Genomic DNA, 288,358 nt, shown 5'->3' with positions numbered 1-288,358 from the left:
CTTGCATTAAAAGCATTTGCACAAAATCTTGCCAATGTAGACGTAGCCATCGATTAACTAGTTAACATTTTAAATGGTATTTTACATCCCTACATTCAACATAAGTATCAAAAGTGGTAAATATGGACCATCAATTTATTTTTAAGAGTATTAGAAATAGGGTTTTAGTGCATAATTGTGTAACCTGAAAACGTTGTGGGACTGGATTAAGAGTAGTATGTGTTGATATACCTAGGACACAGCTTTAAATATCAAATTCACCATCATGCTCATGGGGAGGCCTATGTTGATAAAGATGGTGAGGCAGGGTCTGGCCAGAGGGCTGCTGCAGAGTGGGGAAGACAGCCTGAAAAGACTAACAGACTTGTTTATAGAAGCAGAGGGCTGCAGGACAATTAGCAGCAGCTAGGAGGGAGCTGGGTCAGGCAGATAGGGGCCAGCTGACTCCACTGCTGGCTCACTGAAGACCTTTAAAAGCCTCAGCAGTTGGAAGCTGTGGGGGAGTGTGAGTGTGAGTCATAGTCATACCAGCATTAGAGGAGAAACAGCTGGGGAGGGAGTCCCAGAAGGAGTGGCTGGGCTCCGTATCACAGAGACCAGCTGCGAACCCCAACCCCTGGGGTTGGGAGTGAGAGGCTGGCCCCAGTGGTGGCCTGGATAAGAGGGGCCTTTACCGCAATGGGTTTCAGAATAAGACATATACAAGCAGTATCATGCAGATATGATGGAAACTCAGAATTTCTATTTTCTCAGAAACTCTATTTTTCAGGAAATTTGGATATTTCAGAATTTCAGTTCAGATATTCTGAACTGAAAATATATTTGAAAAAATATTTTCAAATTTTCCATGCAGTGAAAACTATAACTATTATTGACAGATCACAAAATAAATGTTAAAAATATAAAATATAATAAATTATGAAATACTTTGAAACAAAATGTTTGATTTCTTTCTGAAAGGGTAATTTTTCTAAAACAACTTTTTTTCCATTTAGGAAGTTTATTTCAAGAAATTTGATCAGAATTGACAGGATTTCACACACACAAAAATGAATTGGTTACCTCAAAATAGAATTTCCTGACACAACTGTTTTAACAGAAATTTTCCAAGCTGCTTCAGTTTAGGGTACAAGTGGTCATTGAACACAGAAGCTGATCGAATAGGATCAGACCAAAAAGGTCCACTTTGTCCAGTATTCTGTGACAATAACCAGAAACAGATGTTGAGGAGTGAGTAACTTGTCTACATGGGAAGTTTCTTCTTAAAGGATGAGTCTAGATAGTCCTTCAAAATTACAATAAATGTCCTAACAACATATTATATTTTCTTATAGTCTGTATAAATGCCCAAATCTTCTGTAAATCTTGCTTAGTTATCTGCCTCAATTGTCTCTTGCTTCAAAGAGTTACATGGGTTAATTCAGCCTAATTTTAAATAGTATTTCCTTTTAGCAGTTTTACATTCACTGCCTTTCAATTTCATTGAATGTCATCTTTTTCTCAGATTAGAGGAATTGTGATGTGCAGTTTTCCATGTTAAAATCTTTGCATTACTACTGAGTAAAATAAAAAGCTAGGCTAACTTTGTGGGCTACAGTACATAAAACTGTACCTTTTTTGTCCCATTCATTGTTTTATATACCTCTATCACATTCTCTACCAAAAAACTATCTTTTCAAACTCTCTTCCTGTGGAAATTTTCCCATGTGTAGAATCTTTTGTAAGTTGAGATCCCGTGAAAGTTCTGGCAATAATACTAACAACGGTATTACCCAGCACTTACTGGGGATTCAACTAGAACAGTGTTTCTCAAAGTGGTCCATGGTCCCACTCTGAGAAAGCTGCTAGTGGGCTGCTATGGTTTGTTTATTTATCACATCTGCAGCCACAAAGCCTTGTAACTCCCATTGGCTGCAGTTAACCGTTTGCAGCCAAGGGGAGCTGTGGGAAGCAACAGCCTGGATCGCGCTGCTTCCTGCAGCTCCCATTGGCTCTGCAAACGGCAAACTGCAGCCAATGGGAGCTGCAAGGGTCCGTGGCTATGGCGCCAGTGAATAAACATATGGGAGCATCCTGGTAGCAGCTTTCTCAGAATGCGTCCACAGACCACTTTGAACTAGAGACATGAAATTAAATTGTTTCCTAAATTTCTATTGTAGTAGCAGCTACTAGCCCAAACCATGGATTACTATGCTAGGTGTTCTACAAAAGATAAAACAAAATGATGGTTCCCTACCACAAAAAGCTTGCAGTCTTAGTGTAATCTTACTTTATTCATTTCCCATCCTACCCTGTTGTATAGTTGTGTTGTGTGCTGGTAAGAAACTATGCAGTTCTACCCAGAATGCACATAGGCTTTGAAATTGCCTGAGGGGTCCTTTAGGACAGAAAACACCCTAGATGTATTTAGTTTTCCTTCCTGGATTCAACAAGGTTTGCTTCCTTGAATACTAACCACATACAATTTCACGAGCTATCTTCAGATGTAAATATTATTTTTTTGGTTTTGCTACAAAGCACAGTGTTGTGTAGACCAGTGCCTTATCCTTTCCTCAGGTCAGGAAGCATTTTCCTGACCTGGATCAAAGCTGCTGCCTTCAAACGAAGAACAGGGACTTTCATCTTTATTTGTGTTGCTAGATTATAAAGTACATCATGAAAAGTTAATTGTCATAGACTCATATGATTGGGAGGGAGCCCAAGAGGTCATCTAGTCCAGTCCTCTGCACTCAAGGCAAGAGAAAGTGTTATCGAGACCATTCCTGACAGGTCTAACTTGCTCTTAAAAATCTCCAATGACAGAGATTCCACAACCTTCGTAGGCAATTTATTCCAATGTTTAACCACCCTGACAATTAGGAATTGTTTCCTAATATCCAACCAAAACCATCTTTGTTGCGATTTAAATTCATTGCTTCCTATTCTAGCCTCAGATTAAGAACATTTTTCTTCCTGCTCCTTGAAACAATCTTTTATCTACTTTAAAACTATTTATATGTCCCCTCTCACTTTTCTCTTTTCCAGACTAAAAAAAAAAAAGGTTTGTTTAATCTTCCCTCATACGTCATGTTTTCTAGATCTTTATTAATTTTTGTTGCTTTTCTCTGTGCCCCTTGTGGTCTTGGACAGCACTATTTTGAAATAATGTTGTAGTAAGTTATATTTCTTGCCAACACTGCGATAGAAATAGGCATCTCAAATAAGTTTTGTTCCTTACTCCGTTAAAACAGGCTTACTTTTATTTTACTTTTAAAAAGGTACAAGTAGCAGTACGTGTAAGGGGAAAGTTGTTTTCCTTTTATACAATTTCAAGGAATTTAAGAACGCATCTTAAATATTTAAAAACTGATGATTCCTCATTATGAAGAGACTCTGCAACTCTCCAGTCTTCAGAGCATGCATTTGATGTGACAAGTATTGCAAACATCTTAGTCTTATGCTGGATCTGCATTGTATGTATCGTAGTTGTCTACATACAACTGTATAGTTGATATTGGACAGCATCTCTGCTACTCCAAGGAAAGAGGGAGCATCCTCACTAAGATTTTAAAATTTCACACAGGTCTACTGCATTCAATTTAAGAAATTTCTGCAAACTTCATCCCATTGGCCACACAATCCCCCCAAAAGCCAACAGTTTTCCATGGTTGTTTATGTATGTGTTTTCAATGAAAACCCCCAAAAGAAAAGATTTTAGGTTTCCAAGTTGGAAGAATTTAGAGTTTTGTTTTGTGATGTTTTTCTGCCACTTTAAACACCATCACCATCACCACCACCCTTAAAAAAAAAAAATTTCCTATAAAATATTCTTAAGGCTACAGAGGAACCAAAAGTTCCTTGTCATTTCTATGTTTAACTATTCAGGGGTCACTCAGATCCTGTGGAAACAGAGGAGAATAATATTTAAACAATATAATGTGATCGTGGTCAAAAGCTGTATCTTTTATGCTGCCAAAACCCAGTTTGGACATTGCATGCCAAAGTACAAAATGATGGACCCAAAAATGATTCATGCAGGAAACCTACAATGGCATGGCAATTTTTCCTTCAGTATAAATACTGCTGTAATCTAAGGGTGTGTCTAGACTACTGAGTTTTGTCGACAAAAGTGGACTTTTGTCGACAAAACTATACCAGCGTCTACACTACCACTGAGTTCTGTCAACATAACGTCGACAGAACTCAGCAGTTTTGTCGACGCTGGTATACCTCATTTTACGAGGCATAACACCTTCTGTCGACAGAGTTCTGTCGACAGAAGGTGTTATTGCCTGTAGGGTTGCGTCTAGACTACAGGGTTCTGTCGACAAAGCAGCTTGCTTTGTCGACAGAACTCAATGTGTCTGGACGCTCTTTGTCGACAGAAGTTTTGTCGACAGATACTGTCGACAAAACTTCTGTCGACAAAACGCGGTAGTCTAGACGTACCCTTAGTGCAATGACTATTTCCGATTGTTATGTCTTTTTCTTTTTGTACAACATAAATACAGGGGGAAAAAATGCCCATCTGGGTGCAGTTGGGTCCCAAATAACTGTGTTTGTTAAATACATTCACCAATACCCACATCCCTAATGAAGCCTAGACTCTGGACTCTGACTTGTTTCTCCTGGCTTATAAAATTTAGGACACAAAGAGCACTAGTAGAGGGCTTTCAAACTATTTAAAGGGATAATATCCTGTTCCTATACATTACCTAATGTCAAGTTTTCTACATCAGTAGTGAGGAACATCAGATGCATAGGACATGGGTAATTGTTGGACTAAAATGAGTGAAGTCCTTCAGAAGGTAGAATACTAGTAAGGTCTGCCTGACTCCTGTTTGGAAATAGAGAGATGTTAAATTCAACAGTTGTGCATTACCTGTGTACAGGGGCGGATATAGGGCAGGGCGAGTGAGGCAGCCACCCTGGGCCCCGTGCTTCAAGAAGCCCCACACATGCGCCGTGGCGCCACAGCGCATGCACTGTTTCGAAGGGGGGGCCCCACAAAATTGTGCTGCCCTGGGCCCCGCAAAATCGTCATCTGCCCCTGCCTGTGTAGATTGTTTACATTTGTAAAAAATCTGAGAAAGTGAAGCAAGCAACTATTCTGGTGTCTTACAATGCAAATGTATGCCACTGATCAGTATATTTCTTACAGTATGAAATAAAGTACACAGAAAGCTAATGTTATTGCCACCAAACATTGCACAGAATACCTGAGGCCATGTCTCCAGTTAGCAGAGGATTGATGCTCTGGTCATCTATCTTCTGGAGTTCAATTTAGAGGGTCTAGTAATGACTTGCTAAATCAAATGCTGAGAGCACCCCAATTGGTGCCAGTACTTCTTGCTTTCATGAGGAGTAAGGGAAATTGATAGGAGTGTTACCCCCATGGACCTCCCACTGTGGAGACTGCACCAAGCTTTGCTTAAGGTACATTTACTCTAGCTATGTAATTTATGTAGCTGTAGTTGCATACCTTAAACCAACCATCCAGATGTAGTGTAGACCTAACCTGAGGCACTATGAGCAAGATAAATGGTATAATAATTGAAGTACAAGGCTCTGTCCACTCCTCGCTATTGCAAGTGATTTAATGCATGAAGTGTGTGGGGTTTGGCCTAAAACTTTTCAGTTTTTCCATTAAACTTAATGAGCACATTTTCCGCTTATCAAAAAAATTTCAATTACAAAAAATGAAGATAAAAAGTGTGATAAAAGGGGTCTCAGTTTTCAGAAGTGTCAGTCAATCTCTATATGAGTACGATAGGAGTTTGTGCATGTAAATAGAGGATACGCTACGGTAGCTAGCAATTTATATCAATAGAATGGAGCACTTCCCACAATACGGGAAATTCAATAAAAGCAAGTGATTTTCTCTTCAAGATAGTTGGGAGGAGAAGAAAAAAATTAACAAGAAAAGAGAAATAGGAAATTGATCAATCAGGAGAAGCTGGATTTGAGTAGGCTCTATTAATGAAGAATTCTACTTCCTAAACTTTAGCTCCATTGAATGATTTGATCTGTATTGATCTTTACATGAATAAAGCAGCTGGCAGTTTAGTAGATGGACTTATTCCCCAAAGAATAAGAGTAACAGTGCGTCTTACAGACAGTGCTCAAGAGTTCTTGGTGCAGGCTGTAACAACAATACAGTTGAGAAAAATGCTGCATATAAACCAGAAGGTACAAGCATTCTTATTTATTTCCCCTTAAAGATGTTTCAGTATCAGTTCCAGACGTTTCACCTTTACACGAGATAATTCTAGACCAGTGGTCTCCAACTTTTTTGTGCCCAAGATAACTTTTTAAATGTCAGCAACCCAGGATCTACCTGTAGCCAGACATGAACCCCATCTTGTTTCCCCCCCCCCCCACCCCAGAGAGCAAGAGAAAGGCAGTCAGCCTTTGATGCCCTGGGAACGCAGGTGTGCTGCCTGTCCCTGACTCTACCATAAACAGAAACCAGACAGTAAATGGGCTAGCTGACGACCCGGGGCCTCCCGTCGCCCTGATGGCTAGTATCAGTAATTGACTCGCCTGCACTGTCCCAGGAGAGGAATCTTCGCCCATCACATACCAGAGGTGCCCGTTGTCTGCATTTTCCCAGGTGTAAATTATGCTTTGCACCCTTCGTGGGAAACTTGGTGTTCAAAGCCATTTTTCCTAATTGGCCACTTGAGACCAGGAAGAAGCCTACGTGACCCAAGGGGTATAAAGAGGGGTTTAGTAGCCCACCCCACTTGAGCTCCAATCATCTACACCTGCTGGCAGGTACTGATTGTCTCCCAAGGCCTGTGGGACGCCCAACCTCGTCCTACTTCTTCCCGAGGGATTGAGAGAAAGACGCTGGCCACGCCAAGTCTGGAATGCAGGGGTGAGAATATATATACCTGCTAGGTGTCTATTTTGCATGCATTTAATAAGAGCTCAGAGAACCAAAAGGGTTTCATGGTACCTGTAAGTGACTTATTAGTGTAATTTCTGTCCTGTCCTTTGTAGTGGCTGTGTTATCTGTAACACAGTAGAAGCATTAAATAGTAACTGTTTAAGCTTTAACCTGACTCCTTCAGTTGCTGTAACAGAACCAAGCACAATTTAAAAGAACTTCAGCCAGTCATAAGGGACAGGTATAGGCAGAGCTTGGGCGTTTGGATTTGTGTCACTCCCAGGTGACAGATCCGTTGGGGCATCTCTCAGCCTCCCCAGGCTGCCCGCTGCAAAGGGATTATGCATTCTAGCAGCTAAAATCTGAGGTGTTATAAGCTCTCCCTGTAAACTTATTGGGGCGCCCGTCAACCTCCTCCAGGTTGCCCGCTGCAAGGGACCCCGGTCTCAGCAGTTGAAGTCTCGGGTGAATAACACACACACACACACACACACCACTCACTACCCTGACCGTCGGCTGACACTACCCCTTCGCATCCCAAATTCCGACTCCTTCTCCAAGGCCCTGCCCACTCCATTCACCCCTCACTCCATCACTTGCTCTTCCCCACTGTCACTCACTTTCACTGGATAGAGACGGGGGTGTGGGTGCTGGGTCAGGAGTGAGAGTTCTGGGAGCAAAGGGGCAAGAGGTGAAAACTCTGGGAGGGAATTTGGGTGCAGGAGAGGACACCAGACTAGGGCAGAGTGTTGGGGTGTAGGAGGATGTGCAGGATGCTGGCTCTGGGAGGGGGCTCCAGGCTGGGGCAGGGATCTTAAATTTAGTTTAATCAAGTAATTGACTAGTCAATGGATTTTCCATCGACTAGTTGATTAGTGGAGAGCTGCATCTGAGCTAGCTTCAAACCTGGGTGCTAATCCCGCTGCAGCTCTGCCTTTTAAATGTATTAAAAGCCTATCAACTTTTAATATTTGTAAAAGGTAAAGCGCAGCAGGAGGGACCCTGTGTGAGCCTGCACAGCTGCTCTGCATTGTGCAGGGGTGGACACATCATCCAAAGAGCTCAAACATGGAAAACAGGGAAATGTTTTGTCAGAGGAGGGAAGAATGTGAGGAGAGGCGTTAGTGAGGGGAAAAAAAATCAAAGTTCCAGGGAACCTTGGGAAGCACAGTCAGTTGCTTGTAAGCATCATAAGGGATTAATGTTGTTAGCTTATGAATGTCCTTTTGCAAGTCACTTGACATTAGGGAAAACATGTGAGGGGCTACTTGACATTAGGGAAAACTGTTTATTGGCCAAATATTCAGAATGAGATGAGGAATCTTGCAGGTCTCGTGATTTCTGTCCAAAGCAGGGAAAGCTTATAGGGCACCACAAAGTCCCCTGCACCTCTTTACAATAATCAAGGAAGCATTCTTTGAGGTGGCAATAGATATAGTTAGATCCATGTCCCAGTGAGCCCAGAAGGGAAAGAAATATATTTGGGTAGTAGTGATCTTCACCACTGAATACTCAGATGCAGCTGCTCTGTCTAATATAGAGACTGATGTACCAGCTGCAGCTCTCTCCTCTGTATTCAGCTAAGCAGCTTTGTCAAAGGACTTCTTACCAGGTTGTGCATCAAATTTCAGAGTGGCATACCAGGGCACATCCCCTAACTTTCACCTCTGATGTACGTTGTTCCTTTCAGATGCACCTATTAATAGCCTGCAAAGCGAAGATTAGTATTGCCCTGAGACTATTGGGCGGCTGTTCAGCTAGCTAGCAGGCTGGTTGTGTGAAGGAACTGATACCGGAAAGCATGATTTAGTCTCTCTCGCTGGACTCAGGAGAAGCAAAAAGGTGACTCCGTCCTGAGCATCTGAGAACCCTCACACCCTCCTAGTGTCTCACTGGTGATCCGCTATTCTGTGTCAGCAACCCTTGTCAGGCCTGCTATATTCACTACACATAACACATTGTCATGATATAATACTCAAAAGTCGGTATGTGATAAATCATTGGGCAACTAATAACTCTTTGATTATTAACATTCTTACTTGATGTGTGCATTGTGTACAAAGAGTTATGGATATATGCTAGGCCTGTGTTCTTAAAATGGGTTTGGCAAGCATTACATAAGCCCATCTGCACTAGACAAAGGAATGTCTATTTGCTTGTTGCTAGGCAGAGGCAATGAAGGCATATTTATACAAAAAGTAAACAAAACCATTAACCTGTTCAGTCTGTGTGTATGGGGGGTGGGGGAGGAGCTAGCCTCTTGTGCCAGATCTGAATCTCAAATGACAAGCGATTGACTTGTTTGTACACGATATTTTAATATTATAAAAGCGTGTCAGGCAGGGTCTTTCAGGAAAGTTAATGACACTCTTGTGATGAATATCATTGTGAAAATGTATGTATTATCACTACATGAAGGGTTATGAATACTCACAACGGTTGAAGTCTCTGATAAGGAAAACAAATATCTTATATTTCTATGGAAACTCCTGATAGAGAATACAGGCCAAGACTAAGTAGAAACAAATTGGTAAGAAATCTATCTTGAGCCCAAGTTGTAGCTTGTTGAGTCTTAGCATCTAGAAAGTATATTTTATTTTTGTTTGTTGGTAATCATTTTGTCTTTATCCCTTGTACTCTTCAGTTTAATAAAACATGGATAGTTTTTGTTCTACTTTTAATTGAAACCGATCCAGTGCTGTAGTTAAATTGAAGTGATTGAAAATTTCAGTTAAATCAATAAGCTCTGCTTCTCTCTCTTTAATAAGGTCCTTCCCTCCTTTACTCTAAATATTTCAGGCCAAAGGATTTAGGGAAATACAGGACTGGGAATGTGCGGGGGTCACCCTGCAAGTAGTAGCCAAGGTTGGTGGAATCCTGGGTGGTAACTGAGCTGCAATGTTTCCTCTAATTTTCTCCATCCATGTACAGAAATAATTGTATGATGTACACAGATATCGAGGTAGTGCGCAGATGTGTTTTCCTGAAATGTTTGGATGTATACCCACCTACAGCTGTGAGTTAGAGGGAGCTTCCAATCTGTCTGTACCATTTAAGGTTAACAAAAAGAGTAATGGAGATTTGCCACCATCCTGAAAGACCCCAGAACAACTTTGCTAATGTGTGGATCATACTATTTTGATTTATGTGGATCATCTCCACCTTCGTGGCAGAATTTCCACCTCTAAGGCATGGAGAAAGAAATATCAGCTACCTTCATGTCCGTATTTCCCCTTTGCCCAAGGCCTAATGGATTGGGGGAGGGGGGGAATCAGTGCATAGGGTGAAGGGAGGCTGGGGCCCAGGAGGATGGGAATGAGCAGAATTCCACATGAACAGCAGACAAGCCTAAGGAAAGTTAATACGGTCTGTATTATCATTCTGTGCTGGAGCAGGAAGCAGCTAAGGTGTCTAGCGGGGTGTGGAGACACAGCTGAAGGAGGTCTATGGCCAAGACAGAGGCTCTGCACCCTCAGACGTTCTCCATGATCAACACAGCTCTCTGAAGTGTGGTGTTCGTCAGTTTCCTCCAGAAAGTAAGAAAGCAGCAGGCCATATTCCTGTGGTGGAAAAACTCAGAGGACACTGTAAGAGAGCTCAAAGAGCAGCAATAGGCAACTATGAATAGTGAGTGGGCTGCATGAGTGGCCCTCCTTCATCTCAGTGGGCCACAGCAACAGCCCATGGCCCATTGGGGTTCCACCTGTAGCTTATGGACCCCTTGTCTGCCTCCTTCCTCCACGCGCCTCTTGGGCACCAGAGCCCCACACTTCCTACTGCTTTTCCTCCCCCCAGCACTTTTGTGGCACTCTGAAAGTGCTAGGTGGGAGGGGCTGGAGTAGAAAGTGCAGGGCTCTGGTGTCCCCGTGCTTGAAAGATGCATAGGGAAGGGGGCCGAGTGTCCATGGGCTGCAGGTGAAGCCCCAGTGGGCTGCCTGTGGCCTTCAAGCCACAGGTTGCCCACCACTGCCTAAAAGAAAAACAAGTGGATTGGAGGAGCACAATATACTTCAGGTGGGGTTGCCTCCCTGTGGGAAATAGGATTGAATCCCTTTAAAGAAGTAGTGACCCCTCCAATACTCACTGGGTTCTCAGAGAAGCGGGGTGTGTGTGTGTGTGTGTGTGTGTGTGTGTGTGTGTGTGTGTGTGTGTGTGTGTGTGTGTGTGTGTGTGTGTGTGTGTGTGTGTGTGTGTGTGTGTGTTTACTGAACATTGCTATTTGGGCCATTATAGTGACTGTGTGGTTTCTCCATGGTAATACTGTTGCAGAGGCACTGGAACAATTTCTACAGTGGGAGTGCTAAGAGCCCTTGAACCACACTGTAAACCTTGCATATGATGGAAATCTCTTCAAGCCAGAGGGTTAATCAGCACCTATGGGTTGCTGTGCATAAGGCAAAAGGCAACAATATGAGCCTTCCCCAATATTCAACACTTCTAACAGATCTGAAAGAAAGCCATTTCAGCATAGGCACCCACAATTAGTCAAACGCAGCATGGAAATGACCCTCCCCAGCCTGCAATCCGGGAAAATATATTTTGCTATTAAAAAGTCAGAAGGTAAAACTTTATCCCTCTCAACACTTGGGGAGTCATTCCCAGAAGATGGGAAGTGGGTCACTCCTTGAAATTGAAAATTGCAACTCAGGGGGAAATAATGTTCACTTCAAAAAGAGACATGTGGATCAAATCTGCTCCTTCCAACAACAGCCAGAACAAAGAATGTATCCGAAATCTACCTCAAGTTATGGCAAAGTATAAATGCCCTGATTTGTCTCTGTTCCAGTTTTTACAAATTAAACATTACATTGCACAAGGGGAAAATTAGGACACATTGAACAGAGAACTGTCAACCATAGCAAAGTTTATTAATAGTAGCTATAGTACAAAAGAAGCAGTTGCCAGCTTTTACAAAGCATTAAATTTAGTTGATGCAGATAAAGGGAAATTATTCATGGGACAAATGTGGAAAAGATGTAGGAGGTGAATAATAATGGAAGAATGAGGGGGAAAAAAGGAAGGAGAGCACAAAGCTTTTTGAGTATGCTGTGTCATCACCAGAGAGAATTATTTTAATTTGCCCTATCAGCAAATTATCATTAACCCCTGCTTGGTTTGAAATAATACAAGACAAAAGTGGAATGCCATTCAAATCTGGTTGATGGGCACTTTCAGATAAATTGAATGGCTCCGATTAAAAACTATTTGTTGGACATCTTAGAACCACTTCTGAGCTGATTTACACCTTATGCCAAGCCAGTGGTCAAAATTCCACTCTGCAACATCCCATTACCTAACCAGAGAATTCCACAGACACACAGCAGGATTTTTTTATTGCTGGAGCTTGCATGGGATGTGGTCAGTGCATGGTACCCTTTATTACTAGTGATAGAAATGTAGCCATGTTAGTCTGGTGTAGCTAAAACAAAATACAGGACTATGTTCTTCCCACCACTACTGATCATATAATAGGACTGTCTCTTGAAAGACACATGCAAAGTGTGTGTGTGGGGGGGGGAAGGCAATTAAGGCAGCAAATGTATTTACTCAAGGTCCAACCCTTCTGTTTCCTCTGTCTTCCTCTTATCTCTCAATCAAGTGTTGTATTTTAAATTTGTACTCAGAGACTCCAATTAGACCCCTTTGACCTAGGCACCATATAAACATGTAGCTAGAGACAGACCCTGCTCTGAAGAGTTTATAATCTAAATTGACAAGAGAGACAAATTGTGAATGATAGAACATCTTTATTTTACAGAATAGAGCACAAAAAAATTAAACTGAGGGGGGATATGATAGAGGTATATAAAATCATGAGTGGTATGGAGAGGGCCGATAAAGAAAAGTTATTTATTAGTTCCCTAAATAGAAGAACTAGAGGACACCAAATGAAATTAATGGGGAGCAGGTTTAAAACTAATAAAAGAAAGTTCTTCTTCACACAGCGTGTAGTCAACCTGTGGAACTCCTTGCCAGAGGAGGCTGTGAAGGCTAGGACTATAATAGAGTTTAAAGAGAAGCTAGATAATTTCATGGAGGTTAGGTCCATAAAAGGCTATTAGCCAGGGGATAAAATGGTGTCCTTGGCCTCTGTCTGTCAGAGGCTGGAGAGGGATGGCAGGAGACAAATCGCTTGATGATTGTCTTCGGTCCACACTCTCTGGGGCACCTGGTGCTGGCCACTGTCGGTAGACAGGATACTGGGCTAGATGGACCTTTGGTCTGACCCAGTACAGCCGTTCTTATGTTCTAAATTATTTGCCCAAGATCAAAGAGGATGCCTCTGACAGAACCAGAAATAAACCCAGATTTCCCATCATCCCATTATCTTAACAACAAGACCATTCTTCTGTAACCTTTGTGTAGCCTAGAATTTAGTTTACAACTCTGTACTAGTTCTTCTACACAACTCCTACAGAAAAGCACATGAAAATCAAGAATTAGAGATTTTCTGCAAGGATTAAACAAGGGTCAACTTCTCCACAGTTCAGTCCCAAAAGAATGATAGGAATGAAGTTACTCCTTTAGTACAACCCTATAAAATCTAATATTAAGGAAACATAATGTTAACAGTTTAATTTCTACTATATAATATCACTACTTTATAATCTATATTCATTATCTTCACATCTCTCTCTATGTATATCTGCTAAAATAATGAATGTAGATTATGTAGATTATAAAATAGTGATGTTATATAGTAGAAATTTTTATATATCTATATATAAAACCTTAAGTTAATTCCCACAAATTCACAGCTAACTCGTAGTTTGAAAACTTTATACTGAATTCCCCTGAGTGTCCGTTAGTGACGTCATTCACCAACGTAACACAGTCTGCTGAAGCAAAAGCGCTGCAATAGTACCTTCTTCCTTCTTGTTCACAGACATGTCCAGCTGGAACTCAGGCAGATTCTTGCACCTCCTCTGCTGGACTAAGTAACCACTTAGTTATCTAGTTAGCTAACTAAGTAACCTACCAATCAGTACTAAGAACCGACATGAAAACCACTGGGTTCCACTTCTCCAATACACTATCCAGTGCAATTGGGCTAGAGCAATAAGGGCCATGTTCTTTTGCCCCAGAACTAGAGGAAACCAGGAAGCACATGGTGAGTGAGTCATATCCTCTCTCCCAGCCAATTGTTAGGGCAGCACAACTGTGCTCTACCACATATACAAAATTTGTGGCATATTCTGTGCTCACTTTTAGCTCACCAGCATACTGAGTTGCTATGTAAGGCAAGTGGCATTGAATGACCCAGTTTTGGGGAAAGAGAAACGTACAGCTATCCAAAATAGAATGAATATGGAGAATGCAAATATTCACTAAAATGGAATTTTGAACATTCCCTTCTCCAAAAATGCATTAAACAGTTTGACTCATCAAAGGTCATGGAACATGATCAGGGAAGGGTCACAAACATAGTTGAATGGAAATTTCCATAAACTAGAACAAATTTCCATAAACTAGAACAAATTTCCACTGTTCATTCATTTCCAAAACTCTTAAGTGAGGTACTTAATAGCCACACTTATCCAGCTCTTCACTTAACCTTCAAATTATTGGAGACTTTGCCCTTCGATTCATCAGGGCTCTTTTCCCTATCCCCCAGAAGCATAGTTACCCCTTTTTCTACTAAACTTTTTCCAGAGAGGTTCATTTTCCCAGCAGTATTTTCTAGGATTGGGGCCATGCGATGGTGCCTCAAAAAGGTTTAAGAGGTACCAGGGTTCAGTGGATAGAACCCTTGAATAGAAATCAGGAGATTCCCAGCTTGGCTTTTGACTTGCTTTACAACTTTGGGCAAGTTATTTTACTCCTCTGTGCTCTAGTTCCCCTTCCATCCTTTACCTGTCTTCTGTATTTAGAGTGTAAGGACAAAAGGGAGGACCAGACCATCCAGTCCAACCTCCCACATATCACAGGCCACCAGAACCATGCAGCACCTGCACACTAAACCCAACAACTAAAATTAGACCAACATATTCAGTTTATAAACTCTATGGGGGTGGGGGCTGTTCACTCTTTCTGTAAATTTGCATAGAGGCTAAAATAATGGGGACCCAGGTCTATTGACTATGAATTTATGCTCACACCACTGTGTGGTAATGAAGTACAATTATACCCAGCTCTTAGAGGAGAAAACTGATATAAAAGTTAAGTGATTTGCCCAAGGTCACACAGGCAGCCAGTAGTAAAGCCAGACACTAGGTCACAGGCCAGTGCATTAACCACAAACTCATCCTTCCTTTTCTCAATCATGGTTCGCACTTTTCAAATATCAGGCCTCATAACCCCAAATCCCTCCAGACTCTTAGTCCCTCGTGTTGCTCTTTTCTGAACTTTTCAACATCTTTGGGGTGACTATTGATGCAAAATGAACTCAATGTTCCAGGTGTGGCTGAACAACAACTATATTCAGAATGGTTGTCCCTTTGCTCTGTGATACCATTATGTACAGCCCCAAATGGCACTGACCTTGTGTCTACTACACCAGACTAAAAGGGAATGAAGTTTCTGAGTACTACAGGTATTTCCTCTCCCACTAAATACCTTTTCATTTTGCTCTGCTTTTCTCCAGATGTAGGAGCATCCAAAGTGAACGATTTTATTTCATGCATCTGTCGAAGTGGGTCTTTGCCCACGAAAGCTTATGCTCCAACACTTCAGTTAGTCTATAAAGGTGCCACAGGACTCCTCGCCGATTTTATTTTGTGAGCCCTTGCTGGTCCTTGGCAATACCTTTGCCTTTACAGAATGCACAACTGCTCTTAATTTACTAGTGTTTGTCAATCTCATTTAATGTGCACGCCCCTTTCTCTTCTAGGTCACTAATCAAGACATGACCTGATATCAGAAGGTACAAAAAATCTTGGTTCTACATCTCCTTCTGCTCCATTATGCTACCTTTTGTCCTAACTTTTTTATGTCCTTCATTCAGTTTTCAATTGCATCATTGCTTATATTCAAGCTAATCTGAATTAATTTGGAGTGTAAAATTTCATGACACTATCTCATGCTCAGTGCTTAACTAAATGATTTCCTATTATCCAAATATACTACAGCCATTACTATGCTTTCAATGATGAATTTAGTAATTCTTTGTATCAAATTGATCTGATAAAGATTTAGCCTTTATAATCTAATTAAGTTTATTGCTCATGCTTCTGTTATCTTGGCAGGGTATATGTAAATAGAGTTACTCTAGATATACTATCAGAGTAGAATTTCATTTTAAAATTTGTCTTCAGTAAATAACTGTAATATTTTCCATGCTGCATTTTCACAGTATATATAGTCAGATCACAGCCCCGTCAACATCTATACGTTCTGAATTTCCTGCCTTGTCCAGAGTCAGATGTGGGGTAAATCTCTTAATCTCTGGCACAATCACAGCCTGACTCCAGAAACAGGCAGTCCCATTCGGTTACTTGTCTTCCACCACCGTATTGGTTCTACAATAATTATTAAATGTGGTTGCTGTATGAGATTTGAGTCGACAGAAACCAGTCACTGTAGGTGAAATGTGGATAATCCTTTTTAATGAGATCTGGAACATAGGCCAATCTAAACATATGGGATGTGTCTACATTGGCACCCTTTTCCATAAAAGGGATGCTAATGAGACACTTTGGAATTGCAAATGCCGCGGGGGATTTAAATATCCCCCGCGGCATTTGCATGAACATGGCTGCCGCTTTTTTCCGGCTCGGGGTTTTGCCGGAGAAAAGCGCCAGTCTAGACGGGATCTTGCGGAAAATAAGCCCTTTTCCGGAAGATCCCTTATTCCTTGAAAGTAGGAATAAGGGATCTTCCAGAAAAGGGCTTATTTTCCTCAAGATCCCGTCTAGACTGGCGCTTTTCTCCGGCAAAACCCCGAGCTGGAAAAAAGCAGCAGCCATGTTCATGCAAATGCCGCGGGGGATATTTAAATCCCCCGCAGAATTTGCAATTCCGAAGTGTCTCATTAGCATCTCTTTTACAGAAAAGGGTGCCAGTATAGACACGGCCCTATAGTCTTTAGCCAAATCAACCTGTATAGACATTAGAGAAAAGGTGATTTGTGAGTAATGCATCAGAATTACAGTCTGAAGACCTTTTCACTCAACTGTGCCTCAGACTACCACTGTGACCTCCAGCAAGTAATTTAGGGTCAGATCCAGGAAAGCACAAAAATATGCTTAACTTCAAGCACAGAAGTAGTTTCACTGAAGCCAAGGGAGCTGCTTTGCAGGGATATATTTTCTCTCTCAGTTCCCCATCTGTAAGATAGGAATAACACTTCCTTTCCTGCCTTGTCTATTTTAGACTTCAGCCTGCAGTGAGTTGTATGTAGCTGAACTGCTGCACCTCATAGAGCCCTATTTGCATCCTGAGGGCCTGTTATGTCCTCAGAGCAGGGATTGCTTCTATGTTTACACACAGTGCCTAGCACACTGAGTGTCCCAACCAAGTTCAGACCCCACCAAGGCTGAAATGGAGCAATAGAGGACTCTAGAATCAATCCAGATGGTGTGCCCCATGACCCTGCTCCTGTGCCTTGCTTAGGAGTGCCAGTAGTTGGTTAAGATGAATGGGACATTTCTCTCCTCTTCAAGCTATTGCTTCAGACTCTGAATATGTCCACACTGCAGTCATCAGCTGAAAGTGCAGCTTTCAGAGACATAACTAGATTAAAGCTTGCTTGCTTAGATCAGGTACCTGAAGGGTGAAGCTATGGCAGCATAAGCCAGACTAGCCTGCTTAGGAATTTAGGTAATTATTTTGGGTAACTATACTGTGCTGGTATTTCACAGCTCCAGTCCTCAAGCTATCTAGATAAAGTGGGATTGGAGCAAATCCGGTTGATTTTAGGACTTGGCTATAAACAATACATTGGGAAATGTGTCTAGGATGGAAGCTAGAGGCATGAAGGTAAGTGTAGTGGTTGGTAGGTTTCTGATATCAGGTGATGGAAATGTGTCCTTTATGTAATTGTAAATGTAGTATCAAGGAAGTGGATCTCTCGTGTAGACTGGTCCAGGCTAAGGTTGATGGTGGGGTGGAAGTTGTTGAAATGTCTTTGAAATTCTTCAAGAGTCTCCTTCCCATGGGTCCATATCATATGATGATGATGTCATCAATGTTGTGTAAGTAGAATAAGGGTGCTAGAGGGCAAGAGCTGAGGAAATGTTGTTTGAGGTCAGCCAAAAAGATGTTGGCATATTGTGGGGCCATGCGGCTGCCTATGGCTGTGCTGCTGACTTGAAAATACAAATTGTCTCTGAATTGGAAGTAGTTGTGGGTGAGCACAAAGTCACAGAGCTCTGTAACCAGGTATGCAGTGTGTAAAAGCAGGCTCTTTTCTGGCCAGGCCTTGTGCGCATAGACTTCCTAGCCCAAGATTACCTTCCCCAAAAATCCTGCACTATGTGACTTAAGATCAGTAAGAAGCAGGAGTAAAAAACCAGGCAGGTAAGGGTCATTCAAAGTTTGCGCCAGCCAAGAGCCATCTCACCCCATCCCCTTCCCCCTCAGTCCTATCACTAGGCAGACAGAATCTATTAAGCCTATCACAGCTAAGCGCGGGAAAGCTCTTGCTCTCTCTATAAAACAGCTTCAACTGCATGCAGGAGGGTTCCCGAAAATTTGGAAGGCAGAACATGAGCCAGGTTCTGAGGGCTGATCACCTGAGGGCCCCCTCCCGCTCACCGAATCAACTGAATCTTCCTCAGAGCGTAACTGTATACCAAATATGCTGTTGTCTCTTTTGTCCCTTGTATGTCTGATAAGTGTGAGTATTGCTGTGTAAAGTTAGTTAGAAGTTTGTTAAATGATAGTGTTAGGAGTAAGTTAGTTAGAAGTTTGTTAAATAGTACTGTTAGGAGTTTAGATAGATTTTAGAACTTATGAGTGAAATTAATGTAAATAAAACAGTTAAAAATCCCTGGGTTGTTATTGATAATTACTGAGACTTGGAAAAACCTCAGGGTATCTTCCTCTATTGCACTGCAGTTTGTTTACTGTTCCTGTTACTAGTTATTTGGCGCCCACGCCTGTAAAAAACTGTTAAATAGAAGTTACAGTTAAAAGCATTTTAATAAAAGTTAAAAGATATTCAGTACAAGGTTGCCTGTTTCTGCACCTCCCCGGGGCTGGCCACATTCCCAAACCTTCCATTTTACCTCGACACAGTGGTGTCATCAGGGATGATATTCCTGACAAACTGTAATACATCTTGGTGTGGAATGTTGGTGTAAAAAGCTTCTACATCCATGGTGGCCAGGATGACACTTTCAGGTAGATTACTGATTTTCTGTAGTTTCCTCAGGTTTCAGGCCAGTTTCACAAGCCAACTCCACATGGAGCCCTCAGAGCTCAACTTCATTTATAAGTTTGAGTCCTTCAACAGAGGTATGAACAAAGATACTGGGTGGATGGCTCGCTACATTCCACATCCTAATGACATAAAAAAGCCAAACAATGTGTACTTAAGAACACTTAGTACCTTCTCTATCAGCTTCATGTAGCATGGACTTTCTGACTATTTCTCCCTCCTCCCCTTTTTTCCCTTCTCTCCCCATCCCCTATTTATTTAGAAACTGGACCTTTAATAACCCCATTCATCTGAAGTGGGTTGTGCCCACGAAAGCTCATGATACCATCTACATGTTTTGTTTGTCTCTAAGGTGCTTCTAGATTATTCATTACTATCACACTACTTGCATGTTATACCTAGTCCTGGCAGAATTCTCAATTGTTTAGAATTTGAGAGGTAATATTGGTGTATTTTGATCCATTTACATTTCCACAGTTGCAAGAAATTATTAAGGGGATCAGATAGAGGTCAAGAGTCAAAGTTCAAGCTTTAAAATCATTAAAACATAAACTGTCAACATCACATGTCAAAATATAGAAAGTGAATATCCTTGAATCAATCTCTAAGTACTCAAGCTCTTACTTTGCCTATCAGTTAAATAAATAATAATGAAAATGTACAATTTGATTTTTTCAGAAGTTTGTGTGTGTGTGTATGGTGTAATTTACATTTACTGATAAAAGTATAATTCTTCAACATCTTGTTATGCTTCTAACCTTTGTACTAAATATTTAAATGCTAAGTTCTTCAGAGCAGAACCTGTCCTTGTTCTATATTTGTCAGTGCCTAGAAAATCAGGACCCTATTTTCAAATGGCCCGTATGGAGTTCCCTAAATAAACATAGTTATTAATAAGTAAGATTGGGGACTTTCATCCAGCTGTAATATAGGAAGCATGGGAGAAAGTAGGGAGGGCCCGTACCATATGGTTGTCTTCAGTAAATTCTGGAGAAACAGTTAGGAAAAGGTGAATTCAATTATAGCTGCAGCTTTGGACAATATACAAGGGCCTGAGTACTTTATTACAAGACCAAGAGTTGTAAACACAGTCTTTTTTAGAGAAGAGAAGGACAGAGAAAATGAGCAAGAAAGTGAATATTGAATGCCCTGGCAACAACTTATCTCCATTTCTTTGTATTCCTCTTTAGCCAGGCAGAGTGTGTCAGTGTTTGTTAAGATGCAAGCCAGCTTCAGCCTCTGCAAATAAAATAAAAATTAAATCAATTTAATAAATTAAATCTCATGCAGTGCAACACTTTTGTTGTATATTAATCCCAGCAGAAAAGCTCTTTTTTTCCTGAGATGTTTACATAAATAGTTTGGGAAATAATTGAAAATGTGACCTGTACACACACAAAACCATACGGAGCACTCCTAGCTATATCTGAGACTGCCAGCTCCAATTTCAGAAAATTAAGACAAGAATATCACCTGTGAATGAAAGGCTTCTAAGCAATGCTACATTTATGAATTGCTTTTTCATCCATGTGCATCTAAGTAGATAGCTGTAATAAAAACCCATATGAAATTCTGACTCTTTCTAAAAAATTAATAATAGTGCCACTGAGTTTAAATTTATGAGATGACACTTCCTGGCAGGTCATGGTGTTGAATATATTTGCCTTCTGACTGCCAACATAGTATTTGAATAATGTAGTTCTCTGAAAACAATCAATTAACACAGTCTGCTCTGTAATGAGAATCATAGAATCATAGAGCTGGCAGAGACCTCAAAACGTCATAAAGTCGAGCCCTCTGCTCTAGGCAGGACCAAAAGCAACTGAATCAACTGGACCAGGGCTTCGTCAAGCCGATACTTAAACACCTCTAGGGATGGAGACTCCACTACTTCCCTAGGTAACCCATTCCAGTGCTTCACCACCCTCCTAGTGAAATAGTTTTTCCTAATATCCAACCTGGACCTCTCCTACCGCTACTTGAGACCATTGCTCCTTGTTCTGCCATCTGTCACTGCTGAGAACAGCCTCTCTCCATCCTCTTTGGAACCTCCCTTTAGGAAGTTGAAGGCTGCTATCAAATCCCCCCTCACTCTTCGCTTCTGCAGACTAAACAGACCCAACTCCCTCAGCCTCTCTTCATAGGTCATATGCTCCAGCCCACTAATCATTTTGGTTGCCCTCCGCTGGACCCTCTCCAATGCGTCCACATCCTTTTTGTAGTGGGGGGCCCAGAACTGGACACAATACTCCAGATGTGGCCTCACCAGAGCCAAATAAAGGGGAATAATGACATCTCTGGATCTGCTGGCAATGCTCCTCTTAATGCAAACTAATAAGCCATTAGCCTTCTTGGCTACAAAGGCACACTGTTGACTCATATCCAGCTTCTCGTCCACTGCAATCCCCAGGTCCTTTTCTGCAGAACTACTACTTAGCTGGTTGGTCCGCAGCCTGTAACAATGCTTGGGATTCTTCCGTCCCAAGTGCAGGACTCTGCACTTGTCCTTGTTGAACCTCATCAGATTTCTTGTGGCCCAACAAGATAACTGCAAACCTTCCAAAAGCTACAATACCTTAGAATTATAGTCAAAGGGAACATTTCAAAGATACTCCAAAACTCTGTGTTGCAGTCATCATTGGTCTGATAGAAATGTTTTCTAAATTCTATATTAATCAATCGAAGAAACACTATCACCTCTCTGTTCTGACTGTGTGAAACTGACTGGAGTGAAATAATTAATTTTACTTCCCATCTACAACTTGGAAAAATCAAAATTGTGCGAATTTGACTTCAGATTTTGAAGTCAGAAGATAAAAGGTCTTGCTGAAGGTCATCATCAGCATATATAGTCAAATTCTTCTTAAAAATGAGGCGTAAGTATTTCTAGGTAACACCTATGCTTAGACCTGGGCCTCCTGCCAATATTTGTGGCTTTACAGATACCTTTTCATATTTTCATGTGTTCCTGTCTCTTTCATTTGTATAGGTATTTCACATGGTAACAACAGGAAAAACTGCTACTACATCAGGGACTTGGGTCGGTGAAGAGAGCAGTGAAACTATTTACAAAGTGCAGTCAAGTGCACAACGTAAAATAACTGAACCACACTCTAATTTTTAATGAGGATATACACTTGTAAAATATCAGAAAGTTCTGGAGGAAACCAGCAGCAGCCAGAAAATAACATGGGACATATAACGTCTACCTTATAGTGAGAGACTAACGATGTTCAATTTATTCAGCTAAGCCAAGAGAAGGCTAAAAGATAACTTGACAGTGGTTGCTGTGGGAGGGAGGGAACACAGGGAGGGAACTTCTGAAATTTGAGGACTTGTCCGTTTAATAGCAAAGGCAGAGCAAGATCCAGAGGCCAAAGTGAAGTGAAATATTTTTAAACAGTGAAGGTAATTCACAAGCAGGGTAATTTATCAAGAGACGTGATGGATTCTCTATCACATCTTTCAATCCAGATTCAATGTCTTTATAAGCATATGCTCTAGTTCATTCAGATGATGTAGGTTTGCGGGAGCAATTACTGGGTGAAATTCTACAGTCTCTTGTTATCAAAGCCATTTGATTTGAACATCACATTGGTACTTCCAGCACTTAAAATGTATCAGTGCAGTGTTGGTACATGTCACATTACCATTTTATAATACATGGGGAAGCAGTGATCCCGTATCATGTACATCAGCCACAAAAAGTATCCCAAGGCAGCAGATGAATAAAGGAAAGGGGGAGAAGGCAGAACTTCTCAAGCACTCGCTATCTTGATAACATCACATTTTTCTGAGGGTGCTGCTCTCAAAGGCTACGTCTAGACTGCATTTTTTGGGAGGGATACCGGAAGTATCCCAAAAAAGCAACACTGCATCCAAAGAACACATCTGCTTTTTTAATTTTTTTTTGAAAGAACAGACGAGCTTTTTAGCCATCCCTGTACACCTCCTTCTACGAGGAATAAAGGATGGCTCGAAAGAGAACTTTCTTTTGCAATTTGGTACCACGTAGATGCACCAAATTTCGAAGGAGCCTCTCTTGAAAGTAAATCAAAAAGAGATACGCCATTTGTGGTACACAAATTGTGTATCTCTTTTTGATTTAACAGTGCAGTCTAGATGTAGCCAGATTATTAAACAGCCTGCCATTTTGGTACCAAGCTGAGCTCCCACCTCACTACTTCTGGACACCCAAATACTCATCTCTGTGAAGAACACTCACAGGAAGCCCCTGAGATTATATCTCTAGGCAGGAAGGGGTAGGGAAAAGTTTGGGTTGTACCCAAGGTCTGGGATAATACTGTTGTCCTCATTCTACTAAAATTCCTCTTTTAGAATCAATCGTAGAATCCTAGGGCTGGAAGAGACCTCAGAAGATCGAGTCCAAACCCCTGCCCAAAGCAGGACCAACCCCAACTAAATCAATTCAGCATTAAAAGAAAGAGACTCTATGACATAGGTAGGGAAACCAGGGAGTGAGGGGGTGCTGCAGCACTCCCAGTTTTTATATGGGCCCCTGGCTGCTGGTCCCATACCTGGGGCTCCATTCCCTAGCTTTACACCCAAGGCTCAGGTCCTAGCCACTAACCCCACTCCCCTGCTGACCCTGTGCCCAGGGCCCCGTGTCCAATGTTCTGCACCTGGGACTCTGTTCCCCAGCCCTGTGCCTGGGGTTCCTCTCACTGGCCCCGTGCTCAGGTCCCAGCTGCTGCCCCCACACTCTGTTCCCTGGCTGCTGACTCTGCACCTGGGTCCTGGCTCCTGCCCCAGGCCCTGCTCCCCACCACTGGCCTTGGACTCTGTGCCCAAGGCCCCCCTCCTTGTCCCCAAGGCTCTGCTCCTACCCCCCAAGTGGGGTCCCAACTGCCAGCACCAGGCCTGGGGCTCCACTCCTGGCCCTGAGCCTGCCTCCAGCTGTGTCCCCAGCCTCAGCCCCCTTACCTCTGTGTCTCCAGGTCCCTCCCTCTTGGAGAGAGAACTTTGCTGCCAGCCCCAGCTCTGGGGGGTGTAGATGGCTGCAGATAGGGATAAGGAGAAACATGAGGCAAAAAAAAAAAGACTGCTTTCAGTGCCCTGTAACACTGCAGGAGTCACTGCCACAGCACCTCCTGCTGGTCACTTGGGAATTAGCTCTTCAGGGCTGGAGCACCCCCTTCTGGCCAATGCCATGCCTGCTGTTCCCCACGAATAGTTCCACCACCTTACTTAAGGACCCGCATAACTTCCCTACCGTGGCATCCTCCCCTCTGAGTACTGCCCTGCTGCAGTGTCCCCACACACGGGGGTCCTCCACCTCAGGGAACCCCCAAGCCTCATACCCACCTTGCCTCAGTCACCTTATTGCCAATCTCCATCTAGCCCTGCCTCAGAGGCAAACTGCAGTCTGACATGGCCACTCAGCATAGACAAGAGGTGTGGACCTGCTGCCTTCCGATGTCCTGGTTGCCCCTCTGCAGCCTTAGTAGGCGCAGGCCTTGCTTCAGGCCCTGCAGCCTGCGAATGTGCCTGGCTAGAGCTTCCCCAGCACTGCCTGCCTTTCCCAAGCCCTGCTCTAAGTTAGAAAGCTTCTAGGTTCCCTGGCAGCCAGGTTCCTCATGCTCCACAGCTGGAGCAAGAGTGAGTCTGTCTCTGCTCTTCCAGGAGCCCTTATTTATACAGTCCCAGCTGGGCTCTAATTGGCTCTCTGTGCCTCAGCTGCTGGTTCCACCTCCATCTCCACACTCGAACGGGAAGTAGTAGATTCTCCAGATTTTGGTGTCTTCACATCACAACCAGATGCCTTTCTGGAAAATATACATTAGTTAAATGCAATTTGGGGGGAGGGCTCAACGCAGAAGTAGCTGGATGAAATTTAATGGCCTGTGATATAAAGGAGATCAGGCTTGGTGATCCAAAGGTCCCTTCTGACTTAAAGCTCTGAATCTATGAACCCTTTCTGTTTTTAAGCCTTTAAAGCCATTCCCTTATTGTTTCATTCTCTAGCTAAGCTGAGAAGGAATGCAAAGTTTTCCCCTAGCTTTACACTAAGCAGGACATGTTTTATTTATATAATCCATTTCTGCTTCAGCAGTTGGCATAAAGCTACTAATAAATAAGCTTTATGGGTAACATTTCCATATCTTCCTGCTGATGTCCTTTGAGCTCCACAAGGTATTACCTGAAAGCAGCTAAGCAGAAGAACATTTGCTAGATGTTTACATAGCATTTCCCCCAAATATATTCCAAAGAGGTTTATCTCCCTATTGTCTGGAAGCTTTTATGAAGTACCATGCTGACATTCTGAGCCATAATATTTCTTACAGGTGGTATCGATTTTGTACCTATACAAATTGTAAATTTAATCTAAACTAGTTTAATAGAAAAAGTTTAAAATTCACAGTAGATTAGTGAGCTGTAGGTAATGCAAGTTAATACAAGTTAACACAGCAATTCTGCTTGCACTAGCCAATTAGCCCCTCATAAGACGAAATTCTCAGGTCTCTCCCCCACGTCGGTCTTCTCCCCTGAGCCTCCGGTCTCTCGCTCCATCTCTCTCTCGCCTCCCCCCCTCCTCTCTCTCAACTCTCCTCCACCTCCTGCCTCTCTCTCTCTCTTCTCCTCCCCCTCCTGCCTCTCACTCGGGGAATTGCGGAGCCCAAACGTCCCGGATGAGGGATTTTTCTGGACCAGGTGAGGTTATTTCAGGCTCCCCACCGCCGCCCCGCCCCACACACATCACTGGCCCTCTCCTCGCTTCTTGGCTCCCACTGCAGCCCAGCTGAGCCTCACACCGTCTCCCACAGCCCAGCTGAGCTGCATGCTGGCTTTCTGCTCCCACCCCTTTGCAACCCAGCTGAGCCATACATAGACTTCCTGCCACCCATAGCCGAACTTCACATTCCCCTCGCAGCCCAACTGAGCTGAACATTGGTTACTGGGTCCCCCAACCCCCTGCAGCGCTCCAAGACTGGTCCTGGAACATCTGTGGTAATGCCAACTGAGGATGTTGCTGGACCAGAGAATCCCGGATTTTGGAGGTGCAACCTGTACATCTTTCTCAGTCCCCCAAGGAAATTGGGAGTTTCATTGCTTATGAAATTAAAACTAAACAGGACAAAGTACTGGCAAACATATTCTTAGGCAACAATTCATTTCTGGCAGAAGTTCATCCCTTCCCAGTAAAATCTTAAAAGTTCTGTTCCTAGACTGGAGGAGCTTCTCCCTTTCCATTTTTTTCTCCTGTCCTTTCACAAATATGGGACTCACTGCACCTACCTACCAAACATTCCCAGCAAATCTCAAGATCTATGAAACACTCACTGTAGCAGGAAACTTACACTGCTTTCCCAGCAGTATCAGAATTAGTTTTTCCTCTTGGATAAATTACTTGGCCTTAGAATTTGCAGCCCAACTGCACAGAACTAGTTTTAAAATCCTATTGTTATGCAGTCAAATATAATCAGGAAAGTGAGAGAAGCAAAAAACCTGAGACATCTATCTAGCTCATGGTGTTTGGGGTCACAAGAGTTTTAGGAACATTCTAAATGCTTTGGGAAGCCACAAAATGATCTTACCTACAAAAAAAACCCTCCATCCCAGTTCCATACTCAGATCCCATCTGTAGCTTCAGAGAAAAGACTGTGCAGGGAATGAAAGACTGTTCTATGGCTAGAGAGAAACACAATGTAATATTCTGCAAGAGTGAAATTAATCTTGCGCAGAGGGCCAGATCAAGTCCAATGTTCCAGTTAAGTACTGTTTAGTAAACCCTAAAAATAGGATTTCATTGCTGCACAGACTTTGTGTTGGCTCTTTGCACAAGGGTGAATTTGATCTATATGGAGAAAAAAGTAGGGTAGTGTGATATTCTGAAGAATACATGGGACGCAGCATGGCCTGGTCAAAAGAGCACTAGACTAGAATCAAAAGATCTTGTTTCTAAGTTCTGATCCTGGCTATCACTAACCTGCAAAGCAATCTAGGGCAAGTCACTATACTTTGTTATATCTCCCGCTACATGTCTCTTTTGTGCATTTACACTATAAAATTCTTTGGGGGAGCAGGAAGTCTCGCTGGCTACGTCTACACTACGAGTTTTCTCGGCATAAATATGCTAATGAAGGACTCATTTGCATGAGTCAATCTCATTTGCATATTTTCTGCGGATCCGTTTTTGTATATGGGGTTTTTGCGCAAAAACAAGCAGCGTGGACATTTTCTTTTGCGCAAAACCACCTTTTCCCGCAAGATCCTTATACCGATCTTGCGGGAAAAGGGGTTTTTGCACAAAAAGAAAACGTCCACACTACTTGTTTTTGAGCAAAAACACCGAGCATAAAAAGAGATTGGCAGAAAATATGCAAATGGAAATGAGTCCCTCATTAGCATATTTTTTGCCAAGAAAACTCGTAGTGTAGACGTAGCCTCTATGTATTTGGACAGTGTTTAACAGAACAAGTCTTGATTGAAAGGACCTAGATGCAACAGAAATAGTTACATGACTTGGTTATAATGTTTTTGTGGACTAAATATAAAGCCTTACATTTTTTTTAACACTGATTACATTTTGAAAATGCTAAAATTGTGTACATCTTATGTTCTCAATGGCAACAGAAAAGCAAAAAGAGATTGGAAATGCTTAACAAACTATTCCATTCATTGACTTCCATTGACAAATTTGTGCAAAATCATCTTCTGAGAACATTGTGAATGGATTTAAACAAATTATCATCTGTGCATAATTGCAAAATAAATTAATAGGAAACTCAACTCTAGATAATAAGTATACCTTCCTCAAAATTAATAGTATAAGCCAGCAGCAATTTAAACATTTACTACAGAAAATGAGGAGGAAAAAATAGAACATATTAGGTAAAGCTCTTGGTTTGTTCCTAGGTAGAGTAGGTTCAGGATAAGAATCAATTTTTTTAAACTAATGATTAGTGGATTTTACCCACTATTTCCCCTTTTACATTATTATTATTCAGCTCTAGAGGCTTTCATGCTCTTTCTTCCTAGAGGGTGAAGCCCCCACTATGGTCAAGAAAAGTACATGAAAAACTCTTGGAAGATTTTCCAATGATGTACACGCAGTCAGTATTTCAATGTCTATGGTGTCTTGCAATAAGCCACCTGAGAGAGCTTTTCTGATTTGAAATCTTTTGAAGCACAAATGGGCCTAAATAAAAAATCTACCTACCAGTTTAGCAGGAGGCCATAGTTAGCTATGAGGAAGCAAGTTACCTCAAAAAAATACAAGAACAAATAAGACTGATAATTTGAAATTGCCAGCAGTTGGAGAAATGAAGCCTAATTTAGAATACATATCTCTGAGCAAACTTCCTAATTTAACCTTATCCCCCATAGTCGCTATTCACTGGGGGGGGAAAAGCTTATGATAGCTTTAGCTGGGATTAATAAGACAAATAGAACCAGAAGGAAAGAATGCCCAAGGCCAGCAATCACCAGGAGGCAGTTCCTAAAGATAATCTGTCAGGATGACTTTTTTTCTCTTGATGCATGAATTTGCATCTGTCATGTGACTTCCACATCAAAGAGAAGAGAGCTAAAAAGACACTGAGGACATTGAAGGGCATTTCTCTTGCTAGAGACAGACACATTTCTTGGAGGTGGAGCCCATTGTAATGTTAAACTTTTTTTTTTTTTAAAGAGCAGCATACACTGAAGCATTTCTAGTCATTGCAAAAAGCATATTTAAAGAAGGGACTTTGTACACAGACAGTTCTTGGAATTTTGCTGCGTGAAGCAAACCAGCAAATATCCACCCTTTCCAGCCCAGAGCCCTGCAGAGTACAGACGACTGACTACCTGTTCTGCCTGTGTAACACAGCCTGCTCTGGTACTGATGTTTTAATGTCTAAACAGCTTTACAAATCAGAAACTGGGTGTTCAGTAAATCAATATTGTATTTATTGAACTATGTATGGCACTTATATGGCCCCATCACCACATGCCCACGGTTCTGCTCACTACTTCTAGTGGACTACCTAGTCATGGGATTCGACAGATGGGCTGGTGTAGTCTGCCAAGGCCTAGGTCAGAGACTCCCTATTGTGAAAGGTGCTATTTTAAGGTTAGGGTGAACAGGGAAAGACTAGTGGCTTGTTGGTTTCTTCAGTCTTATGATTTCTGGTTTGCCATGCTCTTGGGGACAAACAGGAAGACAAGATTTGGCATTCCATTTTAGACCATAGTCCATCAAATCCAAAATCTTATCTCTAGTGCTTAGACCAGGTGTAAAGAATTCCTTTCACTTTCTCAGTGACATCCAGGAACATCAGGTTGACTTTTTTTATTTCTGACCAATAAACCAGGACATCTATATTAAGTGCTATCCCTGTTCGTTCCTTACCACTGCAGCTAATACAAAGACCGAGTAGAAAAGTGTAAGTGACTTATTCCTCTAGCAGTTGAAGAAAAGAGCAGGACAAAGTGGGACACACTGAAGAAACAAGGCATTCCTATAGCTCGGTAGATACCCGTCTCTTGGGAAACATGAGCTGAGGATTCAGGAATTAAAGCCTCACACTCTTTATGAGTCATACCCCTCCATCTTGCCTTAGAAACAGACACCATGTGCATTCTGTGGAATGGAGTAGGATAACATTGTTGTATTTTAATTAAGTTATTTAAAGATTACTTCTCGCCAAGAGATGCACACCATGAATATACCAGTGCCAGGACAGAGATCTATAGACCTACTAAAACTTTTGACAAGCTTCTTTTAATATGAAAGCACAAGCATTTGTTAGATAAACACATGAAAGAGACAAATACTAGTTGACACTGTATGTGATAGTACTAGACAGGGAGTATGATATAAACAAAATGTAACATCACAGAAATGTATTAATGTCTGCAAAAGCAGCTGAGATGGCTAAAACTCTGAGAAAACAAAATTTATGTGCTCAGTGGAGAAGCAAACAAATCAATATTAAAACAAAAGTATGGTTTTATAAACACAGTTATGTGGATGGTGCAAAACCCAAAATGACAAACAAACAGAATGAACTTGTTGCTGTTCAGATTCATACCAGCTACAATCATGTGCCAGTCCTTCTGCTCAGAGAATAGCATGTCCAATTGGACAGTCCTCATCAGGTATTCTGGAGAGACAAGTCATAGCATGGTCTTTTTCAAGAGCTAAACAAACGATTCATTTATTAGGCCATGTCTTCACTCAGCTGAAGATTGAAACTGCTGAGATTTATCTTCCAGAGTTTGATTTAGAGAGTTGAGTTAAGCCTCCATCAACAGCTGGTACTCCTGCTCCTGTGAGGAGTAATGGAAGTATTGGCCTCCTCCTGTGAAGATGTCAAGGAAACTTGAATCAAGGTACATCAACTCCAGCTACATAATTAACATAACTGGAGTTGCATATCTTGATTCAACCTTCCCCTTTAGTGTGGACTTGGCCTTATATGTAAAAAGTAAAGACAACAGGGTGTGGTTGTCCTATCACCCAAATCATTGAAAACATAATCCAAGCAGCATTACACATTCATACTCTTTGGTCAATTTTCAACCTCTTTCAGGGCTCATTGGACATATATTTAGTTCTTGGTGAGATCACGGAGTTGCTAAAAAGTACGATTAGTAATTTCAAGCTATGAGAAAACTTCTTCGGTCCAGGAAGCAAAAGCTTAGACCTTAAATACATGTTCAGCCCTGAGCAATGGCTCCAGTTGCCTCCAGAGTCTCATGAATGAGAGCCAGTAGTTATGCTTACTCAATGGAGAATCTACCACAGAGCTCAGATCATCTATCCAGACCAGAAAAATGCATGTTGAAGCTAACTGGAATAAGAATCCCCCTCAGCGAGATGCCCCACATTCCGTGAACCCACTCACGATCTCATCTGACATGACTGTCAGCTTTCTCCAGGACATTCTCTCGATAAACATTCTGGCTACGTCTACACTCTGAGTTTTCTCGGAAAAAAAATATGCTAATGAGGGACTCATTTGTATGAGTTGCAATCTCATTTGCATGTTTTCTGCCGATCCATTTATGTGCTGGGGTTTTTGCGCAAATACAAGCTGTGTAGACATTTTCTTTTTGCGCAAAAACCCCTTTTCCCGTAAGATCGGTAAACCTCCTTTTTTGAGGCATAAGGATCTTGCGGGAAAATTTGTAGTGTAGATGTAGCCTCTGCAACAAAGCAGATTTTGGAGACATTTGCAAAAAGGGAAAGGGCACATGCAAAGCAATGGTAAATTGGAGGACATTTTTATTGCATGGATAAGAGGTAAGGCGTGATATCACACAGGACAGGGGATGAGGCCCCCTCAGACAAAAATCACACTGAAAATTCTGAAATACACAATTCATAAATCAGCTCATAAAGACATTGGTTAAGGATGATTGAGACAAATAGTGAGGAGAGACTGAGGGATTTAGGTTTGTTTAGTCTGCAGAAGAGAAGAGTGAAGGGGGATTTGATAGCAGCCTTCAACTTCCTGAAGGGAGGTTCCAAGGAGGATGGAGAAAGGCTGTTCTCAGTAGTAATGGATGGCAGAACAAGGAGCAATGGTCTCAAGTTACAGTGGGGGAGGTCTAAGTTGGATATTAGGAAAAACTATTTCACTAGGAGGGTGGTGAAGCACTGGAATGGGTTACCTAGGAAGGTGGTGAAATCTCCATCCCTAGAGGTTTTTAAGTCTCGGCTTGACAAAGCCCTGGCTAGGTTGATTTAGTTGGGATTGGTCCTGCCTTGGGCAGGAGGCTGGACTTGATGACCTCCTGAGGTCTCTTCCAGCTCTATGATTCTATGAAACCTCATACCACATATTCTTCCTGGAGTACTGTAGGTCTAAGATGCCAACAGGAAGCAGCTGGATTGTAACATGCAGATCCCAATGGCAGTCAAGTGTGAATCAGTTTTCACACATCTGTAGATAGGATAGTCCAAATATTGACCTGGTAAACTGCAATAATGGACAGATGGCATCATAGAGAGCCGTACCCAAAATTGGGCCTAAGGATGCCCATAAAATCCACAACAACCAGACTTAGAACATCTAAATAACTAGCAGGTGGAAAACACTTTGGTCCTTTAGATGAAAACTGAGAATCCTGACAAATTCTCTGTTAGCATCACCATCAGTTCATTCCTTAGAGACCTTCAGACTTTGACCATCATCAGAAAACAGCTGTGCACAAAGCAAAGCTAGATGAAACAAACAAGCAGGCATCTGTGTGTCTAAATGAATAGAGGTTCAAATTGTACATTGATGATATAGGGTGTTTTGAATGTGTAGAAAGGAGCACAAATAAGAACCTAATATGATACAAAAAGCAAGATAGGTCAGCATAAAATCCAGTTCTAGAGATACAGCAATTTTTTATAATAACCAGGTAAGAGTTGCTGGGCCAGAGAGAAAATGGAAATAAATTATTTGATCTAATTAAATATATGGGGTTGGAGTGGGAGGAGTCAGACCCAGGCTGTCATCAAAGCTGACATCCTGCAATTACAATAGCAGAAAAGAACGCTGAATAGCAGGGAATGTAAACTAAAAATTAGCAAAGTAAAAAAAAATCAATAATTGATAGTTAGGTTGAACCATTAAGATCTGAAAGGATAAAAATATCTGTAGAGTCATCACAATTTGGAATGAGCGCACAAATGTTATGCAATAGTAATCTGTGTACCACAGGCATTGACAAAGGCATAAGAAACTTCAGAGAATAAAGTGCCACGAATAGAGAGAGGAAGGAAAGTAGTTGAAATGGACTAAACTAACTCACACATATTTTCAGATCACCACGGTTACAGAGGTTACAAATAAATAGTAGCTGTGATGTGTTGTAGGTTTGCAGGAAAGCAATGTGGAAAAAGCGGCATCAGGTGCTCTTTAAAGTATGTCTCTCGACAGCAAACATATGAAAAAATGTCACCTTCTGACTCAGATCCACGCCACATACATAATGGAGTTGTATCTGCCGCTGTACTGTCCTTTACCTTCGTTAGTAACACCAAGCCAGTGCCGCTCAGACAGAGCAAGCTGGATTCTACTCCTCATGAATCAGAGTACTATTGTTCCAATCATTTACGCTAGCACAAAACCATTCGTGGACATGGTATTACCAGTGAACCATTTTGCAATGAATGGGTCTGCACAAACAATACTGCAGCGACACTTCTCAATGTGTTAGCTCAATCAAAGTTAGCATAGGTACATCTCCTGTCAGTCAACCCACAGCTTGAAGAGAAGACATGTCCTGGGGCCATGTGTCAGACTAACAGAGGGTACTGTGGGGAATCCTACCCAATCAGTCAAATAGTTTCAGCACCCGCATCCACAGTGGGAACACAGCCAGAAGGCCAGGCTTTATAATCCCTTGAGACTGAGTGGGTCTAACTGCCCAACCCGTGGAGAGCAACCACCATCAGATCACACACCTTGGCACTGGAAAAAAGATACCATTGAACAATATGGTAAAGGCTCCAAGCCTCACAGAGAAGGTAGAGGGGTTCTCTGAACCAGTCAGAGAGTGACTGACTCTGAGGGAATTTCTATACAGCCCACACAAGTGAATTTCCCAGCCTGCGTTGGGCTTGTGCTGGCCCACTGAAAATAGAATCATAGAATCCTAGGGTTGTAAGAGACCTCAGGAGGCCATCAAGTTCAGCCCCCTGCCCTAGGCAGGACCAACCCCAACTAAATCATCCCAGCCAGGGCTTTGTCAAGCTGGGACTTAAAAACCTCTAGGGATGGAGATTCCACCACCTCCCTAGGTAACCCATTCCAGTGCTTTACCACCCTCCTAATAAAGTAGATTTTTTCTAATATCCAACCTAGACCTCCCCCACTGTAACTTGAGACCATTGCTCCTCATTCTGCCATCCATCACTAATGAGATCAGCCTCTCTCCATCCTCTTTGGAACCTTCCTTCAGGTAGTTAAAGGCTATCAAATCCTCCCCTCAATCTTCTCTTTAGTAGACTAAATAAGCCCAAATCCCTCAGCCTCCTCTTGTAAGTCATGTGTTCCAGCCCCCTAATCATTTTTGTTGCCTTCTGCTAGACTCTCTGGCTATATCTACATTGCAGGCTTTTGTTGGCAAAGAGTATGCTAATGAAGTAATCATTAGCATTTTTCACGCTGTCATTTGCATATTCTTTGCTGATGCTTTTTTGCACAAAAACAAACAGTATAGATGGGTCTGTTTTGCCCCCAAAAACCCTTTTGTCCAAGATCCTTATGCCTCCTTTTTTGAGATGGCCCCCACACAGCAGGTGAAGGGATATGGAAGATCTGAGGAACCTGCTGGGCTGCTGTCCAGGAGCTGTCCAGGTAAGCACCTCCCAGACAGAGTCTATCTCTGGCATCCCAGACCTTCACTGCCCCCCAACCCTCTGCCCCCTCCTGCACTCCTACCCCAGGTCACAACCCCTTCCTTTTCGAGACTTCCTTCCAGACACCACACTTCCTTCTGCACCCCAACCTCCCTTCTGCACCAACTTTCCATCATAGACCCTGAACCTCTTCCATTAATATAATGGAAAAGTGAAGTCCTGGACCACTTAGCAAATTTTTGGAATTGCCTTCTCCCTCATCAACAGTTATTGGCCACTCCTGATCTAGACTGTTTCCCAGAAGTTATTACCTTGCTTTTTTCTCCATCAGGCTATTTTATCTACTTCTTCCATCCTCTCTGATGATGTCTTTTTTGATGAAAACCCAGTTACTAGTTGTAACCTTTTCCAAATAGTTTAAACAGCTTAATAGTTTAAACATCTCTCTTGGCCTGTTCCTTCATCCTCCTGTTTACTTACAGCCTGTCCCACCTGCATAAGACTCAGTCTGCCTGTACCAGTTTTTTCAGGTATATGTTCAGGTTCCTAACCTGCTACATTTCGCCTAAAAATAAACTACAGAATAATGGCTAGAAGTGTAAATATGCTGTGTTATTTGATTACATATTTATTGTGAGATTGGCTCCCCTTTGTGGCTACTTTTGTTTCAATAGCATTCACTAGTTGTTGAATGTAGTATAATAGGCAAAAAATGTCCCTATGCAACATGATACTGAAGTTTCCAAACAAGTGGAATGAGGGAATATTTGCTCTACCTTCAATTGCAGTTCTGCTTTGAAAAAGGATTCTAAAATTAGCATTGTGGGGTTCCATTTTTGATTGCTTTCAAAGAACCAGTATCACATTTGCTCAGAGTGCAAGTACAGTTATGGATATTTTCCTAGCTGCAAACATGGGATCAAATTGGTTTCCCACTGCTCTGCACAGCATCAACAGCAATAAATATTCCAGAAGCCAAATTCTGTCTCAGTTGTACCTGTTCAGTGGAGCAAACAAGTGTAAATGAGGGCAGGAGCTGGTGCTGTACTTGGAACCTGGTTTACAATTCAAATTCAGAATGAATTCCAGCCCACTCTCAGTTGTTTTGGTTCTTCACAGCTAGTAAGAGTAAAAACTTATTTTTGTTACTAAAGCCAGAAGATCAGGACTGAAGTGTGGAGAAGACAGCGTGTTATTGTACTATTGCCAGTGCAGACCAGGACACAGACTATAACTTCAAGCATCTACTACGCTAGTTGGTGCATAATATTAGGAATGGAGCCAGGACTCAAGACACACTCTAGCCATCGGTTTGGGTAGGCAGGACTTAGCTGAGTCTGTTCTCCTCCCCACTTTGAAGCATGTGGTATAGATAGCTGGTCAAATGGGAGAAGGGGATGCCTTTAAGCAGGGAAGAAGTGTGATAAGAAGGCATCGTTTTACATGGCGGCTGTTAAAGAGAAGAGCTGCACCCCAGCTACAATATTTTTTGAGAAATGAAATGAAATTTTGAAAAACTACTGATATTCTAACTAAAGCAAAAGAGATACAAAGACCATTTTCAAGTCCTCCCAATTAGGAGCAAGGTCCCATTAGTGTAGTTGCTGTGTAGAAGCACAGACTCTGCCCTGGTAATTTATGATGCCAATGGATGTAAGACACAATAGGTGAATGTTACATACAGCAGAAGGGGCCAACAATATGCCAATGACACAGAGCTCTATCTATGTTTCACCATATATGACCATGGCATTATCATGAAGAGGTCCTGGAGCCTGGATGAACTCAGCTCCTGGATGGAGAACAGGTGGCTGACATTTAACTGACAGAGACATGAAGCATTTTAAAGAATTTGCAGCCATGGTGCAGACTCTGTTGATTGAAGGCACATGCTCACAACTGGTCAGTTCAGTCCATAGTTCAGCAGTGCTCACCAGGATGAAGGCCAGAATGGACATATCACAGGCCACCAACACATAAAACAAAGTAACAAAAATGAGGCCAAAATATTACAGTCTACAGGAGACTATAGTTATGTGCCACGGCAGAGAACAGCCAAGACCACTATGCAGCAGTCCATAAGGACCTGTCAATATAGCCTGATCTATAGATTATGTCTTAATTATACTGATTACCTACTAATTCCCAATTATCACTTTGAAGAATGACAAGTTCTTGTCTCAGGATTGCTATGCAGTTGGGATCACCAATGTGCACAGCTGAAATATTCACACTATGAGAACTCTTCTATAGTTACATATAGTTTATTAATCTATTTAGCAAAGTCACAAACACTAATTCAGTAAGGCAGATAGATAGCAGAATGCACATCTGTACATCTACATACTCACACCACCCCTTTCAGAGTGACCTGAAATGTTAGCCATCACCATCATCTGCCTCATTACCAGCAGCCATCATTTGGGCACCTCGGCGGTTACAGGCAAATGCAGCCCCCATTAGCTGGGAATGGTGATCCACAGCCAATGGGAACCGTGATCCCCCATACCTGTGGAGGTGCAGGTAAATACGGCAGTGTGGGTGTGCCAGGGGCTAACCCTAGCAGACCATATCTGACCTGTTGGCCAGTATTTGCCCAACCTTGTTCTACCTCCTTCCATTGAGCAAGTTCTTCTTAGTTTCTAAAATCTGAAGGTAACCACCAATCTGTGCCAAGGGGCCTGCTTAACCACATTTATGATGCTTCAGCTAATGTTTTCAGGATACTGTGATATTGTGATACTGTGTATTTCTTGCATTGCAGCTGAATATCATGAAGGCAAATCAGTGAATATCATAAAGGCAAGCTTCCAAACATCAACAATAGCTAAGAAATGATTAAGAAAGATACATGCACGAAAATCCTGGCAAGTGACCCATATCCACATGCTGCAGGGCAAGGCAAACCCCCAAAGTCATTGCTAATCCAACTTCAGGGAAATTTACCCCCCCCCCCCACACACACACCAAAGGTGATCATGACCCTGAGCATGTGAGGAAGAACCAGTCAGCTAAGCACATGAGAGTAAGAATTCTCATTGCCACCTCAGGGCCCTGACCTTCCTCGTCCCATGTCCCATCTGCAGCCATGGTCATCTTTGATACTTCACAAGAAGAAAGTTAAAAAAAAAACCTCCCAGAATTCATTGGGAGAAAACTGCCTTGCTGAAATCCTGAAGCATGAATTTTTAGACACAAGTCATAAACCAGAAATGAGTACTGGTGGGGCTGCTGAACTCCCCCTACCATGCTAGCCCACAATCTGCCATATAGTCAAAGGTATCCATTTGACCAGATCTCTCTTTCAAGAATAATTAAAGTTGTTTGCCTTTTCCACTCCTATTGGAAGGGTGTTTCAGAACCATACCCCTCTGATGGTTAGAAACTTTCTCCTAAGTTCCAGTGCTCTTATATCCCTACAACTTTCATATAGCAGCATCCGCAAGAAACACTTTCTATCATTCCTGCTAGGCGAGGAGACTGTCCCATCCTAGTGGATGATAATCTGGCCTCAGACCAACTGAGAGGTGCTGAAAGAATAAATACAGGCTACCATGCACACATAAAACCTGTTCTCCACTCCTTAAACTGGCTTCCCATCGAGTTTCAAATCAAGTTAAGACTTTGTCCTTATCTTCAAGGCACTTCATTTTTGGAGCCCATGATATCTAAAGACTACCAAAAGCTCTGCAATTAAAACCACTGTCAACAGTTTCACTCCTCTGGCACACCAGAACTTTCTACAATAAGGGACAGCCAGCATATGTATGCCCAGTGTACAATAAGGGACAGCCAGCATATGTATGCCCAGTGTATGGGACAATGAACTTTTTTTTTTCCTCAGAGACTGATCCGAGACTGTGGGAAGAACCCCTTGAGGAACTAATGATCGTCACAAGCCAAACCTCCTTTTGCTTCAGCCTCAAGGTGTATTTCTTTTTCCTGGACTTCTCTAATCTGCTATATTTTTCTGTGCCAGGAAACTGGGAAGTGCCTGGAATGGGATGGCTTCTCATAAAACCATATAGAAAAGAGAGAATTACCAGGCATATGAAAGAGCTGGCTAGAGGTGCCCCCCTCCACTAAGACTGCCCCAGCCCTGAGCATCCTACCCTCTAGTTGCCCTTTTGGAAGGCCAAGCAGGGGGCTGAAGCACTCCCCGATTCATACAGGAACATTGCTGGCAGTTCCCCTTCAGCAAGGAGGTAGCAGAAAATGCACAGTTTGCTGCATTCCTCACTCTGGCTGAGGAGCTCGGGGCAGGTGAACCTGGACCTGCCCCAGCAGCAGGACATACACTCCTTCTCCAGCTGTGCCTGCTGGAGCTGCAGCTGCCATGGAGAGGTGCTTCTCACCAGGCTCCCAGCTGCTACAGGACAGCCAGCATATTGAACCCCTCATCCTCAGCCCCACCCCAGAGCAATGATTTAAATTAAACATGGACATCTTCATTTTATTTTCCAAAAAACACAAATCAATTGTGGTAAGGACCGGAGTAATGCTAGGTAAATCTTCTAGTATTCAAAACACCAAGGCCTACCAAAACAAGACACTCCATTGCACTCACATCTCTTCCCACATAGTGGGTGAAAGAATACCCCAGGACAGATGCTAGGCATATTGCTTAATGCAATACTGGAAGGTGCTCAGATACTGTGGTGGAGAATGTGATCTAAGAAGCTATATAGAATGGAACAGGAGAGCAATTCTAATACAGTGGATGAGGGTAGTGCTCATGAAATCACATTGTTACAAAATGCTATTTATGGGCACAGCTTGGTAGTTCAGGATGTTTCAATCTGTATACAAATAAATAAAATCATCTGTTTCTGACTGCCTATTGTTTTACCCAGCATTAACCGGCTGGGTTTCGTGTAAGCATCCCACCCTTTAATCTCATTTCTAGCTGGTAGTTTTCCATTAACATCTTATCTCCCCTTTCCTAGCAGGCTCATGTAGCACCAATTTTATTTTCAGTTGTCATTAAGTATGATGTGCAGTATTTACAAAATAAACAATAGGTAAGGATTGGCATTCTTCTCAGGGAAGGCAGAACGGAAGATTTTAAAGAAATGTTAGAGTGAATAGAAACTTTTAAACTGAGTATTTCAAAATGGAACTAGGTCTTGAAAAAGTGAAAGGAATAAAAAATGGAATATGAAGCTGTAGAAGATTTTACTCATCATTTACACTTTCTTAGTGACCTGGTGCGGTGTCATAGGTTTGCCAAGGTCAGGGGTTGGCAACCTTTGGCTTTTGGGTAATCTGCTGAAAGTTTGCTGATGCTGAGCATCTGCAGGCATGGCTCCCCCAGCTCCCAGTGGATACTGTCTCCCATTCCTGGCATGCAGCCTGCGCTACTTCCCACAGCTCCCACTGGCTGGGAACAGGAAACTGCAGTCACTGGGAGCTGCAGGGGGCCATGCCTGAAGACACTTAAGGTCAGCAAACTGTCTTGCAGCGCTCCAGCAGTTTTCCTGCTAGCCCACGAACGAAAGGTTGCTGGCCCCTGGTCTAGGTTAGTGTCCCTTGCCAGCAGTTGTTCTGGTCATGTGATGGTCTGCCTCTTCTTGCACTGCGCCATGCAGCCAGGTCATGCTTTAATAACAGAAAGTCCAACAGAAAAAAATAATCCACTTGTAACAAAAGGTCTTCAGCCTGGACTGTGGGTGCCATGGTCCTCATGCCCTTTTCTCATGGAATCTCAGCCATTCTTTTCCTCTTCTCGGGGCCTCACCTCACCCTGGTCTATTTTATAATTTCACGGAAGGGATGACTGGACGTGCTTTTGCGCAAGAAGTTTTTGCGGAAGATCTCTTCCACAAAAGGTTTCTTGCACAAAAACCCTGCAATATAGAGGAAGCCAAAGATTCTTAATAAAAAAAAAAATAATAATAAATAAATAATAATAAAAAAAACACGTAGAGTAAAATATCCAAAAATTTCTAGGTGATGTAGGTACTTCAAAGCCATTTTCAAAAAGTGACTTAGGCACTTAGGGCCAGATTTTTTAAGGTATTTGCATTTCAATGAGACAAATGTATAAGTTGTTTAGAAGCCCATGTCTGATTTTCCAAAGTTACTTCAGGGTTGCAATGCTGATACGAGCAATGTCTAACTACATTTACAAATTTAGGTCTAAGTAACTTTTCAAAATGGCACCTTGAAAAGCACCTACATTTCACCCCTTGTGATTTTGGGTGCTCAACTTGTCACATGATAAAGGGGCCTGATTTTCAGAGGGCGGATGCTGTGAAGTTTATAAAAAAATCAGGCCACTAAAAATTACTAGCTAAACAGCATAGGATTTTAGGTCTAGGATATCAAATATTATGTTAATTTCCATGTCAATTGGCCTCCACAACCACAATTTTCCAAAAATCAGGACATAAATGTAGGCTTCTAATGCCATATATAAATATCTTCATTTTCAGAAGTGCTAGCACTTACCTACTCACAGTTCAGTGAGAGCTGCTGGGTACTCTATACTTTTGCAAATGAATTGTTGTGTTTATAGATGGATTTCAGAGCCCAGCTTTTGGCACCCAGTTACAGAAAATCTTAGCTCAAGAAGGACAAGTTTCAGTGAGGCAGATGTGTTAGTCTGTTTCAGCAAAAATAACAAGGAGTCCTATGGCACCTTAAAGTTTAAAATATAATTGGGTATAAGCTTTCATGGGCTGGTGCCCTCGGCTCCAACCAATGAAACCTTATGCCCAAATAAATATATTAGGGTATGTCTACACTACCACCCTAGTTTGAACTAGGGTGGTTAATGTAGGCAACCGAAGTTGCAAATGAAGCCCGGGATTTGAATTTCCCGGGCTTCATTTGCATCTTGCCGGGTGCCGCCATTTTTAAATCCCCGCTAGTTTGGACTCCGTGCCTGCGGCTACACGCGGCACGAAATAGGTAGTTTGGATTAGGCTTCCTATTCCGAACTACCGTTACTCCTTGTTCCATGAGTAATGGTAGTTCGGAATAGGAAGCCTAATCCGAACTACCTACTCCGTGCCGCGTGTAGCCGCAGGCACGGAGTCCAAACTAGCGGGGATTTAAAAATGGCGGCGCCCGGCAAGATGGAAATGAAGCCCGGGAAATTCAAATCCCGGGCTCCATTTGCAACTTCGGTTGCCTACATTAACCACCCTAGTTCGAACTAGGGTGGTAGTGTAGACATACCCTCAGTGTTTAAAGTGCCACAGGACTCCTCATTGTCTTAGCTCAAGAGTGGGATTTTCTAGACTTGCCTAAGTGACTTAGGAGCACACACTGAAATGAAAGTGAATACATCTTGTGCTCCTAAGTCATTTAAGAGCATGTGAAAATTCCATACCAAGCATCTTGCCAGTCTATGTTTCGTCTTCATATGCATGTGTATGATTTTTTCATTATTGAACATTTACCTGAGAAGCTAAGTGGTGCAAGGTCAGAACAGCATGTAAGCAAGATGTTTTATAATCTTTATTTAGATAGAGAAAGTTAAGTTACAGAATATTAGACTAAGTCACCCTCTTTCTTACCCAATATCTGAGGATAGAACAGCTACAGACATGAAAATGATCCAGTTACTTGTAGTGCAGCCAATGATTACATTAAAACAGTTAACAATACATTCCTCTTAAATATTAGTGCACATACAGTACATAAACATAATTTTCTGTTCCTTATTAGCAAGAAAATAATTCCAATGGCATACATTTTCAATTCAAAATTAATTTTGGTGATAAAGTCCTTCTGTGCCCATCTTAAAAACATATTAAAGTAAACTAATGTCCACTAAACCTGGAGTTTGTCTACTTTCATATTAACTGGTTACTCTCATTGCAGTACTTTAAAACAGAAAGTACCAGCTTATTATTACGAAAAGAAGTTTGTTAGATTTCCTATCATTCAAAATCTTTGGCAATGTTTCCATGGAACATTCTCTCTTATGTAGACTTGATGATTTCACAACAATTTTATTTATGACACTTCAGCCCTCTCCAATCCCAAATACCCTGAGATCACAGACTTTCCTTTAAATGACTGAGCAGGCCAAATAAACTTAATATGTGAGTGCTAAAACAATAAAGATCCTATATTGTGGGTGAAAAATAATAATAGTACAGTACAGTGGAAAGCCTTTAAATATATTATTAGATATTTTAAAGTCACATTAATTAAAATTAAACACCTCCCACTGAATAGAAATACTGACCTATATACTAAAAGAAACTACTTCCTTTCAGGAAGTCAGCAGCAAGGAGTCTGAAAAACTAAAAAATGACACCATGGGATGCGTCATGGGCACACTTTGTGGTGAGATCTGTATGGATTCACACTTGAGCCAAGATTTTCAAAGCTGGGGGCCTAGAGCCAGGTTTTTAAGTCCTTATTTAGGCACCTAAGTAAGTGGCTTGGTTTTCAAAAAGTCTGACCTGCATTCACATTAGGGAGTACTCCTGGGAACTTTACAAAATCAGGTCGCATATTTAGGAACTTAAATAAGGATGTGGGAGCCTCTCTTTAGGCATCCAGCTTTGTTAAGTCTTGGTGTTGATTAATAGTGTTAGGTGCATATCAACCTGTACTGGCCAAAGATTATCACCATGCTCTGCACTAGCCAAATCCTTCAGCATGTTGGCAGAAGCACAAACTCACAGGCCTTTGCTATGATGCGGCAGACTGAGAATAGATGATAGGAAGGATTCGGTAATTATGCATCTTCTAAACACACAAATAAAACGAGCTACAAAAACAACATTGAGAAAGAATCTGGGGCTATGTCTAGACTGCAGGCTTCTTTCAAAAGAGGCTCTTTCGAAAGATCGCGTCTAGACTGCAGGCGGATCTTTCGAAAGAGCAATCCGCTTTTTCGAAAGAGAGCACCCAGCGAGTCTGGATGCTCTCTTTTGAGGAAGCCCTATTTACATTGAAGAACGCCTTCTTTCGAAAGAGGAACTTTCGAAAGAAGGCATTCTTCCTCGTGAAACGAGGTTTACCGCCATCGAAAGAAAAGCCGCGTTCTTTCGAAATAATTTCAAAAGAACGCGGCTTGAGTCTGGATGCAGGGGAAGTTTTTTCGGGAAAAGACTACTTTTCCCGAAAAAACCCCTGAGTCTGGACACGGCCTAAGTTATGTTCATCAGTCCTATTATAAATATATGTAGAAAATATTCAGGAGCAATAAAAATAAAGTTCAACACAAAAATAAAAATAAAAATGCATTTGATGTTATTGTCTAGTGTACTTTTTTTGTAAACAGGTTTTGTCACCAAACATACTTTGAAAAACTTGGCTGCAGTATCTCCTTTAGAAATAGCTTAAAGACTTAAACCCTTGAGTCTGAAAAGCTAAAGTTAGTTTTTGCCCATCCGGTCACTGCCCTCAAATGCTCCATAGTGACACTTTACTATTACAGGTGCTGGGTATATTAATAACATAGTGCTGCGTCTGTATTCCTTTAAAGTGCCTGCCAAGTATTTAATTTTGTCCATGCTGAAATGAAAATGAGAGCACTGCTTAGAACAACTGTTTGAAAATCTACATGTAGTTCACACCATATGCTACTATGCTGAATCCCTATTGGAAACACTTGTAAAATGGAGATGAAAGCACTATAATGCGGATGCCATAAGAAGAGTGACTGGGGAAATATTCTGAAGGCGAGAAAAATATTAGCTATTGCTCTGTCTTAATGTGTATGGGTATTAGGGGAGGGATTTTTTTGGCACATTCTATTTCCTCAAGAAATGTTTATAATTAAATATATTATTTAGAAAAGTATTTTTAATAAAAAGAAAGTTTTATAAATTCTAAAAAAAAAAATCAGGATTTTTTTTCAAATACAGGCAGTCCCCGAGTTACGCGGATCCGACTTATGTCGGATCTGCAGTTACGAACTGGGCCCTCCCTCTCCCTGGTCTCCAGCAGACCAGGGAGAGGAAGCAAAGCCGCGGAACCCGCGGGCAGCGGACAGCCCAGACACGTCTGGGCTGTCCGCTGCCCGCGTGCTCCGCGGCTTTGCTCTGCTTTGCTCCCCATCCCCCTGGTCTGCAGACCAGGGGGACAGGGAGCAAAGCGGCGGAACACGTGGTCAGCGGACAGCGGACAGCCCAGATGCATCTGGGTTGTCCGCTGCCCGCGTGTTCCGCCGCTTTGCTCCCCGTCCCCCTGGTCTGCAGACCAGGGGAACGGGGAGCAAAGCAGAGCAAAGCCGCGGAGCCCGAGGACAGCAGGACAGCCACGGCGCGTCTGGGCTGTCCCGCTGCCCCCGTGCTCCGCGGCTTTGCTCCGGACGCCTGTGGTACAGCAGCTGGGGCGCTGCCGGTTGGTCCCGTAGTGCCGCTCTGGGCGCTACTGGACCAACCCAGCAGCACCTCAGCTGCTCTGCCCCAGGCGTCCCCAAGTCAGCCGCTGCTGAAACTGACCAGTGGCTGACTACAGGAAGCCCCTGCCCTGGGCTTCCTGGAATCAGCCGCTGATCAGTTTCAGCAGCAGCTGACTTGGGGATGCCTGGGGTTCTTAAGTTGAATCTGTATGTAAGTCAGAACTGTATGTAAGTCAGAACTGTATGTAAGCCAGATTCAGCCGCTGTTGAAACTGATTAGTTTCAGCAGCGGCTGAATCTGGACGCCAGTTCCAACTTACATACAGATTCAACTTAAGAACAAACCTACAGTCCCTATCTTGGACGTAACCCAGGGACTGCCTGTAAAATAACATTTAGTTTTGACATTCAGGGTAAAATTCAGCAAAGGTTGAGGGGGAGGGAGGAAAAGCACAACACGAGCACATAAAATAGAGCTTTCTGTTATGGAGGATTAAGTGTTGCATTGGCTTGACGCAAAAGGATGACCAGATTTCCTAGATACTCTTTTTCTTTCCAAAAATGGAGAAGTGGGGAGTAAAATACAATGATGTGCATGTTAAATATTGCTGAAGACAGAATATAATGCAAAAATAATTATTCTATTGAATATGTAACTATATTACAAATATAATTAACCCCTCTAATCTTTTGGGAATAGATAGAAAAATACAACATTTCATCTGTGTTGCAGTTGCAGTTAAGGAGAGATTAACAGAAGATTTTTTTTTTAAAAGACCCAGGGCCTATGCAGTTGCTAAAAATATACCAAAATAAACTACTTACATGACCATCATTTGTGATCTTGGTGCTGTCACTTTATCTACTTCTGCATCAGTAAAGAGTAATTTTTTTCTGATACATTTTTTTCTGATGACATTCTGTGACAATACATATGAAATCTAATGGGCATAAACCAGCAGGTTTTAAAAATGACTTGCTCTATGACTTAAAATGTCACAACTAAGGCCCTGATCCTGCAAGCTGCTCTGCATAGTCAGCCCCATGAGTCTGCAGAAAGCCCCAGTGAGATGACTGAGGGTGTGTCTACACTGCCACCCTAGTTCGAACTAGGGTGGCTAATGTAGGCATTCGAAGTTGCAAATGAAGCCCGGGATTTAAGTATCCCGGGCTTCATTTGCATCTTGCCGGGCGCCGCCATTTTTAAATCTCCCTTAGTGCGGACTCCGTGCCCGCGGCTACACGTGGCACGGAATAAGTAGTTCGAATTAGGCTCTCTAATTCTAACTACCGGTACACCTCATTCCACGAGGAGTAAAGGTAGTTCGAATTAGAGAGCCTATTTCGAACTACCTACTCCGTGCTGCGTGTAGCCGCGGGCATGGAGTCCGCACTAAGGGGGATTTAAAAATGGCGGAGCCTGGCAAAATGCAAATGAGGCCCGGGATATTTAAATCCCGGGCTTCATTTGCAACTTCGAATGCCTACATTAGCCACCCTAGTTCGAACTAGGGTGGCAGTGTAGACATGTCCTCAGTTCTTCCCAAGAGTATGGGTTTGCCCATACAGAGCAGTTTGCAGAACTGGAATGAAGGAGCTTCAGGTAAAGTGCTTGTTATCAGTCTAGATTTCATTAAAAAGTGACCTCATGCCTAATGGCACATAAACTACTGACACTGGTGTTCTGCAGAACACGTGCTAAGCATTATGACCTCAACCCTGAAGATTTTATGTCTTTAGATCTCGCACAGATGCCAGTGTGAAAAGACTGCAAGAACAGTCATAATAATTTCTCAAAACCATATTGATTTAAGACATACTAGTGCCCAGTAATTAGAGCAAAGCACCTATAGGTGTTAGTCTTTAAAGTGCTACCAGACTATTTGTTGTTTTTTAAGTACTTCCAGGTAGTAAGTCTACAGGTCCCTGGAAACATTACTAACAATCCAAGCTATATAGAAAGTAGCTATTATCCACTGGGGAGAAATTCACCTCTTCATTGAGAACCAGCAGGTCTATCCACTACTTAAGTTCCACTTAGCCCCTTTAATGAGATGGAAGCAGTATATAGGCATCATGGTGCTGGTGTGAAGCATGGTGGGTTTCACTCCTCTTAGTAGGCATTTTATTTTTCTGATGAATGACATTTGGTTGCACGTGCAATTCATATATAAATACTTTCCACATCGACACTTAAACCAGTCCTTTCCTTCTCTAGATACAGCTGAGATTGCTTGAGAGACTTCACACAGAGATCTGGTCTGTGGTTGTTACAGAATGGGCAAAAGGAGAAAAATATAGAAAAGGAAAGAGGTGTATTATTTTTCAGAAATTAACTTTTCAGTTCATTTGAATATGGCCCAGACTTCCAACTTCAGGCTCTATCATGATCTTTTGTTCCTAATCAGAAACCACAACCAGGAACAAAATGATTTTTGGTTCTCTCTTCATTAATTAAAACCAGTCACCAAGTCTGTAGTGTTCAAATCTTCAAAGGTGCTCTCCGTTGCATTAACTAAGATGGTAGAAGCAGGATAAATGATCTCTTCAACTGTCACATATGTCCCCGTTAAAAAGCCAATGACTCCAATGACAGCTATAAAGATGTCTTTAACTATTATACACACACTTAAGTTTTCCTTGTAAAATGTGAGGATTTCTACCAAAGGTGGTAGGATCAATGCCAAAGTGCTGCTGCTTACGGCTCCGACAAAGGAAATCACCAGATCTAGGCGAGGGATCAAGACTGCTACAGCACCTGAAAGAGACAACAAGCACTTTTATCTTAAATTCAGCATCTTCATTACAATCTAAGAAATACTGAGCAAGTTCTCACTCATTTCTAATTCTAATCTAGGTAGAACCCCAGACTTTACTAACAAATAAGGAAAGTCGTGAGCATTGAGAGAGACAAATTCTCTTATTTCTGACTTGATAAGTTTTAGTGCTAATGTAAAGTACCCAACTTGATTTTCAGATCTCAAAGTGAATTTGCAGAGCTGGCAGAGCAAACCAAAATCTGTTTTTTGTACATGTGGACTAAGCAAGAGACCTGAAATTGCATGATGACATTTTTATACTCATATTCCTCATAAGAATGATAGGGTGAGACAAGACAGGCTTTGCATTGGGGAGGGAAGGTTATATTGAACAAAACACCTCTTCCACATCCGACAAATTACATCCAATTTGAGGTCTTGGTAGATGATATCCATATTAAGAAATAATTTAAAATTCACCCAAATGTATGTACAACTTCCTGACCATTTGGGAAGTCCAATGAGCACTGCAGTCCTAGCTTATTTGGACATCTGACTCTTCAAAAAAAATCAACTACTAAGACTGTCCAGTTTGTAAAATGCCTCTGACAGGTGACTAATTTACCAGACAAATAGTCCAGTACAGACAAACACAGTTAGAAACAGGAACTATTGAACCTTCCAGATGGTTAGTCTTAGAGCCAATTCTACAGAAGTCTACAAACTGAAATCTTTGTTACAAAAGAACCAGGCCTCTGATGTTTTTAATGCTTTTGACTGGAAACTCTAACTGAGATGTCCTAGTCATGATTTAGAGTCATACAAGTGTGTCACTGTGACGGGGCAAGGCAGCCCCGCACTGAGCCTGCAAGGCCCAGCCAGAGTTACCTGGCTGCAGAGGCCTCTCCCCCGCAGCCCTACCGAGCATGCCCGGGCTGTAGCTCCACCATAAAATCCTGGGGAAGGACTCAGTCTGGGGTGGCAGCTGGAGGAGAAGGACCAGTGAAGGGAGCTTCTGCACCGCGGTCACTAGAGACTCCAGAAGAGGCTGGTGGGGACACAGAGGTGAGCTAGTGCACCCCAGAGACCGCCCGCCGAGGAGACACCGGCCCGGAGGCCGCAGCAAGCTGGACAAGTACATGGGAAGGAACCGCAGTGAACCAGGTAGGAAGTGGCCCAGGACAGGGGCGGGAACCGCCTCTCCTGCCCCGAGAACCTCAGCGCGTTTTGGCTGGATTGCCCCACCGAGGGAGTTACCTGCTATCCGGTCACTCACAGGGCCCTGGTGGAGTAGAGTGGGCCTGGGTTCCCCTACCTGGGGTGTGTCCCCGCTACAACCCTAAACTGTGTTTCAGACTCAGGCTGGAGGGCCTTGGACTTAAGAGGTCCTGAGGGAGAGTCAGGCAGGAGGAGCCCGCCACAGTCACATAATGATTTCACGTCTGCATTATAAAACACTTGAGCAGAGGCTCCAATCTAATCCCCAGTGAGTGGTGGGGAACAGATGACTTCTCCCTTCACAAATGCATTCCTTTCTGGCTGGCAGAGATTAGCACAGACATTCATGCCAGCTGCTTCCTTGGAATTGCTAAATGGAATAAAGTGAAAGAGGAAACACAGAATGAAAATCTCCAGTCTGACAGAAATCATGCACAAAACATTTTTTTGTTCTTCATTTTTATATTGCTCCACATATTCCCCCAACTACCATCATCCTCAACCAATAGTTCAAAGATTGGAATGAAGATATCTTTATGTAGCAAGTGAAGGAAAACCTAATTACCGTAAGTGTATACCAATATGATCTTTCCTCAGCCTGACAAGTAACATTTTGATTTCAAATGGAACCTTACAAGTTTTGCAGACTTAATATCCTGGGTGTAGGTCAGTTTGGGCATATGGCTTGAATTCTGAGCACAGCTGAAATTAAAAAGGCAACTTTCTAAATGAAATGTAATTCATGTATCATAATTAACTTGTGGCACTTACCACTGAATGATATTAGCATCACAGCAAAGACCTCAAGAAGTTTCAGAAAAGGATTATGCCCTTTTATTATTAAAGGCAGCATCTCTAGATTCCCTATGCAACAAAGGTTGGATTTGTGAGCCTTCAGAGTATTAGAGGGCTCTGCTACTGTCCCACCCCATTAACAAGTTAGCTGCAGGGTAAATGACACTGATTTCTTATGGCAGCTGTAGTTTGCGAATCCCACAAGGATGAAAAGGGGACACAATGACATTCTGTCCAGAGGGAACTTGGGGCAAAGATAGTGGTCCAAGAGAGAACCTTAGGAACACCAAAATGCAGGTAAGGCTGTTAAATAAAGTAAGGCTGTTAATTATCAGCTTCTTGGCATGAAATAATTTCCCCTGTTTAGGAGTGGATGGCTTTCGTGGCATGGGGCTAGAGGAGCCAGCAACCTTCTGGTTGTGCAGAAAAGCCACAAGTTTTGTGCTGAGGATAACTATAATATCTATTTTAAATTATGAGTCTGTGAGAATAGTAGAGCATGTAAGTGCAGGTGGCTTCCATACTGAAAACTATCCTAATGAGGTAAGTAGTTATGCAGCATAACCTGTTGTTCTCAATGCCTGAGAAGACTTAAGTTTAGTTTAAATTAACTTAATTTAAATTAACTCTCTATTTCTTGTGCAGCTGAAATTCCCACTTAATTCAATAAAGACGCAAACAATGTAGAACTGGCTCCTCGCGCCTGGATTGGTAACCATTCGTGATCTTTCTATGGTATTACATAACATTAAAGTTATCAAAAACTGACATTGAAATGTTTGTGCTGAATGGTAAAACTCACTGTTAATGAATCTGTTGAAGACTGAAGAAATGGAGAGAGCTGCAGATTTATTATCTTGCTCGTTACATAGATGTAGTGGGTGCACTCATTAAATATGGATTCTTTAATTTCTATAATAGATCTCTTACAGTTTAACATAAGTGGTGACAATTAAAGAGAATTATTCATTAGTTATATTAAATTGCAATGTTTGAAAATGTTTTCCTTGGTTAAAAATACAGAAAGATTTAGTTTTTTAAAACAGAAATACATAACATAAAAATATATATTGTAATGGCTCCTCTAGACTGGAGATAGGCAGAAAATGGGGGTAGGGATAGGTGTACTTTGAATTAGATAATGCTAAATCAAAACTTAATCCAGGACTGTTTGGATAATAGTTCTATTTTATATCAACCTCAAAATTCTTGTGCATGAAAGCCAACAACTCCACTGACAACTATGAAATGCCTAAGAATTATCCAGACTTCAAATTTTCGTTGTAATCCAAAGGTGGCAGGATCAATGCCAAACTGTGACTGCCTAGGACTTTGTAGGATATTGAAAATAAAACAATGAGGACTCAAGAAAAGTTCAGAACCTTGTTAAGATATTGCATCAGATATGCAAAGTATTCTCTTTGGGAAAGTCTAGGAATTTTACATAAGAATGGCCATAGTGGGTCAACCAAAACTCCATCTAACAGTGTTCCCTCTAATATTTTCTATCCTTGGGTGGGTTGAATGTTCTTATGTTGAGGTAGTGTGTCATTGATGTACACCATCAATAAAAACAAAACACACAGTGTGTGATTTTCTCTCTCTCTCTCTCTCTCTCTCTCTCTCTCACACACACACACACACACACACACACACACACACACACACACACACACACACACACCATATATACATATATTTTAAGCAGTCCATATATGTGGAATAAAATATATTAAAATAAGACACCTGTGACTAGCTGCTGTGAGGTACACTTAGGGTATGTCTACACTACCCCGCCAGTTCGAACTAGCGGGGGTAATATACTCATCCGCAATTGCAAATGAAGCCTGGAATTTGAATTTCCCGGGCTTCATTTGCATGAAGCCGGCCGGCGCCATTGTTAAATGCCAGCTAGTTCGAACCCCGTGCCGCGCGGCTACACGCGGCACGGAGTAGCTAGTTCGGATTAGGCTTCGATTAGTTCCTAATCTGAACTAGCTACTCCGTGCCGCGTGTAGCCGCACGGCACGGGGTTCGAACTAGTCGGCATTTAAAAATGGCGCCGGCCGGCTTCATGCAAATGAAGCCCGGGAAATTCAAATCCCGGGCTTCATTTGCAAGTGCGGTATGCCTACATTACCCTCCTAGTTCGAATTAGGAGGGTAGTGTAGACATACCCCAAGTGATCTATTCTCTGTTGTCCATTCCTAGCCTCTGGAAAACAGAGGCTGGGGACACTATTCCTGTCTTTCCCGGATAATAGCAACTGATGGAGCTATCCTTCATTAACTCATCATGTTAGTTCTTTTTTGCACCTTGTTTCATTCTTGGTCTTCACAATATTCTATCAACATGTGCTATATTGAAAGTAGGAAATCCTGTAATAGTCACATGAAAAGGTCTTTTGCATTTGAGATGCTATGAAATCAGCTTCTGGCTCCTAAGGAATTAAGCTGAACAGAAGAACAGTAGGACCTCAAAATTATGAACTTTTCAGGAATGGAGACTGTTCATAACTCTGAACAAAACATTATGGTTATCCTTTCAAAAGTTTACAACTTAATGTTGATTTAATAAAGCTTTGAAACTTTACTATGCAGAAGGTGAATGCTTCTTCTAACCATCTTAATTTAAATGAAACAAGCACAGAAACTATTTTCTTACCGTGTCAAATCTTTTCTTTATAAACTTTCCTCCTTTTTTCAGACGTTTACATTTAACACAGATCTGTGCTGTACTTCATTTAGTTTTTATCTCTGCTACTTCCTGATGGAGTACTTTTGGTTCCAAATTAGGTGAGTGGTTGATCAGTCAAATTGTAACTCTGAGGTTCTACAGGTTGAATCTCTAAAATCCAGGACTCTCAGGTCCGGCAACATCAGACCACAGATATTGCTGGACCAGAGAGTCCAGACTGGACAAGTTCAGAATGCAGCCCTGGCTGGGCTGGTGGTGGGGGGTGGGCAGCACAGCCCTGGATAGGGCTGACAGCCAGGAGTACAGACCACAGCCAGGGCTGGAGGCAGTGGGGCTAGTAGCCAGGAGTGCAGCTGCAGCCTTGACCAAAGTTGGAGTCAACGGGGCCAGCACCTAAGTGCGCAGCTTAGTTCAGTGGGGGGGAGCTAGAGGCAGTGGGACAGGTGGTATGCAGCAGAGCCCCAGCCAGGAGCAGAACCCTATATCCGGGTAGGTAGCCTTGACCTTCCCTTCTCCGGTAAATTCTGTGGTTCAAGACCACTCAGGTCCTGAGGGTGCTGGGAAAGTTCGACCTGTACTGTTTCTCATAGAAATGACTAGGATTGGACCCTATCACTTCCATGGTGAATTCTGCATTCTAACTTCTTTCAGGAGTTATAATAGGATTCTGCACTGCTGTTCCAACACTGCAGTAACACTCTTGTGGGGTTTTGGAATATTAATGTAGAATAGTTCTTTTTTTTTTATAAAGGAGAGCTCTCTCTAGTGGAAAATTTTCCTTTGCTTAACTTCATTCTGTTCCATTCCTAGTTATATTTGGGTTATCTTAACCAATTTCTCTCCCTCCTACAGGCCAGCCAATTTAAAAGGCAGTGTTAATTATGGAGGGATTTCCTGTCCCCATGTAGTGAATTTCACTGAGTTCAGTAGGAAAAAATATTTCTCTCTTTTCATCCAATACAAGCAGGCTTATCTGGACAATTAAATACAAGGCTGTGAACAGATTCATCAAATATGTGTAGTATTAAAAACCTCTTCCAGATACACGGTGATAGACAATTTACTGCCTCTGGAAGGCTCCCTGTATGGACAAGAGTACAGACTGAGCGGCTCCATATTCTTTTTTGCACAAGTCAGGCACTTTCCTTGGTGATCTCTAGGAGAAAGAGGCATGATCACTGAAGGGTTCTCTCTCTCCTAGCGGAGGGCCATGCCTATCCCTAGTATCCTAAGGATTAAAAAGGAATCCAGCTGCACATCCCAGAGCAGAAAGAAGGATGGACAGGGATTCAATTATGGGAGTAATAAGCAAACAATAAATGTCAACGGCACACTGCATACATGGAGGACTACATTGGAAGCTTGTGTGACCACTTATGTTACAGACATGTATCTGAAAGCATCTATTCTGTAAAGTTTTGGATTGAGAAGAAATGTAAACAGTGTGATCAATAAATAGCATATAGTTATGTTAATGAGATCAACTAATGAGAGTACAGCACTTCAGCAATGTAAAGCACCTGGAAAAACAATGATGTGCTTGTTTTTAAAAAATGGAGAGGAAAGAGTCCCATGGTTAGGGCCCAGAAGTGGGAGTTTGGATATGTGAGTGTTATCCCTCCCTCCCTCCCGTATGGATTTTCCTTGGGACCTTCGATAAGTCACAGAGGGTATGTCTACACTACCCCCCCTAGTTCGAACTGGGGGGGGGGTAATGTAGTCATACGGAGTTGCAAATGAAGCCCGGGATTTGAATTTCCCGGGCTTCATTTGCATAAACCCGGCCGGCACCATTTTTAAATGCCGGCTAGGTCGAACCCTGTGCCATACGGCTACACGCGGCACGGGGTCCGACCTAGCCGGCATTTAAAAATGGCACCGGCCGGCTTTATGCAAATGAAGCCTGGGAAATTCAAATCCCGGGCTTCATTTGCAACTCCGTATGACTACATTACCCACCCCTAGTTCGAACTAGGGGGATAGTGTAGACATACCCTTAGTGTCTCTGAACTGCAGTTCCCCATCTGCAATGTAAGTAGTATTTCCTTTCTCCTGTTCTTTGTTTGTCTTTTCTAGTTACAGCATAAGATCTTCAGATAAGTGACTGTCCCCTTCTCTGTGCTAAGCACTTACAAATACTATGAGCCCTGATCTTAGTTGGGGCTTCCAAATCTACTGTAATACAAACAATGAAACAATCAATAAGAACAATTTGAGTTGTACCTCTTCAAAATGATTTGACATTCAATATCTTAGTATGAGACAACAAAGCAGAAACTGTAAGGAGCGTTTCATGTATAGAGATTTGTAGATCCCAGTGTCAGAAGGAACCATTGTGATAATCTAATAATTCCTTGAGTATATCTTGTGGAAACTCATCTGATCTTGATTTTAAAATTGTCCATCATGGAATGTCCACAACAATCCTCGGTAAGTTGTTCCAGTGGTTTATTATTTTGTTTAAAATGTAGGTCTTATTTCTAGTGTCCGTCTGCCTGGTTTCTGCTTCTGGACAATGGATAGTGTTACCTCTCTCTCTACATTTGTTCACCAGGAAGGTACTTACAGACTAATTCATCACCTCTTCACCTTCTCTTTGTTAAGATAAACAAATTGAGCTCTCTGAGTCATGAAACATGCCTGCTGGGATTTTATGTCCATGATTTGAATGTGATCAGCACAATGCTGATAACATTTAGCAAAACTACTAAAAATATTTTGCTGATTTGTTGCAGAAGACTATGAAACTTGCCAAAAGTCATCATCTACTATTGAAAATGTCCTGTCAAATCAGTATGTGTCCCAGCAAGCAGAAGATACCTAAGGTTATATTTGTACTGCTTGCATGTGGTCAATGCAACACAGAGTTATTACCTCTCTGTTTCATTTTTTCTGATATTAAATTGAAAGTCAGCACTAATTTATTAAAGACAGGTCTTTCCCAGTGTATTTTCAAAAAATGCAGTATTCCTGCTGGCACAAAACCAAATAATATTTTTAAAGCTGGAGTAATACCTGGGATAAGGCAGAAACTAAACTCCTCCAATTGCTAAGGGCTGCAAATGAAGAACTGTCTGTCTTTGGCAACAGCTACATTTTCATTTCAATATGAAACGAAAAGACATTTTCTTCTAGTGACTTCAGGCTGTGACCTGTGTAATCAGATTCTTGGCAAAAGCCACCTTGTCAGTAAACTTTACTTGACATGAATAAGCTACAAACACATTCCAGTGTAAATAATATATTCAACATTTATGCAGTAAGACATGGCACAGTGCTTGAGAATCTGACTATAAGTAAGGAATCGTTTACCAGGGGTTTAAGACCTGGGGGAGGTATGCTGTCTGCCGGGGGCCTGTATCCAAGATGTTAAGGAGGCATTGTTGAGGATTATCCAGCCCTCTGACTACTACCCTATGCTATTCATCCATGTGGACACAAATGATACTGCGAGGTGTGACACGGAGCGGATCAAGAGTGACTACGGGGCTCTGGAAGTACGGGTGAAGGAGTCTGGAGCGAAGATGGCATTCTCTTCAATCGTTCCTGTTGAAGGTAGGGGCCCAGGCAGAGACAGGTGCATCCTGGAGGTGAATGCCTGGCTGCAAAGATGGTGTCGCAAGGAGGGCTTTGGCTTCCTCGACCACGGGATGCTATTCCAGGAAGGACTGCTAGGCAGAGATGGCGTTCACCTTTCGAGGAGGGGGAAGACCCTATTTGGACACAGACTGGCTAACCTAGTGAGGAGGGCTTTAAACTAAGTTCGACAGGAACAGGTGAGCAAAGCCCACAGGTAAGTGGAGAACATTGAGACCTAGGAGATGGCTCGGCAATGGGAGGGAGCGTGGGCTATAATGGCAGAGAAAAAGGAAGATCAGGGTTAAATTGGGAGGCAAGGTCAAATCAGTATGGGTATGTCTACACTACCCCGCTAGTTCGAACTAGCGGGGTAATGTATGCATACCGCACTTGCTAATGAAGCCCGGGATTTGAATTTCCCGGGCTTCATTAGCATAAGCGGGGAGCCGCCATTTTTAAATCCCCGCTGCTTCGAACCCCGTGTAGCGCGGCTACACGGGGCTCGAACTAGGTAGTTCGGACTAGGGTCCTATTCCGAACTACCGGTACTCCTCGTGAAACGAGGTGTACCGGTAGTTCGGAATAGGCACCCTAGTCCGAACTACCTAGTTCGAGCCCCGTGTAGCCGCGCTACACGGGGTTCGAAGCAGCGGGGATTTAAAAATGGCGGCTCCCCGCTTATGCTAATGAAGCCCGGGAAATTCAAATCCCGGGCTTCATTAGCAAGTGCGGTATGCATACATTACCCTCCTAGTTCGAACTAGGAGGGTAGTGTAGACATACCCTATCTTAGATGCCTATAAACAAATGCGAGAAGTATGGGTAATAAGCAGGAAGAACTGGAAGTGCTAATAAATAAGTACAATTATGACATTATTGGCATCACAGAAACTTGGTGGGATAATACACATGATTGGAATGTTTGTATAGAAGGGTACAGCTTGCTCAGGAAGGATAGACAGGGAAAAAAAGGAGGAGGTGTGGCCTTATATATTAAAAATGAACACACTTGGAATGAGGTGGAGATGTACATAGGAGACGGAAGTGTTGAGAGTCTCTGGGTTAGGCTAAAAGGGATTAAAAACAAGGGTGATGTCATGCTAGAAGTAACTACAGGCCACCTACCCAGGTGGAAGAAGTGGATGAGGCTTTTTTTTAAAACAACTAATAATATAATCCAAAGCCCAAGATTTTGTGGTGATGGGAAACTTCAACTATCCAGATATATGTTGGGAAAATAACACAGTGGGGGCACAGACTATCCAATAAGTTCTTAGACTGAATTGGAGACAACTTTTTATTTCAGAAGGTTGAAAAAGCTACCGGGGGAAGCTGTTCTAGATTTGAAACTAACAAATAGGGAGGAACTGGTTGAGAATTTGAAAGTGGAAGGCAGCTTGAGTGAAAGTGATCATGAAAACATAGAGTTTACAAGTCTAAGAAACGGTAGAAGGGAGAACAGCAAAATAGAGACAATGGATTTCCAGAAGGCGTATTTTGGTAAGCTCAGAAAGCTGATAGGTAAGGTCCCATGGGAATCAAGACTGAGGGGAAAAACAGCTGAGGATAGTTGGCAGTTTTTCAAAGGAACATTATTAAGGGCCCAAAAGCAAGCTATTCTGCTGTGTCGGAAAGATAGAAAATATGGCAAAAGACCGCCTTGGCTTAGCCATGAGATCTTGCATGATCTAAAAATAAAAAAGGAGTCATATAAAAAATGGAACGTAGGACAAATTACAAAGGATGAATATAGGCAAATAACACAGGAATGCAGGGGCAAGATTAGAAAGGCAAAGGCACACCATGAGCTCAAACTAGCTAAGGGAATAAAGGGAAACAAGAAGACTTTTTAAAAATACATTAGAAGCAAGAGGAAGACCAAGGGCAGGGTAGGCCCACTGGTTAGTGAGGAGGGAGAAACTGTAACAGGAAACTTGGAAATGGCAGAGATGCTTAATGACTTCTTTTTTTCAGTCTTCACCGAGAAATCTGAAGGAATGCCTAACATAGTGAATGCTAGTGGGAAGGGGGTAGGTTTAGAAGATAAAATAAAAAAAGAACAAGTTAAAAATCACCTAGAAAAGTTAGATGCCTGCAAGTCATCAGGGCCTGATGCAATGCATCCTATACTCAAGGAGCTGATAGAGGAGGTATCTGAGCCTCTAGCTATCATCTTTGGAAAATCATGGGAGACAGGACAGATTCCAGAGGACTGGAAAAGGGCAAATATAGTGCCTATGTCTAAAAAGGGAAATAAGAATAGCCCAGGAAACTATAGACCAATTAGTTTAACTTCTGTGCCAGGGAAGATAATGGAGCAAGTAATTAAGGAAATCATCTGTAAACACTTGGAAGGTGGCAAAGTGATAGGGAACAGCCAGCATGGATTTGTAAAGAACAAATCATGTCAAACCAATCTGATAGCTTTCTTTGATAGGATAATGAGTCTTGTGGATAAAGGAGAAGCGGTGGATGTGGTATACCTAGACTTTAGCAAGGCGTTTGATACAGTCTCGCATGATATTCTTATCAATAAACTAGGCAAATACAACTTAGATGGGGCTATTATAAGGTGGGTACATAACTGGGTGGATAACCGTATTCAGAAAGTAGTTTTTAATGGTTCACAATCCTACTGGAAAGGTATAACAAGTGGGGTTCCGCAGGGGGTCTGTTTTGGGACCAGCTCTGTTCAATATCTTCATCAACGATTTAGATATTGACATAGAAAGTACGCTTATTAAGTTTGCAGATGATACCAAGCTGGGAGGGGTTGTGACTAATCTGGAGGATAGGGTCATAATTCAAAATGATCTGGACAAATTGGAGAAATGGTCTGAGGTAAACAGGATGAAGTTTAATAAAGAGAAATGCAAAGTGTTCCACTTAGGAAGGAACAATCAGTTTCACACATACAGAATGGGAAGCGACTGTCTAGGAAGGATATGACAGAAAGGGATCTAGGGGTTATAGTGGACCACAAGCTGAACATGAGCCAGCAGTGTGATGCTGTTGCAAAAAAAGCAAACATGATTCTGGGATGCATTAACAGGTGTGTTGTGAGCAAGACATGAGAAGTCATTCTTCCGCTCTACTCTGCTCTGGTTAGGCCTCAGTTGGAATATTGTGTCTAGTTTTGGGCATTGCATTTCAAGAAGGATGTGGAGAAATTGGAGAGGGCCCAGAGAAGAGCAACAAGAATGATTAAAGGTCTAGAGAATATGAGCTATGAAGGAAGGCTGGAAAGAACTGGATTTGTTTAGTTTAGAAAAGAGAAGATTGAGGGGGGACATGATAGCAGTTTTCAGGCATCTAAAAGGGTGTCATAAGGAGGAGGGAGAAAACTTATTCATCTTGGCCTCTGAGGATAGAACAAGAAGCAATGGGCTTAAACTGCAGCAAGGGAGGTTTAGGTTGGACATTAGGAAAAAGTTCCTAACTGTCAGGGTGGTGAAACACTGGAATAAATTGCTCAGGGAGGTTGTGGAATCTCCATCTGTGGAGATATTTAAGAGTAGGTTAGATAAATGTCTATCAGGGATGGTCTAGACAGTATTTGGTCCTGCCATGGGGGCAGGGGACTGGACTCGATGACCTCTCAAGGTCCCTTTCAGTCCTAGTATTCTATGATTCTATGAAGACATGGGAACCAGAGTAGTGGTAACATTTTAATGGCATCTCACCATTCCCCAGCTCTTGGGATTCCCCATTCTCCAACTACTCAATGCCACCATTCCCTGCTTCACAATCATTCAGTTTCAACATTGCCCCCACCTCACCTCACCACCCTCTTTACAAGGTTCCTTCCAGATTCTCAAGCATAACCTGACATGGAAATACAGCTGAATATTACATTTTTCTTTGTACTCCTTGTAATCACTGATCATAATCAGGATTCAACCAGTTATTGTGAGATCTTTTCTACCCTGACAAGTTAACACTTTTATACTGCTGGATAAAATTGTGGTGTTATGGCAAAATATCACTGTAAATCTCACAATCCCTTCATGACAATTCCAATGGTCACTGGGCTAATCCATCCAGGTTGTAACTAGGAGACACCAGTTGTAGCCATGGTTCGGCAAGATGTCTCTATATATACACAAGTGTCCACAGTAAAAGTTTGGAGGTTGGTGGGCATGGCTCAGCATGCTGCCTCTGTCCCTCCTCCCAAACAGCTGAGTCCATGGCTTCCGACCAACCAGCCCATTGGCTGCATCTGGGAACTGTGGCCAATGGGAGCTGCGGAGAATGGGGGCAGCACCTGCAGATGGAGGTAACGTGCCTGATGCAGAGCCATGGCCACATGTCTCCCAACAATAGAAGATGCAAAAGGTGAGCTCACCCTCAAGAATTTGTTCCACAACACCTTTGCTCACAACAAACCCACAGCTAGAGCCAGACCCCCACCCACAGCCCTGGTTAAGAGTCAGACCAGATCCCACCCACCTGGGGATAACCTCTGCCTGGGAATGGGGCGTGCCCTCATCACAGTGACACATCCTGTGACATGATGGGAGTTCTCCTATATAAGAGGCAGAAACTGGGGAGAAGAACACGTTGGTCCCAGACATGGGGTAAGCAATACACCCTGGTCAGCAAGGAGGTGCTCATCCTCTCTCTGCTTATACACACACACACACATTCATTCTCCCCTGCCTACAGACCTGCGTACACACACGGGAAAGAAGAGGTAGCCCCCAAGTCTCAAAGAGGTTTTGATCCTTCCACGCACATACAACCTGAAAAGGGCCAATCATGCAAAACTCCCAAAAATGTCAACTTGTTAATACAGACTTCAATTTGCCAAATTAAATACGTTATACTATGACAGTACAGTAATGCAAACAATTTAGTATAATACAATAGTATTGAACTAGGGATGTTAGAGTATAATCGAGTAAATGATTAACCAATAAACCTAGGCATTTTGGTTAATCCTATCGACTACTTGCACTTCCCCCCATTGCTGTCTCTGTTTTAGAAGCAGCAAGGAGGGGGGGAAGCATGAGCTGGTGCCCATAAGGCACTTGAAGCAGGCTCCCCATGAGCACCCAATCTGCCTGCCTCCACATGCTGCTGCCTCTGATAGAGAGGCAGCAGCACGGAGGGTCAGGGGGGCTGGTGGGAGCCAATATGCACAGGGAGCCAGATTTAAAGCCAGCTCCCCATGTGTATCGGCTCCTGCAGACCCACCTACTTCCCCTTGTTCCCTCTACGAGGCAGAGATGGGGGCAGGCGGGAGCTGGTGCTTTGGGGAGCCGACATAAATGTTGGCTCCCTGCAGCACCATCTCCGTGGTGTTGTCTCCCCACCTCCCCTCTCGTTGCTGCCTCTGATAGATAGCACTACTTTATGGGTTGAATGATGACTGAATGACATAACCTCTGCTTATAGCCATCACCACATCCAGTAATTTTGTTAAGTGTCTGTCACACAATATGGTGGTACTAACCCCTGGCTGTAGCTCCATAGCCAAACTATAAGCTAAGTCAAAACTATGTAGCACTTTAAAGACTAACAAGATGGTTTATTAGGTGAGTAGCTTTCGTGGGCCAGACCCACTTCCTCAGATCAATATGTGGAAGAAAATCGGCACAACCATATAAACCAAAGTGATACAATCAAAAAAATGAACATGTGAAATTGACAAATCAAATTTTAGAACAGAGTGGAGGTGAGGGGGGAAGGTTAATTTCTGTGAGGTAATGACATAGGGGTGATAATAGGGGAAGTTTATGTGAGGTAATGACATTAGGAGTGATAATTGGGGAATGCTAAATACTCAGGAATGTTGTTGCTGCAGCAGCTTTTGCTCCAAAAATGGTGCCACATGATAATTCAGCTGACCTCAGTGTTACTGATAAGGAGTAAAGGCTTTCTTCAGTGGTGAAAGAGCTTGGCCAGGTTTATTGCCAACGAAGTAGAGGCCAAGCACCCCATAGGAGCCACAAGTACACTGACACATGTACGTCTGACAATAGACCAGCTCAGTCAGAAAAGGGAGTCTCTAAGCTGGACAAAAATGCCCCTCCTATGACTTCCCCGTTTATAGACTGATACAAACTCATTGCATATTATACTCCTGATGTGGTTAGTTACCATCCTTATCCTTGTACCTGATAGTTCAAATGAAACATCAATTTTCCATTATACTGTCATCTCATACGTATCTTATGAAGGGTCAGTGTGTTCCTGTACCATTTTTTTAGGATGTGTTTATGTAGTTAGTTGAGAACTTAGTGCTCTTATACTATCTTTTCACATCAGGAATGTGCTTGCTTGGTTATCCAATATCTGGTGTGTTATTTTGGCAAGACCAGGCCTGCTCTTGTTCACGGCCTTTGGCTCATACTGTTAGTTATTCCTAGGGATTCAGCAAAGCCTACAATTTACTCTGAGTATAGAATGAATTTTCTGAGGATTGACAAGTAAACCAATACTATACTTTAGGTGTTAAAATTAATTTTAAATGGTCCATTAAGAAATTTAGCACTTGGTTTCAGATCTTTTATTTATCCCTAGAGACTGTAATAACAAAATTCAGATTCTTTAAACTTCTCTCTATATTCCCTATAAATGGAGGTTACTTACCTGGAAATTCTTCAAGTTATGTGGTCCCTGTATGTATTCCATATGTGGGTACACATGCACTCCACTCATCTGAGACCAGAAAATCTTCCACGTTGTGTCTGGTGGTCTGTACCTGTGCTCTGGGGCTCCTCATGCTCAGTGCTGATTGAGTCAGGGGAAATTCAGACTCACCATCTCTTCAGTTCCTTCTTTATCACAAATTCAGTTATGATCCAAAGCAGTAGGTGAGTAATGGAAGACAAATAGGGACCACGTATCTCTAAGAATTTACAATTACAGGTAAGTAGCCTCTTGTTTGAGTGCTCCTCCTTGTGTATTTCACATGTCAGAGACTGGTTAGTTAATGGGGGAGGAGAAGGGTGAAGATGCAGGCAATACGAACATCTATACTAATCTGTTATACTGGTGTTCTAAAGGCTGTATCTGCAGAAGAGGAAATAAAGCATAAATGCTGTGTGAAGGTGAAGATGGAACTCCATGTTGCCACCTTACAAATGTACAGCATACGTGCTTTTTAAAGAGTTGCTACTTAAATAACTTGTGCTCTAGTGCAGCAGTTCCCAACTGCTGGTCCATGGACCTGTGCTGGTCCGCGAACCGCTGGCTGCTGGGCCATGGTGGCTGTCGCAGCTGAAGCTGGCTGTTCGCACAGGTTTAGGGGTGGGGCTGAGAAGCATGTGGCTGAGCTGCAAAGTGGGTCTGGTTGTAGTATCTCCTTCCCCCTTTCCTCCAGCACACCTGCAAGGGAGCCTGGGGTGCTGGGAAGCCCCCACCTCTCCCATGCATGGTCCAAACAAACAAGTAGCCCCCACCTAGATGTCACGCATGTGCTTTCCCAATGCTCATGCTGTGTGATCTCAGCCTTGTCCCCACCTCCCTCCAGGCTTCCTCGCTCGGGGCCTGCACGGTGGCGTCACTCCTGAGAGGGGAGGGGAGTGATGATCACTGCTGGTCCCCCACCCCGTTTCCCTTCTTCAGCTTCAGGAAGATAAAAAGCAAAAAAGCAAAGGTCGGGTGGGGAGGAGGAGGATTGCTCCAAGCCAGAGCCTACCAGATCCAGGGGCAGTGGTAGCTCCAGCACCCACCAGGCTGAGCCCTACAGGTGGAGGGGGAGGCAATGGGGAGGAGGAGGAGAGAGAAAGTGGCTCAGAAGACGTGTGGTGAAGGGGCCCTGCAGAGCGGAGGGGTGTGTCCAGCATGGGGGTTGTGTGTGTATAACAAATTGCTAGAGGTGTATCGGCAAGAGTTTATTTGCATATTTATTATTTGCATAATATGCAAATAAAATGTTGCCAGTCCACCAAAAGTTTGTGAATGGGTTTGCTGGTCTGCGTTTTAAAAAAGATTGAGAACCATGAATGGGTCCTCACGAAATCTGGGGGAAAGGAAAAGGCACTAAATGATAGCAAAGAAGGACACAGGCAAAAACACTAAGGCTATGTCTACACTACAGGCTTTTCTTGCTGTTCTTGCGCAAAAACTTGCAGAGTGTCTACGCTGCATGCACGTTCTTGCACAAGTAAATTTACAGTACAGCGTTGGAAAAGAGGGCTTCTTGAGGAAGAGTTATTCCTCTCCCCATGAGGAATAAGCCTTTTTGCACAAGCGCTCTTGCGCAAGAAGGCAGTGTGGTCAGGCAACATGGATTTATTGTGCAAGAAACCCCTATAGCTAAAATGGCCATCAGAGCTTTCTTGCGCAAGAGAGCGTCCACACTGCCATGGACGCTCTTGTGCAAAAGCACATCTCTTGCGCAAACACACATGGCAGTGTGGACGCGCTCTTGAGCAAGAACTTTTGCACAAGAATTCTTGTGCAAAACAGTTCTTGCGCAAGAAGCCTGCAGTGTAGACGTAGCCTGAGTGTTTCTGAGCACATACTGCTTGTCCTCATGCTCACTCTGTTATAGCAAGAAATAGTCTGCTCATCTGACGTTGAGAAAGTGAAGCCCTCCTCTGTCTACTGGATTTATGAGTCTTTGGGAAGAAAACCACTAAGTGAATTCACTGATTTATGTGGAACTCACCGTTCCCTTAGGAATTTCAGGTGGAGTGATGGGATACACTACTTTTACTTAGCTCCAAAAGATTGATATGCTTCAAGGCCTTTTGAGAGGGTCCACGTACCTTCTATAATGTGTTCGCCCATATTGGTTCCCCTGCCCATGACGGATGGGTCCAGAATTATTGTTGTGTTAGGTGTGGAAAAGGATTCCAGCACATATTGATTCCAGGTTCATCTACCAAGTGAGGAAAAGCCCTGACGCAGCATGTCCCTTTGATATTCATGCTGTTTCTGTCTGGTGAGTAAGCAGACCAAAGCCAGACCTTTAGGCATTGGAAGGCAAATGGTGTTATGTAAGGCTACGTCTATACTGCAGGCTTCTTGCGCAAGAGCACTCCATACTACAAAAGTGCATCACAAAAGCTCTGATTGCTATTCACAGAATAGCCACCAGAGCACCTGTGCTTTTTTTGATTGGCTCTTTTTGCTCAAAAAGCCCCTGTTGCCCATTCACATATACCTAGTTGGACAAAAAGGAGTTCTTCCTCATAGAAAGAAGAATACCTACACCGCAAAATCCCCTCTGTTCTTTTGATTTACTGTAAAATTACTTGTGCAAAACTACGCTTGAGGTGTGCATGCTCCACAGGTTTTTGCGCACAAACAGTTGCATGTAGAAGTCATGTGATTTAGTACGGAAAGACAAATCTCAACAGTAGCTCTCAGTCTGAGTGACTTGTCTTATCAGACTGCTCATGGCATGGAATCTGTCCAGAGAGGTGTATGCATTTGTAAGACTAGGTTCATGTCTATAAAAATATGTTGTCTTCACAGGAGTCAGAATTCACTTTTCCAAGTTTACACAGATTTTGCAAAGATGCCAGGAGGCAGAACAGAGATGAGACTGCCAGCTGAAATTCCTAGCTAGAGCTCTCTTTTAGGAGCCAGTTGCCAAGTATGGGAAGATGGTGTAGGTGTTTTAGCTCCTCTCTGCAGTCACCACTGAGAAATTTGTGAAGACCCAGAGTGCTGTTGCCAGGCCAAACAGGAATGTTCAAAACAGTTTGTGTTTCAGTCCTACCAGAAACCTCAGTAATCTTCTGTAGGACAGGCTAATGTTCACATGAAAGCAAGAATCTTTAAGGTCAAGAGTCAAGCGTCTTCTTCCATGGAGGGAATTACCGATGTCAACATGAATAGAAGGAATTTTAAATTTGCAAAAAAATATTTCGCTGACACAAGTTGAGAAAGGGACTCTGTCCTTTCTTTTTCTTGGGAGCAGAACTCATTCCTTTGATGTTGAGGTGGCACTCACATTATAGCACTTTGTTCAAGGCTATAGTTGGAAGATCTTCTTGTGAGAGTGGTCACTCAGGAAGGACAAGGAAGTGGGTTTGCTGGGAGATGGAGAAAAACTGGTTGGTTAAACACTGGAATAAATTGCCTGGGAAGGTTGTGGAATCTTCATCACTGGAGATATTTAAGAGCAGGTTGGATAGACATCTATCAGGGATGATCTAGACAGTGCTTGGTCATGGAGGACTGGACTTGATCATCTCTTGAGGTCCCTTCCAGTTCTAGTATTCTATGATTCTATGGACAGTATAGCCAAAGTGGATACCCGGTACCCATTTGTCCATTTTTATAGCCCTCCAGCTGCAGGCAAAGGTGACCACCAAAAGTTCAGGAAACAGGTAGGGATGACATCAGTGGTTTGCAACTCTCACACTTCCTAGGGGTGAAGTTGAGTTGTAGACAGTGAAGTGGATGGGGCTGCACAAGTTGATCTTTGTAACTTATGACGTTTGTGAGGTGGTTTGTAAGGCTGTTAGTGGCAGAAAGGCTGGGGAAGAGGCATTGGTTTGTACACCCATTTATGGTGTTTCCTCTTTGGGGTCTCACAACTGTTTGTCTTTTTGTTAAATAATTTAGTTTTGTCAAAGGGCGAAACCTCAATGGTGTTCTCTACCTCTCTGGGGAACCCCAAAAAACAAAGCTACAATTCATCCCATCTTAATGTTTTGGTTGCTATAATGCTAGACATGATATTGGCAATGCAGACTGAAGCTTTGGGTGAAGTTTTTGCCTGGAGTCTATATACATTAAAAAGATCTTGGGCACTGTCCTCCTGAGGAAGATTGTCTTTAAACTCCAATAACTTGGTATTGTCTGTAGAATCATACAGTAAACTTCCAATAATCCGGCACCTTTAGGACCCAGGGGGTGCTGGATTATCAGATATGCCGGACTATCGGAAGAGGGGGCTATGAGGGGTCTGGGGCATGGGGTGGGGGTCAGTTTCAGCAGCAGCTGAATCTGGGATGCCTGCAGCAGAGCAGCTGGGGTGCTGCTGGGTTGGTCCGGTAGCGCCGCCCCTCAGTGTTGCAAGACCAACCCAGCAGCACCCCAGCTGCTCTTGGGGCTGCCTGGGACAGAGCACCCCAGCTGCTCTGCCCTAGGCATCCCCAAGAGCAGCTGGGGTGCTGCCAGGTTGGTCCCGCAGCCCCGAGGGGCAGCACTACGGGACCAACCCGGCAGCACCCCAGCTGCTCTGCCCTCGGCTTCCGTGATTCAGCTGCTGGTCAGTTTCAGCAGCGGCTGAATCGGGGAAGCCAGGCACAGAGCAATTCCAATTGTCCGGCTGCCTGGAGCACTTCCGGCTTCCCGATGGTGCCGGACCATCAGGAGGGCTGGAGCATTGGATGCCGGACCAATGGAGTTTTACTGTACTTTGCCAACAGTAATTGGAAATCAGTGATTCTAAATGAGAGGCTGGTATGTGAACATTTTTCTCCTCAGAACATCAAAATATTTAGCACCTTTGTCTGCGAGGGTGTCCTTGGGGTGTTCCTTGGATCTTGTGCTTGTACAAGAAGTTGGGCATGGTGATAGAGGATGGGTAAAGACAAATTCTGCCACTTTCACTCAGCGACATAGTATTGTTTCAGGTCTTTTGGTGGGGGAGGCGTGCCTAATGCAGCTATGTTCTATATTATACTAGTAAGTTCCATGAGAGTCTCCTTTACTGGGAAAACTATCCAATTGGGTCCAATTGTCTCTAGGACATGAAAGAAATTGTGTTATTCAGGAACTTCTTCAAATCACATCCTCTGCAAGATTTCTTGGTATTGTCTGGGGCAGGGCCGGCTCAAGCCATTCCTGTGCTCCGGGCAGTGGGCGCGTGACGAATGCACAGCTCCGCCCCCTGGCGCACTGCGCACCTTAGAGCTGCCATCAGGCACCATGGGGCCGGGTGCCACACAGTGCCTGATGGCAGCTCTGAGGGGCGCTGCGCGGCTGGGTGCACGGCGCCCCTTACAGCTGCCATCAGGCGCCCTCCATAGGTTGATGCCCCGGGCGGTTTCCCAGCTAGCTTCCCCCCCTTAATCTGTCCCTGGTCTGGCGGTCATGAGGCAGAGGGAGTGAAGATAGGGTAATAGCCTCATTAGGAAAGTAAGAGGATATGTCTGTCAGTATCATCTGATCCAATGCATCCAAGGGTTTAGTGATCAGTGAGTCTGGCTTAACATCCTTCTTCTTCATATACTGTGACACAACTGGTTACCATTGTCTAGAGAAGTGTTTCTCAACCAGTGGTACAAGTATCCTTAAGATACTCAAGAGAAGTCTAGGGGGTACATTAACACAACTGAAATTTGGAGAAAACTCAATTTTTGTTTTAAGTTTTATAGCACTTTACTATTTTGGTACTTTTAACTCCCAAAAATTTCATTGCTCATCTGGCTACTTGTATGTTATCAATCGGCAAACCTTGGTCAAATCCGTGAACACCTTCAATCTCTCGGCTGTATTATGTAGAGTGATATGTGCCTCCGCCTTACAATTATTTGCCAGAAGACCATTTTACCGTTGCATTTAGGGAAACACAATTAGGTCTGTTTGTTTACTATATGGTGACATTTGATGAGTGTTTGAATTTTACGATGTTTAACAGTGGGGAACATAGGAAGATGTAAAAGATAGGGGAATCTGGAAGACAGGAGGAAAAAAAATGTTGTCACACTGGAAGTCTAGACTCCAACTACTTGTGCTGTGAATGGTATTTCCCTACAGTGGCGTTTGGGTTAAACCAATGCTGCACACTTCTAAATGCCAGTTTCAATATTATTTTGCTTGGCTATGAAATATGCATAATATGTAAGCCAAATTAGAAAATAACAGTTTAGCCAATTAGATTTATGTCACATTTAATTAGTTACAATTAACTTACTGGACAATCATGGAATAGTTTATAAGCCCACATCACCACTCTGATTGGAATAGGATATATTTTTTCATTTACACTGTTATCCATTCTGTTTTGAGTGTATTGCAGTTTTAAATGTTGATAGTCACCATCCATTTAAAGGGACTCCTATATGATGGCTGACATTTTGTTTCAGTTCAGGTGCAGAATGTTACACAATAAGTAGCTATGTTCTCTTCTTCAGAAAAACTGTATTAAGTCGTTTTCTTTGTTGTATGCCTTACTCTGAAATAAAAGCCACCTATGCTGAAAATTGCATAGTTTAACCTCTTTGTATGAGAATATTGTGTATTATAAAACTAGTTGTATTTCCAGTGTGGGAGTTTTAAATAGATCAAGTATTACATTTTTTTGTATAGTTTAAACTGTTCTTTTTCTAACTTGGCTTTTTTAAATGAGAAATGTTTTGACTCAGTCTTTTTTCATTTTTGCTTGAGAAAAGTGGTGAGAATTAAAGCTATAATCACACTGATGGGAAAAGCAGCTAATACAAAATTCTTTAAATGAAAACACAAGCTCAACAGGATTTTAATTCAATGCCTTTAGAAGAAGAAGCAAGGAGTTTTGTCTTTATAAGCATCTATGGTGAAGATTTTCAAAAGCCCCACTGATTTTCAGTGGGATTTGAGCTCCCAAATCCATTAAGCACTTCCCCTCCTCCTATAGGACTTCCAAAATAGCATTTCAGTGATGGAAGGACTTCCATATTAATGCACCACAAGACATATACTGAGGATGACTAAATGTAAAAAGGAAAATGAGAACAACTATGATTCTTAGGCTCTGTCTACACATCGATTTTAGATAAATAGTACAACAAATTGGCTTGAAATACTGTAAATTATAAGAGTTTATGTTGTTTAAGTTACACTGGTAGATAAAACCCCACCAAAGATAAGGGCTTGGGTCACATCAAGATCCCCACATATATAACACTTAATGATGAAACGTAACTTACTGTGGTTTGGTTCAGCAAAAACATGTTAAACATATGACAACAAAAGATGATTTTCCCAAATGCAGTTTTATATTTTACAATGAATTCCACAAGGGCACCAATTAAAATTACTTAAATATGGATTGTTGTAAGTGATCGGGTCTACAGAGAAAATACAAGAGAATAAGTTCTGTGTGTTGAATGGTCATGGTTATACCTCAAATTCCCCAAGTCGAGTCTTTTATTAATGGTCATGCACTTTCTTCTAACTTGGCTTTAGTTACTTTTGTGACTTTTAGAATAAGAATATACTAGGCATAGAAGGGACTTACATAACAAGCCACATTTACAAACATTTAAAGGGACACACTCAAATCAGATAAAGAATTTGTTCTAAAACTAGACAAAAATCAAGAAAATCACAACTGACATGCAGAGAACTTTGTGGGATGCCTCTGGGTACTCAGATATTTACTAACCTAAGTACATGAGACGTCTTCACAAAGATGCCTGACATAGGCTTGAGCATCCGAAGTACAACTAACTGGGATCATGGTTCCTGTGACTGATGTGGTTGACAGAAAAGCAGATTCATGAAGTTTATGAATTTTTCTTACACTACAAAAAGGAAAGTAACCGATAGGAACATTTCTTCAGCTGGTCAGCAGAAACATGTTTCAATGGTTTCCATCCACATTTCTTCCTGCCAAATTCCTGCCACTTCATGAACTTTAAAAAATTATGTTTCTATCCTGCTTTTCAGATACCAAGAAAGACCGCATTACCGCAAATGCATCCATGCAAGTGAGACAACCTTGTCCAAGGAGATTCTCATTGAATTCAAGGGGGTTCCATTCAGGCACATGGGTGTGGCTGTGTGACTGCAACGGCAGGATTAGGGTCAAAGATCACAAATCATTGAAAATGATGATTTAAAAGATAATGTATTTAGAAAGTCCCTGGAGCCTTACATCTATTATATGTCTCTTAAAACAAAACAAAAATAGGCACTCCATAAACATATCTAACAGATCACCAAAGAGACAATTTAGATTGAATTTAGCATTTCAATAAAAGCATTTTTAAAAGGAATAAGTCCTTTACAGTCTTTACAACTCAAAATGTTGCTGTATTCTACCATCATCTGGGCACACCTCACGAAATCAATCCCCTGCCACTGCAGGAGCCTTGGTTAAAGCAACTGGGACTTCTCAGTTTAGAAAAAAGGAGATTGAGGGGGGATATGATAGAGGTCTATAAAATCATGAGTGGTGTGGAGAGGGCCGATAAAAAAAAAGTTAGGGTATGTCTACACTACAAAGTTAGTTCGGACTAACGTCCGTTAGTTCGAACTAACTTTCATAGGTGCTACACTAGCGCTCCGTTAGTTTGAATTTAATTCGAACTAATGGAGCACTTAGTTCGAACTAAGTAATCCTCATTCCACGAGGATTAAGCCTAGTTCGAACTTACTAGTTCGAATTAAGGGCTGTGTAGACCCTTAATTCGAACTAGTGGGAGGCTAGCCCTCCCCAGGTTTCCCTGGTGGTCACTCTGGCCAACACCAGGGAAACTCTATGCCCCCCTCCCGGCCCCGGACCCCTTAAAGGGCCACGGGCTGGCTACGGTGCCCGTGCCAGGTGCAAGCCTGCCAGCACCCAGCCAGCAGACCCTGCACCTGGCACGGCACAGAGCCACCCACCCGATGTCCCCCAGCCCACCCCTCTTCCCGGGACCAGGCTGGCGGCTCCCGGGAGCTTGCCCCGGACCGCAAGAGGCGGGCACCCGCCTGGTCTAGTGCGGACATCGTGGACCTCGTCCATGATCTCCGCACTAGGCACAGGAAGGTGGCCGGCTAGGGCAGGAGAGCTGCCAGCCTGGCCACCAAGGAGCAGGTGTGCATGAAAATCAAGGTGGTCCACTGAAACCCCCAACCCTGAGCCCTGAGCTTACAATGGCCGTCCTGGGTCAAACCAAAGGTCCATCTAGCCCAGTAGCCTGTCTGCCGACAGCGGCCAACACTAGGTACCCTGGAGGGGATGGACCGAAGACAGTGACCAAGCCATTTGTCTCATGCCATCCCTCTCCAGCCTTCCACAAACCTTGGGCAGGGACACCACTCCTATCCCCTGGCTAATAGCACTCCATGGACCCAACCTCCATGACTTGATCTCACGTCCCTTTAAACTCTGTTCTAGTTCTAGCCTTCACAGCCTCCTGCAGCAAGGAGTTCCACAGGTTGACTCTTTGCTTTGTGAAGAACAACTTTCTGTTACTAGTTTGAAGCCTGCTACCCATTCCTTTCCTTTGGTGTCCTCTAGTCCTTCTTTATGGGAACTAATGAAGAACTTTTCTGTATGCACGCTCTCCACCCAACTCCTGCTTTTAGAGACCTCTATCCTGTCCCCTCTCCGTCTCCTCTTTTCTAAGCTGAAAAGTCCCAGTCTCTTTAGCCTCTCTACATAGGGGACCTGTTCACAACCCCTGATCATTTTAGTTGCCCTCCCCTCTCCCACCCTCTCTCTTCCCCTCTCCCACCTCCTTTTCCCAGTCTCCCCCAGTTTTGTTCAATAAAGACAGATTCCATTTTGGAAGACACGTTATCTTTATTTTGTATATCAAGAAGAGGGGCTAGGGAAGGGTAAGTGGAAGGAGGTGAGGGAGGAATGGGGTACAAGCCCCCGATGGGGAGGACTGGGCTGGCTCTGCGGGCTTCTGGGGGTGGAAGCTCTCCTGCAGCCCCCCAATTACCCCCTCTCCCCAGATGGTAGCCTGCGGCAAGTGCAGCCGGGCTGATGGCCGAGTGGTGTGATGTGCCCAGTGTGAGTACTCCGGGCAATCCAAGCCAGGACTGCTTTGCAAGCAGGGCACCCTGAGAACTGTCTGTCCAGGGTGGGGGTCGGGACCCTTTAAGCACAGCCCTCAGCTAGCCTGAGACAGCATCTCCACACTCTAAGTCCTCCTCTGATGCCCTGCCGGCACTGCTTCCGGCCATCCTTAAGCCTGGTTCAGGGTCCACTTAATGTGGACGCACTAGTTCGAATTAGCAAAATGCTAATTCGAACTAGTTTTTAGTTCTAGATGCGTTAGTTCGAATTAACATTGTAGTGTAGACGTACCCTTATTTATTAGTTCCCTAAATAGAAGAACTAGAGGACACCAAATGAAATTAATGGGTAGAAGGTTTAAAACTAATAAAAGAAAGTTCTTCTTCACACAGCGTGTAGTCAACCTGTGCAACTCCTTGCCAGAGGAGGCTGTGAAGGCTAGGACTATAATAGAGTTTAAAGAAAAGCTAGATAATTTCATGGAGGTTAGCTCCATAAAAGGCTATTAGCCAGGGAATAAAATGGTGTCCTTGGCCTGTTTGTCAGAGGCTGGAGAGGGATGGCAGGAGACAAATTGCTTGATCATTGTCTTCGGTCCCCCCTCTCTGGGGCACCTGGTGCTGGCCACTGTTGGCAGACAGGATACTGGGCTAGATGGACCTTTGGTCTGACCTAGTACTGCCGTTCTTATGTACCTTGGGCTCTCCTATTTTCTGCCAGTGGCACACAATAGTTTGGTCACCCGTGGGCTGTGATACTTTAATCTAATTCTGGTGATTGGGCTCAGTGCAATGATAAGTAGGTGGTGTTAAGTGTCTCCTGGACATCACAAGACCAGACTGGATGATCTGGGGATGGTTTCTGGCCTTAAACCCTATGGGTATGTCTAGACTACAGGCTGTTTTCAACAGAGGCTTTGTTGACAAATACTGTTGACAAAGCCTCTGTCAAAAAAGAGCATCTAGACTGCATTATGCAGATTGAAAAATCGATCCGCTTTGTCGAAAAAGAGCGTCCAGACTGCCGGATGCTCTGTCGACAAAAGAAGGCACCCAGAAGTGTTTCTGGCAGGTCACAGGGGCAGCCTTAAATTCCTGGTGCTGCATGCTCTTTGCAGAGACGCGTGCTTAAAGGGATCCTCCAGGACAGCCGTTGCTCTGCTCCTGCTTCTGGCTTGCCTACCTCCTAGAGTGAAAGCAAAAGTGCTTCACTTCTTGCTTTGGTTGCCCTGCTTCCTCAGTCACCACAGCAGTTTATTTTCAGGTTTGTTTTTGTGCTTTTCACTGTGTTTTTGGCCATGGAGCCTGAGCTGCCCCAGCCAGGCGATGGCCCCACATTGTGATGCTGGAAGTTCTGCTACATCTTCATGAGAGCATCATGACGTTTGTGGAAGAGCTGGATTCAGAGCTCAGCTTTGAGCCCCTCACTCAAGCTGCAGCCCTACTGCCCTTGCCCCTGAACTTCTTCCTGGAGAGGTGAATTTGGAGGCTGGACACCAGTTCTGACTGGTGGGATCGGCTTGTTATGCAGCACTGGGACGACGACCAGTGGCTCCGAAACATCCGGATGCCGAAGTCCACCTTCCAGGAGCTCTGTGCCTGCCTGGCCCTTGCCTTGAAATGCCATGACACTCACTTGCAGCTCGCCATGCCCCTGGAGAAGTGCATTGCTATTGCTCTATAGAAGCTGGCCACCCCCGACAGCTACCGCTCTGTGGGACATCAGTTTGGTGTGGGCACGTCTACTGTCAGGGCTGTCTTGATGGAGGTAAGTCACTCTCGGGGGATAGTCCATGGGGGTGGGGGCGGGCGGATAAGGGGGACGGTCAGGACCGGGCACAGGGAATGGGGTGGGAGTAGTAGAAGCCTGCCTGGCCTCACCCTGCGGTGGTGTGGGAGGTACGGGGGGGGGGTTGCTTGAGGGAGGGCTCTTGGGATCTGGGAGGAGAGGGGTGGGGGAGCATCTCTCATCAGCTCACACAACTCCTCTAATGTCCTGTTATGTGTGTTTGTATTTGTCCCTTTCTGCAGGTGGTGACGGCCATCAACTCAGAGTTGCTTCACAGGACTTTCCGCCTGGAAGACCTAGATACCATCTTGGCCGGATTTGCGGGGATGGGTTTTCCGAATTGAGGTGGAGCACTCAACGGGACTCTCATCCCAATCTGCGCACTGCCCTATTGAGCAGCACAGTATATTCATAGAAAGGGCTACTTTTCGATGGTGCTGCAGGCCCTAGTTGACCACTGGGGACAATTCACAGACATTTGTGTCGGGTGGTCAGGCCGGGCACACGATGCCCGCATATTCTGGAACTCATACCTGTGCTGCAGGCTACAGGCTGGGGCATTATTTCTGGAGAGAAACTATACAGTCGGGGATGTGCAGATGCCTACGTGCATTGTGGCCGACGCAGCATTCCCCCTTATGCTCTGGCTCATGAAGTCATTCACAGGACACTTGGATGCGAGCAGGGAACTCTAACTCCCACCTGAATCAGGCTCGCTTCCAGGTGGAGTGTGCCTTTGGCTGTCTGAAGGGCAGATTTAGATGCCTGCTCACTAGGCTGGACATGGGGGAACACACCATCCCTGATGTGGTTGCTGCATGCTGTGTGCTGCACAACCTAGTGGAAACAAAAGGGGAGGCCTTCCTCCCTGCGTGGCGGACATGGGCTGATGTGGAGGGAAGGTACTTTGAGCAGCCCCAGACAGCTGCCATCTGGCAAGCCCATCAGCTGGGATTGCGGATTTGAGAAGCCTTCCAATTGTGGGATTTCCCTATGCCCCCAGTGCCTTCCTCCCCAAAACTCCTCCTGGCCCCACATTCACACACTGTACGCAGAGACAGGTATTGTTGAAAAAATGTTTACAGTTTATTTCACTGTTGGTTTTTTGAAAAACTAAAATACTCTTGTTCGGAAAAATTAAGCGTTTGTAAACAAAGTAAAGTGCTTCCCTTACTGACTCTCACAGGTGGGAAGGGGGAATGTCAACTTTGAATGGGGAAGGAGGTTCACGGTGCTGCCTTGATGAAGAGTCCCTGGCACTTTGGCTGCGGAGGCCTTCTCACAGACTGCCGTGCATGCAGGCTGAGACAGTAGTGGGCTGGGCAGGAGGTGGGACTGTACCTGGGTCTGGGATGGCAGGGACTGAGTGGGGGAGGAGGAGCAGGACCAGGTACAGGACTGGGGAAGGCCATGGACTCCCCGGGTATGTCTACACTACCCTCCTAGTTCGAACTAGGAGGGTAATGTATGCATACCGCACTTGCTAATGAAGCCCGGGATTTGAATTTCCCGGGCTTCATTAGCATAAGCGGGGAGCCGCCATTTTTAAATCCCCGCTGCTTCGAACCCCGTGTAGCGCGGCAAATCTCAGTGCGCCACTCTGCGTCTGCCTCCATCCTCCGGTTCATTGCATCCTGCATCCCTTGCAGGACCAAGATGTGCTGGCGCACCAGGTCCAAATACGTGTGCCAGTGCCGATGTGTTCCCTGTGCCCATCTGTGTGGTGGGGCAGGTGTGGCGTGCCCCTCCTGGTCAGCTGGTCCAGCTGTGGTGGACAAGAGGGCAAAGTTGTCAGTCCCTGAGACGGCATGCTCTCCTCTCAGCAGTCAGTGCCTGTCCTAGGGCCAGAAGATGTTCATGTGCATCTCAGTAAGGCATGGTGTGGCCTGGCCAGCAGCCATGGCCTCCCTGGAGCCCAGAAGGTGTGTAGACCACCATCCTGCCCCCCCTCACACTCACCCCATTTCCAAGCAGCACAGACAAGTGTCAGGCCACAGTTGGGGTTCCCACAGGTTGCTAAGAGGCTTGAAGCTGTGTGGCAATCCCAGCGTCCCCAACCCATGCCTGCACCTGGCATCACTGCCTGCAGGAGCAGGTAGCGCCTCGCAGCCATGCGGGTGCAGGTGTAGGATGGCCCTCTCTGAGGTCGGTCATGTGTGTGGCCCCCATACTGGCTGTGATCAGCATGACACGTCACAGCACTGCACCATCCACTTTGCTCCTGCCTGCCCTGCCCTGTGTGTGTTCGACCCTCAGCACTTACCTGATGTTCCCTCCCCGATGTCCAAAGTTGTCTGGGAGATATCCTGAGTGTGGGCATCTGGCTCCTGGTGGTGTCATCTTCCTCCTCCTCCTCCTGGAGCTGCTGGTGTCTCACCCTGGAGCTGCGGCTGCTGCTGCACAGGGGTCTCCAATCCAGACTCCACAACCCTCTTGGGAGGCAGGTGTTCCCCTGCTCCCAAGATCCAGTACAGGTCCTCGTAATAGGCACAATAGTGTGCCATTTCCCCAGAGCGGGAGCTGTGCTCATGGTCCCTAACGTACCCCTGCCACAGCTCCTTGATCTTGGCTCTGACCTGGTCTAAGGTGCGGGGATGGTGGCCTTTCCTTGCAAGGGCATCACCCATTCTGGCATAAATGTCAGCGTTCCTCTGCCTGGACTGTGGGGCCTGAAGAGCCTCCTCCTTGGACCAGAGCTCCAAGAGGGCTTTTATCTCAGGCCCTGACCAGGAGGGTGCCTGGTGTTTGGTGCCCCTGGCTTCTTGTGTAGATGTGTCCCTGGAAGGGCCAGGGGAGTTTGGAGGGCTTGTCCCTGGGACATGGGTCCAAGTGGCCCTACTAGGAAGAGCTGTGTAGTCGGGGCCCTGGCTGGAGTTGGCTTGCTGCCAGAATGCTAATCCTGGGTGCCTGCATTTTTTAAAGATGGCTACAGGCAGGAACAATACAGTTGAAAGCTATGGCAGGAATGTCCACCAGAGCTTTTTCCTGGAGGCCTTTATTTTCGACATAAATTCTTCCCCATGTCCACACTTACCTTCTATCGACAGAACTCTGTTGACAAAGGTGTTATTCCTCATAAAATGAGGTTTACTGCTGTCGACAAAACTGCCGCGTTCTGTCGACTTACTGTCGACAGACTGCGGCGGTAGTGTAGACACAGGTATAGTTTTGTTGACAAAAGTTCACTTTTGTCAACAAAACCCTGTAGTCAATAGCTTCATCAATTATTTAGATGATGGCATAGAGAGTATGATTACTAAGTTTGCAGATGATACCAAGATGGGAGGGGTTGAAAGTGCTTTGGAGGATAGGATCAAAATTTAAAATGGTCTAGACAAACATGAAAAATGGTCTGAGGTAAACAGGATGAAGTTTACTAAGGACAAATGCAAAGTACTCCACTTAGGAAGGAACATTCAGTGTTACACATACAGAATGAGAAGTGATTGTCTAGGAAGGCGTACTGCTGAAAGGAATTTAGGGGTCCTAGTTGAAGAAAAGTGAAACATGAGTCAACATTGTGAAACTATTGCAAAAAAGCAAACATGATTCTGGGATGCATTAATAGGATTGTTGTAAGCAAGACACGAGAAGTCATTCTCCCACTCTATTCTGTGCTGATTAGGCCTTAATTGGTGTTTTGTGTCCAGTTGTGGGCACTGCATTTCAAGAAAGATGTGGAGAAATTGGAGAAGGTCCAGAGAAGAGTAACAAAAATGATTAAAGATCTAGAAAACATGAGCTATGAGGGAACGAACTGGGCTTTGTTTAGTTAGAAAAGAGAAGACAGAGGGGACATGAGAGCAATTTTTAAATATCTAAAAAGGTGTCACAAGGAGGAGGGAGACAAATTGTTCTCCTTGGCTTCTGATGATACGACAAGAAGCAATGGGCTTAAATTGCAGCAAGGGAGGTTTAGATTGTACATTAGGAAATACTTCTTGTTATGGTAGTTAAACACTGGAATAAATTGCCTAGGGAGGGTGTGGGATCTCCATCACTGGAGATATTTAAGAGCAGTTTGGATAAACATCTATTAGGGATGATCTAGTTCAGTGGTCCCCAACCTTTTGGGGCTGCCGGGCGCCCAGGGGCGGGGCTGCTCACGCGCCGGGCACCTGGGGGTGGGGCCACACACGTGCCCGGGGGCGGGGCCACCCATACACCGTGCGCCCGGTGCCGGCACCACCCATGCGCCACACTCCTGGGGCCGCCACCGCTCCTGTGCTGCACACCTATGGGTGCAGCCACCCATATGCCGCACGCCCAGAGACAGGGACGCCACCGCCCATGCGCTGTGTGCCCAGGACTGGTGCCATCCCTGTGCCGCGCGCCCAGGAACCGGCAGCACCCATGCGCCACGTGCCCGGGGCCGGAACAGCCCATGTGCCGTGTACCCAAGGGCAGGGCCACCACCACCCATGCATTGCGTGCCCGGAGCCGGTGCCACTCCTGAGCCACACGCCCAGGAGTGGAGACGCCGATATGCCGCACGCTCAAGGCCGGCACAGCCCATGTGCCACCTGCCTGGGGGCGGGGCCGCCCATGTGCTGCCCCTATGCCGGGTGCCCGAGCCGGTGCTGCCCTTATACCATGCACCCAGGGGCAGGGCCGGCACAATCCTTGCACTGCGTGCCCAGGGGCGGGGCCAGCCCCGATCACTCAGTGGGCGCACAGAAATGGCCTGGCGGGTGCCATGGTGCCCGCGGGCATCGCGTTGGGGAGCACTGCTTGGTCTTGCCAGAAGGGCAGGAGACTTGACTTGATGATCTCTTGAGGTCCCTTCTAGTTCTAGTCTTTTATGACTAATATTCTATGATTCTATATCCCATTTTTAATTACCAGTTGATGGTGCTCATCACATTTATTACCTATCTACGTATAGAACTATACACACTCAATGTTTTCTATGAAACACTGATAACTATTTTTAGCTGGGCCAATCATGACTTTTTAAACATTTAAAATGTTGGTAACACTTTTTATGAAGTTGCAACATGCCATTCATTCTTGTTGCTATGAAAGCCTCACAGCATATTGTCAATTCCTTGATTGCAGACAACTCCTGTTTATTTGAAACCTAAACCTCTACATCTCCAAATCTCTTTCTTCTCCCCCAGGTTGAGGTACATGCTACAGAGTACATGTATCCCGTGCTCTAAGACCAGAAAGGGATTTGGACAACATGTAGTTTCAGATAAGAGACCAAAGATCACCAGTCAGGACTTCTCAGAGGAGGATAAGCCCCCTGCTGGAGAGGAGGCCACCCCACTTCTAATGGCGCCTGCCCTCTCTATTCTCAAAACTCCCAGTTATCTGAATAAAATCCATGCCCTTCACCGGGCCATTGGGATAATGGGGAGTATACTGTAATGGATATTTCTGAACCCCAGTCTCTACTCAATGTTTTACTACCACACAATATAGCAATGCAAGATAGAGATGGGAAAGGTTTAACTGAATAAATACACCCATAGGAAGATACTTACTTTTTTCTAAGATGTATTAAATTTCTAAGATGTAATAAATTTCTGCTTCTTACTCACTCCTCAAAGTGAGCAAAAATAAAACTGTAAATGTAAAATTCAAATGTAATCTACTACTCAACTTTAATATTAACTACTAAACATTAGTCCATAAATACTGCATGTGTTTGGAGAACGACTGCTAAAGACATCTCCAACAGAAGCTATAATCATGATTTTTTTCTCCCTCAAGCTTCTTGTATTATTATTTCATAATCAAATTCTACATCCTGCTACTAAAGATAATTAAATGTAGCAAATTATAAAGATAAAAATCAAAAATATTTTTCTGAGCAGGTCTTTCACCCGCAGTAGAGCCCATCAAGTTGCCAAAATGACATTAATTGCTCTTGATAATTTATTTTCTCTAATTACCAATTTAGGACTAAAACTTATTTAATAAGAGATTAAGGAGAATAATAAACAAAGATATTAAATAAATTATAGCGCTAAAGAGGTTCTCTGGAGTAACTAAGCTTTCTGAATTCTCATTAAGAGTCTTTAACCCGTGTTTGTCTTTTTGTGCTGCTGTTCCCAATAGAAAGGAAACAAAATTTGGTAAAATGTAGCCTATCGAACAGTTAGTATGTTCAAAACTGACACAAAATAATGCAATGACAGGAAAAAATGATATTCATCTTTAGACAATACATTTTTCGACTTCATTTGTGGGACAAAGTCTCCTCTGGGTTTATATTCTATTCCTGAAGAGCAGGAAGGCCTTCAAGCAGGGTTTGCAGAACAGTAATGCAGGACCACTAGTCTGGGCCAGGTATTTTATACAAGATCGGGGAAGGATGCAGTGAATACAGCCCAAAAGGGATGACAACAGCACTCCCTTTCTTTTGGCACCAATTGCTAATACCAGCTTTGTACATAGCTAGGAATTGATCTTCAGCTGAAAGCAACAGTGACTAGATCAATGTATCTTCATTTTACAGATATTGCTGTGAGGTAAGGTATAATTCATACAACTTTCCTTCATTCATCCTGTATCTTTCACTTTTCTGGGAGGTGGAAATTGTATTTCCTATTTTAAAAACATCTAATGTATTTTCCCAAATGCATATCCTATAGTAACAATGATTATGTGACTTCCACATACTCTTATTAAAGCAATATGGAATTGTTGAGGTTCATAGCTTTGTCAAAAGACAGCATAAAGTGCTTCAGTAACTTTTTTTTCAAAATTAAATAACCAAAACATGTCATTCTTCTTGGGGAAGGTGCACTCTCCTATTGCCTCCTTTCACCACAGAAAGTGGCTCAGACATTCCTGGCAGAAAGACTTCCCAGCATGGTATTTTTTAATTCCCTTCCCTCCATCAACACCTGGACAGTCCTGTGCCACAGAACTATTTACAATGACTCCTGCAGTTTTAGCCTCCTGCAGTTTCTGCACCTGGGAGGAGCAGAGGTCTCCTCTCTCAGGTGTCAGAGACCTGGCTCTGCAAGTCCTGTTCCTCTCTCTGCTTCTATCAATTTTGAACTAAATGGCTAATTGGTCCATTAGTTCACCCAGGTTCACCACCATGACTAGCTAATTACCTTTAATCATCTTCATCAACTTTCCCAGGGAGGAACTAATTGGTGCCAGAATGATTAGCATGCAAGCTCACCTATTAAGTCCCTGCAATCTGTTACACACAGTGTCCTACAGGAGAGTTTTGCCAATTGGTGCCTTTTGGAAATAGAAAAAACTCAGCTCCTTGCTAAACCAAGAAGCACAGGGGGAGGGGGGGGGAGTCAACTAGTCAACTGACTATCTTATTGGATAGTCAACTAATTGACTAGTCCTTAACATCCTTAATTCAGCTGATTGTTCACCTGGGTTGATAGCAGCAGAGAGAAGGCTGAGTGTGCTCATCAATGTTACAGCTTTTTTTTGTTAGTTCATTCCTATGCTTAGCTCAGTGTTCACAGGCCAATAGGAAAAGCTTGGAAATCCACTGGCCATGGCTGCCTCTCTTTACCACTTGGGGGAGAGGAGGCCCTAAAGGGAAAGAAGAAAAAATATATGGATAATCCCCAACCCTTCCATGTCCCTAAGGTATCCAAATATGATGTGATTATCATCAACATTCAAATAAACAGCTATTTCTCCATCATTAGCTAGCAGCTTTCGTGTATATTCCCAAACTCTGTGCCATAACACAACACACAAACACAGTGTAAAATAATGTGTCTCAATTTGGAGCTCACAAAAATGATACATTTGTATGAAGAGACTTAAGAATAGGTATGCCTAATTCAGAAACTGTTCGTTTAAGTTTCTTTCATAGCTGCTCCAATGCACCTTAGTCCTAGATTGCAATAGCCTTGCTAATTCATGTCTACACTGGAATCACAGAGTGCAACTGCAGTTTACAAAGATGTACTTGAACTAGCTATGGGCTGTACCTCCAAAAACCGGCACTCTCTGGTCCGGCAACATCCGTCGTTTAGCAGGACCATAAGCCTAAGAGCAGAAGGGCCAGCTAGCCAGGGCAATAGGGTCAGCAGACCAGCTGGGGCCAGTGCAAGACTAGGACCAGAGCCCTTTGGCAGCCTCTAGCAACCTGTGGCAGCATGGGGCAAGGACGAAGTTCTCCCACAGCATGGGTCGGTGCGGGGTTGGAGTCCCATGGCAATCCCCGGGGACTTGGGGACATGGTCAGAGCCCCACAGTAGCACGGGTTTGAAGTTCCCTGGCAGCTTTCCAGAGCATAGGGCTTGGCAACTCTGGCAGCCCCCGGAAGCATGGGGCTGGAGTCGAGCCCCATGGCAGTATGGGGCCAGAGCCCCGTATCAACTACTGAAGTGCAGGGCCGGAGCCCCACAGCAACTGTAGGCCAGATCCCTATAGAAGCCCCCTGAAGTGTAGAGCTGGTGCCAGTATCGGAGCCACTGAGCGCAGGCCCAGAGCCCTGTGGAGGCCCCCTGGAGCACAAGGCTGGGGCTGGAGCCCTGTGGCTGCCCCCGGATGAACCGGATTGGGACTGGAGACCTGCGGCTGTCCCCGGATGCACGGGGCTGGAGCTCCATGACAGGAGCTGGAGCCTCTGCTGCCCAGGAAGCCAGCAACAGTTGGGTAAGCAGGCTAGCCAGGTTGTGGGTGGGCAAGGCAGGCTGCCTGCTGGACAAGCCTGCCAGCAGCAGGCAATGGGCTTGGGAGCCAGTGGCAGGAGACCTCCCCTGGTCTGGGAAATTCTCTCCTTTGGGACCGTTCATGTCCTGATGGTATCAGACCAGGGAGGTCCAACCTGTATAAGCTACTAGCTCAGCAGCAGCGAATGGACTGTATGAGCTTACCCGAAACCCTGGGTAAACGCTCGGAAGGCTTATTCATGCTGCTGTAGCTTCATTGCTACCAATATCCAATGTAGCTATCACATTCCATGCTTGCAATGTAGATAGACCTAGGCCTCTCCTGAGCAGCAGGGGTGGATATAGGGCAGGGCGAGCGGGGCGGACGCCCCGGGCCCCGCGCTTCAAAAAGCCCTGCGCATGCGCCGTGGCGCCACCACGCATGCGCATGGTGTCACTGTGCATGCACCGTGGCAAAGGGGGGGCCCCGCAGAATTATGCTGCCCGGGGCCCCGCAAAATGGTCATCTGCCCCTGCTGAGCAGGTACTTCTAAGTGTAATGCAATGTTATAACACGTTGTTTTCAGTGATCCACTCCAAGGACAGAATCTACATTTGCACCAGTGGCTCTTCTAAGCTCTCTCAGTAAATTATTCACTTAGCAACTCACCTATTTGCAATATTACTGCACATCTCTTTGGTTACACAGCATCACTGCTGGTTCTAATGTTTATATGATAGTGTTTTGTTTGTTTTGTAATTCTAATTTAGTTTGCTAAAGAGATAGTTGAAATGAAGACTCATAGAATTTTATGAAAGAACGGAATTGTAATAGCTGCTAGGATTGTCCTGGACTCTCCAGGAATTAAGGATTATGTCACGTGATGAAACCTCCAGGAATGGATCCAGCTAAATTGGCAACTCTACATTGTAATCAGCTTTGTTTGTAAAATTCCAACATTAGTTAAGCTAAAGCTTTTACTTTCTAAATCTAGGCTATTTATTGCCCAGCAGATTACTGCTAAATAGCTACTCAAGATACATACCACTAATCTGATTTTAAGATAAAAATATCTGAGCTTCCCCAGTATGGTTTGATCCTCATCATGGCAGTCAGGTCCCTTGAAACTTAATAATTGCCTCATAAGGTTTTCTATCCGAAAAAGTTGTGTCCCTAATTTAGCAGGTTCTTTCAATCTGACACTAAGGAATGAATCAGGCAGGATTCCTACATGCAATGCACCAAACCAACATTCACAACAAGAGATCAAAATTTGGAACTAAGGGAGCTAGGGAAAGAAGAGATATACCGATGTAATCTCTCAGAAGGTGTGGCTCCCGGCAATAAAGTGCTCTTTAACGCTGGAGCTTTTCAACGCTAAAGATTATATTGTTCAGGAGTGTGTTTTTCACACCCGTGAACAATTAAAGTTGAAGAGATGAAAGTGGCAGTGCATACCTAGCCTAAAACTAAGCCATGGCAGACATACAAACATGGGATCTTGAGCTTTAGCATTAATTAGATAAACAAACACTAGAATAGTATCAATCATTTTAAAAGGAAGATAAAGGGCCTTATTTAAGACAAATAAGATTGTAAAATGCAGGAGTTGAGGGTGAAACTATCTGCAGTCCAACTTTGCTGCAATTTGGTATTATTGATTTGAAAAACTTACCTACCTCAATAATGAATTTCTCTAATACTTTTAAAATCGTTATTTAAGTTAAACACCATTGTTGACACAAGAACAAATGGATATACACTAGCCATCAATAAGTTTAAGCTAAAGGTGGAAGAAGGCTTTTTAGCCATCAGAGGAGTGAAGTTCTGGATTTGCTTTCCAAGGGGAGTAATAGAAGCAAAAAACCTCAGTGGCTTCAAGACTTAGTCTGTGGAGTTTATGGCAAGTATGGTATGACAGGACTGACTCCGATGGAAAGTAATTGATCTGTGATTGCTAGTAACAAATATCTCCAATAGCCAGAGACAGGACATTAAATAGAGAAGACTGAGTTACTACATAAGAACAAAAGAATGGCCTTACTGGGTCAGACCAAAGGTCCATCTTGCACAGTATCCTATCTTCTGACAGTGGCCAATGCCAAGTATCCCAGAGGGAATGAACAAAACAGGGAATCAAGTGATCCAACCTCTGTTGCCCACTTTCAGCTTCTGACAAACAGAGCCTAGGGGTAGCATTCCTACTCATCCTGGCTAATAACCATTGATGGATGTAACCTCCATGAATTCACTGACACAGCTGGTCTCAGGGTGCAGGCCCTTCTCCTGGGGTTGTGCAATAATGTTTGTTGTCAGAAGGGTGGTCACAGTGCAATCATGTCTAAGAACACCTGCTTTAAACAGATGGATTTCAGGGCATGCATTTTACATTTTCCCATTGTATAAGTCACACGTAGGCGAACCCCCTTATCCCAAAGTATCACCAACATGAAAGCTGTATTTGGTCACATTACTTTTTGTCTCATTAAGAAGTTATGTTGAAGAAAAAAAAATCCCTGATTAATTTCTCCCTTTCTGAGCCATCCAGAAAGGGGTCAGAGTTTCGAAGAATTAACACTGCTGATAGGTTATTTTAAGAAAGACTAATGAAGGCTATATAAATTAAATAATAGAGATTAGAAAAATACACTATTCTTTTAGAGGCTTGGGCCAAAAGAAGTCAGGGTGGGGTAAAAAAAATGGTTCAGTTAATGTGGAAAACGTTGAAAACTATCAAATTGTTTTGGATAGAGACTTAATTCATTATAGGTTTGCACAGTGCCTAGTACAATGGGGCCCTAGCCACTGTGGTGAAATCATAATATAAATAATCAGCAATAATACTTCAATATTCATATGATGTGAGCATGCAGAGAACTCAAACAGGATCAATGTACCTTTGTGCTGGGTGTGGTACTTAGGGTCATTTTCAAATCTTGCATCTATTCCTCTTCTGCTTTCAGACAATGCTCACTGTTGTCCCATAAAACCACAGCCATCTCATCTCACTCCTGTTTTATCACACTGTTTTTAAATGCTTTGTTCAGTCTGCTCATATTAGGCTGTGAAAATGCTGAAAGTCTGAGCCCAGATAATTTTTTTTTACTTCACTGTACAATAGGTACTATATGTTTATTGACATAATAGTAGACAGCCTGATGATTTATTGCCACACAACAAAGATAAACTTAAAATTATGCATATAAAGAGAACAATCATATTGCTGTGTGATGAGCACTTTTCCAGGCTAATGCTTGGTAACAGCTCCTGTCTCAGAACAGATTGGTTGGAACCTGCTGTGTTGTTAGAAGATTTAGAAAAGGCAAGCTGTCCTGCCAGTGAAACTGTTCTGTGAACAAGAAGTTTCCAAGCAGGTGTGCTACTGTGTATCTGTAATACACAAATCTATATATAGATTAACAGCTTTGTGACAGTGTCCTCCATATAACAAATGGCAATACATTTAAACCTGCTGTCATGATTATGAGGGTTAGCCAGCAGCCTGGGGATTAAGGAGTTAACTACACCTAGCCAGGTGGAGTGACCAGTAGGAATGTAGGTGGGGCTTTCAAACTGGGACAAAGGAATTTGGGTTTTTTCCTTTCTTCTTTTGTCTCTGGGTGTGTTCTCTGCAGCTACAGACAGGGACAAGCATGTCTCTCTCTCTCCAAGACACCATTCTTCATTTTCTGTAAGTAGGGTAAAGTTTAGGTAGTTTCGTTAGGCTTTATTGTTTTAAGGATTGGGTATGGGATCTGATATCTGGCACTGCTTAAGAGATGTTTGGCCTTTCTTTTTAACTAAGTTTTAGCCCATGATGTAATTCCTCCATGAGTATATTTTGTTACCTTTCCATCTGATCCTTATGTTTGCAACAGGAATATTGTTGTAATAATAAAAGTTTTCTCTTTTCTTTTTATTAACCTGGCATTGGTTACTTGTGTGTCCTGATTTTTATAATAGGGGTGAGATTTCCCAAATGATCTTTTCCCTAATCTCGTTATTAATATTTGGGTGGTGGCAGCGGAAGTTTTATTCCCAAAATCTAGGTTTTTTAAAGATTTTAGGGGAAGTTTTATACCAAAGCCTGGTAGATAAGGCTTTGGGGTACACTTGTTGGCCCCCACTTCTGCATTTATCATGCCAGAGTGGGGAAGGAGCCATGACACCTGCATCCAATCTAGCTGATTCTAGAGCAGAGTGATCATCAAAACAAGAGAAAAAGCCTTGAATGGATTTACTCATGAACAAAATAATTGGTATGAGAATTCACACAGCACATGTGCAAGAGTTTGAAGATAGCACCATTTTACAGAGCCACACTCTTTTCTGCAGTGAGTTGCAGTGGGCAAGGAGGCAAGTTATTTGCAAGAATAGGAAAGAGGAAGAAAAAAACTCAGTCATAAAATCAGAGTTGCAAAAGACCTCTTTTGTTATTTATTCTATCCCACTGTTAGGGCAAGGATTGTTCTTCATAATAAAAGTAAGGGTATGTCTACACTTGCTCCCTATCCCGAGATAGGGATGCAAATGTAGCTGACCGAAATTGCTAATGAAGCGGGGATTTAAATATCCCGTGCTTCATTAGCATAATCTCGCCCACACGCTATTCCGATGGCCAGCTGATTCAAACCAGGAAGTGTGCTCTGCGCTGCGTTAGTTCAAATCAAACCCCTTGGTTCGAACTAACATTACTGCAGGTGAAATTATGCTAATGAAGCGTGGGATATTTAAATCCCCGCTTCATTAGCAATTTCGGTCGGCTACATTTGCATCCCTATCTCGAGATAAGGAGCAAATGTAGACATACCCTAAGAAAGTTATTCTCTCCCACCATAATCTGTAAGAAAGTTTCCTCACAAAGTAGCTACAGTATATAACTACTGCTTTTTCTGGAAGAGAAACACCTAGTAATCAGAGCAAGAGACTCCAAATTCCTGCATTTTATATTCTCTTGTCAGTGACTTGCCATCTCATTAAGAAATAATCTTGATGCAGTGCAGAAGAATGAATAGATCTGCTCAATCTCTAATTTCCATTGTTCTGTTTAAGAAATATGCAGGAAAGCCATGCCTTCCTAATCTGTAGAAAACAGTCTTCAGTGTCTGTTTCAATTCCTTGCCACTCAAATCAATCCTTTAAAGTATGAATAAATATGATTATAGAAAACTTATTTAACTACTAAAATATTAAAGAGCACTTTAAATAAGACTTAAAATGTTCTTCTTATGCATTTCATGAATTGAAAGCATATTATTGCAACTAACAGGTCTAAATTCAATGTGGACAGATCCTATGCAGAATTTTGCTTCAGTCAAGGAGGTTCTGTACAAGCAGGCAGGGCCACTGGCATGAATACAAAGGTAGGATCAAGGCCATAATTTTTTTAGACAGTTCTTCTCATTGCACATGAGGCAGTTTCTACAGTTAAGTAGCATGTAGGTAAGGCACTATACACAGAATTATCAATGCTTTGCAATCCCAATATACAGCACAACCTCTTATCCCTGTATGCAATTCAGTACCTGAAAGTTAAATAATACTTGGATTTTTCCCATTCCACACCATTTGCACCAATAACAATCCTTGGCATAAACCAGGACAATACACAGGGATAAGATTTCATATTCCATGCCCGAAATACTTTCAGATGTATAGTAATATTAAACAGCAAATTTTATATTAATAGCTGTAATCCTCTTAATAGAAAAAATGTATTTCCCTCTCCTTTACATCAAATCAAATCCAGGGTACAAAAATCTTTGTAAAGACAATGGAGTTACAGAAGAACTGGCAAAGAAATATTTTGACCAATCATGTAATAGCCTGCCACTGAATGTAATGTAACTAATGACAGATTTCATTCAAACAGATGGGAAATCTCCCTTCCCCCATCAATCTTTATAAGCTGAATGATATGAAGACATATGCATGTCAAATATTTCACTTCATCATAAAATATAAAAGGATATTTTTGTCTTTAAACTTTGAGTGTAGGTAGATAATATACACCCTGCTCAATAAACTATTTTTAGTGCATATATGTACTGCTGAGTAACATTACTTACAGGTAGAGATAGGTAAGAAGGATGGCCTTGGAAAAGCAATATCTTGAGGTGTTTTACTTGAAGATACATATTCAATCATCATTATGGGTATTTCTAATTTAACATTTTTAATCATGGGTTCTTCGCTTTTACCATAATTCCTATTATTTTTGTTTGAATATACTTGCCATCTCAATGGCTATAAAAGAATGTTAGGCATTTTTTCTCATTTTATTTGCAAAAGAGAAATATAAGTTCTATCTCCAGGTCCACTGTAATCAAACTCTGACTTCAGCAGGTGCAGAATTTCACATCAGGTCTCTGAATATCCATTGATTCATATGTTTGACTTAAACCTTCCAATTATTTTTTCTTAAAATGTAGAATAGCTTGTGCTACAGTACAAAAGGCTGCTAACTAAGAATCTATTTCAATTGTTTTTGTCTAAGAGTAATGTTCAAATTTTGCAAAATTAACATCTTCAAATTGCTGATTCATTAAAATTTTACCAATGAAACCATCAACGTTTCTCCTAATCTTTCAAAAAGGAATTCCATTTCAAAATCAATATTGTGCATAAGGGCAGAATAAGTTTCAAAAACTGCACAGATCCAAAGAAAATATCTATAACTGAAGAATTCATATTGTGGCTTCCAGGAAAATGCAGTCTAGGAATCACTAGATTTACCCATGTTTTCCTTCACAAAGCTCAGCTAATTGAAAGTTACAGTGTAGAAGAGATAATTTTATTCCCTTTTAGGATTGAACTTGAATGTACTGTGTTTAGGGGCCAAACCACACTCCACAAATCCTCAGGTCAAAAAACAAATACATTTGTTGTTAACCATCCCCTACTAGCAAATGAGATGAGTTAGCCACACAGTCTTATAACAAATTTCAGTACTTTAATCAGTTGCACACAATATAAATCTGCATTTTTTAATTATCTTTGAAAAGCTAAAAGCCACAGGAAAATAAATGTTATTAGTTTCTTCTCCCAAAACTGCACAATCTGTAAATAAAATATTCCAATACAAATTGACATTTCCCCAGACAACCTCCTATCTGTGACCTCTTGCCACAGAGTTGCACAACAGCTACCGAAAGAGTCATAGTCCCAAACAATCCCAGTGAAGAAGAGGAAAGCCAACAATTGAAGCAAGGAAACTGATGGCAATATTATTCTTCATTGTAACATGTAACTGTGCTCTTTTTGCTCATGCTTTGCCTTCACTAGGAAGAAAGGTGCATTCTTAACGCAACTATGGGAAAACCTGATCTTTATCTCAACCTGCTAATTTGTGTGAAAATTACAAATTTTCATGTCTTTATGAGGATTTTACCTTGAATTAACTGCCTGGAGTGCAGAATACACCTTTATTTTCTAGGGAAGACAGAGCTTCAAAGATCAGCAGCTGAGTGTTAACCTCAGGAGCTTCAACTAGGAGCAAGTGGGATTAAACCTACTTTTAATGTAGGTTTAATTTTAACGTTGCACACACATTATCATATTTTCATCATCCTTAGGGACAACATGGGGGTGGAATGTTAAAATTAGCACAGTATATGTCAGAAAAATATTTTTAATAGCAAGACTATATTACATTTTAAAAATTAAGCTGTACCTCATTTCTGCCACTTATTCCTTAGTTTTTCATAATGCTAATTACATGAATAAACCAGAATAAACATGTCTAAACCCCTTGAGAAAGCTCTTGTTGATCTGGCTAACCCAAGTAGAATGTAATCTCTGGTCATTCAGAAACATCAGAGAAGAAAGCAAGTTCTTTAAGGAAATAAAAGTTGCACAAAGTCACAAAAAATTCAGAAAGACTACAGAATAAAAAATGGCTAAAGCTTACCAGTCCATTAGAAACATTTGAAACTTAGACCTTCTAAACATGGTAACAGAAGACAGACTTTTGAATGGAATCACAGCAAGAAAATGATTGGCAAAGATAGTCATCAGGTCAATAATTTTGGCAGTGCTTTTTATGAGAATGAAATGATTGATCTAGGAACTTTTATGGCCCTTCTTACTGTAGCATTTGGGGAGCTAAAGAAGTTCCCGGTAGTGGAGGAGGGATGTACTTTTTGGTCTTTTTAGGGTTTCTACAACTCACAATCCACAACCGGGTCATTAGAATGTTTCAAAGGATAGAGTGGCAGCTTCTCTGGCTCCAGGTAGACAAGACTAGGCTCCCTACTTAGCTCCCTGCTCTGTGTTTGTGACTTGGTACACAGTCACAGTTCTGCTCAAGTTTGGCCCAGCCACCCCTCTATTATGATGACAGTGGGCCAGCCAACCCAAATATAAATGTGTGATTCTGTGACTGAATATGCCACCACTCACACAAGTTTGTTCCAGTCAGCCCCCCAGTCAGAGAGGTGGGGACAAACCTGACAGACACTGCAAATTGAAGGTCACATTGCTCAGGGCAAGGAGCAGAGCCCAGTCAGCCCTGCAGAGCCAAAGCCACCACTGCAGCATGAGTGTGGGGCAGGATCACTCCACAGCAGGGGTCTCCAACCTTTTAGAGGATGAGATCACTTTTTGAATTGAAGTGCAATCCAGGATCTACCTCAAACCCAAATACTTTAGCCCTACCTCCTCTGTGCCTCTTCTCCAAGGCCTTGCCCCTGCTCACTCCATCCTCCCCCCCCCCATCCTTCCTCCCTTTCATCAGGCAGGGGCAGAGGCGCAGGCTCTGGTCTTTGGCTAATGAATTTGGAGTGTCAGAAGGGCTCTGAGCTGAGCCTGGGACAGGAGTTGGGGGTGCAGGAGGAAGTTCAGGGTCAAGCTCTGTAAGGGAGTTTGGGTCTAGGAGGGTTTGGGAGGAGACTTCGGGTGCAGGAGAGGATACATGACTGGGAGAGGGATTCAGAATGCAGCCTCCAGCTGGACACTGTTTACCACAGGTGGCTCCTGTGTAGTGATGTGGGGCTAAGTCAGGCTCACCCCTGCCCTGACCCTGTGCCACCCCCAAAAGCAGCCAGCAAACTCTCTCCATCCCAAACCCTGTGGTGCCTCCCACCCCCTTCTGTGGAGACAGACTACCGGGTGGGAGAGGGGAACAGCTCCACAGCAAAGGGCAGGAGCTGCGCAGCAGTGGGGGGAGAGGCAGCTGAAGTCCTGCGCTTGATAGCCTCTTGGCCAAACCAGTCAAGATCACCTGTCAGAGGCTCCAAGATCTACCAGTAAATCCCAATATACAGTTTGGTGACCACTACTCTACAGAATCTGCCCAAGACCCTTCCCTCCTGTGACAGGACTTGACTGTCCCACTTCCTTCCCCCAGAGGCAGGAACTGAACCCCACCCCATCTAAAACAAGACTAACTCCCCTCCCGAAACCCAAGACATCACTCTTCCCGGGGACAAGACCTGAAATCACCCCCCCACACCCTGCCCAAACTTATTTACTAGGTCAGAGCAGGCCATCAACGTTTACAAAAAGGTTGACAAGCACTGAAGTGTTATTAACCAAGAACCCCCACACTACTCTGAAAAAGTTGTGAGAATGCTGTGATGGTTGCTGGCAGTTTACAAAGAGCATTATCCCCTTAAATCTGATGTACCTAGCTATTTTTTCTACAACCATGCTTAAAGTGGTATGAAAAAAAGTGTAAGGGGAATCTGTTATAATTGGAGAGCAGCAGCAGCATTGGTAAAACAGTGCTTTCCTAAGATAATTGATTTAATTTAATTTTGTTGTGTGGGTCTGTTACCCCTCATGACTAGATTTCTTGTAAGCTGAACACTTGGGTGGCACTCAAGAGAGATTCAAATGCTACCCAACTGATTAGCAGTGTCCACAGTAAGGATGTTAAATATCAACTAATTGACTAATCGAATAGTCAATGCATTTTGCATTGACTATTCAACTAGTCAATAGGGTGCCCTAGAGCTGTTGCTACACTTGAAAGATAAAAGTGCCACGTGGAGCCTGGGTCAGCTGGGGACTCCCCCGCTAACCTTGGGCTCCATGAGGCACTGCTGCTTTCAAACGCTGTGAGGAGCCTGATGCCAGGCTCCCCGCGGCATCTCAAAGCGGCAGTGCTGCACAGAGCCTGGGGTCAACTGGGGAGTCCCCAGCTGATCCCAGGCTCCATACAGCGCTGCCACTTTGAAATGCCACATGCAACCTGGGAACACCCCAGATGGCTCCAGGCTGCACACGGTGTTTCAAAGCAGCAGCTCTGCGTGGAGCTCTCAGTCTGGCCCCAGGCTCCAAGGGGCACTGCCGCTTTGAAGTACCCCTTCTTGCTCTCTCCCCACTTGCTGCCTCTTTCTCATTGAGGCAGCGGGGGGGGGGGGGGGAGGAAGAGCGACTAGTCAACTAGCCTGTCGACTATCCTATAAGCATTTGCTTATCAGATAGTTGACTAGTCCTTCACATTCCTAGTCCAAAGTAGCATGTGTTTCTACTGGTCGTGCACATCCATACATGCCTTGGTATATGTAACAAAATGTATTCTGCACACAGATGGAACAAATTAGAGGGAATATTGCTCATGATCACCTGCATCTGCACTTTATGCATAATCTACAAGGCATATCAGATATAGGATAGAGAGCCAGATTCTTGTGGAACACAGTAAATGTTCCGTGGTCTACTTTTGGGTTCTTGAAGATATGGTATTTGTTACCTCCTGTCCACAACTGTTGTGTAGTGTTCCTGGAATGCATTTCTTTGATGCATGGGGTGATTCCTATATATATAATTTGTAAACCTTTGAAGGATACAAGGCAATACTATCTATACAATGTAAGATATTACTGCATTATACTATCTCTTAATTAGTAGGCATTATAATGATTGTTGTCATTCTTCAAAGAATCATCCACAAAAAATAGAAATGATGCCTCCTGGAACCATTCCAGTAATGATGTAAAAACCTGATAGATGAAGTAAGTATGCCTCTGGATCTAGTTTAGCTATGTGGTGAATATAGGAGGACACCGAGGTTTATACTATGGCACATGTTGAATTATTATCTAACTTTCCATATGGACAAAAAGCAAGCCTTGAAATTTTTTCCAACAACTACATTTGAGTTAGTTAAAAAAAAAAGGGGGATTTAGAGTTTAAACATCAGAGGACCCCAAAGAGGCAAGTTTTCTGATAAAAATCTTTAATTAAAGTTTAATTTAAATCTTGTATTATATATTTACTTTGCTGAATAATTAATCAACGAACAGACAGTTAAAGGTAATAGGATTTTCTCTTTTGCTGATATAAGCCACTCTTTTACCCAGAAGTTCAATGTCAACATAAAAGGACATGCTAAAGAAGGCAATATTACATCAATATTTAGGTTCAATTTGGCTGTTTAAATATTAGAGCATATTAGTTAAAACTTTCAGAAACTACCATCCCTTGAGCCCTCGCAGAATTTGCAATTCACAACATAACATTCCCAGGAGAAAAGAATCAAGAATCTCCATCCCTCTGATATGCATAAGCCATTTGTTAGAAATCATTCAACTTTCAGACCAATGGTTTAAGTCATTTACTTAAATAGTCCAGTCTTCAAACTTACCAGAATATTAAAGAAAAATTCATTATATTTGCTATCGTATACTTGTCACAGTCCTTACCAAGCTCACTAGGAAGCTGTATTTGGGTACCACACTCTGGAGACATACAGTCCTCTCTAGCATACTTCTGGGCATAGACTGAGTTTGATACCCCTTCATGGAAATGGTATAGCACAGTACAACTAATCTAGGCCTACAGTATCAGGACTGACCCATCCAATAAACACAAGCCTAAGCATACTTTTTCCTAGCTCCAACCATGTGGTTACTCTGGGTTAGTTTAATCTCTTCTGGAATCCGTGATAAATGATAATTGAAACAGAGATTTTGTAAAAGGAATTCTAACCCAAGTACATACATTATTTATAGACAGCATAACATAATTACAGATGGTTCAGAAAATAACACATCTCTGAATGCCATCCCCCCTCTCCCCTTTCCAGCTCATCCTGTTTTTGAGAATCTTTGCAAGTCTGTTTGTGTTCAGGTAGCCAGGGCCCCTCCCCTGCCTCCTCATCCAGCTTCTGCAGCTTGAGCGGGTATGGCCATGAAATTATCATAGAGTGCAACTAGAGCTCCTTCTGCCCTTTTATTAAAAGTTCTTGTACCCTCTGGCAACTTCCCAGATAAACCTTGTCAGGTGATCAAAGTCTCCCCCACTCTCGATCGATCTCTTGCTTTTTTACCAGCTTACTTGGAAGAACCAGCTTTTTTAGTTTGCAGATATTTGTCCTAAACTGAAGACAAAGTTTAATCACCCAAAGTTTAGTGCTAGCCCTCTGCAATAATTTCTCCTAACACCTCCTATGTTCCAGGTCCAAGATAAAACTGTGTTGACTGGCATTAATTATGTAAATAATAAAAAAAAATGCAGAAAGGGCAGAGGTGCTTTATGATTTGTTTCAGTTCTCACTAAGAATGTTGTTGGTTACTGGACATCTAGCATAGCAAATGCCCATGAAAACGAGGTAGAATCATAGGCTAAAATAGGAAAACAAGAAGATAAAAATTACTTAGATAAATCAGATGTCATCAGGTACCCAGGGCCTCATAAAATGTATCCTAGACTACTCGAGTTGATTGAGGAAGTATCTGAACCATTAGCCATTATCTTTGATAAAACATGGCAGATGGGAGAGATTCCTAGGAAAGAAAAAAGAGCAAAGATGCTGCTAATCTATAAAAGTAGAAATAAGGTCAACTGGGGAATTATAGATCAGTCAGCCTAACTACTGTACTTAGAAAGATAATCGAGTAAATAACTAAACAATTCATTTTCAAACATCTGGAAGATAAGTTGATAAGTGACAGTCAGCCAAGATTTCTCAAGAACAAATCATGTAAAACCCACCTGAGAGCTTTCTTTGACAAGGTAGCAAACCTTGTGGATAAAGAGGAAATGGTAGATGTGGTATACATTCACTTCAGTAAAGCTTTTCATACAGTCTTGCATGATCTTCTCATAAACAAACTAGGGAAATGCACCATAGTTTGAGTTAATGTAAGATGCATGTGTCATGTTATTGGATTTTGAGGAGAGCAACTGGGTCACTGCTGCACCCATAGGGGGGTGTTCGCCCCAAAAGTGATACAAAGGGGGCCATGTGAGGTGTCAAACAAAAGCTTACTTTCTACTGATTCTATATATGCTCTTCATATATCTGTATAATGTTTGTTTGTGGAGATATGAATATGTACTCTGCATGGAGACTGGAAGTTTGAGCAATGGGCTTGAGCAATGGGCTCGGCCTGTGGACATGCTAATTAGCAAGACTCCAGGGACAATAGGTCTCTTAAGTACCCAGGATCCACCTATGAAGGAATCCAGGTGCCTGGTCAGAGACCATGTGACTGTCTCCGGCTTGGGAGAAGCCAGGAAGGAGGTATAAATAGGCCATGTGGCCAACTCCATCATGGTCTCCAGATCTGTTCCTGACCCCAGATGCAGCCTCGCAGGGATTCACAAGCCGGGAAGAACTGTGGACCCATCCTGGCATAGGATGTGCACCAAAGACTTTTAAGCCAACAGCTATAACATCTCTGCTGCAATCCTGCATCGAAAACTGGGAGATTCGATGCATGTAATGTATGATACTTTAATAACCTTACTCTCATGCTTTTCTTTCTTGTGGTAATAAACCTTTAGATTGTAGATTCTAAAGGATTGGCTCAGCGTGATTTGTGGGTAAGATACAGAGTATATATTGACCTGGGATCTGTGACTGGTTTCTTGGAAGTGGACAGAACTTGTTCAAGGAAGGTGAGATCGGGTTCTAAGACCCCTCACCTGTGTATGAGGCTCGGGGCCATCTGGAGCATGGATTTGCTGGGGTGTTGAAGGGGTTTTGCTCATGAGGCTTCAGGCAGGCAGCTGAAGTGCTCCGTGGGATTGTTTTGTGGCCTGTTTGGGAAGGTCTCCAGTCCAGGGGCTGTATGGAGCCCCGAATTTGAGCAATTCACCCTGAGCAGATGCCCTCAGCTGTGCCCAGACCCTGCCCAGTCCGTGTCAGCATACAAAACTGGCTGGAAAACCATTCCCAATGAGCAGTTATTAATGCACAGTCATGATTGTCGGGCATAGAATAGAGGGGTCCTGCAGGAATCAGTTGGTCTGGTTCTGTTCAATATCTTATTCAAAGATTTTTAGATAATGGCACAGAGAGTATACTTATAAAGTTTGCAGATGATACCAAGCTAGCAGGGGTTGCAAATGCTTTGGAGGATAGAATTATAATTCAAAATGATCTAGACTAGTGTTTCTGAAAGTGTTCCATGAAATCACTATCAGAAACATATTAACTGGCCGCCCCTGTTTATTTATTTACCCCACCACGACCATGGAGAGTGCAGAGTGGCGTGGGCTGGGCCACCGCTTCCTGCGGCTCCCATTGGCTCCAAAGGATGAAACGGAGCCAACGGGAGCCGCGAGGCTCCGTGGCCACAGCACCAGTAAATAAACAAACTAAGGTGGCCTGTTATTGTGTTTCTTAAAGTGATTTTGCAGAATACTTTCAGAAACACTGATCTAGACAAATTGGAGAAATAGTCTGAGGTAAACAGAATGAAATTTAATAAGGATAAAGCAAAGTACTCCATTTAGAAAGGCATAATCAGTTGCACACATACGTGAGAAATGACTACCTAGAAAGGAGCACCGCAGAAAGGCATCTTCCAGTCCTGCTATTCTATGATTCTAATTTACCATTCTTTAGTTCTTTGAAGTTAACTGGCCCAGAGTTACTCAGGGTATAGGCTCTGACTTTCAAAAGTGTTGAAGGGTGTTAGACCCCCAGCTCTGCCTCAGACCTCGCCTCCATTCCACTTATTCCCCCGAGGCTCCACTCCCCAGTTCTTCCCACCCAGTTCTTCCCCCTCTTCCCACCCAGTTCTGCCCCCTCTCCCACATGCACTGGAGCCTTGGTCCTCCCTCCTTGCATATGCTCCTTCCCCCCCCCCGCCCCCAAGCCTTCCAAACACTGCAAATAAGCTAATCATGGCAAGCAGGACATGCAAGGAAGGAGGGAAAAGGTACTGATGTATGGGGCCTGCCAGCGGGTGGGAAACACTGGGGGGGGGGGAGAAATCTCATAGAGGCACTCCCAGTAGGTGTTCAGAACCCACTATTTTTTCCCCAGGGAGTCAACACCTATAACATTTACCCTTTGGAGCAGTTGTAGACATCAGTGAGAACGGAGAGAGGGATAGGAAGAATAGTCAGAAAACAAAATAGGACCAAATCATGCTCTCAATCACACCAGTATAAATCTGTACTTCAATCGTTTGTGTAGGGGCAGGTGTAGCATTTGGCCCTAGAGTAGATTACTTGATAAACAGGTGTAACATCAATAGTTCTATGAAAAGCTGCTTTTATACTAAGTATACTCTGATTATGAAGCAATGTAAACATGTACAGCAAACAGATTATTACAATTGAATAAGATCAGACTGTCATACATCCAAGATTCAAACGGCTTATTTTTAAAAGTTTGGTGAGTTGGACTAACAAAGATCATTTTAAAAATATCTCCAGTCTCCAGTCTTTTTACTTTAAATAGCAATCTTTAAAATATTTAAAATGTATTCTCCCCAGGATATATCTATACAATTAATAGTACTACAAAGCTTTTATGAAGGTATTGAAACTCAATATATGGAATGTAGGCACTGTAGGCCTACGCCTAGACTGCAAGCGTCTTTCGAAAGAGGCTTTTTCAAAATATACTTTCGAAAAAGCCTCTTTCGAAAAGAGCGTCTAGACTGCAAGCAGTACTTTTGAAAAAGCAAGCCACTTTTTCGAAAGAAAGCACCCAGGCAGTCTGGATGCTCTCTTTCGAAAAAGCTCTGTTTGCATTCAAGAGCACTTTCGAAAAAAGGCATTCTTCCTCATGAAATGAGGTTTTTCGCCGTCGAAAGAAAAGCCGCGTTCTTTCGATTTAATTTTGAAAGAACGCGGCTGTAGTCTAGACGCAGGTGAAGTTTTTTCGAAAAAACCCTCGAGTCTGGACACAGCCTAGGTGTGCAAGTCTGAAAAACTCCCTGCAGTCAAAATCATCCCTAGTTCCTTCCAGAATCGGAAACAACTGTGAAAATAATAAAGGGTCCCTGATCCACATATGCTTAACTTTTCATAGTAGGTATGAAATCTTGACCTTGTTAAACTTAATGGTAAAACTCCCATTAATTTCAAAAGGGTCAGGACTTCATTCCACACCAAAGGACATTAAGAATTTTGTGGATGCCTAGGTGACGTTATGCTATCCACAACTCTGACACCAAAAGGTTATGATTATACTGAAAGTTCAGTAAGCTAATCAACCGAAACAGCGTTGTTATTGCCTAATTCAGGGTTAAACACAGCACAAGCATGAAATTTCAAAATCAAACATTTCTGAACTATGAAAATAAGCGCGTGCAAAAAAATCAGAATACTTTAAAAAAAGATTTTTTCAGTGTCACAAAACTCAAAGATGAGTTCCCCAGATTTGCTTGGGATTTAACAACAACAAACCCTCCTAAGACTATGATAATAGCCAAGATTAAATATAATACAGTTCATCCTGAAAGGAATTTTTTCCATAGAAAGTGATAAGGGGAATGAAAAATTGAAATTAAAATGGAACAGCCATGCTAATATGGGCTTGCTACGATGACACTACAATATATGTTAGAAAAACTCTTGAACTAATTACCCTGTTAATAGCCAATAGGGTAATTTTTTCATGGGTTAAAATTAAAAAGGATGAAACAGAACAATTTAAGTTGATAGCTGAACTTATACCAAGAGGTTTTTAAACATATATTTTATCTAAAATACAGTATAGTAAATCTTAATTACTTAAAGATCTTTCTGTATAAATAGCTGAAATCATAACAAGTTCCATTTGTACTAAGGCTAACACCTCATAAGTCTTACCTACATGTAGAGTATGTATGTACTGAGCAATAAATGTTAAACTGAAAATAGACTATTCTATACATTCTGAAATGTAATATAAAAATATTCAAGAATTTAGGGAAAAAAGACACTGAAGGCACCCTTTACTAAGAAAATTTAAATTACAAGTAGAAAATGTGAATAACAATTTACTTTGTCTGCATTCCATTTTGGTTGTATTTACTTTGTGAGAATTCTATTTGGTTTTTCTATATGCGCAAGGGCCTTCCTTCACACAACCTCTTTGCTTTTTTCTAATTGACCATGCAGCAAAACCATAAAATGGGTATGTATGGCACTTCATGGTTCTACATCCTATGATTTCTGTTGTCATTTTTTCAGCATTATGATTTCATTTACTGAAAAGGAAATGATGAAATATACATTAGGAGTAGGCAGATTTTTCTGAGATACAGAAGAGCCTCTCTAATCAGCACTTCTGTAAATTGCCAGCCCACAACTCTGTAATGAAAAGAGATTTTAAGATTTGCAATTTAATAATGTCTACCCACTCTTTTAGTCATAATGCCTAAGAGAGCTGCTGATGCCTTCATACTCCCAGCAACAGTCAGCTCTGCTACAGTGGACACCAGTAAAAATATTTGCAGTGGTCATCTTATTCCTTCCAGTAAGAAAGGGAAATGGGCAAAGTTGGGCACTAAATTCTCCCCTGAAGAAAGAGGCAGTAGCAGTCCCTATTGTGATTCCCCAACATTGGGTTTGGAATGGCAGTAGCCACTCTCCTAAGTCACTGTGAAAGGTTTTTCAAGGCTCCCTGCCTAGATCATTCTTGATATTCCCTCCTGGGGCAATAGCACTCCTACAGACTATGGTGAAATTATCTGTTCTGCTAATTTTGATTGTCAGTGTTGGTTTGGCTGAATTTAATCACATTTCTACTTTTACTTTCAGGTGTAATTTTGGTTGTGTGAAAGCTCATGAGAGGGGTCCCTGAAAAAGGACGGGGGAGGGAGTTGGAAAGGGGAGTGGAAAGGGAATGCATAACCCCTTTCCACTATCTCAAGCACCCAGCGGTCCAAAGTGACAGACCACTAGGCTGGGGTAAAGTGGGATAAATGGTCCCAGAAGAGAAATGGGGAGACTGGAAGGTTGCCCTCGTAGGTCCCATCAAAACCCCTCATGTGGACTGGAGGGTTTGTTGGGGGACCCCTGGTTGTGATCTGGGGTCAGGCAAGGGCGGCGCCTATTGTTCCTGCCGTTACCGCTTTTGCTCCTATGGCAGAAGTTGGTACGTGGACCCTGGAGAGGTGCTCTAGGAACATTCCTAACAGGTAAGGAGCGCCTCTGGGTAGCCGGAGTGTGCATGCCCAATGATTTTAGGGTAGCACGGGTATATTTCAGGCCATGGAGCCTCTGATCAGTTTGCTCAGAAAAGAGCAAGGGGCCTTCAAAAGGGAGGTCTTGTATGGTGTTCTGGAGCTCTGGGGGAACCCCAGAACCCTGGAGCCAGGAATTGTGGCGTAAGACCACCCCGGAGGCCATTACTCAGGCAGCAGCGTCCGCCACATCTAGAGACGCCTGGAGAAGCACTCTGGAAATTGCTCTCCCCTCTTTGTGGAGAGCTTTGAATTCTGCATGGGAATCTTAGGGAAGTAGGTCCATGAATATGTCCATCAAGGCCCAGGTATTAACGCATACCGTGACAAGAGGACCTGTTGGTTTGTGATGTAGTATTGGACACCACTGGACGCATAGACTTTCCAGCCTAGCAAGTCAGTTTTCTTGGCCTCCCTGTTCTTAGGGACAACGGCAGGCTGACCTTGCCTCTCTCTTTGGTTCACGGCTTGCACCACGAGACAGCCCGGTGGAGGGTGGGAAAAAAGATGTTCATTACCCTACTGGGGGACAAAGTATCTCATTTTGGCCCACTTATTTATAGGGGGGATGGATGCAGGAGTCTGCCACAAGGCTTTGGAGATCTTGGCCACCGTTTTGTTAATGGAGCCCGTCACCTACAGTGGAGCACCATGGGGATTACCGAAGAAGAAGGTTGGCTCACTGGAGCCGCACTCCCTGAAGGACCCGGTGACTGCTGGCTGGGGGGCAATGACTGGCCAGAGGTTGATCTGACCTGTGGGGTCGCCGAAGGAGAGGCCCAAGGACCCGATGCGACCGAAGCCGATCTGGAAGGGGGTTTTCCCTGGGCTTGGTGATACGCCCAAGGAGTCCAGAATGGCCACTGGGCCAGAGGTTGAAGAGGCCACAATTGCTGGAGTACCGGTACCGGTTGTGTCCATTGCGTGGCGAAGAGGTCTACATCTGGTTGGCCCCAGCGGAAGAACAGTGGAGTCAGGGCGTGCCTGTCGAGCTCCCACTCGTGTTGTTCTTGGAATGAGCGACTTAGAGCATCCGCTGTGACGATGAGGATACCCAGGAGGTAAACGGCCAATGGAGTGACTTGGTGTATGAGACACCAATTCCAAAACTTGACCGCCTCCGAACAGAGAGACGGGGATCGGGCCCCCCCTTGTCGGTTTATATAGTACATGCACGTAGTGTTGTCTGTCATGATGGTAATAGACTTGTGCATTATATACTGTTTGAAGTATTGGCATTCGTATCTGACTGCACGTAATTCGAGGAGATTGATATGGAAGGTTTGCTCCGTGAAAGACCATTTCCCTTGGCCTGTGATGTCTCCTAAATGGGCCCCCCAACCCATAAGCGAGGCGTCTGTTACAACTGTGAGTGTGGGAAGGGGACGCTGAAAAGGAACGCCCTGCAGCATGTTGTGTGGGATTGTCCACCAAAGCAAGGAACTGAGGATACCTGGTGGGATAGCAACAAGCTTGGAAAGTTGGTCTCTGGAGGGCTTGTAAACCGTAGCGAGCCATGACTGCAGTGCTCTCATGTGGAGCCTGGCCAAGAAGACAACATTGGTCGTGGAGGCCATGTGCCTGAGGATCTTGAGACAGTGTCTTACCGTCACGGTTGGAGTTGAGTGCACTGATGAGATCAGTTCCCGAATGGTGGCAAACCTGTGGTCGGGAAGGGTAGTTCTCACCATAGTTGTGTTGATGAGAGCGCCTATAAACTCTAGCCTCTGAGTTGGGAGTAAGGTGGATTTTGTATAGTTTATGTGAAACCCGAGGCTGAGTAGAAGGGCTACTGTGTTGTCCATCATGGTTTTGGTTTCGTGGAAAGACGCTCCTTTTGTAAGGCAGTCATCCAGGTACGGGAATATTATGGTCCCTTGTCGGCACAGTGACGCCATTACCACTGCCAAGGTCTTTGAAAAAACTCTGGGGGCAGTTGATAGGCCGAACGGAAGTACCCGGTATTGGTAGTGTTGGTCGCCTACTGTAAACCGTAGGCAGGATGTGGGCATCATGTGAAAGTAGGCATCCTGGAGGTCGAGAGTCGATAGCCAATCTCCTTGATCGAGAGCGGGGATGATCGTTGCTAGAGTTACCATCTTGAAGCGGTCGTATTCCACGTTCTTGTTGAGGAGTCTGAGGTCTAAGTTGGGTCGCCATCCTCCCGTCTTCTTCTGGGTTAAGAAGTAGGTTGAGTAAAAGCCCCGGCCGTAGAATTGAGGAGGTACTTGTTCTACTGCGCCGAGTTGGAGAAGACGTGACACCTCCTGTTGGAGAACTGCTTCGTGAGATGGGTCCCTGAAGAGGGACAGGGTAGGAGGGTGGGTAGGAGGGATGGAGATAAATGAGATCGAATAACCGTACTGGATTAGTTCCATAACCCACTTGTCTGAAGTGATGAGAGACCATTGGTGGAAAAAGGTCTGGAGGGGTTGATGGAACTTAACCGTGTCTGTTGGTGATAAAGGTGGATTGGCTATGCGGCTCTTGACCTGACCTTCAAACCTGCTGTTTGGTTGTTGGTGGGCGGGTTGTGATGTGTTGCTGTTGTTGCTTTTGGGGTCTACACCTCTGCGGTCTTTGTCTCGGGTGGAAGTCGGTTCTGGGTTGCTGTCTGAAGGTCTCTCTCTGGCGTTGGAATGGCTGGTATCTCGTTCTCTTGAACGGGGGAGTATACATTCCCAGCGTTCTGAGAGTTGTGTGAGAGTCCTTCATTGAATGGAGTACTTCATCCATCTTTGCAGCAAAAAGGTTGGGTCGATCAAAAGGTAGATCTTTTGCTGCAGATCTCTGGGTACACCCGATGCCTGTAGCCAGGATGCTCTGCGGAGGACCACCACAGAGACTGTCACGCGAGCTGCCGTGTCCGCTACGTCCATGGAGGACTGTAGGGCTGTACGAGCGATGTTATGACCCTCTTGCATGATGTTAAGCAAGGTTGGTCTTTTATGGTCTGGTAAGTGTTGAAGCAGATCCCGTAACTTCGAGTAGTTGGTGTAATCGTAGTCTGCTAGCATGGCTGTGTAATTCGCAATTCTCAAGAGTAACGTGGCTGAAGAATAGACTTTACGCCCCATAATGTCCACCTTTTTGTGGTCCTTATCCTGTGGGGTGGACCTGAGATTGGGTTGTTTGCCCTTGTGTTGAACCGAATCCACCACCAGGGAATTCGGGGGTGGGTGCGTAAAGAGAAAGTCCATATTTTTTGGGGCAATGAAATATTTGCGATCTACCCTTTTGTTTGTTGGGGTGATGGATGCTGGAGTTTGCCAGATGTTATCAGCCGGATCCATAATAGCCTCATCCATGGGGAGATCTAATCTGGAGATAGTTGTGGGTTGTAGTGTGCGGAGAAGGAAATATTGTTTCTCCTGCACTTCCTGGAGATCTCGTTGTTGAGCTACGGCCACCATTTTAAAAAGGTCTTGACATTTTCTAATGTCATCCCCAGATGGTGGAGCTTCAGGTGTGACCGCTTCATCCGGTGATGGAGATGAGAAGTTAAGCGGCGATCTGGTTTCTCCCTCAGAGAGTGAATCATGTGCTTCCAAAGGGGTCGGGGAGTTTGGCTCTGTTACAGAAAGCACCGTGGTGGCGGCAGGAGTATCGGGAGGTGAAGTCTAGAAATGGTGGAAGGTGCTCGATGGTGGCCCTTTTTTGAACGTTGTTCCCAGGGTTGCCATGGGTTGGTGTAAGGTAATGGTGGGTAGGTGTATTGTTGGGCATACCATGGGTGTGGAGGGGGAGGGTATGCATACTGAACCACTGCAGGCTGCCAAGAGGGGGGTCTGTGTTCTGGGCTAGAATGCTGGGAGGAGAATCTGCTCCTTGAATCGGTGCCGATCTCGCTAGGGGATTGAGAGACGATCGAAGAGTGACAGGACCTCCTTGAATGGACAGAAGAAGCAGGAGAAGGCGGGGCCAAGGATGTGCAGCTCCGGATCAAAGAACAGTGCCGTTCGTGACTTGCGGTCGGTGCCACACGGTGCGGAGTAGGCGGTGCCGGGGTCGCCCCCGACAATGGTGAGGGTGACGGTGCCAAGGGCATGTCGGTGCGGTGCTTCTTCGGCACCGGGCCCGGTGCCGACTTGGCACAGTGTTTCGGCCGATCTTCAGTATTGTTCTTTGTTTCTTAAGTTAGCTTAAGTATCTGCAGTTAAGTTAAAGACTCTTGTTGTTTTGATGTTTTTGTTACTGTTCCCTGCCACGGCGTGCCATGGGCTGTTCTGCATTCTACAAGACACAAAAATTCTTCTTCTTCGAGTGATTGCTCATGTGCATTCCAATTAGGTGTGCGCGCACAGCGTGCACGTGTCATTGGGAGTTTTTTCCTTACCAGTGCCCTTAGGGCCTGGAGTGGCGCTGGTATATTGGCCCATATATACGCCTGCTGGCCCCCTCACCCACTCAGTTCCTTATAACTGCCGTGATGGTCGTTGGAACAACCCTCAGCTTGTCAATAAATACAAAGCATATAAATTAAATCTAAGCTTTAATCAGTGTCATGAGTTAGATCCATTGGTTTACCAGCATCTACTTTAAGGTTACTTCCTACTAATGTTAAAAAGCTATAAAGTGAATCTCTAAATTAAAATTAAAATGTCATGATGAGGAACAGTATAAGTTAATGCACTAACCAATTACATCAAAAGTGTAGCTCAGGTGTTCATTTAAGCCCCAATTCAACAGATCACTTAAAGCATATGCTTCAATGTGGGATTTATGCATGTGCTTAAGTGTTTTGGAGAACTGGAACAAATTTAACATGCATTTAAGTGCTTTGCTGAATTTTCCTTTCTGGGCTTGAGAGAAAGCCCAGTGGGCTTTGAGTCAGACCTTTAAATCACAAGTGAAGATAAAGATACAGGCAGTCCCCGACTTACGCGGATCCGACTTATGTCGGATCCGCAGTTACGAACGGGGCTGCCCCAGAGTACATGGACTGCGGGACCTCGCGGTCCTGCCGCCCGTGTACTCTGGGGCTTTCTCTGCGTCTCCCTGGTCTGCAGACCAGGAAGACGCAGAGCAAAGCCGCGGAGGGGCTCGGGCAGCCCAGGGGCTGCCTCGCTGCCCGAGCCCCCCTGCAGCTTTGCAAAGCCGCAGGGGGGGGGGGAGCTCAGGCAGCGAGGCAGCCCAGCCACGCCTGGACTGCTCCGCTGCCGGCTTCTCCGCAGCTTTGCAAAGCTGCGGGGGGGCTCGAGCAGCGAGGCAGCCCAGGCGCGCCTGGACTGCTCCGCTGCCGGCTTCCCCGAGGCTTTCCTCCCCGTCTCCCTGGTCTGCTGGTCTCCAGCAGACCAGGGAGACAGGGAGCAAAGCCACGGAGGACCCAGGCGGCGGGACCGCGGTGCGTCTCGTTCCGCCGCCCGTGTCTTCCTGGTCTGCTGGGGTGGGGGGGGGGTGCAGCTAGTACCCCCCCCCAACAGACTAGGCTTTTCTCCGGATGCCTGTGGCAGAGGAGCTGGGGTGCTGCCGGTTGGTCCCGCAGCGCCGCTCTGGGCGCTACTGGTCCAACCCAGCAGCACCCCAGCTGCTCTGGTCCTGATTCAGCCGCTGCTGGTCAGTTTCAGCAGCGGCTGAATCAGGACACCTGGGGCAGAGCAGATGGGGTGCTGCTGGGTTGGTCCAGTAGTGCCGAGGAGCGGCGCTACTGGAGCAACCCAGCAGCACCCCAGCTGCTCTGCCCCAGGCGTCCTGATTCAGCCGCTGCTGAAACTGACCAGCGCTGACTACAGGAAGCCCGAGGCACAGTTGCTCTGCCCCGGGCTTCCTGGAATCAGCTGCTGATCAGTTTCAGCAGCAGCTAACTTGGGGACGCTTGGGGTTCTTAAGTTGATTCTGTATGTAAGTCAGAACTGGCGGTCAGTTTCAGCAGCGGCTGAATCTGGACGCCAATTCCGACTTACATACAGATTCAACTTAAGAACAAACCTAGTCCCTATCTTGTACGTAACCCGGGGACTGCCTGTAATAACATCAATCTAGTTCTCAAAGGACACCTCCTCATGTCATAAAAACAGCTGAGAAACTGCTCAGCAGAGGCTCCAGACTAGTAGAGGGCTGCTGTAGATCAAGATTGATGTCATGTGTGTGGAAGGTGTCATGAACGGTCCATACTAAAGTATAGCCAAGGGTAATTCCTTGCTTTCATTTCTAAAATTCCTATAAGAACTGGACTAAAAAACTATGGAATCAGAGTCCAAGGTTCTGCTGCCAGCCTACCAGGAGCTTCAGATGCGCATCTGATCAGGACTTCGCTCCCCACTACCATCACTTGTGTACAGAATACCTGGCCAGTATTCTGTCACAAGCAACTTCCAGGCTGGTAACTATAACAAATACACAGAACCTAAATAAATGAATAAATAAATGTCTATATGTATATGGGTTAAGTAGTTAAACAATGTTGTTTGCTTCTATCTTTTCTTTATTTTTTTATTATTATCTTTACAATAAATATGGCTTTTTGCCTTATCCCCCTCATAAGATCCTGCTTGCTTTTATTTGGTATAACAGCTTTCATTTCTAATCATAAAATGTATCAGACTAAGGAACAATTTCCTGAGAGAGGTAACTAAACTGTTGTTTGGGACACATGACACTAGATAAGTCAAAGCACTCAAGAGTATACTGAAGGGAAAAATCCTACATTGAGGGGGAGGAGAGAATGCCACAATAGGGTTGGTTTATCTGCAAAGTCCATGGCCTAGACCTTACAAATTATTACACGTGGTTGGACCACTGTGCCTGCACCAACACACAATGATGCTCTAGATATTTATTTACAAGGGTCTACTCAGAATGAGTACAGACAGTCCCCGGGTTACGTACAAGATAGGGACTGTAGGTTTGTTCTTAAGTTGAATCTGTATGTAAATCGGAACTGGTGTCCAGATTCAGCCGCTGCTGAAACTGACCGCCAGTTCTGACTTACATACAGATTCAACTTAAGAACCCCAAGCTCCCCAAGTCAGCTGCTGCTGAAACTGATCAGCGGCTGATTCCAGGAAGCCTGGGGCAGAGCAACTCTGCCTCGGGCTTCCTGTAGTCAGCGCTGGTCAGTTTCAGCAGCGGCTGACTTGGGGACGCCTGGGGCAGAGCAGCTGGGGTGCTGCTGGGTTGCTCCAGTAGCACCGCTCCTCGCTCCTTGGCGCTACTGGACCAACCCAGCAGCACCCCAGCTGCTCTGCCCCAGGCGTCCTGATTCAGCCACTGCTGAAACTGACCAGCAGCGGCTGAATCAGGTCCTGGGGCAGAGCAGCTGGGGTGCTGCCGGGTTGGTCCAGTAGTGCCCAGAGCGGCGCTGCAGGACCAATCGGCAGCGCCCCAGCTGCTCTGCTCCAGGGTCCAAAACAAAAGCCTGGTCTGCTGGGGGGGGGGGCACACTAGCTGCGCCGCCCCCCCCCCCACCACCAGCAGGCCAGGGACACGGGGAGCAGAGCCGCAGCGGCAGCGGGGTGCCGCGCCTCTGAGGCTTTGCTCTGGCAAAGCCTCAGAAGCCCGGGAACCCGCCGCTGCTGCGGCTTCAGTCCCGGTGCCCCTGGTCTGCTGGAGACGGTCTCCAGCAGACCAGGGGCACCGGGAGCAGCTTACGAACGGGGCTCTCACACCCCGGAGCTTGCAGGCAGCAATCCGCCACCTCGACCTCCGGGGCGAGAAAGCCCCGTTCGTAAATGCGGATCCGACTTAAGTCGGATCCGCGTAAGTCGGGGACTGCCTGTATCACTCTGTGTTTGGATTAAGGCAGGGGTAGGCTGGGAGGACTTATAAGGCAAAGATAGTCAAAATCATGTATAAAAGGAAAATTAAACATTTACCCAAATACCTTAACACTCCAAGGACATAATTAATCTTAAAATTATGTATTACTTAATTTAACAAATGCCAATTTCATGCTGGTTGCTCTGCAACTTTAAATCACTTCACCTTTTTATGACAACAGCTCTTCAAAGTCCTAATTTTCCTGCAGGCTAGCAAAGCCATTATAATTAAGTCACACAGGACTCAGTTTTCATTCACTTAAGTATTTCAAAGCATGTAAAAATTAATTTCAGTGCCCCTCATGCTGGGTGGAGGAGAGAAGGAGCAAGGGGAATGCAAGAAAAATCAAAAAGACCAGCAAAGCATGACCTAAGGCATTTTGGAGAAAACATAAAATTGTCTCTATCTAGCAATCTCCCCCCTCCCACTCAAACAAATAAATAAATAAATAAAAAGGACATTTGAAAGCCATTTGTAGAACACAGAAAAATCTGTTTATCAAGCCACTAATCATGAAAAGCACTAAGGCATCATTAATTTTGCAGATTTTATGCTCATTCCAAGCACTAGAAGACAAAATGCCTGGGGTGACTAATTACAGTTATACAATTAAAAAGAGGGAAAAAAATCTCTTTTATCTAAAAGAAAAATACACAAGGATGGAGGCTATGAAATTATACTTTGATGGCTTTGAGTATTTTCTTCATTGCTAATTGACTTCAAGAGTCAAAAGTTAAAAGCTCTTAAATAGTTTCAAGCTATGCTTTTGCTACCTACAGCTTTTGCAGGTTTCAAAGAGCTGCTTTTTTCCCTATCATTTCAAACATGTTTTAAAAGAAACATTTTTGCTCTCAGCACAGCAATTTTAATGTACATATGCAGCAAAAATGTTCATTATGAATAAATTAGGAAATGCTTTTGAAAATACATCTTTTTAAAATTAAAAATCTGCATTTCAGATCCTCCTGCTGGTGACAGCCATCTTGTTGAAAGTTCTTATCATTTGCAATAGCTGTAGTACTGTCGTCAATGGCCAGTTGCAAGACATTGAAAATCAATTTACATACCGCTTTATTACTGAGGAATTTTTACTCAGTAAACATTAAACATACTATTTCATTATTCAAGCTTTAAACAACCTCTGATAGTAAGCTAGAAATAAGGAAGGACAGAAATTGATTTCATAGCCTTTTATGCTGGGCCTCCACACTGTCTTAATGAGATCCAACCCAGCTACTTCCTGGGCATGTACAGGTATCCCGCTTACCTCTACAAGATGCAGTAAGCACCAGGCATTTAGAGATAGAGTAAAAACATAGGTTCCTGAACCTTTAATGAACAGCATGTAGGTGAATGGAACGCTGTATCTGCATGGAGCATATGTCTCTGGCTTCATCATAATGAGCACTCTCTTATTTCCTCTACCTAGTACAAAACCACCAGACCAGAAGGAGGCTAACTGCATAGTTTATAGTTTGTAGACTTGAATCTATTGATGCTCCATAGAAAGAATTGTGCTTTTTCACACCTTAGATTTATTTAATTCAAAGATATCCTGGTATGGTTACAATTAAGATATCTCCTTGTTCCCCCAGAATCTTAGGTCTTGGAGTATCCCTTTCATGGCCAAAATCACAAAAACCTGCATTTTCTACTGCAAACTGTTCAATTATAAGGTGACACTTGCTAGACTGTTACCAATCAGCTAGCTCTGTGGCTTCCTCAATTACCCTACTTGTAAGATAGCAAATCTTCAGACAGAAGAATCGAAAGGCTCCTATGATTTATTTTTGCATGTCTGTTCAGTTACCTGCTTTTCATGTTTCACTATCTGAATAAAAAGTACAAACTTCCAAATCAGAAAACAAAGCTGACATCCATAGCATTTAGTCAAGATTAATAGCTACAGTCCTCTTGGTATTTGGTTCTGTATTCAGTATACACTCTTGATTGGAAAACAAAACAGCATTTAGGGAGGAGGGTGTTTTTTGACAGCTTATTTTCAGGGGGTTTTTGCTCATAGAATTAATTCTCCTCCAAAGTCATGTATGTATATGCTTTTCCCCAGGAGCACATTTCACATCCCTTTTTTAGAGTGTACAATCTTCTAACAACCTGGGATTTAATTGTATCTAAGTGACTTTCAAAAGGATATTAAGTGTCATCATCATAATAGCTCTTTTTACCAAGTATTGAGCTGACTGTTGATTAGTCAGAAGAATTTGAACAAGTTCTGACTTTCACACCAGAATTTGAGTACTATTGTTTTCCTCAGTGTTAAGCCTCTCCTTAACTAAAGAGTATCTTTTTCGAAGTAGGTTCCTCATTAAAAATATGTGGTCTGATTATGAGAAGTGTGAATAGCTCCCTCTATACTGAAAGTCAATAAGAAGTGGGAGTGCTTTGTACCTTCTAAGCACTTGTCATAGAATCATAGAACCATAGAGATGTAAGAGACCTCAGAAGGTCATCAAGTCCAGCCCCCTGCTCTAGGCAGGACCAATCCCAACTATACAGCAGGGTAGTCAACTTCGGAAGTCCCGGGGGCCACAATGATACTCATAGCACATGTAGAGAGCTGCAACTTAAGTGTGATTGCATTTACATGCAAATATATATGCAAATAGCTTCTTTCATGCTGATGGGCATTAATACATAAATTAAGGGAAGACTACACAACACACAGGTCCCATTTAAGTCAGTTCTGCTGATATTAATAAAATGCAATATTTACCCGATTTCCACCCATATAACACTGTTAATGAGCAACAACAGTCCAAATTTAATTACTAAGATGCATATCAACAGAAGACCATTACATTGACTCACCATTGTGGAACGTGTTCCCAGCAGAGGCCATGTTCAAAGGATCCCACCCACAGGCCACGTGTTGAACCCCACGTAAACCCGAACTGCACTGTAGGCCGCAAACAAATGGTCCGTAGGCCGCATGCGTGTTGAGTAGCCCTGCTATATAGGCCTGTGCTGGCTCTATGAGTGGTAGAAGGCTGCAGACTAAGATTATGAGTTAATTGACTGTTCTAGCCTGTAGGTGGTAGATACAATAGTGCACGACAAAACTCAGCTGCAATCTGACTGGACGCTGGTTACAATATGGGATGATTCTGTAATGCCCAGGGATATAGAGAGGGACTACAAAATGCTGTTGTGTCTGCACTGAGCTGACAGTGCTAATATTGGGCTTTACCATGCTTTCTTTTACCATGTCCATCAAGGAATTAACTACTGTACAGGTTACATAGGTTGATATGGCAGTGTTCCACCGGAGAAAGCAAAGGAGTGCTAGGTGAGCTACCACAGTGTGACATTTCTGTGCCACATTCCAGAAAGTGGGGATGTGGATTTGAGTGACAAAGGGTATTGAGGACAACGAGGGCTCATTAACGAGAGAGGAATCTCTGCCAATCAAATCCTTCAGACTCAGCTTTTCTGTCAGACTCACTCAGCATATATCTTTAAAATGTGTTTTTCCTCATGGACAGACATTTATTTCATTCATTATCTATGTCAAGTATTTTATAAAATACACTCTGTCCGCAGTATGTAACTCCAGACAATGTCTTTGTTTTATATTATTTTACTGTTGCCTCAGTCCTCCCTCCTCTTTTCCTTTCCTCAAGAACTTCGCTGGTATCCCTTCAAGCACTGGTAGTTCCAGCCTCCCTGCTATCCTGGCAATACAAGAGCAAATGGAGAGTGAAACCCAGAATCTATTTTTAAACTGAACTCTTTCAGATTTTCCCTTTCTTATTTAGATGGTATGCGCTGACTACTACTCTCTGTACAGTGCTTTGCACAATGGTGCTCTAGCGCTGGGCAGTCACTAGGCAGTACCATAATACTAAAATAAAATCTAAAAAAAATTACCTTTGTAAAATAATTTAGTCTCCATCCCATGAGCCATGAGGAGGGGAGGATGGACATAAAGAGCCATGTGGATGAATAGATAGAAAGTGGATGAAGGGCAGGAACTGGGAAAGTGGGGGTGGATAAAAGCAGCAGGGAATGTGGTGGTCTAGAAGAAGTTCACTTGGAAATGTGCCACAGTGCAGTGGATAGGAGCAGAGGGGAACAGAGACAGTCTGGCAAAGCGTGTATCTTGTTTCCCATCTAGTGTCTAATCCTCATGCAGGATAACTGCTTCCTTATATTACCAGTTAATCCATTAAATCCAATGGCAGAGATCTCTGCTATGAAACCAAATGTGTGCAAACTCTGGTAATCAAGCAAGGTGTGTGTGTGTGTGGGGGGGGGGGACTTAATATAGCACAGAGGTGGGCAATAATTTTTTATGGGAGGGGGCCACGCCAAGATTTTGGCAAGTGGTCAAGAGTTGCACTTCTATGGGAGAGGTGCAGGGTCTGAGACGGAGGTTGAATGCAGAAAGGAGCTTGAGGTATGGGACTAAGGTGCAAGAAGGGAGTGTGGGGTCTGAGAGGGAGTTTTGGTGAAGGAGGGGGTTGTGATCTGGGGCAGAGGTTTGGGGTGCAGGGTCCAGGATAAGGTATGGGTGCAAGAGAAGATTCTGGCCTGGTAGAGGGGTATAGGAGGGGGTGCAGGGTCTGTAAAGAAGGTTGTGACCTGGGAGAAGGGGGAAAAAGGGGTACAGAGGGTTTGGGTGGTGGCCTGGGTCAGGTAGTTGGGGGTGGGGAAGACAGCATGCAGTACCAAAGGCAGACTCTGGCTGGGAGGTGCTTATTTAGGTGGCTCCCAGCCAGTAGCCCTGCAAGAACCTGAACTGCAGTCCCAAAATGGTCAGTTGTCTGCTCCACATGGCTCTGCTCCAGGCATGGTGGAGGGAGGGAGGAAGAGGGAGGGAGACTTCACAGAATGCCCTTGCCCCCAGCAAACTTTCTCAGCTCCTATTGGCATTTTTGTCTGAATTCTTTTATGTAGTAGTTACCAATGTTATTCTTCAAGGGTATGTCTACACTACCCAGCTAGTTCGAACTAGCGGGGTAATGTAGGCATACCGCACTTGCAAATGAAGCCCGGGATTTGAATTTCCCGGGCTTCATTTGCATAAACCGGGCGCCGCCATTTTTAAATCCCGGCTAGTTCGAACCCCGTGCCGCGCGGCTACACGTGGCACGGAGTAGCTAGTTCGGATTAGGCTTCCTAATCCGAACTAGCTGTACTCCTCATTCCACGAGGAATACAGCTAGTTCGGATTAGGAAGCCTAATCCGAACTAGCTACTCCGTGCTGCGTGTAGCCGCGCGGCACGGGCTTCGAACTAGCTGGGATTTAAAAATGGCGGCGCCCGGTTTATGCAAATGAAGCCTGGGAAATTCAAATCCTGGGCTCATTTGCAAGTGCGGTATGCCTACATTACCCTCCTAGTTCGAATTAGGAGGGTAGTGTAGACATACCCCAAGAGCTTAATATCATCACATCCTGCACATACTATGAATAGATCTGCAGTACATAGTTGTACAAAATTGTCAGAAATGTGCAGTACTGTTTTGGAGTATTTTCTTTACCTCTGTGCATAATCAAATTTGAGTATAATTTATCTGCTTTTGTTAGTACTGTGTTTTCCCAATTGTTGTGTGGATTATATAAATACTATAGTATTAATGATGCATAACATTATGACTAATACAGGATAATCACAATTAAATTAGCTAATTTACATAAGATTGGAATCTCATATGGTGAACTGGAATGGGTTACCTAGGAAAGAGGTGGAATCTCCATCCCCAGTGGTTTTTAATCCCAGCTAGACAAAGCCCTGGCTGGGATGATTTAGTTGGGCTTGCGCTTGCTTTTAGCAGGGGGTTGGATTCAATGACCTTCTGAGGTCTCTTTCAACCCTATGATTCTATGAACTCAAAGTGAGGTATTCACACAGCATATATGCTGTTTGTGTAACGTTGTATAACTATATACAACTTTAAACATAGCCATAAAAATACTACTTTTATTAGAAGAGTAGCATGTGCTCTGTATGTATGGCCCCCATTCTATTCCATTATATAACTACCATCTTAGAATATTTTGGCAAGAAGACAGTAAACTAAGAAAATCCTCATCTCCACAGTTCTTCTGATCACATCTCTTACCCCAGACTCCAAAACTGACCGCTCATTCCACTGCTTTAACAAACAGTGAAAATGCTATAAAAGTTCTATTGATAAATGCAGAATTCTTAGCACAGTTCTGGACTTCACACGCTGCAGGATACATTAATGGCATTATTGAAGTGCCTTGACGTGAATGAAGAGTTGACATAAAAAGTTAAGTGGTTGTTTTCATAATCTGGAATAGCATTCCTGTTTCATATGATGGCACAAGCTTTTCTTCTAAATGGTTATTCTATTTGCCAAATAACGATTAGTAAGTAAAATAAAACAAGGTTGTGGCTTCCAACTTTCCTTCTAATAGTGCAGTAAATTTGATAGATTTTTCTTTTAAAATATTTTTTCTTTGTTTCTGTCCAGCTAAGCTTTTCAGAAGTGTGCATATGTGAATGAAATAAAAAGAAAAGGTTTAATTTCCTACCCTAGTAACATAGAATGAAGAGAAGGAGCAGGGAGGAAGCATCTGGGGATTTGACTACACTGCAATAAAACACTCATGGCTGGCCTGTGCCAGCTGACTTGTGGGGTGTCCCAGAGCCTGGGCTCCAGCCTGTATCTGAATGTCTGCACTGCAATTTTATAGCCCCACAGCTCTGAACACAAGTCTCATGAAGTTTAATTGCAGAGTCAACCTAGCCTGAAGGGGAGGTGCAGGGGCTGCAATATGAAATAACCAGGCGGGCTACCAAGAGTCCCTGGCTCCATAGTATTGAAGTTCAATAGAGGTTTAAGCAGCTTTCTATTAACATTTTGCTCAAAGCATGAACAAAAAACACTACAACCTTCCTCAGACCAGTTTTTGTCTCAGTAGATGGAACTTTTTAAATAATGGCATAACACTCACTTCAATTTACAGAACAAACGAAGTGTGAAACTGCATCAACACAGCAAAGAAAAGAGCACACTTGATTGGGCATTTGGCTATAATAATAATGTATCTGGTGTTTTAATGGATGCCCTGAAACACTGACTAAAAACATGAAAGAGGAATGACATGCTAAAAGAAAAACAATCACTTCTGCTTTAAAAGCAGATAGAATTCCCTCTGGCAAACTTAATTGAGAACCATGTAATATAACAAATATTCAAAAGCATCAGTAAATTAAGAAGTGCTTATTTCTCCTATAATCTTAAAAGACTTTGTGCTACGTAAGGAAAATAGAGCTTCAAAGTCTTTGAAAGCAATGTAAACTGGGTAAGTATTAGAAATTAAAAGTGAAAACTTGTTCAAAGCAAATCAAATAATACAGTTTCATACCTGAATTATGAGTTTAAATCATCAAATGTAAATTAACTAATAGAAATAAACAAATAAAGCTGAGATATGGATATTATCTCAAAGGTTTTGATCTCTCAAAGACTCTAATTTAAAGTTACTTCTGAGTTATAACCTCATTGTCCTCAAAACCCAGAATATGAAATTTCCTACTCACAATGGTTATTGGATTGAAAAGAAAAACAGTTCAGGCTGATTTACATAAAACTGAGAACTTCAGGATTAAATACATTAGATTCTTTAAACAGCTTTGGGTGGAAGTGTCCGTGGAAAAGTTGGTTAATTTTTATTTTTGAAGATGAAAGCACCAACCTCATACTTGCTTCTGCACAAGACTTCAGGCTATATTAGACGGGGTGGGCAAGAGGCTGCCAGTCATTTGGATCTGGCCTGCCAAGCCACTGAATCTGGCCTGGGACTGGTTGGCTGGGAAGGGAGGACAGAGTCTTCACACAATGCCCCTGCTGAGAAATTTTGCTGGGGGGTAGGGACAACGTGGAAAGCCTCCTATGCCCAGAGCAGAGCCACATGGAGGAGCCAGCATCCTTGGACTGCAGCAGACAGTTGGCTTCAGGCTTTTGCAGGGCTGCTGGCTGGGAACCACCTATGTAAGTGCTTCCCAGACAGAGCCTACCTTTGGCACCCCCCTACCCAACTATCTGTCCCAGGCCACCACCCAAACCCTCTGTACCTCTTATCCCCCTTCTCCCAGGTCACAACTTCCTTCTGGACCCTGCACCCTCTCCGACACCCCTCCCCCAGCCCAGAATCTGCTCCTGAATCCATATTCCCTCCTGGACTGTGCAACCCAAGCCCCTGCTCCAGATCAGAGCACCCTCCTTCGTGCAAACTCTCTCTCAGACCCCAAATCTCCTCCTGCTCCCCAGTTCCCTACCCCAAGCTTCCTTCTGTACCCAACCTCCATCCCAGACCCCACATCCACTCCATAGAAGTGCAGCCCTTGATCACTTGCCAAAATCTTGGAGTTGTCCCCCATTAAAAATTATTGCCCACTCCGGTCTTAGACAATCCTGGCCAGCACAGTTTCCATTCTAAACAGTAGTCAGAGGACCACATTTTCTTGTGTGTTTGCACATTTAGCACACTGGGTCCCCATATTAATTGGGGCTCTTAAGTGCTACTTCAAAATCCATATCAAACCACAAAAGACTATCACCATTTGAGACAGTGTTGCAGACTTGTTGCAGTAATTTCTATATCAGCATAAAATTACATGGTGCTTTTCAAAACAAACAAATAAAAGATAAACCGTGTGCCCAGAAGAACGTATAATTTATATTAAGATAATTTTTCCTACTTTAAGGGACAAACCTAGGGATGGAGTTGAAAGGGAAAAGGAGTATGAAAACAAAGTGATGTGGTAAAAACCTATTGTGTGTATGCATGCTTGTGGAAGTACAGTTTGAGGAGAGACTTGTGAAAGAAGGTAAAGGAATGGTGGAAAAATAAGAAAAGTATTCTAGACACAGAAGACTTCAGGGTGGGGGAAGGAGTGTAGAAGGCGACAAAGGATGTATCAGACATCCAGTCGGATGAATGATCTGTAATGAAAGAGAAGGGAAATGGGGAAGAAAGAGAAACAAATGAAAAATAGCGGCAATGCTAAAGAAAGCAAATTGTTCACCGATGCTGTATGCAACTATATGGTAAAGAATAAAGTATCATTATTATTAAACATTGATATTGCATTTTCACCTAGTAGGCCTAGGGTCCACTTTGCTAGGTGCTATACTAACATAATGAATGATATATAAATGGTTAATTATTTAATAAAGTGCCTGTACCCTTGGAGTGAAATCTTCCACTGAAGTTAATTGCCATTGACTTCAATAAAGTCAGGATTTCACACAATAACTTTTATGATTATTTCCCACTAACATCAGTAGAAAATATAGTAGAGATTGTAGGGACCTTGGGGTGTCCTGATCCAGGTCACATATCATAATTAAATGTGGAATTCAACCCTCTATTCATAATGAGAGACACTCTTGCCATATCTGTTACCCTTCTACACAAGTCCATGCCTTGAAGAGTTCCTAAGCTAGATATCATGTAGCATGGAAGAAAACATATACTAAATCCATTCTGAAAAGCAATAATTGTGCATCAGCATAAAACATTTTCAGTCACCAATAATTCAGGACTTGTACATTTTTGTTAGAATCCCACAAAGAAAAAAAGGAACACTCTATTTCACATTATGGCTAAACAGCCTGTAAAATTGTACGTTTAAACATTAAGACTCTTAGAGATCGCACTAAAAAGCATCCAAAGCAATTTCGTTTCAGCACTCTAAAAACAAAGCAAAAAAATAAAAACAAAAACAAAAAACACAGCTATCCTGCTTCTGCATAAGTGTTACAATCCAAAAGAGTATAATAAAAAAATCTGACATAAAATAAATTTTGTGGTGTTACAGGGGACCTGTATATTCAGAAATCATTCCACCTGCATTATTTAAGTACATTGGATAAACCTGAATTGCTCATCAAACAATAATCAACCTGTAAGAATTATTTAGCTATGTCTGAACTATAGAAATGTGATGTTTGATGCAGCAATTGCAGAGCAGTAGCAACAGGCTTGTTGGCCTGCTTATAAGGTAACCATTTAACCGGCCTGGACAGCTGGACCCTGCTCATGGCTGCAGCAGCCCCAGCCATCTGGACCCTGCATGCAGTTGCAGCAGACTGGAGCAGTCCCCCACTGGCTGGCCAGACCCAGGCATGATACAGCGGAAAAAGTCCCTCCACCTGCGTCCGTCCTAGCCGGATGGATCATGTCTGCAGTTGTAGCAGTGCCCCTCCCTTTGGCTGTCGTGGGCCCAGCAGGCTGGAGCAGTCCCCTGGCCATGGTGGTGAACTAATTATACAAAACATTTAACTGGTTAACTATTTTAGGGTGCTTTTACACCCCTAGAAATTATATGAATAAACATAGTATTTTCTATCAAAAGTGCTTGCACAGCAACTCTGTAGGAAAAAAAACCTTATTTCTGGCAGATCTAGGTACAGGTTGCACCTCCCTAAACCAGGACTCTCTCATCTGGTAACATCCGCGGTCCAGCAGAAATGTGGATGTTGCAGAATGAGAGAGTCCCAGGGCAGGAGGGCCCCATGAAAGGCGAGGCTGGTGGTAGCAGGGCCAGGCACTCAGCAGACTGGTGGTGGTAGTGGGACTGTGGTACCGGGGCAGGAGCAGCCTGTGCACGCTGGCCCGACAGCAGGGTTGTGCCGTGGCAGCCTGAGTGTGCTGGCCCAGCAGTGGGCACAGAGCCAAGGCAGCCTGGCTGGTAGAAAGGTCAGGCTGCGGCAGCCCAGTAGGGGAAGCCCATCTGGGGTCACGTGCTGACCAGCATTGGGATTGGTGCTGTGGCAGCGCATCCAGGGCTGTGTGCTGCTGTGCCAGCATAGGCGCTGGAGTAGCAGTTATGACAGCAGGGCCGGGGCAGACACGTTGCCTGGCTGGCAGGTGGCCTGAAGGAGCAGGCAGCAGGGAGGGGAGGCAGGCTGAAGAGTAGGAGGCAGGGGACCTTCCCTGGTCTAGCAAATTCCCTCATTTGGGACCGCTCAGGTCCTAAGGGTGCCAGACCAGTGAGGTCCAACCTGTTTTATGCCAGCATATAGTGTAAGGCAACAAGTTTTTACTCAGGCAAGCTTAGGTATGAAGGTTGAAAGAAGAGAAAGAATTACTACAAATTTAGTATTTGAAATATCTGAGATGCCTGATGACTGGTATTATATTCCTGTCATTGATTTTCCTGTAAGTTTTATTCAGCCCATAGCTATATTACACATCCCAAACAATACACTTAGTTTTGAGAGTTACTTCAGAGATGAGAGTGTATCCAGGATCTGCAGTTTCCCTATGGTCAGTATTAAAGTTCTGCTAAAAAAGAAATGGCACAGTTTATGCCCTGAAGGAAGATTCAATCCAAGCACAATTGCTAGTACATGCAACACTCTCTCATGCACATCAAGGGAGGTTCACTGCCGTGCATTAATAAAAGAATTATATGTGCAATTAGTTTGCTCAAATAACTTGGACTAAAAAATTCTAAAATAGTCTTTTAAGTGAGTTTTTATTGAACATTTACACAAACAAGAAAATAAAATAAGATACAAAAGTCAACAGATCTGTGTGATCACATATAAACAACTGATTCCACTTGAGATACTCTGAGAAAGTAATCAAGTGCAACATCTTATATGCTGTTAAAAGGCTCTACACATTTCAAGATTAGTGTCAGTTGCCAGGCACTGTAAAATGACAAACTTTAACTGACTTCTCCAATTTTTCTTCAAGAATGTGCTGAAGGCATGAATGAAACCTAGCTAGGGAAATCGATCTGTGGGATAGAGACTGGCACAACTGATTACAAAAGCTTTAATCAGGGAAGATGGTCAGGAGATGATAATATAATCACTGTGCTTTATTCTAATTCTGAACAGGGGGAAAATTAATTAAAAGAGAATAGAGCAATAGAGGAAGGAATAACAGAGGGTAGGAGAATGAACAAAAGGAAAGGCAATGCCAATTACCACTGACTGTAATAGATAGAAGATATTAGCAATAAAATGACTGTACCCAATCAAGAGGGGAATTTGGATGAAGGCAAGCAGAAACTACTAAGATCTCTGTACACTAATGCAAGGAGTCTGGATAACAAAACAGAAAGTAGAATTACTGGTGCAGAAGGCAAACCAAATAGTATAGGGATAACAGAAACATGATGGAATAGGAGTCATAACTGGAATGCTGGTATAGAATGGTATGTATTTTCAGGAAAGGGCAGAAATAAAAGCAAAGGTGGTGTAGATTTATATATTAATGATAAGGAAGACTGTAAAGAAATTAGAATAGATGGAATAAATAAAATCTAAACCATTTGAACCAAAATCACTTTGGAGAAGAAAGGTAAAAGAGGCCCTACTGGCACAGTGCTTTGGGATCTGTCAGAGACCTCCAGGATCCAGTCTGGAAAAGGGATAGGGATATCTACTAGTTTCAGTGAAATAAACACTATTGGACAATGTGTGCTTATGGGAGATTTTCATTTCTGAGATATAGCTTGGAGAACAATGCTAGGGCCCAGATATTTCTGGATATGATAGCTAACAGGTTTGTTCACCGCTAGTCAGCAAACAAACAAAAGGTGATGCCATTTTAGATTTAGCATTGGTAAGTAGCAAGAAACTTATAGCAGAACTGGTTCTAGAGACAATCTTGGTTCAAGTGATGTTTAAATTAATTCTGTTTGAACTAAATGGAAAAATATACAAAAATATATTTGCAACTAGGTCCCTTGATGTCAAAAGGGCACACTTTAAAACATTAAGGGCATCAGTTAAGGAAGTGGATGGATGGAAGAATGCAAGGATCAGAATGTGGAGGAGGCTTGGAATAACTGTAAGTCAAAGTTGCAGGTCTGGAACCTGCATCCCAAGCAACAGGGGAAAGGTTGCAGATCAAACTGGGTGAACAAACATTTCAAACAGTTATTAGAAGAAAGCATAAAGCCTGCAAAGAACAGAAAAAGGAATAGACGAGCAAGGAAACCTCTCTTGGAGGTTAGAAAGTGTAATGAAAAAGAGGGAATTGCCAGAAACAAAGCCAAGCTAGACCTTGTTAAGAAAATTAAAACCAATAGCAAACAGTTCTTTTTTCATAAAAATAAAATAAAAACCAAGGAAGGAAGAAATGTGACTGCTAAGCACTGAGGATAAAGTGGAGATGAAAGATAATCTAGGTATAGCCCAACACTGAAATAAATACTTTGCCTCAGCTTTTAATAAAACTAATGAGGAGCCTGGAGACCATGTCAGCATAGTAGAAATTACCACAGCATAGTGCAAGGTGGAAGCCAAACTCAAACAGCTTTATGGGACCAAATCATAAGAGCTGGAAAATCTCCATCCAATAATATTAAAAGGAAGTGCAATTTGCAAACCTATCAGGAAGGATTTTAAAAGAATCTAAACTCAAGAGTCATACCCTAGAGAAATGTAAATATAGTATTTATGTTTAAGGAATGAAAATGAAAGTGATCTAAAAAATTACAGGCCATTAGTTTGTCCACAATTGTATGCAAGGTCTTAGAACAAATTTTGAAAGAAAGTGTAACTAACCACATGGAAAGTAATAGACAGGTGGCCATATTAGTCTGATCTTGGTGAAACAAAAGGAAAAAAAAGTATGTAGCACTTTAAAGACTAACAAGATAGTTTATTGGTGATGAGCTTTCGTGGGGCAGACCCACTTCTTCAGATCATATTCTGAGAGTGAATTGGCATGACCATATATAACAAAGGAATACGATAAAGAAAGTAAACAGATTATAAACTAACATATCTGCTACTAGAACAGAGGTGGGGGGAGGGGCAAGGAAGAGACAAGGAAGAAGGAAATAGCTTAATCAATAAGTGGCTAATCTGGAGTTACTACAAATATCAAAAAGTGGGGAGGCTATCTTTGTAATGTGTAAGGTAATTAGCAGCTTTATTAAGGCCCATTCCCAACTAGTCAAATTTAAGCATGAATACAAGTTCTGAAGTCTCCCTCTGTAATCTGGTGTTAAAATTCTCTTTGAAGTAAGACACATGTTTTCAGGTCCTTAAGGGAATGGCCAGTTAGATTAAAATGTTGACTAACAGGTTTGTCTGTGTGGAGATGTCTGATTTGTGGGCATTAATTCTTTGAGGAAGTGACTGAGCAGTTTGTCCAATATACATCTCAGAGGGACATTGCTGGCACATGGAGGTAAATGGTCATTGGGATAAATAGAACAAGGTTTTAAAAAAGGTAGATTGTGCTATGCCTACCTTCACAAAGGAAATGCAGTATATTTAATCTCTCTGAATTTCAGTAAATCATTTGAAATAGTTCCACATAGGAAATTAAAAGTTAAATAGAAGAGGATGGGAATTAACATGAGAATAGAAAGGTGGATAAGGAGCTTATTAATCGGGATCTATAGTGGTTCATACTGTAAATTGATCTGTCTGTCTGGAAAGAAGTTGCTAGTGGATTTCTTCAATGAATGGTCTTGTGACCCATCGTATTTAACATTTTCATTAATGTCTGGCACAAAAACTAGGCTTTGCAAATAAAATTTGTGGGGGACACAAAATTAGGATGTATTGTGTGACATGGCCAGTCCAAAGGGATACAGGGGAGTGTTCCTATTGCAAACCTGGAGGTGGGACTGTCATGATTATGAGGGTTAGCCAGCAGCCTGGGGATTAAGGGGTTAACTACACCTAGCCAGGTGGAGTGACCAATAGGAATGTAGGTGGGACTTTTCAAACTGGGACAAAGGAATTTGGGTTTTCTAGGGTTACCTTGCCTGATCGCAAGAGCATGTACTGAGTTCCTTCCCTGCCCTAGTCTAGCCTAGCTATCCAGTTGTCCCGAAAGCTAACAAAAAAACAAACTGTTTGGGTAGGTCCGTCTCTGGCTTAAAGGTCTGCCCCTCCCTGAGGCAGCCCAGAAACAAAAGAAAAAACAAAAGGAAAAACTGCAAAGCTTGCAACTCAAAAGAAAACTTGTGCCCTTTTAAAAATCCTGGGTTCTCAAAATCATCCCACCGCTACCACCATGTCATGGCTCCTTCCCCACTCTGGCACGATAAATGCAGAAGTGGGGGCCAGCAAGTGTACCCCAAAGCCTTATCTACCAGGCTTTGGTATAAAACTTCCCCCAAAATCTTAAAAACCTAGATCTTGGGAACAAAACTTCCGCTGCCACTACCCAAATGTTGATAATGAAATCAGGGGAAAGATCATTTGGGAAATCTCACCCCTAAGATAAAAATCAAGGCACACAATTAGCCATGGCCAGGTTAATAAAAGAAAAGAAAGAACTTTTATTATTACAACAATATTCCTGTTGCAAACATAATGACTAGATAGGGAGGTAACGAAATATACTCATGGAGAAACTCCATGGGCCTAGAACTTAGTTATAAAGAAAAGCCAAAACATCTTTTAAGCAGTGCCAGATCTCAAATCCCATACCCAATCCTTAAAACAATAAAACCTAACGAAACTACCTAAACTTTACCCTACTTACAGAAAATGAAGAATGGTGTCTTGGAGAGAGAAAGACATGCTTGTCCCTCTCTCTAGCTGTAGAGAACTCACTCAGAGACAAAAGGGAGAAAGGAAAAAAAAAACCCAAATTCCTTTGTCCCAGTTTGAAAAGTTCCACCTACATTCCTATTGGTCACTCCACCTGGCTAGGTGTAGTTAACCCCTTAATCCCCAGGCTGCTGGCTAACCCTCATAATCATGACAGGGACCCTTTACCAACCCTTTACCAACCTGAGCCCTGGAGTCCAACTAATTACAGGGGACAAAGAAAAAGAAAAATAGGGGCAGGTGTGCAGGTCAAAGGGCCAAAACAAGAGAACTGGATCAGGACACTGAGCAGAGAGCCCTGGATAGCACCAACTGCTCCCCAAATGCATTGAGGAAACCAGCAGACACCATTCAGAGGAATTCTGCCTGGATACACGAATAGATAGAGAAACAGAAAAAGGCCCCATCGTCATAGGCCCTTCCCATAGCCAACCTCAGCTCCCTGGATTTATACATGACTATCTTGGCCATAGCCAGGAGGAGGTTGATGAGGCTATCCTGTGACTTTGTGGGAATACAGATGGGGTGTGCATAAATTAATAGGTGAGGGAAGAAGTGCAGTCAGAATCTCATCAAGAGATTCTGGAGGAGCCGAAAAAGGGGATGTAACCTGGCACATTCAAGGTACACATATGCCAGGATCTCCCTTAGACCCCCAAAGAATAAGCAAGCATCAGGGATTGGGGTGAACCATGCCAAATACAGACCTGTGCTCATAGCACCAAGCTGATGTCCCCAGTGGGTCGCAGAACCAAGGCAGAATACAAACTGATCCTACCCACTATTTATGGCAAGAGATCCTGCTACTTGGTATTTGAGTGGGACACAAGGATGGGGAATGAAGCATGTGAAGCTCAAGCATGTACAGATGATGTATCAGCCTGGTTTGAAAGGGGACTGGCTGCATTGCATGCAGCTGGCTCATGTAGCCTGCCAAGCTATATCTTTTTCCTATTCTATCCCATTTTTCTATATTTTAATAGAAATGCCAGTAAAGCAAGGCCTGCAGGGCTTTAGTTAGCCTGTATGAGTCAGCTTTAGCAGTAGTGTATTGTTATAAGTAAGGGTTAATTATTTTCTGTAAATTATATATATATATATATATATATATATATATATATATATATATATATATATATATATTCTTAATATCTTTTAGAAATTATGAAAGAGCTTGTGGTGAAATTGTCATTTGGGTCAGTACATGGATGGGGTCTGCGACCTAAAATAAGTCCAAAGATGCAAGACCCAGCTAACGGACATTGTAGATTAAGGAAACAGGCCCTCTTGCATCTAACCACAAAGTTCCCACTTTTTCCATGTCTAGGAACAAGTCCAAGGGGGGGCATCAGGTGATTTTATTTGTGCATATTCAAAAGTGAATTGGCAGTACCATTACATAATGAAAAAAGTAAAAAAATTACAAACTGACAAATCAGCTACATAGAGTAGCAGGTGGGGGCGAGGGGGAGGCGGAAGTGACAAGGAAGAAGGAAATTGCTTACTGTAAGAGTCAATTAAGTGACTAATCTGGGGTCACTAGGAGTATCAAAAGGTGGGGAATAGTGGTAGAAAAAGTGGTAGAAATGGGGAGGCTGTCTTTGTAATGTGTAAAACAATTATCATCTAGATTAAGGTCCATTCATCAAGGTGTCGAATTTTAGCATAAATAAAAGTTCTGAGGTCTCCCACTGTAATCTGGTGTTAAAGTATCTTTGTTGTAAGAATAGTGATAGAAATGTAAACCATCTTGTTAGTCTTTAAAGTGCTACATTGTCCTGCATTTTGCTTTGTTGTAAGACACATTATCAGGTCTGTAAGGGAATGGCCAATTTGATTGAAATGCTGGCAACCAGCAAATCCTTCAGCCTTGTTACTTCCCTTGGCTCTGGGAGTCTTAAAAGCTCAGTGTTTAAGTGTGAAGTGATAAAAGCTCAGCTGATGCTAACACTGAGGAGCTGGGACTGGAGCTCTGTACTCTGAATTTGGCTTTTAAACAGGTCAGTGACTTTGTACCATTTTTTCCTCTGTAAGTTTTGGGGGTCGGCTTATAAATGAATGGGCTTATGTTTGAATATATGCGGATATGATTTTTAATGTCTACGGTGTAGTGCTATGAAAAACATTTAACTAAAAGTACAAAGTTTCATATTAGTATGTAATCTGAACACATTCCATTTTTCTACTTTAAAACACATGGCTCTGAACAGTATAGTATTGTGGTTGTGAGTTTGGATCCCAAACTTTTGCAAGCTTAAGACATTTTTGCTATGTTTTTCAAATTCATATAGGTCACGGATAAAAATACACTCTGAAAAATGTAAGTATCATTATTATTCTATAGTAAAATGGTCAATCAATTTGATTTTTCTTATAAAGTTACAAACTTGTAGGATTCTGATCTCTTTTGTGACAGCTGATAGCTTATTAGTTGGCAGTAATTCTCTGATTTATCAGTATAAATGGAGTCATATGCTGTAATTACATTTTAGTCATTAAGTACAGGCAGTCCCCGGGTTACGTACAAGATAGGGACTGTAGGTTTGTTCTTAAGTTGAATTTGTATGTAAGTCGGAACTGGTACATATTGTAGGGGAAACTCTAGCCAAACATTTTTTTTAGTTTTGGATAGCATAGGGAAAGGTTAACTCCCCTCTAATGTTTGTTTTGCTGTCTGTTCCCCTGTTCAGAAGATTTCACATCTATTTCTGTCCCTGTGACAAACTCAGGACTAAAGGAGTAACTCATCAAATACCAAACAGCTCTGCACCATGCTTTGAGCTAATAGCTTTATTTCCACACACCACCCAGGGTTCTAGGAGGAGGGTCCTTTTTTTGCTAACACAATGAGGCCAGCACTTTGTTTTGGTGGAGTCTTTGTTTGCCCAGGGAGCCCAGCATGTATAGGGGGAGGAGGGGCGGAGAGGCTGCTTTTGTCTGCTGTTCGGCAGCCTGTTGCTCAGGGGAGGGGGCAGCCTGTTGCTGGCAGGGGGTGAGGGGGGAGGCGTGCAAGATGCGAGACCGCGGGGGGGGGGAGCGGGCGTGGGGGGGGCACTTTTCCTCTGCCCTGCAGCTCTGCGGGATCCCTGTCCCTGTGGCCAGCTGCTGCAGGCAGAGGCCAGTTGGAGCCTGCGGAAGAGGAGGAGGAGGTGGATTCTAGGACCCAGGTGAGCGAGCCGGGAGCCCGGCATGTATAGAGGGGAGGAGGGGCAGAGAGGCTGCTTTTGTCTGCTGTTCGGCAGCCTGTTGCTCAGGGGAGGGGGCAGCCTGTTGCTGGCAGGGGGGGGGGGCAGCGGGCGTGGGGAGGCACTTTTCCTCTGCCCGGCAGCTCTGCGGGACCCCAGTCGGAGGCGGCCCGAGGAGGAGGAGGATCCTAGGACCCAGGTGAGCGAGCCCCGGGAATGCTGCTGCGCATGTGCGGGAGTTGCCTCACCCCGTTCGTATCTAGGGATCCGACGTAAGTCGGATCCACGTAAGTCGGGGACTGCCTGTACCTTGAATTTGATCTTTCAAGAAGTGATAGACTCATGGCAAATTGATAGAATCAGATACTGATAGCTAAATTCTCCAATGATTCTGTCTGTACCAAACATGTTATTTAGTTGATATTGGTCCTGCTTTTAGCAGGGGGTTGAACTCGATGACCTCCTGACATCTCTTCCAACCCTATTGTTCTATTATTATATTTTGTGAATAGGGAACAATAGAGGTAATGAATCTGGGAGCAGATAATACAATCACAGGAACACAAGAAACTTAGCAAAACTTGTTCAATGGCGCAGCTGAACTTGTTTAATGGACTCTGAAATCTAACTTTGCATTGTGTTCTTTAAAATGCTGGCCCTTGTTTTTAAAACTAAAAGGTACTCACCAAAAGGTGCAGCATTTGTACCAATTTAATTATCTATAGTAAGGAAATCATATATATTTGACTCTTTTTTTTTATATTTTGCAGACCAAAGTTTGGATCTAAACAACTAAAACATATATATTATATGGTGTTACCAGGACTGTCTCACAAATTACTGCCAGTGTCATGACTCCAGAGTTTAAATGAAAAGTGTATTATTTCAAGTTTTCTCACTTTTCAGGAAATAGTACAAAACAGCGCTCTCTTATCTTCTGCTAAACTGCAAAGTGAATCTATAAAATTAATTTTGCGTTTATTTCACATTCTAGATTAAAATAAATACTGTGTACATTGTCTGAACCCTGATGAAATCCAGAAATTCTATGACTAGTACAGGTAGAACCTCTCCAGTGCAGCACCCTCATGGCCTGACTATGCCGAACCAGAGAATTTGCTGAACCAGAAGAGGTTAATATTGTCTAGCCGCATTACCAACACTTCCACTGCTTACTGGGCTCTTAGAAGACAGTTAAGTGTAAATCAGAGCTAACTAATAGCACAGAGCACTGAGAGCCAGGACTGGTGGGTGCAAACACATTTTATGGGACTATGGGAAACTTGGCCACACCCATGAGAAGCGGACATCCAGCTATCTAAAATTATGCTGACCACAGATGCTGGATCAGAGAGCACTGGACTAGAGAGGTTCAACCTGTACCAGATACCTATTTCAGAAATAAAGTTGCCATCTCTTGTAAGGGATTATTCATCATGTAATTTGCTATTTGACTGCTCCTGTTTTCAAAATGTTCTAGATTAAGGCAGTTATTAAATTACCTGGGCTTCTTATTAATTTTGTAAGACTGACCAAATGATTAATAGGGAAAATACCCTCATTTTCAAGATGATACAAAAAGTTAACTCTTAAGTTAATATTCAACCTTTTATCAAAACGTATTAAGTTTTCACAAACCAAATTTAGAAATGTGCAGACATTCTTAAACACATTCATATATAAACAGAATGTTCCAAATATGCTATAGACATCCCTAAATCGATTAATATATTTATATGGGTATATGACATGCAATATATTTATCCATAAACTATGACACGCAATATATTCACATATACCTGTGACTGATAATTTGGGGACTAATACTGAAAAGATTTATGCGTATGTTTAAGACAGAACATTACAGCTCTGTTAGACTGGGATTACTGTTGTGTTTAAGGTTAAACCCAGGCATAAGCATTTGTAGGATCAGGGTCTTAAGCTTTTAAATTGACTTTTAACAGGCCGATCTGCATGCCTCATGTCAATCAGTATCTTTAAGGGATGCCAAGATTGTGCCCACCATGATGTGCCATTTTTGTTTTGTCACCAGAATCACCAGAGATCGTCTGTATAAAATGGCACTATTTCTCACATCTAACTGTTTAATATATTTGCACTTTAAGAAAAATATTTAAAACCTAGTCTTACTGCTTCCAAGTAGCAATACAATTTCACCTCAATGATTACCAAGTGAGTGTTTCCTTCTTTAAAACAAAACTTTTAAGAGTTTGTCTATTTTTTATAGAAAATATATTGTTAATCCTGGGAGATAAACTTAGCTGATCTGCCTCATTGGAAACCTATAATTTCCCTCTCCAGACCATTTAGCAGCAGGACAACATTTCTCTTCATTTGTATTGCTAAAATCATTCAAACTGTCCCCATCAATATCAGTATCAGAGGCAGCAGCATGGGGAGGAGGGCGGGCAGGCAGCTCCCCAGGAGCAGATACTCGTGGGGAGCCTGTTTAAAAGCTGGCTCCCTGTGAGAACCTACTCCCACATGCTTTCCCCCTCCTCGCCCCCACACTGCTGCCTCTGATATAGAGGCAGCAGCATGGGGGTGGGGAGCTTGCGTGTAACTGTGAAGGTTAACTGAAGAGTCCAGTCTAACCATTTAAACGTGTAAAAGTTAACCATTTAAACATGTACTGATACATGCCTAGTACAGATGTTAATTAAAAAGTTTACCAAAACTATGTTTAAAATAATGAAGTAAGCAGGATTGATAAACCAGTCCTCCCAGGACAAAGGAATATTGATTTACCTGAGAGATTAGTGTGATGAGGTAATATCCAGGAACCGACACAAATACATCAACACTGCTGATTTACCTTTCTGCCTTGGATTCTGTTGTGAATCAAACAACATAAAGTCAGCTTCATTTGCATTTTAAGTCAGTAGAAGAGCAAGCTTTCAGGAGGATGCAAAAACTTCATGGTGTCAGCTCACAGAACACAAGCAGCCGGAGAGAAGAACAGATCTACTCACTAACACAACATGCAAAAAACAATTCAGTAAGTGCCCTATTTACAGGATATAAGTATTTTACCACAAAAATGCAGGAATATTCTTTTCACGCTTCTCAACACTTTTTTGTGTAGAAATAGTACCTAGAAGTGAATTTCCCACAGATAGGTGAGCATTAGCTCAATATTACAGAAAACTGTTCTGGGCCTTAGCTAAGTAACTTGACTATGTAAAAATGAAAGGAAGAGAACAAAGGGATTTCAACTCCTCAGCTACTGCTCTAAGCCCGTAATGTCTAACACGCTAGCCACGTGTCTATTTGGCCAGTTGACTGTGGCTAGTTTGCTATACTGGTTGGACACCATGGCTAAGTACTAAATCAAGCGATACCTAAATGTACACAAGACCTGAATTTAGAGAACTTTCAAAAGTGTTTTGTTCAAAATCTCAAATAAAGTGTTTTTATAACAATTAGCAAATTTTTCTAAAGCCAAAAACAAAAAGCTCACATATCTACTTAGAATAATTTTATTATTAATATTCAGTCATAAAAAGACATGGAGAGTATTGTAAACAGCTACCTTAGAAAAGGGTGAGCCATTTAAGGGTCAGTTAAATTGACCAGGATTAACTTCGGGAAGTATGAATTGATGAGGAAACACTAAGTGTGCCTTAATTAATGAGATCATGTAAGCGTTTAACTCTCTCTCAGAGTGATTATGGATATTACAGCCTTATGCTGCTGCACATTTCCTTTTATTTCACTTTGTATAAACCTGAAAGACTCTGAATGAGAAGGGGAAAAAGCTCACCCATTAGTCACTAATTTTAAGAAAGTGTTTGGATTGCTGTAACAATGTATGTATGGCACTGAAAGGCAGACAGTATGAATATCAGAGTAATTTGGAACATAAAAACGTATGCTTTATTAATATGTTAGCTAAGACTATCTAGGACATCCTGCTCCTAACTGTCTTCAATAAGTAGATTCTCTGAAAATGAGCTGAGGATGCCCTTTTGTGTCTAGATCCTAAGCTATTCAGGTAACAAACAGATGAAGAGGGGATATATTGCACTGCATGATCACACCAGCAAAAAACTGTCATTTTTTAATGAGTCATATCTATGGTAATTAGTCATAGTTCTCCAGACCTTAAAAGCAATGGATAATTAGGCCTCTCAAGAAAACTTGGGCAAGGGAGTAAGTGGAAAGAGATGAGGATGGTGGCAAAAAAACATTTAATTTGCTCAACATGAAATACATCACTGTCTTAGTGACTAGTACAAACAGGAGGTTCTGGGGCAAATTAGCCAGTACCACTGTTGTATTTAATATTTCTCAGTAACTGAAACTATACATGTAGGAAAGAGGACAGGGAAAATAAGAAAGACTATTCACATAAAGCAGGGATAATAAAACAAAACACAACAAAAAACGACACACACACACACACACACACACACACCAGGTTGTTTGACAAGTACATAACTTGATACAAGACTCTTTGTAATTCAATATCACTATTTTTTTAAATTGAGTACTTCAAGGAAGTAGCTAAGCCAATAGCATTCTTTTTTTCCTTAACAGAGCAGTTTATATTTTCTTCTCATAACTGCATACCAATGTGCTAAAAAAGATACTTGGATTTCAATACATGGCAATAATTAATGATTTTATGTTTGGATTATGTGCACTAATCATAAAGTAAAAAAAATTTAAAAAAATAAACTCAATTGACCAAATCCTGTGGCATACTCAGAAACACGCTAAGAAATTGCATGCTTCATGCAAACACGCTAAGAAATGCTTCATGATGGGATGAGTGAAAAGCGAGAGGTCATCCACTGGATCAGGAAAAGCTATGATGGTGGACAGGTGAACACAAATGGAGTTGATAGAGAGGCCTATGTCACTAAGGTCCATCAGGTATTCAAGTACAGTAGGTATTGGAACAGTATTTGGTCGCAACTGACATTGACCGTATCACCCTTGAAATCATCTCCATTTGTTTTGGTAGGTATATTTCATAGAGGAGTGCCAACTATTTAGGAGGATCTGCTTCACTCTCTCAGAACAGATAAGTTCTTCATTTTAGGACCATTAAGAAACTATACTGTGAGTTTGAGGGCCCCCAGGTTGGGGTGGAGAATTTTGCCTCAATGTTGGGTCAGAAAGTGGGGTCTGGCAGATAGGAGAATTGGGTGAGCAACTGATAGATGATGCAGGTAAGGAAACCATGGTTGTCTTGGCCAGTAGGGTGCTATTAAAATCACCGTGGCTCAGCCCACATTTATCTTATTGATCATCCTGGAGAGCAAGGGAGTCAGTAGAAACCCTCGTTGTTGGAAGCTTGGGAGGATAACACTGAGGCAGCACTCCCACTCATGATGTTCTGAAAAGAGTCTGCTCAGTTTGTCTGCAGTGACAGTCTGTCAGCCTGGTATGTACATTGCTGCTGGAGCTATGTCATTCTTCAGGCACTGGTTCCAGAACCTGATTGCTTCTGCATATAGTGAGCATGATTGGGAACGCCCCCGTCGGTTAATGTATAACAGACAGGGTGTGTTGTCCATGAGGACACATATGGTTCTGCCTTGGATGAGGGGAAGGAACACTCCACATGTGTTGTTGATAGCCCCGAGTTCCACAATTTTGATGTGAAGTCGCGTCTTGGACCATGACCATCTGCCCTCGACATCTGCGTGTCACAATGAGCACCCCAACCTAGCAGTGAGGTGTCGGTTATAATCACCATTGATGAATCTGGTCAATGAAAGAGTACGCCTGTGAGAAGTTTGTGTAGGGAGAGCCACCATTTGATAGATTAGAAAACTAGTGCTGGAAGTGTAAGACATCTTGCGAGGCTGTGTCGGTTGGGAACGTAAACGAATATGAGCCATGAGAATTCACACAGCAGAAAATAAACCCTACAATTACATGGTAATTTTCAGCTATTTCATGAAAGAAGATGACTGGGAAGAGATGGAGCTAAATGGAGACTCAAAGACAATTACCATTCGATCTGTAAAACATAATTGCTATCTGATTATACAGTATTTAAGTGTAAATACAAAGTAATCACATAGGGCTTAATTCAGCAGAAACAATTGCAGTGTCTTTTCTAACTTGAGCACTATAGAGTATAATACAGGTTTAGAGTGCTTTTCTTTCCTAAACTGTGAAACTCAACACTGAAAAGCAGTACTTTCTTGTACCGAAGCAGGCTTTTTTTGGGGGGGGAATAAGAAGGGGAGGAAGGAATTTGAAGTACCATATCATAATAGAGAACACTGATTACTTGATTTCAAAACCCATCTGCATTCTACAGGCCACTATCATCCTTACACATAGGCTGCTCATATGTGGGGCAAGAAACTCAACGAGTTTGATCTCACCTAGTTTCCAAAACATTCTTTCTCTGCACTGTGGGAGAAATTAGCAGGAGGATTGGTTCTCAACCATGTCTTCCATGGGTACATCAATTCAATCTAGATAGTTGCCTAGTTTTTAAATGGGCTACATAAAAAGCACTAGAAAAGTCACAACAAAATAATATTTCATACAATGACTTGATGATAGTGACCTATATATTATACACTGAAATATAAATACAGTATTTATACTCAAATTGATTTATATTATAATTATAAATATAATGGTGAATAAAAGCAAATAGCATTTTTTCAGTAATAGTGTCCTGTGACACTTGGTATTTTTATGTCTGATTTTGGAAGCAAGTAGTTTTTAAGGGAGAGGTGAAAGTTGGGGGTATGCAAGACAAACCAAACTCCTGAAAGGGTGCAGTAGTTTAAAAAGATTGAGAGCCACTTTCTTAGGACACTGGGAATCTCAGGGGTCTCTATGCTCTTGCACATGCTCCTAAACCTTTCACACCCTTCTGATCAAAAGGATGGTGCAGCCCAACAATCACTAGCACCTGGAATTCAAGAACCTACAAAAAGGATTGGTACTTCCTGTGAAGTATTTGATGAAGGACTGGGAGATTCATACTCTTGCTACATTTTAATTTGACATTTTCTTGGCCATTTTGTGGCTTGGAAGGAATTCATCCAACTTCTGAACCCCTTTCTTAGTCATTCAAATTAGAGACCTGATTATGCACTGTACACTGTGCGGGGCCAGGCCTCCTCTCTGCATTTTCAGATAAGGTTTTCTCCCCCCACTTCTTCTCTCTCGTTTTCTCAGATAATATTTATGTGTTTTCTTTGTTTTATTTCACTCCTTCTCCTTGTTTCTAGCTTCTCTCGTTCCTTCCACTCTCTAGAAGGCAACATGCTGGTTGGATGGAGAGCATGTCTTCTGGGACTTCACTAGCCTGATCCACATACATGCTCATGAACTGACTTGAGAGCTATAAGGAAAGTGCTACTCTTGGCTACCCAGGCCCTTGGCAATGTACATGATATTCATAATTTTTGAGATCTGGTAAAAGTTTATGATATTTAGAAGGAATCTGTTTGTAACTTAGTTTTTACATGTGACTGCCTCAAAATCAGACCAAAATGAAACTGAAGGCACATGCACATAAGAGCATATGGCTATTGAAGCATCACTTCCCTCTGTCCTGAAACTCTACACTATGTAGACAGGAGAAGAGAGACAAGGAGCTTCTGTAAAATCGAATGGTGGATATGGACAGAGGCAGCAGACGGCAGCAGGAGGAAGACGAGGGAGCAAAGTGTTCCTTCTCTTCCCTAACATGGCTTTTCAATAGGTCTTGATATCTAAGGATTTTCTTGAACTCTTTGCTGGTTAGCTGTAATCCTCCAGATGCCTCCTCACAACTTACTTTCATGTTGTGCTTCTCTAGCTGAGCATCATATGTAGGTATTGCAGAAGTAAGTGTCAATCCACTGCAAGGGATAGTCAAAATAAAAGTTTGAGAATAACATTTTTTAAGTGATCAAAGCCCTAAAAATAGACAAACTGGACAAACTGGTTGCACAGATATTAATGACTATGGCCAGACATCTTCCAAGAGACAGAAATGAACAAACAGTAAGGAATGATCTTCAGATGAATCTGAGTTATCTATCTGTATAAGAATAGAATGTTAATCCATGACTTCAGATCGCATTGCCCACAGGAGCCTTGCAATTGCTAGATAATAATACAGCCAAGGCAGAATCTTACAGTATGCCAGAAGTTACTGAAAAGGGAGCAAATTTTAATGAACAGAAACATAGTTTACAGATGAATGGATGAGCATGATCCAAACCAAACAGGTGCAGTTCTTGTCAACTCAATATTAAAGATTCCAAATGAATCTACTGGGTTGCACAATATGAAATATTAAACGCAACACAAAATGTTCAGGATCACAATAGCAGCTAATATACTCTGGTAGTGGATACATCTGTATTTCAAGTAACTGGTTGCTTTCCTTCCCCTCTCCTCATTCTTTCCAAGTAACCAGATTCAAAAGTAACCTTGGAGTTTAGAAGCTAATTAACTTTAAATGATCAATTTAAAAAAGGTCACATTTTCTATAAACAAAAGTTATGAACCAAAACAGCTCTGATTTGCTCCAAGTTTTAAACTCCACTACTATGGAGTGTGCATTAGATGTCGGGAGCATTCTCAGTCAGATTTTCTCATTTGCACAAATGTACATATGGTGGATTAAAATGATTTATTTTAATCCCTTACAAATTCTTATGAGATGAGAATATTAAGCTTTTATAGTGTGATCTGAAAATATTAGAAGCTTAAAGTCTATTTTTAGTTACACATCTTTATTCTCTATTTTATAGCAGCTAAACCACAGCAGTTACTTATATAATTATTTCATCTTCCCTCCCCCCTCACCTCACACAAACCCCTTTCTAATGTTCAAAGTAATAGGGAATGATCATATGATTCAAAAGCAATAATAATGTATAAAGAATTTGTAACATCATAACTTTATATCCCATTTGATTCAGAAATCTTTTAACTTGATTTTAGACAGATGAATATGTTTTAATCTAGATAATTAAGCTTACCTTAAATTGATTAAATTTTGTTTTATACTTGGGGATTTTTTTTAGGTTGGTTAACATTATTTTACCACATACATCAAAAACATATAATTATAAAATAAAAAATTAAAAATTATGTTTTGTATTTCAGCAAAATACATTAATATCAATGTCTGGACCTAAGCCTAGTCATAGATCCTAGTGAAACATTAAGTATGACTTTATTATATTTGTTACCAAAAGAAGGCCAAGGCAGAAGAATTATCTTTTGTCTTACATTTATTTCTACCCAAAACATTTACTGACTTGTCAACAACAGAGACTGCTACTGTCAAATACATAAATAGATGAAGCTTTCTTCTGTATCTTTTAAAAGATGAGCTCTCAATTAATTCAGAATGAAGAAACAATTGTGATGCTTTTAAGAAAAAGTGACAAAATTTTGGTAAGTTGAAACTAATACAAAAAATAGAATGACCACCTCCTTATTAATACCAAAGAACTTCTGTCAAAATTGGAAAGACTAAAGAAGAGATATGTTTAACTCTTAAATTTGCAGGCCCTGTAGAACAGGACAGGAAAATAATTTGCTTGCAGTGAAGTGTTGAAATTTTGTTTATGAATTGTGAGGCGCTCTGCTATCAAATCATATTTTTTCATGGACAAATAGTGAAAATTCAAGCATTTCTTTGAAAAAAAAAAGATCTCTCGGTGTATGTGTGAATGATTTCTACCTTACTAACATGAAAAATATATTTTTAAGAATCAGTGTGACAGGGAGTGCTCTTTCTGAAAACCCCTTTCTCATGCTATGTATTTTATACTATTTGCAGTGGATTTAATATATGGGGGGGGGACACCAGATCTTTGATTGTACTACTTCTGCTTTGCAACATTCCAGCAGACCAAAGGGGATATGAAGGAAGAGATGAGGATTACCACTGTGTGAGCCAATCTGAGTATGAGGAACAAAGACAGGGAAGGCAGAAGGATAATGAAAATTAGATCATGTGGTGACATAGAAGTGCAATAACGTCACAGGTTCCAAATCATCTTAATTAAAAAAACCTTAAATATAAACAACTATAAACAAAGGATGCACAACCAGGCCGTTATTGGTTGACTGATCTTCTTGTAGGAGACACAGGACGGATGAGATATTCGAAGGTGATTGTAGCGGGGGCTTGGGTAACTCAGAAGGCTTCTGTTCCACGCATAAGAGGACAACAATAGCAAATATTTCCTTGCCTTATTTCTTAAATGTCCTACCTGCATCAAAATTTAGGCTGCCCAGGACTAACTCTTACTATTCTTGCATACAAAAATTCTCTACATTATCGAAAAGGACTTAAGTGATTCTCGAAGTACTTATTATCATCCTGTGATTTTTTTCATGTGCACCTCTATTTTTGAATATGCTGTTGTCAGCTCTTCTCTGATCACACCATTCAACAGTGAATGATCTTTGATGTCTTCTAATTGCACAAAAGCTTGGGCAACACTGTGCAAGTCAGACAAACTGAAAGAGTGTCCAGACCAAGACAAGAAGGTGAACCAAAAAGAAAATAATTTGTTTTCAGTGTTTCTAGTGACAAGTTTTCCCACATGTCGCAGGGCTGAACTACAGTTTTGCATTTACTGTTCAGATGCTGACAACTTATAAACTGCCAAAAGGGACCATCTAATCATGATTGTCTAGTCCCGTGGTCCCCAACACGGTGCCCGCGGGTGCCATGGAGCCCGCGGGGGCATTTCCATGCGCCCGCCAGGTGCTCGGGGCTGGCCTGGCCCCGGGCGCATGGCGGGGGGAGCGCCGGCCCCGGGCGCGCGGCGCATGGCGGGGGGAGCGCCGGCCTCGGGCATGCAGCTATGGTGGGGGGGCCACCCCTGGGCATGCGACTATGGGGGGGGCCGCCCCCCGGGGCGCAAGTGTCCCCGCCCCCTGGCGCCCGGCGGGCGAACGGCCACGTCCCCTGGCGCCCGACAACCTGGAAAGGTTGGGGACCACTGGTCTAGTCTGATCTGCTGCATAACACAGACCAAAGAATTTTACCCAACAATCTCTTCATCAAAGCCATAAATTCCAGACCTATACCATAACAGAATATCAAGTCTTGATTTAAAGATACCAAGTGATGAAAAATACACCTCATCCATAGATAAATTGTTCCAATGGTTAAATGTTAAAAATGTGTGCTTTAATTTTAACCTGAATGTATTTAACTCCAACTTATTTCTGGTCAATCGTCTTCACTTTCTTTAGGAATATGGTGTCAAGAAGCTGCTATCCTCTGATTCTACCTCACTTCTAAACTGTATGATAACGTTTTGCAGTGTAGGAAGCAACTTTCTTTTTTAAAGCAATGATACATAAAATATGTTTGAACAAAACTACTCAGTCTCATGTATTCCATCTGCTGTCCTTTGTCTATATAGATTACAGGGTCTCAGAATTAGACACAAGAAAGCTTAGCCTGGAAGGAAATGCCACTGCTTTACACCTTCCAAAATTCTGAAACCATTCCATCCAGCCCAGGCAAACTGTCCAACTCTTCTGTCATGGGAGTTTGTACAGAAAGAAGTGGACAATGTCTACCTCTCAGAAAATCACCTAGTTCACTGTAGTTACTTTGTAAATAATAAATTGTTTTGATGCTGTTAAGGAGTAAATAAATTGTATGAGCATTTTTGTAAAGGACACTGTAAATATGCACTGAGGTATATAAACATGGAGAGAGCATTCTAGAATTGCAAACCCTTTATCAGAGAAAGCCCTGCTGTTGAACCTATAGCAGTACACAGAAGATTTAGCTCCAAGATTAGTTCTCATAAATGCTATTGTAATACAGTAATCGTGCTTGAAGCAAACTTGTTATATATTTTCCAAGGCTTTATGTACAAATATAAAACCCTAGTGTATATTTTTGCTAGATAAATTGCAATAGAAACAAGGCATGGGTTATTCTTGAAGGTGAAGGACCTGAAGCTATTATGTTACCACAGTCTTCAATAGCTACACTTTCTGATTGGGAGACCCTATATAAAGTTGTGGTGATGCAGCCTCATGGTCATTCAAATGTCAGTGCGGAGAGTTCTGCATCCTCAAGAATCCATCTAGCTGAATATAGGAAACTTCTGTTTAACTAACTCTTTAAATAATAATACCATAATAAAGCCAAAGACTTCCCATGAGGAAATAAACAGCTGTGGTCTTTCTTTGGCTAGTTCTAATTAAAATTCTAATAAAGTTAGGGTCCTCCACTGATGTTTGACATGCTTATTACAAGCTTTGGAAAGAATAATTTTCTTAGGTATGGAGTGCATGAGGCCTTTAGCTAATATATTTATTGGTTCACATTTGAGAATGATCCAATGAATCCACCACTGCGGGTAGATTTTCATAAATGGCTCCCTTTTAGACACATAAATGAAGTGGTCTGATTTCAGAAGATGATCAATACCCATCATCTCTCTCTGAAAACAGTAAGTGCTGCTGGGGCTCAGCATTTTAAAAAATCTGACCACTTATTTAAATGTTGAACTAAGAATCACAGGGGCCTAAGCCCACTTCAAAATGTGGCCCAAAATGTCTCTCCTCTCCTGCCCTCAATTAACTGATTTGTATGGCAACTGTCAGACAAGGGGCTGAAGACTGCACTTTTGCAAATGGAACACGTGTATGGAAGGATAAAGAGGAATGCTCTAAAAAGGGATAGTTCCACAGAAGAATATGTATAAGCTGTTGCCTGTACTAAGCATGACCCCTCTTAATGTGAAAATCTATTATTTCTATCATCACAGACAAAGCATAACTCCTGAACATCTGAATTTCCAAATACTTTTTTTGAGTTCATTGCAGATTTGTGATAGTTTAGTAACTAAATCTACTTTCTCTCAGGAAATCCTGTTTGTCAACAGTGCCTTTTTATTAATCAGGCCCATGCAACATGGTATCTTTTTATCCCTTTAAAGCATACCAATTTAGTTCAATTACTGGAAATTACTCTAAATATACCAATCAGCCACTGTACCATCTCACTTTAAATTGAGGCTGGCTTCACAGATTTCACTGAGTGAAAAAATGAGGAAGAGTTTCCATTTTACACTAATCTTGACCTATTTTCACGTAATTTTTGTTTTTCAAATATTATCTTCACTTTCTTGCCCTCATCTCTCACCTCCTCATTACCCATTTTTTCCCACCTTTCTGGCAGCTGAGAGACTCATTCAACCTAATGCCATGTTTGCTTGTGACAGCAGCAACAGGAAAATTCAGTACTTGCTCTTGAAGACACAACTGTTGCCATTTGGTTTTGTAAAATGGCAGGTATGTTTATGATACTAAACAAGTGGTTTAATGTTATTTACCTTGATTCAGGAGCAATGGAGTTCTGATATTAGCTAATATTCGTTCATTACATTTTTGAAGCTTAGAGCAATTTTGCTCACATAGATTTGAGTAACTCATCTAAAATGTTTCCACTGTCTATATAAAGATCTAAGATTTCTGTTATAGCTATTTATTCAAATTGTCCATCTTTTTTTCTGGATCAGTCTGTTAACATTAAAAACATTTTAAAATGTTTATGTACTATATCATTATGCATGATTTTTATATCTCCCTACTTCTTTATCCCTGCCATATCCGTAGCTTATTGTTTAATTCAATAATTAGACATCTATACAATCAGGACAAATAATTTCCCACAGTAAAACTTGGCCAAACCAAAGCAATGAGGTATAGAGTATGTAATTTGTTGAATCTGCAATTTCAGCCTAATTCTACAGAAAGCAAAGTGGTTAATGTTTTATTTTCCCTGCAGGCTAATGATAATGTAGAAATTTATTCAAATTGACTCACTTCAAAAGTAATCTGAATTTTTACACCATAGTTCTGCCTGTAGCTCAACCCTTCCAAAAAAAAGAGAAAACATTCACACATTTCTTTTCTCCTATATTCAAGATTCTATTTTAGCACACAAACATACACACACTTTAAAAGAACATTGACGTTGCAAAGATGAGCACTTAAAAGTTAGGACCAGAATATGGGATGCCCCTGCAAAATGTTAGCAATTCTTATTGTTAAGGTTGCCTACCAGCTCCCCCAGTAATAAGCACTTAAGTGATTGGTACAAACTTGACAAGGAATTATAGCGCAGTTTTTAGTTTTAAAACATGAATTCACATATCCATTTTAAAATTTTACACAAACACATGTGCACATGCACATTTGCTTTGGATTTCACATAACATACAAGTTATCTGCACAACTATATTTTATGTTTAATAGGACAGGCTTACCTATTTTAAGTTAAGGAAAAGCACATTGGATAAGTTTTTTCATTTTATGACTTCACAATTTTTATTCTTCTATGAATATATTTATAATTTACAGATATCTAATAAAATAGAGCTGACATGCATAAGGCAAGCAACAAGCTCTTACATACCAAAGAAAATCCATTAAAATATTATTTAAATTACAAAGTCAAGCATTTAAAAGTGAGAAAATGCTGCTTTATGTTTATCTATTCAAACTCAATTCTGATGCTGGACATCCATCTTGCATGTGGAGGGTGGAAAAGGTATGTTGGGAAAAAAAGAGTATGTTATCATGTGATTAAACAATGTATTATAAATCATATGTTTGAGGGACAGAATTCAGACTGAAAAGAAACTGTAAATCTAGCATAACCAAAAAACCAAAACACCTTGACTTATCAAACACTTTTTCACAATACTGCAGCAGCAACAGAAAACAGCAGAATGCTAATAACCCCATCCTAATACACAAACTTTTAGAATCATCTTCAGGGTAAAAAGGCTGTTTAAGTTTTACTTCCATTGCCCTCTCAGCAGTTTATTTTGGAAGGCAGTTGAGGGGGGCCATGCTTCCAGTTCCTAGAGATAGCACACAGTGGGAAGGCAGATGGCAAGCAGTCTGCCTTCATCTCCAGTATTTGCTAACAATGTGATTAAACTGCTACATTCACATGCCAGACTTCTCTATTGCTGAAGAGCATGACTAATAACTAACTAACTAACTAACTAAATAAGACAATGTCTAAGGTTATCTCCAGGATCATTCCATACAGGAGAGGGTGTTCAGATATAATCTTGCTGTCTCCTAGAATATGAAGGCGCATGATAGCTCTTGAGAGTCCAGGAGAAGGTTTAGTGTTCACTTCCCAGCTTCTAAAAGTATTGATTATGGGTGGAGTTTAAAATCCACATTGTATCAAAGAAATAGGAACATCAAACCCTGTTCATCCCCAATAGCTGCCAGCAAATTACATGCAGTCATATTGTAGCCATGTTGGCCCCAGAATATTAGGCAGACAAGGTGGCTGAGGTAATGTCTTTTAAAATATATCTTTTAAAAAAGAGACCCGCTTTGTGTCTCTAGTAAATTATGTGTGATTCTGATAGACAGGAAACTCTTAGTATTGTAAGACCATACCATTGCTAACATTTAAAATCAGCAATAGGAGACCTATATTGTATTAGCATCAGGAAATAATTAGCCACAAATGTCTTCTCACATCTTTGCTACAGGAAATTAGGTTCCTAACAGTATATAAATCTAAAAATTAATCAAGGTTTTTGGTCACAAATAATCCATTATCAATGCCAGACTGCATTATTGTTATTGCGTATATCACAAGCTGAATGTTAAGATAATACACAGACTCCTGCAAGTACAGAATGTGGCTGGCAGCCTTCTTCATGGATTAGATCACCATTAACACATCAGGCCTATACACAAATCACTACACTGGTTCCCAGTCACCTTCCAATACCTATTTATGGTCTTGGAGCCAATTTTCAAAGCAATTATTAGATCAAGTCCCAGCAAGGTTACCAGATGGTTTCAAAAAAATACAGACATATTTGATCTCAGCTTGGGGCGGGGCGGACTGGCCGGGAAGAGGTCAGGGGGAGTGGGGCTGGCCTGGGGAGATCGGGGGAAGGGAGAGGGGGGGAAGAAACCAGCCAGCGGAAAGCAGGGCTAGCTGGGAAGCGGTTGGGGGAATGGGGCTGGCCGGGGGTGGGGGGTGATAGGGAGTGGGGCTGGCTGGCGGGGGAGCGGGGGCAGGGGGAACCGGCTGGCAGGGAGCGGGGCTGGCCCAGGCACACACAGATCCCAGGGTGCTGCCCATCCCACGCACAGTCTCAGCAGGGTGCATGGGCGAGTCCAGCCCCCCTCCTCTCTACTGTGTAGTTGCATACTGCCTGGCTGGTAGACATGCTCAACAGTGTGAGCGTGTCTATCAGCCAGGCTATATGCAACTATGTAGTGATCCTCATGATAATAATAAAACTTACTTAATTAGAAAATACCGGACATTTATATGACCGGTATTTTCTCCATTTGTTTCCCAGACAGAAAGCTCAAATATCGGACTGTCCAATTCAAAACCAGACACCTGGCAACCTGAAGTCGCAGTTACATCAAAGAACAAATTTTGGATTATGAACTACTGCAACAACTGTGTTCCTCTAGGACAAAGCAGATGACAAAAGCCAGTATGAAGCATGAGGCGTGAGGCCAAAGCATTAACAGAGGGGGGCCCAGCTATGGAACAATTTTCCAAAGAAAATCAGGCAATTTCCAAATTAATGTTAACATTTCCCCTGATTTTATCTTTTGTTAAAAGTTAAATACCATGCAATTCCTCTCAGCCACCCATCAATAAGAATAACACTTTGACAGAGAAAAATCTCAGGGTAGGAGTGCTATGTGTCTGATGCTACAAGAATTGTCGAGTAGCCTGCTATACCACAGTATAGCCCAAATCAAATCCTCTCTAAACCATAGCAACATTATTCTATTCATCTTTTATGCTCATATAGCAATTCATTGTGGAGAGCTCTTTGCATTAGAAATGAAGCCTTTCAACAGTAACAAAAGAATATAATTTATTTCTCCAGTAATTCATGATGACTAAATTAAGACGGTGAATAACACATTTCCCTACCTCAGTATTGTGAAGGACACTAAAAGAGGACTTAACTAAATACAGAGTATTGTTTGAATTTTCATTCCAATTTAGAACCATTATGTATTATTTCTCCAGCATTTAATATTTTATAGGCCTCTCAAATTGTTTTGTTGGGGCTTAGAATTTCTAAGATTTGCGGTCCTCTTTGTTTTTAATAACTTAAAGAGTCACATTCAGTGAATTTAACAAGCCATTCTATACATTAATTACTAAGTTCCATCTATATTCCTTCTTTATGTTGATATCAAGCACTGAGCTCTGTAAGTCTTTTCCATTACTTATTTTCCACGCATAATTTTGCTATCATGCAGAAGGACAATTTATGTGTTTACTATGATTATAATAAACTCAAGGAGACAATGTTCTACATTTGATTTTGACAGGAAGAAAATAGAGAATGAAGAATTTGACAGTGGAAAGGAGCTTGGGTAAAAGTGATCATGAAATTATAGAGTTCATTGTTCTAACGAATGATAGGTGGGAAATAGGAGAAAATGGAAGGAGGGTTTTGTGGTGGATTTCTCAGATATTCTTCCTCAAGGTGCCCCAGAAAGAGACTGGCATATTGGAAAGCCATGTTCATATGCCTCTTCCCAAGTTTTTGGAAAAGTGTTTGTTGTTAAATTGTGAAGTAGTTGTGAGTGAGGATGAAATGTAAGAGTTTGGCAATGCATTCTGGGTGGATGATTACTTTCTGTAACTGTGATTCGTCAAGATGTGATGTAGATATGCATTCTACTTAGGTCTGTCCATGCCTAGCACATCAGAGATGGAGAATTTCCCAGCAATATTAGCACAAGGGCAGTGCTTCTACCTTATAGGTGCAGCCTTTCCCTGACCTGTATGAAAGAGCACTGCCCCAAACCTCCCTCAATTCCTTTGCACTTCATGACCAGAGATGATATTCCAATGCATAGCGGACAGATGATGGGTCATAGAATACATGTCTGTATAATATCTCAAAGAATCAGTTACACTATGTTATGTTATCTGATTAAAATATGACCTTATAGATCATTGTTGCAATCACTATTATATATTTGAAACACATCTTGTTCAAAGGTTGTTGAATAACATGTCTATGGAAAGTTTATAATTTGCTGAATATGATTATGCTATTTCTATGCATGCCTCATATTTGTTTTTGAAATTATGAGTATTGGCTCTATACTTGTATTTCAAATGTTTGCTCCTGAAACAATGACCATAAAATATGTAACCCTTCTGCCAGGCCGAGTTAATAGCAGCAAGGGCCGGGTTCAGTATCTTGGGGTCTCCTCCCAACAACATAATACAACACCAGCTCGCAGCCCCACCCCTGGGCTTACACACACCCCTGGGCGCAATTCTTCCCCTCTCACAAGCACAGAGCCTCAGTAAAGCAGCAAATCTTTAATAACACAAGGTAACCAATATCAGAATTAAAGTGGGAAAACACCACAACTCAGATTCATAAACCAAACATGAGCAAAGACCCACCCCACAGCCATGAATCACCCAAAGTCTCCAAAAGTCCAACACCCCAAAGAGTCTCTGGAGTCCATCAACCCAAAAATCACCCAAAGTCCGACACACCAAAAGTCTCTGCCCTGAGTCAGTGCCGCCCCAGGGTTCAAAAGTTCACCCAGCAGGGTTTTATCATCCCAACCTGTGTGAAATGGAGGGGGGCAGGGATGATACACCTTACATGGTCCACCGCGGCTCCGCCTCTCCGAAGGGCTCTGCTGCCACTGTTGATACAAATCACTCTGCCACACTCCACCTGCTGTCCCATGAGCCACTCCAGCCACCCCACAAACTACCCTGTTGCACCAGCCGTATCGGTCCATGCCCCTGGCCACCAGCTGGTAGTTCCTGCAGCTGCTCCACTGGCCACCCACCAGTTGTCCCCGCCAGCCGCTCTGCTGGCCGCCTGTGCCCACCCCTCATCCCAGTAGCTCAGCAGTATAGCGTCAGGTGCCCCACAGCAACAGTGATTTCAGCTCATAGTAAATTTCAGTTCTTCAGCAGTATAGCACCAGGCTCCCCTCAGTACACAGTGATTTCAGCTCTTCAGCAAGTTCAACTCACAGTAGAAGAGCCTCATTGCTAGTACACCATTAGCCCACAGTGAAGTCAGCTCAGCACCTTGCAACCAGACTCCTAATAGAATCCAAATTAGCTCTGATATTGCACAGTGGAGAGAGAGAGAGAAGAGGGTGCAATTGGTGTGTTTTAGGCCCTCAGACAAGGCCCCACCACCAGGCACAAAGACCTGTCCCCAGCACCTCTCAGCTTCACTGGGTTTGGAATCCATGCCCCTTGTCTAGCGAGTGCTACTTAGTTTATGGTGAATCCCTCTGTCATAAAACAGTTCCACTATTCCACTGTCCTTGATTCACATAATCAGGGTAACAACACCTTATCCCCCCTGCCTCAATAACAGAGAGACTGGCGATCCCACAGTGGCCAAAGTGACCATTTAGACTGCTGTGAGTACATACTAGGCAGGGTGGGTGTGCCTATGCAAATGAGATTAGCCCCTGAAGTCTTTTTGCACCACTCGCCACAATTCACCACCAGTTGTCAGGGTAGAGCTTATCCTGACCCTGCTTATAAATAGTTAACCAGCACATCTTGGAGGGAGTATTTAAATTGAGTGGCCCATCAAAAGGACACTTAATGAACTATGGACCATGTAAGATTGCTATCTAAACTGAATAGGCTTTCCAGTGAATGTTCGATCTCAACAATAGATAATGTGATAAAGCAAAATTGTGCATAGACATATCACTTGTCCATGTGACTCTAATTCATCTTTATCTGTAATTTTTCACTGTAAGAACAATGGGATGCCCTCCACATAACAGAAGCTATAAAAGGCCTTGGAAACACCTCCATTTTACTTTTTTCCTGCTCCAGTTTCTGGACTATGGCCTTAAACTAATGAGATCATTCTAACCAAGGGATCAAAGCCCTTCCAATGTTTTGGAAGCAGAGACATGACTTAAGCCATCAGTTTATTCCATCGCTACTACAAGCCTGAATCATGACTCCTTTAATTAACTTTAACTTTGACCTTTCTCACTTTTTATAAACAAGCCTTTAGATTTTAGATACTAAAGTCTTTGCTTAATAGCTTGATTTTTGGGTAAGATCTGAATTGTACATTGACCTGGGTGTGTAACAGTTCCTTCTGGATCAGAAAAACCTTTTATTTCATAATATTTGTTTTAAATAACCACTTATCATTAAATTCAGTGTTTTTAGTGGTGATAAAATTATTGGAATGCCTAAGGAAACTGCTTTTCTGATTTCCTGTTTCACCACAGTGGCTAACAAAGTTTATTTTTGTTTCTGGCTTGGTATATCTCATGGGAGATTAACTTTCAGTTTTGGGGTATATTTGCCTTATCTCTCAGCAAGTATTTGGTATACTCAGTTGTGATCTACAAAGGCACAGTTATACAGTAAGTCTACGTCTACACTGGCATGATTTTCCGAAAATGCTTTTAATGGAAAAGTTTTCCGTTAAAAGCATTTCCGCAAAAGCATGTCTAGATTGGCAGGATGCTTTTCCACAAAAGCACTTTTTGCGGAAAAGTGTCCGAGGCCAATCTAGACGCGGTTTTCCGCAAAAAAGCCCCGATCGCCATTTTCGTGATCAGGGCTTTTTTGCGGAAAACAGTACTGTGCTGTTTACACTGGCCCTCTTGTGCAAATGATTTGCGCAAGAGGGCTTTTGCCCGAACGGGATCAGCACAGTATTTCTGCAATAACACTGACGATCTTTCATGAGATCGTCAGTGTTCTTGCGGAAATTCAAACGGCCAGTGTAGACAGCTGGCAAGTTTGTCCGCAAAAGCAGATGATTTTGCGGAAAAACTTGCCAGTCTAGACACAGCCTTAGGGGTTTGTCTAGACTACAGGCTTTTGTCAACAAAGAGCATCTAGACTACAGCCAGTTCTGTCAACAAAAGCAAGCTGCTTTTTCAACAGAGAGTATAGACATTCTTTTTTGAAAAAGTACAGTGTGGATGCAATAGCACCTTTTTTCGACATAACTCTGTCGAAAAAAGAAGTTATTCCTCATAGAATCAGGTTTATCACCGTCAACAAAACTGCCGCGTTCTGTCAATTTACTGTCGACAGAGTGCAGCGGTAGTGTAGACGCAGGTATAGTTTTGTCAACAAAAGTCCACTTTTATCAACAAAACCCTGTAGTTTCCACACACCCTAAATTACCATTTCTTTGGAAAGGATTTTGATACAGTTTCAAACAACCTTCTCAAAAACAAACTAGAGAGATATGGGCTAGGTGAACCTACTATGAGGTTGGTGCATCACTGGTTGGAAAATAGTACATAGAAAGCAGTTATCAATGGTCCACAGTTAAGTTGGAGGGGCATATCAAGAGGAGTCCCACAGGGATCTGTTTTGAATATGGTTCTGTTCAATATATTTATAAATTATTTGGATTATAAACAGTATACTAAGTTTGCAGAAGGCACCAACATGTGGGGTGGGATTGCAAGCACTTTTGGAGAACAAGAATAGCATTCAAAATGATCGCAAAAATTGTGGAAATTGTCTCAAATAAATAGAATGAAATTCAAAAAGGAAACTGAATAATTAGGATAAATTAAAATATTAAATATCTGCCTGTTACATAAGCACTGCCCATCCTGTTCACTGAAAGAGGCAGGAGTCCTTGTGATGGGAAATGTGTTGTTATATAATTACATTATGTAATTTTCTATCACAGAGCCAGTGGATTAAGACTGCACAAGTATTTAACTTCTGCATGTTTGACTCCGCAACTTTAATAATGTTATTTTCACACAGAGTATGTGAAATATGAGATAAAGGTTTTACCATTGCCTTACATGTTGGTTTCAGTTAGAAGAAGACTTCATAGTAAACAAATATTACGATTACAGATTAACTACAGTACTAGCGACTAGTGAGTTTGAAGGAAAAAGCAGAAGTAGTTCAGTCTAAGAACAGCTGAACTGAATTGAAATTTAATTAAGTAATTGTCTATATCTCTATCTTCAGAATTATTTTAATTGCACTGTTACTAACAGTACTATAACTTTCCAGTATAAATGGCAAATTGATAGGGACTTGTTTAAAGAATCCATTTTGTTACCAAAAAAGATGTCAGAGCAATATAAAACTATATTATGTACACTCTACCACTTAAGCCACTTCCCTGAGTGACATGACACAAATGACACCAAGCTAAGTGTTGGCATGGACAGCATTATGTTAGTGTGAGAGCTTCTCCCACCACCACGGCTACTTCCACTTTTGGGATGTGTCATGGGACAGACACTGTCTGCCACAGTGCCACCTTCTGGTGGGAATTAGCCCTGGGAATTAGCTTGTTAGCTTGCAGGGCACCTCCTTCTGGCTTGTGCCTCCCTGTGTCCTCACTCCATATTCTCTATTCCAGACCCATTTTGCTCCCGGACCACGACATCCCCTTCAGGACATTGCCCTCCATCAGTGGCCACTCTCAGCCCCCTTACGTGTATATGTGTGTGTGTTTATCAGTAGCCCTGTCTCTGCACTCTGGGGTCTTCCCCTCCCAGGGAAGGTCCTAATTCCCTTATAGCCCCCTTGCCTCAGTGACCCTTGCCAATCTTCATCTAGCCCTTGCCTCAGGGGCAAATTGCAGCCTGGAACGGCCACTCATCATTGGCAAAGGGATGTGGACCTACTGCCTTTGCCTAACCTGGCTGCCTTTCTGAAGCCCTAGTGCACTCGGGCCTCGTCTCAGACCCTGCAGCCTAGAAGCTTGCCTCATCTCTGCCTCCCTTTCCAGCACTGCTCTGTCCCCAGGAAGTCTCCTACTTCCCTGGTAGCCAGGTCCTGCCTGCTCCTCAGCAAGCCTCCCTCTCTCCCAGATCCCTTATTTATACAGCCCCCAGCTGGGCCCTAATTGGCAATATCTACTTCAGCTGTGGCCTTCCCCCCCCCCCAGCTGGATTTTACCCTTAAAGAGCCAGTAAAAGAGGCAGATCCCCCCATCACAGGGAAGTAGATTAATTATGACAACAGGAGAGCTCTCTCCTGTCAGTTTAGAGTGACTACAGAAAACATGCATCAGTGCAGCTGTGCTCCTGTAAGCTCTCTAACATAGCCATAGCCTTAGAGTGAGTTTCCCATTGTACAAACTTGGATTTTTTTTTTTTAATTTCATGACAACATTTAAAATCATATGTTAAATTCTGCCTTTAAACACTGCAATCACTTTCAGGTATTTCCAGTAGAGATAAGGAGGTGTTAGTGCCATTACACAAGGCATTGGTGAGACCTCATTTGGAATATTGTGTGCAGTTCTGGTCTCCCATATTTAAGAAGGATGAATTCAAACTGGAACAGGTACAAAGAAGGGCCACTAGGATGATTCAAGGAATGGAAAACCTGTCTTATGAAAGGAGACTCAAGGAGCCTGGCTTGTTTACCTTAACCAAAAGAAGGCTATGAGGAGACATGATTGCTCTCTTTAAATAGATTAGAGGGATAAATACCAGGGAGGGAGAGGAATTATTTAAGTTCAATATCAATGTGGACACAAGAACAAATGGATATAAACTGGCTATCAGGAAGTTTAGACTCAAAATTAGACAAAGGTTTCTAACCATTAGAGGAGTGAAGTTCTGGAACAGCCTTCCAAGGGAAGTAGTGGGGGCAAAAGACCTATCTGGCTTCAAGATTAAGCAAGATGGGTTTATGAAGGGGATGGTTTGATGGGATAACATGATCTTGGCACCTAATTGACGTTTCGCTATCGGTGGTAAATAGGCCAATGGTGGGATGATAGGAGTCACTATAGAGAACTTTTTCCTGGATGTCTGGCTGTTGAGTCTTGCCCACATGCTCAGGGTTCAGCTGATCACCATATTTGGGGTCGGGAAGGAATTTTCCTCCAGGGTAGATTGGCTGAGGCCTTGGAGGTTTTTCACCTTCCTCTGTAGCATGGGGCACGGATCACTTGCTGGAGGATTTTCTGCATCTTGGGGTTTTCAAACCATCATTTGAGGACTTCAATATCTGAGATATAGGTGAGAGGATTATTCCAGGAGTGGCACTGCGGGACCAACTTGGCAGCTCCCCAGCTGCTCTGCCCCAGACTTCCTCAAGTCAGCTGCTGCTGAAACTGACCAGCATCTGACTACGGGATGCCCAGGGCAGAGCACCCCAGCTGCTCTGCCCCAGGCTTCCCCAAGTCAGCCGCTAGTCAGTTTCAGCAGCGGCTGACTTGGGGACACCTGGAGGAGAGCAGCTGGGGTGCTGCCGGGTTGGTCCTGAAGCACCGCCCTCCCATCCTCCCCCATCCCAGACCTCTCATAGCCCCCCCTTCCAATAGTCCGGCATATCTGATAATCCAGCACCCCCTGGGTCCTAAAGGTGCTGGACTATTGGAAGTTCACTGTAGTAAGATAACAGGGGTAGTTTTAGTTGTTGCACACTGAAACAGTGCATTTCCTTTCTCCTTCCACAGCATGGGCTACTATATGAGTCATAAGCAAAAAGGAACAAAATAAGAATGAAATAACATTTATTTTAAGAATGCAGTTATATTACTCTTCTCTGAGCATCTTAAATTATAATTCAACTTTGATTGACTTCTTAATCCTTCCCCTGCTATTATACTACCTTTTCTGAGCAGTAAGATATTCCTTGCTCGTAAGAATTTCATCTTAAAATGTATTAGCAAAAGACAGACACAAAATACCATATCTAATTTACAACATTTTCCTGGAGGCAGCGAAAAAGTGGTTTTGAGAGCTGAAAGAGCAAAATGAATTTGATTATGTTAAACACAACTTTACAGTAGACCCACAATCAAACTAAATTACTATTTCTATGATATCTGACTGATAAAACAAATTCCTGCTAGAGTAATAGCATATTTAAATAATCTTTTTTGAACTGGGCAGCAATTCTCTTCTGTCCTACCATGTAGTCAAAGTCCTACTCTTAAGTAAATTTGATAGGCAGAAGCTCAATAAGGATGGATTTTTCATACTATTATGAATAATTGTTAGAATTTTACTGCTGCCATAAGCAGCAACCGGATGGTAAAGAATACCTTTGAAATGCTACGTGCATAATTGTTTTAAGCAGTGTATTCTCAGTTCTATTCTATTAACATTAATTATGTTAATTCCTTTATGCTCTGGGCAACAGCTAAACTTGATACTCTTAGGAAAAGCTAAATGTAACAGTTACGGAGAAACAATGCAGTTTCAGTTGCACTAAGTACAACAGAAAGACTGATTCATCTGCTGCTCATCAATGAAAAAGGACTTTGGAGAAGACAAATTTCGAATTGCTATAGGAAAACCACTACATTTACTACAAATAAATCACATCTCCAAGCCTACACAAAAAAAAATATATTTTGCTGTACAGGTTGAACTTTTTTAGTTTGGCACCCTTGGAACCTAACTGGTGCTGAACTAGAGAATATGCCAAACCATGACAGCTCATCTCGAGAGGTATGCTGTCTGCCAGGGGCCCGTATCCGAGATGTTACGGAGGCATTGTCGAGGATTATCCGGCCCTCTGACTACTACGCCATGCTACTCATCCAGGTGGGCACAAATGATACTGCCAGGTGTGACACTGAGCGGATCAAGTGTGACTACAGGGCTTTGGGAGTACGGGTGAAGGAGTTTGGAGCGCAGGTGGTATTCTCTTCTATCCTGGAGGTGAATGCCTGGCTGCGACGATGGTGTCGCCAGGAGGGATTCGGCTTCCTTGATCACGGGGTGCTCTTCCAGGAAGGACTGCTTGGCGGAGATGGAGTTCACCTTTCCAGGAGCGGGAAGGCCTTGTTTGGACACAGACTGGCTAACTTGTGAGGAGGGCTTTAAACTAGGTTTGTTGGGGGCAGGTGAGCAAAGCCCACAGGTAAGTGCTGCATGTGCGGGACTGGGAGATGGGTTGGAAATGCGGGGGGACTACGGCCTATAATGGCAAGGAGAAAGGAGGGTCAGGGCACAACAGGGAGGCAAGATCAAATCAGTATCTTAGATGCCTATATACAAATGCGAGAAGTATGGGTAATAAGCAGGAAGAACTGGAATTGCTAACCAATAAATACAACTATGATATCATTGGTATTACAGAAACCTGGTGGGATGGGACGCATGATTGGAATGTTGGTATGGAAGGGTACGGCTTGCTCAGGAAGGACAGACAGGGAAAAAAGGGAGGAGGGGTTGCCTTGTATATTAAAAATGTACACACTTGGACTGAAGTGGAGATGAATGTAGGAGATAGCTGTGTAGAGAGTCTCTGGGTTAAGCTAAAAGGGGTAAAAAACGAGGGTGATATCATGCTAGGAGTCTACTACAGGCCACCTAGCCAGGTGGAAGAGGTGGATGAGGCCTTTTTTAAACAATTAACAAAACTATCCAAAGCCCAAGATTTGGTGGTGATGGGGGACTTCAACTATCCAGACATATGTTGGGAAACTAACACAGCGAGGCACAGGCTATCCAATAAGTTTCTGGACTGCATTGGAGACAACTTTCTGTTTCAGAAGGTTGAAAAAGCTACCAGAGGAGAAGCTGTTCTGGATTTGGTTTTAACAAATAGGGAGGAACTAGTTGAGAACTTGAAAGTGGAAGACAGTATAGGGGACAGTGATCACGAAATAATAGAATTCATGATCTTAAGGAAAGGTAGAAGGGAGACCAGCACAATTGAGGTAATGGATTTCAGAAAGGCAGATTTTGATAAGCTCAGAGAACTTGTAGGTAAGGTCCCATGGGAAGCAAGACTGAAGGGAAAAACAACTGAGGAGAGTTGGAAGTATTTCAAAGGGACGTTGTTAAGGGCCCAAAAGCAAACAATTCCGCTGTGTAGGAAAGATAGAAAATATGGCAAAAGACCAGCTTGGCTTAACAAGGAGATCTTGCACGATCTCAAAATAAAAAAGGAGTCATATTAAAAAATGGAAACTAGGACAACTAACAAAAGATGAATATACGCAAGCAACACGGGAATGCAGGGGCAAGATTAGAAAGGCAAAGGCACAAAATGAGATCAAACTAGCTACAGGCATAAAGGGAAACAAGAAGACTTTTTATAAATACATTAAAAGCAAGAGGAAGACCAAGGACAGGGTAGGCCCACTGCTTAGTGAGGAGGGAGAAGCAGTAACAGGAAACTTGGAAATGGCGGAGATGCTCAATGACTTCTTTGTTTCGGTCTTCACCGAGAAGTCTGGAGGTGTGCCTAACGTAGTGAATACAAGCAGAGAGAGGGTAAGTTTAGAAGATAGGATACACAAAGAACAAGTTAAAAGTCACTTAGGAAAGTTAGATGTCAGCAAGTCACCAGGTCCTGATGAAATGCATCCCAGGATATCTCCTCTATCAGCTCCTTGAGTATCTGAGCCTTTAGCTATGATCTTTGAAAAATCATGGCAGACAGGGGAGATTCCAGAAGACTGGAAAAGGGCAAATATTGTGCCCATCTATAAAAAGGGGAATAAGAACAACCCAGGAAACTATAGACCGGTCAGTTTAACGTCTGTCCCAGGGAAGATAATGGAGCAGGTAATTAAGGAAATCCTATGCAAACACTTGGAAGGTAATAAAGTGATAGGGAATAGCCAGCATGGGTTTGTGAAGAACAAGTCATGCCAAACTAATCTGATAGCTTTCTTTGATAAGATAACGAGCCTTGTGGATAAGGGAGAAGCGGTGGATGTCATATACTTAGACTTTAGTAAGGCATTTGATACGGTCTCGCATGATATTCTTATTGATAAACTAGGCAAATATAACTTAGATAGGGCCACGATAAGGTGGGTGCATAATTGGCTGGATAACCGAAGTCAGAGAGTTGTTGTTAACGGTTCTAAATCCTGCTGGAAAGGGATAACAAGTGGAGTTCCTCAAGGGTCTGTTTTGGGACCCGTACTGTTCAATATCTTCATCAATGATGTAGATATTGGGATAGAGAGTACGTTTATTAAGTTTGCAGATGATACCAAACTGGGTGGCGTTGCGACTTCTTTGGAGGATAGGGACATAATTCAAAATGACCTTAGCAAGTTAGAGAAATGGTCAGAGGTAAACAGGATGAGGTTTAATAAAGAGAAATGCAAAGTGCTCCACTTAAGAAGGAACAATCAGTTCCATACATACAAGATGGGAAGCGACTGTCTAGGAAGGAGCATGGCAGAAAGGGATCTAGGGGTCATAGTGGACCACAAGTTGAATATGAGTCAACAGTGTGATGCTGTTGCAAAAAAAGCAAATATGATTCTAGGTTGTATCAACAGGTGTGTTGTAAGCAAAACTCGTGAAGTCATTCTGCCGCTCTACTCTGCACTAGTTAGGCCTCAGTTGGAATACTGTGTCCAGTTCTGGGCGCCACATTTCAAGAAAGATGTGGAGAAATTGGAAAGGGTACAGAGAAGAGCGACAAGAATGATTAAAGGTCTAGAGAACATGACCTATGAAGCCAGGCTTCATGAACTGGGCTTGTTTAGTTTGGAAAAAAGAAGATTAAGGGGGGACATGATAGCGGTTTTCAAATATCTAAAAGGGTGTCACAAGGAGGAAGGAGAAAATTTGTTCCTCTTGGTTACTGAGGAGAGGACAAGGAGTAATGGGCTTAAAGTGCAGCAGGGGAGGTTTAGATTGGACATTAGGAAAAAATTCCTAACTGTCAGGGTGGTCAAATATTGGAATAAATTGCCAAGGGAGGTGGTGGAATCTCCCTCTCTGGAGATATTTAAGAACAGGTTAGATAGACATCTGTCAGGGATGGTGTAGGTGGAGCTTGGTCCTGCCTTGAGGGCGGGGGGCTGGACTCGATGACCTCTTGAGGTCCCTTCCAGTCCTATTATGCTATGATTCTATGATTCTATGGCAGGTCAATATTGTCTAGCAATATTACCAGTACTTCCACAGCTTACTGGGCTCTTAGAAGACATTTAGGGGTAAATTGGGGTATGCCTACATTTGCACCCTAGTCAATGAAGCGAGGATTTAAATATCACGCGTTTCATTAGCATGATCTTGCTGGCGCGTTACTCCGATCAACAACTGTTTCGAAAGTTAAAGTGCGCGCCAGGACACGTTAGTTCGAACCAAACCCCCTTGGTTTAAACTAACGTTACTCCTAATTTTTTCGAAACAGCTGTTGATCGGAGTAACGCGCTGGTGAGATCATGCTAATGAAGCGAGTGATATTTAAATCCCCGCTTCATTGACTACTTTGAATGCCTACATTTGCATCCCTAGTTTGAACTAGGGTGCAAGTATAGACATACCCTTAGAACTAAACAATAGCACAGAACACAGAGCCAGAACTGGTGGCAGTAAACAAACTTTATGGGACTATGGAAAACTTGGACTCACCCATGATAAGTGGACATCTGTCTAACTAAAATCATGCCAGACCACGTATGTTGCTGGACCAGAGTGCGCCAGACTAGAGAGATTCAACCTATACAATCATTATTTATTTAGACTTAGACTTTCCCCAAATGTTGCTGGATGCTTTCCAAACACTGGGGAATACAGTGTCTTGCCTAAAGAGCTTGTAAATGAATAAATATTTCCAAAAAATCCCAGTGTGCACAACTCATACTCACTTTCATAAAAACTTATTCATGTGAATTGTCCCTTTTACTTCATTGAGATACCTTGTGTCGTGATCATAAGAGACAGCCAGCAGCCTCGGGACTAAGGGGTTAACTGTACCTAACTCAGGTAGAGTTGGCCAATAGGGATGTAGGTAGGAATTTCAAATGGGGACAAAGGAATGTTTGTTTTTTCCCTCCTTGGTCCTGAGTTTTCTCTCCAGCTATTGAAGGGGACAGGATGTCTCCCTCTAAGAAAATACTCTTCACAGTCTATAAGTAGCATAAAGTTTAGATACCTCCATTAGGTTTTATTGTTTTATGGCTTGGGAAATGGGATCTGGTCTGTGCATTTAAAAATGGGTTTTGCTCTCCTTTGTAACTAAGTTCCTGGCCCATAGTAAATTTCTCCTCCATGAGTATATTATTTTGTTACTGTTTCATCTAGTCATTATGCTTGCAACAGGAATATTGTGGTGATAATAAAAGTTCTTTCTCTCTCTCTTTTTTGTTATTAACCTGGTAGTGGTTAATTTTTGTGTCCTGGTTTGTACTTTAGGGGTGAGATTTCCCAAGTAGTCTTTTCCTGGTTGCTTTATTAATATTTGGGTGGTAGCAGCAGAGATTTTATCTCCAAAATCTAGGTGGTTAAAATTTTGGGGGGAAGTTTTATACCAAAGCCTGGTAGTTAAGGTTTTGGAGTACTTTTGATGGTCCCCACTCCCGCATTTATCGTGCCAGAGTAGGGAAGGAGCCATGACACCTTGCATGAGCCAATGCTCACCAGGTGAATAAAGACTGCTCAAATGAGTACATAATCATGAAGAACTTAGCCAAGAACTACCATAGATTTAACTAATACCAATAGGTTTTTACAGTCATGATTAGCAGCCATTTGAAAATTACACAGTTTGGTAGGTGATATTAGTACAGTATAGCTCCTATGTATTCTTATGGCTTTTGTTAAATTATTTCCATCAGATCATTTTCAATTTTAGTTAAAGTCAAACTAAAGTAGACATCCCACAAATAACTCTTGAAAGATCAAATGTTTCATGTAAAGAGTAATTTAGATGAAAATACCTAATTTAGTTTAATTTTTATATTCCACAATCAAGGCTCTGCACTAAATAATCCCAACATGATTCAAAACGAAACTTTGGGGCTTTGTCTACACTATAGCTTTTGCCAGAAGAGGGAATGCAAATGAAACCCTGATTAACATTCTGTCATGCTTCATTTGCATAATCTATTCCAAGCCATTTTTGCGCAAAAACAAGCAGTGTGGCCGTGGCCATTTTGTGCAAAAACCCTGGGGAGGAATAAGGATCTTGTGCAAAAAGGAAACATCCATACTGCTTGTTTTTGTGCAAAAATTCCTTGCGCAAAAACAGCTCAGATTAGATTATGCAAATGAAGCGCAACAAAATACTAATCAGTGCTTCATTTGCATTGCCTCTTACGGCAAAAGCCATAGTGTAGACAAAGCATGAAGGTTTACAATAATTCTATATGCAGACCTGATTTTACTCTGACATGGCTGTATTTCTATCCCTGGAGGCAGGGACTTTTCAGTGCTCCCAACTCCATTCTACAGACAATGCAGACAGAGAGGTTGCATAAAATCATCTCAGAAACCAGGTCTCCAATGTAATAAACTCAAATCTCATCCATTCAGCCACACTGCCTTTCAAAATTAACATTCATCCCATTCTTATACTAGGCCCACACACTGTGCCCAGAGACAGGAGCAGAACCCAGGAATTCTGAAACCCAACAGTCCACTGCTATCTCCAAAAATAGTTGTTTAGCCCACTGGCAACAGGTGAGGTGTCCCCTCCTGAAACACATTAGCCCACACAGAGGATAAAAGCCTACTTCTGCTACAAGTTGCTCCTTTTACTCAAGGGGAAGTGATCTGCACTATGGCTTAATGCCCTGCTGACTAATGATATGGAAAAATAGAGAATAATAATGACTGTACCATATTATATATTTCCAAAGGGAGAGAATTAAGATTGCATAAGTAAATTAACTTGACTGTCTAATCTTAAAGTAGTATATGTATCCCCAAGAATCCCTTTTTTTACGTTAGAGTAAGACCTTGATATTATTGTAATTGTTGAAATTATTTTATTATTGTATATTGGAAAGCATTGTGCCTACAGATCGTTTGGAGGTTACTTAATAGTGATTGCTCCTACAAAAAAGTGAGGGGCATTTTATTTTAGAGTGGATTTGTGGGAAACCCATGATGTGGGGGATATTTTGCCTACATGTTCAGAGAAGGGAAGATTCTGTCTGTGTAAGATTCAAATAGGATAAATTTTTATTTCATAAATTAATGTTTCAAGAAAGCAAGCCTTATTGTTGAAGACACAGCATTGTGGACTGATGCTTCCAGGCCTTTCTGTTTAGCTACAGAGTCTCACCATCAGTTTGAATCCAGCCCAGCTCAATAGGCCTGCTTCCATCCAATGGATGTTTGGTGACCCCTATCTGAAATCAATTAAGTGTAGTTCAGCTAAAGCTTGTTTTATACAAATCCATCCCCATAACTTTGTACTGGCAGAAAGGCCAAGAAATATTTGAGCCATGTACGCTGAAGTACTTCTGTTACCTTTAGAGCAGGGGTGGGCAATAATTTTTGGTTGGGGGGGCACTCCAAGATTTTGGAAAGTGGTCAAGGGCCACACTTTTCTGTGGAGGGGATTCGGAGTCTAGGATGGAGGCTTGGTACAGAAGGTAGCATGGGGTAAGGGACTGGGATGCAGGAGATGGTGTGAGATCTGAGAGGGAGTTTGAGTCATGTAGGGGGCTATCACCTGGGTCAGAAGGGATTGGGGTGCAGGGTCTGGAAGGGTGTTTGGGTGCAGAAGAGGATTCTGACCTGAGGCAGGAGTATAGAAGGGGGTACAAGGTCTGGGAGGGAGTTGTAACCTGGGGCAGGAGAGTGCAGAGGGTTAGTGGGTGACCTGGGGGAAGGGAGCTGGGTTGCGGGAGGGGCAGAGGTACCAGAGGCAGGCTCTGGATGGGAGGCACTTACTTAAGCATCTCCTGGCCAGCACTCCCAAGGCAGGCTGGGTACCCTGTCTGCTGCAGCTCCAGATTACTTAGAGCTGCAGGCTGTTCCCTCCATGTGGCTCTCAACTCCAGGAGGAGGAAAAGGCTTGTGCTGCCTCCAACACCCAGGCGAATCTCTCAGCTCCTATAGACTGGTTGTTTCCAGCCAATAGGAGCTGAAAGATTGGCTGGGGTCAATTCTTATTGGTCGGTTGTTTCTGGTCAATAGGAGCTGAGGATTAGACTAGCTTCCCCCTGCCTCCAGAGGAGAGAGCTGCTGCACTGCTCTTTAAATTCGTGGCAGCTGTGTGCCTGAGTAACATCCACAGTTAGGGTGGAGGCATGCCAGTAGAACAGTATATATAAGTTGCTTGCCCTGTTACTGCCCTATAGATAAATTAAGGGCTTCATTCACTGGGGCTTACAAGTCACTTTTTTCCAACACTATATCCTTAAAACTAACTTTAAGATGAAGTATATGACTCTTTGGAAATGTCCATACATGCAAATTAGCTCCTGAAAAATATTGCATAAAATGTTACATGGAGCCATCTAAAATGTGGCAGTTCTGAGGCTATGTCTACATTACAGTTTTTTCAGAGTTTTGTCCCCATGGGTGCTCCACTCTGGGTGACTATAAAGCAGCAGTCGGCTTTTGGAGGTGGATTTGGAGCCCTGTCATTATCACCGAGGATAATACTGCTATCCCACAGCCATGGATGATGCGATGGAGGATGCCAGAGCATAATGTTGTGCAAACGTGTGGTCAGATAACCAAGTGGCTGGGTTGCAAATGTCCTGGAGAGGTACATTCTTGGGGAAGGTAGTCGTCGAGGACATTGCCCTAGTGGAATGGGCAGTGATGGTGCCAGGTAATTCTTTATTGTGGATGTTGTAGCATGTGTGGATGCACGAAGAGATCCACTTGGCGATCCTCGGTGGCTGAGGGGAGTCTTTCAGTCTCTACTCGCCTGTCTGCGGGCGAGGCAGCGTCCAGTAAGTGGTCTGAGGTCAGACCTCTTATTTTACCCCCCGAGTGTGGTTTGCAGAGGGGCTGGGGGGATCCAGGCCTGCCCACTCCTCTGGGTCCTGGCCTAGGAACCCTATAAGTAGCAGTTATCTGCTGAGTTTCAAAGTCATTAGTTGCTGTCAAATCACTAGGCCACTTCCCCAGGCCACCTCCCCAGGTTGCTGTTCCGTCCAGCCCTTCTCTAGGGCCTTGTGGTTGAGTTCCCTTTGTCCAGGGTTCTGCAGGGTTGCCTTTGGCTTCTTGGCTACCTTCAGCAGCAGGATCTGGCTCTGACCAACTACAACGCCCAGCTCTCACTCTGAGCTGTCCAGAGTGCTGGCATTCCCCAGTCAGTCCTGAGGTCTGCCTGGGTCAAGCTCCAGGAAGGAACTGACAGGCCCTGGCCCAGCAGCTCCTTTTATACAGCCTGCTGCAGTGGAGGCTACCCCTCTGGTCTGCTTGGAGGACCTTTCTGCTGCTCCTGTTGCTGGCCAGGATAATAGGAAACAGATCAGAGCAGGCAGTGAAGAATGCCACAGCCAATTGAAATTACAGTGGAAATTTAAGTAGGCAGAATACAATTGTTTAAGCCATAAAACTTGAGCAAAGTACCAGAGTTATTCCCCTGTTTTTGTGACAAATGCCATAGAATCTTTAGTTACCCTGTAATTTATTTACATATTTAGAATATTCAGAACTGAAGGTATAGAAAATTAATGTACCTTAAAGCTATTGTGTCAGTACTGATTCAAAGGAAAGAGTGCAATAGAAGATGCTCAAATTTTACTTCCTAATTAATCCTGGATAGCCCACAACTAGTTACCTGGCCTGAGCCCGCTTTGTACAGAAAAAATATCATACATTTTTGGACAAATCATAAATTTCAACCCATTTCATAAATGTAGAATAAAGCTGTACACATAATTTTGACAAGACTAATTATATAATTGTTTCTGGAAAAACTCTCATTTTCAATCTGTAATGAATGTTATACACTTATTAAACTAATAAGCATATCTGTTAAGCTTATATTTAAGGCCCTACAAAATTCACAGTCCATTTTGACCAATTTCATGATCATAGGATTTAAAAAACATAATTTCAGCTATATAAATCTAAAATTTATGGAGTTGTAATTGTAAGGCTCTTGATCCAAAAAAAGAGTTATAAAGTGGTTTCAAGGTTATTCAGGGGAGGGGCTGCAGTACTGCTACTCTTCTGTGCAACTGATGGTGGCAGCACTGCCTTCAGAACTGGGAAACTGGAAAACAGTGGCTGCTGGCCAGGAGCCCAGCTCTGAAGGCAGAGCTTCTGCCAGCAGCAGTGCAGAAGTAAGGATGGCATAGTGTGGTATTGCCATTCTTAGATCTGCATTACTGCAAAACAAGTCTGAAGGCAGGGCAGAAGTAAGGGTGGCATGGTATGGTATTGCCACCCTTAGTTGTATAGTGATACTGGCAGGGCACTGTCTTCAAAACTGGGAACATGCCCAACATCCATTGTACTCTGGCTGTCCAGCTTCTTACTCAGAAGTAAGGGTGGCAATACTGTGCCTCCCCCCAAAAATAACTGTGTCTCTCTCTCTCTCTCACACACACACACACACACACACACACACACACACACACACACACACACACACACTCACACTCACTCTTTTGGGCCAGGACCCCCAACTTGAAAAACTCTGGTCTCCCCCATGAAATCAGTATAGTATAGGGTAAAAGCACACAAAAGATCAGATTTCATGGTCCATGATATGTTCTTCATGGTTGTGAATTTGGTTGGGCCCTACTTATACTTTAAAAAATATTTGTTATTTAAGGACTGGTAACACTTTTTAAAGGTAGAAATTTTGTAAATGTCTCTCTCTTGGTGCTTTTGGCTTGTTGTTCAAAATAGTCTACAAGAGTTAGGTGCCCATTACCCAACCCTTTCGAAAATCCCAGTCTAAATATACAAATAGCCCTGCTCAATTTCTGATTTGTCTCTAATACTATATGCTATATGGATTGATTTTAGCTGTACTTCTTCCAAGTACACATACATAACAAAACTACATCTCAAAAGGGAAATTACTAACAGCATCAAAACAAATCAGATTAATTAGTAATGAGGAAGTAGCCATTTTGAACCATTCAAAATATTATAGGGAACATACTACCATGGATCTGTGAGGTTAAAAAGGTAAAGCAATTCCCATTGCCGCAATAATTAAACAACTATACGAATTAAATTTGAATCAAGTCACAAGTCAATAACAAAAAAAGTCTGTTAATTATCTTTTATATCTGCTTCCTTAGTTTAGAGACCAGACTTCAATAATGAGTTCCAAAAACAACATAAGAACAGCCATACTGGGTCAGACCAAAGGTCCATTTAGCCCAGTATCCTGTCTTCTGACAGTGGCCAATGCCAGGTGCTCCAGAGAGACAAACAGATAATCATCAAGTGATCCATCTCCTGTTGTTCATTCCCAGCTTCTGGCAATCAGAGGCTAGGGACACCTGGCTATTGTCCATGAATGTAGGCATACCTATCATCCATGAATGTGGGCTGTGCCCACGAAAACTCATGATACCATCTACATGTTTTGTTAGTCTATAAAGTGCTACCAGACCATTTGCTGTTTTTTTCTGTAACAGACTAACTTGGCTACCCCCTGAAACTCTTAACATAGTTTTTTTGTATTTAATTATTTTCATTGAACTAGAACCTTGTGTCTTATCAGGGCTTATAAATTGTGAAAGTGCACAATAAACTCAAACCATTGATGGCTAGAGAAGCAATAGACCAAGACCAGAAATTAAACTTGGCTGTTTTGCATGGCAGTGCACACTGTTAGCATAGGTCACCATGCTGAGCCATTTGAAGTTATTTTTATGCACAATATTAAATTAGTCGTGAGACACAAAAATCCTTGTGCAGTTAAAAAGCTGATTTCAAGAGATACATCCTCGGCAAAAATGTTCAATAAATATTCCTAGTGTTATATATCTGTAAAATCCATCTATGAAAATGCTTGTACTGTACTGCATATAAAAAAGCAAGCAGGGTTTTGCGTGCCAGTAATTCTCCATATTGCACTAAATACACACACTGATGTCAATATGTGTGTAATTAAGGAAACAAATATTGGCCAGGACACTGGTATGCCATTAAGAGATCATTTCTTCCTCCAAAACTATGGGTAAAAGCAACTTTAATCAAACATTATATTTGCCATTTCTGAGTGCTCAATACATGCCTATGCCGCATAGAAAACACATCCCCTTTTCTTAGATTAAATTTGAACTCTGAACTTTCTCACAGACTGTTAGAAGTACTCATGTGTCTGAGTCACTAATATCTAACATGGAAAACACAAATCTACAATAAAAAAATCAATTATTACCGATATAACTAAATTATCAATGGTATTAAAATATTCCAATTAAATCATACATTTTGTTTATGTTATTGATTGGCAATTTATAAACATTTCCTGTGGTAGTAAGTCACCTTCTTTAAATTATTATGTTTCACGCATAAATTTCAAAGCCCACTTAGAAGACTAATTAAGTATTTCATTTTTTACCCTTAAGGTGACTGTTCAATTTATTTCTAGCCTAATACTCTTCTTTAAGTAAGACAAATTGTTACTCAAAAATGCCACCTGTGATTAGTGCATATGCCACATCTAAAGAAATGACTATATTGCTTAATGCTAAGTATATGCATCAAGTCCTGTAAATGGCACTTAAGACTTAGAATTATACGTCAGTTCCCTCATTTGACTTGTGTGACAACTAAGCTTAGTAAGTATTTTATTGGCATTTCAAGCCACAAACAATGCCATTTTCATTCTTCACATACATGTATCTTCATAGTAGTTGTCTTATTCCAAATTGTTCAGAGCCAAGAATTGTTCACTGCTAAAACCAGGTACAGTGTAAAGGGGAAAATATTCAGAGGAGGACAGGCAGAGTTTAACAAAATAATGAAATTAATCTCTTAGTAAAATTATGCTGGAGTCCTAGATGGATTTTTTTTTTAAACAGAAAGTGAGTAGTTAATAGCCCGGTTCACACACTCGATTGGATCAGCATCATTCATTTAATTTCATTTCATTCCAAGCTGACAATCAAACTATCCCATAGTTCTACTAATACTTCCATGTCTACAATCAAATTTAATATTTCTTTATTCTCATTCTAAAAGCAGTTTTATGGTTTTTGGAATAAAGCTCTAATAAAAGCTGTTGTTAAACATTATATATTATTGGTGAAGACAAAAGATGCTGTCAGCTCTGAGTCCAAACTTTTTGACTATGTAGTGCAATGTGCTTTTCATTAGTCTTAATGGCTCAAGAGAAAATTGCTTCATTACTTATTTTGAAAAACATGATATGAAAAGCTCATTGATCTACGAAAAGCTCATTGATCTACAAAAACTTAAGTATTGCTTAATGTATTTCTCGCTGTACAGGCAGTCCCCGACTTACGCGGATCCGACTTATGTCGGATCCGCAGTTACGAATGGGGCTGCCCCGGAGTACACGGACGTCAGGACCTCGTGGTCCCGCCACCCGTGTACCCCGGGCGAGAAAAGCTGCTCCGCGTCTCCCTGGTCTGCAGACCAGGAAGACGCGGAGCAAAGCCGCTGCCTGAACCCCCCCCCCCCCCCCACCCCCCCCGGCTTTGCAAAGCCCCTGGGGAAGCCGGCAGCGGGGCAGCCCAGGCGCGCCTGGGCTGCCTCGCTGCCCGAGCCCCCCTGCGGCTTTGCAAAGCCGCGGGGGGGGGGGGAGCTCAGGCAGCGGGGCAACCCAGGCGCACCTGGGCTGCTCCGCTGCCGGCTTCCCCAGGCTTTGCACAGCCGCGGGGCGGGGGGCTCGGGCAGCGGGGCAACCCAGGTCCGCCGCCCGTGTCTTCCTGGTCTGCTGGGGTGGGGGGTGGGGCGCAGCTAGTATGCGCCCTTCCCCCCCCCCACACAGCAGATTAGGCTTTTCTCTGGACGCCTGTGGCAGAGCATCTGGGGCACTGCCGGTTGGTCCCGCAGCGCCGCTCTGGGCGCTACTGGACCAACCCAGCAGCACCCCAGCTGCTCTGGTCCTGATTCAGCCGCTGCTGGTCAGTTTCAGCAGCGGCTGAATCAGGACGCCTGGGGCAGAGCAGATGGGGTGCTGCTGGGTTGGTCCAGTAGCACTGAGGAGCGGCGCTAGTGGAGCAACCGAGCAGCACCCCAGCTGCTCTGCCCCAGGCATCCCCAAGTCAGCCGCTGCTGAAACTGACCAGCGCTGACTATAGGAAGCCCGAGGCAGAGTTGCTCTGCCTCGGGCTTCCTGGAATCAGCTGCTGATCAGTTTCAGCAGCAGCTGACTTGGGGATGCTTGGGGTTCTTAAATTGATTCTGTATGTAAGTCAGAACTGGCGGTCAGTTTCAGCAGTGGCTGAATCTGGACGCCAGTTCCGACTTACATACAGATTCAACTTAAGAACAAACCTACAGTCCCTATCTTGTACGTAACCCGGGGACTGCCTGTATTTGTATTCCTTTAGTTCTGCCTAGATTAGTTGCTTCCATCTGGATAAATATGACGGCTTTTTCTATATTGATTTGCATGCAGTTTTTCAAACCCAAACTTAGTGCAAAACAGTTTTGGGACCTTTGCTAGCAAAGAGAGACACGCATTTTGGCAAACTTTCTCCCCAAAAAGGGGAATCCCCAAAAAGTGACTGAGCTGATAGAAAATGTCTATTGTAAGTCAATGAGTGTGGTGCTTTCATCAGTTCCTCCCACTCTTGCCTTTGCACATTTGTTTGTGTTGCCTACTATGCATGGAACAGTATCCCAACTCCTGCTCACCTGCTGCCCACTCAGATCTGCTTAAAATCCTCTTATAAACTACACATCTCAGAATGTTTGTTTCATTGCTTTTATCACTTTTGATATCTCCATACCTTCCTATTCTGTTTGTCCGAATTTGTTTCCCCCCCCCCCTTTTTTTAAAGTTGTTTATTGGTTGAAAGGTCTCTAGAGAAGAGAACCTGTCTCTCAGACCAGTGTTTTTTTTCAACCTTTTTCTTTCTGAGTGCCCCTCTCCCCATCGTCATGCCATAAAAACTCCACAGCCCACCTGCGCCACAACACTTGATATTTGACATATAAAAGCCAGAGCTGACATTAGGGAGTAGCAAACAAGACAACTGCCCAAAGGAATTGCGTCTAACTGAAGGACTTGAAAGACAAGTGTGAATATAACATACCAAAGAGGAAGGGATGTGGATTATACATGTATGATTATGTGGTTACTCATTTGATATATACATACTTCTAGGAAGTACAAATTTGCTTTAAATACAAGTTTTCACTTTTTCTTTCAGATTTTTAGAGTTTAGTTTAGCTTCCTGCAGCTCCCATTGGCTGGAATGGTGAACCCCAACCAAGAGGAGCTGCAAGTGGCCATATTTGTGACACTCTGATAAACAAAGTGCCTGGTGGCCCACCAAGCGCTCACTTTGATTAATCGTATCCAGCCCACGGGCCGCTTATAGCTCACCTCTAAACTATCATATGAGTAGTCCACTACAGTCTAGTCCAGTCCCAGCTTTTCGCAATCAGAGGTTCAGAGTACAGAGTTGTGTGCCTGATCATCTCAGCTCATATCACTGAATACTTTTTTGACCCCAGTTATACTTTTGAACTTCACAACACCCTATCACAATGAGTTTAACAGGCTGACCATGCATGTTGAAGGAAAATGTTTGATCTCTCTTCATTTTAGCACTTCAGAGTTATTTGCCACCTTTGGCGGTGAATGTGGAGGGAGGAAATAGATTTTGATAGACCACTTCATTGTCTTTAAAGACACTGGGGTTAGCTGGGTCATCCTTCCCCCCCTTAAAATATACAGAGACATTGATAGAAGCACTAGTGACTCTTATCTCTAGTATTTGAAGTGGAGAGGAGGGAAGGGAGTCTCAGATTTCAATTTTCAGAAGAGGAGAGGAGAGGAGAGCTGGGCAGCTAGAGAACTCTCTAGACATTTTCCCCACTCAGATGCAAAAGAGCACTCCATGGGCTGGTAGTGCTCCTGGCCAAGCTGCAAAAGTCCTGCTAGGTATGTGTTTACACAGCAGCAGGATCAAGACTTGGCCCCTCAGGATATGTAAAGTTAGATGAACGATTTCTCAAAGCAGAGCACCTACTGTGAAGTTGCACATAAAAGAAGTGCATATAGGATAGCATGGATTTAGTTTAAATCTTTTGTTAAATCACAAACAAAATCTTTCATTTTAAGAAAACTGTTTCAAGTATCTTCTGGTAGAACTAAAAGGTTCACTGGCAAAAAAATATTTGGTTTGTCAATTCTTGATCAATCCTACCAACAAAATATTGTTATAATAATATGACTCAAACATTACATCGATCAATTTACTGACTTGTTTATTAAAAAAAAAATCTCCAAAAATACAGAGTAACTGAATCATCATCTTAGATATACCAAAGACTGCTCCTCCACAAAAAATACGTAAGAAGAAACATTCATTATTCCAAATAGGTCTCAAAGAAACTTAACAGTGAACTTTTTAATGAAGGTTGTGTGGTGTACTTACAGGTTGAGCAGACTAACAGTGTCCTCACCATAACTTCACAGAACAGCTTCCATTTTTGCTGTACTTTTGAGGTAATTGCTGGAATGATGATCTCTGCAGGAACGTAGTACTGAATTGAATAGGTCACAAAAATCCCAAAGGAATACAGAACTTTTACGGATTGGTACAACCTGTTCAAAACATTTATACAAAATCTGTGTCAGTTACAAATACTTTATAAAAAGTTAGCCTGTAGAGGAAAAAGTGGATTGTTTCATATAATGAATTATTTGGGAAAGATTCATAGAATCATAGGACTGGAAGGGACCTCAAGAGGTCATCGAGTCCAGCCCCCCGCCCTCAAGGCAGGACCAAGCTCCACCTACACCATCCCTGACAGATGTCTATCTAACCTGTTCTTAAATATCTCCAGAGAGGGAGATTCCACCACCTCCCTTGGCAATTTATTCCAATATTTGACCACCCTGACAGTTAGGAACTTTTTCCTAATGTCCAATCTAAACCTCCCCTGCTGCACTTTAAGCCCATTACTCCTTGTCCTGTCCTCAGAAACCAAGAGGAACAAATTTTCTCCTTCCTCCTTGTGACACCCTTTTAGATATTTGAAAACCGCTATCATGTCCCCCCTTAATCTTCTTTTTTCCAAACTAAACAAGCCCAGTTCATGAAGCCTGGCTTCATAGGTCATGTTCTCTAAACCTTTAATCATTCTTGTCGCTCTTCTCTGTACCCTTTCCAATTTCTCCACATCTTTCTTGAAATGTGGCGCCCAGAACTGGACACAGTACTCCAGCTGAGGCCTAACTAGTGCAGAGTAGAGCGGCAGAATGACTTCACGAGTTTTGCTTACAACACACCTGTTGATACAGCCTAGAATCATATTTGCTTTTTTGGCAACAGCATCACACTGTTGACTCATATTCAACTTGTGGTCCACTATGACCCCTAGATCCCTTTCCGCCATGCTCCTTCCTAGACAGTCGCTTCCCATCTTGTATGTATGGAACTGATTGTTCCTTCCTAAGTGGAGCACTTTGCATTTCTCTTTATTAAACCTCATCCTGTTTACCTCTGACCATTTCTCTAACTTGCTAAGGTCATTTTGAATTATGTCCCTATCCTCCAAAGAAGTTGCAACCCCACCCATTGCTATGTATAATTTTAAACAGATAGTTTGATTGGATATTTTAATGCTCTTCACCCTACTGCCCCACCTCCATGTTGCTTTTCTTCCTAGGCTCTGATCCTCCAGGAAGGGACTATGGCCTTAAGCAGCAAAGCACTTAAGTACACAGGTAGCCCTATTTACTTTAATAGGGACTCAGGCTAAGTCTACATAACAGAGCTTACAAATGACACAATTGTATTGATGCAACTGCACTTCTGTAAGGTCTCATGTAGCCACTATGCTGACAGGGGAGAGCTTGCCCATCAACATAATTAAGCCCCCTCCAAAGAGCATCAATAGGCCTGCTGGCAGGAGAACCTATCTCACTGATGTAGCACTTTGCACACTACCACTTATGCTTGAAAAATGTATGTTGCTCAGGAGGTGGGTTTTTTTAAACAGCCCGAGCAATATACATTTTGCCAAATTAATGGTAATATAGGCAAATTCTATCTTATCATCTTAAAGATACACAATGTTTTAAGCCCAAACCTAACAAAGTGTTTATATGTGCATGCACAATATCAAGTACATGGTGGGAACTAGCAAAATACAAATAAAGAATAATGTAGCATAGTTCTTCTTGTTCCCTTTAAGGTTTACTTGAAGAAAAAAAAAAAAAAAGAGCCACCATTATGTTATCAGGATTGTTGCATCAGAACTGGTCAATTTTTTAATATTACTTTAAATCATCAAAAATTGAAAGTACTTTAATAACATCAAACTTAATCCCCTTTTTCAGAACAAGGATTTTATGTTCATTTTAATACATACAGTTTTAATTTGCAAAAGTGCCCTTGTTCTGCACTCTATGAGCATGTATACCTGCTAAAAATGTAACTGCAATTAATGAATGGATCCCTATCAGTCAGAAGCAAGTGACCATCTAAATCTCACAAGTCCAGACCCTACAGGTCAACAAACTTGATTTTCAGAAAGTGTTTACTCGCCCTCTAAAAATATTAGATCCCTTAAAGAGCCAAATTGGGAATCCAAAAATAGAGGCACCTAAAATCTCTAGTCACTACTGAAAACTGAAGCTGTAGTTCTAGAATAATTTATTTCAAACAGGGTGCTTAGATTACTAAGCCATTCCCTGTTAGTTATCTGAGTGTTAAATGTATTGCACTGTTTTTGAAGCACTGTGGCACACAACATGAGCTTTATAAATCAATAATAATAAATATGCTTATAATTATAATTGTGAACAACAGAAAGAAAGCTGTGTAAAAGATCATGGGGGCTAGTGGATCTCTTATTTACCATAGCAGGACACAGTGGGATATTCAGAGCATAACTAAAAGAACATTGGCACACAGTGGTAGAGATATTCCCAGTTTAAAAAAAAATTATCTCCATGCTACTGTCACATTTACTATGAAATTTTATATTATGACTGTAATGCTAGGACACAGAGCCAATGAACCAATAACATGCATCAATTGAACTTTTACAAAAGATTGCTGTTAAAGAGGAGAATGTTACAAAGCAGACAAATTGTCAGGTAAAAGATTCCAGAGAGTTAGGTCAAATGTAAGTATGGTCTACACTAGTAGTTCTCAAATGGAGGTACACAGAAGTCTTCTAGGAGTTACATCAACTCATCTAGATATTTGCCTAGTTTTAAACAAGCTACAGAAAAAGCACTAGTGAAGTCAGTACAAACTACATTTTCATACCGACAATGACTTGTTTATACTATTCCATATACTACACGTGGAAATATAAGTATAATATTTGTTGTCAGTCAGGCATCCTGATGGGTTCCTGACTGATATTCTGCTCCCTTAATGATGATAAACTTTTGGCTGTGTGCCAGTGCTCCCCTAACGCTTTAACCATGCACAATTAGTCAACATGATAGACTCCAAGAGAAATCCCAGAGACTACAAATCAGACAGGGTATGTCTACACTACAGCGCTAGTTCGAACTAACTTAGTTCGAATTAGTTAATTCAAACTAAGCTAATTCAAACTAACGTGTCTAGAACTAAAAACTAGTTCGAATTAGCGTTTTGCTAATTCGAACTAGCAAGTCCACATTGAGTGGACTCTGAACAGGGCTTAAGGATGGCCGGAAGCAGTGCCTGCAGGGCATCAGAGGAGGACTTAGAGCGTGGAGATGCTGTCTCAGGCTAGCCGAGGGCTGCGCTTAAAGGGTCCCGACCCCCACCCCGGACAGACAGTTCTCAGGGGTGCCCCGCTTGAAAACCAGTCCTGGCTTGGAGTGCCCGGAGTACCCACACTGGGCACATCACACCACTCGGCCATCAGCCCGGCTGCACTTGCCGCAGGCTGCCATCTGGGGAGAGGGGGCAATTGGGGGGCTGCAGGAGAGCTTCCACCCCCAGAAGCCCGCAGAGCCAGCCCAGTCCTCCCCATCGGGGGCTCGTACCCCATTCCCCCCTCACCTCCTTCCACTTACCCTTCCCTAGGCCCCCTTCTTATTGATGTACAAAATAAAGATAACGTTTCTCCCAACATTGACTCTGTCTTTATTGAACAAAACTGGGGGAGACTGGGAAAAGGAGGTGGGAGAGGGGAAGAGAAAGGCTGGGAGAGGGGAGGGCAACGAACATGATCAGGGGTTGGGAACAGGTCCCAGATGAAGAGAGGCTACAGAGACTGGGACTGTTCAGCTTAGAAAAGAGGAGACGGAGGGGGGACAGGATAGAGGTCTCTAAAAGCAGGGTTTGGGTGGAGAGGGTGCATTCAGAAAAGTTCTTCATTAGTTCCCATAAAGAAGGACTAGAGGACACCAAAGGAAAGGAATGGGTAGCAGGCTTGAAACTAGTAAGAGAAAGTTGTTGTTCTTCACAAAGCAAATAGTTAACCTGCGGAACTCCTTGCTGCAGGAGGCTGTGAAGGCTACAACTAGAACAGAGTTTAAAGGGAAGTGAGATCAAGTCATGGAGGTTGGGTCCATGGAGTAGTCTTAGCCAGGGGGTAGGAGTGGTGTCCCTGCCCAAGGTTTGTGGAAGGCTGGAGAGGGATGGCACGAGACAAATGGCTTGGTCACTGTCTTCGGTCCATCCCCTCCAGGGTCCCTAGGGTTGGCCGCTGTCGGCAGACAGGCCACTGGGCTAGATGGACCTTTGGTCTGACCCAGGATGGCCATTGTAAGCTCAGGGCTCAGGGTCTCAGTGGACCCCCTTGATTTTCATGCACACCTGCTCCTGCTTGGCTAGGCTGGCAGCTCTCCTGCCCTAGCCGGCCACTTTCCTGTGCCTAGTGCGGAGATCGTGGACGAGGTCCACGATGTCTGCACTAGCCCAGGAAGGTGCCCGCCTCTTGCGGTCCAGGGCAAGCTCCCGGGAGCCGCCAGCCTGGTCCCGGGAAGAGGGGGTGGGCTGGGGGACATCGGGTAGGTGGCTCTGTGCCGTGCCAGGTGCAGGGTCTGCTGGCTGGGTGCTGGCAGGCTTGCACCTGGCACGGGCACCGTAGCCAGCCCATGCCCCTTTAAGGGGTCCGGGGCCGGGAGGGGGGCATAGAGTTTCCCTGGTGTTGGCCAGAGTGACCACCAGGGAAACCTGGGGAGGGCTAGCCTCCCACTAGTTCGAATTAAGGGGCTACACCCGGCTGCATCTACCGCCCAGCCTGGGCCAGGGCTTGGGGGACCCAGCACTGGATGAGCACGCCAGGAAGTGGGAGCAGGTGCAGACTGGGGGTAGGATTGCTAGGTGTCCAGTTCTGTACTGGACAGTCCTGTATTTGAGGGTTCTGTCCAGGAAACAAATTGAGAAAATACTGGACATATAAAATATCCGGTATTTTCTAATTAGGTAAGTTTTATTATTATTAGGTGTATCAGTCCGTAGCTGTGAACTGCCTGACTGGTAGATGCGCTCATGCTGCATGAGTATGTCTACCAGGTAGGCAGTTCACAACTATTCGAAGGAGGGCATGGGGGGGGGCCCCAAAATGGAATCCCCGGGGCCAAACTCACTAGTGTGCCCAGGTCTGCATGTGCCCGGGACAGTTTCGCATCCCCCCCCACGCTTCTCCTCTCGATCTCCCCCATCCAGTCCACTGCTCCCATCCAGCCCTGCTTCCGGAGGCTGGTTCTCCAGTCCTCCTCCTCCTGATCTCCCCTGGTCAGCTCCCTTCCTCACCTCCTGTCCAGCCCTGCTGCCGCCCGCCTGCCCCAGTCTCCGCTGGACAGCCCCACTGCCCCCAACCCGGCTTCCCGATGGCTGGTTTCCCCCGCACACACACCTCCTCCCAGCCCTCCCCGCCCGCTCCCCTCCCAGCAGCCACGCTGAGGTCCGGTATTTTTTTTCCATGGCCCAGTACCGGGCTGCAGCCTATAGTTTGGGAAATGCTGCTGTAGATGATAATTAACAGCAACAGTTATATAATATTTGTTTAAAACATGTCCCTAGTTAGCTAGTCTGCAGAATGCTATAATACAAAACACACAGTATTAGAGGGAAAAAAAATCCAACAATGCACTGAATTGTTCTTAGCTTTTCCATAGATTTGGTAGTGATAAGTTCAGATGGAACTACTGTGATATAAGCTGAGCTCCCATATAACAGACTATAGAACGTCTCTAAATTAATACCTGTTAGAACTACAACTTCTCTCCTAGAAAAAAAAATCTATTTTTTTATTTTAAATTTGCTGTTAATGAAGAATCTACCATAATGGCAATTTGTACCAATGCTAATAACCCTCACTGCAGAAAATCTGCCCTCATTTTAATTTGAATTTGTCTAGCTTCAACTGCAGCCATTGGATTTTATAATACCTTTGTTTGGTAGATTGAAGACCTTTTTATAGCCTTTAGAGTACAGCCTAAAACCTTTGTGTTTAGAAAGCACTTAGCACATGACAGGTACTAACACTATCTATCTTAATTATGCTCTACCAAAAACCATGTGCAAAAAAATCTTTATTATTATTAAACATGTTTATTGCAGCAACACCTCAAAGACACAATCAGGTTGGGTCCCATTGTATCAGGCACAAAACACAGACATAATAAGTGATCCTCCATGCTCCAAAGAATTTACAATCTGAAACACAAGGCATACTGGATGGATGAATCATCAAATGTTCACAGAGTACAAACACATATAATAGGACATCAACAATGCTTAGTCAGTCAGTGGTAACTGTATAGCTGCCAACCTGTAATCAGGTTACAGTTAGAAGAGGTGAGTTTTGAGGAAAAATTTGGAGAAGGAGGAAGAAGTGGGTGGCTTTATATATTTTTTTTTCTTAGAGATTTTTCTATTCATAAGGAGCAACAAAAGTGCTTGTTGGAGATATGGGCGACCAGGACTGGCATAATTGATGGAGCAAAGACAGGAGTTGAATTTATGCTACCCATTGGGGCAGGGATGAATTGTGGAAGGCTTTAAACAGAAAGATGAAAAAGCTTTTAAGTTTCAAAAATCATAGCTGAATTGCAGAGACATTGACAGAACTATTTCTATCTGTAGTATGATAATTTGTGAAATTTTCCTCAAGTAACCAATGATTAGAAGATAGACAATATAAGTTATTAAAATTTAAAATGTAACAAAATTGTCTTTTTTTAATCAGTAGCAGAGATTTAGAGCTGAAGTGCTCTTTCAAAATTAAGAATTGAGAGGTTTGAGGTGTTGAAGCAAAGAAGACAAATTATAGAGGCTAATGAAGGCTTTATTTCTAGGACTCTGGCAGTCCTATCTATATATTTTAAAAATGTGCATCTGTCGGTCTATTCAAGAACTCCTCCTAAACATATTTGATATGCAGTTTCCTTTTCTCCTAACTTAATGCAAGGTCCAGAGCTTGGTTGTGCCAGGAAAATGGGAAGTGTAGGGAATGGGAGTGTCTTCCAGAACATGGAACGGGGGGGGGGGGGGGCAGAGAGAGGAGGGACACGATACTCTCAGTGGCCAATGGGGGCAGCAAACGCTGGGGAGAGCCCTGAAACATTTGCAAGGGGGCAGGGAGTGGGGGGAGTCAGGGCTTCAGCTGGGGCACCACCAAGGCTCCAGGCAGGATGCTCAGGCTTCTGGCCCATGGGAGAACAATGGCTTAGATTCAGAGAGAGCCAAGTCGATGGAATTTCAATAAGTAGTCAATAAGCACTTTCGCGTTCCACCTTTGAAATGTACAAGAGACCCAGCTAGGGCTCTTGTGCATTTCAAAGTTGGAATGCTATGTGGAGCCCAGGGCCAGTGGGAAGTCCCACTGACTCAGGGCTCCATGCGGGCACTTCCACTTTGAAATGCACAAGAGCCCCAGCTCTTGAAGATGGAAATTTCCAAAGACTTGATATTTGACCATACCCACTTCCTAAATTCCAAGACTAATCATATCTGGGGGACCAAATCACACTGCCAACTAACAGAATGCACAAGCCTTTTTCTGGTTTCACAGCACCCAAAACAAGTCTGTTACCGAGAAGCACTGTATCAGTAACAGCAACAGCTGGCTCCTTGACGGCAGAGCCAGCCTCTATCCTGGAAAAGCCCAGCAGATTGAGTACTGAATAGACTGAGTTCTACTCCCCTCCCCTCATTTTAGGTATCTAATTTTCCCCCTCTATTTCTTCTTTTTTTAACTGGGAGAAATCCCAGCCTTTTAGTTTCTAATTTTAGGACATGAGCCTATGGTTATGTGCAGGTATGTGTGTTTGAGCACTTATAAGGTGCACACCCATACGTCAGAAAGTCCCCCAACTTTATATAACTCTAAAATAAAATCTCACAGATTAAACTATTTTGTTTCAGACCAATTCCACAAGCCAAATACACAGAATAGGATTGGAATTTAACTTCATTCAGAAGTTTAATTCTCATGCTAATGGTATGAATCATGATATCGGATTCACACATTATCGGATTCATACATTGCACATTATCAACTAACCAAACAATGAAGGTGCCAAATGGTTCTTGATGTCTGTGTAGATTCTGGTGTTGGTCATCTTCCTTTCCAAGTGAAAACTAATGGCTCTTATCAGCCTCTTGTAATTGTTTAGTCTTTAAGTTGCTACTAGACTGGTATTTGTTTTTTTTAGGTGTTTTCTGTTATAGATTACCTCGGCTATCTCTCTGAAGATTATCTACTCTCTGTCTCTTTTTTCTTCTTCCTCCCCTCATACTTAATTTGTGCCAGGACTGAGCACCAACACCTCTAGTCTTGGCAGTTTATAGCCCCAGGATTCTGGGCTTGTTATCTTAGTTATAAATGTAAAAAAGAGCTTGAGCCCCAGACCTAATTGCTTGAGCCCTGACACCTCTTTCATTACCAATTAAGCACTAGTTACTATCAATACAGGATTGCTGCTAATATATTTACCTAGAATCTTGACCACCTCTCCCCAGTTAGTATTTGGGCTTCACAACATTGCTCTCCCTCACCACTCTACCTAAAAAACATTTTATAATAACCCTAAAACTGAAAAAGTAAAGTTGTAATAATCAAACTTCAAAGCTTTAGATACAAGGTGACTTCAAAGCAAAATTTGTCATTGTAATGAGTAAGCAATTTTCTAGCTCTGTATGGGATTTAAATTTCTCACAAGGGAACACGTTTTTGTAATATTAAACAAGTTTTACTGTTCATCTGCTATTGCTTTCCAACAAGTTAAAGACATTTTCCCAGGCTATATTTTAAAAACATTATTTTAAAAAAGCATTTGACTGTTAAAAGAACTCAAAATATTCTTTTTCTCTCTACATTCTACAACCGAAATTTTGTTGTGCCCCCAATAAAAAAAAATATAAAACTGGGTACTGCACCTCACAAGAAGTAAAAATTAATTAACGAGACATCCTATATATCTGAATATGGCCACAAATTTTAAACAAAACTCATTAAATACCGCAAAATAGACCCTTTGATTCTACATTGCATATCAGCAACACTGACACAAAGAACTGCTGCTAAACTCAGCAGAAAAGCTGCAAATGCCTCCATCTTCATAAAGTCAAATTTCAGCAAGTTCTAATAAATGTATTAGATAGGCCCAAAGTTTCAGATATCAAAATCTGACGTAAGTTGTAATGTTACATTATAGTGGAGAAAGTCCCTCAAATTCTAAGGCCTTGATCTAGAAAGCACTAAAATAAATGGGACTGTTCACATGATTAAAATTAGTACTTGCTTAATAACTTTGTTGGATTGGGATCCAATAGTCCAACTCGCCAGCCAGGACATGAAAGCAGCAGAATGCATAGGCCTTACTTCTATAAACCAAAGAAGCCCAACCTACATTAAACAGATAAACCAAGTCCTGCAGCCTAGCCCTTTTCCATGTCTTTTCCTCTGATCCAGTTTCTTCTACAAGAGCTGTTTGATCCTTGCAGGTCTCTCTTCCAATTAAGCTTTTGAGGTTTGCCTCTGAAACCCTCAATTAGAGTAAGACTTTATAAAAACAGAAACTAATTCAAAACCCTTCCATTACTAAATAAAAGGAAATTAAAAAAGTAAAATAATGATCACCTGAGATTGGATGCTGGTGTTTCAAACACTACCTTTGATTAAATCTAAACTGGACAAAAGCAAGAAGGTCTTCGGGTGTCTTTTTGCGCCCATGCCACACGTGTGGCAGCCACCTCACTAGAAGACATACCACTTCATCATTTGGCCCTTCTTTCTTCTAATTCTAAAAGGCATGCTGGCAACACCCCATCGGGAAAGGGAACCTGACAGCATCACAACCTCCATAATTTTTCTGAGCAACTCTGGAGATGACCACCCGAAGGGCCAATTTCCACTTCACATAGGATAAGTTTCATCCACTCACCATCTCTTTCTCTTCCCCATTACATCTAAGAAGTGTCTAGAATGGCCATCTAGGACAAATACACCCTTTATTGTGACCATACCTCAAAAGCTGAGTTAAAGAGTGGCTAATATATTTCCATACTGTAACAGGTTCAGTCCTGTCAGCGAGCGCCCCTTAGCGGCTACAAGGAGGCTCACAACAATGACCTTGCCCACTCGAGATGAGATACAGTCCAATTGGCGGTCAAGGTCTAGGATCCCCCCCCAGCCCGGGGAAGGTTCTTCCATGCTGCCACAGGCTAGCCTCCTATTGCAGGATCTAGCCTTAGTTCCTTGAAAAGGTCCAGCTCCCACTTGGAGCTGATGCTCCCAGCCAGCCCAGAGTTCTGGCCAGGTTGAACTCCATGAAGGAACTAACTGACCTTCACTTAGCAGCTCCTTATATACCAGGCTGCTGAACCCTGATTGGCTGTAGGGCCGACTGCCCTGCTTAGAGGCCCTCACCACTGTCCCCTCTGCTGAACGGCCTCCAGTGGAAGATGGGCTCTATCCACCCCATCACACATAACTATGCTGTTCCTTTTCTGAACTGCAAGCAACAAAAACAGTAGTTTATACTCCCTTACATTTTGCTATGCTCTCCCGCCACATACACACACACACCTCTGTTGGTGTATTTGTCTCAACAAACAAAGCAGACGACTTAAAAAGAAGAAATCGAGAGCTACCATCTAAAGCTAACTGCTCCTTTCCTCAGTAACAACATGCAAAAGTATCTGAGCTACTGTCAACCACAAGTATTTTCCCTTTCCTAAACTCTATACAGGAATAAAATATATGGTTAAAATGAAAGGTTTGTACATGTTTTGTTTGTTGGGTTTTTTTAGTTTTTGAAGTGCATATGGAGATAAAGTAATTTTAAAAGAATATTATTTCACTGGTGAGAACAAGCAACAAATCTCCAATCCAAATCAGTGTTAATGTTGTAGTAGTGCAAAAGTAATAAATGGGATAACTTAGAAATATAACATTCTGAAAGCTATTTGATTCCCACAATAGCACTTCATTATCACATAATGTCTCCACGTTGGCTCTGTATCAACACTTAAACTAGCAGCTGGCCTAATTTTCAAAGATGCTACAGATCTGTAGCTCCCATTGACTTCAAAATTTTCCAAACATGCTACTGCCAAAAAATAACGCATTGAAAAGCAAAAACATGATAATGAAGATAATTGCTTGCTGGTGCTGTGTGTTTTTCAAAATGTAATGTAGCTGGAGTCAACATGCCTTGAGCCAAGTTTTGGTGCCATCCTCACAGTGGGAGGCCCACAGAAGAAATGTTCCCATTGACTTTCTTTAGTCCTCAAGTGATGTAGAAGTTCTGGTGTCAACAGGGGCACACTCAGCATTCGATTCAGCATGTCTTTACTAGACTCTCTAAATCAATCTCATGGCCTAAGATGCAGACCACGTTCCAAAGGGCTTATATCAAAATAGAGAGAACAGACAAAAGATATAGGGGAAACAGACCCAGAGAAGTGACACAACTCTCACACACAAAGTCACACCGCAGATCATATAACCTGTTTTTCTCTGTCTTTTAAGAATGCAAATAGGCTCAGAACTATCACGAACATTGCATCTAGCCATTGTGGGGGGGAGGGATAGCTCAGTGCTTTGCACATTGGCCTGCTAAACCCAGCGCTGCGAGTTCAATCTTTGAGGGGGCCATTTAGGGATCTAGGGCAAATCTGTCAGGGATGGTACTTGTTCCTGCTGTGAAAGCAGGGGACTGGACTTAATAACCTTTTAAGGTCCCTTCCAGCTCTATGAGATAGGTATATCTCCATATATTATATTATTATTATTAAGATGCCCCAAGAATATTCAGGTAAGAAATCAACCTAGAAGAAATTTCTCTTTTTTTTTTTTTGGCATTAAGGGAAGTAGATGTTAATATAGCTTTGACTCTCAGCACCTGTTTTCATACCCTACACATTACTGTAATAAACTTTGTACAAAATATGCCATGTTAGGGATCATTTAAAATAATGGATGCTCGTTAATATTCTTGAATGATGTGTTTACACAAAGGGTATTAAGAGTTATGACTATATGCTGGAATTATAACTAAAATGTGAGTGAACTAGGTACATCAGTTGTTAAACGGGTCAATCCGAAACAAAGGAATTTGGGCTTACCTCAATTTACACATCCTCTCTTACCACAATAGCCATGGGGCAGCCTGTGGTGAAAACCTCTCATCTTTGGCCCAACCCCAGAGCCTGCACACCCCCAGCAGGAGCCCTCACACCCACCACGTCAGCCCTCTGCCCCAAGTCTGAATCCCCCATCCCACACCCTTCATCTCCGGCCCCACCCTACAGCCCATACCCCAGCTAAAGCCTTCACCCCCTTGCATCCTAATCCTTGGCCCCTTCCCAGAGCCCCCTTCCACACTCTGAATCCCTTGGCCCCACCCCCATCACAGTAGTTTTGTTATGTGTACCAATATGGAGGTGCTGCATCAAATATCACCTCCATATACCTGCACATAACAAAATTCATTTCACGTGTCTGGGAAAAATGAGAAGGAACACTACAAGACACCCTGTAACAAATGGATCAAGCAACAAAAGGCATATGTTTCTTTTAGGGCTGTCAATTGACATAGGTTAATGCGTGAGATTAACGCAGTCCACGATTAATGAGTTACATTTTTTAATGCATTAATCGTAGGTGCTAATGCTGTGCTGCCCCCTTTGAAGTGCCGCTGCAGCACTTCAAAGGGACAGCGCAATGCGGAGCCCGGGATCAGCTGGGGACTCCCCAGCTGACCCCGGGCTCCACTGCCCCTTTGAAACGCACAGAGGCAGCGTTTCAAAGTAGGAGCCACCTCTCAGCTGAGCCAGGGATCTCCTGTGCAGTGACTGCCCCTTAGAAACGCTGCCTCTGCGTATTTCTAAGGAGCCGTGGAGCCAGGGGTCATCTGGGAAGTACCCAGCTGACCCCGGGCTTCAGGGCTGCCCCTTTGAAATGTGCATGGAGGCAGCGATTTAAAGGGGCAGCCCTGGAGCCCAAGGTCAGCTGGGGACTCCTCAGCTGATCCTGGGCTTCATGTTGCACTGTCCTTTTGATGCGCCACCACAGTGCTTCAAAGGGGCAGCACTTGTTGGATCCCGGGGTCAGCTGGAGTCCCGAGCTCCGCCTGGTGCTGTCCCTTCAAAATGCTGCTCCCGCACTTCAAAGGAACAGCACTGAATGGAGACCGGGGTCAGCTGGGTACTCTAGCTGATCCTGGGCTCCATGCAGCAAGGCAGCATTTCAAAGGGAAGGCACGTACGATTAAATTTTTAATTGCGTGATTAATCATGATTACATTTTTTTAATTACTTGACAGCCCTAGTTTCTTTTCAATATCCTACTCATACCATGATTGTCATTTGTATATAAAACTACACTACTCTACCATTACCCTTTAATCCAAAAACATTAGAAAACTGCTCTGATATCATGTCAGGGAATGTCTACACTACCACCCTAGTTCGAACTAGGGTGGTTAATGTAGGCAACCGAAGTTGCAAATGAGCCCGGGATTTGAATTTCCCGGGCTTCATTTCCATCTTACCGGGCGCCGCCATTTTTAAATCCCCGCTAGTTCGGACTCCGTGCCCGCGGCTACACGCGGCACGGAGTAGGTAGTTCGGATTAGGCTTCCTATTCCGAACTACCGGTACTCCTCGGAGTCCGAACTAGCGGGGATTTAAAAATGGCGGCGCCCGGCAAGATGCAAATGAAGCCCGGGAAATTCAAATCCTAGGCTTCATTTGCAACTTCAGTTGCCTACATTAACCACCCTAGTTCGAACTAGGGTGGTAGTGTAGACATACCCTCACGTTATTGAAACGGGCCTTCAAAAACTCAAGGCATCTGACTCTCCTTGGCAACACTAAAGATAAATGTATTATGATGCATAAAAACTGAAATGCTGTATCAAAACACCTTGCATTTTTATTAATAATGAGTTAGTGGCTACGACTTTTTTTCCCTGTCAGTACCTACTTTTCAAAGGCTTTGAACTGCAGATGACAAGTTCTTTATTAACTGGAAAGAAAAAATACAGTGTTTACAGAAGTTTCTGTATTTGTTAGGAGAGTGGATCCTACTATACTATCTTGGCCTTTCAAACAGAAATTCCCACAAGATTTTTCAAATCGACAGATCCCATTCTTTAGGTGTCAGTCATCAGTAGAAGGAAAGAAAATTTCAGGAATATAAAAAAACGAATATGTTTTCACATAAATATCCTTTAGTCAATATCTCTGCAACAAGTGGTGCCGAACTGTATTAAAAGATTATGCTTTCAGCTGAAACAGAGCACTGGTTGTTAAATGGATTAAGAGCTGGCTAACAGTCAGATCTCAAAAAGTAGTTGTCAGTGAAGAACTATAATTGAATGTGTTCCTAGTGGGGTTGTACATTGGTAGGAACTGTCACATCCTACCCCTTTAAATGGTTGGGCACTCTGTACTCAGCACTGAGCCTCACTTCTGGTTGCTCCTGTTTATTGCAAGTAAAGACACCACAGCAAATAACTGTATTTCAATTAGCTCTTCTGCGACAAACTCCTTCTAGGTCCAAATGTAACATCGGCAACAAGAATCTTTGATCCTGTGAGTGTTCAGTGCTCCCATTAGTTGACCAAAAACAAACAAACAATAATAATTTTTAAAAAGAAGAAAAGTGTACCTAAAAAACACAAGTTGGCAGACAGCTACTTAGGTTACAGGGGCAGCACTAGCCAGCCAGAAAGAGAGGGGAAGTAGGCAAATAAAAATAATATTAAGTGGTGGTTGTAACTGTTCCTGGAGGTGCTGAAGACAGAGCAGGGCAGGGAGAGGGAAAGCAACCATCTTGCCCTTATGTACTCCAGGAACAGAGTCTGCCTGTATCCTGCACTGATAGTCTACAGCCAAGAAAAGGACTCCAAGTATGGCCAAAGGAAGGATTCTGAAACTTGCAGAGTAAGCACATAATCAGCAAAAGGAGACAAAGCCATGTTTCAAGAACAAGCAGAAAAGAAAAATGTTTCTCTATGCAAGAGATGTTTTCCAGAACGGAGTATGGCTGAACAAGTGATAAATGAAATGTCAACTTTTGTGGGCAATGTTAGTGAATTAAATGAAAATCATTAATCATGAGAGGTGTAATCTCAGAATATTTTGAGCAATTTGTATCCTGTAATTCTATTCCAGGTAGACAATGAGTTTCAACCTTACTTGGAGCACCACGGCCGGAACTGTGCAACCAGGACAGAGCTCCACAGCCACCTAGCTCCGCAGCCAGAGCCGGAGCTATGTAGCTAGGGCCAGAGCTCAATGGCTCCATGACAGGGGACAGAGCTCCCTGGCTGCTGCTGGGGATGGAACTCCACAGCTGTTGATAGGGACAGAACTCCCCACTGTGCTGTCCATTCCCAACCCCATCCCCACACACTGGGTTGCCAGTGCCCCCTAATGTGCTCCTGCCCTGCTGCCAGACCTCCCTTTTCCTGAGCCCTGTGGTTCAGGAACATCCATGCCAGACCACAGATGTTGCCGGACCAGGGAGTTTCAGTTAAGGGAGGTACAACCTGTACTTCATTGAGCGTACTATGGTAATCTATATAATCTATAAAAACAATTTAAGTAATTACTTTGCATACCAATTGTACCTTTGCAACAGAATGGTGCAAAACTCAGTACATCTTATAGTCTGAAAATATGCTAGAGATACCACAAATTTAGATGGAGATTCTACAGTCTTACTCTATGTCCACACTACAAGTTTTCTCGGCAAAAGATATGCTAATGAGGGACTCATTTGCATGAGTTGCAATCTCATTTGCATATTTTCTGCGGCTCTGTTTTTGTGCTGGGGTTTTTGCGCAAAAACAGCAGTGTGGACATTTTCTTTTTTGCGCAAAAACTCCAGCACAAAAACGGATTGGCAGAAAATATGCAAATGAGATTGCAACTCATGCAAATGAGTCCATCATTAGCACATTTTTGCCGAGAAAATTTGTATTATAGATGTAGCCTTAGAGTTTACAGAATTTCTATAGACACAGAATACTGGCACATCTGTTTAAGTGCAAGATAACACATCTGAGGAAAATTATTCTAGGTTACAGATATTCCATGAGACAGATAAAACTGGAAAAAAGTAAAGTTGTCAGCTACTTAAATGTGTAAACAGGAATACAGATGCTACCAGAATGGAGCCATATAATGTACTTACAATGCTTACCAAACTATTCTTATGATCTAAGATAATTCACATGTAATTTGACAAAGCCATGTAATTTTTTTCATCCTTACGTGGAAAACTATGTGTCTTTAAAAAGTTAGGGTCCATATGTGAAAACAAAGGAAGTGGTAATGGAATTTTTAAATACCTACATTGGCAGTCCATGTAATCAGTGCTTAAGCAATCTGTTCAAATATATCCTTGTCGACAATAAACAGTAATGGTCTTTTAAAATCTGGTACATAATACATCTCTGCATTCCATAAGGAGTGTACTAAAGGTACCTCTACAAAAAACTTAATTTGCATGAGCTAAACATGTACGTGTACATGTAATTTAATTTTCAAAGACTGATAACTCTGAATACACAGATATGCCTTGACTCACATCAACAGGGCTTCTAGAGTAGCTAGACCAGGCTCGCAATTTTGCAGATCTGGTTTTTGAAATTTTGCCCTGTAAAATATCTCAGTTTAGCATAAAACAACATCTTAAAAATTATGATTTGCAATCACAACCCAGACTTGTAAATCCTCCTCCTCCTTTTCCACTACTGTATTCATCTTTCAATGTCATCCATTTTATATCCCGATATAAAACACCACAAAGTTCTTGTATATGGGATGTAAGCCCCTCTCACCTGCCATAGACAACATTTAATCTTTGAAAGTACTTTAGAATGATAATTTTAAATCATATATATCCACCTACCATACTTCTTGTGGCAGGTTTAAAGTTATGCTGCCCTTGATTTCATCCCCAAAGCGCAGGTATCCTAGAGTGGCTAAAGTGATATACAAAATCATTACAATTCCCATTCCAATGTTCAGTGCCTGTGTGAAACGTTGTGTTTCTCTCATTCTATTTTCCAGTGGGAGCACCTGAAGAGAGAAAAACAGGACATAATAAGAAAGCCGAGTCAATGATTTTCAAATGCTACCGCACTTTCTCTAAAACTTTTTTGCCCTTGAAACTATTTCTTAAGCTGTCAGGTGTTTATAAGTAGTACTACCAAAGGATCCCAAAGCATTTCACATATTTGTAATTTTATATACACAATGGAAAAGTAGCCATCTCTAGAACAAAGTAATAGCTGTTTAAAGGCACAAAGCAACATCCTTCTATAGCCATGGTATGCAACATTCTAGCTACATGTGGCTATTTGACATAAAAACATAAGAACGGCCATACTGGGTCAGACCAAAGGTCCGTCTAGCCCAGTATCCTGTCTGCTGACAGTGGCCAATACCAGATGTCCCAGAGGGAGGAATCACAACAGGTAATTTTCACATGATTCCCTCCCGTCACCCACCTCCACAAAACAGAGGCCAGGTACACCATTCTTACCCATCCTGGCTAATAGCCATTAAACCTGCTGCCTATTAATTTCATTTGGTGACCCCTATTCTTTTATTTGGGAATAAGTAAATAACTTTTCCTTATTCACTTTTTCCATAGAAGTCATGATTTTATAGATCTCTATCATATCCCCTCTTAGTCTCCTCTTTTCTAAGCTGAAAAGTCCAAGTCTTTTGAATCTCTCTTCATACGGGACCCGTTCCAAACCCCTAATCATTTTTGTTGTCCTTTTCTGAACCTTTTTCAATGACAATATCTTTTTTGAGATGAGGTGACCACATCTGTACACAGTATTCAAGATGGGGGCATGCCATCATTTTATATAGAGGCAATAAGATATTTTCTGTCTTATTCTCTATCCCTTTTTTAATTACTCCTAACATTCTATTTGCTTTTTTCACTGCCACTGCACACTGAGTGGATGTTTTCAGAGAACTATCCACAATGACCCCAAGATCTCTCTCTCTTCTCTTGAGTAGTTGTGGCCAAATTAGTCCCCATCATATTGTATATATAGTTGGGATTATTTTTTCCAATGTGAATTACTTCACATTTATCAACATTACATTTCATTTGCCATTTTATTGCCCAGTCACTTAGCTTGGTGAGATCTTTTTGAAGCTCTTCAAAGTCTGCTTTGGTCTTAACTATCTTGAGCAGTTTGGTATCATCTGCATATTTGCAACCTCACTGTCTACCCCTTTTTCTAGATCATTTATAAATAAATTGAATAGGATTGGTCCTAGGACAGACCCTTGGGGGATCCCGCTAGTTACCTCTCTACACTCGGACAACTTACCATTTATTCCTACCCTTTGTTTCCTGTCTTTTAACCAGTTATCAATCAATGAAAAGATCTTCCCTCTTATCCCATGACAATTTACTTTACGTAAGAGCTTTTGGTGAGGTACCTTGTCAAAGGCTTTCTGGAAATCTAAGTATACTATATCCACTGGATCACTCTTGTCCACATGTTTGTTGACCTCCTTGAAGAACTCTAGCAGATTAATGAGGCATGATTTCCTTTATAGAAATCATTTTGACTTTCTCCCAACAAATTATATTCATCCATGTGTTTGACAATTTTATTCTTTACTGTAGTTTCAACTAATTTGCCCATTACTGACTTTAGACTTACCAGTTTGTAAATGCTAGGATCACCTCTAGAGCCATTTTTAAATATTGGCTATAGACCTGTTGAGTATGGCTAGTTAGCTTGAACAATGTGGCTGTTTGACTGGTTGAGTGTGGCTATAACTCAGGGCAGGTATGTTGAGATGAAAATGCAAGAGTGAACTTCAGAATGGAAGTTATTCATGCTAAAATGTGATCAGGACACTACAGGTAATACACCTAATCTTAATATGATCTATTTGTTCATTACTATATAATTCATCATTGCTGAAACCAAACCAATCACCTTTCTAAGGAAATAGGCAATAAATTCTCATAATAAAAACAAATGGTGCTTTCATTTTAAAAGGATAGTCCAACTGGTCTGCATAGACACAGTATTTGAAATCACATTTAAGACATATACCAAGATAGTGCAGACATCCTTACCGAAGCATATTTTTCTACCTCTTGCAGAACAGCTGTAGAAGTTTATCAGAGTTACGTGGCAGTATTTAAACATCTCTGGACAATGGAATTTCTGTAGATTCCCCAAGTTCCTAATGTTTTTCATCACTTAGACAAGAACACTAGGGGATAAATTTGAATTAAGATATGCAGCTCCTGCTATATTAATTGCGTAGTTTGAGTCAAAGTATCTTAAATCGAATTTTGGTGCTGTCCACACTGTGGGAAGTTGAAGGGAGCACATTTGCCCTTCAACTTCCCTTACTTCTCATAGGAGCAGGACTACTGGCGTTGATGGGAGCACCCTCTCAGATCGAATTAGTGTACTTTCACTAATCCTGCTAATTTGAATCCCGGAAGATCGAATGCAGAAGCTTCAATCTTCTCTGTAGCATAGACATGGCCTTACTGAATTGCATCACTTCTAATGTCTTTGAGCTGATCCTGGCAAAAGTTAGAGAAGAAAACACTTCACTCTTCTTCCAAACAAAGATTGGACAAAAGTTACAGAAGGATGAGAAAAATCTCTTGACACTAAGGGTCAGATACTTACTTGGTGAACGTCCAGCAAAACTAAATGCTTTTGTTATTTAATCTAGCTGAGAATTGAGCCTACACAATGTGTTTGATTAGAACCAGGAAGTGAAAGGTTAGTTTAATTTAGAGCTATGTTGCCAATCTGGCTCACATCACGAACGATCAGTGGAATAGGGACTTATGGGGGGGGGGGAGCGCGTGTTCTATCCATCTTTAATGCCCCAGAAATGTCTAAGACTCTGTCCAGTAACAGACAATTTCAAGTGATTTATATACATTCCCTTCACCAAACACAAATACAAATTCATGTAGCAAATTATTTCCTGTGCTTCTCTACCTTTATCCTTTCCCACAGGCTTCCCTTCCTTCACATTACTGAACACATTAGCCTCAGCTAGTCCAGGACTACTTTCTCCAAATTCCTTCCCGTGTATTTTTTATACCACTCAGCTGATGGCCTAATTGGTTCACTAGCCATCCAAGACTGATCAGCTAATTAGCTGCATATCCCCAATCTGCCTTCTTCTAGTGAACTGAGTAGTGCCTAAGTGTTTAGAGTGCTGCGTCACTTGTTAGCTTCCAGCCCACTTTCACAGGACTAGATCGAGAGCAAATGTATTCACAGCACAAAGCCACTTAAATCAATGTAATTCAGCTACTAGTTAAAAGAGTGAGAGAGAGAGAAAGTTGTAGGTAATGGTTAAAGGGCAACTACAAGGCCTGTGGAGGTAGGCCAGTCCTTGCCCACAGACAACCCGCCAACCTGAAGCATATTCTCACCAGCAACTACACACCGCACCATAATAGCTCGAGCTCAGGAACCAATCCTTGCAACAAACCTCGGTGCCAACTCTGCCCACATATATACACCAGCAACACCATCACAGGACCTAACCAGATCAGCCATACTGTCACTGGTACATTCTCCTGCACATCTACCAACGTAATATATGCCATCATGTGCTAACAATGCCCCACTGCTATATACATTGGCCAAACTGGACAGTCCCTACGTAAAAGAATCAATGGACACAAATCTGATATTAGGAATGGCAACATACAAAAACCTGTAGGGGAACACTTCAATCTTCCTGGACACACAATTGCAGATCTAAAGGTAGCCATCCTGCAGCAAAAAAACTTCAGGACCAGACTTCAAAGAGAAACTGCTGAGCTACAGTTCATCTTCAATTTTGACACAATCAACTCTGGATTAAACAAAGACTGTGAATGGCTCGCTAACTACAAAAGCAGCTTCTGCTCTCTTGGAATTCACACCTCCAGATCAGCTACTAGAAGTGGGCCTCATCCTCCTTGACTAGATCCACCTTGTCATCTCCAGCCTGATTCTGGCCTGCATATTTATATCTGCCTCTGGAAATTTCCACTACATGTATCTGACGAATACTTATGCTCCTACACTTCAGTTAGTCTATAACGTGCCACAGGACTCCTCGCCGCTTTTAAAGATAAGCAAGCAGACCAAAGAACATATCATCTCACTTGTACTGCATTGTCTTACCAACGTACATTATTCAGTAAAATATATTTTATATTATTCCTTCATCTATTTTTATAGCAAATGAAGATCATGTTTAAAGGTTGTTGTACAGTCTTCAAAAGTGCTGCCATTTCTAAAAGACACTCTGACGCTATATATTTCCACTTTTTAAGTATTTCGCTGCCAAGGTAATCTAAAGAATCCACAACTTCTCATTTATTTAGGTTTCTTTTTTTCTAAATTGAAATAGCTAACTAGAAACATTTATGGCCTCGAGAGAATATTTGGATGCACACATCCCACCAAAAACCTCAGACCCTAAAATAATGTGGATTAAGTCTGAGAGGACTGCCTTCACTTCACAAACAGACCTCTGTGTCTTTGATGCCACATTTAAAATCATCAAAAGGGGATCTAGTGGACGCAAAAGATACTGATTTCCTTATATGATACTATATTGTCCTACTTAGGAGACTCTTTTACTTCAACTTACACTTGGTCCATTGACCATTATCTCCAGGCTGTCACCAATAGGGGCATTGTCAATGCAGTACCTCTATCTACATTTTTAGCACACTGGTCATACTGGGGCAGACACCACATTTAGGGCACATCTAGACTTGCTTTCACTTTCAAAAGATATGCAAATTTGGTGCAAATTTGCATATCTTCTTCCGATCACTTTCTTTCAAACAGGAAAGTAGTCTAGATGTGGTTCTTTTTCGAAAGAACCGTGTATATCTCATTTTATTAGGAAGAACAGTTCTTTTGAAAAAGGGTTTTTTTCTCAAAAGAACCACGTCTAGACTACTTTCCTTTTCAAAAGACCCTCTTTTGAAAAAGCGATCAGAAGAAGCTATGCAAATTTGCTCTGAATTCTCATATCTTCTTTTAAAAATAAAAGCAAGTCTAGACGTGCCCTTAGAAGCAAACTGATTCTCTAACACAGATACTGTATTAGCGGCATTTCAAAATTTTGGATTTTGGAAAGTTAAAGAACTTTAGTGTACGCTCAGCTTATCTGAAAGTGTCATGCTATACACCAACAGAGTAAGAAGAAGGATTTATTAAAACTAATTATTTCACAGTACAGGTTTTTCTCCAATAAGAAGTGTGGAATTGCTTCATAACAAAGTCCTAATAGTTGAGAGGGTAAAGAATGGGCTAGGTAGCCTTTAGAAATGTAAGTCAATCAATAAGTGACAGCATTAAATGGGAGGAGAAATATGAAATGAAATCTTAACAACCAGCACAGGTAATTTTCTTGCCAGAGAGCTCAAAACTGATTCAGCTTCTATGGCAGTATGGAACCTATGAGATGACCTTTCAGTCCTCACAGTCAATGTTGTGTGCAATCAGCATGCACCTTACTTCACATGTCTTTGCATTAAATGTGTGTCGCTTTTGTAATACTGGGAGGGAAAAAAACTAGGTGGATGAAACCCAGAATTTAGCAACTCTGTGCAAGGGCAATGGTAAACAAAATGCCTCCTGGGCCATGCACAGAACCCAGATGGGCCACAGTTTGTCCACTACTGTGTAACGTGATGATAAAAAACAGACACATCTCTAACTGAACCTCACAGTGTAACACAGGTTTCACAGATCCTAAAGTGGATAAATAGTATTGTGCCCATTAGGGATTTCAATGTGCAGAAGACTAAACGATTAACCAATAAGCCTAGACTTATCGGTTAATCCTGTTGACTACGTGCATTTCCCCCCCTCTTGTTGCCTTGATATCAGAAGCAGCAAGGGGGCGGAGGCAGAAGCCAGTGCCCATGGGGACCTGCTCCCCACCCCCATGTTGACAGAGAGGCAGCAGCGCGGAGGGTGTGGGGGCAGGCAGGACCAATACGTGAAAGGGAGCTGGCTTTTAAGCTGGCTCTCCACACGTGCTGGTTCCACAGACCCGCTGCCCCCCACATCACTTGCTGCCTCCTACATTGGTGGGGGGGTGGAGGTAGGCAAGAGCTGATGCTGCGGGGAGCCTGCTTAAAAGCCAGTTCCCCCAGCCCCTCAGCACTGGCTCTGCAGTGCCGTCTGCCCACCCCCATGCTGCTATCTCTAGCAGAGACAGCAGCATGGGGTGAGGAGGCTCCCCCAGAGCAGCCTCTGTCTGTGGCAGGCCCAGGCTCACCACGGACAGAAGCTGCTCCGTAGCAGCAGCCCCTGTCTATGGGAGGGTCCAAGCATCTCATGGAGCATCCTCTGTCTGCAGCGAGCCTGGGCTCAGTCCATGATTTTCTTAACAAAATATAATTACTTTCCATCCTTACATTTAAAAATACGTTTGATTTAATTTTTTAATTTCTTTGAAAAAATACAAGATCATGGCTATTAACTGAATGCAGATAACGTCTTTAAGAAAAACAAAATTTCTTGTGAAATACATTCAATTCCAGTGCAGAATCATTCAAACATTTTTCTTTTCATTTTCTAATTGAATTACAGCTTCCAGCATGCCAGTTTATGTTTCATAATATCATGCTACCCTGTCTGTGTAAACATACTCATAGTTGGAAAAATCCATGTTTTTCTATAAAAACAAAGACTGAAGTAAGAAAGTAACTGTAGCAGATTAGAGTGCTTTTATCTGAGACAAATCGTAAACCTTGCTATTTAGCTACCAAATACACTTAATAGTCAGTGGCTCATGAAGCTGAAATCATGTCGCATTTTATTTACTCTGATGAACAGATGAAAGAATGGATTTAACAAGTTTATTGAAGCTAATTTTTTTAAATGTACAGAATAGACAGGATGAAACAAAACATTTCTGTACATCTGGATGTCATGCTTGGATTATCTAAAATTAAAAGTTTTGCTTAAAAAGTCACATGCTACATACAGTACATCAGGGGGTGGAGAACCTAAGGCCCAGGAGCTGGAGGTGGACCCTGCAGCTCAGGGCTCTCCCCTAGAGCATCTCCCCCTGGGGCTGGAGCACATGAAATCTACTAGCCCAGGCCCCCCAAGGCTCTGATGTCCAGTGGGAATGTGGGGAGTGTCTTTTTCCTTCTCAGTCAGGGGCCATGTCAGTGAGAATTTGGGGGTTTGTTTTGGGGTGGGTTGTTTGTTTTGCTTCTCACTTGTCTGTATATAACAAGCAAACAATCATTTACAAGAAATGGAGATCCACCTATACTGGGGCTATATATAAGGGTGTGTCTAGACAACAGGGTTTTGTCGACAAAAGTCCACTTTTATTGACAAAACGATACCTGCGTCTGCACTGCCGCTGAGTTCTATCAATATAACATCGACAGAACTCAGCAGTTTTGTCGACAGCTGTAAACCTCATTCCACGAGGAATAATGCCTTTTGTCCACAGAGTGCCAATGTTACACTCAACAAGGTACAAAAACATGCCAGAGTTCTGTCGACAGAAGGCATTATTGCATCTACGCTGTCCTTTGTGTCTACACTGTCATGCTTGCTTTGTCGACAGAACTGGATGTAGTCTAGACGCTCTTTGTCGACAGAAGTCTGTAGTCTAGATGTACCCGTAATGACAAACTCTGGAACTGAGCCTTATCAAGGAACTAAGCCGGGGTGGGCAAAAGGGCCGCAGCAGGCCAGATCTGGCCTGCCAAGCAGGTTGATCCGGCCTGCAGAGGCCCTGCCACTCCCCCGATTAGGGCCTGGGGTCGGGGGGAAGTGCACAAAGTTTCCTCCGACCTTGCCCCCACTCTACAAGGAGCACATGGCACTTAGAAGCACCACGCACTCCTGGCAGGGCAGGAGGAGACTTCGCACACTCTCTCCTGATCCCAAGTCCTAATTGGCCTGAGGGCAGAAGGGGGAGCACATGAAGTCGCCTCCCACCCCAGAGGCATGGTAACCTATGGGGAACCTCTAGGGTTGGGGCAATGACTTCACGCACTTCCTGACCCCCAGACCAATCATGGTCTGTGGGTGGGGAAGCAGGGAAGTATTCTGGCCCTTCTCCTTCCACTTCAGGTAATGCCCCTTCTGGTGTGGTCCAGAGCCACTTCAAACATTTCTGAAGTGACCCCTAGCAAAAAATTATTGCTCACCCCTGAACTAAGCACTGCTCAAACTAGATCCAAGGAATGGCCCATGTCGCCATGGAGTAGGAAAACAGGAGAACATGCACTGGTACTGGTATTTCTAACATTATATTCTACCGTTGGTCACTTATTTCTTCAGTGGTTGAACAGTTGATTCCAGTCCTTGTTGTGATGACTGCATGGAGTCTAACATTCTAACTGAAGGTCTCAGTGATAAGGCATTTTCCACATCTGCTTTCCAGTTTCTTAACTCAAGTACATTATGGTTTTTGAAGACTCAAGCTGAACAGCCTTTTTTGCTGGTGCCAGAAATTAAGTTGCTTTCCTAAATTATTTTTAGTGATTTTCTTTAAAGACACTAACATTTAACCTAAATGACTGAATGACATTTTGAATGAAAAAAGCACATATCTGATTCACTTTCATTGAACTGTAGCACCATATACTCTCTGCACCGGACCATATTCCCTTGAAAAGACAAGGCTACACTAATTCAGTGTCCCGTATTGATGGCTTTCATGCTGTTCTGTGCTAGCTCACTCAAGTATTTCTGTTGATACAGATAGCTTTCATAAATCTAGCCCACTGATTCCCAAACTTTTCATTCCTGCAACCCTTCTATCACATATATAACCTGTGCATGATCCACTAGTGTGAAAAATTACATTGAAAAGAGAGGCCATGTGTATCAGGATTACCCACACACACCGGGTAAAGAAAATGTTACAGAAAAGAAAATCAGGTATTATGTACTAGGTCCTTCCCTTGCTGGTCATTTTTACTTTTGTTACTCTGACACCTCTTTGGTTTCTCTCCCCTACTGTACATGGCCCTTCCCTGCCCCAGGCACAGCACAGAGATGAGATACTTTAAATTAACCAACATTAATGCTCTCTAGACTGGGTTGTCTTCCTTATCTTTTTTTCTTCTTTCTACTCTGCAGAAATAACACATTCCACTTCTTGCTTCACACAACTTGGAGATTCTTGGCTTATGCTGTTTTCTTCCTGGAACTTAAAAGCTCGGTTCACTGATTAAATACTTTTCTTTCTTGATTATACATGCGTTTCAAATTACAAAAATTAAAAATATGACCAACTTGCTTGTATCCCCCCTAGAGTACCAAATGGTGACCCAAAAAGTGCATGAGATTCATTGGTTGTGAACCACAATCTAATTTTCTAATAGCTCAAGTAGTCAGATATGGGCAATTATGCTATGCATTTTCCCCTATATATCAAACTACATATAATACTTGAAACCAGCACAAAAACTAGGTTGTTTGTCCATCACCTGACAGGTATACTTTAGTATAATCAAACTCTAATGAAGCTTAGAAATTTCCCACCAGAATGGAAAAAGTTATAGACAGCCTATATTTCAGTTAGCCCTTCCTCCTTATGCCTTCAACAAATGATTAGCTTGGAGGAGGAAGAAAAACAGAGAACCTGGCTTAGTTAAAGGCTGACTGGTGAAGAGGCAGGAGCTAGCGGACTCCTTGCCTGATGGTAAATGTCAGTAGGAGTCTGAACACTGGGACATCCATTGGAAGAAGCACTATGTCCCTTACCAAGGGAGAACACTAAGTAGACCAAGAAGCAACCAGCATCTTAGTGAACTGGGTGATTGAACTATATAGACATTGTGTGGTCGGGTCCCACCAAATTTACAGCTGTCTGTCCAGAAGAAGCTGAGGCCATAGCAGAAAGCTGGTCTAGGTCTAGAACTGAGCACAGCTGAAGTCAAAGCCTTAAAAACTGTTAAAGGACATGCCCCAAACTTAAAGGACAGTGGTAGGAAGTAGTCCAGGCCAATGAACTGATACTCTCTGGTAGGAGATCCCTGTTTAGAGGTTGTTTGTAACAGGGCACTAGGATGGGTCCCAGTAGAGAGGGAGGACCTGCAGCCCCCTACTATATTACTTTAAGGACTGAGACACCTCTGCCAGGGGGAAAGGGACTGGAAGTCAAGTGTGCTGACCACTAGGCCACTCAGCCTTCCAAGCATCTTGATACACAGACTTAGCACTAAGCTGCATCGTCCAATTTGAAATTAAAATCTCCACATCTGATTTGACTCAAGAATATAAACCCAAACAGGTAACAGATAATCAGATAAGGAATGCTTTAGTTCCTTAATCAGTAAGAATTAAGATTGCACTAAATTATTTAAAAGCAGATTTTAAAACAAAACTGTTTAAATGGTTACATTATATCTTTTTCTCTTCCAAAAACTGCAGTGAAATATACCAATAAGAATGTGGTAATTCTCTTTTCCTTTTCTTTTTAAATATCAGTTTCGATTCAGAGCCATACTTGACAGTTGCTTTGTTTCTGATTCGGATACAAATTGCTCACCAATTTTTCCAAATAAAAATAAAGCACAGTTACACAGACATTGATAAATATAGTATAACAAATGTTTCTCCTTCTCACAAAAGACATCTACACTGAAGTGTTCCTGGTACAAAATAAATCTTTTATAGTAAGGTAAAAGGCAATAGAATACAGTATGATAGGAAAGATAGTACTGAATTTTAAGTGCATACCTATCCATTCTGTTATTGAATTACAGAGACAGAGTAGCAGATCCTTAGCTAGTGTAAAACAACATAGTTCACATTAGGTACTCTATTTACACCCTGATGACTTCCTTCAGTGATCACCTTCAGCGTACCTCATTCAAAAGAAGCCCCATGCCACGTAAGTGTCTACCTTCCTTTTACCTCCCCTCTGGCCATCTACAGGGAGAAACAAAAAGGTAAGCCAATATGCATATACTAAAAAACTGGGAATAAAGACCCAACGTTTATTTAGAGAATTGGCCCTGAAATTTTTGGTGTTGGAAATTGTGCACTGGGTATATTTTCTCTTTGCTTTGTTAAATGCTGATCTTCATTAATCTCACTATTGCACAGTTATATGTGCGTAGGCTATTCTCCTCTTCTGTCACTTGGTACATTGTCACAAGTTCTTAAGCAGTACTATTGTTTTCTGGAACAAGATATTTCTTGGATGATGATTTTAAAGTATTACTATAGGCTCCTATCAGAAGCAGGATACTGAACTAGATGGACCATAGTTCAGATTCAAGGTGGCATTTCTTGTCTTCTCATGTGGTTCCACCACCACTGCCAACAAAACAGTTGAGTAGTACATTCCTGCCTACTTCTTCTCAGTAGAAAGATGAAAGCCTAATAGTGGTTATTAATTTTAGCAGTAAAAGATGTATATGTCAATCCAGTGCCTATATGTTTGCTGCTACCTGCATCCTCCAAAACCCCTCATCATTCATCCTAATAGAAATATTCCTTTTAAGCTGCACTGAAATCTGGTATCTCCTGTGCATTTCACATGGATAGGAGAGCAGGTGTCATCAAGAACCTATAGCAGCTCCTCTTAGAACCTGAAAACAGCAGGAAGCCTAGAGCCAGGAAGGGAAGTGGTTAGGAGCAAGGTGGGCACCGGGTGGGGTCTTTGGAGGGAGCATGCCCAGTACCTGGGTCCCACTTCACCTGATGGACCCTCCTGCCAGAACCTGTGGCCTCTCCTCTCAGCATTACAAGAAGGTCAAGTCAGCTGGGAGGGGAGAAAACTTTTTAGATAGAACAGGAGGTGGGGGAAATCCATGGTCCTGTCTCAGGGAACAAGGAACCTGGCTGTGGAGAGGCTGGCCCCAGCCTCTAGCAGCATCCAAGGGCTGGTGTTTGTGAAATGAGCCCTGGGAAGGGAGCTGCAGAGCAGCAGAGGGGAGCCTGTGCCACCACTGCTGTGGGGCAGGGCTGCCTGGTCCATGTCATTCTGCCCACTCCAGACTTCAAGCGCAACTCCCTCCTAGAGACCCTAGGGTGTGGGGAGAGAGGGGCTAGCTACAGGGGGAGTATGGCTGTGGGGAAGAGTGGAGAAATCCCTGAAACTTTGAGCAAACAGGAAAAAAGACGGGCTTCTTGGAAAGAATAGTAATGGGGGTTTCCTCAAAGGTGGAGAATCCTATGAGAGAGGGTGTACATGTACAGGTTCACTGAAGGAAAAGCAGGGGCTCCTCACTTCTGCAGCATCCAACTCTTGCAGGTTAATAGGTCCCTACTCCCCAAACCATTGACATATATGGCAGGGTGGGGGGCAGGACACAAGGGTATGTATGTATATGTATGATTATGAGTCAGCAATGTAACACTGTTGCAAAAAAAAGCAAACATGATTCTGGGATGCATTAACCAGAGTGTTGTGAGCAAGACACAAGAAGTAATTCTTCTACTCTATTCTGCACTGATTAGGCCTCAGTTGGAGTATTGTGTCTGGTTCTGGGCACCATATTTCAAGAAGGATGTGGATAAATTGGACCTGAAAATTTTCGCTGAGGATGTTTTTCCAATTATAGCTCAAGTTGTCTCTAAAGCATTTTGCTTGCTCTGCAATAACAGACGCCATATAATTTTGGATTCTAGCATGTTTCTTCTTGACTTCTGTTGTATACAATTGTGACTAAGAATCTTTTTACATCTTAACCTTCAGTGTAACTCAAAAAATACAGATAGCTCCTTGATTTCCTATGGTTATTATGTTGTTTTAAAAATGTGTTTCCTGTCAAGTCACTTAGTGCCTTGTTGCCCTTTTCATTCAAATTCTGTTTTATCCAGCAAAATATGAAAGTAGAGGTTACATCTGTTGGGCAGATCCCAGCTTTCCATACGCAGATTAGGTTCAAGTTACTGGGGCACGCTCCAAGTTATTTTCCTATTCTGATCTTTAACATGAACATTCACAATGAAGAGGGAGAATAAAACATGATCATTTCTGGTACCTAGCTGAGGCAGATTAAAATAGTAATAGGCAGCAGGGTTTAATTCCCCCACAAAGAATCTAAGATACCTAATTCCCACACCTTGTATTCACTACTTTGGATCGGATTGCCTCTCAGACTGAATGTGACACGTAAATTCCTTCCTCAAATAATAGAGGGAATGCCAGTTTCATGGAAAGTCAAAGGCAAAACTCCTATGGATTTCAATGGAGCCAAAATTTCATCCCATTTCTTTAGAAACAAAATTGATCAGTGGAGAGTGAAGCTAATCAAAAAGACTTCCATTCTGAAGTGGGCGCATGAGTTGAGCATGACCATTAAATCTCTTTTCACTATTAGGAAAATTTCCCATTTTATCTTTTTTTAGTTTCAAATTCCAGTAAATTACAGATGAATATCTATAGGTCCCTCTTTTTAATCCTACAAGTGGTAAAAAAATTGATGAAACATTTGATGACATATTGCTTACATAATACAGCAGCAAACCTAAGATAATGCAGATGAGGCTGTGCCATTCATATTATATTTCATGTAAGTATGTTATTTCTCAAATGTGTTTATTTCATACAATTATATTATTTTATAGGCAGGGGGATTTAACCCTGTTACATAAAAATATAGGCAGCTCCTCACATCACATTTTTTATTCACCTTTATTTCTTGTTTTAAGTTAGATCGATAATTACTCCTCTTTACTTTCTTAAATGTACTTTTTTAAATAAAACAAAATTAAACTTAATTTTTGTTGTAAAGAAGTCAAGCAGTGGATACTTTTCCAGTCTGGCTTTTAATTACAGTTATTTTAAAAAGTGTGTGTAAAATCTTCAAAGCGCTTAAGCCCGGTTGAACCAATATATTTTAGGGTTTATCTAAAGCTCACCCCTATTCAGCAGTACCCAGTTAAACAGTCTAAGAATAGCCAAGATGCAGGATTTGTTGTACCTACACTATCCATTCTAAGACAAATTGCTCTCCAACTTCCTTTTGAAAACCTCCTATGAAGAAGCTCCCACAACCTCCCAAGGCAGTCTGTTCCACTGTCCTGCTGTTCTTACAGTTAGGAAGCCATCCTGAGCTTTAATCTAAATGTGCTATGCTGCTGTTTGAACCCATTGCTTCTTATTCTGCCTTTTGTTGCAAAAAAGAACAACTTCTTTGTCTACATTTGGCAGCCTTTCAAGCATCTCAAGAATGCTATCACATCCCACCCTTTAATCTCCTACTTTCCAAAAAAAACACCCCATACCCAGTTCCTTCAGCCTTTAGTCATACGGCTTGCATTTCACCCCTTTGATCATCTTTGTTGCTCACTTCTGGATCCTTTCCAGTTTCTCTACATCTTTCTGTACAAAGGTGACCAAAATTAAACTCAGTGCTCCAGCAGAGGCCTATCCAGCGCCAACAGAGTGGTAGTATCGCCTCCTGTGACTTGCACGCTGTGTTTCTGTTAACGCAACCTAAAATTGCATTTGCTTTTACATATGTAAGTGCAAATCAAGCCAGTAGCAACTGAAGCTGACATGTGATGGCTATTTGGTGGCCCATGGAAATGAATTGCTGATCTTATTCCATTTCCTAGTAAACAAATGTCATCTTATATATATATATATATATATATATATAAAAAATTGGCCAAAGTACCAGCCTCCGTATTTTGGTCAAGGATTGAATGAATTAAACTTATGCAGTCTGCCCTACTGTCCCAGTCCTAGGGGTCCATCTGACTCCTGAGCTCTACATTTGGCTGCACATGCTCAGAACATTCCCTCAGCAACAGGGGCAGGGGGCTTGCAAGCTCTATTCACTCACAAGCTCACAGAGTGACACAATTTCTAGTCGGCTACATCCAAGGACCATTCTCCCGCACAGATACAAAAAGCAGTGCAGTTCACATGCAGCGGCAGGGCACATTTTGCACATTTTTTTGGTCATTCTCCCAAAAAAATACTAGTCATGTCAGGTACTTTTCCCACAGCAACAGAGAAAACCAGCATCAAGAATCCTTCTCTTCCAGCAGACACAAGACAGCACACAGCACTTGGAAGTTATTAGTTCACAAGTCCTTTTCTTGTAAAGCATTTGGACACCACAGTAATTATAGTACAAAATATCTCTTCCTTCACAACAGTTTTCCCCTCAGAGTCTTCAAATCCTTTCCAGAATGATTGTTAAAAGTGGACGTTTGATTGCAACCACTATGTTTATCAAATCCAAGCAATGTAACTGAGCTGCTTCTTTAAAAGAATTTCTCCATGCCTGGGGGCATGCCTGACGGTATCCAGCAAGGTTATTCTAGGATGGATAATTAAGACTCTTTCGATCCAGTAACCATGCATGTTCTTGGTTTTGGCACATAATTTTCAATGAACATTCAAAGAGGTTATTGAATTTGGAAGTGCTTTATGCTAGACAAAATACAATTCTAATAGTACAGTACATAGTATTTTGACCTCCTGTACAGGAAAATTGCCTCGAGCACATTTTATAACAAAAACTGCAGCTAAACTATGCTTACTCCAGAGAAAGAATAAAAAACTAAAGAAACTAAATTCTGACACATATAACAGGTTCAATGTACAAGACTAGTATTTTAGTTAAAAGATTTAAAATACAAACCTAGAATTCTACCAGTACATAAATATTCTGTATTAATACTATTCCATCAATAAAGAGATGATTTATTAGGAAAAACAATTCCTCTTTTAAATGGAAGTGATAAAGTGCTTTGGATCCTAGGACAGCTAAGAAACTTAATAACTAAAATCCTGATCTTGCAAACCATGCAAATAGGACTAGTCATGTTTGTAACATTACTAATGTAAGGATTTGGAGGTTTGAAAAAAATAGAGTAATTATTCCAGCGTAACTGCACCTAATACAGTGGCATTACTATCATTTTCAAGTTATTTGGTATAACCAAATAGCACTGATTACAATTATTTTTATGGGCTTTTAGTTTACAAGAGAGAGACCGTTCTGTTTACATGAGAAATAGACAGCTAGTGTAGTATCTGCTGAACATTAATGTCCTGAAAAAATATTTGTATCGACAGTGTATGTAAAGCTATACATTTAAACTGTAAAACATAGGTGTATCATGTTACAGAATTAGAAAGGAAGGCTCAAACCACAAAACACAAAGATATGTATCTGGGAGGTCCAGTGTATCAACAGTGTGAAGTGAGATATCACTTACATAATCATTCTCAAGTAGTGGGAAGATGTGAATGAGAAATTCATATTTAATCACAGGGCCAATTCAAACTGCATGTCTACCAGGGACTATTTGTCATCAGGACTCCAGCAGTGGGTAATCTTCAGAGGGCAGGGTGGTATAAGAATGAGATGGTAGCCTGGAATTTCTCTCCTCCATCTCTGCTCATAACGTCAACTCTTAAAGAACTAAACTAAGGGGGAAGAGGCCCAGGCTGAACAGAGATCCAGCCTGTGAAATTTACTGCAAAAAACGCTGTGATAAAATCATTTTGTTTTAAATTCACTTAGCTTGTTTAATTAGGTATTAGCTTGCATTTTACCCTTTTATTGTCTTCTGTAATGAAGCCTAACTTTTATGCATTGTCACTTATAATACGTTTTTATGTACTTAAACTTCTTGTTTTATCTTAACCAGAGTGTTTAGATTTAAGTGCGGTGGAAACACCATTCTGGGTAGCAAGGCTGATGCATGTATCATTTTCCTTTGATGAAGTGATGGACTTTCTATGAGCTTGTGCTATTCAGAAGTATACGAAGCAGCACAAGATGTACATTTCTGGGAGAACAAGGCTGGGACTAAAAATTCCTGGGCATTGCCCTGTATGTAATTCATGAGTGACTGACCAGAGTGTTCATGTATTTAGCTGGGAATGAATTTGCACACTAAAGGCTGTGTGAGCAGGCCAGGAGTAGATGGTCTGACAGCAAAGCAGTGTAAAAGATACTCAGACTAAGAATTAAGGAGCTTAGCTGTTCAACAGTCCAGATTATACCCTGGAGAATGTCTATCTTTAAATAATGAATCCAGTATTGCGTGGATCCTTAACTCAATATTTTTAAAATAAAAGGAAAATGTACATGTTTTATTTAAATGCCTGTACTTTTCAAAAATTGTGTTATTTTTAGGAAGTAAATTTTTATTTCCTATTCATTAAAAACAGGGATTATTAACATTTTTCCATTTAATTTTTTAATATATTTTTAATGAGATTTCCATTGCATGTTTTTTTTCTTCATCCCTATAAATTGTTATCATTCACTATGTATTAACAAAAAATGGCTATAACCAATGTGGTTTGCAGTAACTTTTTTTGTACTTTCTAAACATTAAGCACTGATTTAGCTGTGCCAAAACAGAACACTACTCCAGCTTTCTCTCTCATCTCTTTTCTGTAAGGTTCATTAAGAAGCAATCCTATTCCAGGTTCATCCTATTTTTCTGGCTCATCTTGATTCACTCTCTTTCAACATTTGCACAGTCTTAAGGACTATGCTTGATTCAGTGAGTCTCTCTCCCCCCCCCTTTCCTTTTTTTTTTTTTTTTTTTTTTGAGAAGCAAATCCATTGAAGGCCCATCTAGTTTTCCTGGTAAAAACAAACCTTTACAGTGCTTTAAATTATGATAAGAGAAAGGTGTATACTAAATTTGATGGTCCTAGCTCTTACCATTTAGGAGAGTTCTTGAACAGACAGACTCTTTAAAATATATAGAAGATTAAACAGAAAAGATGTACCTTTTGCCTAATGGCTATACAAGGGGTCCTAGTCACAATCTGGGTTCTGTTGCCATCTCTGACACTTGCTATTTGGCTTTGGAGAAGTCCCTTCATGTTTCTATACCACAGTCAAATGGGGGAAAAATACCTATTTACAAACCTCAAGCATGAGAGGAGGGTTAATTAAGAACCATGATGTCTTCAGAGATAAGTTATTATTTGCAATATTACCTTGAGAATATGATATGGGAGCATCATCACAAGTCCAAGTTCGAGATTGGAATTTGATTAACAGTGATAACTGGACTGAAGTTGGAGAAAGTCCATATATTTAAGTGTTGGTAATCACTCAGGAGTTTATTCAGGGCAGTAAGTGCTTGGTGTATTAAAAAAACTGAATTTAATGAAGTATTACCAACAGGGTTCGACAAATTATGGAAATCCCTACTCACCAGACAAAAAAAGGGACTCGCCATCCTCCCCCCCCAAAAAATGTTTTTTTTAATGGCATAAATTCCTAATAAGAATAAGAACAGTAATTACTAATAAGTTATTAATAAATATCACCCAAGTTATTACTAAATATCTTATAAACCTCTACCTTTTCCCTCTGCTGCCATGTCTCCTCTCCTTGCTCCATCAGCTCCCCTGATGCCTGCTGCCTCACAACCCCTCGCCCTCCTCTGCTGACTCCTGCCCTTCTCACTGCCCTCAGCCCTCCTGCAACCTTTTCCCTGCCCTGTCCAGCCCCTCCCTATGGACAAGCACCCCTCACTCCTGACCCACAGGGTGAGCAGTATGCAGGGACAGCACAGAGCCAGAGGGGTGGAGGGAACAGTGGAGGCATATAGGGGTGGCGTGGGGAACGGGAGGCACAGAGCCAGAAGGACGCAGGGATAGGAGGGAGCAGGGTGCGGTGGAGGCACGGGGAATGGGACGTGGGGAACGGAAGGGGCAGAGGGATCGGGGTCTAGGGGCAGTGCAGGGAACGGGCAGCACAGAGCTGGGGGGCAGGGATCGGCAGGAGCATGGTGCGGGGTGCAAAGGCGGCACAGAGCAGAGTCGCAGGGAAGAGGGAGAGCAGGGGTCCGGGGTGCAGGGGAGGCGTGGGGAACAGGTAGCGCGGAGACAAAGGGGCACAGGGCGGGCGCAGCGAGCCAGGCGGTCGGCAGGGAGCGGTCTCTCACTGGCGAGGGGGCTGGGGCCGTGGGTGAAGCGGGGCCTGGCTGCACCGCGCGTAGCAGCCAGCTCCCAGGGACACGCGGCCAGAGCTGAGCTGCCGCGGCCCTTTAAAATCAGCGGGGCCATGTCACGCCAGTGGCCTGGCGTCTGTCGGTGTCCCGCCCTCTGGCTCGCACCTGCCTTCTCATGCCGGAGCTGATACCATTAGCTCACAGACATCCCACTCTCCCCACCTCTAATATCATCAATTCACAGACACTTACCTTCCTTCCTCCCCTCCCCCCCCCGCATCCCCTTCCTGTTCTGAAATGTGATTTGTCCTTTTCATATGTGTTCATTTTTTTAATTGTATCCTTTGGTATATATGGTTGTGACTATTTTCTTCCACTATTTGATCTGAGGAAGTGGGTCTGGCCCACGAAAGCTCATCATCTAATAAACCATCTTGTTAGTCTTTAAAGTGCTACATTGTCCTGCATTTTGCTGCAGGCAGCCGGGCACTGAAAATCGCTGCACTTCCTCCGTCCCGGCGGTGCTCTGCTCCTCTGCCAGCCAGCGGATAGGATGAGGCTGCGCCGCCCATAGTGTGGGATTCAGCCAGCCCATCACAATGGCCCACCGGGCCAGTCTGCCTCTGCACTCGCCCGCTGGTAAAATCTATTCGCCACGGGCAAGCAGGCGCGTGTATTTGTCAAGCCCTGATTATCAACAACATAAATTAAGGCTTCATTATACTTCCACAGAAGATGAATACAGCAGACAAGGAATGTTGTACAGTCAATAATTAAAATAGTACATCAGTTACATAAAGCAGTATACTGTGCTCCCCCCATTTACTGATAATACTTGGTTTTGTTGAAGCATAAGAAAGGAGAGGGAAGGCTACTCTGTCAGGTACTGCTTCTAACTGTGCTTGAAAATAGTTCAAAACGCGCTCTTTAATGATATGGAAACTGTTGGCTTTGGAAATCAAGATGGAAGCCTGAATTTGAAGATACATCCTCCTGAAGATTCTCCCCTCTTATTTTGCATATCTTCTCAAATGCCTTCACAGAACAGAAAGTCACCAGTGAGCAGATGTACACTGATCCAGAAATGCCCCAACTGTACATTAAGATGAGGTCATGTTACTTGTTAAATGTCTATACCTGACAAATCTAGTCTCATCTTAAATACACGAGAACAGATCATTAAGCTAGCAGGTTTGGGGGTTTCTGTTTCTTTGTTTTGTTTTTTGAACAAATAATGCTAAGCTACCAATAGAGTTTTTGATGAGTGGCTTTTATCTCAAAGTCACAGTTCTAAGAAGTTCCTCTGCATTATTCTCAAAACCCCAAAACAATTACATTTTAAAATAATAATCCACTCTTTTTCCTCTTCTGAATCCTGGAATTGGTTAGCTGCCGCCTAATATGATTCCAGAGCCTCTGTCTTTTTGTATACAAAATACCATTTTGCCTTTTACTGTAAAACAGTGATATCCAAGTTCAAAAGGAGCATTAAAAGACTTTTGGAAGAAACAGGCTAAACAAAAATGAGGAGCCTTAATTTGCTACTCTGAAATTAATGTTTAAAAATAACATAGCATTTTCTGTTTGCTGAGCTAATCAGTACAGGCAGTCCCCGGGTTACGTACAAGATAGGGACTGTAGGTTTGTTCTTAAGTTGAATCTGTATGTAAGTCGGAACTGGCGTCCAGATTCAGCCACTGCTGAAACTGACCACCAGTTCTGACTTACATACAGAATCAACTTAAGAACCCCAAGCGTCCCCAAGTCAGCTGCTGCTGAAACTGATCAGCAGCTGATTCCAGGAAGCCCGAGGCAGAGCAACTCTGCCTCAGGCTTCCTGTAGTCAGCGCTGGTCAGTTTCAGCAGCGGCTAAATCAGGACGCCTGGGGCAGAGCAGCTGGGGTGCTGCTCGGTTGCTCCAGTAGCGCCGCTCCTGGGTGCTACTGAACCAACCCAGCAGCACCCCATCTGCTCTGCCCCAGGCGTCCTGATTCAGCCGCTGCTGAAACTGACCAGCGCTGACTACAGGAAGGTGAGGTGCTGCTGGTGTTGCCGTTACAGTCTTTGTCTCGGGCGGAAGTTGTTTCTGGGGTGCTGCCTGAAGGTGTCTCTCTGGCGTTGGTATGGCTGATATCTAGTTCTCTTGAACGGGAGAATGTACATTCCCAGTGTCCTGAGAGTCATGCGAGAGTCCTTCATAGAATGCAGCACTTCATCCATCTTTGCAGCAAAAAGGTTGGTTCGATCGAAAGGTAGATCCTCCAACTTTTGCTGCAGATCCCTGGCTATCCCAGATGCCTGTAGCCAGGATGTTCTGTGGAGGACAACCGCAGAGGCCATCATGCAAGCTGCGGTGTCTGCTACGTCCATGGTGGACTGTAGGGCTGTAAAAGCGACATTGTGACCCTATTGCATGATGTTAAGCAATGTCGGCCTCTTGTGCTCTGGGAGGTGTTGGAGCAGATCCTGTAACTTCGAATAGTTGGTGTGGTCGTAGTCTGCAGGCATGGCTGTGTAATTCACAACTCTCAAAAGTAGCGTGGCTGATGAATAAACTTTAGGCCCCATAATGTCCACCTTTTTATGGTTCTTATTTTGTGGGGTGGTCCTGAGATTGGGTTGTTTGCCCTTGTGTCGCACCAAGTCCACCACCAGGGAATTCAGAGGTGGGTGCAGAAAGAGAAAGTCCATATTTTTAGGAGCAATAAAGTATTTGTGATCCACCCTTTTATTTGTTGGAGTGATGGTTGCTGGAATTTGCCAGATGTTATCGGCCGGATCCATGATAGCCTTGTCCATAGGGAGAGCTAACCTGGAGGTAGTTGTAGGTTGTAGTGTGCGGAGAAGGAAATATTGTTTCTCCTGCACCTCCTGGAGATCTCTTTATTGAGCTATAGCCACCCTTTCGAAAAGGTCCTGAAATTTCTTAATGTCATCACCAGATGGTGCAGCTTCTGGAGTGGCCGCTTCGTCTGGAGAGGACGACAAGATATCAAGCAGTGACCTAGTCTCTCCCTCAGAGAGAGAGTCATGTGCTTCAGAGGGGGCTGGAGAGTTTGGCTCAGTGGCAGAGACCGTGGCAGCAGGCGTGTCAGGAGGAGGAGGCCTAGAAATCATAGAATCATAGAGCTGGAAGAAACCCAAGAAGGTCATCAAGTCCAGGCCCCTGCTCTAGGCAGGACCAATCCCAACTATATCAACCTGGCCAAGGCTTTGTCAAGCCGAGACTTAAACACCTCTTGGGATGAAGACTCCACTACTTCTCTAGGTAAGCCATTCCAGTGCTTCACCACTCTCCTAGTGAAATAGTTTGTCCTAATATCCAACCTGGACCTTTCCTACCACAACTTGAGACCGTTGCTCCTTGTTCTGCCATCTGTCATTACTGAGAACAGCCTCTCTCCATTCTCTTTGGAACCTCCCTTCAGGAAGTTGAAGGCTGCTATCAAATCCCCCCTCACTCTTCGCTTCTGCAGACTAAACAGACCCAACTCTCTGAGCCTCTCCTCATAAGTCATATGCTCCAGCCCCCTAATCATTTTGGTTGCCCTCTGCTGGACCCTCTCCAGTGCGTCCACATCCTTTTTGTAGTGGGGAGCCCAGAACTGGACACAATACTCCAGATGTGGCCTCACCAAAGCTGAATAAAGGGGAATAATGTCATCTCTGGATCTGCTGGCAATGCTCCTCTTAATGCAACCTAATATGCCATTAGCCTTCTTGGCTACAAGAGCATACTGTTGACTCATATCCAGCTTCTCATCCACTGTAACCTCCAGTCCTTTTCTGCAAAACTACTACTTAACTGGTTGGTCCCCAGCTTGTAACTATGCTTGGGATTCTTCCGTCCCAAGTGCAGGACTCTGCACTTGTCCTTGTTGAACCTCATCAGATTTCTTGTGGCCCAATTCTCCAATTTGTCTAAGTCACTCTGGACCCTATCTCTGCCCTCAAGCATATCTACCTCTCCCCCTTGCTTAGTCTCATCCGCAAACTTGCTGAGGATGCAATCCATCCCCTCATCCAGGTCATTAATAAAGATATTGAACAAAACCGGTCCTAGAACCGAACCTTGGGGCACTCCGCTAGAAACCGACCACCATCCTGACATCGAGCCGTTGATCACTACCCGCTGGGTGCGGCCTTCTAGCCAATGGTTGAAGGCGCCCGATGGTGGTTCCTTTTCAAACGCCGCTCCCATGGTTGACATGAGGTAGTGAGTGTATGGCGGTGGTGGGTAGGCGTATTGCTGGGCATACCATGGGTGTGGAGGAGGAGTATATGCATACTTAACCACCATAGGCTGCCAGGAGAGAGGTCTATGCTCCGGGCTAGAGTGCTGCATGGACAATCTGCTCCGTGATTCAGTGCCGATCTCACTGGGGGAGCGAGAGACGATCGAAGAGCGGCGGGACCTCACTGAATGAATGGATGATCCCAGGGAAGGTGGTGCTGATAACGTGCAGCTCCAGACCGGGGATCTGTGCCGTTCGTGCCTCCCTGTCGGTGCCGTACAGTGCAGCGTAGGCAGTGCCGGGCCCGATAATGGTGGTGACAACGGCACTGAGGGTCGCTCAGGTGCTGAACTACTGGGCGGTGGCATATCGGTGAGGACCAGTGCTGACTTCGCATGGTGCTTCGCCCGATCCTTGTGGCAGCCCATCAGCGCGGTCAGCGCTGAGGGTGCCTCCAGTGCCGTACTAGTCGGTGTCACCAATCTCTGTGTTGGCTCAGAGTGAGTTCTCTTATGCGGTGCCGGTGGCTTAGGCAACGCCATCCCCGAAGTTCCTGGCCTGGCCTCGGTACTAACCCGTGCGGCCGACAGCGCCGAGGGCCACGAGGGGCTCGGGGTTAGACCAGTTTTTGAGGTCACAGGCCCAGAGTGGGTAATGGGAGGATTTTTCTCCATACCCTTACTCAAGTGAGCTGATGTTGAAGCTGTAGGAGAGTCCTCCAAGGATGGTCAAAGGGACTTCTCGTAGAGCAACGTCTTAAGTCTCTTGGCTCAGTCTCGTCGTGCCCGTGCTGTTAATTTCAAACAGTGGGGGCACTGTCGAGTTTGATGCGCCTCCCCTAGGCACTTAATACATTTGAAGTGCCCATCCGAGGTGGGCATGGCATCCCGACATGACTCACATCTCATGAAGCCCGGAGAACCGGGCATGAGGGGTAGGGGAAAAGCGGCAGAGCGCAACAAGGAAAAAAAATTATTTTTTAAACTGACAGGGGAGGAGAAGAGGGCTAAAAAACTTGGACTATGAGGAAACTATGGGCTAAAGCTGGGTATTTAACTATTTTAAAACAGGAATAAGGAGAACAGTTGGCTCTGTCTGCTTCCGAGGATGGTAGAGAAGGTACTGAGGAGCCTTACAATTCCAACAGCACTTGAGGGCGCTACGGTGCCTGCACGGTGCGGCAGAAACTGCTGGAAAAAGTCTCTGGTCGCCGGCACAAGGACGCACCAGCACCCAGAATGGAACACTCACAGGAACCACTCGAAAGAGAACAATGTTGAACTAGTAAGTGAATAAGGAGAGCAACTGCAGTACCAACCGATGCTCACAGCGGTAGAGAAGGAACTGAAGGGATGGTTGCTGCCTGTGCGGCCCACTAGAGGGCACTGCTACTGTAAATCTCCGACTAGGCATGCAAGAGCACCATAAAACCTAAGGTGGAGTACCCACAGGGACACTCCTTGAAGAAAAATCATTGTTACTGCACAAGGTCAGTAACATCCTCTTCTTTTTTTCCTATAGGCACACATTTTCATTATTTTTTAAAAGCTCTATTAGGGATGTAAAATTAACCAGTTAAATGTTACATTTAACCAGTTAACCGCTTAAACGGGGGCAGGCAGTGACTATTTGGGCCAGGCATGGCATGCTATAGACAGCCAGGCTGGGCCCACCACACCACACCATGAGCAGGAGGGGAGATGCTCCAGCCTGGCCAGCTGGGTGATTCTTACCATTTAACCGGTTAACCATGGACATCCCTAAGCTCTATTTATTTATTTGAATTTATAATAATCATCCCATAAATTTGGGAAGCACAACAACCACCACAATATCTGTAAACATAGCCACACCCAATCTACAATACACCCCTTCCTCAATACCCTGAGAAGACAGAAAAGGAGAGGAAGCATTGCAGTGTGCCTAGAAGGTTAACAAACCTGTGCTCTGGCAGACCAATGCTGAGGAGATGAGGGGGGAAGGTCCTAAAGCAGAGAGCATTCTGCCAGCAACCATTTCTTCTATAAGTTGAGGAGGCCTCCAGCTTCACTGTCTGTTCTAATCTCCACTCTGGCAGTACAGCATGGGGACTCTCTCAGATAAGCAGGTTCCAAACCACTTACTTTATGGGCTAAAATCTACACTTTGAATTCCATCTGGAAGCAAATGCAGGTATCCCAGAGCTCTGGTTGAATTGAGTACTTCTAAAGTGTAATTACAATTAATAAGCATCCTACAGCATTTTGTGCCAGCCATAGTTCTGAATGGTCCCCAAATGTACAGTGCATTTCAGCAATCCCATTGTGACATGACAAAGACATGGATAATTGCCTGTATCACAAAGATGCCTCTAATACCAGGGCAGAGAATAGCCCAGAGAGCGAAGGGGGGGAGGAGGGGAGGTACCATATAGCCTCAATGGACTCCCAGTACTCCCACTCCCTGTGGAAAGCCCAGGACACAGCTGGCTCAGCATGTCCCAGGGATTCCTTCCCCGGTCACAGCCCTACGACCCTACCTGCAGACCCACAGGGCTACACAACAAAAATTTTCCATATGCTGGGCGTGCTTGATTCCAATAGCCAAATCTCATTAACGTTAAAGTCAATGCGATAGGGAAAACTATTGCTATTAACTGAAAGCTAATTATCAATCACTGTATTTAGATTTGTATAACTGAACACTTACCACACCAATGCCTTCAAAAGCAAATATGGCAGTACCAAAAAAAAGTGGATATTTCTTCCAACCAGCCACAGGGGGAAGCTTTCGAGGATCAGATATATTCTGGTGAGAAAAAACACAGCATCATCAAATATTGTACATCAGCATTTCCCAGATTTCTGAAAGCTGAGCCCCTTGCCAGGAAAATAAACTCAAATCACATCCCTCATGCCCACCGCAAAAATCGCCATGTGGTGTCAATAGCCTGCACAGTTTAAAGGATAACCAGTATCTGCTGCTCCTCCTTTCCCCAGTTAACCCTCTCCATGCCCTCACACACCCTCTCTCTCACTTGCACTTGGGAAATGCTAGGATAGATAACTGTCATGTGATAAAACACGGCAGCTTTGTTTACTCCTAGGGGAAATCTGTGCCACTGTGCAATGCAGAATTTTGCAGAAATTAATGTTGAGTATGCAGAATTTTCTCCCCCCTCCCTGCCCCAGAAATGGACTGCAGAGATGTTGGCTGCCATTAGGGTTCACTGGAGCTGGTAAAGCCCAGCTCTCAAACAGAATGCCAGGCAGAGCGGGTGGGAACTGAAGGATTCCCAGCAGCTGAAGTTCCCAATATGCCATGATGAAGGAAGGAAGCAGGGGGAAGGAAACTGTTCAAGTCCAGAACCTAGCATCATGAACCCTGGATTCCTGGATTCTAGAAGGTAAGTCTGCCAGCTTTGGTTGGACGTATTTCATCACAACATTATCTTTTATCAAAGATTAATATTTAATTCCTGGAAAATCCAGGACAATTCTGGAGGGTTGGCAACCCTACTAGGAGGGCAGGGGTGTCCATGTCTGAGCTGGGGGAAGAGGGTCTGCATCTGGCCGTTAGGGGTGGGGAATAGAGGTGAGAGGACTGGGGGGGTGTGCTTGGCTCTGGGCATACAGAGAAGCTGGACCTAGGTCATCTTAAGGGTTTCTTTAACTCTCTACACATGGGGGAATTCAGTTTGTGTCTGTACTGTTGCAGACATACTTGCTTTCAGGTATTTTGAAATACATTTCCAAAATAACTGAAACAGGTGTGATAGCATTACTTTGACAAAAGAAATTTGCAGAATTTTAAAATATTGTGCACAAGCAACCCTGACCACTCTTTTGAACTCAGCTAACACATCTTGTGAGAGTTACCCCCACACACTTAAAATGTGAATTTTTGTTTTCATCCCATGATTCAGCTTGCTTTATACAAATCTCTCAAGACATCTTTTAGTATTATAGCAACAATTCAATACATGCAACAATTATTCAACTGCTTAAAAGATTAAAGTTTGCAACATGTGTTCTTAATGAGGAGTCTGAAAATATTCAGTACTGTTTTGGAGAGATGCTAGAATTAAATGTGACAGTTGAAACTGCTGCACTAACATGACAGGCAGTGGAACAGACTCTCAAAAGCTGCAGAAGGCATGCATGGACAATAACTTCTGTCTTTGAATGTGAAGAACTTCTTTAATAGACATACTTTTTTATTTTCCTGCCTTAATGGCAATGCTGGCATTTAAAGTGCCGTGTTTTATCATATGACAGTTAGCAGGCATTTCTCTTTCTTTTTCAAAGTCCAATTTCCTAGAAACATTCCATCCTTAAAAGACTCTCTCTCTCATGCACTTTTTAGGTACCCATCGCTTTAGTGCCCACATTGTAAGCCATGCTATGTGAAAGTTAGGTTAATACATATAAAAGTCCTTTGACATTACATACAAATTCCAAATGAGACATCATATCTTTACAAAACAGTGGGGGTGGAAGGAGGGAAGAGACAGAAATGTATACTCACTCGAACAATGTATTGGTAAATTATTACCAGACTGACAGCCATGGAAAAATTGGCAAGGAAGGAAAGCATAGACAGGTTCTTCAGGTCACGAATGAAAACCAGTAGAATAATAAATGGCAGAAAACACAGCATATATATTCGTAAATCAACACTCCTTTTCTCAGTGGGACCAATGGTTCCAGTGTCATTCCTGGGTACAATCCTGTTCTCCAAAAATCCTTCATGGACCTGGAGGGAAGATGTTTTTTAAAACATCAGCAAAACTGTACTTTATAACAAATGTAATCATTCACATAATATTAAAATCCCAGATAACATTTAAAGCAGCTTAAAGGGAGAATTAGACATACAACTCATGCAGACTTTCAATGGGAGTGTGCGTTCAGCTCTTTAAAGGGGAGGTTCTGGAGTCTCCTCATCTGTCTGGATCTCAGGGAGTGCAATATCCCCTTCATGGCAGCAGCCTGCTATATGCTCCACAATCTATGTGAGAGCAAGAGGGAGACTTTCCTGCAAGGGTGGGGGCAGAGGCTGAACAGCTGGCCAGAGCATACCAGCACCATTCAGGGAGCACATCAAGGGGCTGTGCTCATCAGCGAGGCCTTGAGGGAGAGTTTCAGCTAAGGCTAGCTCTGAGACTCTCCCCCAAGCCTCTCCATAAGGGGCCCCTGCATTCCCTCTGTATACTTTTACTTTCCCGCCTCCCCCCTTCCCTCGCCCTCCCTTCTCACCTTCTCCCGCCCTTCCTCTGCAGAGCAAATGAAAAAGCCCTCTTTTCTGAAAAAACAAGTCTGTTTATTTGGGAGATATACAACAGGGGAGGGACTGGGGAAAGAACCTGGAGTGAGGGAGGGGAGAGGAGGGCTCAGGGCTGGGGCTGGAGCTGGGGCTGGCACCTGTCTTGGGTAGTTCGGGAAGCTTCGGCTGCCCTCAAGGTCCCACTGCCCCATGTTCTGGTGCCCCAGAGGCCCCTTGGGGGGCTAAAAGGGGAAGCCATTGGGGAGGCAGGGAGGTGGCCAGTGGCCCACTCCATGCACAAGGCCATGTACTCCATCACCAATGTGAGGGAGGCGCACATGGCCTCTACTGGTACACTAGCTGGTCCCAGGCAGCTTTCCTCTGCTCCCAGGCAGCAGCCCGCTCCCAGTACTTCTCTTCAAGCTCTCAGACGAGGGACTGCAGGCAGACCATTTGCTCCCTCGTTAGGTCTTCCTGGATGTGTTTCTTCCTGCAGATCCCGCGGAGTCGGGATGATGGCATGGGAGGTGGGGGATGCGCCACGCTTACAGCTAGCCCAGCTGTGAAGAAAAGTTACAAGGGCAGTCATCCCAGGAGACACTGTGTATGAAGCCTAGCCCTAATCTCTGAGCTGACACTGAAGATCTCGGTTCAGATGATGGCAATGTGCTTTGAGCAAGGACATATATTGCCTTGACAGTACACCCTTTTCCTGCAGGGGCACGGACGTCCCAGGGGAGCATTGCTATACCCATGCATCTGACGAAGTGGGTCTTTGCCCCGAAAGCTTATGCTCCTACACTTCAGTTAGTCTATAAGGTGCCACAGGACTCCTCGTCGCTTTTGCAGATTCAGACTAACACGGCTACCCCTGATAATTGCTATACCCGTGGCCCAGAGAAAGCAAGCATGGGAAGGTGCCAGCCAGGCCAGGAGCCTGTAGGTGTGAAGGGGGGGAGAGAAGCGGAAAATGTGGCTTCCTTCTGTGTCCTGCAGATTCCGGATCCGGCACTAGTATTATCCCACAGAGAGAGAGAGAGAGAGAACTTCTATCCTTGCCCACTCTCAGGGGAGAGATGTTTGGGGAGGTGTGTGTGAGCGGCAGAGGCCACTTGCTAGAGAGAGTGCTACTGGGGTCCCCCTCCTCTTCATCTTCCCAGCAGGTTCCCATACAAATCAGTCTCCTCTACATTACCACACTTGATCAGGAGCAAATGCTGCCCGAGTGCAGGCATGACTCTGTGCTGTGTGTGGCACTGCTGTGTGTGTTTCCATGACTCCAAACTCCTTAGTAGTGGCTTGTAGTGGGAAGGTGTCCCATCATGGAGACTGGAGTAAGGCAGGCCTCTCCAGGAACCTTGTGAGAAGGACCGAGGGATTCCTGTGTGAGAGCGTCATGGGGCTGAGCATTTCGGATTGGTGTTCCATGTGTACCCTAGTGCACAGGCTGTTGTGAGACCCCCCAGGCCAAGTAGGCTGAGTGAGGAGTGTGCAGCCCATCTCTTGCCCCCTCCCTCCATTGTGTATAGGGAAGTTATAAAACTCACCCTGAACTGCCTTCCCTGGCTTTCTCCAAATCCTAGGATATATCCTGGAAGGGAGTCGAGGGGGGCGGGGGAGAAGACTGGCTACAGGGTGAAGAGCAGGTCCAGGCTGGCAGTCACGGTGGATGGGCTGGCCTCCTCCCTCCTCCTTAGTTCTCAACCCTGCCCTCATGGAGGCTGACGCCATGTGTGCCCTGGAAGGACTCGACAATAATGGCATCCAGCTAGTCATAGCAGCACATATGTGGTGCTGCCTCAGATCATCGGCTCTCTTCCCTGGCCTTGTTGTAGGCCTGTTGGAGCTCTTTCATTTTCATCCAGGGGTAGCCTTTGCTGGCCAGGCTGGTGGCCATTCAGCTGTGAGTGTTAGCATTCCATTTTCTGGTGCGGAGAGCCTGGAGGTTGGTCTCCTCATCCCTCAATGAGGTCCAGGATCTCTGCATCAGTCCAGGCCGGAGGTCTCCTGCATCCCTGGCCAATGGCAGCCAAAGGAGCTGCAAGAGTGTTGGCAGCTATGGGAGGCTCAGAGGGAGCACTGGGGTCTGCCATGGCTCCTGTTGTATGGCACAGGGCTTGCCAAGCTGGCCACGTGCCATAAGCCCTTCTCCTGCAGCCTGCTGTTTTAAGCTCCACAGGAGAAGTGGAGCAGTAGAGCTGGCAGGTATGGCCAGAGCAGCCACAAGTGCAGCTGAAAGAGGTCTCTGGAGGCCAATTATTTCAAATTAGCGTCCAGATAGTCCACATTGATGCTATTTCAAAATAACAATTTTGAAATACGCATTGTTCCCTGAGGAAAGCAGAAGTACAGATTTCAAAATAACCAGCCTGTTGTTTGAAAATAATAGGCTAAGTAGTGTGGATGCTCTGCTTGTTATTTTGAAATAAGGGAGGTTATTTCAAAATAACTCTTTAGGGTAGACCAGGGCCAAGGAAGGTAAGATGGATCAGGAAATATCTTTTATTGGACCAGATTCTGTCGGTGAGAGAGACATGCTCAAAAGGTTCTCTCTCTCACCCCCATCCCACCATCTATAATAGTTGGTACAATAAAAGAGATTATCTCGCCCATCTTGTGTCTCTATTATCCTGGGACTGATATAGCTACAACACCACTTCTAAATACCAAATCAGCTAACCAGGCTTTTGTAGTTACAGTCTGAACACGGAGAATGCACTGTGAAATTAGAGCTACTCTAGTCTCACAAAGCATATTTATAATAATACATTAGCATTATTGTCTTGTTTATCTACTTCGGAGGTGTTAAAAGAATTAGTCAACATCTGAACAATGCTTTTAACATATGTAGTACTGAGCTACTTAACTGTACAAAAGAAACAAAGATATCACTGAGCCTCTTAATAAAATACACTTTCAGCAATTCACAATGGAAGTACAGGTACCAGTGTCATGTATATAAAGCATGTACCAGTGTCATGTATATAAAGTCACATTGTTAGTAATACTGATAATACGATACAACAGCACACATAGTGAAAGAAAATACAATTTTCTATACTGCAGGTGCACTGTTCTCCAATCATGAGGCACATGGTAATCGGGTTTCCAAATTAAGTATATTACTGAAGCACATTTTTATGCCATTGGTATATTTTATGGGTATCATCAAGGCCCCTGATAAGAACATTCATACTACGTCAGATCAATGGTTAATCTACCAAGTATCCTATCTTCCAACAGTGACTAGTGTCAGATGCTTCAGGAGGAATAACTAGAACACAGCAATTTATCAAGTGTTCCAAGCCCTGATGTCCAGTCACAGCTTCTGATAGTCAGTGGCTAAGGGACATTCAAAGCAAGGGGTGACTGAGTCCCCAAGAATCTTGGCTAATAGCCATTTATGGATCTACCCTACATTAACTAATCTAATTCGTGTTTGAACCCACTTATGATTTTTACCTCAATAGTCTCCCCCAATAACAAGTTCCACAGCTTAAGTATGCATTGTGTAAAGAAGTCTTTCTTCAGTTTCTTATAAACAGGCTGCCTATTAATTTCATTAGGTGGACTCTACTGCTTGTGTTATGTGCTCCCTTATTCACTCTGTCTACAACATTAATGATTTTACAGACCTCTACCATATTCCCCCTTAGTCATATTTTTTTTCCAAAATGAACAGCCCCAGCCTTTTTAATCTCTCCTCATATGGAAGCTGTTTTATATCTCATTTTTGTTTTCCTTCTCTGTACTCTCCCTTCCCCCACCCCAATTCTAGTCTTTTTGGAGAAAGGGCTCAAAAACTGCAAAAGGATTCCAAATGTGAGCATACGTTGTATTTTATAGTGGCATGAGGACATTTTCATTCTTATTATCTATTCCTTTCCTAATAGTTCTTAACATTGTTAGCTCTGAGTGCCACTGCACACTGAGAAGATGTTTTCAGAGTTGGAGAACTATCCACAATGCCTTCAATATCTCTTTTTTGATTAGTAACAGCTAATTTAAACCAAACATTTTTTATGTATAGTTGGGATTATGTTTTCTACTGTGCATTACTTTGCATATATCAATATTGAATTTCACCTGCCACTTTCTTGCACATTTATCCAATTTTGGGAGATCCCTTTGTAACTTTTTGCAGTCATCTTTGGACTTAACTATCTTTAGTAATTTTAGATCTTCTGCAAAAACTTTGCCACTTGTTTATCCCTTTTTCCAGATCACATATGAATATACTGAACAGAACCAATCCTAGTACAGATCCTTGGGGAACCCCAATATTTACTTCTCTCCACTGTGAAAATTGACCATAGTACTGCTCTTTGCTTATGTTTTAACCAATTATTGATCCAAAGAAAGACCTTCCCCCTTATCCCATCTCTGCTTATTTTGCTAAGAGCCTTTGGTGAAGGACCTTCTCAAAGGTTTCCTGGAAGTCCAAGTATACCATGCCCCCTAGATGCACATGCTCACATGTTTGTTGACTCACTTCAAAGAATTCTAAGCAACTGGTGAGGCATGATTCCCCTTTAGAAAAGCCCTGTCTCTCTTCCCCCAACATACCATGTTCATCTACATGTCTGATAATTCTGTTCTTTAACTTCAACCAAGTCGGGAGCCTTTTTTAAAAAATTGGCATTACATTAGCAATGCTCCAGTCATGTGGTGGAGAAGCTCATTTAAGCAATAGATTACATAGTTATTAATTCTGCAATGTCATATTTAAGTTTCTTCAGAGCAGTTGGGTAAATACCATCAAGTCCTGGTGAATTACCATTGTTTAAACGTATGAGTTTGTCCTAACACTTCCTCTTTGGACACCTCATTCTGGAACAGTTCCTCAGATTTGTTACCTAAAAAGAATGGCTCAAGCATGGGAATTTCCATCACATCCTCTGCCGGGAAGTTCAATACAATTCATTTAGCTTCTCCACAACTGCTGTGTCCTCCTTGACTCCCTCAAGTATATTCCATTTCAAAATGGACCAGAATTCTACAGCAAGGGCCTCTAATTTCTGCAATATTCCAGTGAGGCAGACTAGAAAGCTTGAAGCAGCTTTAGATAACTTGGTACAGTTACCTGTTTGCCACAACAAATTCAGTCTACATAGCTACAGGGTTTTGACAATTTATAATTATAAAAATACTTTGTTTGGGGTGCAAGATGAAAGAAAAGTAGAACTAAAGGTTTTAGAAGCTGAGAGATTGAGCATCTAGACAGGAATAGAAGACAATCTGGGGCTGTAAAGCAAAAAACAGGAAAAGTAGTGATATTTAAATTATCAGTTTGACTAAAATTAAGAAATAACAGCCCACTGGAGATTAATGGGACTGTTCATTCTTGTCATTCATATTGATTCAGGCTGCCTGCAAACTGAGAAAGGCAAGAATACCTTTTTAAAAATACTTTTAATTGAAAGCATAAAAGCTAAAAAGAGTGATTTGATAATAGAAAGTTGATATGACAGCTTAGCAGAAGGGAATGGATTTTCCAGAAACACTGAATACAGAGTTGTCTAGTCATTACCAACACCCAAACGGATATGATTCAGCAAGATATTGAGCATCCTCTAGAAAGTACTAAGCACTCTTCTACTCCTGGTAAACTCAGTGGAAAATGAGGGGACTCAGAAAAAGCATGGAGCCTGGGTTCATGAGAAGCTATTGCAATGAGTTAAGCAAAACTGAACATGAAAATTAAATTTCCTACAAACATCTCTCACTACAAATTGTGTAAACTAACATTTCCAAATTTCAGTGAATTCACATACCTGCAATTGCATCTTTGTGCTAGCCAGTAGGGAGACAGCTAGTAAATCTCCCATTTCCCTAAAGTCATCTGAAGTCAGCTTTCTGCTCATAATCTCATTCACCAATAGCAAACTTAAAATAAAAATACTGACCACTGTGTAAAAGCTTTAACTATCTTTCACTTATAGAAGAAAGTTGTGCAATTGCTCTTTCACTTGCAAACACATACAGAGCCAGAGATGCTCCATACATAAGACCATAAGATGGGATTTTAAGAAATCCAATGAGTTTTGGGCAAGTAACTCCCTTCAGTTCCTCTGAAAGTCTCAGCTAACAAATATTTAACATAACACACAGCATTTGAGCAGAAGGAGCACATGCTTGCTATGCTAACATACCTTGCCCAGAGTATAAATATTTTAGCCATTCCAAAATACATCCTGCTATTAAATAGCTGGCAGATAGAGACATTTCAGGGTCAAAATTGTAACCTTTTTAAAACCCTCCAGTTTTAAATTAATTTTGTGCCAAATTATTTCAAGGATTATTTTTCCCACTTAAAACCATAAGAATTTTTTAAAGAAATCCAGACACTCAATTTTCACTTTATACAGACAAACCTCAGTAAGAAGTTCCTAAAAAACAGATCTCTGCAGTTTTTCTATTACAGGATGAACCTCCCAAATCTGAGACTCTCTGGTCCAGCAACATCCGTGCTTCAGCAAGGTCAAGGATGTTGCTAGACCAAAGAGCCACAGGAGAGCAGGGTCTGCAGAGTCCGATATGGGTCAGCAGCAACTAAGCAGGGAAACCCTGGTATAATCTGGGCAAAAGGAGCAGTTCTTATGAGATCTCAGTGCCTTTGCACCTCAATGCGCAGACATGTGGCTCCCTAGTGCTTTAACCTCAGCTCTCCGGCCAGTACAAAGCAGCACTAGGGACGCCAAGCTTGGAAATATCAGCTTTGCAAGGGTTCCCCATGGTGTTGCTGTGCGAGTGCCCTGGGGGATCAGGACAGCAGATTAAACAAATCATGCCAACACTGATGCTTTGTTTGGTGGGAGCAGTATCACAGGTGAGATCATGAAGAGAGGAAATCAAGGTGATAGCATTGGGTGCAAGAATTGGAAAAGAACTAATTATTTTGTGGCTTTTAATGCTGATGTTGATGATATATGCAATTAAGCAACTTAAGTGCTTTTTCATAAAGCTTGGCTTTGGGGAGCATCAATGCACTATATTTAAGGCAGTACCAACTTTTGTCATTTGGTGCCCTCTACAGGACACAGTTCTGAAATACAGATCTTTGTGGCTGTGAAGGAGACAGCTTCTTAGCTTTTTCATACTCTAAAACAGGACTACTCAACTTCGGAAGCCCCAGGGGCCACAATGATACTCACAGCACATATCAAGGGCCACAACGTAAGTGTGGTTGCACATTCATGCAAATATATATGCAAATAGCTTCTTTCACACAGAAGGGCACGAATACAAAGATTAAGGCAAGGCTACACTTGTCCTGTGTAAACCCAAACTGCACCGCAGGCCACAAACAAACAGGCTGTGGACCACGTGTAGCACCCTGGGCCACATGATTGATAGCCCTGCTCTAGAAAGAAGGGAAAACTGCAATTAAAATTAAATTAATTGAAAAGTGATGCCTCTGCATTTTTTACAAGTTTGATTTATTTAATGAGTACATTTCATATTTCTTTGTAACTGTTTCTGCTGCCTAGCCTTAATTTGTTATTAGTTCTGTTCCCAAAACTATACTCCTGGGAGAGGGCAGCAAAGTATTTCTGGTAAAGGCCCCTCTGCCTGAAATCTGTAAAAAACCAAGACCCAATGTTTGTGTCCTTAAGAAGTGATAGAAAAAGACATAGCTCATTAGCCTTGATTGGTTTATAAGGTCAGTAAATAGGAAGATGTCACTGGTAGGCAGCAATGAGTCTGTTTACCTATTTGATAGTAACTGTTGGGACTAACTTTATGATAGATGCAATCACAATTCACACTTAGAGGGTGGAACCAGAGAAGGAACAGAGATGCACACAGATTACTATGCATTAGAATGGTAAAATATATTTTTATAATATGGTCTCACAACTACAGTTTTCACCTCTATAAACTGGAACTCTCTGGTCTGACAACAAGACCCAAGATCAGAGAGTCCCAGTGTGCTGTGGGGGAGAAGTGGCAATGTGAGACCCAGCTAGGCTGCAAGGGAGGGGAATGGGAGTCAGCGCGTGGCTCGGCTCAGCTGCAGGGGTAGCCAGGGAGCCCGTGGAGGGGCAGGGAAGGAGGGGGTCCCAGCAAAGGGCCAGAAATGACCTCCCCACTCCAGAAAAATCCCTGATCAGGGACCAGTCAGGTCCTGATGGTATTGGACCAGAAAGATCCAACCTGTACTGAGTATCAGGTTCAGAGGCCCAAATCATAGATTATATAAGTTGCAGATGCAGATATTTTGCACTTTTATAGAAAAAGATCTTACACCAGAGTATCTCAGAGCACTTTCCAAAACATAAAATAAGCCTCACAACACTCCTAAGAGAAAGGTAGAATACTTACGGACTACTTCAGCCACCAATTAAGTATAACCAATAGCAGTTTCAAAACATACATTTGTATTGAAGAATTGTATAAGCTAGGACATTAAGAACATCATCTCTGAAACTAGAGGGAGATTCTGGGGTAATTACCCAAGCTGGAATTTATCAAGAAGCCCAGTGTTTAATGTCTCCATTCATTTGGAGAGACTGGGGGATAGCGTAGAAATGTAATGTAGTCAGAATAGCTTTATGTCTCATCTATAAGATGAGATATGAAAATGATAATGATAATGATTCTTTGGATAACAGTTCATAAGCATACATAGCAGCTGAATATCGCCTGTAGTTCCCACATATTTAAATGAAGTCTTCCCTCCTAGTACTGAAGTGGCTCAACCTTACTTAGCTTTTGGTGCCTACAAGGATCCCAACGTACTGTGATACACTTATAGCAAGGCTGGTTACCATTGAAGCAGAACAGTCTCAAAATCTACGTGTAAATCAACCATTCCCATGTCATTAAGTGATACCTTATATTTGTGTGGAGGGAGGCTTCAGACATTTACTGGAAGGTATCATTAACCATAAACAATGTTGTCCATCTTCACCTGTTCTTTACAGAACGCCTTTCCAATTGCCTATCAATTTTTCACATCCTCAGAGATGTGACACATACTGCTTCAGATCTCAGAAAAAAACTACTGTGTGTGTGCACTCAAATGAAGTACATAACTATAGTTAACTACAGTCTTCAGCTCAGGAACTGTGTCTTTCTCTGCATTTGGAAACTTCCCAGCACTATTTTGGACATAACTACAAACTCAATAATATATAACAATTGCTACATATTGAGAGCAAGGTTGGACCCAAGATCTGGATATGGAAAAAAAGTATATGTCAGTCATTCTCAAACTCTTTTTCACAGACCACTTAAATTGCTGAGGGTCTCAGCAGGCCACTTAATGACCTTTCCGGATGCTAGTTGTGCCATTAGTGAACTATTGTAAACATTTTGGATAAAAGCACTATATAAAAACAAACCTTAAGAATATTTTTTTCTGCGGGTCTCCACAGGGCATACGCTTCAAGGAGGAGCCATAGGCTTGAAGCCCTGGGGCCCTGGCATCCCCTCCTCTAACGGTGAGAGACCCACTGAGCACTTCCCAGTGACTATTTACACTACTTAACAACTACTTAACAGTATTTACACTAAATCTAACTATGGGTACATCTAGACTACATGCCTCTGTTGCCAAAGGCATGTAGATTAGGCTACCAGGCATAGGAAAATGAAGCGGCGATTTAAATAATCGCCGCTTCATTTAAATTTACACGGCTGCCGCGCTGAGCAGATCAGCTGTTCGTCGGCTAAGCGCGGTAGTCTGGATGCGCGGGTGTCGACATCAAAGGCATTTGTCGACCACCCAGGTAAACCTCATCCCAGGAGTCATACCTGGGTGGTTGACAAATGCCTTTGATGTCAACACCCGCGCGTCCAGACTACTGCGCTGAGCCGACAAACAGCTGATCGGCTCAGCGCGGCAGCCATGTAAATTTAAATGAAGCGGCGATTATTTAAATCGCCGCTTCATTTTCCTATGCCTGGTAGCCTAATCTACATGCCTCTGTAGCCAGAGGCATGTAGTCTAGACGTACCCTATATTACAATGAAACAAAAGACAGGACTATGCAGCACTTTAAAGACTAACTAGATGGTTTATTAGGTGATGAGTTTTCGTGGGCCAGACCCACTTCCTCAGATCAAATTGTGGAAGAAAATTGGCATAACCATATATACCAAAAGGGATACAATAAAAAAAAGTGAACACACATAAAATTGACAAATCAGATTTTAGAACAGAGGAGGGGAGCTTTGTGTCTATAAGTTAATGATATTAGGGGTGATAAATGGATAAGCTATCTTTGTAATGGGTAAGGTAGTTAGCATCTTTGTTAAGGCCCATTCGTAAAGTGTCAAATTTAAGCATGAATAACAGTTCTGAGGTTTCCCTTTGTAGTCCATTGTTAAAGTCTCTTTGAAGTAAGATACATGTAGTTAAGTCCTTGAGACAATGCCCAGTCTGGTTGAAATGACAAGAAACTATTTTTTCTTTGAGAAACTGTCTGATGTCTGATTTGTGGGCATTAATTCTTTGGCGAAGTATCTGAGAAGTATATATGGTCATGCCAATTTTCTTCACAATTTGATCTGAGGAAGTGGGTCTGGCCCACAAAAGCTCATCACCTAATAAACCATCTTGTTAGTCTTTAAAGTGCTGCATAGTCCTGTCTTTTGTTTCAGCAAGACCAGACTAACACGGCTACATCTCTATTACTATATTACAATGAAAGAGAGATACCACTGCTATGGGATAGGCTAATAGCCCTAAGCACATGCTCCAACTACCGTCACTGGCAGGAAGAAGGAACTGAGGGAGTGGAGGGGCCAGCAGGGGTATATATGCACCGGTATACCGGCGCCACTCCAGGGGGCTCCCTGCTGGCCCTATGGATACTGCTAAGGGAAAAAAAGCTCCAGAATCCGTGCACGCGGCGTGCGCACGCCTAATTAGAATGGACATGAGCAAGCACTCGAAGAAGAATGATCTTTCCAGATGCTAGTTGTGCCATTAGTGAACTATTGTAAACATTTTGGATAAAAACACTATATAAAAACAAACCTTAAGAATATATTTTTTATTTAGGAAGTCACTGCTTTCTTTGGCCTCTGCAGCCCTGAACATCACAAATTCACCGTACATCCTCTTCTCCCCCCAATATACCCCCTATCTCCTCTTTATCCCACCTCATCCCACTTCCTATTCTCCCCAAGGCCACCAGCTCACCTTACATGTGTGCTTTCTCCAGGGTCCAGGCACCTAATTAGTGGAGCCACACCTGCAACCTTTAATTTGGTAGGCAGTCCTTCATTCTCTCATGTGCAGGTGCACACCTTAGAGGGAACTATCCACAAGCCACATGAAAGGAGCTCGCAGACCATCAGAACCACTGGTATCTACTATATATTGCAGAGAGTTTGTCTATCTGTGAGTCTGTCTGGTTGCCTATTTGGCTGGTTGTTCGAGAACATAAACAGTAAGAACTAGGACTGCCAAATTCGGCCTACAGCTTCCTCTTATCATAACTTGAAGCAACAAAAGGGGTTGGTTGTGACAGGAAAATGTATGTGCCTAGAATGAGATTGCTTCTCATAAAACGATACAGAAAACAAACAATCACCAGGCAGGCTGTGCCTATACAAGACAACCCCAGCCCCAAGCCTTCCAGCCCCCAGGCACTCTTTAGGGACGGAGAGGCTGAAGCCCCCCTCCTTTGTCAGAGAGTGAGGAGAAAGTGTATAGTTTGCTGTATTCCTCACTCTGTCCAGGAAGCACGGGGGGGAGATGAACCTGGACCTGCCCTAGCCGGGAGTAACATGCACCCCTCCCAGAGCTGTACTCGCTGGAACTGCAGCTGCCATGGACAAGTGCTTCTCATCTAGCCACAATCTTCTACAGTGAGAAAGGGCTCGGGTTGTCCCCTCTCCGTGGGACAGTCTGCATACTGAACCCCGCATCTCTAGCCCCACCCCAGAACAATGATTTAAATGAAGTATGAACATTTTCATTTTAAATTAATTGAGTTAAGGACCCAAACAACTCCAGATAAATCTTCTAATATACTATATAAGAGTTTACACACATTTTGAAGCACAAATCCTAAGAGTTTATGATACATTGCTGACTTTTTGCATGAAGAAACCATTATCATACTGTAAAATTTGACAGAACTTCCCTTATCTTTCCAATACTATTTAGCAGTGTTTAAAACAATTATGTCCAATGGCTAAGTTGTGAAATTAACTGCTGAAATTTAAGAAAAACTGGATGTCAGTAATATTGTGTTACACAAGCACAGGATTGAATTCAACCGACAAAGCAAGCAGATTGATTTTTACAAGAGTTAATCAGTGGGGTATCTTTGGGGTAAAGCAAGAGCCCTCTCTATGGGTACCTCTACACAATAGGGCTTAACTCAAAATAAGCTACGCAAACTGAGCTACACCAATTGTGCAGCTTATTTCAAAATAGAGCACTCTTTCTCTGACTTCCCTTACTCTTCCTACATGAGGGTTACAGGAGTTGGAATAAGAAATCCTCCAGCTTGACAGTATTTCAATATTATTTTGAAATAACTGCCTGCTGTGTAGACGCGGACTAAGTTATTTCAAAATAATGCTAATTATATCGAAATAATGTTGCTGTTTAGAATGTACCGTATGTATTCTCATTACAGGCATTATATGAATAGTATGACGTGGATACAGAAAGGAAATAAAGCTATAAATAAAAAGACTTCAAAAAATCATTTCCATCCAACACTTTTACTCACTTGTTTCACATTTTCTGCCAAGAACACAATATAAACGCTGCAAAATCCTAGTTGTGTAATCACAAGAAAAAAATCAACGATACACCTAGGTGAGAAAAAATACACTGAAGTTATTATATTAAAAGTGTTTTCAAACACTGTACCTATCTCAAATGACACACATCTAATACTCCTTTTTATAGGGATGTGGAACAATAGTTTCAAAACACCAGGTTAAACTCTCCGGCACTGCAAAGCAGGTTCTTCTTCAAACAAAACGGGACAAATAATGTCTTTAGTTTACATCAGTAGATGCGAAGGTGATGAGTTTCTTAGCATAAAAGATAGATGGTTTAAAATTACATACTATACAGTCAAATACAGAGATTTCTGTAAAACAACATTGCAGGAATATTAACATAAAGCAGGTGAGGCCCATCATGGACCATGCAAAGTCATTTTGCGTGGATTACACGCATAAATTCAAGAAATTAAATATATGCAATAGAAATGTTTATTAATTTGCTTGCAAAAGGGAAGTAAAAGAAGTTTCAAATTTGTAGGATTGCAACATCAAATATTATTCATTTCATTGAATAATTACCATACATAGCACATTTGAATTAGAAACTCATAAAACTTCCCTTACTCTTCGCATAACTAATTTGAATTATTTTGTGATTTGGAACAGTAAACATTTTCTTTGCAAAATAAGTTGAAAATACAACTCGATTTTAATTTTGTTAGCAAATATTTTTATAAACTGTAAGCATAACAGTCATGACTCTGTTCAATATCTTCATCAACGATTTAGATATTGGTATAAAATGTACACTTATTAAGTTCACAGATGATACCAAGCTAGGAGGGGTTGTGACTAATCTGCAGGATAGGGTCATAATTCAAAATGACCTGGACAAATTGGAGAAATGGTCTGAGGTAAATAGGATGAAGTTTAATAAAAAGAAATGCAAAGTGCTCCACTTAGGAAGGAACAATCAGTTTCATACATACAGAATGGGAAGTGACTGTCTGGGAAGGAGTATGACAGAAAGGGATCTAGGGGTTATCATGGACCACAAGCTGAACATGAGTCAGCAGTGTGATGCCATTGCAAAGAAAGCAAACATGATTCTGGGATGCATTAACAGGAGTGTTGTGAGCAAGACACAAGAAGTCATTCTTCCGCTCTACTCTGCACTGGTTAGGCCTCAATTAGAGTATTGTGTTCAGTTCTGGGCACCGCATTTCAAGAAAGTTGTGGAGAAATTGGAGAGGGTCCAGAGAAGAGCAACGAGAATGATTAAAGGTCTAGACAACATGACCTATGAGGGAAGGCTGAAGGAATTAGGTTTGTTTAGTTTAGAAAAGAGAAGATTGAGGGGGGACATGACAGCAGTTTTCAGATATCTAAAAGGGTGTCATAAGGAGGAGGGAGAAAACGTGTTCATCTTGGCCTCTGGGGATAGAACAAGGAGCAATGGGCTTAAACTGCAGCAAGGGAGGTTTAGGTTGGACATTAGGAAAAAGTTCCTGACTGTCAGGGTGGTCAAACACTGGAATAAATTGTCCAGGGAGGTTGTGGAATCTCCATCTCTGGAGATATTTAAGAGTAGGTTAGATAAATGTCTATCAGGGATGGTCTAGACAGTGTTTGGTCCTGCCATGAGGGCAGGGGACTGGACTCGATGACCTCTCGAGGTCCCTTTCAGTCCTAGTATTCTATGATTCTATGACTTTTTTCAGATGAAGAAAATAACTATTTAAACCTTTCACCTAGCATATTCCAGTGTAAAAAATACTGCATTCAGCTAATTTACGTGGCAGGATTGTTTATGCAAAATTTAGTATCTGTAGATAATCGCGAAGTTTGACTTCATTTTGCACAAACAAATCCAGAAACTCTTCAAAATATGTAATATATATGTATCTACAGTGAATGTACATGTAAATCCTTTAGCAGGGAAAGCACCATATTAAGACTACTATGACCAGAGAACATGAAATGCCAGTTAATCTAAATTATAGTAGCTCCAGCAATGTAAGATGCCAGTTATTCTCAATGTTTACCAACTGGTTCAATATGAATCAGTTCTGATGTTTCAGTTAGATGAGAATTCTCTGAAAACGATCTCATTGAATTTTTCTTACTGTGATTCATGTTGTTGTTGGGAGACATACATTATAGGCTCTGGTGCACTGAGAATGAGTTCCAATGGAACTCCTCATATAAAGTTAAACATACACTAGAATTTTCTCTAGATAAATTATTTTCCGAAGCAGAATGTCTCTAGAAACAGACTTACAATTTACAGATTATAGTGCACCAAAGGAGTTACGACGTTTTCACTACCTTCACTTTAAACCAAATTTCACTATAATTGAATTCCACTGCATTCCTATAGAATATCCACTAAAAGTATCTGAAAAAATAAATTAATGTTTCATACAGCAACCAAAACACAGTGCACACTATTGCTGCATCTTTCAAAATTGTAGGGCAAAGACATTTTCCTTGTTGAAAGAAGAAATTCTTTATTTATGCTCATTAAAACAAATATTTATATTTAACACCGCTAAGATTTTGGATTTCATGATCTCACTATTCCACTATGCTCATTAGTCTGCTGCACTATGACTGTTTTACAGATGGCAAAGGAAAATCACTGAGTTTCTCAAAGGTAAAAAAAATTCAGTGACAGTAAAGCTATTAACGTTTTTGTTTCATTAATGTGAAATATAATAAAGATTGTACACCAAATGCAAACTGCTGAGTAAAGATATGCCAAAGAATAGGTTTCTCCCTTTCAGAATGGATATAAATCAGTGTTTCTCAAAGTGGTCCACGGATTCACTCTGAGAAACCTCCTAACTGGCCGCTGCAGTTTGTTTATTTACCGGCTTTGCAGCCACAAAGCTTTACGGTTCCCATTGATTCCAATTCACCATTTGCAGCCAAGCCACAAGCTTCCTGTGGCTCCCCTTTGCTGAAAACGTCAAACTGGAGCCAATGGGAGCTGCGAGGCTCTGTGTCTGTGGAGCCAGTAAATAAACAACCCACAGCAGCCAGTTAGCAGGTTTCTCAGAGTGGATCCGCGGACCACTTTGAGAAACACTGATATAAACTAATCATTCAAGTGTGCACTACAGCAGGGGTAGGGAACCACAGATCCAGGGGCTTGGGATGTTAAATATTGATTAATTGAATAGCCAATTAACCTCACGAATTCTTATTGGTTAGTTGACTATTCTATAGTCCCCGAGCAGCCCCTGTCCAAGGGGGAGGGGTCTGAGCTCCTGAACCCGGTACAAACCAAAAATGAGATGGGCTGCCTGCCCACCTGGCTCCTAATACACTTTAAATGCAGAGCTGCAGCAGGGGTACATCCAGGATCCAGTACAAGCCAGGACTGAGCTGGGCTACTGGCCAGCCTGCTAAAAAATTTACTGGCAAGGGATGGGGGGGGGGGGGAAGATAAATGTGCATAGTCTATAGCATTAACCTATAAGCTTTTGCTTATCAGTTAATCAGTTAACTGACCATACTATTACATCTCTACCAGGGGCTGTACCCCAAGTCTCAGGGTAGGGATGTTAAATTTAGAATAACTGTCTAATAGAATAGCTGATGAAATTTGCATCGACTATTCAATTAGTCAATAAGGGCGCCACCGCCTTTGAAGTGTAGCAGCAGCCCCCGGGCTGATGTTACACTTCAAAGGCAAAAAGCACTGAGGGAGCACAGCGCCAGCACGGGACTGAAGCAGTCCCCCGCTATCCCACTGCACCCCACGGTGTTTCAAAGCAGCAGTGCTGCATGGAGCTGGGTTCAGTGGGGAACTGTGAGTGCCCTGCTGACCCAAGGCTCCACATGTCACTGCCATGTTAAAACACCACGTGGAGCCCAGCGTCAGGTTCCATGCAGCCTTTCAAAGTAGCAGCACTGTATGGTGCCCAGAGTCAGCGGCGGACTCCCTGCTGGCCCAAGGCTGCATGCAGTGTTTCAAAGCAGCGGATCCCAGGCTCCACGCAGCACTGCCACTTTGAAATGTCGCGTGCAGCTCAGGTCAGCTGGGGACTTCCCAGCTGACCCGGGTTGCATGCGACATTTCAAAGCGTCAGCACTGCATGGAGCCCAGGGTCTGGCCCTGGGCTCCACGTGGTACTGCTGCTTTGAGGAACCCTCTCTTCTTTCCTCCCCCACTCCTTGCAGCCTCTTTCTGATACAAGCAGCAAGGCAGAGGAGAAGTGACTAGTTGACTAGTGTGTCGACTGTCCGATAAGCATTTGTTTATCGGATAGTCGACTAGTGGTTCACATCCCTTGTTCAAGGGTCTCCCCACCCCTACTACAGACTTGCTAAGAGTCAACCTAATATAGAGAAATATGCTTGTGGTAAAACAGAACTGAAATCTTAAATTGTTTCACTACATTAATAGTGAATGCAGAATGCAGTGTGGTTACACCAAATTTTTGCTTACAGGGTGAATCTGAAGTAAACTTTCTCCCACAGAACTTTAAAAGTAAGTCTTGGACTATGGGAATTACACTTGCACCTCTTCCGCACAAGATGTATTACAGTATAAAGTTTTTACTAATCCATAGAAAGCAATACTACGGTAGAAAGATAAAATCCTAATGTTTCACTGTTTATCTATTCCTTTTATTATATCAATTATTAAATTAAATGCTGCAGCAACCTTACCTTCCCCAGGAAGCTCGTTTTTGAAGGCTGTTAAGGGGTCCTGCTTCCATGGCATAACTAACTGTGTCACTATACCCTAATGAGGTCTTTTTCAACCTGAAATGAAAGAATGGAGAAAAGTTACTAGAAGAAAATGTCAAGAACTAAAATCAGATATACTCTGCCATAGCTTGAAAATGTTGTGGATCTGTAAAATCAGTTATGGCAATTCTGCAACATCTAGAAGGCCAGACACCATACTTAAAGTCAATCTTTCTAAAGAGCATGTACCTGTTCACTTTTAGCATCTAAGCCATGATTCTGCTCCCCATTAACAGGTCAGGGTCAGGTTTTTAAAGTACAGGCTTCTTACGGCATAGCTACAAGAGTACTTACTGCACAGCAAACTGAGGTGTAAACCTACAGAGCCCAGCGCACCGTGAACTAACTGTCCACATAGACCCAGCTGATGTGAACAAAAAGTTCTCAGTAACGTTGACGGTATGTTAATGCACAGCATACTTTAAAACTTTAGAGCTTTACATCCCCACTTGCAGCAGGTACTCATGCAAACATACCCTTAGTGAAGGCATGAATCCAAAAGGGGTGACCAACAGCTATAATGGGACTTTGGGATACTGGGAAGAAGTACAGATCTACCACACTTAAAAGTGAACCCTTTGCCTTATTTCTATCTATAAAGCCCATTTATGAAGTATGCAGAAATTAATGATTCATAAATTCAAAAGGCCAGAAGGGACTGTTGTGATCATCTATTCTGACCTCTTGCATACCACAGACCAGAAGACTTCCCTGAAGTTATTTTTCTTTAAACTAAAGTATATTTTTAAAACATACAATCCTGGGGAATCTGAGATCTACCACAACTCTTGATAAATTGTTCTAGTGATTAATTACCCTCACAGTTAAAACATTACAATTTATTTCCATTTTGAATTTATCTAGTTTCAACTTCCAGACAATGGATATTGTTCTACTTTTGTCTGCTACACTGAATTGCCTGTTACCAAATTTTTGTTTTCTATGAAGATATATATTGTCACCTAACCTTCTCTTGATTAACATAAATACATTGAACTTCCAGAGTCTAGCAGTATAAGGCATGTTTTCTAATACTTTATATCATTTTCATTCCTCTTCTCTGAACTCTCCAATTTATTAACAGATGAAATTATGACAGGATACAGTCCCCAGAGAGAGGTTTTATTCAATTAAATTGGACAAAAGTATAAGAATAATTCTCTTCCGATCCATTGGCTTGCACAGGGAAATTGGAAGGAAATCTTTTTGCAAAGATGTGTTCTTGACAATGGCCCTTGATCATTCAGTACTCTCACCTTTACTGTCTCTTCTCACACTGCCAAAAGGATGCCACACTTTTAAAATTATGTAAGGAAAGTGGTGGTAAACAGCAGTGGTCACCAACCAGTAGATCTTGGAGCCTCTGAAAGGTGATCTTGAATGGTTTGGCCAGGAAGCTAGCAAGCGCTGGCACTTCAGTTGCCCCTCCACCCAACGTCCTGCCCTCTTATTTGGAGCTGCCCCCCCCCCCCCCCCCCGGGAGCCTCTTCCTTGCTGAGCAGAGTGTGGGAGGGAGAAAAGGGATCTGATGTCAGGGTGTCTCTCCTCCCCCCACTTCTGTATCCTATCTTCACACTAAGAGAAGGGGATGGAGGGAGCTTGGCAATGAAAATCTCTGTCACTCTCACACAGTGTGTGTGTTTCTGTCATTCTCACAAACTGTCCTTCACTCTCATCTCCTGACCCAACACATACGTGGAGGTTGTTATTACTTCTTTTACTGCTTGCAAAGTAGGTTATGTTTGAATCATAGAATCATAGGGCTGAAAGAGACCTCAGGAGGTCATCGAGTCCAGCCTCCTACCCAAAGCAGGACCAATCCCAGCTAAATGATCCCAGCCAGGGCTCTGTCAAGCCGAGATTTAAAAACCTCTAGGATGGAGATTCCACCATCTACCCAGGTAACACATTCCATTGCTTCACCACCCTCCTAGTGAAGTAGTTTTTCCCTATATCCAGCCTAAACCTTCCCCACTGTAATTTGAGACCATTGTTCCTTGTTCCGCCACCCTTCACTACTGAGAACAGCCTCTCTCCATCCTCTTTGGAACCTCTCCTCAGGAAGTTGAAGGCTGCTATCAAATCCCCCCTCACTCTTCCCTTTTGTAGACTAAATAAGCCCAGTCCCTCAGCCTCTCCTTGCAGGTCATGTGCTCCAGCCTCCTAATCACTTTGGTTGCTTTCCGCTGGACCCTCTCCAATGTGTCCACATCCTTTCTGCAGTGGGGGGCCCAGAACTGGATGCAGTACTCCAGATGTGTCCTCACCAGTGCAGAATAAAGGGGAATAATCACTTCTTTAGATATCCACCAAGGGCTGCCCACCTCCTTCCTTTGGATTTTTACAGAGTCTGCTTCCTGAACCCCTGTCCCCAGCCCTTAACCCTCTCCTACATCCAACCTCCAGCCCCAGGCATAAGTCCCCCTGAACCCATACTCCTTCCCAGAGCTTACACCCTGAAACCCCTCCTGGACCTCAATCCCTCATCCTGGGCTAAGCCCAGTGCCCCTCCCACACTCTGAACCCTTTGGCCCAAGACCAGAACCTGCATCCCAACCCCCTACCCCAGCCTGGTGAAAGTGATCGACGATGGGGGAAGAAGAGGGATGGAGTGAGCAAGGTGAGGCCTCAGAGGAGGGGTGCAGCAGGGCCTCAAGGAAGGGGCATGAAGGAAATGGGGCAAGGGTATTTGGGTTTGAGGTAGATCTTACATTGCACTTAAATTGAAAAAAGTGATCTTGTGGTTAAAAAGGTTGGAGACCATTGGTATAGAGCATTTTAGCTGGATTGAAATACTTGTAATTTAAAATACTCTGCCAGCAAAACTGTTGCTTATAGATTCTTCCTAAAATGCACTTGCCTCATTTTCTCTCAGCCACTCACCTTCACTATTAAATATGTTATTTCATTTTCTTTTCTATATCATTTTTAAGCTTCCATAGCCCTCTTTTTCCCATTTTCTCTCCTTGATTTGCTCAGACTTGCTCACTCAAAAGTTAGGATTAAACAACTAGAACTGTTATGAGAGACTGGGGTTATTTCCCATTTATGGTTATGGAATAAGATGCAAATCCATCCAAGCTGAACCAGAGTAGTTTAGCACTCAGGAACAGTAAGTTAAATTAACTCAATTTAAAAACAAATATTGGTCAAAGCATTGTAAAAAGATGATGCCAAACACTTAACCATTCCCGCAAATCAGTTAGAAGTCATCACTGGTTGTTGCACCATATAAAGCAACATACAGGCTACATCTAGACTGCAGGCTTTTTTCAGAAGAAGTTTTTCAGTAAGAGATCTTCTTCTGAAAGAGAGTGTCCACACTGTCAAAATGCATTGAAAAAGCAATCTTCTTTTTCAAAAGATAGCATCCACATTGATTGGATTCTCTCTCGCATTTAAGCTGTGATTACTATGGACGGAGTGGCCACCAGGGTACCAGTGCTTTTTCCTCCTTCCTCTTCTTTTGAAAGAACTCCCTCTTCCCCATCCAGACACGCCTTTTTCCAAAAGAGCTCCTTTGGAAAAAGGCTTCTTCCTTGTTGTAGCCAGACAAAAACGCCCCCTCCCTCCCCTCCGCTCCCTCTGACATCCTTGGGAGAGAAAGAAATCGTTGAGAGTGAAACTCTGTCTTCAAAGGCTCCAGGGCCTCCAGAGGTGCTGGAATAATAATGGCCCTGGATGCTAGACAGGAACCAGATAACAGCGGCAATTGGGACAGCAGGTGATCGGGGTCTCGGGCTGCCTTTGACTGGTACCAGTAATTGATATGCCTACACACCGTCCCAGAAGAGGAATCTGCCTCCCCATAAGAAAGAATGTCCAGCCCTAATGATTTAGTTACCTCTACCTCACGGGTGTAAATTAAGCTTTGGACCCCCTGTGGGAATGGGCATCACAAAGACATTCCAACTTAATTGGCATTTTAATGACAAGAGAAGCGTTTACGTGACCACAGGGGTATAAAGTGGGGCCCTGTGCCACACTCTAATTGGAGATCCAATCACATATCTGCTGGTCAGGTGGTCTTGGACCCCCGAGACTTTAGGGACGCCTTCATATTGTACCGACTGCTTCCCATTGGGATTGAGAGAAACGCTGGCTTCGCCGGAGTAAGGATCGCAGGGGTGAGAATATACCTGCTAGGTGTCTATTTTTGTGCGCATTCAATAAGAGCTCAGAGAACCAAAAGGGTTTCATGGAACCTTTAAGTGACTTTTCATTGTATTTTCTGTCTTGCCTTTTGTAGTGGCTGTGTTATTTGTAACATTTAACAGCTAAGTTTGCCTTGTAACAATAAAATAGTAACTGTTTAAGCTTTAACCTGACTCCTCCTGTTGCTGTAACAGAACCAAACACACTCAAAAGAACCATAGCCGCATCAGGGGTAAACGCAGCAAGAGCTGAGCGTTGAGTCGTGCCACCTCCACGGGGCAGACTCTTGGGGCACCCGTCAGCCTCCCTGGCTGCCCGCTGCGAAGGGACTATGTCCTAGCTGTCAAAGACTCGGGTGTGACAGGGCTCACAGACCACTCACTACCTCGGCCACCGGCTAACACTCATAGAAAGAGATTTACCAATGTTGGTAAAACCCCTCTGTTCTTTCGATTGTTTTTCGAAAGAATCGATTACAGTGTGGACGTAAGTGAAGTTTTTTTTTTTTAAAAATGGCTGTTTTTCTGAAAAAACTCTGTAGTGTAGACATAGCCACGCTTTCCTTCTGGGCTCTGATAGATACCTCTGCAAAGATTTAGAGCATCAAGCCTTTTTCTGAAAGAGTAAAAAACCCAAGGCATTCAGAATCTATTTAGTAACAAATAGCTCCATATTTACCTTTGACACAGATGGTGGCTGCATCGTACCAGGATGTGCATACAGTGAACAGATACAATTCCTATAAGCACAAGGCTTATTGGTCCAAACTATACGGAGGAAGAAAATAGGAAAAGGGGTGTAAACACCTGAAATTCTGTACAAAGAATAATTTTCACAGAAATGTAGAGGGGGGTATCTAAGTGACATTTTGCATTTTATTTTCACATTTTATCAAATAAGGATCACAATCATAAAAGTTTGAAACAAGCATGGTACATATAAAAAAAAACCCCTAAGTTCTGAAACTCCAAAAGGGGTTTTAATTGCTAGTTTATTAAGGGCTCAAATGGCTTTTACATGAAAAACTGAGCAATTTGGGATGATGAACAAAGCGAGAAAAAGCAAATGCAGATTTCATCCCAATAGCCCCAATTTCACTGGAATGTGTGCCACCCCCCCCAAAAAAAAAACCCTCACAAAAAAAATGTGATTTTGCACATTTCTAAATAATGATTTTGAACATCTTATTGTCAACAATGCTAAGAGTTTTCCACATTACAAGTCAATATACTTGGTGCTGTTCAGTAGAAAAGATGACGTGGTCCCTGTGCAGAGGACTTAGTTACAATGATAAGTATCACAAATTAGGGAAAATATTAAAATGGTTTGAAATTTTTTCATCCAAACTATATTTTGGATAGAAAATTGAATTTTTGAAATTGAAAAAAAGAATCTGCTTTTAGCAGAAATTTAAAAAAAAACAAAAAACAACTATGGGGCTGTGCCCCCTGCTTGCTACACTCACCAACCTCCCACTCTGTGGCCACTACATACGTCAACACCGCTTGCTCCCTACCCTCCATGATAAAAGATGCCCCTCCAGCGAGACACCTCATAGAGGGTGGCCCCTCCCCACTGAGGGTCCCCCAGAGGAAGGCCCCTTTTCCACTCCCAGGTCCCCACCATACAGGGAGAGACTCTGGATCATTAAGGCGGCACCCTCAACTCCCCTCTGAGACCCCCTTCCTCTCCACAGTGCGCCCCCCCTGGAAGGAGCCCTAGGAGGGCTTGGCTTGGGCTCTTCCACAGACCCTGTTACAGGAGAAGATAGCGCTGCCCCAACCTTGTCCTCGGGCCTCTCTGGGGAGCGGCGGCCCCTCCCCTCTCCCACAATAGGGCCCACCCAGCCCAGCAGAGCCACAGTGACATCATACTGCTCCCCTATCCTCTCTGCTTCCCATCCAGCTGCCTCGAGCCCCACTTCTGCTGCTGGGTCCCGAGCCCTGCTGCTCCATGACCCAGACAGAGGTGGCTGGATGGGAAGCGGAGGGGCCAGGGGAACAGAAGAGCTCTCTGAGCGCCTTGCAGCTATCCCCACCAAGGTGCTGCCTGCCTGCCATCAGGAGCCAGAGCCGGGACTGGAAGAAGCCAGACCGCGGGAGCTGGAGTAGAGATGTTAGTAGAGATTCCTCTGCTAGTCAAGTAGACAATGGAATTTCCATTGACTACTCGACTAGTCAATAAGCACTTGTACATTTCAAAGATGGAACATTGTGGGGAGCCTGGGGCTAGCAGGAGACTCAGAGTCCTGCACTGGCCCCAGGCTCCATGTTGCGCTTCCTCTTTGAAATGTACAAGAGCCCCTTAGAATCACAGAATCATAGGACTGGAAGGGACCTCGAGAGGTCATCGAGTCCAGCCCCCCGCCCTCAAGGCAGGACCAAGCTCCGTCTACACCATCCCTGACAGATGTCTATCTAACCTGTTCTTAAATATCTCCAGAGAGGGAGATTCCACCACCTCCCTTGGCAATTTATTCCAATATTTAACCACCCTGACAGTTAGGAATTTTTTCCTAATGTCCAATCTAAACCTCCCCTGCTGCACTTTAAGCCCATTACTCCTTGTCCTGTCCTCAGAAACCAAGAGGAACAAATTTTCGCCTTCCTCCTTGTGACACCCTTTTAGATATTTGAAAACCGCTATCATGTCCCCCCTTAATCTTCTTTTTTCCAAACTAAACAAGCCCAGTTCATGAAGCCTGGCTTCATAGGTCATGTTCTCTAAACCTTTAATCATTCTTGTTGCTCTTCTCTGTACCCTTTCCAATTTCTCCACATCTTTCTTGAAATGTGGCGCCCAGAACTGGACACAGTACTCCAGCTGAGGCCTAACTAGTGCAGAGTAGAGCGGCAGAATGACTTCACGAGTTTTGCTTACAACACACCTGTTGATACAACCTAGAATCATATTTGCTTTTTTTGCAACAGCATCACACTGTTGACTCATATTCAACTTGTGGTCCACTATGACCCCTAGATCCCTTTCCGCCATGCTCCTTCCTAGACAGTCGCTTCCCATCTTGTATGTATGGAACTGATTGTTCCTTCCTAAGTGGAGCACTTTGCATTTCTCTTTATTAAACCTCATCCTGTTTACCTCTGACCATTTCTCTAACTTGCTAAGGTCATTTTGAATTATGTCCCTGTCCTCCAAAGAAGTTGCAACCCGACCCAGTTTGGTATCATCTGCAAACTTAATAAGCGTACTCTCTATCCCAATATCTATGTCATTGATGAAGATATTGAACAGTACGGGTCCCAAAACAGACCCTTGTGGAACTCCACTTGTTATCCCTTTCCAGCAGGATATAGCACCATTAACAACAACTCTCTGACTACGGTTATCCAGCCAATTATGCACCCACCTTATCGTGGCCCTATCTAAGTTATATTTGCCTAGTTTATCAATAAGAATATCGTGCGAGACCGTATCAAATGCCTTACTAAAGTCTAGGTATATGACATCCACCGCTTCTCCCTTATCCACAAGGCTCGTTATCCTATCAAAGAAAGCTATCAGATTAGTTTGGCATGACTTGTTCTTCACAAACCCATGCTGGCTATTCCCTGTCACTTTATTACCTTCCAAGTGTTTGCATATGATTTCCTTGATTACCTGCTCCATTATCTTCCCTGGGACAGACGTTAAACTGACCGGTCTGTAGTTTCCTGGGTTGTTCTTATTCCCCTTTTTATAGATGGGTACAATATTTGCCCTTTTCCAGTCTTCTGGAATCTCCCGTCTGCCATGATTTTTCAAAAATCATAGCTAAAGGCTCAGATACCTCCTCTATCAGCTCCTTGAGTATCCTGGGATGCATTTCATCAGGACCTGGTGACTTGCTGACATCTAACTTTCCTAAGTGATTTTTAACTTGTTCTTTGTGTATCCTATCTTCTAAACTTACCCTCTCTCTGTTTGTATTCACTACGTTAGGCACACCTCCAGACTTCTCGGTGAAGACCGAAACAAAGAAGTCATTGAGCATCTCTGCCATTTCCAAGTTTCCTGTTACTGCTTCTCCCTCCTCACTAAGCAGTGGGCCTACCCTGTCCTTGGTCTTCCTCTTGCTTTTAATGTATTTATAAAAGGTCTTCTTGTTTCCCTTTATGCCTGTAGCTAGTTTGATCTCATTTTGTACCTTTGCCTTTCTAATCTTGCCCCTGCATTCCCGTGTTGCTTGCCTATATTCCCGTGTTGCTTCTGGGGTCTCTTGTACATTTCAAAGCTAGCACGACATGTGGAACCCAGGATCAGCTGGGGGGGTCTTCACCTGATCCCAAGCTCCATGCAGCGCTGCCGCTTTGAAATGCCACGAGGAGCCTGGGGTCAGCCCAGCTCCCCGCAGCATTCAAAGCAGCAGTGCCGCATGGAGCAGCTGGCTCAGGCTCTGTGCTGAGCTGCCACTTTTAAGTAGCTCCTCTTCTCCCCCTCTTGCTGCCTCTATCTGATAGCGGCAGCAAGGGGGCGAGTGACTAGTCGACTAGACTATCGACTCTGATAAGCAAATGCTTATCAGATAGTCGACTAGTCCTTTACATCCCTAAGCTGGAGACCGGCAGCAGGCAGCAGAGTGTGGAGCTGAAGCTGCTTCCTGCGGGGGCTCCAGGGAGCCCAGAGCACACCAAGGAAATGCCGCTGCCTCTGACCCTCCTGCAGAGAAGCCAGGAGACAGCAGGGAGCCCAGGGCACTCCCCAAGGAGGGGCTGGGAGAACGACCAGGGTGTGCAGGGACCCCTGCCCACTGGAGCCCCTGGGACTCTGCCTAGCCCCAGCCTCGATCCTGGAGGAGGATGGGGAACTTGCCCAGCCCCATCAGTGAATGGTTCCCATCCTGCCTGAGCCATAAACACAGATTCCCCTTCTCACTCTGCCAAGCCTGAGGGAGCAACGCTGATGATATCACGCTGTCATCCCATAGGAAAAAAGTTGTTTTTTGGCTGGGGGGGGGGGGGGGGGAGATAGAGAGAGAGAGAGAGATGAACATCCACGAACTGAAAAATTTTCAAGGTTCACCCAGAAACTAAATCTTTTGATTTGGACATACTACTACACTGCCTCAAAAGAGTTTTACTGGTACCTTTTGTCTTAATTTTCCTCTGTGGACCAGGCTCCCCAACTGCACTATGTCTGCCATGAAGCAAAGTGCTCCGGGGGTTTCTGTGAACCACCTCAACAGATTAGAAAGATTAAAGAACCTTGTGAATTGCAGGAGGTGCAATCCTATTAAGGAGACCTATCCACAGAAGAGGAGGAGAAAATTAGATACCCCAACTACAACTCGCATAAGGCACAATGACCATTTCTGAATCAAAAGTTTTTAGTTTTCAATTTTTCACAGAAAGCTTCACAGAATTTTCTTATGAGACAAAATACAAATACACTTTTCCAATCAGCTCTAGAAAATGCAGTTTACAGAGATCAAGGTTAATTAGTGAACCAATAGCCAATTAAGGAATCCCAATTCCTAGTTCTAACTAGCCTCTGGAAGAGGAAACTAAGATGATGCCCTGTTCAAGTTGATGTAGACATAACAGATCATATACAGGCAGTCCCCGGGTTACATGGATCCGACTTACATCGGATCCCTACTTACAAACGGGGTGAGGCAACCTTGCACTAGCTGCTTCCCCCCAGCAGACCAGGGAGACGCGAAGCTAGCCCCCCCCCCCCAGCACACCAGGGAGACGCAGAGTGGCTTTTCTCAGCAGACACCTCAGCTTGAGAATAAAGGACTGAGGGAAGTGAGGTGTGGGAGAATAAAACTGAGCTCTGGATAAATGTTTGGCTAGAGTTTCCCTACAATATGTACCAGTTCCGACTTACATACAAATTCAACTTAAGAACAAACCTACAGTCCCTATCTTGTACATAACCCAGGGACTGCCTGTAATCAAATCACCTATATTTTAGTTTTATCAGTCCAAACTACAGAAATGTGATAAAGTATATCTATGTATTTCTTCCATATGTAAGGGGGGGGGGTAAAACTCTTACCACAATGCCTGCATTTTTCATTGCAAGTGGAAGCCCCAGGAGCCCAGTACCAATGTTTCCTTTGAGGAGATGAGTAAGTGTTTGTACAAACCTGAAAATACAAATAATATAGTCAGAATGGAGGCTTTGAACAACATTCTGATAGCGTTTCACCAATGAGTGTGTAAAATGTAAAGATAAAATGTATATGCATTAGATGTTTCAAGGTGGTCACGGCAGTCTTGTGAAAGACACAAGACAGCCTTGTCAAAGCAAAAAATAGCTGGGATACTCCCATCAGGGTCTGGATTTGAGTTTTGAGGAACTGAAGCCAGGTGTTCTCTGGGGAATGATCCCTGGTCTGGAATTCACTTCAACTGTTGGTCCAAAGTCTGGATTTCATCTTAATGGTGCAGTGACACTCTCCTTTTGTCAGAGAGGGGCAACTAAGTACAACAGGCTGATGCTGTGCTGATTTTTGCCTAAACAATTTTAGAAGTTACGCCTTTATGAACGGCTATAGATGTGATCAGGAGTCTGACAGAGTAACTTTAAAAGAAATACATCAAAGAAAACTTTTGTAGACCCCCAAATAAATCTATACTCAGGTTCGTTAAACTATATTTCTAAGGACTTCCAGATACTTCCTAAAACTGAAACAGTCTTAAAATATATTTGATTTGTTCTGTAATAAAAGCTCCCTTAATCCTGAACAAATCAAACAAACACTTTATAAGCATTGCAATCATTAAAAAAAAAAGCCTGTTTCATCACTAGTTCTGGAAAATGAGGGTCTACACAAAGCAGCCCAACAACAGAGCTTAGCTTACCAAAACTCTGTCTGAGGATTCCCAAAGCAGAATCATAAAGCTAATTTAGGGATATGAAATGGTTAACTGGTTAACCAGTTTGCTTCGCCTTTAACTGTGAGGCTTACTAATTCCAGTTAAAAGATGGATGGTGAAGCAACTCCCCATGGTTGGAAGGCGCTCCTGCCAGCTGGAGCAGAACCTGTCCATGGCAGGCCTGGCCCACTCCTGCTGGCCAGAGCAGCATTACGTTAAACCAGTTAATCAATTAAACATGAACTTTATGTTTAACCAGATAAAAGGGATTTTTACATCCCTAAAAGAAGAGGTTACTTACCTCGTAACTGTTGTTCTTCGAGATGTGCTGCTCATGTCCACTCTAATTAGGTGTGAGCGCACCGCATGCACAGATTCCGGAGCTTTTTTCCCTTAGCAGTATCCATAGGGCCAGGCAAGGAGCCCCCTGGAGTTGCACAGATATACTGGTGCATATATACCCCTGTTGGCCCCCTCCACCCCCTCAGTTCCTTCTTGCCAGCTCCTTCCGACAAGGGGAGGTGGGTGGGATGTAGAATAGACATGAGCAACACACCTCGAAGAACAACAGTTACAAGGTAAGTAACCGCTTCTTCTTCGAGTGCTTGCTCATGTCCATTCTGATTAGGTGAATCCCTAGCCGTTGCCCTGGAGATGGGGTTGGAAGGTGACTCCTGAATATACTTCTGCAGACCTTAGAACTGCCGCCCCGACTGTGGCATCCTCCCTAGCCAGCTGCATGATCGCACAGTGCTCTGCGAACGTGTGCACCAATGACCACATGGCTGCCCTACAGATTTCCAAAATTGGCACATGCCCCAGAAAATGACGCCGAGGCCACCTGTGCTCTCGTGGAATGAGCAGTTAACGGTGACGTTAGTTTGCCCGCACCCTCATAGCACTCCCGGATGCAAGATGTAATCCACGAGGAGATGCACTGAACGGAAACCGGCAATCCCTTCATTTTTTCTGCTACTGAAATAAACAACTGTGGTGACTTACGGAATTCCCATGTCCTATTTATGTAAAACGCCATTGCCCTCCTGACATCCAAACAGTGCAGGGCCTGTTCCTTGGTTGTGGAGTGCAGTTTGGAGTAAAAAACCGGCAGGTAAATGTCCTGAGATAGGTAGAAGTGCAAGACCACCTTGGGTAGGAACCCCGGGTGAGGACATATTCTCACCTTATCTTTAAAGAAGACCATGTAAGGGGGCTCTGAAGTCAACGCTCTAAGTTCGGACACCCTCCTAGCTGAGGTAATGGCCACCAAGAAAGCCATCTTGTATGACAAGTGCTTCAAGGAGCACGAAGCTAGTGGATCAAAAGGGGCCTTCATGAGACTTGTCAGGACTAGATTAAGGTCCCAGGGTGGCGCCAGCGGCCGTTTATATGGGAGCAGTCTGTGCACTCCCTTCAGAAACTGTTTAATCATAGCATTAGTAAAGATAGACCTTTGGCCTTCACCTGGGTGAAAGGCTGCTATTGCCACTAGGTGAACCTTCAGCGAGGACGTGGCGAGGCCTTGCCTCCTAAGGTGGAGTAGGTACTCCAAAATAAGAGAGACCACTGCTTCCCCTGCTCCTTATCCCCCAACCACAAAGTAAACTTTCTCCATTTAGCCTCATATAACACCCAAGTGGATGGCTTCCTACTTTCCAGAAGCACCTCTTGAACCCCTCGTGAGCCAGCCTGCTCTAAGGCTGACAACTACTCAGGCACCACACCATTAGGTGTAGGGACGGCAGGCTTGGGTGAAGAACCATCCCTTCCTCGCACTTCTGTGTGATTAGATCTGGTACTATGGGCCTTCCATAGCCAGCTCTAGGAGGGTCGTGAACCAGTGTTGGTGAGGCCACACCTGTGCTATCAATATCACCTGAACCCCAAATTTCCCCACCCTGATTAGCGTCTCATGAACCAGAGGGAGTGGAGGGAAAGAGTACAATAGACGCCTAGGCCACCTGATCTGGACCGCATCCCCCTTGGGATTCCAGCCCGTGGCCCATGTACGAGCAGTAGCCCAAGCAATGGGCATTGCTCAAAGTTGCAAAGAGGTCTAGATGGGGATACCCCCACCTTTGGAATATTCTCTGCAGTACGTCTTCTCTTATAGTCCACTCGTGCACCTGAATGGAGTGACTGAGCCTGTCCACCAACCCATTTCTGGACCCCAGCAGGTGCGACGCCTCCATATGAATATTGTGAGAGATACACATCTCCCACAACTCTAGGGCTTCCCAGCACAGGGGAGAAGAATGTGCCTTCACCCTTGTCTGCTGATATAATACATGGCGGTTGTGTTGTCTGTCAACACTGCAACCACCTTGTTCTCCAGCTGGGGGAGGAACGCCATGCATGCCAACCTGACTGCCCTAAGCTCCTTGACATTTATGTGAAGGGATACTTCCCCTGGTAACCACATACCTTGCGTCCTGAGGCCACCCAGGTGCGCCCCCATCCCATGTCTGATGCATCCGTGACCAGCCATACCGATGGGGACTGACAAATGGAATTCCCGCACACACCATGCTCTTGTCCTTCCACCAGTCTAGAGAGCAGAATATCCTTTCTGGTACAGTGAGCACCACATCCAGAGGCTACTGCATGGGGTTGTGCACTGCCTCGAGACACCCTTGTAGCGGTCACACATTTAACCTGGCATACGAAACCACATATGTACACACCGCCATATGGCCAAGGAGCCTCATACAGGTTCTCGCCGTTGTGGTGGGAAACCTCTGCAGGTCTGCTATCAACAAGCACATTGTGAGAAACCTGTCTCTTGGCAGGGAGGCTCTCTCTACAGATGAGTCCAAACAGGCTCCCACAAACTCTATCACTTACATGGAGTTTGGTGAGGATTTGACATCAATTATGAGAAGGCCAAGGTTCCCAAAAAGTGCATTTGCCCTTTTGACATGGTCTGTCACTTGTTCTTGAGATGTGCTCCTTATCAGCCAATCGTCTAGATATGGGAATACTTGGATTCTGTGGCGTCGCATAAATGCGGCTACTACTGCCATACACTTGGTGAACACCCTCAGGGCTATACATAAGCCAAATGGGAGGACCATAAACTGGAAGTGGTCCTGACCCACCACAAATCTGAGGAACTTCCTGCATACTGCGGACACCAAAATATGGAAGTAGGCATCTTTCAGATCGAGAGCAGCGTACCAGTCTCCTTTCTGGAGGAAAGGGATGATGCAGGCCAAGGTGACCATTCTGAACTTTGTTTTCTTTATAAAAGAGTTCAGATTCCTTAGATCTAAGATAAGACGTGGCCCCCTCCCCCTTTCACTTTGGGGATAAGGAAATATCGGGAGTAGAAGCCCCTCCCACTGAGTCCCCACGGAACTTGTTCTATGGCCCCATGACACAGAAGATTGGACACTTCCTATCTTAGAAGGGTCTCGTGAGAGGGGCCCCTGAAAAGGGATGGGGAGGAGAGGGTGGGAGGCAGGGATAGAGAGGAAGGGTATAGTGTATATTTGTCTCACCAGGTTGAAGACCCAGCGGTCCGATGTCATCTTGGACCACGTCTGGTAATATAGGGAGAGTCGGTATCCAAAGGGGAGGCGGAGGGAGGAAGGTACCACTGGTACTATGCTCTCGAGTGTACCTTCAAAATGAAGGCTTGGTCTGCTGACCAAGAGATGCGCCAGACCCTCTCTCAGAGTCTGACCTAGGACCTCTGCATCTGTTTCTAAAGTGGTTGGGACAGCCGTTATTGCGCCCCCTCCTGTGCCCTCTGTCTGGCCCAAATCCCCGCTGAAAAGGTCTATGGTATGGCCTAGGATTGAGGGACCACTTCTGAGATGCCGGGGTATGTATCTCGAGCTATTTTAACATTGCCCTTGAGTATTTTAGGCTGTGGAGTTTAGAGTTGATCTGCTCAGAGAACAGGCCCAACCCCTCAAAAGGCAGGTCTTGTATGGTGGTTTGCACCTCTAACGGGATGCCTGACACCTGTAACCATGCGCTACGCCTCATGACCACAGCAGTGGCCATGTTCCGAGCCACCGAGTCTGCCGCGTGTAGGGCCACCTGGACGGTTGTGCGTGTCACCACCTTTCCTGCCTTCGTGATGGCCCCGAATTCCTGACACGACTCAGGAGGAAGACGCTCCCCAAATTTCTGCACCAATGTCCAGGTATTAAAGGCATAGTGCCCCAGCATCACTTCCTGGTTCATGATATGGAGCTGCAGGCCTCCCATGGCATAGGTTTTCCTACCTAGGAGGTCCAGCTTTTTAAGGTCCTTAGCCTTTGGTGTCAGCCCCAGAGATCACTGTCGCTCCTTTTGCCCTGCTGCCTGCACTAGTATGGACCCCAGGGTGGGATGAGTAAAAAGATGCTCATGCCTCGCTTGTGGCACATAGTAACACTTTTCCACCCCTTTTTGTGTTGGTGTGATTGATGCTGGCGTTTGCCACAGGGTCTTCAACAACCTATCAACAGTCTTGTTCAGCAGTAGTGCCACACGACCCAGGCCTGATGCCGACAGGATATCTACCATGGGGTCCAGGTCCTTGTGGACGTCTTCAGCCTGCACGGACAGGTTGGCCGCCAACCTCCTTAGCAGGTCCTGGTGAGCCCTGGCATCCATGGAAGGAAGTTGGGGTGCCAGGTCTGCCACAGCCTCATCTGGAGAGGATGATGACGACTCTCTCAGTGGCACTTGTTCTTCTTCACACTCCGGTGCTCCCATTTCCTCAATGGTCGAGGGGCCCATCTGCATTGGACCCACTGGTGGAATTGTGGTCCCCTGCACCTGGCCAATCACTGGTGGCCTGACCAATGTTGCCATGAGATGGCCCTCTTCTGGTGGTGGGGCTTGCAGCAGAGTGGTGGAGGGGGCACTACTCCTGCAAGATGACTTCGCAACTGACCCCGAGGTGAGGGGGCCCTTGGCCTTGATGGTAGGCCCAAGGTGTCCAGAACGGCCACTGCGGTGATGGTTGCCACTGCGCCTGCCACTGCTGCTGGTCCGCCGAGTCCCTGTGCCAAGATCTGAGGCTTGAGCGAGACCTAGATCGGGACCTATAAGAAGATCTGGCCAACCGCACGGATTCTGCTTCGGACTCTGAGGAATAGACCGATGCCGACCGGGGGGTAGAGGGAGGTGCGGCGAGGGGGGGAGGGCAGACGAAGCTTGTTCCCTCTGGTATGCGGCCATGGCCGATGGCTTACCCCGTGCTCTGGTCACGGTGCTTGGGGAGGCATCTGTTGGGTCTGCATAGTGCTCAGCAGCATCTAGTAGACTGGGAAATAGCCCTGGGTGCTGTGGCTGTCTGTGGCACCAAGGGCTGCTGCACCGTCAGCCCCATCTGCCACTGTCCCGGTGCCAGAATAGGTGCTGGGAGGGGCATCAGCGCCAGCGTACGGTGCCAATTGCACCAGTGCCGTCATGGTAGGCATAAAGCTCGGTACAGGGGTCTGCACCATGAAGGGTCTTATCAGCAGTGCCGCATAGTGGGACACTGTATACCCCGCCGCCACCAGAGTCGGCTGAGGCTGCCCCATCTGTCCTGGCACCAACTGACCCGGTGTCGTAAAGGTACTTGGCACCAGTGCCACAGACAGCAAGAGGCTGGGAGCTGGTGTCGGTACCTGTGCTGGTGCTTTGAACAGCTGCTGTGCTGGGGCCTGCGCCATGCTCTGCGAGTCCCACGACCCCGATGATGGTGCTGGTGAGAGGATGCTCATGCCATGGGAAGGTTGCAGTCAGCTCTCTTGCTGCATCAAATGTCTCTGGGGTAGAGGGGTGCTGGATAACCCCCATCCCTGTAGCCTGCCCCAGGATTCTAGCCTTATCCGGGATGCGCCTTCCCCTAAGCGCCTTGGAGGTCAAGTGCCCCTCCTTAGGGCACACTTTGTGACCACATCTCTCCATCGACAGGCCCCTCAAGCCTTTAGAGCTCCTTGGTGCCAGCAACTGTGACCTGTGCCTGGGTGTCTTTGAGATGGCCTCTTGATGTTTGCCTGGTGCTGAGGCTGAAGCAAACGGTGCACCGTGGACAGTGAGGATGCTCCTCGCTCTGAGGCTGTAACGCTGACTCCATCAACAGGAGCTTTAGCCTAGAGTCTCTTTCGCTCTTGGTCGTGGACTTATATCCTTTACAGATCAAGCAGCTCTCCTCTTGATGGGCCTCTCCGAGGCACTTTAAACACGAAGAGTGCAGGTCACCACAGGGCATAGGCTTTGAGCACTACACGGCTTAAAGCCTTCGGGCCCTGGCATCCCCTCCCCTAACAGGGAGAGTCCCGCTGAGCTCTTTTGCCAACTAATTACACTAACAACTACCTAACAAGTATTTAACTACTGATTCTAACTATAATACAGGAATAGATGATGAATACAAACTGCTACGGACAGGCTGATAGCCTTAACGCATGCTCCAGCTACCGTCACAGGCAGTAAGAAGGAACTGAGAGGGTGGAGGGGCCAGCAGGGGTATATATGCACCGGTATATCAGCGCAACTCCAGGGGGCTCCCTGCCTGACCCTATGGATACTACTAAAGGAAAAAAAGCTCTAGAATCCGTGTACGTGGCACGTGCACACCTAATCAGAATGAACATGAGCAAGCACTCAAAGAAGCAGCTATGCTACAGTCATGGGGAAATCCCTTAAAAGCACCAGAATATTTCCAAAAAACAAGTCAATGGTAAGAGAATGGCATTTAAAACAGTACATACGTAATACCCTCTTGATTATCAAGTTGGTAATGCTTCTCAACTGGCAACAATTCATTTTCGTGCTCATCCTCAGAAATGCTGTCCAAGTTCTGTTCTCCAATTAAAGGCTTCATTACTTCCATGTCTGTACAGTGCAAGAAACCATTTCAGTAATATGACCAAATTTAGAAATATTCAGTAAATGAAAGTTACTAATCTTCTTCTGTAATTACTGGTCTTCGGGATATTTTGCACATGTGTATTCCACTGTAGATGTGTGCATGCCTGTAGCGTACAGTTGTAGACATTTCACTCAGAAATACCCATCAGGACATGAGTACTGTCTAGTGCCTCACACTATTACACATAAGCATAAAGAATGGGCCTGTCTCTGATCCCCCTCAGTTCCTTCCTACAGGAAAGACTCCAATAGAGAAGGGCAGGAGGGAAAATTGTGGACTGGACATATGCAAAAATCTTGAAGAACAGTTTGGCTACATCTACACTGCAGGGTTTTTGCACAAGTCGTCTTTTGTGGAAGAGTTCTTGCACAAAAACTTCTTGCACAAAAGTGCGTCCACACCTCAAAGCACATTGCCATTCTGTGAACGGCAATCAGAGCTTTCTTGTTCAAGAGCGTCCATGCAGTGTGGAAGCTCTCTTGTGCAAAAGCAATCAGAGCACCTGTGCTTTTTCGGATAGGCTCTATTTGTGCAAGAAACCCCTATGGAGTGTCCAAACATGCCTTTTTGCACAACAGCTGTAGCACAAAAAGGTGTTATGCCTCATAAAAGGAGGTTTACCTACATCAGAAAAAGCCCTCTGTTCTGCCGTTTTACTGCTGATTTACTTGAGCAAAAGTGCATTTGAGTTGTGGACCCTCTGAAGGTTTTTGCACAAAAACCTTGCAGTCTAGACGTAGCCTTACAGAAAAAAAAAAAAAAAAAAAAAAAAAAAAAAGGTCAGTAATCATTTTTTCAAGAAATTGCATATGTCTTTTCCTGTAGGTGACAAAAAAATCAGCTTGAGTTGCAAATGGGCTTGGAGAATACCCGAATAGGCATTGTAGTACCAGCCACCCAAATCTGACAATGTCGCTAGGTTCAGGAGAGATGGTATAATGATAAGCAAAGATATGGCTTGATAATCACACTGCCACTTTCCAAATGTCCAGGATGAGCACTACAAAGCAGAAAGTCTGTGGAAGTTGCCTGCTATCTGCCTGAAGGAGTCAACACTCTACTGGGGATGTGATACTAACTAATCAATAGCATAAATTATTACAGGAAGAGATCCAGTGGGTGGATGCTGGATAGCCCTTTACTCTGTACAAAACTGCAATAAACAGTTGAGAGAGAAACCTAAACCTGTTAGTCCAATCCAAATAAAAAGCTCTTCTAATGTCTAGTACAACATTTTTCTTCACTCAAATTAGGCTTTGAAAAAAAAGTTGGTAAATAAAAATTACTTGGTCAATGTGAAAACTGAAAACCATTTGGGGTAGGAATTTGGGTGAGGTCAAAGGAAAACCGTGTCTGTAAAGAAGATGGTAGAAAGAGGTTCTGATCATAAGGTTTGAAGTTCCACCACGCTCTTGGCTATAGTAATAGCATCCAAGGACACCACCCTCACAGAAAGGTGTAACAGAGAATAGGTCTCCAGCAGGTCAAAGAGGGGACCATATCAGACTTTGACTCACTCAGCAACAAAAAAAGATGATGTTTTGTTTGCGCTTATTGCAAATAGGTCCATGTGCAGAATAGACCTGGGCACACCTGGACAAAGAGACCATTTGTGGTGATTGTGAACAACCTGCTTAAATGGTCTTCCACCAGCCATGTGCCAACCTGTCCCCAAGAGATCCCCACACCCCAGTGGCCCTGACCCCGACCCCAATTTCAAGCTCCTTATCCTCAAGCAGTCCCTGACGTCCCTCACACACAATCTGCCCTCATGCCAACTTCTCCCAAGAAGTTCCTGCAGCCTCCCACCTTGGCCTTGTGTTCTCACCACCCTCCATCCTTAAAGGCCAGTCCCCAGAGCCCTCTTCAGCCCTCTCTCACAGCACCAAGCCTCTTCTCCCCCCACCCCCCCAATCTGCTTTCAGTCATCGCTTCTGTTATATCCTGGCCTAGCTCCCTCTTCCCAGGGATGTCTCTGGAATCTCTTTGGTCCCTTCTACTACTTGAACCCTCCTTCATGCCCCTTTACAATTTCAGCCCCCAAAGTGGCATCACTAGCTGAATAATAGTCCAACAGCTTCACCTCCTGGCTCCTAGCTTAAAAATGGTCACATTCACTCATACATTACTTTGCTGCCCAGATCTTAGCCCATGCCCATTCCTCCCCTCCTCCCATCTCTGCTACATAGCTCAACTGGAGGCACAGAGGAACATATGGTGGTGGAGGTGAGCAGCAATCGCAAGTGCTTCATGCCAGCTCTTTGAATCCCATTTTCAGTCTAGGGAAATAGGGTCACCTAACTCTTCTGGCAGAGTTGGTGAGGAACTGGCAAGTGAGCAGGAAGCCTGGGAAGGACAGCCAAGAGGTTAGGAGAGGGAATCTAGGAGGGAGCCTAGATCTTGATTATACCATGTCCAAGAAATTTGGACTCTGACAAAAAAAATTGACTGCCCAGATCACATTTATATATCCTGTATGTTCTCATGTAACAAAAGAACCTATTATAATCTAAATATGCCAAATTTGCTGTAGGAATCCAAACTCTGAATTTCCTGGCTTCTCTGCCATATTGTGACATTAACAGTTGTCTTAATATGTAATTTATTATGAGGTAGTTTGTAGTTTAAGAAAATTAAGCCAGTCATATTTTTAATAAATCTGTCAAATTAATGATCTACAAGAAGTCAGGAAATGTTCAAATTAAGGACAATAGAAGCAATATTAACCTACTCATAATGTGCCCATTTCACAGGTTAACATAGTTTTATTACTTAACTGTCAAAAACACCTCTTACTGTATTGAACATTAACACGTGTTATACTTGCTAGCCATCAGACATTTCTTAGAAAAAAGAAACCCCCTTGTTTATTCAATACACATACAATTGTAACATGCGTATAAGATTATCTCTTCAACTAGAAGAAATGACATTGCTTTTCAAAAAGCACTAGATACCAGAGCATGAACCAGTAATATCTTCTGAGATTACTTATGGAGTTATCAGGAACAGCTTGATAGAAAATGTCAACCCAGTTTGCTGATAATAAAGGAGATAAGATACCTGAGTGCATTTTAACAACGGTAACATAAAGAACAGTGACATACTGAACAAGTTATGTTCAGTTCTTTTCATGAAAGCTTAAAGTATTACAGACCCACAGAAGCGCAGCAAAGACAGTCAGAAATAGGAGGGAGTTTACATGTGAAGAGAAATTTCAAAAATTATAATTATTTAACTTTGAAATGAAGCTTATTCAGATAGCTAAGAATATCAGACTGCAAACCAGGGGTGGGCAATAATTTTTGACAGGGATCCATGCCAAGATTTTAGAAAGTGATTGAGGGCCACACTCTTCCATGATATTAATGGAGGAGATGTGGGATCTGAGAAGGAGGTTGGATGCAGAAGAGATCTTGAGGAAGAGATTGGGGTGCAGGAGGGAGCCCGGAGTCTAGGAAGCATCTGGGATGAAGCAGGTGGTTGTGACCTAGGGCAGGGGACTGGAGTGCAGGAGTTTGGCATGTGACCTAGGGTAGGAGGGGATTGTGATCTGGGGCAGGAGAGTGGGATGCCAGATCTGGGAGGGGATAAGGGTGTAAGAAGAGGACAGAGGATTTGGGTATGCTGAGTGAGGGAGGGCAAAGAGTTGGGGCAGGAAAGGGCTGGGGTGCCAGAAGCAGGCTGTGGTCAAGACTTACTTGCCAGCTGCCAAACTAGCCTGCCTGCCAAGCTTAAAATGTTTCTCAGCCAGCCTGCCTGCTTGCTGGGCTATGTGCATCATGAATACAGTAACTAAGCCCAGGAGAGCGGGTGTTATTCTTCTTAGCTGCCTGTTAGTTCAACAAGCAGCTCCCATTGGCTGGTTTCTGCCAGAAATTGGCCAATGAGAATGTGCTAGGGGTGGGGCAGCTCCTAAAAATTCCCCCTCCCCTCCAGTTTCAAAACAGAAAAGGAGCCCTGCAACTGCATTTCTGCAGGGCACATGGGGCTGCAGGGCAAGCTGGGGAGCCTGCCTGGGGCTCCCCTCTGCCTCTGCAGGCCAGATCCGGTGGCTTGGTGGGCCATAGCCAGCCTACAGGACATATTTTGCCCAGGTCTGGTCTAGAAAGTACCTTCTTCATATGAAGTCCTCTCAGCAGAAACAATGTGGCAGGAAGTGTCCTTTACAAGCTTCAGGGACATCCAATACTAAACACAGCATTTGGCAGTACTGAGATCCCTGCTAATCTTGAATGCCAGGGAAGATCTCAGCCAGGCAGATTCCCACTACTGCCTGAGTATGGGTTAAGGGCTCCTGGGTTTGAGTAAAAAATACAGACAATCCATAGAATTCCTGGGCCAGGCTAGTGCTTGGTGTTTGTGCCAGTGTGTCAGCAGCTTCATCGGAGGCTCATCTTCTGAGCCCAGGGAAGGAACCTTCTCAAGTTAGTTCTTGAGCAACATTTATAGAAGGCTTTAAAAAAAGGACATTACTTCCAGATCAGAGGGAGTTTGTTTGACTTGTATTAATTAGGCCAATTAAATAAGCCTCCTATCTTTTGAAGGAACTCCCCATCAGTTTTAGGAAATGCCAGAAAAACTACTTCTGGCAAGCAAAAACTAATCTCAATCCTGTCTGCCTGCTACGCTGTGATAAAAAGATGATTTACAAATAGACGGAAGATCATGAAAATGCTCTCTAATCCCCAGCATTAAGAAAAAAAAAGTTTTAAATCTCCTCTACAACTTGGAACATTTCAATTTGCACCAAATATCATAGCAGTTTTTACTCTTGTACATAAACTGCATAATATAATATACCAATTAAACTGAAAAGTTTCAGTTGCAATCTCACCTAAATGTAGCTGCTTGGAGCATGCAAAATATTTTCTTAGAACTATCATATGCACCTGCAACCTTTTGTTACCCTTCTCCATGACAACTCAGACATTTAGAATGATCAGCAAAATACTGCCCTTGTCATCCAGAAGGTGAAACATCTTTCGTTGACACTATTTTCAAAAATGGAAGCAAATACATCTTTTTTTTTAATTCACGCCTGCTACTAAGAACTTTTATGATAGATAAATAATGAGCTGCAGATTTTCAGCATGAGCTTACCACAATTCAGATCCTCAGAAACAGAGTTAGTGGTCTCAGACTTAAATGTTGACAACGTTGTACCTTTTCCTGAACTTCACTGCCTTTCATTCTGACCCCTTCAAGAAAATATTTAACTAACAGTCTATTTAGAAACATTTTTAAGGAAGATCTTTGTTTTTAAAAAAATATGGAAAGTTCCTGTGAAGACAGGTTATTTGCCCCTCAGAAATTTATCCTCTCCTGGTGATTAATCCTAGCCTAAAACACACATATTCATCCAACAGTTGTTTTCAATACTATCCTATTTATTATTATTACCATAGCATCTAGAAGCCTCATGCATGGACCAGTGCCTAGCATTGTACTAGGTACTGTACAAAAACAGAACACAAAGCTGATCCCTGCCCCTAAGAGCATACAATCCAAGTACCCAATAACAAGATGCAACAGATGAATGCAGAGTTCACATGGGAGTACTAGGAAACAGAGATATTATTGGTCAGTATGATATACCATGGTCTCAGTGCACCAACATCTCAACCATTGTCAATATTTTTGTAGGGCTCACGGCAAAGGAGATTGTAAGGAGGATAATGAGGTATCGTGCAGATGTTTACGGGGAGCTACTCCCAAGTTTGAGGGAAAGCACAAAGATGCCTATTTGAAAATTTAACAAATCAGCAATGGGCGCTGGCATTACTGGACTGGTGTGGGAGTCAACACCTTAGTAGAGAAGGTGATTATCATTAGGGTGAGGATAGACTGTGAAGGACCTTGAAAGCAAAGACAAGAAGTTTATGTTTGATGCTCTAGAGAATGGAGAGCAAGAGATGGAAAAAGAGGGGTGACACGGTCCAAGTGATGTGCTGATTCAAAGATCACTTTCCTGGCATTCTGAATGGATGTCGGGGGGCAATACTATCTTACATGCCGACAGAGGCATGTAAATTAGACATACCGACATAGTCAATGAAGTGGGGATTTAAATATCCCCCGCTTCATTAGAATAAAAATGGCCGCCACGTTGTGCCTGCTCAGCTGTTTGTCGGCACAAAGCGGCAGTCAAGACCGGGATCGGTCACCAAGAAAAGCCTTTGTCGACCGATCCTGTAAACCTCATTTCACGAAGCATAAGGGATCAGTTGACAAAGGCTTTCCTTGGTGACCAATCCCCGTCTTGACTGCCGCTTTGTGTCGACAAACAGCTGAGCCGGCAGAACGCACAGACCATTTATATTCCAATGAAGCAGGGATATTTAAATCCCCACTTCATTGACTATGTCGGTATGTCTAATTTACATGCCTCTGTCAGCAGAGGCATGTAGTCTAGATATACCCTTAGAGATGTAATATAAAAACACGGCAAGATTTAGATTTCTCTTAGATGTAAATACCTAGAAAGATGTCCAAATCAAAAAAGATGCCAGTCTAATACCAGAGCATGGAGGGGAAGGGAAGATTAAAAGTTGTTGTTGTCATGTTGATCTTGAACTGACATCAACAAATCCTCAAAGATGCCAGAGAATCAGATTTTAATTAGAAAAGAGACAGGTCTAGAGTAGAGAGGTAAATCCACAAGTTGTGGAATAGAGCCTAGGGAAATGAGAGATTAAAGAGAATATGAGAGGGTATGAAACTCATCAGGAAATGGGATAAGATGGGGTTACAGGGTCACATGGAAGGGTAAGATAAGGAGAGCAGATGAAAAACTTCCATGTCTGTCACAGGGAAGGAGGAGAATTATAGGAGGAGAAGAGAAGGCAAACCAAGATGAGAAGGAAAGGTCATATTTTATTCTGCCAGTTTTCTCTTGAAAGAAATCAGTTAGCTCCTGAAAGCAGAGGCAGGAGAAGGGAATGGGTTCAGGAATGAGTTTGAAGGTGAGTCAAAGGTGCTGAAAAGCTAGCTGGGATCACGAGCATGTAATTCAATTACATTGGAGATGTAAAATTGTTTACCCAGGAAAATAAGAGAACAGAAGTAGGAAAGAATAAATCTATAGCGGAGGTAGTAAGCCTGGTCATAGGATTTTTACCACAGACATTCCACAGCACAGGAAAAGAGGAAGCAAATGTTGGGGATGAGCTAGTGCTGGGGTTTGGACATAGGAGAGACAGGCAGAAGAGTCCAGGGTGGAGGAGACTAGAAGCGTGGAGAGAATCAATAACCATACCAAAGGAAGAAAGGAAAGGAAAGGCAAGGCAGGGAGGAGAGTGCTGAAAGTAGACAAGAATTTATCTATGCTGATGAATTAGAAGTAACAGAAAGGCCAAAAGTGATGGTTAGATAAGGGGAGCTCAGCGACAGAGTTGGTAAAGATCAAGACATGTGAATGTCTGTTTTGGTCAGGGAGAGAGCTGAACCAGAGCTACAGAGCAAATGAACAGCTGAGAGTGAGAAGACATGCAGTTAATGAGTGAGAAAGGTCCTTAACATGGAACATGAAGTCACAGAGGATAAGTGAGAGAGACTGTAAGGAGAGGAAGAGAAAGCTGCACAGGACAGTTGATGGGGGGACTTGGGTGAACATGTAGCATTTTTATAGAATCTCGGGGGGGGGGGTAAAGTGCTGAGGGTACTATAAAGTATTATACTTGTTTTACAGACTGGAGATAACAGTTACCAGGTTAAATGACCTGTCCAATAGTACAGAGCATGTCAGTTCTCACTGAAATGAGAAACTCAAAATTGGTTGTTTCAGACATATCTGAAATGAGATTTTGGTCCCCAGGAACAGCAGCTGTTGTGTGAATTTGTCATTCTTGTTAATTTCATACAACAGCATCTGCAGTTCCATCATGTAAGCTGCCCTGAGGACACCAGTGTTTCCACTACTCTGCTATCCTGGAGACAGGAAATCCTGGAACAGTCCATTTGCAGTTCCATGACAGAAAGCCTGGACAGCTTGATAGTCCTAGTTAGAGCTGTGATTCCCAGGGCTTTCCAGACTTCCATCTGTGAAGACAGAAGCAGAGTCCCAATTAGAGAGATGCAGGGCTCCCAATAGTTTCCAGGATCCCTGCTACACAGCTGGGAGCCTACAAGTCCCAAGAGCCCATGATCAAACTGGTTCTCCCAGCTCCACAGCAGGAAGCCCAGAAACTATGAAAACCCTGCCATGCTATCTTCCCCAGTTTGCAAACCCTGCAATCAGAGGTTCTGCACATTTGCCCCTGAGCCACAGACTCTGGAACCAGTGGGGTCTGGTGCTCTGGGCAGACCATACGACTGCTCTGTCCCTGTGCCATGGACTCTGGAAGCACTGAAGCACATTGGTCTGGAGCAGTCTTCTGAATTGTGTTTCATCAGAACGTTTCTGATCATATCTGAGAAGTTAGATTATATTTGTGTGATCAGTGCTACCCACCTCCGAGAATGTCCACCCAAAGACCTCAACTACTGCAACAATATTTTCCTCTCCCAATGAAACGCACATTGCCACACTCGTCTACACAAAATGCTACAATGAAAGTAATCTTCCTTGTTGTTTTTGATCCCATCATTCCCTTCTCTGATTCCTTCCATTGTTGGTAACAACAAGAAATTTGAATTTGTTGCACTTTCAAAACGCTACCACATCTCTACTTATCTTAGAGTTGCTTCATTCCTCCATCTCCTCTGCCCTCATAGCATTCTGTTTATTTTAAAATAAAATACAATAAATTGGCATGGCTTTTCTGAGCCCCTACACTTTGTGAAGTGAAGCTCCACTTGAAAGCCCAATTCTACCATTGTTTCAGGGAACTGACTGACAGTAAGTACAAGAATTATATATTCTTTCCTATTCTTGTAGCCACTCTCTACTTGCCTTTCCATGTGTCCTTGGATTGTGAGCTCCTTCAGGAAGGAATCACCATTTTCTCATCTACCTGGGACAACCCATGCATGTCAACCAACCATAAAATAATCCAGTCCTTACACATCTTAAACGTCTCTTGAAATTCTGAGTATTCTTCCTTCCAATGCTACTTTTCATAAGAGGAAGGGTGTTGAACTCCAACTCTTTTATGAAATCAAATTGTAAATAATTGCATTCTCTCTGCAGTTTCAATTTTACACAATATGGCATTTTTTCCTTTCCTCTCCTAAACTGTTACATAGCTTTGCACCATTAAAGGGTTGTCCATCTTAAACCAGAACACAAAAGTGGTGGATTAAGCTACTTCTTTGTGGCCAGACTATGAGCTTCTTACCCACAACAATGATCTGTTATTCACTCAAATATGCCCACTAACTTTAATGGGGATTATCTGAGTAACTGGCCAGCATTAAGAGTGGTTTGTGAAGTGGTTTGGAAGCTTTTGGAATGAAAGGAACATAAGAGATTTTCAGTGCCTCCTCCCCCCCAAAAAAATGTTTAAAAATAAGACAAAAGAAAATTGGAATTTGAAATGAGCACAGACTGAATGAACTGACTCAGAGTTTCATAATCATATAATAGATTTGAAAAATTATTGGTCAAATTCACAGGACTCAAATTAGTTATTATTGAACTAAGACAACGAGCCCTGAAATAATCAAACTGACTCCAACTATGTAGGAACGTTAAGTAGAGTAGAAAATTTTGGACTCATTTCCCCATATATGTAGCTCCATAAGTGGGAGCATTGGTAGAGAGCTGTAGCATAGGAAGGACTCAGTCTTAACAGAAGGGCAATAAAAAACACTTATTCTGTCTGCCCTGGGGAAATGCACCCTTTGGAACATTGAATGCCAGTATACAGCTATCATGACTCAGATTCTTAGTTTCTGCTTCCACAGTATTAACTACCTTGTAAGAGCAGAAAATGTCAATTGCAGCCACTCAGAATCAATATGAACAGCACTGAATACAAGTACTAAAGTTAAAATGAACAAATAATCTGATTCGCCATTGAAGTGTAAAGGAAGGAAAACATAAACTGTGACAGAAACAATGTGTACACCAAACGATAATTAATGTTTTCAAAGGAAAAAACATAACAATAAGCCTTGATGAATTTTATAAAAAAGGATTATGGCTTCTAGTTATTACACGATGCACAGTAGCAAGAAGGAGACAACAGATGTGATTCTTGTACCCTTCCTGCAGTTTACAGATGTTTGCTACCCATTTCAGTTAACTAAACATTAAAAAGGTCGTAGAGCAGTTTTTAAACTAACAGATGGGAGAAAGCCGATTGGTGCGGAGGAGCACATGGATGGGATGGAGATTTCTCTTAGAGGAAAGTCCGTTGATGGAGATTCTCTAGGTTTTAGTCAGAAAGAGAGGATGGGAGATGATAAAGTATGGGCCAAATCAGACAAGGAACAATCACATATACAAGAATCTAATACTTCAGGGAAGGGTGGACAAATAAACAGTGGCAATTTTTTAAAGTGCTTCTACACAAATGCTATAAGTCTAAATAATAAGATGGGTAAACTAGAGTACCTCATATTAAAGGAGGAGATTGACATAATAAGCATCACAGAAACCTGGAGAGAATGAGGACAATCAGTGGGACACAATCATACCGGGATATAAAATACATTGGAAGGACAGAATGGGTTGTGTAGGTGGCAGAGTGGCACTATTTGTGAAAGATAATGTAGAATCAAATGAAATAAAAATCATAAATAAATCAACATGTTCCATAGACTCACTATGGATAGTAATTCCTTGCTCTAATAAGAATATAGCAGTAGGGATATATTATCGACCACCTGACCAGGACAGTGATAGTGATGTTGAAATGCGAAGGGAGATTAGAGAGGCTATCAAAATAAAAAACTCAACAATAATGGGGGATTTCAATTATCCCCCATACTGACTGGGAACATGTCACCTCAGGACAAGATGCAGAGATAAAATTTCTCAATGCCTTAAATAACTGCTTCCTGCTAAAATTGTATCTAACATCCCTAATCAAGACACAGACCAAGAAAAAAATACAGAGTATGCTCTAGATAGCATTAATCAGTGTTACTTAGAATTCTTGAGCCTAAAGTAGTAAAATAGAACATCACAAAATATAATTAATGTTCCAGAAATATGGATGTAGATAGGATTCCAACTTGTCAAAACTAATTCATCATAAAGAAATGTGGTTCTAGTTCAATTTTCTAATATATGTGGGGAAGTAATGCGGGAAACTCATGAATGGAACTGAAATGTAAAACAGGATTAAATAGAGAGGAGAAAGAAATCAAACCCAATTCTGCAAGTTTTAGATAAAACCACTACAGATTTGCACACACTTTGAGGGAAGATCTAAACCCAGATTTCCATTTTCCCTAGTTATCAATCATCTAGCATCCAGAGCCAAGAAAATTACAGCTGTTCCTTTGCCCCATCAGCTTCAAGACAGCAAAACCAGATTGATCAGTTATGTAATTTCTCCTCTGGGGAAGAAGGGAAATGGTAATTAATTTATAAACTGTTGAACAATATCTATGCAAATTCTAATTTACATTATGCACAATACTTTCTGTACAAAGAACCACATGCTCCATGTGTATGCAGCAGATGAACTATTTCAGTATTATCTTCACTCATGTTCCTTACACACACACACAAAGTTTTAGTACACAGTGACTCCTGATCAAGATGCAACGCATGAGCCACTGAAATCATGTCCCTAAGGCAGCTCCCTTTTTACATCCCTGTGCTTACCATCTTCTCAAGGAGTTCAGCCTTAGGAGGTGAGGGAGCTCAGCAGGAGAAACAAGAAGGAAGCCGCTCTCCTGCAGAGGTACTGATTTTAAACAAATAGTTTGTATTGCATCAGCACCCCCAAGCGCTGATCTGCAGTCAGGACCCTGTTAGGCTTTGTATAGGCACATAATGAAGACAGTGCCTGGTTCAAACAGCTTTATAATGTAATTAGATAGTATGAACCATAAGATTGGATGCAAAGGCAGCACAAGGTAACCATGAGATAATTATGAATGGTATAACAAGAAACAGCACACCAGCTGCCTACCCATTGGCAAGTATTTTGCAGGCTTCATGGAAAAAGTAAGTTTTAAAAAGAAATGTGGTGGAAACAACAGTGCCTTGGAAGACTTTTCTTAAAGGAACTTTCTCCCATAGACAGTATTTGGTCCTGCCATGAGGGCAGGGGACTGGACTCGAAGACCTCTCGAGGTCCCTTCCAGTCCTAGTATTCTATGATTCTATGATATTAAAATGCAAGCACAGGAGAAAACATGGAAGTATTGTGGAATGGGGGAAAAAAGATTGATAAGCAATAACCTCTTCTTCCTTTGCTATTTTTCTGCCTGAATAGCTGAGTAATGCAGCAATTCAGCCTAAATAGAAGGAAACGTTTGTCTTTTGGGGAAACAGAAAAGTTTCAGCTTATTCCCTTGACTAAGTCTACGCTAGCAAGTTTTATCGAGGAAAAATGTCATTTTTCAATAAAAAGGTGTCAACATTCACATTGGGGAAAACAAAAAATTTCCAGGTCCACAAGGGACTCCCCCCCCCCCCCCCCCATACTCTTGACAAATATGCAGTGTAGACACCTCAAGGCTTTTTTTTTTTTTCTTTCTGATTCTGTCCTCCAGGAAGTGGCCCACAATTCCCAATCAAATGCTCTGGTAAGGGGTTTGAACTCTGTTGTCCTGCAGACAGGTTACCAGCTACCTGCCCAATCCACTTGCAAGCCCTGTGAAATTTAAATCCCATTTCCTGCTAGCTAGCTTTTCTGAATGAATTCATTGGAGAGGATAGTGACTGTCTGATTTCATCCACATAGTTGTTGAGGCATGTGATGCAATACATGAGGTACACCACCCAGGGTGGACGTTACAAATAGTGGTGGTAAGTAACTGGACTCCTCCTCCTCCTGCTCCCCTTTGGCTGACTCAGCATGCAGTAGTCTCATAGCATTTTCCCAAGTGCCCATGCCTGGCCATCACACCAAATTCTCCCCCCACTTGGACTTCCACAGAACTATTGCATCTGAACACACACGTCTCCCTGAATGCTGATCAGTCCCAGTTGAGAATTACTCATAGGAACTGGAACAATAGGGACATATTTCTCAATCCGTGTGTGAAAAGAGGTATGAGTGGGACACACTGCAATGCAGAGCGAAGATTAAAGAACTCAGAGAAACCTGTCATAAGTCACATGAAGCAAACCGATGCTCCAGCATGTCACCAAAAACCTGCCGTTTCTATAAGAAGCCCCACCTCCACCATCAAGAGCCCATGGATACTTCAGAGGGCATGGAGGCAGTACACAGAAGACTTAAATCAAAGAATGAAATTTTAGATGAAGAGACTGAGGTAGACGAAGACCAGGCACTCCCCTTGTGACAGAGTACTAGACAAGAACAGCCAATTCAGCACTCTGGTTATAGCAACTCCATTCAGAAATGGAGTTGTGTCTAATTTGTGGAAGGAAAAGAGCTGGAAGGCTAACTTAGCTATTAAGGAGAGGCTACAAACAGGTCCAGGAAGGAAGAAAGGGGGAAAAGCAAGCAGCAAGGGGAAGACAGAGTTTGCCCTTTCCTGCTTGGTGCAAGAGTGGGGGGCTCGCTGTTTGAGCAGACCTGCATGGTATGATGGTGGTAGAAACCATCATTGTAAATAAACTGTACAAGGTATTTGATCACCACAAGAGTCTCTGAGCAGTTTGGAGCAAAGCAGAGGGCCCTGTTATACTCCTAATTCATTCAAATGAGGCAAACCCAAATCCTGTAAAGCACACTGAGAACTTCAGGAGTGTGATATAACTGCAAAGACGTTTACAATCTGGCAAACACTATATCTGGGAGTATCAGAGGGGTAGTCATGTTAGTCTGTAACTAAATAAAACGTAACAAATGGTCCTGCAGCATATTAAAACCTAACAAAAAATATAGATTAGTATCATGAGCTTTCGTAGGCACAACACACTTCTTCAGATAACAAATATAAAGCAAGAGGCACAGAGGGTCAAATATAAAGCAGAAAAAGAGGGGAGAAGAGGAGGAGAAAAATGTCAATTAAAGTGTCCATGCTAAATGAGGCAAACAGAGTGAGCTGTGAGAGTCCGATACTTAGATTTTGATGTCATTTCGGTGTTGAATAGGACAACCCATCCAAGAAACATCTTTGTTCAATCCCTGGCTAAATGTGTCAAATTTGCATATGACGGTCAGTTCCACAGTTCCACTCGAGTTGATTCCAGAAATTACTTTGTAAAAGGATAGCTACTTTAAAACCCGTAATGAGTGCCCGGGTAAGTTAAAATGTTCCCCAACCAGTTTATATGTGTTACCTAAGGATGTTAGATACTGGTTAATTTACTAGTCGAATAGTCAACGGAATTTCCATCTCGACAGGCACTTCCACCTGCATGGAGCCCAGAGTCAACGGAATCTCCCACTGGCCCTGGGCTGCATGTAGGCGTGCCAGCTTTGAAATGTACAAGAGTCCCAAGCAGACTCAGAGTCCCCTTACTGACCCCAGGCTCCATGCAGCGCTGCCACTTTGAAATGCTGCACAGAACTAGGATTAGCTGGGGACTCCACAGCTGATCCAGGGCTCCATGCGGCATTTCCACAGAGCCCATGGTCAGCAGGAGTCCCTAGCTGATTTTGGGTTCCACAGAAATGCCGCATGGAGGCCGGAGAAACTAGGGACTCCCCAGCTGATCCTGGGCTCCGCGCTGCATTTCTGCAGAAACTTGGATCAGCTGGGGACTCCCCAACTGACCCCGGAAATGTCACATGGAGCTCAGGGTCAGCTCTATTTGATAGAGGCAGCAAACGGGGATAGCGGGGCAGGAGCAGCATTTGATAGAGACAGCATTTGCTTCTCAGATAGTCAACTAGTCCTTAACATCCTTAGTGTTACCATATCAAATATCTGATATGTGTTCATTAATCTTTTGTCCTAGAGACTGTCCAGTTTGGCCAATACACATGATAGAGGGGCATTGCTAGCACTTGATGCATATATCATATCACAGGATGTGCAGTTGTATGAGCCCCTGATGTGGTAGCTTACGTGGTTAGGTCCTGTGATGGTGTTACTTGTGTAGATGTGTAGACAGAGTTGGCACCAGAGTTTATTGCAGGGGTGGGTTTCTGGGTGAGTATGTTTGAGGTGTGATGCACGGTTGCTGGAAAGAATTTGTTTCAAGTTAGGGGGTTGCCTGTAAGCCAGGACTGGCCTGTGTTCCAAGGCCTATGAGAGTCAGGGATCGTTTTCCAGGATAGGTTGTAGATTGTTAATGATGCACTGGAGGGGATTAAGTTGGGGCCTGTAGGTTATGACTAGTAGTGTTCTGATATTTTGTTTGTTGGGCCTATCTTGAAGAAGCTGATGCCCGGGTACTCATCTGGCTCTGTCAATCTGTTTTTTCCACTTCCCCAGGTGGGTATTTAAGTTTTAAGAATGCCTAACAGAGATCATGTAGGTGTCTGACTCTGTCTGTGGGATTGCAGCAAATCCGGTTGTATCTTAGGAACTGGCTATAAACAACTGATTGGGTAATGTGTCTTGGATGGAAGCTACAGGCATGTAGGTAAGTATAACAGTCGATAGGTTTCTGGTATAAAGTGGTGGCAATGTGACCATCATTTAATTAGTTACTGTATGCTGAGGAGTAAACCAACACAAGATAATAATTTCCAAAGCATACATACAAAATGATGGGGTTTTAATTAACTGTTACCACTCAAGAAAGATTCTGGAGTCATTGTGGATAGTTCTCTGAAAATATCTGCTCAATGTGCAGACACAGTCAAAAAAGCTAAAAGAATGTTAGGCCCCATTAGGAAATGAACAGGTACAGTAATAAGAAAATAATGGCACAATACAAACCCATGATATATCCACACCTTCTGAGTTCTGGTCATAACATCTCAAAAATCAGAATTTTAAAAGTTAGAGAGAAAATCATCAAAAGTGATTAAGGGTATGGTACAGCTTCAATATGAGGAGAGTTTTAAAAGAACAGGTCTATTCAGTTTGAAACAGAAATGACTAAGAGCAAGGGTGGGCAATAAAACAGTGTTGGTTTCTCAGGGTTAGCCCCTGGCAGCCCCCCACCACTATATCAGCTGATCTCACCCACTGTGTACCAGTCTTTTAAATGTATTAAGAGGTCTCCCACACTGCGCTTCTTCTTTTTAAATATATTAAGAGCCTGCTGGCAGATCCACACTGCGACTACCCAGTTATCAACTAATCAACTAATTCATGGAATTTCCATCAACTAGTCAATTAGACGATTAAACTAAATTTAACGTCCCTAGCAAGGGTACTGCTGGACATGCTGTAGGTGTACTGGCACAGCTGTGGGGGTTTGGCTAGCTGTGGTCAAGGCTAGCCAATCATCCTACTATGCACGTTGAACTGACCTCCACTTAATATAAAAGTAAGCATTACCATTCCTGACCTGCTGGGGATTTAAAAAAAAAACAAAACAAAAAACCACAAACCCACAACCACTGTCAAACTAAGGCATGCTTTCCCTTATCATAACTGGCAGTAAAAAGGGAATTGCATCCAATATATGCTTTAACCTTTTTCATGGAAAGGAAAATACTTCCATGTATAAAAACTGTTTGAACAATGTGCAATCTGTTTTATCACCAAGTACTGGTAATTACACTTCCCAGAATGATAACTCTTGATGTCCAGTCAATTAAAATGCTCATTTCTAACACCACTTTAAACAATCAATTGCTGATGGAGTGACCTGACTTCCATATTATTCTTCCTCTTCTTAGGGAAAAAAAGGCATATTTGTCCAGTACTATGCCCTGCAATTCAGACTGTGACTTAGTAACATTCAGAATTACGAAGAACAGTAATTACAGAAAATAAGTTGTGCTCTGAGAATAATTATTGTTGGCAATTCTACTTCATCAGAATCATAAATCAGGAAGTAAACTAAATGTCACATTTGAAAGGACTAGCAAAAGCAAAAACATTTTCATTGGTAAACTAATCAGCTAAGGCTATTCACAGTAAAGATTTTATTGTTCTTTTACGATGAAATATTTTACAGAAATGCATGTTCTTTACCTCCATTGCTGTAGTCCTCTAAACCAGTGGTTCCCAACCTTTACTAGCATACAGACCCCTTTTCAATCTATTAATATTTCACAGATAAAAAACAATATAGCTGTTTTCAAACATTCCGTTACTTGATAATCATTTGAAATGTATAAAAGTTCAAGGGTGGAATTTTGGGAGGGTAAGGGGCAAAGGTGGAACTTCGGAAGCGCGAGGGAGGGCAGCAGCCATGCATGCCGGGACATGGCTTACTTTTGATCCCGTTCCCCAGACGCTAAGGGAGCGAGAGGAAAGTGCTTGCATGCTGTGCATGTCTCTCACACATCAGCCAAACATGAGAATCATAAATGGCATGCAAGCACGTTCCCCTCCCTCCCTTGGCATCTGAGGAATGAGATCAAAAGTAAGCCACATCCTGGCATGCACAGCTGAGGGGAGGAGAAAAAAAGGAAAAGAAAAGAATCAGGCCCACCCCAGTGGGTATGATCCTTACTTTTATGTTTCCGCAGGGGTCCGTGGACCCAGGTTGGGAACCACTGCTCTAAACAAAGCCGAGTCTTCATGAATGATTGCAACACTTGCAAATAATGATACATACTAGAGGCAGATTTTTCAAGGCACCCAAAGGAACCTAGTATAATCTTAAGCAGCACTTACGTAAATGGCCGAGTGACTTTAACCACCAAGAGCAAAATAATCCTTCCAAAATTACTATGTGCAACAGGATATCTGATTACTCTTTGAAATTAAACATATAAATAACTCAGTAGTGCATTTATTACCCATTGCTACCAGGAATGTGAATTCATTTACAATTAATACAATCTATTTCTCTGAAGAAATCCAATAAGCCAAATCACAATTTAGGTAAACTTTACTTCAGAGCCTGAAAATTTGCTTACATCCACTAGACAGATGCTTACAGTCACAAGGTCCTAAACCCTATAAATTTGTGTATCAACATTTTCTATTAAGCATTTCAGGTTCTATTTACTTTCCTTTGGAGATTTCTGCACTTCTCTCTTTCAGTCATATTTATACAGGCAGCACACTAAAACCTATTCATCCTTTCAATCTTACAATGCGCATCTTGTTATACAGCTACATAAAACTCTCAGTTCTGGGCCAACTTGCCCATAGCATTCAATGTACCTTGGGCATGTCATTCACCTAGTTAGGCAAATTAACCAAAAGAGGCAGGTATTTAACTATTTGAATAGTCAAAAGAATTTAGGCAGCCCAGCTTAGTCCCGGCTCACGCCAGGTCCAGGACCAAACCTTGCTGCGGCTCTGCAATTTAAAACACAGTAGGAGCTGGGGGACAGGCTGCCCACCTCCTACTGCATTTTAAATTGCAAAGCTGCGCCTGCACCAAGACTGAGCTGAGCTATCTGCCCAACTGACAGCAGCCCATGTTGGAAGTTGGGACCCCCCATGAACAGGGGCTGCTTCGTCGTAGAGGCAGCAGCGAGCGGGGTGGATGGGCAGGACTGCAGAGACAACGCTGGGGGAGGGGAAAACTGGCTTTTAAGCCAGCTTCCCACAACACCAGTTCCTGCTTTCCCCCCTTGCTGCCTCTGATACACTAGTAGTCGACTTAACTACTCCCTTACATCCCTAGTTCAGGTTGCACAGAACGAACAACCTAGTTCTAGAGCTAAGTGTAATAAAAGATATACCTGAAGATAAGTACTATTACATCCAAGTAAATATGACTTGCTTGTCTGTCAGTCTTATAACATGTCTGAATTTCTATTGCTCTTCTGTTTATAATGAGGTTTGGACAAATATTTGTAAGATTGACTACTGCTAAGTGTAGTAAAAAGCTATTAATAATTTCATTTAAAATGAATATGAGTGGTCTCTGAATTTGACTATATGCTCCTTTAAAATTAGTGCTTTAAAAATAGAGACCTGCTGATAATACATAGAATTTTTGCTGAGTTAGGGTACATCTAAACTATATCCTTCTTTCAAAAGAGGGATGTAAATTACACATATCGAAATTGAAAATGAAGCCGGGATTTGAATTTCCCACACTTCATTTTCATAAGCTTCACACATAAGCTTCACAGCGTTTTCTTGAAAAATGCTATTTCGAAAGTGAAACCGCGGTCTAGACATGGTTCTTTCAAAAAGAAAAGCCTTTTTCGAAAGATCCTGTACTCCTCAAAAAATGAGGTTTACAGGATCTTTTGAAAAAGGCTTTTCTTTTTTAAAGAACTGGGTCTAGACTGTGGTTTCAGTTTCAAAATAGCGTTTTTTGAAAAAACACTGTGACGTGATTATGCAAATGAAGCCCAGGAAATTCAAATCCCAGCTTCATTTGCAATTTCGATGTCTAATTTACATTCCTCTTTCGAAAGAGGGATATAGACTAGACACAGCCTTAGATAAGGCTAAGACTTAGCCTTAGATGCATGCACAAAATCTTTTCTCATCAAGATGTGTGCACACAGATATACACAAACTTTAAACCAGGGGTGGGCAATAATTTTTTATGGGGGGCCATTCCAAGATTTTGGAAAGTGGTCAAGAGCTGCACTCTTCCATGATATTAATGGAGATGTAGGGTCTGGGATGGAGGTTAGGTACAGAGGGGAGCTTGGAGTACAGGATTGGGGTGCAGACGGAAGAATGGAGTCTGGGAAGGAGTTTGGTGAAGGTGGCAGTTGTTACCTAGGGCAGGGGACTGGAGTGCAGGGATTTAGGATGTGACCTAAGGTAGAAGGGGATTGTGATCTGGGGCAGGAGATTGGGGTGCCAGATCTGGGACGGGGCATGGGTGCAAGAGGGGGACAAAGGGTTTGAGTGTGTTGAGTGGGGTATGGAGTAAGTTGGAGCAAGGAGAGGCTGGGGTTCCAGAGGCAGGCTGTTGCCAGGAGACTTACCAGCCAGCGGCCAAACTAAACTGCCTGCTTGCAGAACTAAAGCTTGCCGAGCTTAAAACATTTCCCAGACAGCCTGACTGCTTGCTTGGCCATGTGCTTCAGTGAATAACTGAGCTGAGGAAGGGGGGCATGGCTCTTCTTGGCAGCCTGTTATTCAAACAAGCAGCTCCCATTGGGAAACCAGCCAATGGGATTGTGCTGGGGGCGAGGGTGGCTCCTGAAGCTTCCCCCCTCCCCTCCCATTTTAAAACAGAATCAGGACCCGGCAGCCACATTTCTGCACAGCACGCAAGGCTGCAGGAGAGCCTGCCTGGGGCTCCCTGCTGCCTCCATGGGCCAGATCTGGTGGCTTGGCAGGCCAGATTCAGCCCACAGGCCATATTTTGCCCAGGCCTGCTTTAAACCTATGCACAAAGGAAATGAACTTCCAGTTTAACTTATGACATACCAACTTTTATGACATTAGTAACCTCCACTGCAGCGTATCAAATCATACTATAATCAGGATATTTACTTAATTACTCACCACATACCAGAGTGAAGTAGAAATGTTTAACCGGTTAACAGATTATAGGGAGGTTGAGCGGGGGTTTCTCTGGCTGATCAGAGCAGCCCCAGTCTGTGAGACACCCAAGCCCACCATAACAGGGTGCTCCCTGGAATGAAGTGGAAACACTTACTTGCTAGAAGCACATAAAGCTTCTTAAATCAGTGGTGAGCAACTTGCAGCCCATTGGGGTTGTATGGGTGGCCCATGAGACATTTTGTTTATTGTTGCCCACACAAAGTAGCCAGATTCTGCTGGTTTTTCTTCATGTAGTTTTTTTTCCCCCCCAAGGCTATGTCTACACTGGCAGCTTCTTGCGCAAAACTTTTGCAGAAGAGTTCTTGTGCAAAAACTCTTCCAGAAGAGAGCGTCTACACTGGCATATGCTTTCGTGCAAGAGCATCCATGCCAGTGTAGACACTCTCTTGCACAAGAAAGCTCTGATGGCCATTTTAGCCATAGGACTTTCTTGCACAAGAAGTTCATGTTGCCTGTCTACACTGGCCTCTTCCGGAAGAGCTCTTGCACAAAAGGGCTTCTTCCTGAGCGGGAGTGTCAGAGTTCTGGCGCAAGAAGCCCTGATTTTATACATTAGAATATCAGTTTATTAGCACAAGAACACGCGGTCAGTGTAGACAGGCAGCAAGTTTTTGCGCAAGAGCGGCTGCTTTTGCGCGAGATTGCGCCAGTGTAGACACAGCCTAACAGTATTACAAAAGTGACAAAGCAAGGGCACGTGAACTGAGGTTTGTGCTGATTGAACACCAATATTGTGAGCCATGTGTTCTCTCTGCATCCAAATAAAGTGCTACTATAGTTCACTTGGCACACCCCGCAAATTCTAGGTATGCAAGCACAGTTAGCAAACCTACCATATCCCGATAAAGTGTCTAGTTTACTACAGTGATGCAGCTCACTCTCTAGCCTAGTTTGCTCCTCACTGTCCGAAAGTCTTCAAGAGGTGAGACTTGAGATTCATGTCAAATCAAGAGAAAGCTTTCTGACAGTAAAGGGCCTAGTATCAAAGGTCAGTTCTGGAGTTCCACTGTAGGGGACTTGAACAGAAGTTAAGTGCCTTTGATCTAAATCCTAGAAGAATCAAAGGGAGCCTTTCTGGCCCTTAATGACAACTGACACCACACTGTATCACAAGAACTAGGGGTCATCAAATGAAATTAATAGATAGCAGGATTAAAAAAAACAAAATGAAGTATTCACCAGGTGCAGTCAATCTGGGAACTCCTTGCCAGAGGACATGGGAACACTAAGGCTACGTCTAGACTGGCATGATTTTCTGCAAATGCTTTTAACAGAAAAGTTTTCCGTTAAAAGCATTTTTGGAACAGAGCGTCTAGATTGGCACGGATGTTTTTCCCGCAAAAAAGCCCCGTTCGCCATTTTCGTGATCCGTGCTTTTTTGCACAAAACAAATCTGAGCTGTCAACACTGGCAAACAAATCTGAGCTGTCAACACTGGCCCTTTTGCGCAAAAGCTTTGTGCAAAAGGACTTTTGCCCGAACGGGAGCAGCATAGTATTTCCGCAAGAAGCACTGATTTCAGACAGTAGGAAGTCAGTGTTCTTGCGGAAATTCAAGCGGCCAGTGTAGACAACTGGCAAGTTTTTCCGCAAAAGCACCTGCTTTTGCGGAAAAACTTGCCAGTCTAGACACAGCCCCAAGGCTTTAACAAGATTTTAAAAAGAGCTAGATAAATTCATGGAGGATAGGTTCATCCATGGCTATTAGCCACGATAGGTAGGAATGGTACCCCCAGCCTCTTTTTGCCAGAAGCTGGCAAAGGGTTAACAGGTGATGGATCACTTGATCATTACCTCTTCTGTTCATTCCCTCTGGGGCACATGGCATTAACCAATGTCAGAAAACAGGGTATTAGGCTACTTGGACTTTAGACCTGATCTAGTATGGCCATTCTTATGTTATACTCTTATGTGTTGATAGTTGTTTTTACGATATAACCAGACTCCCATTTTAAAGTAAAAAAAAAAAAATGCTTATACCGTTGCAGAATTCCTTTTGCAAAAGGCTTGACAGAGACTGATGAATTACAGGTGTAAACAGAAGATGAATTCAGATAGTGCGGAATTTAAGCCTAAGAGAGAAAGGGTGTGTTTTTACACCCAACGACAAAGTTTCTCTCCCCCCCCATTGGTACCACATACAAGAGCAGGGAAAACGCTATTTTTGAGTCCAAACCAAACGAACAGAAATCGCTGAGCGAGAGAAATCCAATGGCAAATCATTTTGGAAAGTAGAGGCAAAAAGTGAAGAATGCCCATTCGGAGCCTGAGCTGCCAGTAAAGCGGTGATGGGGAGAGGCCACCCCCCTTGCTGCTCTGTGGAAAGGGGGAAGCCGGCTCATAGGGCAGAGTGCCTGGGACGCCAGGCGATACAGAGACCCGCACTCGCGAGGATGGTGGCTCGTTTGACTCTGTTTTCCACTCGCCACCTAACAACAAACCCTCAGCCCGTTCTCGCCTCCCTCCTCGGGTCACACCTTAGAGCAGCCAGGTGCGGGGGGGGGGGGGGCGGCTGGATTTACAGCCAGGCCCCGTGAGTTAAGGCGCTTGGACAGTTTCCTCACGCCCCGTGCCGTGCTGCGCCCGTTGCCCGCCTCGCGGGCCTCTGGCGTCAGTGCCGCCCCCACCCCCGCGGCACGGCCGGGCTCACGCAGCCGCCGGGCAGGCAGAGGGGCTGCAGCGGCCGGCGCAGGACGCAGCTAGAAGAAGCTATAGCGGTTCAATCCCTGCCCCCCTCCCCGTGGGATGGTTTATCCCGCTCGCACCAGATGGGTTCCCGGCGGAACAAACCATTCTCCCGAGGTGTGGAGGGTGTACAATCGCCTCCCTGCCGTGTGCGCTCTACCCCCGCCACACAGCGAGCCGCTACTCCTGCCGTCCCGCCTCAGTTTCATCGTCATCCCCAGAGAACGGCGTGCGCTGTACCTAGCTCTTCTCTAGCCGCCGCTTCCATCTTTCAATGGTCCCCTCCGCTCGCCCTTCCCCAATGTGGAGCCGGCTGGCACAGGAAGGCAATACGCATGCGCTCTGCCCAATTCCTATCAGAACACCATAAAAATGCACTAGGAGGCTAGACAAGACGCCACGGGAAGGGAGGAGGGACGTGTTAGTCCTCCGCGGTGAGGGATGCGCCTTGTAGCAGATCCAGGGCCGCTCTGCAGCGGACCACGTGTGTTGCGTGCACCTGTAATTCAGTCCCGCGGGGCTTGGTTCCCTTTGGTATATATGGTTGTGACTATTTTCTTCCACTATTTGATCTGAGGAAGTGGGTCTGGCCCATGGAAGCTCATCACCTAATAAACCATCTTGTTAGTCTTTAAAGTGCTACATAGACCTGTCTTTTGTTTCAGACCACCAGGCTTTCAAATATTTAATTTAGGCTCTGAAAAACCACCGGATTTTGCAGTTCAGCTTGTTGGGTTATTTTCCTTAACCTCTAGCGTTGGAACATGTAGTGTCCCAGTCTCAAGTTTTTCCAACACTACCTCTTAGGGCTAAAAAAAAAACCCTTTAAAACAATGAATAGTCCTGCAGCACCTTAGACACTAACAAAAAATGTAGGTGGTATCATGAGCTTCCGGGTGCACAACCCACTTCTTCAGATGAGGCCATGAAAGCTCATGATACAACCCACATTTTTTGTTAGTCTCTAACCTGCTGCAGGACTACTGGTTGGTTAAGTTTTTTTCAGTTACAGACAAACACGGTAGAAGTGGGTCCAATGAAAGATATTACCTCATTCACCATGTCTCTATATAAAATCATTAGTCTCATCACTTGATAAATTGTCTAGCTGTATATATCAATTCTTTTTCAGTAATCTGCTTTCTAGATAATACCTCCTGAGTGCAGTATACTGAATTAGCAGACCTCTTCAGGTCCATTCTAGTCCTATGATTCTCTGGTCAAATATCCCAGGTTTTACTAACAACTTTGCTCCAAAGACAAACAATAGTGTCATCAAATCAGAAAGTTGTATTAAATGTAAAAGTCAAATTAGAGGAACAGAAATGCAGTATTACCAACTCAAAACATAAAAAATTGTAACTTCCCCAAATCTTGAGATTTTAAAACCTAACCATTTTTAGGACATCCCTTTGTGGGAGCTTTAGGGGAAGGGATTATTGACTCTGAATTTTTTTTATTTCCTTTCTTCAGGGATCATATTTTCTGATCATCTTCCATCATCACATAGAAGGTAAGGAGCTAAGGCTATGTCTACACTCACGGCTTCTTGCGCAAGTACAGCCGTTCTTGCACAAGAATCTGCAGAGCATCCACACTGCCCGCCCACTTTTGCGCAAGGAAATGTACAGTACGGCATGGTAAGAGAGGGCTCCTTGCACAAGACTTACGCTCTTTTTTATCAGGTGTAAGCCCTCTTGCGCAGGAGCTCTTGCGCAAGAGGGCAGTGTGGATGCTCGGCAGGGATTTCTTGTGCAAGAGAGCCCTATGGCTAAAATGGCCATCAGAGCTTTCTTGCGCAAAAAGCGTCAACACTGCCATGGGAGCTGTCATGTTACTGAATTTGAGGGAAGCAGCCAGATCACTGATGCACCCATAGGTGGGGGTGTTGGCCCCCTTTTATACCATTTTTGGGGCCATGTGGGGTATTGAATAGAAGCTTACTGTCTGCTAATCCTATGTACGCTAGTCATGTGATTTTATAATGTCTGTGTGTATAGTTAGGAATCTGTAATCTGTGTGGATACTGAATATTTCTCTGCATGTGGTTGAGCACTGGGCAGAGCCTGGCCTATGGACATGCTAATTAGCGAGGCCCTGTGGGACAATGGCACTCAATGGGCCAAGGACACACCTAAAGAATGAGGGCTGACACCTAAGGGCTGCCAGCAGGAAACAGGGACAGCCGCTGGCCAGGTGACCTGCTGCAGCCAAGAAGAGACCAGGAAGGATATATAAAGAGTTCATGTGGTCGACTCCATCTTGGTACTCAGCTCAGCACGTCATCCCAGAGGCAGCAATGCAGGGATCGAAGGGCCAGAAAGAACTGTGGACCCATCCTGATCCTAGGATGTGCAACAAGGACTTTTAAGCCAGCAGCTGTAACATCTCTGCTAGAGCCTGCATCGAGAATGGTGAGATTCGATGCATGTAATGTACTATCCTTTAACAACCTTACTCTCATGCTTTTCTTTATTGTAGTAATAAACCTTTAGATGTTAGATGCTAAAGGATTGGCTCAGCATGATTTGTGGGTAAGATCCAGAGGGCAAATTGACCAGGGATCTGTGGCTGATTTCTTGGAACCGGACAGAACTTTTTCGGGGTAGGTGGGATTGGGTGCTAAGACCCCCCACCTGTGTATGAGGCCCGGGGCTATCTGGGACACGGATATTGCTGGGGTGTCGGAGAGGTTTTGCTCGTGAGGCTTCAGGCAGGCTACTGAAGCGCTCTGTGGCACTGGTTTGTGGCCTGTTTGGAGAGGTCACCAGTCTGGGGGCTGTAAGGAGCCCCGAAGTTGAGCAATTCGCCCTGAGCAGATGCCCTCAGCTGTGCCCAGACACAGCCCGGTCCGTCACAGGAGCTCTTGTGCAAAAGCACAGCGCGCACATGCCAGTGTGGACATTTTCTTGCACAAGACTTCTTGCACAAGAACCCTTGCGCAAGATGTTCTTGCGCAAGAAGCCGCCAGTGTAGACATAGCCAATGGCTTGAAGAAAACATTTAATACACAAAATTAGATTCTACTCTGGACCATTTAACATGGTCCAGAGTAGGCGAATGATGATGATTCATGCTGTACTATTAATGATACATACTTAGAAAGTCACACATGGAAGGAATGAAAAGGGATTGATCTTATTGTCTTCACCCCCATCCTCTCCCACTATTTATTTGTCACCTCGTTTCTTCTTGCCTCCGTTTAAGGCCTGACTCTGCACAATGCTGAACACCTTCAATTCCCTTTGATTTAAAAACATGGACATTTGCGCTGCAGCCTATGAATCTGATCCCGGGAAGCTCAAATGCTTCAGGGAATGGTTTGGGGAAAACGCCTTTCATAAGAAGTTTAAAGGAAGCTAGCTAGCTAAAAATTGTACAGTGCACATTTCATTTAACCTAATCCCTGGTATCTGTAGGGATAATGTTATGGCAAAAGGCAATAGGACTCTGCTCAGGCTCTTATGCCCCTGATTCCTCTCAGAAGACTTCGTAAAGAGGTGGCTTTGAGGTAGATAGCTACATAGCAATGACTTCAAAGTGGATGACAGCTTCTGGTTGGCTGTTGGCAAAGAGATGGCTGTGCAACTAGAGGCAGCTGTCACTGAAGCTGTAGAAAAGAGCAACCATAGATGAAGAGCTGCAGGGAGCCCCTCCTTCGCACCCCTCATTAAAGCTGTAATCACTACAACTGGAACAGGTAATAGAGCCTTGGGATCAAAATAGGCAGCATTTCCCTTAGGGGTTGGAGATGGACGTGCTCTAACTCTGGACTCTTCCAGCCCCAGGCAACAAACAGTGAGTGGGGAAGGAAGTGACTCCTGAAGAAATACATTATCTTTATGAACACTCACACCACAACTAGAGGACTGAATTTAGGATTGTCTCCAAGGCCTCCAGGTGCAATGGTCCCTCTAATCTTTTCCATCCATGTGCAGTTTGTTTTTCCATTCATGTGTGGATTAAATTTTTCTGTACTGTAATGAGGCATGGACAAATGTGCCCCACCAGTAGAAACAAACAAAAACAAAAAACCTAGCTGTGGGTGCTCTGCTAATCAGCTGAGTGGCATTTGAATCTCTCCTGAGTGGGCCGCCCATGTGCACAGACTAGGTGATGACAAGGAGAATCTTACTTAATATATTTACAGTTATTTTTTATTATTACTGGATTTTCAAAATTTATTTGGAGGCCCTTTTCAATTCTCTTTCCCATATATGTCTTTATTTAGTTTTCCCAAGTTTCTAGAGGGTGACTTTAGCTGGGGCTATTTAAGTTTTCAGAAGTTAGCCAAACCTCATCTTTATTGCTGACAATACCTAGTAGCGAGATTACATATAACTAAGTATAAATAATCTGATTGTGAGAGGGATACTCTTTGTCCTGCCAGATCCGGGTGAAATATTATGACTATGAGAAGGTCTCCCCTTTTCTGAGCATCTTCACCACATGTTCCTTGTAGGGGGCTAAAGGTGAAATCATTTTCTATCATAACTAGATACTAAATTATCCTCAGTTCACTGCTTTCTACAACTCTCCAGTGCAGGGGAAACAGTGGTTGTGAACTCTCTTCACATAGAGGAATGAAAGGTCCACCCATCACATTCTGGAGCCATTTTTTCCTTCAGCCTGAAGAGATCTGGGATTTAGCTGGATGTGTTAATTTAGGTTAGGAGAACTGAGTAAGTTCTAAAATTCAATTTATTTAAGATCCCATCCTTTTCACCAAAAGGATCTAGACGTTTCACCAAATCTTATAGGCTTGGTTTTTAAATCTTTTGAGAAATCACTTAGCTTTAGCAAAAAGCCCTCTGTTCTGTCGATTTTCTTGCACAAAAACGTGCTTGAGATGTGGACACTCTTCCAGTTTTTGCACAAAAAAACCTTGTAGACATAGCCTCAGTGAGGTTGCTGAAGATCCAGCTGGTTTAAAGGACAGAGAAGAATTATGGGACACACTGATGGGTAGTTTCTCAGCCCAATGTTTACAAAAATTAAATCTGCCCACAAAGAGATTTACCATCCAGGTAAAACAGATGATCTTTGTTAATTCTATACTAAGAAGAAGAGAAAGAGTATTCTGCAAAGGACAAGGCAATGTGTTGTCTCACCAAGACACAAGATATCGTTCTAAAGTTGAACAGGGTTAAAGCAAAGATCCACTGGTGATGATGCACATCATCACTAATAAAACTGTTCCATGGGATATTTTGCAGAGTACAGATAACTCCAGGGAACATAGAAGGGCGCTAAAAGGAGAAAAATGTCCACATGATCTTCTTGGAGATTACTGCATGTCCTATGAGCAAAGGAAGACAGAAGGCAGAAGAGTGGAAGTGAATTTCTGATGTGGTAAGTGGTTTAGGATAAGAGTTTTGGTTTTATGGAACACTTGTCCATCTTTTACTGTGAGAGGGAGCTGTACAATTTGGTGGCCTTCCCCTAAGTAGAAAGAGAGAGACTGGCTTGAGTAGTCAGAAGAGCATTAAACTAGTAATACATACCTCTAGACTACATCCCTCTGTCGGCAGAGGGACGTAAATGAAGCACTTTGAAAGTGCAAATGAAGCCAGGATTTAAATATCCTGTGCTTCATTTGCATAATCACATAAGGCGCTCTTTTGAAAAAGCACTATTTTGAAATTGAAACTGCAGTCTAGATGCAGTTCTTTTGAAAACGGGGCAGTTTTTCGAAAGATCCGGTTTAGAGATCTTCGAAAGATCCAGATATTTAAATCCCGGCTTCATTTTCACTTTCAAAGTGCTTCTTTTACATCCCTCTGCTGATAGAGGGATATAGTCTAGACGTAGCCACAGGGGAACAGTAAAAAGAGAAAAGAATTGAGCACTTGAGACATTTAACAAAAAATTGAAACGCTAAAAACAAACTTAATCAAGAAACTAAAGGATATGAAGAAAATTAATTCTTTAAGTTGCCTGCAATATAAAAAAAAATGCTATGCTCCTGGGTAACAAGCAAAGAGGACTGGGATGTTTCATTCATGAGCATCCAGTCTAACTGAAACCTGGCATAGTGATTTGAGTGACTAGAATTTTAAAAATCAGTGATTATATTCTATTTGGGGAGCATCCAGTGGGCAAACTGGGAAGGGAAGTGACAGTCCATCAGAAATGGCATTACCTGTTTCCAAGGCACCAACAATTGAAAAGAAAATTATCTTCACTATCTATAGGTCTATGTCTTAACAGATAAAGCACAAGATGTGATACTAGTTGGTATCTGCTATAGACCAGCACATCACACTACGAAACAGATTGCCTGGCTCCTTAAGCACTAACCTATAATGTGTGTGGGGAGGAGGATGCTGTGTTATGCTGGGGAACTCAGACTACAGGTACTAAAACATCCTTCTTGGAATTTCTAATTATAGATAACAGTTTCCTAAATAAAAAAGTGTTGAATCAACACAGTGGAATCCTATTTATCTTTATAGAGAAAAAGGAATTGGTCAAAGATCTATCATATAGTGTTAGCTTAGGTACAAGTGATAATGACTTGAACACATTTGTTGTGCGCAAAGAGAATAGTTAGTGTAAGTCCATAGTCCAGAGATCAGAGCAGGAAATAGGCAACATGGAGATGTTTCTAGAGTCTTTTACACCTTTTCCCATGCAAAGATGATCCTCTCAGTCTTTATTTATGGAAAATTACAGGTACAAGAGGGAGTCCAGGGTCACATGAGCAAGTCACGTGCCTTTTCATGCTTTGATGATTCACAGGAACATCCATATTCTGGCTAAGGTATCCATATGAAGACTCACTCCATGGAGTGAATTCTAGTCTAAGGCCCACTGTGAATTTAGTTGCCTTCAGTGGGCCATCAAGCTTGAATAGACCATGCACAATGTCTGGCTAGACTGGATGTAAAACACATTGTGGGTGTTGCCCTAGAATGCAGCACTATATATATATATATATATATATATATATATATATATATATATATATATATATATATAGTTAATATTTAAAATTTCAGATAGAAAAATAATGCATGCATATAAACAGGACAATCATATTCAGCCTATCATAACTTTTCCATTGATGCCTTGCATGACATGCAACAAATGTTCTATCAAGTAACTGTCTTAGGATATGTCTACACTTGCAGCCTAATTTGAATTAAGGCTGCAAATGTAGGCATTTGGAATTGCAAATCAAGCCCGGAATTTAAATATCCCACGCTTGATTTGCATGTTCCCGGCTGGTCGCCATTTTTTAAACTTACAAGCCCGAACTAACTGCAATGAGGTTTAACAGGTAGTTCAGAATAAGGCTTTATTTCGAACGCCCCTTTCCCTGCCGTGTGTAGACACAGGCAGTTAGTTCGGGCTTGTAAGTTTCAAAAATGGTGACCGGCCAGAAACATGCAAATCAAGTGCAGGATATTTAGATCCCGGGCTTGATTTGCAATTTCGAATGCCTACATTTGCAGCCCTATTACAAATTAGGCTGCAAGTGTAGACATACCCTAACAGTGCAACATCAGTGATACAAATTGTCATGTTCCTATCATACAGCATCACATATGTACAATGTTTATTGAATAACTCAGGATAACTCAGAGCCATCAGCAATGTGTACTTGGTAATAGACATTAACCTCTCTGAATTATTAGAACAATTTGGGTAAGTTCAAAAGAAGTGCAACATTTTTTAATATAGTTTTCAATGTCTACCAAGAATTGCAGATTGAACCTCTGTAATCTGGGACTCCCTGGTCCAGCAACATCTGTCACCCAGCAGGACCACAGATGTTCCAGGACCAGAGAGTCCCAGTGGAAGGCTGGCAGCTGGGGTCCCCTCACCTGGGCTGCCTGTCTCCCCATAGCTGGGCAGCCAGGCACAACCCAGCGGGGCTGCACAGCAGGGCCAGGAGCCCAGCATGCTGCAACCGGGCTGCCTGGAGGAGCCAGGAACTTGGAATGTCACAGCGGGGCTGCTGGGCAGGGTCAGGAGCCCAGCGTGCAGGGAGCTGAGCTGCAGCTGGGCTGCCTGGCATAGCAGGGAAGGTGGTGGGGGACCAGCAGGGCAGCGAGGCTAGTGGCAAGGGGGAGTTGGCCAGGAGGCCAATGACTGGTCACAGTTATGGGGAGCTGATAGCAGGGGAGCCAGATATGACCTCCCCCGGTCCTGCAAAATCCCTCATCTGGAGTGCCAGACCAGGGAGGTCCACCTGTATAGGCAAAGTAGTAATACTGATGAGAATGTTAGAAACTAATGTTACAATTACATTAAAGTTGGGTTGATATCTTTCTCACTTGGTTTTGTGCAATACGTCTTGTGATTCGGAGAGAAGACTAAGCTGTCTGATTTGCTTTAAAGCACTGTGCAGGTTGAATCCTTGAAAGCCAGCACTCCCTGGTCTGGCAACAACCATGGTCTGGCAGGACTATGGATGCCTCTGGATCAGAGAACCTGGAATCGTAATGGCAAGAGAGCTAGATGGGGTGGGAGCAGCAGACTAACTGGCTGCAGCATGTGGCTGGAGCCCTATGGCAGTCCCCAGTAGTGTGAGGCTGGGCTTGAAGCCCTGTAGCAGCCCACAGCAAGTGGGGCTAGGTCGAGAGCCCCATTGCAGGAGTCAGCAGCAGTTTGGGGCTGGGGACAGAGCTTCCTGGCAGCCCATGGTAAGTGGGGCTGGAGCCCTGTGGCAGCCCATGGCAAGCAGGCCAGGGCCAGAGCTCCTGGAAGGTCGCAGCAGCATGGGGCCCGTGCCAGAGCACGACTGGAGGAGCTGGAGCCTGTGGCAGCCTGGACATCCAGGGAGCTGGAAGTAATGGGGCAAGCAGCCCAGTCAGGCTAGTGGTGGGAAGGGGGGGCCAGAGGCAGGGTGCCTGCTGGGGCAATAGCCTGCCAGCAGCAGTTGGTGGGCTTACGGGACAGAGGTAGGGGACCTTTCCTGGTCTAGAAAATTCTCTTCTTCAGGATTGTCAGGTCTGACGGTGCCGGAACAGGGAGGTCCAACCTCTAGTAATTTTTGCTTTCACGTTAAGGTAACATGAGAACATAAGAACATAACAACAGCCGTATTGGGTCAGACCAAAGGTGCATCTAGCCCAGTAGCCTGTCTGCCGACAGTGGCCAGCACCAGGTGCCCCAGAGCGGGTGGACCGAGACAATGATCAAGCGATTTGTCTTCTGCCATCCCTCTCCAGCCTCTGACAAACAGAGGCCAAGGATACCATTTTATCCCCTGGCTAATAGCCTTTTATGGACCTAACCTCCATGAAATTATCTAGCTTCTCTTTAAACTCTATTATAGTCCTAGCCTTCACAGCCTCCTCTGGCAAGGAGTTCCACAGGTTGACTACATGCTGTGTGAAGAAGAATTTTCTTTTATTAGTTTTAAACCTGCTACCCATTAATTTCATTTGGTGTCCTCTAGTCCTTCTATTATGGGAACTAATAAATAACTTTTCCTTATCGGCCCTCTCCACACCACTCATGATTTTATAGACCTCTATCATATTCCCCCCTCAGTCTCCTCTTTTCTAAACTGAAAAGTCCCAGTAACTTTAACCTCTCCTCATATGGGACCCGTTCCAAACCCCTGATCATTTTAGTTGCCCTTTTCTGAACTCTTTCCAAGGCCAAAATATCTTTTTTGAGGTGAGGAGACCACATCTGTACACAGTATTCAAGATGTGGGCGTACCATAGTTTTATACAGGGGCAGTAAGATATTCTGGGTCTTATTTTCTATCCCTTTCTTAATAATTCCTAGCATCCTATTTGCTTTTTTGACCGCCGCTGCACACTGTGTGGAAGTTTTCAGAGAACTGTCCACGATAACTCCAAGATCTCTTTCCTGATTTGTCATAGCCAAATCATCATACTGTACGTATAGTTGGGGTTATTTTTCCCGATGTACATTACTTTATACTTATCCACATTAAATTTCATTTGCCATTTTGTTGCCCAATCACTCAGTTTGGTGAGATCTTCTTGGAGTCCCTCACAGTCTGCTTCTGTCTTGACTATCCTAAACAGTTTAGTATCATCTGCAAACTTTACCACCTCACTGCTTACCCCTTTCTCCAGATCATTTATGAATAAGTTGAAAAGGATTGGTCCCAGGACTGACCATTGGGGGACACCGCTAGTTACCCCTCTCCATTCTGAAAAGTTACCATTTATTCCTACCCTTTGTTTCCTGTCTTTTAACCAGTTCTCAGTCCAAGAAAGGACCTTCCCTCTTATCCATGGCCATGTAATTTATTCAAGAGCCTTTGGTGAGGGACCTTGTCAAAGGCTTTCTGAAAATCTAAGTATACTATATCTACTGGATCCCCCTTGTCCGCATGTTTGTTAACCCCTTCAAAGAACTCTAATAGGTTAGTAAGACAGTATTTCCCTTTACAAAAACCATGTTGACTTTTGTCCAACAAATTATGTTCTTCTACATGCTTCACAATTTTATTCTTTACTATTGTTTCGACTAATTTGCCCAGTACTGAAGTTAGACTTACCGGTCTGTAATTGCCCGGGTCGCCTCTAGAGCCCTTTTTAAATATTGGTGTCACGTTGGCTACCTTCCAGTCATTAGGTACGGAAGCTGATTTAAGGGATAGGTTACAAACCACAGATAATAGTTCAGCAATTTCCCATTTGAGTTCTTTTAGAACCCTTGGATGAATGCTATCCAGTCCCAGAGATTTGTTAACATTAAGTTTTTCTATTTGTTCTAAAATCTCCTCTAATGACACTTCAATCCAGGACAGTTCCTCAGATTCATCACCCACAAAGAATGGTGCAGATTTGGGAATCTCCCCAACGTCCTCAGCCGTGAAGACTAAAGCAAAGAAATCATTTAGTTTCTCCGCAATGGCTTTATCGTCCTTGATTGCTCCTTTTATAGCTCGATCATCTAGGGGACCCACACATTTTTTAGCAGGCTTTCTGCTTCTAACGTACTTAAAACACATTTTGTTATTTCTTTTTGAGTTTTTGGCTAGCTGTTCCTCAAAATCTTTTTTTGCTTTTCTTATTACATTTTTGCACTTGGTTTGACATTGTTTATGTTCCTTTCTATTTATCTCACTAGGATTGGACTTCCACTTCTTAAAAGATACCTTTTTGTCCCTCACTGCTTCTTTTACATGGTGGTTAAGCCACGGTGATTCTTTTTTAGGTCTCTTGCTATGTTTTTTAATTTGGGGTATACATTTAAGTTGGGCCTCTATTATGGTGTCTTTAAAAAGTTTCCATGCCGCTTTCAGGGATTTGGCTCTAGTCACTGTGCCTTTTAATTTCTGTTTAACTAACCTTCTCATTTTGTGTAATTCCCCTTTTTGAAATTAAAGTCCTGACTAAACTTCATAAAACTATTCAATCTATAGGTTCATTTCAGTAGTTATGAACCTTCAGTAAGGGAGGAGGCAGTGAAAAAGATCACATTACATGACTGTGTCATAGGTATTTTTAACAATGATCCAATGGAAGGTAATAGTTGCACCTGTGTACATTGCTAATTTTCACTGTGCACTAATATATTATAGTATAGATAAAGGTGGTGGCACTGAATGAGGAAGGGAACTCCATAGGAAGTTGTATAAAATAGAGACTGAAAGAGGCAGGGCTGCCCAGAAGACCTGTCTGTGTCACTCAATTCTGAGGACTGCACGAAACAATTGCATACTCATGTGGACATAAATACACCACTGAGATGATTGCTCCATTTTTCATGTGCACTAAACTTTGCTCATCTAGAGGCCTTGACGGGCCCACGAGAGAGAGAAGCTCAAAAATATTAGATCCCTACCAAAGATGCCATTCCTAGATCTACCTTTCAACAACCAATCTTAATGTGTAGTCCTATTGCATTTAATCTAAGTGATTGTATCCATCACTGTCTGACCCTGCGTATGTATAATGAACCCGAAATCTTGATTAATTCTGAATTTAGACATAAACAGAGTTTGATTTCTTATTGCATAATTGAAGCACCACTGCAGAAGTTCATTCATTTATCTGAATATTGTGAAGTTTGTTCTTTTGTTCCAGATCCTTTGAACTTCATAGCCTCTTCCAGCATTTAACCTCCCACACAATGAATGAATGTCAGCAGTCAGGTTAGCCTACTTACATTTAGCTATTAAATGTCAGTTATATAAGCCTTTTTGTCTATAGGCAGAGAGAGCTATCTAACCTCCCCACTCACAGCATCCCACAGTCCCCTTTGATCAAAACTAGTTCACCATCCTCAATTGCTTATAATTAGCATTACATAGTACTTGAAAACATCACCACAATCACTTCTGTAAGCAGCTAAATAATCCAAAATGTTTAACGCTGTGAGGAAAATGCTGGTGATGGTTAGATTACTTAATATCACCATGCACAGCTAAAGGAAAAATATTAATACAATACAACTATTAGCAAAATAAATATTGAATCAAGTTGAAAGAATCTAAAAAAAACCCAACTCAGCCTTATTTATAGTAACTCAGGCCATATTTATATTAAAAAAGAAATAAAACAAAACAAAAATCATTTCAGAAACCAGTTGGCAGAAATGAAATCACTTATGTTATTCATTTTCGTGCCTAGGTTTTCTAAACGAATGGTGTAAATTCTATGCTGGCTACATGATATAAGTTAATATTTATTAAATTATAAGTTAATATTTATTAAATACAAAGAAATGCATATTCAAGCACAATAACCTTAACTCTGACTCGTGGATTGTTGAGTTCTTTTATGCGTTATTTCTTATCTTAATTTTGATATCTAAGTATATTCTTTTCATACCTTCAAGTTCTAACAGTTAAGATATGTATCAACTAACTGTACATCATTCATTACAATACTTAATCGCTGTTCCTTGACAATAAAAGCCGGATTGTATGACAGCATGTATTTATGGTAATAGGATGTATGCTGACTGTCATTTAAGGTTGACCCTAGTGTATCCCTAATTTTTCTTTTTTCAAAAAGCTTTTGTGTTTTGTTTATATTTTGTGGCTACTAATCAGAGACCAGTTTTTGCTTCTGCTCAGAAGTAGCTAGATTGCTTTAAAAAGGGCCTGCTTTGAAATGAGGAGCTGGTAAAAAGAGAGATAAGGAGCAAAGTCATTTGTCATTGATTTATGAGCATGATAGAACCACCTGGAAGAATTTCATTTTGAAATTGGAACTGATATAACTAGAAATATCAATTTCCATCTTAACTGAAGTATACAATTAGTAAATCTATTAGAGACAGGTATAAAATTGGACTATATCATTGGAATACAGCAAAGCTAACTCATGCAGGATCAATAACAATTTTCTAGTTGTCAGTGACCACAATGTGTCTTGAATAATAAAAAGCCTAAAAAGTATGTAGAAATTGAAATTAAGCTGAGTACCAGCATGGGAGATGGAATTTACACAGTATATATGTATTTTATATATCAAAATATCAATCATTGCTAGTTATATACTTGCCCAAGCCATATTTACAATGCTGTGTAATGCATAGATTCTAAGGCCAATATGGACCATTGCAATCAACTATCCTGACCTACTGTATAAAACAAGCCATGTGACTTCTCTAATCAATCCCTGTTTGAACCAAAACATATCCTTCAGAAAAATGCATTCAATTTTGATTTATAAAATCATCAGAGATAGAGAATTCACCACTACTCTTGATAAGTTGTTCCAATGGTTAATTGCCCTCACTGTTAAAAACATACCCATCATTTCCAGTCTGAGTTTGTCTAGCTTCACTTTCCAGACACTTGTTACACTATGGCCATTGTCGGACTTCCTGCCCACACCTCTACCTTCTCAGCCTTAAGAAAAATCGTGGTCCCTCCTGACCTATAATCTATTAAGATTGAGACAGAGACTTCTGGTGCTGTCTAGCAAGTAGTTCCATATTGTGGGATTTCTGTGATATTTAGTGTTGTTTTTCGTATGAAAAATGTTGCAGTTAATAAGTTAAGAGATCAGTAAGCCATGAAAGGTCTGATAATGCCCCAGGTGAAGTCGCCCCCGCTACCTTGTTTCTACCTTGTGCGTATGCGTTATGTTAAAGTCCTAATTAGATGATCCCAGACTCTTACATTTGCATCACCCTTGTGCACAAAGTGGAGAGGGCACAGTTACTGAAGCAAAAGGTCTGTTTTGAGCCAAGCTCTGTTGGCAGTTGAAGTCTTTCAGATTGGTATAACTAAAGGGGAGTTAGGGCCTCAGTGCACGGGAGGGACAGCAATGAGGGACATTCTCTAGACCTCAGATTCATCCAGTGTCCAGGTTGGGCAGTGTGACTCATTTATTGCACTCAATCCATCCAGAGCACTAGGTCAGACAAAAGTCTGCAGGACTAATTGTGAGATCATATACTTAAGGATGAATTATAGTGCATGACAAATAAGAGGACTGAATTATGGTTGTATCATAACTTTGGCATTTCTCAGCTCTTAAGTGCTTACATTTCCAACCTTACTCTTCACTTAGTTATCTAGCTCTTTGGGACAGGTAACATTTTTTAAACAGTACTTGGCACAATGAGGTATTGAGCCATGATGAGGACTCTTGAGTGCTATGGTAATTCTAATAGTTAATAATAATAATTTAGAATTCCCTTAATGTTGATGGATCTGTTGCATCAAATCCACATTGATACATGAATAAGCAGGCCCAGCAAAGAATTGGATAATATTCACACCTGATTTTGTTTTTGTTAAATCTAAAGGAACAAAGCCTAGGTTTGTGTAAATCAACATAGCTCCATTATCCAACAAAATCGATGGAATTATGCTGATATATACCAGCTGAAGCTGACCCACCTGTAAGAGAGAGATAGTATATCTATCCATCACACCCATGAGCAATAGTGTGGGTTTTTCATGAATTGCTTCAGTTAGTACCTTCCTTTGTGGATTCCTATTTTTAGATTGATACAGCAATTATCTTTTTAAGTATCCTTTAAACTTAAGCTTTTATGTCCCATTACTTTTATTGTGTCAAAAACCATGACAACCTAAAGGGTAGTGTGATGGACACATCAGGGAGCAATTAAAATGAAAAAAGCATTACTTTTAGTTAAAACAGTCATCTCAAAATGTAAGCAGTTGGAATTGCCTGAGGATAATTTGATCGTGGCATTATGGGATATTCATTCTTCTTGAACATACAAGTAAGTGGTGTAACACTCCCCGCACCCCCCATCCTCCCCCGCTCCAAAATAGAAATTGGAAAGGGAAAGGATCTTATGTTTTGAAAGACAAAGAAACTGACCCCAGAAAGTAAAATTCTGAACCCTTATTTTCTAATACAATGAAACAAAACTTCAAGACTTGGTATATTCCATGTTGATCTTATCACTAATTGTGTGAAAAATTGTCTAGAACTTGGATGCAGAGGAAAATGGACCAATGCCAGCTTTAAAGTCTATCACTAATATATTCAAAGGATTGTAAGGAAGCTTGGTGTCAGTCTATGACCACATAGCAAATATCTGTCAGATATTGGGCCTCCTTTTGATACCTCTTA

At 42.9% G+C, this 288,358-nt stretch overlaps 1 protein-coding gene and 1 long non-coding RNA gene across 2 annotated transcripts; both read right to left on the bottom strand.

Moving 5' to 3' along the window:
* Nucleotides 1–41,936: 41,936 nt before the first annotated feature.
* On the bottom strand, nucleotides 41,937–44,519 carry LOC149525977 (uncharacterized). Its single transcript, XR_016348567.1, has 2 exons — nucleotides 43,608–44,519; nucleotides 41,937–43,251 (listed from the first exon to the last, which is right to left on the bottom strand). It is a non-coding gene; the product is annotated as an uncharacterized LOC149525977 (long non-coding RNA).
* A 1,683-nt stretch (nucleotides 44,520–46,202) lies between these two features.
* On the bottom strand, nucleotides 46,203–273,235 carry SLC36A4 (solute carrier family 36 member 4). Its single transcript, XM_075919368.2, has 11 exons — nucleotides 273,093–273,235; nucleotides 249,464–249,587; nucleotides 241,939–242,029; nucleotides 236,617–236,705; nucleotides 231,703–231,798; nucleotides 227,019–227,103; nucleotides 213,583–213,810; nucleotides 211,765–211,863; nucleotides 185,833–186,002; nucleotides 168,933–169,102; nucleotides 46,203–47,564 (listed from the first exon to the last, which is right to left on the bottom strand). Exons 1-11 carry the CDS (start codon nucleotides 273,118–273,120, stop codon nucleotides 47,257–47,259), a joined length of 1,488 nt encoding a protein of 495 aa, XP_075775483.2. The 5' UTR covers nucleotides 273,121–273,235; the 3' UTR covers nucleotides 46,203–47,256.
* Nucleotides 273,236–288,358: the final 15,123 nt, after the last annotated feature.

The sequence above is a fragment of the Pelodiscus sinensis genome, chromosome 1 (assembly GCF_052426305.1).
Source record: "Pelodiscus sinensis isolate ZL-2025 chromosome 1, ASM5242630v1, whole genome shotgun sequence".
NCBI classification, from domain to species: domain Eukaryota; kingdom Metazoa; phylum Chordata; order Testudines; family Trionychidae; genus Pelodiscus; species Pelodiscus sinensis.
Note: the sequence above shows the minus strand (reverse complement) of the source record. Positions and strands in the feature narration are given on the sequence as shown.

Excerpts from the sequence above, each read along its gene's own strand:
- SLC36A4 (XM_075919368.2), bottom strand. The coding sequence starts at position 273,120 with ATGGAAGCGGCGGCTAGAGAAGAGCTAG. Across the intron at positions 242,030-249,463 it reads GATAATCAAGAGGGTATTAC|GTTTGTACAAACACTTACTC; the intron begins GTATGTACTGTT and ends TTGTATTTTCAG. Across the intron at positions 236,706-241,938 it reads TGAAAAATGCAGGCATTGTG|TTTGGACCAATAAGCCTTGT; the intron begins GTAAGAGTTTTA and ends TCCTCCGTATAG.